General features: G+C 43.3%; 1 protein-coding gene across 1 annotated transcript; it reads left to right on the forward strand.

Moving 5' to 3' along the window:
• The first annotated feature begins 11374 nt into the window (after nucleotides 1-11374).
• VIPR2 (vasoactive intestinal peptide receptor 2) lies at nucleotides 11375-152391 on the forward strand. The gene is made up of 13 exons (XM_040352690.1): nucleotides 11375-11881; nucleotides 53061-53160; nucleotides 83474-83581; nucleotides 88412-88512; nucleotides 113050-113147; nucleotides 119506-119632; nucleotides 122530-122680; nucleotides 124883-124943; nucleotides 130150-130219; nucleotides 132780-132871; nucleotides 143337-143466; nucleotides 144502-144543; nucleotides 151454-152391. Exons 1-13 carry the CDS (start codon nucleotides 11831-11833, stop codon nucleotides 151625-151627), a joined length of 1305 nt encoding a protein of 434 aa, XP_040208624.1. The 5' UTR covers nucleotides 11375-11830; the 3' UTR covers nucleotides 151628-152391.
• The last annotated feature ends 135967 nt before the right edge of the window (nucleotides 152392-288358 follow it).

Consider the following 288358-nt stretch of genomic DNA (forward strand, 5'->3'; position numbering starts at 1 on the left):
GCTAGACTACGAAAAATTCTCACACATGTGGTATCCCCATACTCAGGAGAAGCAGCAGAATGTATTTTGGGGTGTAATTCCACATATACCTATGACATGTGTGAACAATATATCATTTAGTGACAACTTTGTGTAAATAGTTAAATACATTTTTTAATTTTCCCAAAACTTGTGGCAAAATATAAAATATTCCATGGACTCAACATGCCACTCAACAAATAGCTTGCGGTGTCTACTTTATAAAATGGGGTCATTTGGGAGGGGGGGGGGGTTGAAATGTCCTGGCATTTTAGGCCAAAATTTAGAAGCTTATACAACACATGACCCACTCTTCTAACCACTTGAAGACCAAGCCCTTTCTGACACTACATGAAAAAATTGTTATTTCTTTTTGCTAGAAAGTTACCTTGATTCCGCAAACATTATATATATTTTTTGTCTATTGATGGGTCTCCTCATGTTCCCAGTCCATGGCGTGGAGGCAGTGAGGAGATAATGTGCTGTAACCTTTAGCAAACAATCAGTGAGCAGAAATGCTGTGCACAAACCTCTTGCAACCAATCATTGAGCGGTAAGGATATGCAGTAACCTCTAGGAACCAATCAGTGAGCAGTATTGATGTACAGTAATTTCTAGCAACCAATCAAAAACTAGAAGTCATGTGCTGTAACCAATAGAAAATAAACAGTGAGCCATAATATGTGCTGTAACCTCTAGCAGCCAGTCAGTGAGCGGTAACGATACATTGTAACCTCTGGCAACCAATCGCAACCTCTGCCTGACCTGATTCAGTAAACTGATTTTGAGCCTAGCTGCTATTTATTGTATGTCTCAAAGCATGAGGAGAGCGAAATTGCATGGAAGATTGGGCCCAAGAAAATGTTTGCCCAGGGTCCATTCAATATTAAAGATGGCCCTGAATAGAGGGAAGCAATGAATGATGGATTCCATGCAGTGTTTTTGTATCCAGAAAAAGGTGCTAGAACTTTCACATCAGTATGATTCAGATGTCCTTTTTGTTTTGGGAGCTGGTGAACAGTTGCAAATAGAAACTCTTGAACCTTTGCCTTTATAGAACAAAGGCTATGACCACTTGAGAGAAGAGCTGCATCAAAGCAGTGTGAAGGTTCCGCAGTCTTTGCTGGGACGTTGGCATGTTTGACAACATGGGTGTGTCAGAGACCAAAATTCCAGTTTGAAGTTTGGATACAATGTTTTGGACTTAAACAAACAATATGAAATGTCCTGGAACCAGATGGCCGCAAAGGCCAAGAGATGTCCCTCTACTGTGAAAAGTGGGTGTGCCCCCTGATTGAGAGGAGGAAATGTTCTCGGATTGTGAGGATTTGGGGTTGCCACAATGTACTGCCTCCTGAGACTTATTATGGAACTGGTTTCCAGGCTTTGTGTTGGACTGACATCACAGAGCCAGTCCAGGCTTTGAAAAAAGGTCCCGAAAGAAGCCTGGACTGGCACCTGGCTCAGTCTCTCAATGATCTGCTGAGAGACTGAGCTAGCCCTTCCCACCCCCTCCACAGCCCAGTGCTCCAGTGAGTGGTGGAGGAACAAAGCAGAGAGCCGAAGCCTGACACTCCCAGCTCTCTGCCCAGAGCAGAAGGGGAGAACTAAGCAGTGGTGTTTGATCGCTCACTTCTTACTGCAGAGCCGGCAGGGGACAGGTGCAGCATCGGATCGATGCTGCATCCCCCTAGGTGAGTATAATGGGGTTTTTTTTAAAGCACATAATTCTCTTTTAATGCTGTCTATGAAAAGGTCATGCAAGACAACAGGGAGCCCAGGCAAACGTCCAGAGGATAATGAAGCTGGTGAATACTCAAAGGAGATGGCAGGAATGCAATGAGGTCTGCAGGCTCAATGAAAAATGAATTTCGTATGCGCACTGAGAACCATGGGAGACTCACGCAGAAGCAGTTGGGCCAAAGAGTCCATGCAGACACAGTATAGTGTCACAATCAAAGCACTGTAAGTTAACTCCTTAGAGGAAGAACTGGAGTAATGTAAGACATATCAGGCTCCCCACACAAATGGTCCAAAGCCCAAGCTCACTGTAGCTAAGGGTTGGTTCCAACACAGGCACACTGGCGATAGAGGGGCTGAATTTGTGACAGGGATAGGGTTCCGCAAGATGAATACACTCCAACCTTGAACCTACAAAGCATTCTGTAGCTGACATACACATTGCACACAGTTATCTAGGCAAGCTCCTTCAGCAGGGCCCATTACAGGTCGGCTCAACTTTTTCTTCTCTGTGGGGTCCAGTTTGTGTGGCAATGTTTAAGAACAGCTGATCCAGAGAGCTGCAAAATGAGACATGTGTTATCATATTGATAAAACATAAAGTAAAGGTTTTCCTTCTCTCAAAGAAAGGAGGAAATACATTCTTCTAGGACACCAGCAAAAATCTGAGGCATGATGGGAGTGGGAGGGGTGAATCCTGAAGGCAGCATTATAACCCAATCTACCTAAAATACTTCACCCTGTGCCCTTTCAAGTACTATTTTGAAAAAAATTATACTTTTTCAAGGTACTACCTAGGCACAATTACCAATTATAAATTACCCCTCTAAGATAGTAAATGTTCTTTGGAGTTACACTCTGGTACAGCACCAATTTGCAATAACAATGTTTTTTTTTTTTCTTAAGTGAATGTACTTAGCAATAGGATTGTAAGGGTGAGAGGATGGAAAACATTAGAACATCATTTGCTGTTACAGGTTTCACCTGGTTAACCTTTCTCAACAATAAACAGGATAAAATCTGATGTTGCCATGGCAAAAAGGAGTTAGAACTTTCGGCTTTTCTCTGAATTCAGGTAACACTTTCAGTTCCATATTTAGTAATTTTTTTACCATGCCACAGTGTTAATGCACATTTCAAGAAGTGTTGTTTCTTTTAACAGTATCAGGACCTCATAGGAACTATAGGATAGCCACTAAACTCAAATTAGTGGTGTTAGTGAGGCTAGAGAAGGAAGGTCCTCCTCATTAGAACAATTATTTTCTCTTAGCGCATGTGAGGAGGGTATAAATTTCTTTGATGCCACTACAAGGAATGAACACAATTTGTAAAATTCTTTCTGATTTTAATTCAGTGCTCCGATCAACGTTGAAGGCTAAAAAAAATCCATATTTTGCCTTCAGTTCTACTTTAACATATACCAGGAAAGGTGTATTATAAAGGCAAGGATGTATTCTCCCAAGCATCACTAAATTAAAAATGTTATTGTAATATTTAAATATACTGCATATACCTCTGTGTTGTACAGGGTAGACTGGAATTGCACAGAGCTAATTGTATAATAGTAGATTACATATTTTTTAGACTCTTGTATATGTACTGTGTATATACTTAGGTAAATATAGTAGAAGTCAATAGAAGGCTAGCATGGTGTCAGAAAATTCTTAATAATTGCTGTTGGTTGTGGTTACCTTGGCACTTGTGATAATTTTTATTTATTTTTTGAAGAAGAGACCGCTAAAAGTAACCTATGCAGGCCTGATTTATTTTAACGAAAGTCAGTATATTAAGGCCCGATTCACACAGGGCGTACTATACCGTATGCCAATGCAGGGCTTTGCTTATTCGCATGGAGATTCATAGGTGTTCCGTGCATCCCACATGCAGGCAGTCCCATTGGTGTCAATTAGGAGACAGCAATTGCACAGACACAGCCACTGTGTCCCAATATTACATTTGTGTGAGTGCTTGCAGGTGTGTGTCCCCTTAGGCAGACAGGGCGAGTTCAATGACACGCGCCCACACCCATAAATTGCTTGCCCAGTTTGCCATTCCACTAATTTATGGGGTTATTGATCGAAGTGTATGTAAACCAAAACAACAACGTTTTCTTATTCGCATCCTTTTGGTTTGTTAACTATGCTATGCAGCCCTGGTTCACACCTGTCGATTTGTCATGCAATTTGACAGTTCAAAATCCCATGACAAGTTGCGCCCCATTGTCGGCAATTGAGCCGTTCAAATCGTTGCAACTCAAGTTGCAGTGAGTTTAAAAAAGTCTCCTGCACTACTTTTTTTTGCGATTTCATTACAATTTGCATCGACGTCTGTTAAATGAAGTCGCAAGCCGTAGTGAAATTGGAGGTCCAAATCGCACTGATATGTGGCTTTGAAATTGTGCTGAGGTTGTGTGATTTCAAAGTTGCACTGGTGTGAACCAAGATTGAAAACAGAACATAATATAACTGGATACTAACATTTTATAGGTAAAGTTGATCCTGGGAATATTTGATTGCCTCTCGGATCAGGAGAGAATTTTTTTCCCCTGCTGGAGCCAATTGGATCATGCTTTGCTGTTTTTTTTGCCTTCTTCTGGATCAACTTTAGGTATAGGATTTATTCATTTATTTCCTTTTATTGGTTGAAATAGATGGACTTGTGTCTTTTTTCAACCAGACTAATTATGTAACTATTGAAAGCATTTGTTTAATCTATTCGATAAGTGCAAACAATACATAATGATCCTAGCACACTTCCTGTCCTAGGGTGACCCCGCTTCTCCTCTGTAGATACAGTATGGTGAGTGAGCGCTGTAATGCTAGGAAAAGAAGTGTGTTACAGGCTGGATCACCAAGTAGTAATAAATAGGAAAAAAGCTGGAAAAAAAAAGATAACAAATGCACCCCCCACATGCAAGGATCTGTAAACTAGAATATTTGAAAATGTTGTTTCATAGTTTAAAATTTTACACAGAACTACAGGAAACTTGAACATTGTCATTGCAGTGGGGCTGTTGGCAGGTGTAGTTCTTTTTTACCCAGCAGGTGTACCTTGCCTCTCTGGGATGGAGTGGAGACCTAAGGGGAAGATGTCCCCCCTGCAGCCTTTATAGCTGTTACAATTGTCCAATTAGATGCTGCACTTCCAGTGACCTTTGGTGGTCGCTTTGGTTGAGGGCAGTGCAAATAAATAGCAGTTTCCCAATGGGTTTGGCACGCATTTTGAGAATGGATAGTGTAGGGAGAGGAACCCTTCTGGCAGGAACAGAGTACTAGAGCCAGGGAAAGGTTCCAGGACAAGTAAGGTCAGAGTAGGAGGACACCGGTGGGTGCTGTAGGCAGCACTGATCTCCTGTACTGCTGCTGCCACTCACTCCAGGCCACTTGAACTGACATTGTGTCCATCCCCTGCCAGCTCATTGCCACTCCAGTTGATGCTGCCATGGTAAGCACCACTCAGTCAGTACTGTGCCCACTGTGCCACTACACAACTGCACTAGTCACAACCAGCCAGTCAGCTTTACTTCTCTGCCACTCCTGTGTCATTGGGATCTCATAGCATTCAGTTGGCACCCACTCTGGACCTACCGGTTACTGCATGTTACTGAGCCTGTTGTTGAGTAATACTGAGCCTGTTACTAAATGCTACTGAACCCACCACCAGAAAGGGATACTGCATCTGTGTTAGACAAAGCTGCTTATGCCTATTGTACATTGTAAGCAGATAATGAGTGCTCCCTTGCAGGGCTGTCATCAGCAAGAATTGAAGTCACAGTTTGCAGAATCAACAAAATGCAGTATACCTTGATCGTTATTTAAGATTTTTACAATAATAAAGTTTCAGGACCTTCAAATTCAGAGGTAGGAAGGTGGAGGGTGGCTATAAAAGAATACTTTAATGCCAGTTTGAGTTGTATTATTGTCTAATGACCTTCTAAAAGTACACAATGCATACATCTGTGAACGCCAACATATATAATCCTGCATGCTGTTTTTGTATAGAAAAATCTGGAAAACTGTGAATAGAGCAGATCTAAAAAGGTCTGCTTATTTCTACTGAATAACAGCCATTTATTGTTCTGTCTCTGAACACAGACAGCAGATGGGCAGAAGGTGAGAATTCCCTGAGAGGTGAATAGGTTTACTCACACTTTGTTATTTTTAGCATGGCCACATCCATTATTAAAACGCATGGTTCTGGTAAGCAGGTTACAACTTTGACATAGTTTGTGAATTACAGAATTGCAACTCATTCTGATAAAATGCAGCCATACACAAAACACCCACATCTTTCCTGGGAGCTGACTTACATCAAACTCGTTAGTAATAATGTATACGTGGTCTGGACTCATGGCCACACAGTGTCTCAGCCTAATTTAATGTCGTTATTTTTTAATTATGCAAAAATAATTCAATATCAATTTGCTTATTTTGAATGAATAATAGATGTTTCTTCTTTTGTGTATAAAACCCAGACAGGTAAAATGCAGATGTACAGTGCCTTGCAAAAGTATTCACCCCCCTTGGCATTTTTTGTGTTTTGTTAACTGACAACCTGGAATTAACATGGATTGTTTAAGGATTTGCATCATTTAATTTACAGAACATGCCCACAACTTCGAAGATGTTTTTATTTTATTGTGAAGCAAACAACAAATAGGACAAAATAACAGAAAAATTCAATGTGTATTACACATGTATCTGCTCCCTCCTCACCCCCTCCAAATGTGCCAAATGTGACACCGGAGGGGGTGAGGATTCCAAAAAGCAGAAGTAAAAGTTTTGGTGGTCATAATGCCTCTTTTTTTTTCTGATGCAGTTTTTTTAAACCCAGAGGTCTTCTCTTCACCACAACCCTGTGATTGGACAGTGAAAAGGGAAACAGCACCCCCTGCCCCAAAGCACCCACCCCCCCATGTTGAGGGCATGTGGCCTGGTATGGTACAGGAGGGGGGGACACTTGCTCGTCCCCCCTTTTTCCTGACCTGCTGGGCTGCATGCTCAGATAAGGGACTGGTATAAATCTTGGGGGGGACCCTACGCTATTTTTTTTAAATCATTGTGTGGGGGTTCCCCTTAAAATCCATACTCGACCAAAGGGCCACACCGTTTTTTTAGTTTTTTTTGGGTGGGGTTCCCCCTCAAGATCCTCAGAGCACAAGTCGCATGCCACAGGTCAGATCAGTTAAGATGATGATCTGACTTGGATGCGACTTACATTTAACTCAATGGGCTGAAATCAGATCAAAGTAGAGCAGGGAGTATTTTCAAAGTCAGACCGTTAAGACGGCTCTCATAGCAAACCATTGATTTTGACATGGCATGCGATTCGTGCTCTGGAAGTCGGAGCACATGTCAGATCAGTGTGAACCGGCCCTTAGTATGGAGATCACTAAGGACTTTTTAAATGGAACCTCATCATATTTCTTTATGGACATTGGGACTGTTTTCACGTTTCTGTTTGTGCCACATTGCACTTTGCAATAAGCAATCCATGGTGTTTGATATGAATATAATTTTCACCCTTGAAACCAGTGGATTTCAGCACTTTTCACTATATATATATATATATATATATATATATATATATATATATGTATATATATATATATATATATATATATATATATATATATATATATATATATATATATATATATATATATATATATATATATACATATAATGTGTATGAATTACATTATTTAGTTATTTATACCTTTACGCATATCTAGACAGTGCAGCATTTTCTTCCTTTGAATGTCCAACAAGGGCTTGAACATGTCTCCAATACGCATCACATGACCAGGCTATTCACACACTGCTTGGCTTTTCTGTCATTTTTATGCCTTTTATTGCGCTAGGTTGTGCTTCCCTTGTTTTTTAAATTGCACTCAACTATTACATCTCAGAAAGAAAAAAGAAAAAAGCTTGCACGTGCTCAGATATTTAATTTGGAGATATGCCTTATTGGCAAATCGCTTCAAGCTTTTACCAGTATAATTTTGAGTGACAGACACAGGCAGATTCAATCATAGTAGGGAGATTCCGGAGACTCAGTAAATAATCATAATTCACTTTATTAAAGCCAGACCAGCACAGGATTCTAGTTGGTTGCTAAGGGTACTGTTCTCTGCTGCTTGCTTCATGAATTACTTCCTAAAGGGGGCTGTTTTGTGTACTGTCACCCATGAAAGCCAAAATAATCTGCAAAAGTAGTTGGGACTAAAGGACACAGAAAAAAGGGAAGAAATTAATTGAAATATTCCCCTACTCTGCCAATTAACATAATTTATTCTAAGAATACACTTACTAAAATGAAGGCCCACATAGAGATAGGGAAATGCTGCTCACCCCACATAATATACAAAAAAGAAATTGAATTCTCCTAGCGGTTTTAATGCAGCAAAGAATAGGTCAGACAAAATGAAATACTTAAAAAAAAATCATAATTTTATTTTTACAAAAATGAAAACCAGCATATAGCTTAACCGCCCCTGGACCGCCTTCCGCACATTTACTGAAATTACACACCTGTAGGTCATTTCTTGCAGTAGCTCTGGGGGGTGTGCGCCACCACTGGAGGTGCGATGGCGCATTGCTTTGCCAGAGGGGGAGTAACATTTGGTTACTGTACAGTTCAAGAGTTGTCGAAAATGAACTTGTATCACTGTCCATCAGTCAGGTGCCATAGGAGGGGTGCTGCGATACTTATAGTGTATGTTGAGTAGCAAACAATGCTACATTAGCTTTCCCATGCTATACAGACCTGAAGCCTAAGGGTGCCCCCTCCCCTCTTGCCAAAGCGGCGCACACGCTCAATATTCTCCTTACTCCATGCTCTTACTGTGCTGGGGAACCTCCAATATCCCACCTCCTTCACTAAAAGTCCTCAACATACAGTATATGCATGTTATACATGACTGTGAAATTATTCGCTCCCCCTTGATTGGGATCCCACCTGGGGCCACTTTAAAACTACATGTGCCACATACTGTTGACCTTTCTAGATCCTATGCAGCACTCCCTCTCACATGGCATGGCAAAAGATTTACAGCCATGCCAAAATGGCTGGATAAGTCTCATGTGATTTCAGTGCCAGTATATGGCAGTGGCCTCCCCAAGATGACCTGCCGAAGTCTGGTGCAGAGGACAATTCGATCCTCTACTGGGCTTCCTTACTGCACAGAGCATAGCAGCACAACACAGGGAGGCAGGCAACAGTGAGTGACCAGAACCTGTCCTCCCTAACAGTAACATTCTACTAGGGTGACAACACTGCTTCTTCATAATTACAGCAATGTAACTGTACTATCCTAAAGCTTTCAAAACATTGGTTCAGTTTTTTTGTTCATCCAGGGGGCTGAACAAAAAAAACAGAACTGATTTCCCCATCCACACATTTGGGGTGGATGGGGGCATCTTCCACGCTGTGCTATTGTATTCCGGTGGTCCCTGCTGAACATGTGCACACTGAAATATTTTGTTTTGGAATTTCGGTGGCGTCCAAAAAATAAATTGATTTAGTTACTTAGTTACTTAGTCTAATCTGTCCTTGAAGGCTTATGGTGTCTGTCGAATGTTCTAAGAAGATGCCACAATTGTACATTTCCGGTCGAATGCTCCGCCCACAAGCTATAGTAGAATTCGAATGTTGTATGACTAGTAATAATAATATGTATTAATTATTATTACTAGTCAAGCAACATTAGAATTCTATGGGCTATAGATCGCTATTGTCACAGTCATGTCAAATCTCCTATCTATATATCGAACTGTTGACGAAACAAAACGAAAATAAAGCATTTTTTATGTCTGATTTTATGTCTGTCTGATTAGCGCATTCGTTATCGTTGTTGTTAAAACGAACGCGAAAATCCCAGAAATTCGGACGAAAATGCATTCGGGACGAAAACGAATGTGCATGTCTACTGCCGAACCAGCCAAATTTCCATCCATCTATGGCACTTTAAAGTATAACTAAAGGCAAAACTTTTTTTAAGTTTTGGATAGAGTGGAGAGGAATTAGAAAGCTTGTCAGAACCCCTGTTAAGGAGATTCGCCCTTTCTATTAGACCTGTTCTTTGTGATCATTGAAAGTGAAAGTAAAATAAAATCACCAATTGTGGGTTGTCTCCAGAAAAGTAATAGAGGGGACATCTTCCAATTGGAACACTAGTTCTGGTGACCTGGGGGTCCCCCAAGAATTCCCTTAATTTGCCAGGATTTCCTCTCACTTCCAGATTGGCTATAGGACAGGAAGTGAAAGCAAATCTCCCCAATAGGACACAGATGGCAAAAAAAAAAAAAAAAATCTCACTTGCTCTATCCAAAATGATAAAAAAAAGTTTTGCCTACTGGTACTTTAAACATGAAGTATGTTATTGGCAGAATGACTAGATAAAAATAAAGAAATAAAGCCTTTAGGCTCCATGCACACCAGGCTTAAAATACACCAGTGCCCTTGGCAGAAAATAACACTCTATAGAACATTTTTGTACAGGGGATTAGGAGAGCTTAGGAACTTCTATGAGAGTCAAGGAGCTTTCGGCTCAAACACACAAAACAGAATGGTTTTTTTTTCTGTATCTAAACGTTGAGCTTAAAATATTCTTCTAATGCCGCGTACACACGATCAGTAAATCCGATGAGAACGGTCTGATGGACCGTTTTCATCAGACCAAACCGATCGTGTGTGGGCCCCATCGGTTATTTATCCATCTGTTAAAAAATGTGAAACTTGTTTTAAAATTAACCGATGGATACCTAACCGATAGAAAAAAAAACGTTTGTTTGTAGGCATGTCCATCGGTTAAAAATCTACGCATGCTCAGACTAAATTAGGGGACGGGAGCGCTCGTTCTGGTAAAACTAGCGTTCGTTATGGAGATAGCACATTCATCACGCTGTAACAGACAGAATATCGTCTTTTACTAACACAAAATCAGCTAAAGCAGCCCCAAGGGTGGCGCCATTGGATTTGAACTTCCCCTTTATAGTGCCGTCGTACGTGGTTTACGTGACCGCGTTCTGGTACGATGGTGTGTAGGCACGACTGACCATCAGTCAGCTTCATCATTTAACTGATGGAAAAATCCATCAGACCATTCTCATCGGATTGACCGATCATGTGTACAGGGCATAAGTGTTCTAATGTGCATTGACACATAGGATAACGTTGAGCTGCTTCTACAGGCAAAGTGCTAAACTCCTGTAGAAGAAGCGTTTTTTAAGCCAGCGTGCACAGACACTAAAAAAACAAAAAAACAACAAATGCAGTCTTGACGAGGACTGGCAAGCTGCAATACATTACATTTTTAATCCTGCGTTTATATTCAATTTAGGAATTATGAACTGTTTATTGAATAAAGCTCCTTCTATCCACTTCATGCATATTCTAATACATTACATTTTTATAAATACGAAGAAAGGTAAAAATGATTAAAAACATTTAAAGGATGAAATGAACAAAACTTTCCTAGCATTAAAATAAGGAAAAAATAAGCATTTACATGCTTTCAAGCTTGATTTGTAAATGCTTTTTTTATTTAATTCTCAATCATTCAAGTCCTCCCCCTCCCAAGACCGATCCTGCCCACTCAGCCATTAGAATATGTAATGCATTAGAATATGAAATCCTTTGCTGCCTGTAAGGATTTTGTCTTATTGCTGAAGCTCCTGTAATGCTTCAAGTTGAGTTACTAAGTGCAATGAGTGCTCTGAATCAACAGCTCTGGAGTTCAGCAAGGGAAGTTGTGATTTTCATGGACTGACTCTGTTTAGCCGGTCATAATTTGTAGCTGCAAAGGTGCTGGGTATGGGATTTGTTTTGGAAAAAAAAAACACTTTTTATTTTAAATCAATTTTTTCTTTTTATATTTCATTCAACTTTTTTTTACGCTGTGGACAATAAGAACGGTTTTTACTTTGATCTTTGAATCGGTAGGAAGAATCAACAGTGCATGTCAGAGTAATGAAATGTTATTTATAAGGAAGTCGGGACCACATGCTGCTGGATCTAATGTATTGCCATGACCACCCAGGAATCTTTGTAACCTGAATTACTCTATACCATGAAGACCGTATTCTCTGTGCTGCTTTTAACTTTTCCTCTCCTGCTCATCGTGAGTATCTGGATTATGTACATCTCTTGTGAATGTTTCCTAAAATAAATTGTTCACGGATTGCTAATACCTGATGTTTTCACCGACAGTGTAGTCATTTGAAGATTTAATTTGCTAGTGAATGTTATCCTGTTGTCTGCTTTGTAAATTTGTCTAACTACTTTCAACTTGGAGATAATGTAAGTAGGACAAGTCATTGTGGTGCAATGACTGTGTTGCTACTTTAATGTGATAGATGTTGAAACACAAGGGGTTATTTACGAAAGTCAAATCCACTTTGCACTACAAGTGCAAACTACAAGTGCAAAGGGCACTTGAAATTGCACTGAAAGTGCACTTGGAAGTGCAGTCGCTGTAAATCTGAGGGGTAGATCTGAAAATGAGGGGAAACTCTGCTGATTTTATTATCCAATCATGTGCAAGCTAAAATGTTTTTTATTCTCATTGCATGTCCCCCTCGGATCCACAGCGACTGCACTTCCAAGTGCACTTTCAGTGAAATTTAAAGTGCACTTTGCACTTGAAGTTTGCAATTGTAGTGCAAAGTGGATTTTCCTTTAGTAAATAACCCCCATAGAGGTGCAAACTTTGAGGATAAATGTGTATCCCAAACACTTGACATGTGCATTTTATACACATTACCCCAATTATAGTAATGATTATTGCATAATATCATCAATGAAGAATCATAATCATATTCTGTCATACAAATCCACCAAAAAGTTATGCAAATCTATGTATATCGGACAGTGTCAATGAATATTTTATGCAACATTTTGAATATCTGTGTCTGTCAATCTATACATTATCAATATCTATCTATCTATCTATCTATCTATCTATCTATCTATCTATCTATCTATCTATCTATCTATCTATCTATCTATCTATCTATCTATCTATCTATCTCTGGCTCATTCTTTGTTATTTTTTTTTTTAATTAATTGGTATTGTTATTGTTATTATTATTATTATAACTATGTGAATGTTCGTATGCAAGCAAGCAAGCTATACAACATTATTTCTATATACAAAAAGACATTATCAATAAGACCAACCTTTAGTTTATTGAATTAAGTCCGGAGTGTTTACTTTTGATTGTATCTATTCAAGCCTACATGGAGAGGGCGCTGTTGCACTTCCATGAATGAAATCCTCACTACACAACGATGTTATCATGGTACCAGCTTTACTATTAACTCCAAGAAGTAATTTCAGTATATATAGATCTATCTATCTATCCATCTATCCATCCATCCATCCATCTATCTATCTATCTATCTATCTATCTATCTATCTATCTATCTATCTATCTATCTATCTATCTATCTATCTATCTATCTATCTATCTATCTATCTATCTATCTATCTATCTATCCACTTATATATATATATATATATATATATATATATAGCTAGATATATATGATAGATAGATTTTTTTTACTTTTTACATAAATTATCTGTCAATCTTGTGTTACAGTATGATATATATATCAATATAGTAGATTTGACAATATGTTTAATAGCCTTTAAATTGTAATGCATTTACCTATATAACTATATTAAAAAGTAAAAAATAAATACTCGAATAATATAAAAATTTGTTAGATGCTTAGCAAAGTTTGGAAAGTATTGGTGAATAAATCATTGGAAGAAATGATTATTGAAAACACATGCATTTATACAGTATATAGAACAGATTTGAGATCTGGGTTGACCAATATATATGAAAATTATTGAAAACCACTAAACATTAAAACAAAAACAAAAAATGGTAGTACCTTGATCTGGCCTCACAATACAGGATTACTAATCCTTTTTAATAAAACATTTTTAGCGGTCTTGAACGTTTTTTCATATATTTTTGCTCTTCATAGAAATATTGAAGCTGATATTTTAACCCATTATGTGCACCTTTATTAGCCAACCTCTATTATATATATATATATATATATATATATATATATATATATATATATATATATATATATATATATATATACATATATATATATATATATATATATACATATATATATATATATATATATATATATATATATATATATATATATATATATATATATATATATATATATATATATATGTACCCAATATTCCTGGCAAGCTTCCTAGCATTTAGGAATGGAATAGTGTGTCAGTTCACGTTGTGACTTTCTGCCTGTTGGTGGTCACATAACTGGGTCCGAAGTTCAGGCAAATTAAATTAAGATCTTTTGGTCAGTTTTGAAAAACTTAATCCCACACCTTTATCATGAGGGCATGTGTCTTCATCAATGAAATGTAGATTTTCATTCCAAAGCTTGTTATTACATTTAGGGGAAGATCTAATAATTTGATGTACACAGAAACTGGTGCAGCTGTGCATAGTAACCAATCAACTTCTAACTTCAACATGTTCAAATAAGATTTGACAATCTGTGCACAGCTGCACCCGATTTTGCACGCTCCAGTTTTAGTAAATTACCCCCAAAGTGTCAATATCTGCCAAACACGGCAGGCAGAAATACTTTTTCCTTGCCACTAGGCAGGCAATTCTTTTAACAGTCAAAGTTTTTTATTTTGGTAACAGACAATAACACACACATGAAAATGACAGTACAAAGATCACAAGGCTTACTCAGAATGCATAAGTTCATACATAGATGTCATAAACAAAGGACTACATTGGTGGGGAATCAGTTCAGCAGCATCTACAATGGGACAGACAACACAGACAAAAACCCGTCACCCGGGGGGAATCGCCAGCCGGCGTCCCCCGGCCGCCGCCCCCGCCCCGTCACCCCCCCGCCCCCCCCCCCGGAGGGGGGGGGGACGAGGGGGGGAAGGGGAGGGGGAGGCACCGCACGCTGAGGCGGGCGGGGAGGGGGGGCAGGGGACGGGGAACCCCGGCCACCCACAGCCCCTCAGCATTCAGGACACAGCAGGGGGGGAATCAACCAAGTCGCCAGGGGACTCAATCCAATTCGACCAGATCTTGTCAAATTTAGCTGGGCAGTTTCTGCTCTCGTACGTCAGCCTATATAGTGGGAGCACTCTGTTGATCGTGGCCAGCCAGGAGGACACAGTGGGAAGATCAGAGCCCCGCCATCGAAGTAGGATCTCCCTTCTAGCATAAAACAGAGCAAAGGTGATGCTCAGTTTGGTATACCTGTCTCCCTCAATCTCACCCAAGTAGCTTAGGAGGAACAGTTTTGGGTCCATGACTAGTTCTATCCCACAACGATCCGAGAGGACCCCTGCCACTTCTCTCCAGTACTGATCCAGCTTAGGGCAGGACCAGACCATATGGATGAAGGAGCCCGTGTCTCCCAGGCACCTGGTGCACTCCGGGGACCTTGAGGGGTAAATCCTAGCCAACTTCTGCGGGGTGTAGTATGCCCTGTGGAGAAATTTAAGTTGAATGAACCTGTCTCTAGAGGCAATCATAGACGGGAGAAAGGAGGAGACACATTCCTCCCAGATCTCTTCGTCCAGATCCGGGATGTCGGCAGTCCATTTGGTCAGTGTCCCCGTCGTGTTCGTGTCGTATGCCACCGTAAATCTCAAATAGAGGGATGAGAGGGGCTTCCCCATGACCCCCGAGATCAGAAGACGCTCTATCGAATCTGACTCGAGCGTCACCGAGTCCGGAAATTGGGCCGTCAATGCATGCCGCAGCTGAGTGTATCTAAAGCCAAATGAGGAAGGGACTTTATAGGTCCGACACAAGTCCTGAAAGGGCATCACCACACCATCCGGCATCACATGCCGGAGGGTGAGGATCCCCCGTCGGGCCCAGACCACCGGGTCCGGGACCGTGTTCAGGTGGGGAAGGAGTGGGTTGCCCCAAAGCGGGGTATGTGGGGAGGCAGTATTTGGTTTCAGCATTCGAGCCCTGGACGACGCCCACACCCTAACCACCGTCGCCATGGGCCTCGTGACAGAGGGATGAGCCCTGCACCCCCGAAACACCAGGTTGGACAGGGCAGCATAGGATCCCAAAACCGCCGCCTCTAGGTTGACCGCCGGATTTTGTCGCGGCTGGGAAAACCACCACCTGACCGTCACTAGCACCGCCGCCCAGTAGTAGGCCAAGAAGTTTGGGAGGGCCAGTCCACCCCCCGAGAGGGGAAGATAAAGAGTATGTCTAGCAACCCGAGGAGGGCTACCAGCCCAGACGAACGCCATCACTATACTGTCGAGCCGTCGAAAAAAGGACTTTGGGATAGTAACAGGGGTCTGACGAAAAAAATAAAGCAATTTGGGGAGTATTACCATCTTAATGAGGTTCCCTCGACCCACCGGTGAGAGGGGAAGGTTACGCCATGTCGCACACCGTTTGGTCAGTTGGTCCAATATTGGGAGAACATTCTTGTCTAGGTAAGACCCCGACTCGAGTCCCACCCTCACCCCCAGATAGGTGAATTCATCCACCCACCGGAGAGGAGTGTGGGAGTCCGCCCGGGACAGTGACTGGTGGAGCGGGAGCAGGACCGATTTGTCCCAATTGATACACACGCCCGAAAACCGGCCGAACACCTCAAAATGTGACAACGTTTTCTGTAGGGAGGCGGAAGCGTCCGCCAGGTACAACAGGGCGTCGTCAGCATAGAGGGACAGTTTCTCCTCTAGGTTACCCACCCTGATCCCCCGAACCTCCGGGTCGCGCCGAATGTGCGCGGCCAGAGGCTCCAAGGCCAAGGCAAACAACGCCGGTGATAACGGACACCCCTGTCTGGTCCCCCGCTCCAGGGGGAAGGAGGCAGACAGGGACCCGTTGGTACGAATACGTGCCCTAGGGTGAGCATACAACATTTGTATCCAGGACATGAAGCGGGGACCGAACCCGAAGCGGGTCAAAACTGCCCAGAGGTAGCCCCACTCGACCGAGTCGAAGGCCTTCTCGGCGTCGAGCGAGGCCACCACCCCGGGGTCGCCAGGGCCAGCCAGTGCCAGGTGAGTATGCAATCGACGAAGGTTAATATCAGTACCGCGGCCTGGCATGAAGCCCGTCTGGTCAGGGTGGACCAGGGCTGTAATTACAGTGTTAAGCCTGTTGGCCAGGATTTTCGCAAAAATTTTTGCATCGACGTTGAGGAGGGATATCGGGCGATACGAAGAACACAGGGTTGGATCCTTCCCAGGCTTGGGGATGACCACAATTATTGCCTCGCTCATCGAGTCCGGGAGAGCTCCCGACTCCGATGCACCAGCAAAAAGCGACCTTAGTCTGGGGGCCAAATCTTCCTCGTAGAGTTTGTAGAATTCGACCGGGAAACCGTCCGGTCCCGGGGTCTTTCCCCCCTGCATCATTTTCAAAGCTGCCTGAACCTCCTCTATTTTAATCGGGGCGTCTAGTTTGCGCACGGAAGAGGGAGTGAGAACCGGGACGTCCACCTCCTCCAGGTATCTCAACAGGTCGGCCACATCATAAGCCACTCTGGAGCTATACAATTGTTGGTAGTAATCCGTGAAGCATTTATTGATCTCCTGTGGAGTCGAGTGGAGGTCCCCCTCCCCGTCCCTAATCTGGCCTATAGCAGACGCGCCCGAGTGTTCCTTAGACAGCCAGGCCAGAAGCTTCCCCGTCCGTTCTCCCTGCTCGAAAATGCGCTGGGACTGATGAAGAAGCTTCTTCTGCGTCAAGGCCGTTCGCAGAAGGACAGCTTGTTGCGTCAGGGACTGGAGATGGGAGTAGTGGTTAGAGTCACGGGTACTAACATAAAGGGCCTCCTGTCTAGCTGCCTCCCCTTCAACTTTTGTGAGCTCTGCCCTACGCTCCCTCCTCACTCCTGAAATAATGGACTGGTAGTGGCCCCGGGAGGAGGCCTTGAAGGCATCCCAAACCGTGGTCTCCGCAGCCGTACCCGGATTATCCGCCCAATAAGACCGTAGGGAGTCCCTAAACTTGGGATCCACCTCCGGGTCTGAGACCCAAAATCTGGAGAGCCTCCACAGGGTGCTGTTTGGTTCAGTCGTCAAGGTCAGTGAAAGGAGTAAAGGGGCATGGTCCGAGATCCCCCGGGGAAGAATAGTAATGTCCCTCACCTTAGGTAAAACCGACGCTCCCACGTATGCCAAGTCAATACGTGAAAAGGATCTATGGGTGGCCGAGTGACAGGTGAAGGCCCGAGTCAACGGGTATTTCCACCGCCAGACGTCCGTGAGGTTGTATGTTTCCGCCCATTCCGCCAGTCCCTGGCGAGTAGTACCCGACTGGGTGAACCTGTCCATACCAGTGTCCGGGACCAGGTTGAAGTCACCCATCAGGACCACATTGTCACAGGGGAATTGCGCCAATTTGGCCGCAAGAACCCCCAGGACCCCCAAGGAGGCAGGAGGGGGGAGATACAGCCCCACCAGAACCCACGGGAGGTTGTGAATCAGCGCATGCACCAGCACAAACCTGCCCTCCGGGTCTAGGACCAGATCAAGAAGCTTGAAAGGGAGTGACTTGAGGACGAGAACACTGACCCCTCTAGCATAATTGGAGTACGTGGAATGGTAGTGATGACCCACCCATGGTTTCTTAAGGCTGAGGGTCTTGCTACCCACCAAATGCGTCTCCTGCAACACACAAACATGAGGTGCATGTTTCTTAATGAATTGAAATACCAGGGATCTCTTGATGGGCGAGTTTAAGCCCCGTGTGTTCCAGGAGAGGACTTCAAGGGTTGCCATGGTGACCTGGCGGGGAAGTCAAATGAGGATAAGGCATAGGTATGAACCCCGGACCGTTCCCCCAGGCCACATTGCTGCCGGAGGAAGGGCTCCAACCCACCACCAATGCACATGAATTAACGAAAGCTATTAGTACTGTCATAAAACACATCACATTAAAACATAACCGGGGGCCAACAGGGCTCCCCAACCCCCCCCCCCCCCCCCCCCCCCCCCAACCCGGAGGAGGGCTTGTATCCCATAACAAACCCCAGCCCTCAGGCCGGACATGAGGGCAGTGAACAAGCGGCTACCCGCTCCTGTTAATGTAAAACAGTCAAGGAACCTGAGAATCCATCTTAGGATAAGAATGTGTGGATCACCCGGAGCCCCGGGGGCGCAGTTCTTAGGGAGAAAAACAAAAAGGCAAAAAATGGGGGAGAAAAAACAACCTGGAAAAAAAAGAAGAACGGGGAGAGAACACCTAGGGTCACAGCAGGGTGACTAGGCATTGTTGCGGTGAATCAACTCCTGAAGGAGTGAGGGGGGGGCACCCCCACAGTTAAAGTCAGCTGGGGGAGTGGGTAGAGGGGGGACGTGGGGGAGGGGTGGGGGTCCACCCTCGGCAGCATAGTCAGTGGTGGGGGAGACGGAGGGGGGGGCGATCAATGAACGGATCAGGAAAGCAGGGGGGCAGCCCTTCCAATCCCCCCAATCATCAATAGGGCAGGTTGTGTGTCACAGGTTGTGAATGCTGCGGATCTGCACGGTCTCTGACCCCAGAGGATGAGGCGATGAGTCCCACGGCTGCCATATGAGAGATAGTGGCCCCCAATCATTTTCAGGCAAAGGCAATAAACCCCCAACCCCTCATGGGGAGCCCCCCCAGTAGCTTACTCACAGTCAGGCGACAAAAGAATTGAAGGGTAAAAGTCCAGGTCTTCATCTCGGGAGGGATTCAGCCCAGGCCGCGGCGTCTCTCGGGGAAGTGAAAAACTGCACCCTTTCTCCGTCTTGAACCCGAAGCCTGGCGGGGAAAAGCATGCTATACTTAACCCCTCGATCTCTTAGCATGGCGCGGACGTGGTCAAAGGATTTGCGCTGGCGTTGTGTCTCCACGGAGTAGTCCGGGAAGATCAGAAGTCTGGCGTTCTGGAATTTCAGATCTCCCTGCAGACGAGCCGCCCGGAGAACAGTGTCACGGTCCCGATAGTGAAGGAGTTTAAATATAAAAGTGCGCGGCGGCGAACCTACAGGGCCCCTGGTCGCGGGAATGCGGTGGGCCCTCTCAATGGAGAAGTAGGGGGAGAACCGGGCTCCAGGGAGGATGGTTGGAAGGATCTGCTCCATGAATGACGCCGGATCCGTGCCCTCTGCACCCTCGGGGAGCCCCAGGACCCGCAGATTGTTGCGGCGGTTCCTGTTCTCGGCGTCCTCCGCCCTGTGCTCAAGGATCTTCACTCTTGACTTCAGGGCCTGGATGTCGGAGTGGTGGTCTCTTTGAATGTCCTCCAGGTCAGAGACCCGCCTCTCAGCCTCCGACACGCGGTCCCGGAATGCATCTAGATCGCGGCGTATCAGCGCGGTTTCCGCCTGCACATGATCGATCTTCACCGTGAGGGTGGATTGGCATGTGGAGATCGCCGCCATGAGGGCCTCAAATGCCTCCGATCCAGCTTGGATCGCGCCGTCCCGCGGGGAGTCCGCGCGATCCGCCATGCGGTTGGTTGGTGCGGGCGGCTTAGGCCCAGTGTTCGGTGGAGTGCCCGCAACGGTGGTTTTACGGCGAGTCTGACTCCCCTTGTTGTTCCGGCGCATTCCCCAGGAGGCAGGGCAAGAAAGGGTGAGGAAATAGCCCGAGTTCCACACAGGATCAAGGTAGGAAGGAATCTCAGAGCGGGAGCTCGACAGTTACACGTCCGCTCCCGTCGCCATCTTGGACACGCCCCCAGGGCAGGCAATTCTAACGCTGAAGAGTGTACACCTCCATCTGCTCCCTATTTTAACAACTTTGAGTGAGATTGATGGGCCTTTGACAATAAAACCTCAAAGCTGATTGGCTACTTTGCACAGCTGCACCAGATTCTTTATGCACCAGTTATAGTAAATCTTCCCCTTTGTGTGCATATTTGACACATAATTTGTCGTGCGCTTTTGTAGACTATTGGTAACACTGACATCTCTTACTTTTTGCATTTGTTCTGCCTTGAATAAGTAACCAGCATTGGAAAGTCAGTGGTTTTAACTCGTTATATTGGTTAGAATAAAAGATGCCTGAGCTGACAACTATTGACACTTTCCCTGTGCCTGGAAACAGCAAGTAATTATTCAAAATGGCAAAGCCCATAGAGAGTTTATTATTACACACTATCCTCTGACTAGACACAGAAAGGCGTAATGGAAACAATCCTTTTATTAATTGCTAAGTAATTAGTCTAATGCCGTGTACACACGATAGTTTTTTCTGATGAAAATGGTCTGATGGACCGTTTTCATCAGACTAACCGATCGTGTGTGGGCCCCATCGGTTTTTTATCCATCGGTTAAAAAACTAGGAATTTGTTTTAAAATGATCTGATAGTTAACTAACCGATAGAAAAAAAACGATCGTCTGTGGGCACGTCCATCGGTTAAAAATCCACGCATGCTCAGAATCAAGTCGACGCATGCTCGGAAGCATTGAACTTAATTTTTCTCAGCACGTCGTTGTGTTTTACGTCACCGCGTTCTGATACGATCAGTTTTTTAACTGATGGTGTGTAGGCAAGACTGATGAAAGTCAGCTTCATCGGATATCTGATGAAAAAATCCATCAGATCGTTTTCATCGGATGAACCGATCGTGTGTACAGGGCATTAGTGTTATTTTCTTGGTTAGAACCCGGACTGACACGGCAGTGATACCTGCACTCTGGAGCTAGGGGGTGGGCATAAATTCCAAACAATGTTGTCGATGTTTTACAATTTACAGATGCTAAAAGAAACCCTGCTTATTAGATATTTAGATACCACTAAGAAAGCATATTTCCACTTTATACAAACCTTGAATACATTTTTTTTGGGGCATTCCATTAGAGTCCTGTAAAAAAGTTGAGTATCTCCAGTATCCTACTGGTTTTGTTGAAGGTAGATTATTTATAAAGTTCAGCAACTCGCAAAAAACAACATGCTGGACTATATATACTCTTTTACGGAACAGACAAAAAAAGTGATTACTGAAAACTGATTGGTGGTGTTTATCAAGAGGAAAAATACTTGCTTGGTGGTACCTATTCCTCTGGTACAGTACTTCTGTCAGTGATGTTTTTTTTCTGAAAACAAATTATCTTTAAAGACAACTTCAATTTATACAAAACCCTCCCTTGTAGCCTCCTAATGCCTGAACGAAAAGAAAACTGTCAGCTTCGGTTGGAGTCGCTGTACTAACCATCTGAAGTTAACACAGTGATCTCCCCCACTGAGCTGTTCTGACAGGGGGACGGCCCCTCACCAGAACACTTTCTTGGCTGAGAGCGCTGATTGGGAGTCGGTCAGATGCTGGTTTTCCAGCATGCTCATCCGACAGACCGACAAACACACCGGCCAAATGTCGACCCTTTTTCTTTTAAACGGCTGATGTCTCCCAACATTCGGCTTGTGTGTACCGAGTTTAATTCTAACCTAGAACCCGCTCCCCCTTTTTTCCCCCACACACACACATACACCTGGGTGCTTACTTACCTCTTCTGAATAGTGGCAGTGTGCTCCAATGTTATCAAGGTCCTGCCTTTGCCTACAGCCTTTTGTCTAAAATCAACTCTTCCATCTGTGCAGTCCGTTTGCAAATACACAGCTTTCGATCTTCAAAATTTACCATCAAAATCTAAAATATTCACTTTCAAAATGCTGTTGTCAGTGTAATATCTGTTAGTGGGAAGGTACTGTATTACCCGACTTCTTTATGTCCGTAATCTGTCTGTAATCTGGGGATCTTGGAATGCACCTGCTGGTGGTGATGCTAGAACTCATTGCCTCCTCTCACATTCAGAAAGCCTGATGTAAAAAAAGCTACCAGCTCTCAAAGCCACCAACCAAAATCCAACTGGAAGTTTAAAGCGGTTGTAAAGGCATAATAAAAAAAATATTATACATATTGTAATTCCCTGCTCTGTGCAATGGTATTGCACAGAGCTACTCTTACCTCCTCCTATGAGTTCCTCCACTGGCACTGTCCACTCCTTCTATTCTTGAGTGCCCCCATATTAAGCTGTGTGCTATAGGGGCACTTGTGCAGGTGCGCTTCCAAGCCTGGCTGTGTGCGTCCATAGACACACACAGCACAGCTCTGCCATGTCCCTCCTCCCAGAATTTGATTGACAGCAGCAAGAGCTAATGGCTCCCATTGCTGCCTCTGTGTCATGGGAGCTGTGAGAAGTGGGAAGTAGAGCCGTGCTGCTGCAGATGAGCACAGAACTCTTATCAAGAATTGAATTGTCAGGGCTCTTATTCAACTCCGGAAGATTTATCCCCTTCATGACCAGGCCATATTTTGCGATATGGCACTACATTATTTTAACTGACAATTGCGCAGTCGCGCGACCCTGAATCCAGATACAATTAATGTCCTTTTTCGTTCCCTACAAATAGAGCTTTCTTTTGGTGGTATTTGATCACCTCTGGGGTTTTTATTTTTTGCGATAGAAAACAAAACAAGACCGTAAATTTTGAAAAAAACAACAACAGTGGGGTAGATTCAGAGAGCAATTACGCCTGCGTATCCATAGATACACAGCGTAATTGCTAATTAGCGCCGGCGTATATACTTTCTGTATTCAGAAAGCTAGACACTGAGACACTGAGGGCCAAAACTGCTGTTCAGCCTGCGTATCCCTGTGCCTATCTTTGGAAACGATCCTCAGAAGGATTTTTCCAAAGATAGGCAGAAGATCCGACATCTGTAATAGACTTACACTGTCGGAGCTTAGGATGCAGTACCGCATCCGCCGCTGGGGGCATTTCGAGTCCAAATGCTGCTTTGCGTATGCAAATGAGTACTTAGGCAGATCCACAAAGCTTTTTAGCTTTGTGTTTTCTGCGTAAGTTACGTTTTGCATGCGTAAAATTAGGGATGCTTTTACAAGGCCTAAATTGTTTAGACCTTGTAAAAACAAACCTTTTTTTCGCCGCGATTTTTTTTAAATTTCGATTTTTTTTTTCCCGGCGCGTAACTTTTTTTTTACCCGACGCAACTTTATTGTCCCGTCGCGATGCACAAAGCCCGGCATAAAGTACGTTCGCGCAATGCACGTCGGGAAAAATGACTTCACACACATGCGCCGAACGTCCGGCGCGGGAGCGCGCCTCATTTAAATAGGAATCGCCCCCTCGATCAGACGACCGCCTTGCGACGGAGGCACTTAAGTTACACGGCGTGTAATTTCTAGGTAAGTGCTTTGTGGATCGGGCACTTAGGTAGAAATTTTACGCCTGTGTAACTCAACTGCTGAAAGTTAAGTTAGGCAGGTTTTTTGAGGATTTGGCCAACAGAATTTAGCCTAAGATACGACTGGCATAAGTCTCTTATGCCGTCGTATCTTAGGGTGCATTCTGACGCTGGCCGCTAGGTGGCGCTCCCATAGATGTCAGCGTAGAGTATGCAAATTACATACTTACGCCGATTCACGAACGTACGTGTGCCCGGCGGTAGTTTTTTACGTCGTTTGCGTACGTCGTTTTCGTCGTAAGGCTGCTCCTGCTATTAGGAGGCGCAGCCAATGTTAAGTATGGACGTCGTTTCCGCGTCGCGATTTGAAAATTTTACGTCGTTTGCGTAAGTCGTCCGTGAATGGCGCTGGACGCCATTTACGTTCACGTCGATACCAATGACGTCCTTGCGACGTCAATTACCGCAATGCACGTCGGGAAATTTTAGGGACGGCGCATGCGCAGTACGTTCGGCGCGGGAACGCGCCTAATTTAAATGATCCACGCCATCATTCGAATTATGCGCTTACGCCGGCCCCTTTTATGCTACGCCGCCGCAACTTTACAGGCAAGTGCTTTGTGAATCAAGCACTTGCCCGTAAAACTTGCGGAGGCGTAACGTAAATGTCATTCATTACGCCAACGCAGTTTTGCGCGCCCCTACCTGAATCCACCCCAATATTTTTTACTTTTTGCTATAAAACATACCCAAGCTGATTGCTTGGTGCTAATTCCTACCCCGGCGTGCGATTCACATACAGGTATGTAATATTGCGCAGAGCGGCCACCCTGCCACAGTATATATGCGGTGGGCAGTTGTTAAGTGGTTAAAGTGCATCTGAACTCTATATGTGAACATTTGGCACCTGCTATGTTTTAAGAATAATTTAGAAATGTTAATTGCAGTACCCTAAATAAGCACCCTAATAAGCACTGCAGTACCCTAAAACATGTACCTTTTATCTTGACTTCTGCCTGCAGTTCTGCTGTATATCTGCAGTGTGAGAGTAAAGCACTGCTGCCTTATTTTGCTAGTTTTGAGATTTGTCGATGACACTGTGCTGCTCACTGTTCTCCTTGCTAGAGGCTTTGACGTGAGGACGCAAAGCCCTCTATCTCTACTATGCTGGCCACCTACATACAGATAGATAGTGCAAAATAAGGTATGATAAGTCAGTAGTGGGGAAAGGATCAACTGCAGAGAGAACACAAGTAATACAGTGCCTTGAAAAAGTATTCATACCCTTTGAAATTTTCCACATTTTGTCATGTCACAAACAAAAACTTAAATGTATTTTATTGGAATTTTATGTGATAGACCAACACAAAGTGGCACATAATTGTGAAGTGAAAGGAAAATGATAAATGATTTTCCAAATAAATATCTTATGGAAGAGTGGCAAGAAGAAAGCCATTGTTGAAAGAAAGCCATAAGAAGTCCTGTTTGCAGTTTGCGATAAGCCATGTAGGGGGACACAGCAAACATGTGGAAGAAGGTGTTCTGGTCAGATGAGACCAAAATTTTACTTTTTTGGTCTAAAATCAAAACGCTATGTGTGGCAGAAAACTAACACTGTACATGACCCTGAACACTCCATCTCCACTGTGAAACATGGTGGTGGCAGCATCATGTTGTGTTGATGCTTTTCTTCAGCAGGGACAGGGAAGCTGGTCAGAGCTGATGGAAAGATGAATGGAGCCAAATACAGGGAAATCTTAGAAGAAATCCTGTTAGAGTCTGCAAAAGACTTGAAACTGGGTTGGCGGTTCACCGTCCAGCAGGAAAACAACCCTAAACATACAGCCAGAGCTACAATTGAATGGTTTAGATCAAAGCATAATCATGTGTTAGCAGGGCTTTTTTTTCTCAAACAATAGGTGCTGGAACTTAACCACGGCCCCACAAAACCCCTCCCCCTACACACACCTTCCAAATCACATCAAATAGTGGGTGTGTTCAGTCACATTTCATGAAAATAGTAGGAGGGTCTTAAAGTGGCATTAAATACCAGGATTGCATTACATACAGAGTGCAGAGCTGTCACTTTTAAAACATAGAAACCAGACTTCAAAGTGATTGTGGTGAGCAGGTATAGGCATGTGCAAACGACGTTGATTTTTAAATTTCGACGCAGGAACGACGGCCATACTTTAGACAGCAATACACTTGCTGACTAAAGTTAAGGCACCAAAAAAAAAGTGTAACTTTGCGACGGGAAACTTGACTAGCGGCGACGTAGCGAACGCGAAAAACCGTTGTGGATCCGCCGTAACTCCCAATTTGCATACCCGACGCTGGTTTACGACCCAAACTCCCCCCAGCGGCGGCCGCGGTACTGCATCCTAAGATCCGACAGTGTAAAACAATTACACATGTCGGATCTTAGGGATATCTATGCGTAACTGATTCTATGAATCAGCCGCATAGATAGAAACAGGGATACGACGGCGTATCAGCAGATACGCCTGCGTATCCCTTTTGTGAATCTGGCCCAAGGTGCTTTGGGGCGAAAGCTTGCACCTTGTCCCATGATTTTGGTATGGATTATGGGGGGTATGGGGGGTATCAATGAGTCTGGTATGGATTTTGGGACAAGAACAAGTCGCAATCATCTCAAAGTAAGATCAAAATCAGATCCCGTTCATTGAAGTTGCATGGAAGTCAGAACTGAAGTTGCAAGGAAAAGTCGAGCGACTTTCATATTGGATCAGTGTGAACATAGCCTGAAGGTTTTTTTTACATGCAGGTCTCTTGCATCAGGTAAAAAACTTTCAGTCTTTACAACCACTTTAACTTTTCAAGAAAGAAAAGCTCTGAAGGACAGATATAAGAACAGCTATAAAAACAGCTGTATACATTTTTTTTTAAGAGGCTACAGAGTCAATTTAAGCAACCAAGACCTTTTTTCTTAAATGCACCTGAAATCATGCTGCATTTGTCCATCTATACAAGCTCTAACTAGGACTGAATTACTGAGCACTTAGGTAGAATGGAAATATTATGTTTTACTTTACAGATTACAAAGAATGTCTTTCTGGATGGGCTTTTAAAAACTTTTACATTGGGTGCATTTAAGGTTGTGTATGGAGGATGTCATTTGTACTTCCTTTTCTGGTAATAATAACTGCCATTACTGAGCAGCTGTAAAACAGACTACCTCTCTGGCTTTAAATTTAAAGGGGCAGATCCTCAAAGAAATTACGCGGCTTATCTATTGATACGCCGCGTAATTTCAAATTTTGCGCGTCGTATCTTTGTTTTGGTATCCCCAAAACAAGATACGACGGCATCTGTGTTATATCCGACAGGCGTACGTCTTCGTAAGCCGTCGGATCTTAGATGCAATTTTTCGGCGTCTGCTAGGTGGCGTTCACGTCGTAATCCACGTTGAGTATGCAAATTAGCTATTTCCGACGATCCACGAACGTACGAGCGGCCGTTGCATTTTTTTACGTTGTTTCCGTTCGGCTTTTTCCGGCGTATAGTTAAAGCTGCTATCTGGTCTAATTTTGAAAATTTTACGTTGTTTGCGTAAGTCGTCCGTGAATGGGACTGGGCGCTGGTTCACGTTGAAAACAATGACGTCCTTGCGCAATGCACGGCGGGAAATTTTAGGGACGGCGCATGCGCAGTTCGTTCGGCGCGGGGACGCGCTTCATTTAAATGAAACACGCCCCCCTACCCGCCCAATTTGAAATCCGCCGTGAGAGATACACTACACCACCGTAACTTACGGCGCAAATTCATTGAGGATTTAAACCAAAGCCAGGTAAGTTACAGCGGCGTAGCGTATCTCACATTTGCGCCGGGCGCAGCGGAGGTACGTGGATCTACCCCAAAGTGTATAGATTATGGCAATAATTTATTGCTATCCAGTTGTAAAACATTTAGGAATCCAAAGAAGCATTATGAAACATAATGAATTGTGCAGTCTCAGCTCCAGTACCTAGGAGTTTTTGGATGCCTTTTTTATAGTTAATAAAGTGTGGATATGTATAACTTCAACCTAAATTGGGGCTATTATTTTAGACAATCTATCAATTTCACTGATAGTACCCAGAAAAAAAAAAAAAGAAGCAATTTGTACTTTACACAAAACCTAGGATGGATTAGCGCATGACTTCCTATGCATTAGCTATCACTAGTGTATTGAAATAAGAATGCATACTTTCAATGCCACCTATGAGGGTATGGCTCAGAGGGATGAATGCCGCTACCAGGCCATTCATCCTGTAATAAAACTGAATTTTTGCCAGTATTTCTCCCTCAACTTGTTTTGATGCCAGCTGTGGCTAAAATCAAAGGGCCGAATTCAGATACATTGCAGTATCTGTCGGCGCAGCGTAACGTATCTCATATACGGTACGCCGCCGTAACTTAGGGTGCAAGTTCCGTATGCAGAAAGAACTTGCGCCCTTAGTTACGGCGGCGTAACGTATGTGTGTCGGCATAAGCCTGCCTAATTCAAATGGGGATGATGTGGTCGTGTTTTATGTAAATTTACTGTGACCTCACATTTTTGACGTAATTTACGAACGGCGCATGCTGCCGTTTGTGAAAAAATCCCAGTGCGCATGCTCGAAATTACGCCGCAAGTCCTCATTGCTTTAGACGTGAACGGAACTTACGTACAGCCCTATTCGCAAACGACTTACGCAAACGACGTAAAATTTCAAAACTCGACGCGGGGACATCCATACTTAACATTAGCTATGCCTCATATAGCAGGGGTAACTTTACGCCAGAAAAAGCCTAACGTAAACGACGTAAAAAGATGCGCCGGCCGGACGTACGTTTCTGAATCGGCGTATCTACCTAATTAGCATATTCATTGCGTAACTATACGGAAGCGCCACCTAGCGGGCAGCGTAAATATGCAGCCTAAGATATGACGGTGTAAGACACTTACGCCGGTCGGATCTTAGGGAAATCTATGAGTAACTGATTCTCTGAATCAGTCGCATAGTTACGACCACGCACACTCAGAGATACGACGGCGTATCCGGAGATACGCCGTCGTATCTCCTTTCTGAATCTGGCCCAAAATCTCCCTGACTGTGCACTCTGCAAGTGCAGTTGCTTCAGAGCACAGTAAATTAGGTAAATATTCACTTTGTAAAGAGTACCCAATCACGTACAAGGAAAATTTAAAAAAAATGCATTTTTGCTTGCACATGATTGGATGATGGAAGTCAGCAAAGCTTCTGATCATTTACTAAGCTCTGGAGCAGCTGCACTTACAGAGTGCAATTGTCTATTTGCCTTTAGTAAATCAACCCCAATATGTAATTCTCACCTCTTTTATGCCACAGATCTCTGCGGTAATGAAGATGAAGTTTGATTCCACTGGCGCCACCCTTGGGGCTGCTTTTACTAATCTCATGTTACTGCATGTTAAAGCGGTGTTTCACCCTGCAGAACAACTTTTTAGCATAAAATTTGGCATAGTAGCGCAAGCTACAGTATGCCTGTCTTAATTTTTTTATCCCCGTACTCACTGTTATATCGTACATAGAAGATTCCGACTGCCCGCGGGGAATGGGCGTTCCTTTCAAGAGGGAGGGTGATTGATGGCCGGCTCTGGCACGTCACGCTCCCCGAAGACAGCCGGAGTAGGTCTCGGCTCTTCACGGCGCCTGCGCACAGACTATGTGCAGGCGCCGTGAAGAGCCAAGCCTATTTCGGCTATTTCCGGAGAAGCGTGACGCGCCAGAGCCGGCCATTCCCCGTGGGCAGTCGGAATCTTCTATGTACGATATAACAGTGAGTACGGGAATAAAAAAATTAAGACAGGCATACTGTAGCTCGCGCTACTATGCCGAATTTTATGCTAGAAGAAAAAAAAATGTTTTTTTTTTTTTATAGGGTGAACCCCCGCTTTAAGTAAAAGTTTGGTGAGAGACGATTCGCGCTTTTCAGTCTGTTACAGCGTGACAAATGTGCTATCTCCATTACGAACGCTACTTTTACCGAAGGCGCGCTCCCGTCTCATACTTTATTGAGCATGCGCGGGTTTCTAAGCATACACACGAACGTGTTTCTCGTCATATACCAGCCCGACGAGAAACACGACGAGGTAATTGAGACTCCCGACGAGAAAAAAGAGAGCATGTTCTCTTTTTTTTTCGTCGAGATCCACAACAGTTTTCTCAACGAAAAACATACACACGACCGTTTTTCTCTGCAAAAATGTAATGCCAGCATTTTTCTTGATGGATTTTGCAGAGGAAAACGGTCGTGTGTACGAGGCCGAAGAGACCGATACTATCTGCTTCACTAAGTGGTTCAAACCACCAGCTCCTAGGCCAATATTGTGTCCCGGGTGATGTTGGGGTTGGCAGGAGGAACCAAAGCGTGCAGTGTGGGACCAGAAAATCAACCCTTTTAGAAGTGCCAGGTTCTGCAGGATCTTCAGCCACAGTCTCTCTTCACTTCTGCAGAGATCACTGGCATGGCCAGCTGAAGAGGTAAATATTCCTTGACTTGTTTTCAGTCTTTATTTGAGCATTGATGATAGTGATGTATCAATTTAAATGTGCTTTTTTGAGCAGTATTGATTCAGACTTGACAGTGTGACTTTCTGTAAGACCAACAGAGTGTTTTCTAACAGTGTGTCACATACATTTTTAATCTATTGCTTGTGTCTATCAAAAACATTGCAGTGTAATAGGACAAGCAGAAATCTGAGGAACGCTGCGATCACACATGCAAGAACTATAGGAGTAAATTCAAAAAACACAGCAGTGTGTAATAGTCCCCCTCCAAAAAAACAATACATGAAATAATTTAGGAATGTAAAAATGTTACCGCTATATATTTTCACAGATATGCAATTTTTTTTTTAAGTGTATGTCTATGCAAAAAAGAAGAGAAGCATCTTTGGGCAGTATTGTATAGTGTATGGCCATCTTTATACAACTAAAATTACTAGTTGCACTTTCAGTGCCATTAATTGTTAATGGCACACCAAATACAGAAGCAAACACACATTTTGGCAAGTGAAAAAATTAGTGGCAAATGCTGCAAAACGCACAGTAAAAAACACGCAACCCACAAAACGCCAACATTTCCTATAAGCCACATGTAGCTCAGCCAATTAAAATCAACAGGTTGCCCTATGAATATCACAGAAAAAAAAGAGCCACAAACCGTGCGCTCCCACCATAAATCACAGTAGAAAACACACCAATCACCACTCTAAAAAAAGTTCTGAACCTTCATTGGGGCGATTGTTGTGTGCAGGGCCGCCCATTCGGGTGGATGGTCTGCCCTATGCGCGATGAGTGAAAATGTTCCAAAACACAACCCCCACCGTGTAAACTGAGATGTAACTGGGCTTGACAGCTGAGGCCTCGTACACACGACCGAGGAACTCGACGGGCGAAACACATTGTTTTCCTCGTCGAGTTCCTTGTTAGGCTTGTTGAGGAACTCGACAAGTTTTCTTTGCGTACACACTGTCAAGACAAAATCTCCTCGTTCTCAAACGCGGTGACATACAACACATACAACGGCAAAGGAAGTTCGATTCCACTGGCACAACCCTTGGGGCTGCTTTTGCTAATCTCATGTGTTTGCGTGTTAAGTAATAGTTTGTTAAGAGACGATTTGCACTTTTCAGTCTGTTACAGCTTAAAAAATGTGTTATCTCCATTACAAATGCTACTTTTACTCCCGTCTCATACTTTATTCTAAGCAAGCGTGGGTTTCTTAGCATACACACGCTCGAGTTTCTCGTCGGAAACCAGCCCGACCAGGAACTCGACAAGCCAATTTGAGACTCCCATCGAGGAAATAGAGAACTTGCTCTCTTTTTGGCTCGTCGAGTTTCTCGACCGCTTCCTCAACGAAAATGTACACACGACCGGTTTCCTCTGCAAAAAAATATCTCCCAGCAAGTTTCTTGCTGTTTTTTGCCGAGAAACTCGGTCGTGTGTACGAGGCCTCAGTGTTTCTGTCCACTCCCTGTGTACTTGCATAAGACTGGGTTCACACTGGAACACGCAGCGGCTCACAACAGGAGCCTGTGCGTCTATATTCACTGTTTCAGGTCTGATTTCCGCCCAAATTTGGGGCTGAATTTGGTCCTGAAACAGACCAAAAGACGAACAGGGCTCCTGTGCAATTGGCATTGGAGCTGCTGCAGAGATGTATGAGCAGGTTCCATAGAGAGCCAGTCACAATCTCCTGCTATGTGAATTTCTCTGCATCCGATTCACATAGATGTGAACCCAGCCTAAAGATGGCCATGCACTATGATTGTATATTGTGTATTTAGTGAGAAGGGTGATCACTAATTGTTTGCATTTCATTAAAACAAACGTGCAGCTGGGAATGGGAGGGTAGGTAGGAGGGTGGATGATGCTAATGTGGTCTGCTGGTGTACTCCTTCCTGTGTCATGACCTATAGTCTGTCCAGGAAGTAAGACATTACTAATGGATACGTTTGGAAACATGGATGAGGACAAGTGTCTGTAAATTTAAGGAAAAGCTTTGATATTTTTGCAAAATAAGGTGTCCTTTTATGAAGCAGTAAAATCTATTCACTGCTTCGTTCTCCGGCATTCATGGTTGAGATTTTTCTCCTCTGTGTGCCTGTTTATGAAGCGGAGAAGTTCACTTCACCCTTGGAGGAGTGAAGTGATCTACCAACGCTTCAAACAGTGGAGAACTGCCCCTGATACTGGAATCTCGTTAGACTTTACGAGATTACAGTACCAGAAATTCACTGAAACACTGAGATGTCAGTTTATTGAGCAATGATAAATTATCACCACTCAATACACTGACAGACGGCGTGGTTAATGTAATTAAAATAACGAGTCCCCCTACATAATATATATATATATATATATATGTATATACACACACACACACATTATATATATATATATATATATATATACATGTACACATTATATATATATATATATGTATGTTTGTATATATATATGTATACACATAAATATTACAGGGGGACATAGTTACAGTGTTGGGGGGTCTGAACGAGGTAGAAGGAAGTTAAAAATCTTCCTCCTTCCTCCTCAGATCCCCCGGGATTCCCTCTTCACTCCCCGCTTCACCACCTCTGAGATGGTGAATCGGGGAGTGTGAATTCTGACACAGATCGCCAGTGAAGCGCTCAGATTACAGCTTCATAAACTGGCCGTCACTGTGTCAGTCTATGAGACTTCTCTGTGTGTGGAGATAATCGGCGGGAGAACAAATTCAAACACTTCTCCCCCCGATTATGTCTGTTTCATAAACTGTTTATGGGCTGTGATCAGTGGTGATCCTTGGGATCACCGCTGTTCACTGCTTCATAAACGGACACCCAAGTCCAAAAATGCTACATTGATACATAGGGGGGATGGAATTTAGAAAAAAAATACTTAAACAAAGGTGAACTTATCCTTTAAAAAGCGACAAAAAGGTGTTTAACAAAAGCTTCAAGCAAAGATCCCAAAGAAGAAAATAAACTAATTGCAACCACAAGCAATCACAAGCAGTCTAAATCACAGCTCCTGTTTTTCACCCGCCACTCAGACTTCCAACTTATTCAGCTTCCAGCCAGCAAAATGTATCGATGTAGCTCTATCAAATTTTCTTCTGCTGGAATACAGAACACTCAACCTCATCACAACCTCAGAATGGGCTATTTATAAGTTAAGGATACATACTTAAATTGAATATATTTTTTAAACCAGAGTTCATTTTAACCATTTGAAGAGCGGACTGTTTCACCACCTTCCAGCCTAGGAAATTGCACTAAAAACTACTCTACACCGAACCCAAATGTTTTTTTTTATAATTGTTTTAGACAGATCTAGCTTTATTTTGGCAGTATTTAATCATCATTGGGTTTTTTTTTGTTACTTTTTTACTACATAAAAGACCAAAACCTTTGAAAAAAAATGTTTTTCTTAGTTTCTGTTATAAAACGTTGAAAATAAATACCGTATATACTCGAGTATATGCCAATCCGAATATAAGCCGAGGAACCTAATTTTACCACAAAAAAATGGGAAAACGTATTGACTCGAGTATAAGCCTAGGGTATCCATCTGCATGCCTCACTGTGCCTCACGTTGCCTCACTGTGTCCATGTGCATGCCTCACTGTGCATATGCCTCACTGTGCCCATGCCTCACTGTGCCCATGCCTCACTGTGCCCATGCCTCACTGTGTCCATGACTAGACTTACGTTTAACATTGGAGTATATAGAAGGGGTGCCCGGCTTTGAAAAATCCATGCTCCCCGGCCGTAAGTCCCCCGGACAACAAACTTTGCACACTTGTAGAGGAAGACTATATGAGTGCCAAGTTGTGTGCCCTGCGGTCCAGGGGACCTACGGCCGGCCAGTACCGGGTCCCCAAAGTCCGGGAGATCAGGAGCAAAAAGGTGACTCGAGTATAAGCTGAGGGGGGCATTTTCATCACACAAAAAAATGTGCTGAAAAACTCGGCTTATACTCGAGTATATGCGGTAATCTTTCTTCATCAATTTGGGCTAAAACAAATTCTGCTAAATTTCTTTGGTTAAAAAATAATATTATTTAGTCTGTGTGAAAGTTATAAAGTCTACAACCTATGGTATATAGGGATGGGCAAACGGTTCGGCCCGAGCATCAGTTCGGGTCGAACATTTGCCTGTTCAGCCGTTCGCCCAGATGAACACCTGGCAATGCACTGAGCACTGCACAGTGCATTCTGTGCCCTGACTGGGCAAGGCTTTGGCTAATCAGGGCACAGTGTACCCTGGTTGTTAAGGAATGGGACGGGAAGACATTACCCCATATAGTTCAGTCATGGCAAAGTAAAAAAAGAAACAGGAAGGGTCGGGCAGGGAAAGCAATCCGGTGATAAGATGATGCCAATGGGCTAAATGAAAAGAAATGAAAAAAAAAAAACCCCAGTAGATTCCTAATTTCACATAAGCGAGGATGGCGACACTCTGCAGTCGGCTGATCGAGAAAAAATTTACAAGTCCATTTGACAAAAGTCAATCTAACAATCGAATTCTGCTGAACAGGCATCCACACATGGATGGAAATTCATCCAGCTCCTGCTGAACAAGCTGAATTTTGATCCATCTATTGCCATTAAATAAAAATGCCATAAATCTATCCCTTATTTTGTAGACGCTATAACTTTTGCCCAAACCAATCAATATACGCTTATTACGATTTTTTGACCAAAAATATGTAGTAGAATACATATAGGTCTATACTGATGAAGACATTTATTTTTTTACATTTTTTCGTGGATATTTATTATAGCAAAAAGTTAAAAATATAGGGCCAGATTCTTGTAGAATCTGCGGCGGCGTAGCGTAAGCCATTTACACTACGCCGCCGCAAATTACTGGAGCAAGGGCCATATTCTCCAAGCACTTGCTCCGTAATTTGCGTCGGCGTAGTGTAATTGGCCCGCGTAATTCAAAGGGGGCGTCTTGTATTTAAATTAAGCGTGCCCCCGCGCCGATCGAACTGCGCATGCGCCAGCTGGAAAAATAGCCCAGTGTGCATGCTCCAGCTCACGACGGAAAACGCCAATGACGCCGACGTGAGCGTCATTGACGTAAAGTCGTATTCGCGGACGACTTACGAAAACGACGTAAACGACGGAAAAAGCCGACGCTGACCCGACGCCATACTTAACATGGCATACGACTGACCTACGTAAACTTGTCCCTCATTATAGCAGGGGCAAGTTTACGCTTACAGAAACGTCGTAAAATCACTGCGTCGTCCGCGCGTACGTTCGGGAATCTCGCGTAACTAGCTAATTTGCATAGATGACGGGGAAAACGACGATGCGACACCTGGCGGCGGGGGAAAAAAATTGCATTTAAGATCTGAGAGCATAAGAGCCTTACGCTTGTCAGATCTAATGGGTATGTATGCGTAACTGATTCTAAGAATCAGTCGCATAGATACCCTGGGCCAGATTAGGACTTACGATGGCGCAAATGGCGTTGCGCCGTCGTAACGCCTTTGAGAATCTGGCCCATAGTTTTTTTTTGTTTCTAAATTGTCCCTATTTTATTGTTTATAGCACAAAAAATTAAAACACAGAGGTGATCAAATACCACCAAAAGAAAGCTCTATTTGTGTTAAAAAAAAGGATGTCCATTTTGTTCGGGTGCAACATAACACGACTGCAAAATTTTCAGTTAAACCGACTCAGTGCCATATCGCAAAAGATGGCCTGGTCATTAAGGGGGAAAATATTTCGGTCTGCAAGTGGTTAAGGCCAAGACATAGAAATGGTAAGACCCTTTTCACATTAAGGTGCTGTACAGGTGCTATAGCGCTAAAAATAGCGCCTGCAAAGTGCCTGTAAAGCGCCTCTCCTTTAACTCCAATGTGAAAGCCTGAGGGCTGGCAGGACGCTCCAAAAAGTCCTGCAAGCAGCATATTTGAGGCACTGCAGGAGCGGTGTATACACCTCTCCTTAAGCGTCCCTGCGCCCCTGCCCATTGATTGAAATCAATGGGCAGCACCGCCGAAGTGCCGGCAAAGCGCTGCAAAAACAAAGGTAAAGCGCAGATAAAAATGGCGGCACTTTACTGCCGACGCCCGGCACTGCTCAGTGTGAAAGTGCCCTAAAAGTCATAGAGATTGGACAGCTGTTTTCCTTCCAAAACATGAATCACCTTTCCAGCTAAACAGCTAAATATCCACTCTGCTTGATGGTAGCCTGCAATCTGCCCAGGGCAGCAATCCAGCCGGGTAACTCCAAACAGCCTGGTACTTGAAAGAGAATCATAAAGAACCAGAAAGCAGCCTAGAGATTGTATCAAAACGAAACATGTAATATAGTTAACCAGATATAATCAGAGAACTGAATAATCAGCGAAATAAAAGAAGGTGACGGAGGGACAATACCACGGGAACATTTATGCCTAGGCAAGAATGACCACTCCTCTGCTCTGAAGCTTCCTGGAATATTGAGGTATGTACCTTACATATCTAGGATGCTTCAGGTTCAACACAGTGGCTGGAGGAGGGTGGAGGAGGGTTGCCACAGAGCACTGCGCCCCAAGCCCACCCAGTTGTGTGACAATAGCAAATTAATATTTGCTATTGTCTTCCTGATTCTCCTCCCGACCAATCAGGATGCGGGTCCTGAGACCCATCCCCCAATTGGCTGAAAGGGGAAGTAATCCTATTGGCCACCTAGGAGGAGAAGGGAGAAGACGCATGGCAGAAGCCGTTGTGATACTGAGGAGACGCAGGGGAAGCCGCCGCTCAGAGGAAGCTCTGCTCGCGACTTAGATGGGGCAAGTGCAGGGCTAGTGACCGACCAGGGGGTTGTGCGGGTGATCCAACCAACCTGGGGGGGGGTAGCTGTAAGTGCATTGTTTGCCACCCCAACCCCCCAAAAAATGTACCACCAACTACCACTGCTCCTATTCTATATTTTTCTACTAATATATTATGGATGTTGATGTTCGCAAAGTCATAATAGCAGCCACTAACCTCACTCATCAATCTGCCCAGTCTAGAACCCCTGAAATGACACCCTGTACCTGGAAGTTGGGATGTTTTATATGCAGGAATGCCTATTCACATTACCGCTGCTGGTTGGCTGGCTGCAACAAACATTGGAGAAGTTTGAGATGATGTTGATAGGCTTGCCAACTGCAAAACCACTGCACACATGGGGACAAAATATTATCAGATCCTTTTTCACTGCCAAGTCTGTTAAAGTGCAGGTCAGTGAATTCAATGAATTAAGTATTTCCACTCTCTGTGCCAAGTGCTTACACAATGGAGCATGCAAGGCAGGTTACATGGTATGGAAACATGTCACAAGAGGTTTCCTTTTCTACCAGAAGCACATTGAAAAGCTAGCAAATTGTTTGTTTTTTTCCGCTCAGTCAATAACTTTCTTGGTGACTTTCTCATGGAAGATGGTCCCCCATCGTCTCCGAAGAAGTTTTAGCATCATCTGCGGATGTATGATTCCTTATTTTGGTTTTTCATGCTAATTTTTTTTTCCTTTTTTTTTTAAATATATTATCTATTTTTGTAGAAAGTAAATTGAATTTTTCAATCAGAGAAGAAAATAAGGGAATACATATATTGAACCCACCAATCCTCCCCCACCCCTCCTAACCCCCCCCCCCCACCCCACCATCTCGTGACTCCACTTTGCTAATTTGTCCCAGATGCTATTTGAACTTTCTATATCTCCCTCAGATTTTCCATGTATCCCCTAGTTTTTTTAAACTCAAACCAATTTGCCCATTTACCCCTGTGGTCAGCATTATCCTCGTCCGTCCCGTCCTTCCACTCCTCCCTCCTGTAGGTCTCCTCCACTGACTCCATCCACTCCCACACATGTGGGCTTTCTACTTCCCTCCACTTTTTTGGTATCAGGCGTTTGGCTGCGTTGAGTAGATGGGGAGTCAACGATCTTTTATATTCTTTTATACTCTCTTCCCCCCATGAAACAGAACTACCCATGGGTCTTCTATTATCTCTTTCTTGGTTATTACCTTAATCAGTGGCAGAATTTTTTTCCAATAGTTTTTTATTACCGGACAATCCCACCATAGGTGGGCCATTGTCCCCCTTACTGTACACCCTCTCCAGCAATCTGCTGACTGCCCTTCTTTATATTTGGTAGTTTTATCTGGGGGTAGCGTACCACCCCGTTAAGCATTTGAAATTCATCTCAGCAGTCCTTACGTCTATTGCAGAGGTATGGATCATTTTTATTATTCTAGTTACAGACGTGTTTCCTCTAGGTGCATCCAGTTCTCTTTCCCATTTTAGGATGTATTTTGGGATCTCTAACTCCTCCCTTTTAAACAGAAACCTATAGATTTTAGAGATGTTGCCTTTTGAACTATCGGTAATGCATAATTTTTCAATTGATGTGTATTCCTCACGTGGTCGGAGAGGTAGCGGGAGACGCTTGATAAAAAGCGCCAACTGCATATATCGCCATTCATCCAGCCTCATGGATTCTATCTTGACTTTAATCTCGTGGTGTGTCAGCAAATTGGTTTTAATAAATCTCAGATTAAATTAAAGTTCGAATGTTTTGAATTTCAAGACTGCAAGTATAGAAAAATACCTGTTGATCTGCCAGAAATGCACTCACCTCTTTGTTGTGGGGGCTGGCTGGCTTCCCCGTAGCCTTCTGGGACACTTCACAGGTACAGAAGACTGTGGCTCATTCATAAAGCACAGCTCACTTTGCGCATGCGCAGTAGGATACCAGTTGTGAAGCTGCAAGGCTTTACTGCTGGTTTCCCTTAGTCAAGATGGCGATGTGAACATCTGATAGCTGACTGAAGAATTGGTTTGGGTGAGGACACCGCTGGATGCCTGGACAGGTAAGGGCCGTAATATTAAAAGTCAGTAGCTACAGTATTTGTAACTAAATGTTCTGGGGGGAGCCTGTAACTCCTCTTTAAGTGGTTAAAAAAAAATGGGTAAAAGCCAGGTACTGCATGCATTTAGATGCATTTGAGCATTAATGCATTCCATTGGCCATTTGATAATTCATTCTGGCCATTGAAATGCATCAACGGTCAAAGGCTAGACGTGGCTGGTGTTTAGGCATATTTTGACAAGTTTAGGAATGTCTAGTGTATTTTCTGCACTTCAACGCCTCTCCTGATTGCTCCTTTTTGTTTTTGTTTTTGTTTTTCAACCTGTAAACACTCCTCTTTTTTTTTTTTTTTTTTAACATTCCAAAGTTTTTTAAGCTTCGAAAACAGTACAGAGAAGTACAAAAGAGCTTACAATCAAGTATCCAAAGTTGACAAACGTGACCGTTACAGTTTAGAACAAGTGTAATGTTCCACAATACAATTGTTAAACAGTAGATTTATCTATCAGGGTAAAGAACCTGATCTCAAATTCACAGTAATACAACATCTCTTTGTTATCTAGAGGTTAAAGATGTCCATTTCAGGATTAATTTGATATTATAATACTTAAAAGTCATCTAGAGCATATGGTAGATACTCAAACAGATCTATACCACTATACTTAAAGCGGGAGTTCACCCATAAAGCAATTTTTCCCCTTAGATGGATGCTAGATGGATGCTCGTTTTGTCTAGGGGAATCGGCTAGTTGTTTTAAAATATGAGCTGTACTTACCGTTTTCGAGATGCATCTTCTCCGTCGCTTCCGGGTATGGGTCTTCGGGAGCGGGCGTTCCTTCTTGATTGACAGTCTTCCGAGAGGCTTCCGACGGTCGCATCCATCGCGTCACTAGTAGCCGAAAGAAGCCAAACGTCGGTGCGGCTCTATACTGCGCCTGCGCACCGACGTTCGGCTTCTTTTGGAAAATCGTGACGCAATGAATGCGACCGTCGGAAGCCTCTCGGAAGACTGTCAATCAAAATAGGAACGCCCAGTCCCGCAGCCCGTACCCGGAAGCGGCGGAGAAGATGCATCTCGTAAACGGTAAGTAGAGCTCATATTTTAAAACAACTAGCCGATTCCCCTAGACAAAACGAGCATCCATCTAAGGGGAAAAAGTGTTATGTACGGGTGAACCCCCGCTTTAAGTTTACCGAAATAGCAAAAATAAAAGAATAGAGAAACAGAGAAAGATGGAAAGGGGGTCGGTAATGAAAGGATTAAGAGAGGGTATAAGGAGAGGTTTATGTCTCTAGTTTAGACTAGGCCTAAAATATTTTGCATAACTACGTGACACTAGTCTGAGAATGCAGTAATTTAATCAGGATTCAGAAGGGCCTTGTAGGTATCAGAGTAGCGAAATTCAAACCAGGGTATCCATGTCTCATAAAAACTGTCTACACCATCGGAAGCCTGGGCAAGAGTGTCTTGCATTTCACAAATTTCAGAAATCTTTGCCAGCCACTGTGCGATGGTGGGTACCCGTGTAGTTTTCCAGTGAATTGGGATCAGTGTCTTAGCAGCATTTAACATATGCTTAGTTAGTGAATTCTTGTATCGTTTTAATGAGAAGGAGGAGACATGTAGTAAGCAGCACTGGTTTCTGTAATCAGTTTAATCAAGTCCCTGACCTGACGCCAAAACGCAGCCAGGAGGGGACAGTGCCACTGCTTTTTGAAATTGATCACCCTTAGCGCAGACCATTTCAAAATCAGTCAGTTGTCTGGAGAAGTGAGTTTGATTCGTCTTATTGCTTACGTAGCTACGTATTTGAAAGTACGTCCAAAGTGGTAAATCAGGTAGCTCACTCACTCGTCTAAGCGTCTGGTAGTCCACGAGCTTCCCATTCTGAAAGCAGTCACCAGCTTGTAGCGTTTTGTTAGAAGGGGGGCGACGAAGTAGTCGGTTACCGAAGCCTGGCAGAAAGTCTGGGTTATCTGAGAGAGGTGTGAGTGGGCTCACTAGAGAGGAGAGGGTGGGATATTTGGCCAGTCCTCTACAGACAGCCAGGGTATTAGCCAGTAGAGGTTGTTGTTTTAAAGAGTGTAATTTTCATAGTCCAGGGTTCCAAGGTGAGAAAAGAAGGGGGTGAGAGCTCAAACCGTCCTCCAGTGCTACCCAGTCTTTAGTCTTCCCATGGCAGTGCCAGTCTATAACTCTTGTGAAATGCGCCGCTAAGTAATATTTCCTGAAGTCTGGCAGTCCCATCCCTTCCCCTTCCTTAGATCTAGTCAGGAGAGTGAATTTAATCCTAGCCTTTTTATGAGTCCAGAGGAAAGTCAAGAGGGCGATTTGCAGTTTTTTGAAAAATCGATTAGGTAGTATGATCGGCAGGGCCCTTAGAAGATACAGAAGCCTGCCGAGTATCACCATCTTCAGAATGGCTGCCCTCCCAAACTATGAGAAACAACCAGCGTTCCATAGTTTCAGGTCTCCCTCTATTCTTTGAAGTAGGGGTATGAAATTCGCCTCATGAAGTGATGACAAATTTGGGGTTAACCACACACCTAGGTATTTTAATGCTTTCCCTTCCCATCTGAAAGGGCAATTGGCCTGGGTTCTAACAAGGGTGGAAGTGGATAAGTTAACATTCATTGCTTCTGATTTTATTAAATTTATTTTGAGGTTAGAGAGATAACCATAATGGGAGAAGGCTTTCAAGAGATTGGGAATTGTAACATGTGGGTTTGTCACAAGGAATAGGAGGTCGTCCGCATACGCTGCCGTCTTGTACACCCTGTTACTGAAATGTCTTTGTTAACCATTCAAAGAAATGGTTCCAGTGAGAGGATAAACAGCAACGGGGAGAGAGGACAGCCCTGCCGCGTTCCGTTCCTTATCTCTACTTCGTCTGACAACGACCCCTTAATTTTTATCCTGGCTGAAGGACAACGGTATAACGACGTAATCCACGCCATCATGTGTGAGCTGAGGCCTATGTGTGCACAAGTCGCAAACATAAAGTCCCATTCTACCCTATGGAAAGTCTTCTCCGTGTCAGTGGACAGGAGAAGGCTCTCGACACGCCGTGAGTGGGAAGCCTGAGTGAGGAGAAGAGCTTTGATGATATTATCCTTCACCTCTCTCCCTGGCATAAAGCCTACCTGTTCAGGGCCAATTACACTGGGAAGGAGCGGTCTAAGTCTATTAGCCAGAATTTTTGACAACAGCTTCAGGTCAATATTTAATAGAGAAATAGGCCTATAGCTAGAACACGCTGTAGGATCTTTGTCGGGTTTTGGAATGACCGTAATATGTGCTGAAAGGAAGTGCTGTGGGATAGGCTTGTTGTTGGATAAAGAGTTAAAGGCTTCTTGCATGGGGCCAGTCAGTATTTCACTAAAAGTTTTGTAATAAATTGAGGTAAAGCCGTCAGGGCCCGGGCTTTTTCCGGGTTTTAGGGCTTTAATAGCCTGTTGAATCTCTGCAGGGAGATCTGTTCTTCTAATTGGGTTATGTCATCTGCAGTCAGTCGAGGTAGGCCGCTCTGTTTCAGGTAATCTTGTATTGCCTGATTTCTATCTCCGGGAACTCCCGGTGGTTTGTGTTGAGCCGGCAGATTGTACAACCTAGAGTAATATGTGTGGAAATGATTCGCAATGTCCTCAGTTTTAACATCTAATGACCCATCCGCATTTCTTATCCCCAAAATTTGTTTGGAAGTGTTAGGGTCCCGCAGCGCCCTCGCCAACAGTTTACCAGACTTGTCACCAGCTTCGTAATATATCTTTTTCCTAAAAAATAGGAAGCGTTTTGTCTTGATGTCTAGGTTAGTTTGTAATTGTTTCCTGGCATCTAAAAGTTCAGAAGCCAACTGCTCCGATAGGGATTGTTTGTGTTTGGTCTCTAGTGAGGCGATTAGGTTTGACAACCTGTTAGTTTCAGCCTCCTGAAGTCTTTTGCGATGAGCACCCATGCGTATCAGATCACCTCTAATTGCGCACTTATGGGCTCCCCAAACCATTAGAGGGCCCACTTCCGGTGTCTCGTTTAGTTTAAAAAAGTCTTTAAGATTCCCCGTGATTTGGGGTAAAAGCTCTGGGTCCGTTAGGAGCGACGCGTTGAATCTCCAGGAGGCTGAATGAGTTGAGGGAGGGGCCCCAATCATGGTCAAGGAGATAGGTGTATGGTCCGAAATTGACTGGATTCCGATCCTCGTCCCTGTCACCCTGGACAGATCTCTCTGGGAAATGTACAGATGGTCAATGCGGGAGTAGCGGTTTTGAGGGATGGAATGAAAGGTAAAATCTTTATCGGACAGGTGGAGAAATCTCCACGTATCAATTAATTGCAAGGAGTGTAGCAAAACCTTGATTTTTTTAGTATTTTGTAGGAGATGCATGTCTTACCCATCGAGGTGTCCATCAATGGGTTGAGTGGGATGTTGAAATCTCCTCCCAATATCAAGCTGCCAGATGTAAAGCCCTCCACCGCACGTACCATGCCCTGGCAAAAACCCACATGTGCTGAATTGGGGAAGTAAACATTTGCAAGGGTCATAGGGGAACCCGCGTAGATGCCTTTAATGAAGAGATACTGTCCCTCCGGGTCAACTAACCTGTTTGTCAGGTGGAAGGGGGCGTCCCTACTTATCAGAATGGACACGCCCTTTGACCTGTTTAAGTTATTGGTAGCATGTATGGCTTCAGTAAAGTATGGGCTAGTCAATTTCGGTAACCGGTTGGTCTGAAAGTGCGTTTCTTGCAAAAAAGCGAAATGTGGCTTACCTTTCTTTAGTTCCCTAAGCAGTGTGGACTGCTATTCTGGTATGTTCAGCCCCTTTATGTTGTGTGAGATTGACAGTGGGGCCTTGGCCCAGTGATGAGTAAGCCATCTGGAGCACCCACGAGCGCGCCCTGGCACGTTAGGCCTGCAACTGAAACTTCAGACTAGTCAAACAACAGCTTGTTATTATACAATCTCAAAAGATGTAAGCGAGACAAGGGTGGGGGTGGAAAGTAGGGTGGGAAAACGTATAGATAAAAGGTAGGAAAAAGCTGAAAGAGAGGAAAAGAAAAAAAAAGAAAAATTAGGGGAGAGTAAATTAAACACCTCAGGACGCAGTGAACGCTTTGAAGTATCCAAATAGTAGATCTGAGACCACAAATCCTGTACCCAGATCCACTCTGTGAGAGCGCAGCATGGCAGCAAAACAACAACGGAAGCAAGAGTATCACCCACACACCTCCGGGGGTCAGTTGTGAGTCACTGAGACACCACTGGTAGGTGACAACCTAGCAAAAAAGTTAACAAAAATGAAAAATAACAATAAAAATTATTTCTTCACAGCTCGAGTGAGAAGAAAGGAAACCCGGCTTATTTGAAGCTTTGAATATCCAACCGCCATGCACAGCCAACATGGCCACTGTAATCTGAAAGTAGAAAACCTGCAAAGCAACAGTTAACAGGCAATAAGAGACCCATTCTCTGGCATGTAGAGGTATCAGTAAATTCAACATATAAAAGTGCACCCGTAAAGGAAGTGACAAGGTGACTTAAGTAAACAACTGTGCATCCTATTACATATATCTGCCATTAGCAAAAATCATAATTTCGGTCAAAATGGACTGTAAGGGCAGTTCATAATCGCCCAAACATGAGGAGGGATCCAAGTCAGGGTATATACCACTGCCTTACTCCCGCTCCCAGCTTCTTGGCTATATGTAGATGTAAGGAAGAGATCGCGGACAAAACTCCTCAACATTAACAAATAGTAGGTAAAATAGTTCTGCCTGGGATCAAAGGACAGTAATGCGGGCATCAAAAGACCGTCATTGAAGTTTGGATGTTACACTATTGCAATGTCCTCCTACACCTCGTCCAGAGAAAAAAAGGAAAAAGAAAAAATAACAAAAAAAAAAACTGAAATATGAAATGGTTAAAGTGACTACCAGGTATGTCAGACGCCTTAATCATCATCCTGTTCCCTGGAAGCTCCATGTCTGGGGTTGGGGGTACCCCCCTGGGAGCTGTGACCCCGATTATGCTTCGGTTTTTTTGTTCATTCTCTTCTCTGGCATCAGGAGCGGTGATCTATGTGGTCCCCCTCGGCTCTGGGGAGAGCAAATTCCTGGTACCAGTCCGGAAGTGCAACAGGCTCCATGACTAAGGCCTCAAAGAAGTCAGGGAGATCCACCGGTATACGTAGGATGTGTTGTTTGCCAGCGCATGTAACAGTCAGGGCAAAAGGGAAGCGCCATGAGTAGTTCAAATCTTTCTCTCTCAGTTTATCCAGTAGAGGCCGCAGAGCCCTGTGGTTTTTCAGAGTAATTTGTGACAAATCATGAAACAACATGATGGTCTCCCCATTAAACACAATGCTGTCATTTCTCCTGGCTTTGTTCATTATCGCTTCTTGAGGGGGAAGCTTTGCAGGCAGCAGATTATGTCCCCGTGGGGGGGAACAGCATCATGGCCTTTGGGTCTGAGAGCTCTGTGAGCCAGCACAAAGTCAATTGCTGTGTCCTCCTGTCTCTCTAGGAGGCTGTTAAAGACCCTCTGCAATGCTGGAGTTATTTGTGCAGTGTCCACTGTTTCAGGGATCCCCCGTACCCTAATGTTACACCTCCTGCCTCTGTTGTTCAGTTCCTCTAAATGTCTATTTATCTCTATGAGATGAGAGGAATGGGAGATTGCCACAGTCTTCAATCTATTCAGTCTCTTGTCTCTGTGCTTTCCCCCTGCCTCCACCGCCGTCAGCTTCTCTGTGAGGACCAGCAGATTAGACTTGAGGTCCGTGATTGCAGCTGATAAAGTGGACTTTATGTCAGCTGCAAAGCCCGACATGTCTGCATAGGTTAGGGGGTGATTCGGCTGATTATAGCCCCTACCTGAGTCTCCTGCAGTAGATAGCGAATCCTCGCTGGATTCTTCATCTTCCCGCTGCGTCTGCGCCATTTTGTTCCCCGCCATGCTGCCGCCAGATATCGCGCTGTGCTTGAACAGGTCAGAGATGTTTCTGACCGACACAGTCACCATGCTGGGTTTGGAGTGGATCTGTGGGGTCTGGAAGAGCTTTTTGCCCATCGCTGACACACGGAAAGCAGGGTTTCAGGCTGTAAGCCGGGATTCCTCACGGAGCCGAGATAGTGTGCGTCCGTCGCTATCAAGCGCCAAGCCACGCCCCAAACACTCCTCTTTTAATATGCCTGTAAACACCTGTGTGCATTAACACATAGGGGTTGATTTACTAAAGGTAAATAGAATGTTTGGAATTGAAGCAGTTGCTCTGGAGCTTATTAAATGAGCAGAAGCTCTGCTGACTTCCATCATCCAATCATGTGCATGCAAAAATGCTGTTTTTATTTATTTCTATGCATGTGATTGGGTATTCTTTAAACAGTGAAGCTTTACCTTATTTACTAAGCTCTGGAGTAACTGCACTTGAACTTTGCATAGTGCACTGTCTATTCGCCTTTAGTAAATCAACTCCTTAGGCCTCGTACACACGACCGAGTTTCTCGGCAAAAACCAGCAAGAAACTTGCTGGGAGATATTTTTTTGCCGAGGAAACCGGTCGTGTGTACATTTTCGTCGAGGAAACTGTTGAGAAACTCGATGAGCCAAAAAGAGAGCATGTTCTCTATTTCCTTGACGGGAATGGAGAAAATTGGCTAGTCGAGTTTCTCGACGGCTTCACAAGGAACTCGACGAGCAAAACGATGTGTTTCGCCCGTCGAGTTTCTCGGTCGTGTGTACGAGGCCTGAGAGGTGCTTTCACAGGCTGGAAAAAAAATGCCAAATGCTTGCATGAGGCCTAAATCACAGCAACTGGTGCTCCCAGTAATTACTTACTGTCATTTAATTTTCCTAGTGCCTATCCAAGGCTGCATACCTGTTGTGACAAGCTCCGCCTAGTCTACTTCAGGACTAGTGAATGTTATAAAATAAATGGTTAGTGCACCCACAGCATTCTCCGTAATATAGAATACTGAGGGTGGGATTGTTTGTTGCCATTGATAGGCACCAGGAAAAAATAATTACAGTAAGTATGGCACAATTTCTGTTTTCCTGGTGCCTCCTGTACTTGGTGCCTCCTGTACAGGGTAAGTGAGCTGGGGGGGGGGGGGTGTGGGTGCGGTGCAGGCTAAAGCGAGGGGGGGTGTCAGGTCTGCCACTGGTCTTGCGGGGTAGACAAAGCCCTCTGTCTGCGTGTCTTCAGGAAGGTGGACTGTGTGCTTCTCCAATCCTGTCTTTTGTATTTCACCTGTCTGGACTGTCTGTAGTCCTTCTTTATGAAATGCTGAAATCTGGACGCGAACATCCTAGTGTGTCTGGTTCACCTGTCCTGTGGCAACTTCCCCCCTGTGACGCGAGAAATGTTTTTTTCCAGTTTTTCTCCAAATAAAGCCTTGCCATCAAACGCTATCTTACACCAGTCCTGTTTTGACGCTATGTCAGCCGCTCATGGCTTTAACCATAATGCCCATTTGGCTATTACCATGTGTAGCATAGACCTTGCAATGCACCTGATGGTGTCAGTCGCTGCCTCCCCAATAAAGTCTGCTGAGAGTTTTAACTCGTCCAAGGCTTTAACCCTCCTAGCGGTATTCCCGAGTCTGATTCGGGGTGAGATTTTCATACCAAAAGCGGTAACCCAGAGTCAGACTCGGGCTTGCCTCCCTGCAGCAGCAGACAAAGTTACTTACCTTGTCCCTGGATCCAGCGATGCCACCGCGCTGTGTGAGCGAGCGGGACCTCGCTCGATTCACACAGTGTCCTCCTGTGCCGCCGATCTCCGTTCCCTGCGACGTTACGACGTACGGGAGCGGAGAACGGCGCCAAATTCAAAAACGTAAACAAACACATTACATACAGTATACTGTAATCTTATAGATTACAGTACTGTATGTAAAAAATACACACCCCCCTTGTCCCTAGTGGTCTGCCCAGTGTCCTACATGTACTTTTATATAATAAAAACTGTTCTTTCTGCCTGCAAACTGTAGATTGTCCATAGCAACCAAAAGTGTCCCTTTATGTCAAAAATGGTTTTAGAGCAGCTAGAAAACAGCGATAATAAATTATAATCACTTGCAGAATTGTGTGATAGCGATTTGGGGAAATTCGTCATAAAAAAATAAAAGTAATGACAGCGACAATTCTGCAACTGAGTAAATTTCAGTGATTTTGAGTTGATTACATTATTGAATAATTTTTATTATAATTATATTATTACTTGTTATAATTATTTATAATTATTTATTATATTATAATATTTATTATATTATAATTTATGATTTTGTTTTTAAAAAAATTTCATACCCGGGATGCCTACTAGACTCTTGTTTGGTCAGATTTAAGTGAGTTATTTCTAAAAATTACAGACCTACAGTAAAAAACGCCCAATTTCCTTGCAAGTAATGGTACCGCTTTCAGCACCTTTTTTCTGAAATAATCATACCGCCAGGGAGGTTAATAATATCCTCCTTCGGGACATGTTGATGGATTGCAGTTTCTATGGTATCTGTCCTTACCCGAAGGGCATTGGACACTAAAGTTAGGGCTATTGCTGGTTTACAGACATTTCCTGCCATCTGGTAAGCTTTTTTTAAGTCAAGATCCATCCGCCTGTCTAGAGGATCTTTAAATGCCAAACATACCACTGCTGCGTCTACTATTGGTGGGCTGTCTAACATCGCAGACTCCAAATCTGAGAGTGGGTACAGCTTTCCCAAACAATTAAGGGAGAATCTTTTTTCTGTTTTCTTCCACTCCTCCTTAATAACATCTCTGATCTCATCCATGAGAGGAAAGAAGAAAATCTGCCGATTCAGAAACGGGAAGTAGCTTTTTAATTTCTTAGACACAGCATCAGTTTCTTCCCAACCAATAGCCTGCTTCACCGCCTGTATGTAAGGATGAACCAGGGGAAAACTGAATCCTGAGGTATCTGGGTCATCTGAAGAATCTTCAGACATACCACGCTCTTCCATATGTCTAGAAGAGGTACCAGCCCCTGGATGAGAGACTTCACCCGTGGATGGGCCAAAGAGTGATACATTTGCCGCTTCTTCTTGAGGCAGTGGCACTGATTGCTGCAATGGGATTGTCTCTTCTAATTCTGCCAGGAAATCCTTGACTACTTTCTTGAGTAGGTCCGCCACCTGCTGGCCTTTAGACTCTTATTCTGCTGCGTAGTTCCTGAAACAGCTTCGGCAGACTACTATGACAGGCTCCAGGGGAAATAAGTGGCCAGGATATTTATGTAGATAAAAAGAAAAAATGCGCCTCTAAGTGCAGAATAAGAACTTTTTAATATCCCCAGAAGGATTAAAAACACTTACAAGATAAAGGATGAGGAGGAGCATGTAATAAGTGTATCCAGATGATGTTCCAATGACCGTAAGGTCCCAGTATGTATAACTTCCGGTATAGAATCCAGGAAAAACAGCCGGTGGACGATGCAGGCTCTAGGAACACAGTAACGCTGTCTGGGTCAGTGTAGAGTACAAATCCCGGAAATTACATCAGCAGAAAGGGGACAATAACCAGCATAGAACGCAAGCAGGAAGTGACTCATCAGAATGGGACGCGTTTCGGAACTACTCATTGGTTCCTTCTTCAGCCAATAACGACATAATCTTATCCCCAGTGCCATTACCATGAATGAGTTATGCACGGTATAAATACTGTGTGCTGTTTTAAATTTATGCCCTCTTTTTTAATGTTGCCATGGCAATGTTTATTGCATTTGTGTGTTTCATTTTTGTGTCTCAAATTTTGTTTTTTGTTTTTCGTTTCTTTTGTTTCTGAGCCCTGTGTCCATGGTTTGCAGTGACTATTTGGCAGCCATAGGCTGTTATAGCACTGCCCCCCTCTTCCCATTACCACCCACAGTCCCGCCCACAGTGCCGCCCATAGACTATAAGAAGTCTATCTTCTATAGAGTTGTCGTTATTACATGCTCCTCCTCATCCTTTATCTTGTAAGTGTTTTTAATCCTTTTGGGGATATTAAAAAGTTCTTATTCTGCACTTAGAGGCGCCTTTTTTCTTTTTATCTGTTTATTATTAGAGATCGCTTTGTCTCTCTGAGAGCGGCCTGAAGTGTATGAAGATTTCTACCCTTTTCAAAGCAGACTTTATTTGCTAGGTCCTGATATCCGGAGCACCATTGATATATGTTTTTCAGGATATTTATGCAGTGGAGTGGGGAAGGTTGGAGAAGAGTAAAGTTTATTTTCAGGGAGAAGATTTGCAACCATATGTGAAAACAAAAAGGGTTATATGAAACCTTTAGTAGTTAAGTATTGCATTCATTATAGGGGCACACACGTGTCCAAAATGAGGGACAACTGAGAAGGAAAGAGGGATAGAGGGATTTAGTTCCAAAAGAGGGACAGTTGGGAGGTATGCTGTATGCATGATAATCCATACTTCCAATTAAGCCCATGTAGGTGAAGACCATCAAATTTTCTTAATCTAAAAAGTTTTCTCTTTTAATAAAAATATTTCCCTATTACTCCAATGTCCCAGCCATGGATTTAAATTAATCATCTGAAACTGTGACTGAGAAACTGTGTGATGTACCTGAACAAAATTAGATGCAACCACTCTATTAAATTATTTTGAACGGTTGATTTATGTGCAGAAATATTATTCTTTACACTCTGCATTCTCCTTCATATACAGTGTCTTGAATAAGTATTCATACCTCTTGAAATTTTACACATTTTATCATGTTACAACCAAAAACATAAATGTGTTTGATTGGGATTGTATCTGATACACCAACACAAAGTGGCACATAATTGTGAAGTGGAAGGAAAATGATAAATGGTTTTCAAACTTTTTTTTACAAATAAACATGTGAAAAGTGTGGTGTGCATATGTATTCAGCCCCCTTTGTAGAACCACCTTTCGCTGCCATTACAGTCTTTTTGGGGGTGTCTCCACCAGCTTTGCACATGTAGAGAGTGACATTTTTGCCCATTCTTCTTTGCAAAATAGCTTAAGCTCTGTCAGATTAGATGGAGCGTCTGTGAACAGCAATTTTCAGGTCTTGCCACAGATTCTCAATTGGATTTAGGTCTGGATTTTGACTGTGCCATTCTAACACTTGAATTTGCTTTGATCTAAACCATTCCATTGAAGCTCTGGCTTTATGTTTAGGGTTGTTGTCCTGCTGGAAGGTGAAACTCTGCCCCAGTCTCAAGTCTTTTGCAGACTCTAACAGGTTTTCTTCTAAGATTGCCCTGTATTTGTCTCCATCCATCTTCCCATCAACTCTGACCAGCTTCCCTGTCCCTGCTGAAGAAAAGCATCCCCACATACTGCCACCACCATGTTTCACAATATGGATTGTGTGTTCAGTGTGGTGTGCAGTGTTAGTTTTCTGCCACACATAGCGTTTTGTTTTTAACACCAACAAGTTAAATTTTGGTCTCATCTGACCAGAACACCTTCTTCCACATGTTTACTGTGTCCGACGCATGGCTACCCACAAACTGCAAACAGGATTCCTTTGGCTTTCTTTCAACAATGGCTTTCTTCTTGCCACTCTTCCATAAAAGCCAGATTTGTGGAATGCACAACTAGCCGTTGTCCTGTGGACAGATTCTCCCACCCGATCTGTGGATCTCTGCAGCTCCTCCAGAGTTCCCATGGGCTTCTTAACTGCTTCTCTGATTAATGCTCTCTTTGCCCGGCCTGTCAGTTTAGGTGGATGGCCATGTCTTGGTAGGTTTGCAGTTGTGCCATGCTCTTTATATTTTCGAATGATGGATTGAACAGTGCTTTGTGAGATGTTCAAAGCTTGGGATATTTTTTCATAACCTAACCCTGTTTTAAACTTCTCAACAACTTTATCTTTGACCTGTCTGGTGTGTTCCTTGACCTTCATGATGCTCTTTGTTCACTAAGGTTCTCTAATAAACCTCTGAACAGCTGGATTTATACTGAGATTAAATTACACACAGTTGCACTCTATTTACTAATTAGTTGACTTCTGAAGGGAACTGGTTCCACTAGATGTTAGTCAGGGGTATCCGAGTAAAGAGGGCTGAATACAAATACACGCCACACTTTTCACATATTTATTTGTAAAAATAAATGAAAACCATTTATAATTTTTCTGCCACTTCGCAATTATGTGCTACTTTGTGTTGGTCTATCACATAAAATCCAAATAAAATACATTTACGTTTTTGGTTGTAACATTAAAACAATTTGGAAAATTTAAGGGTTATAAAGATTTTTTTACGGCACGGTACATTAACCTGCATGGACAATGGATGCAGTGAAAGTTCTCCGTCAGTTCCACCTCATTTGTTGTCTTCTCATTGGTCAGTGCAGACACTTCCTGTGGTGTGATAGGTGGAGGAGCATAACGTTTTTTGCTTGAGGTTTCTCTGAATTGCCAAAGGTGGTTTAATTCTAGCACAAGGCAGTAGATAAGGTGGGGAAATTACCTCCTTTAAACCACCTGTTGTACCCTCAGGCTGGCATTACTCTTTCACCAATGAATGCTGCAATGGAATAATTTAATTTCAATCTCATGTGTTCAGTATGTTCGCTTCTAACTTGTATATGCAATGGTCCATTTAAAGCACAATACACATGTTTTATTCAGATATGAAAAGTCACTAGTGATTTGCTAATATTTCATTATGCCTTTCAATGTCAAAGTACCAACTAGAAACTTATTCTTATTCTTAAGGTTAATGGATTTTCAGAATGTAAATTACAAATAGAGCTAAAAGATGAAGAAAGAAAATGCACGGAAAAGCTGATCAGGCAGAGAACTGCTGGGTTTAGCGGTAAGAGCTCCGGAGAGCAATCTTCCTTTTTTATCTAAAATCACAGCATGTGGGAGGTAGCCTTCTGTTTTAATGAAAAAAATATATATAAAAGTGTGTTACCACAGAAATTAAGACAATCAAAAATGTATTTGGAAAGTCTTTATTGTATATTAGATATGTGAAAATAGTCCCTTTTTATAGTCAGAGATACTTAAAGCCTAGATGCCCAAGTCAAATTTAGCAACATCAGTATGGATCAGTTCACTTGACTATCTCACAATTACAGTCTAAAGGCCCATACACACGATCAGAAAATCAGACAAAAAATACTGCTTTCGAAACAATGGCTAGTACACAGCTTTCGAAAGCCGATCATGACAGTTCATCCGATATTATTCGAAAGGATAAACATGAAAATTTTCCTCGTACGATACCAGATCGTACAATTTTTGTTTAATTGGTACAGTCTTCATCCGAAAATACAATACAATACATGACTGTAACGGACATATGCATGCTGCCGAGACAGTTATAAGCTTCATGCAGGAAGGACTACAAGGAACTGCATGGCTTGTCACAATTGGATGTACCACATTGTATTCTGAGCTCAAAGGGTTAATTGGACAAGTCTCTTTCATTGCTGAATGCTAATGTTCCCTTCGCATAGCTAATGAGAACTCTCTTGTGGAGGTAACAGCCTCCTGTGAGGTGTATGCTGATGGGGATTATGTGTGAGTGATAATTGTTTTAAAGGTTAATTGAATTCTATTGTCTGATCAAGTTGAGGAGCCGAAACGTCTAGCAGCTGATTGGCTCAAGGGAAGGTCATTCTTTCAAAGTGTGTGTATTGAAGGCCCCCTGGGTGGGGGGGAGTGTCATTTGTTTCTGTACATTTTGTAACCAGATATAAGGAAGAAAAAATGTGACATTAAAAGTCAGTCCTGCTTGACTCTGCAAACGTAGCCCGTCTCGTTTCTTGGAAGGGCGTTCGGTGGGATATACCGGCGGTACTTGCATATCGCAGCTTGCCAGGGAAAAGGACGTCTCCAACGGCTGAGACCCTCACACCAGTGGGTAGCCGTTACATTGGTTGGCAGCGGTGGGATGGTCCTTTTATCCAAAGAGCAAGTGCTGAATGGAGTCGCAGTACGCCAGGCTGAAAAGATCCACACTGAAAGATTTATTAGAGAGTCGTGGTAGGAGCGCCAGCAACAGACCACGGAGGGAGCTGATAGCTGACCTGCTGGAGCTGGACGAAATGGATGGATCCATGGAAGGAACGGAGCCCCTTGCACCGGTCAGCAAAGAAGATGTAATTACTGGGATTGTACAGCGGAGGTTATCTTTGTATCCAGAAACGTCCGTGGAACTAATCAACCAGCTGTTTCGGGAAGCAAGGGAAGAGATACAAACGAAGAGGGGACAAGAACTGGAACTGGTAAGAGCGAGACAGCCCATTACACCTGCAGTTCCTACCCCCCCCACCTGCTGCTACAGGAAAGAAAATACCGTTCACTGCATTTAAAGCTTTTGTAGAAAGTGAGGAGGAAATCGATGGATATTTGGCGGACTTTGAGAGGCAGTGCTCACTACACCAGGTACCACCAGACCAATGGGTCACTATTTTGTCAGGGAAATTGTCGGGCAAAGCCAATGAAGCCTTTCGGGCTCTCACGCCAGAGGATATTTTACAATATCAGCAAGTTAAAAAGGCGCTGCTAACCCGATATGCCGTAACGCCAGAAGCCTACCGCCGGCGTTTCCGGGAGTCCAAGAAGATGGCTGTGGACTCCCACATGGAATGAGCCAACCAGTTACAAAGGGTGGCATCCCTTTGGGTCCAAGGGTGCAAGGCCAACACCGGGGAGGAAGTATTGCAGCTGTTCCTAATGGAACATTTCTTCCAAGACCTGGCCGCAGACATACAAGACTGGGTACGAGATCGCCGTCCCGCTAACTTAAACGAGGCGGCTCGGCTAGCAGATGAGTACGCGGAAACAAGGAAAGTAAGCCAGGGTACTACACGGCTGGCTCATAAGGTAGAACCGCGTACTCCAACCGTCACCCCACGCCCAGAGTTTCGGGCTCCAGTCCCACCATGTCCTCAGGGGCCTAGCAACTACCCCCGGGATTCGCCTAGGGTGACGTTCCATCACTGCAGCGACACGGGACATATTGCTCGTTATTGCCCTTTGAGAGCTACAAATAACAATTGGAGACGCACAGCACCCAACACAGAGGTCACTCCATAACGTCCCTCTGCGGCCCACTGCCTGGAGACCGAGGGGGGCCCTGAGGAATGTCTGGGAATTTGGTATGAGGCAGACCCAATACAAGCGGCCTCTCCGCATAACCGTCAGCATCACCGTCAGGAGGTACGAGTGAATGGACAAGTAGCACAAGGCCTAAGAGATTCCGGGACTACTATCACTCTGATTCAAAAACATCTGGTAAAGCCAGAGAACGTGTCCACTCGCACAGTTGCCGTCCGGGTCGCAGGGGGTGCTGTATTTCGCGCACCCACCGCCCGGGTGCACTTAGACTGGGGAGCCGGGTCAGGAAAGACCACCGTTGGTATCATGGACAACCTACCTGCCGAGGTGGTGCTGGGCAACGACATTGGCCCGGTGACTTTGGCTTATTTACCTACACCTGCTGCTGCTTGTCCCGTGACCACCCGCGTTGCTGGAATCAACCCGCTTGCTGCTGAGAACCGGGTAAGACTACTTTCCCCGACATGTACTGTAGATCCGGCACAATATCACAGTCTAAAATGGGAATGTGACAAGTTGGCCAGTGAGAAATCAGAGATGCAACGACACTATGTCATGTATTATGAGATGTCCCGTGGCTTGAACATTGAAATGCACAAACAGGCGGAAATTGTCAAAAGATTAAATGGGATTTGCATCCAGGTGGTGCCGTATCTGTCCCAAGAGCATCAGCAACAGGTTTTGGGAGCCATTGAGAGAGCAAAGCAAGTGACTGTTCCAGAATTGAATTCTATTCTTCACCGTCACCATCAGCTACCAACCTGGTAAGCCAATGGGAAGGCCGATGGACTGTCCAGGCAAACGGAACTTTTACCCTAACAGCAGACCGGACATCCCCAAGTTGATCCGAAAAGGATCAATCCGGGTCTGCCGGAGTGTTCCACAAAAGGGGAGTAGTGTAACGGACATATGCATGCTGCCGAGACAGTTATAAGCTTCATGCAGGAAGGACTACAAGGAACTGCATGGCTTGTCACAATTGGATGTACCACATTGTATTCTGAGCTCAAAGGGTTAATTGGACAAGTCTCTTTCATTGCTGAATGCTAATGTTCCCTTCGCATAGCTAATGAGAACTCTCTTGTGGAGGTAACAGCCTCCTGTGAGGTGTATGCTGATGGGGATTATGTGTGAGTGATAATTGTTTTAAAGGTTAATTGAATTCTATTGTCTGATCAAGTTGAGGAGCCGAAACGTCTAGCAGCTGATTGGCTCAAGGGAAGGTCATTCTTTCAAAGTGTGTGTATTGAAGGCCCCCTGGGTGGGGGGGGGAGTGTCATTTGTTTCTGTACATTTTGTAACCAGATATAAGGAAGAAAAAATGTGACATTAAAAGTCAGTCCTGCTTGACTCTGCAAACGTAGCCCGTCTTGTTTCTTGGAAGGGCGTTCGATGGGATATACCGGCGGTACTTGCATATCGCAGCTTGCCAGGGAAAAGGACGTCTCCAACGGCTGAGACCCTCACACCAGTGGGTAGCCGTTACAATGACATCACTTCTGAATTTTTATATTGCCGTACGAGACTTTGCGTAACTTTAGTATCCTCTTCATTTTCGATATGGAGACTAGCATGCCACAAAAAAACTTATCAGATAATCTCATCATGTGTACAAGGCTTTAAACAGGGGCACGCTGCCATTATCAGGCTGCAGTGACATCTACATTGCCATTTTCTGCCTGAAGGCTTACTTAGCGAATTAAGTCACTAGCCTGCATGCGATCACTGTGTCATAGTTGACAGTGATCACATGATCAAGATTCCTGATCATTGGTAGGTACTGGAGCTGTCACTGACAGTCCGGTCTAACAGCTAGCTGTGGTGCACAGTGTTGGCTGCTAACAGTCAAAGGGAGGACATAGATTAAGCTACTCTTAGCATTGGGAATCCTGCAGGGCAACATTAATCTACAGTGCAGGCAAGAAGGGGTTAACATTGATAACCAAAAAGAAAAATTAGATGTGAAAAAAAAATAGAATTACTTTACTTTATACAGTACTAACTGTAATTTGACCACTAAACTGCTAAATATAGGAGAACATATAGGCATATGTCTTTGCCAATTACAAATCAGTCTTTTGCTTTTCTTATAGTTCCTATCTTCACCACGCACCATCATTTATGTATACCAAAAATAAATAAAGTTATGTGATGCTCTTATTCCTACATAGATGAGAGATAATACAAAAATAACCCACCTGCCCAATGAATCACAATTACACAGTCCTTATTTTTGTAGATGGAAACATCTTAAAGCTGGCTATACACTAGTTGAATTTAATACAAAAATTTTCATTTTAAGAACATTCATTTCATTTTTCTAATCACTGGCGGGGTTTGATCGGCATTCAAATTTGACCGCAGTGACAAGAAAATTTGAAGTAGGATGGAAATGTTTCTCAAAGGAAATTCTCTAACAGTGTATGTGCTTTTTCGTTCAGTAGAGTGTATTTGTTCCAAAAATGAATAATAAAAGCAAATTAAATATTAAAGTACTTTAAAATGACGTTTATCAAGCCGTCAAATGTACTAATGTAATAAGTCTTTTTGTATGACGTTTTGTATAAAGTTTGTACTAAAGTTCATTTAAAAATCTACTAGAGTATGGCCAGTGATTTTTTAGCATTAACCAGTTATACCTAACCCGAAAAATGTAATTTGTTTACATTGTAGATTCATGTCTCGCAATGTATTGGTGCTTATCTGGTCTTTGGAAGTTAAAGTGATTGTAAACGATCACTTTGTAAAACAACCTATTCTGTTTAAAATTGAAACACATTTGTGTATAGATATAATTACATTATAAATATATTTTTCCCTTTTTTATAAGTGATCACATTCCCTCTTTTCCCTTTGTTCTCAGCTGCATAAGAGCTGGGGGAGGAGAAGCAGCAGCACACGTTTCTTCCCAGTGAATCACTGTGTAGTAGGGGTGTGTCAGGACAAGTCTGATTATTGGAGGAGAGTATACTGAGATCACAGTACAGATAGAGGACTGACTACGGTGTGCTCTCCTGCTTAGTGTGGTCTGTTTTTAATAGGAAAGCAAAGGGAATAGCAGGAACACCAGGGATTTTACATAAAGGAAGCAATACAAAGGATACTTTCTAAAAAGGACATGGTACAGCAGCCACATATCAAGAATATGAAGTGTTGTGGTAACAAATGCTTTAAATATTTTCTAACAAGCAGCACAGGGGTATTTTTATTACAATTTATTACAATTTAATAACTTGTAATTGGATATAAAGTGTTTTGTGTTTTTCTTGAAAACAATGCTCTGCATGATGAATTTATCTAATCTATAATATATAAGGCAACTAATTTAAAATGTTGGGTTCTGTATAAAATTCATCCGTTTTATAAATAATACTTTAAAAAGTTACTTTTACTTTTATTAAAGTGATTGTAAAGGTCAGTTTTTTTTAAGTAACAAACATGTCATACTTACCTGCTCTGTGCAAAGGTTTTGCACAGAGCGGCACCGATCCTCCTTTTCTGGGGTTCCCCGGGTGGTGCTCCTGGCTTCTTCTCTTCATCGGGTGCCCCCTCGGAGAGCCACTTTCCATGTGGGCACTTGTGCGGATGCGCTCCCGAGTAGAGCTGCTGTGTCTTTTGACACAGAGAGCAGAATTCAGGCCCTCCCATGTCACTGGATTTGATTGACAGCACTCCCGCTGCTATCAATCTATCCAATGAGGACCCGAAACAGTGGCTGGAGCTGCTGGGCTCGTCCTCAATGCTGGAATGATTGGGTTCAGGTAAGAAAAAGGGGGCCTCCAGGGGGCTTCTGCAGCACAGAAGGCTTTTCACCTTAATGCATAGAATGCATTACGGTAAAAAGTCTTGAGACTTTACAACTCATTTAGGCTCCTTTCACACTGGGGCGGGAGGCGCGGTGACCTACATTTTTCACTTGTATGCTGTGTTTTCTTTTATTGTATTTATGGAAAATAATGTATTTTAGAAAGGGTAATCCACTGAATGATCAGAGAGTAATAAACTTGCCGTTGACTAAACAGGTGCAAAGTCATAATTAATATTTCAAAACAGGATCAGAGTTGTAAAGAACATTCACACACTGCAGAATATTACAAAGCAGATTATGAAAGCTGCACAAACATGGACTCTGCACAACAGCGTCTCTGTGACTAACGGTAATATGTGGCTGCATAATATAGTCTAAGACACTATAAGAACAGAGAGTCTAGCTAAAAAATCATTACTTCAGTAAAACAGTTCAGAGCATAGCTACCTGTGCTCATCCTCATTGGACAACATCCCTCTGAGTAAAGTCCAGGGTAGCTCTTAAGCACAGGGAAGCAGCTGGAGGGATCCAGGGACACAGGGGACCACCCTCTGCAGCTAGAATACTTTGAATGAAATTGGGCTGATACGTCCCACATTAGCTGGGTCTTCCACAAACCCTATGTGCTATTGGGCTCCTGCCTGCAGCTCACCTGGCTAAAGATGACTTGCCCAGCTACCTCTGCCCCATCAGGCATGGCCTCTCTGAGCTTCTGAGGGAGGGAAGTGAAAAAACGTATCTTTCCTTGCCATGTCAAGGGACCCAAGAAACTGTGGGGAAAAGAGTTAGAGGGTCGAATAAATGGGCATTCTGCTACACTGTACTTTGCATCATTTTTTTTATTGTTTTTTGGTATTACTGATGTACTGTCACTTTATATTTTTCTTTTACCATTTTTTTCCACTGTCTGCTTCTTGCTGTGAAAAAAGTAATGCAATAAGGCTAATGAAGGGCCGGTATATTTGAAAGGAGCTTCAGTAACCCTCAGGAACAATTGGCCCCACCATAGAGTTGATTTATTAAGGGAAAATACACCATTCACTTTTCAAGGGAAGTTGCACTTTGCAAGGGAGTTTTCCCAGAGCTTGGCGACTGTGGAGAAATTTTGCAAAGAATACCCAATCAATTTAGGGAAACTGTTAAATGCTTTATTTTGTTTGCACATGATTTTCAACCTCACCTAATATGTAACTATCCTGAACGACCACAACATACAGAGATATTGTAATACTGACTTATAATCACACACATAGGTTGGACTTGATGTTTTTTTTCAACCTTAACTACTATGTAACTATGATTTAATGATGGACGTCAGCAGAGCATCGTCTTTTCACTAAGCTCTGGATAAAATTCTCTTACTAAGTGCAACTTCCCTTGCAAAGTGAACAGCTTATTTGCCTTTGGTAAATAAACCCCTATGTCCCTAGTTGAGCAGGTATAACCTTCCAGTCAGGTGCAAGGTAGAGGGAGATCACACACCTAGTTATATGAACAGCTTGTGTTTCCTGTGGGGAACAGAAACAAGGCGAAGAGAAACAACGTGCAGTAACCAATTAAATACCAGCTTAGATAAAGCCAACTATCAAGCCTTGATTTCTTAATATCTGACAGGGGTTATTCAACATGATTATTTCTTGTACAAGATTATTAAATAAGCCCTTTAAAATAACCTGTCTAATAAATTTCAGTGTTCTCTTAGAATTTGCTTATTATATACCGGTAATTATTTATTCTTGTAAAATCATTTTCCTTTTTCTAAGACAGAAAAAAGTCTTTGCTAAGGTTTTTATTTTCTTGTACTTATGAAAATTAAGCTGAAGAATAAAATTAACAAAATAAAATAATTGTTTTAGAATGTATTACTGCCAGAGATGGATGGTTTGCTCAGGGAAGGGACTCTGTTCTGTGGGATTTATCACTCTGTCATTTTTTAAACTACATTATTTGAGCATGTTAAATTTCATGTCTCATGGTTACAAAATGGATTAGCCATCCTGTCCTATTCTTATTCTGAGCTGTATGTGCTGTCTACATGAGTGACATGCATGCTTTTTTGCATCTTCCTCATAGTGTGGGTTCCCATGGTGTCCTGTGCGTTGCACTGCAATAAAATGCAACCTTCCCTATTTTCACATGCATTGATGTGCTTTTCAGTTGAATGGGCTGTTTAACACACTGCAAAACTATATGTTGATCGGCCCTTCAACCTAAAACTGATGTAGATTACATGTTCACCTAGATTGGTGGAAGGAGTTACCATCCTAGATAAATTGTATAAAGGGGAAATTGTATCTAACTTACTCTTCTTTAGTACTGACAGCTCCACAATACCTGAGGTTGCTGTATTGCCGCAACTGCCACCTTCTCAGCCACTTCTTCGGCATCTAATGTCTTCAATATTTAGCTAATGAATGATGATGTAACTATGCAACGGAGTTACATTATTCTAGATCCATTCTCAGAATTTAGGTTGACCTAGAGCAGTGATGGCAAACCTTGGCACCCCAGATGTTTTGGAACTACATTTTCCATGATGCTTATGCACGCTGCAGCGTAATTGAGAATCATGTGAAATGTAGCTCCAAAAAATTTGGGGTTCCATGGTTCACTGACCTAGAGTATAGAACGGCCTGTGTATGTACTGAATTGGGCAATAAAAATTGCAAAAGTAAGAATTTTTATTGCAGGGTAGACTTACAAAGTCTCTTCTACCAAACACCTCCCTCTACTGAACACATGAAATGCCCATTTTATACTCTGTAGTACTGCGGTGCCTTTCACTTTTACTAGAACTCTAATGCACCTTACCAATGGATGTTCATTGCAACGCACAACAACTTACAGTGTTATAAAAAATAGAATATGTTCCTTATTGTTGCATTAAAGAACAACTACAGCTTTTCCTCTGCAAAACAACAGATGATTTGTGCATGTAAATGAATCACAACCAGTGTCGTTTGGTGGTATATTTTTTTTGGGGGGGTGTACCGGTCACCAACGTTTACGATATTCCCATTCCATCGCCCCACGACAACTTATCCGACAAGCCAGCAGACATTAGACACGATCCAACTAATTTCCCAGAATAACGAGACATATGCTCTGTTACTGGTTTCAAATTGTATGAATGAATTTTAATGGTATCCTAGCTCTCTTATATACAGTACAGGCATGTTTACAGTAATCAAAGGAACAAATAAACTCTCCACCCACACAGCACACAATGGGGGGGCTTCAATACACCTTCTCTTAGACAATGACATGCAGTTGAGCTAATTTTTCCCCCAGACATTCCGTCTCCGACAATAAGTGATTCACCTGCATAATACACATTCCTTTACTAAACATAATTGACATGCTAATTCCCTACCCCTAAAAGGAGACATCTGACCTTTAGACTGCTAACTCACAACACATATCTATCATCAATAGCATCTTCACACAATGAAAGGTCTTAGGAGCAGACGTACTTCATTAGCATCTCAACAGCCTAGGTTAAGCATTGAAGTAGACACTCTTATTGACCGGTTGGGGGTCAGCATGAAATCAAACTGTAATATGTCCAGATCTCCTGCAATACATGAATTAACAGTAATGTCCCATCTCATGTAATTTATAATTAATATTTCTCAGTCACCCTATGCCCAAAAGGGGCACAGGGTGACCCTAGACCCAAGAGTCATTAGTGACGCTGGCACAGGAGTACCCCCCATCCTTCCAAAGTCTCTGGTTGTCACGGGTCATTCCGTTACAGGGGGTTCAGCAAACGCATGGATTAGGGGGACGGTGCACCTGCACCCTGCATTACGGGCCACCACTGACCACAACTCCACTGTCAGTTTGTGTGTAACTAACCTCCTTTAGCTGTATACAGCAGATTTCTGTTTCCTTCCTTTTCCAGTCCCCGTACTACATGTCCCATCATCCTTTGAGCCGCTGTAGCTTCAGGATGGGCTATGAGAGTCACTTGTACCAGTTCAGGGAGTTGATGTGGGTGGGCCCTAGGGTTACTGAGGGTGTTTCTGGGCCTTCATGTGGGTGGTCAAAGGTGTAATTGTGTCATACCTCCTCTTGTGTCATTCCTGTCTTGCAGCATGCCGAAAGAATATTGGCTTACTGCAAGACTACAGAGAAAAGGCTATGGGAGGTTATTATGAAGGTGTTTTTCTTCATGTATAAATGAATTAGATCACAGAAAGCAGGGCTCTGAGAGGGTGGGATCCAAGGGGTGGGACTCTCCCTGTTCACACTGGTTGGCATATTTAACTGGGCAGGATCGAATTCTAAATGTCATCCATTTAATCCTGTCCAGCAGCAGCACGGCTAGCTTTCATAACAGGCTGTGTATAAAGGGTTTCCTTCTTAAATAATGCTGCTATCTGTGAGACAGAACTTGGGAGGCTTGGACTCTCCTTGTAGGTGTAACATAGCAGGATTGAATGCTAATTAGGATGTATTCCATACCACCCACCATCAGAGCTGTGAAAGAAGTCTAAAAGACTACAGAGGGAAGTGGTATAGACGCTGGTCACTGCAAGAAGTGGCTGTGGAAGGGACAGAGTCTATCAGCAGGATATACAGAGTGTCACATGGTACAAAGCCACAACTAAACCCAGAATATCAGGGGATATGCAGACAATGGAGCAACATAATATAGAGGTGGGCTCTATGCTGGGATTGATCATTCTATTCAGTTCTAGTAAAAAATAAAGTTGAAATTCAGCTTTAAACAGCTTATTCAAACAAACAGGCTTCCTGTATGCAATACACATTAATGTGCAAAATAGGGCACAGCAATAGCATGAACCCAACCTTACTTCTAAAAAAAAATCACTTTAGTTCCACTTTAAAGAAGAACCTGTGATCCCTACAATCGCCTTACCTTACCCTGCAATTACAAATTGCTTACTGAGCTCACTTCAGGGTTTTGAAGTAACTAAAATGTGAATATCAGCACACGATAGGTAGGGATTCCCAAATAATTGCGGCAGCTGAAATCCTCTGCCACCCCAGCAGAAAAATATAAATCTTTAAAATCAAAACTAAAATGTCAATGACCCTTTAAATGTCCTTTTAAAAAAATCTTCAAAGCCTTTGGATCCAATAAAGTAAATCTGCTATAAGAACCGTCTCTTCATTCTTGAGCCTTTGATTTAACTTCTCATAATGAAAAAAAATCTCAAAGAAAGAAAAAGTGGGAATTATGTAGTGTAGTATGTTCTACTCCACATGAGCACAATATATGATTTTAAGTTTTGCACATGTGGAGTAGGACATACTACACTTTATAGTTTACTATTTTTCTTGCTTTGAGATTCTTTTTCTTTATGGGGAGATAAATCAAAAGGCTCAAGAATGAAGAGATGGCTCTTAAAGCAGATGAACTTTATTGGATCCAAAGACTTTGAAGATTTTTCTGAAAGGACATTTGAAGGGATATTGACTTTTGAACTGCACATGGAGAATGTAGTACCCCACATCACAACTCACTGCAGTGAATAGGGATAAATGAATTGTGACATTTCAATAAAGTTGAAAAAGGAAAACGCTCAATGTGTCATTCACCACCCCTTCACAGAGAACACCATTGCACGCTAAAATGTAAATGTCATATTTCTTCCATAAATTCACAAATAGTATATTCTGTTGATGCCACTGCCTGCTTCTCAATTGCTAAAGAAGCCAAAGCTCACCATACACATTACAATCTGACTTTACATTATTTGTAAATCAACTTCAGATTTACCCAAAAGCAGGGCTGGACTGGGACAGAAATTTGGCCCTGGACTTCATCCAGACTGGCCCACTTTGACAGGTCTCTCCCATGGCAGCCGGGCAACTCCCGCACCCCCCAGCCACCTCTCCCCCTTCACTAGCCACTAGCCGTTCTACTTTTATTAGAGTAGAACGGCTGGTACTGGTCCTCTTATAGGCAGTACCAGTGGGGAAGCTAGGGAAGCTAGACATTATTTAACCCAGGGCAAAGAATCAGTTCTGTGCCCCCCTTATGGTACAAGATTAGGCAGAAGTGAGAAACTCCCAGACCACAGCTGTTAAGTCAGCTGTCTGTCCCCTCCCCCATGCTCCTCTGGTCCTCCCCCTGCTCCTCTGGTCCTCCCCCTGCTCCTCTGGGCCTCCCCTTGCTTCTATGTTCCCCCCAGGTGAATGCTGTGGGGAGGGAGAGTAGGTGAGCGCTGTGGGAAGGGAGAGACAGAGGAGCAGAGGGGGGCGGCAGTCCGCTGTCACTGAAGCCGGCCCACTGAGCCATCGGCCCACCGGGAAACTCCCTGTAGTCCCAATGACCAGTCCATCCCTGCCCAAAAGTAATATGAGGACACACGTGGCTTGACCATTGTATAACAGATGTAAATTACCATCACTGCCTGACCAAATCCCATACTACAACTTCTTACCATTACTCATTAAACGAGACCACACCAAACTGGTGTAAAATATTGGCTATAGCCAATTTAACTAATTTAACTTATTTTCTAAATAGGTTCCTTTAAGCTAGTGCATTGTTGGTTCAGTTAGTTGGTTCAGTTACCTTTTACTTTAATTTCCTGTATAAATGTTTTTTTTTCTTTGTTTTCTTTGTCTGAATTTCTGACAAAGAAAAAAAACATTTAGAAGGGAAATTGAAGGAGAGGGTAAGTGAACCAACAATGCACTAGCTTAACCTCTTGACCACTGGGCACTTAAACCCCCTTCCTAACCAGACCAATTTTCAGCTTTCGGTGCTCTCACAATATGAATGACAATAACTGAGGCCCCGTACACACGTCCGAGGAACTCGACGTGCCAAACACATCGAGTTCCTCGTCGAGTTCAGTGTGGAAGCCGCAGAGGAGCTCTGCGGGCCGACTTTACTCATTGAACAACGAGGAAATAGAGAACATGTTCTCTTTTTGGCCCGACGAGTTCCTCGTCGGCTTCCTCGCTGAAAAGTGTACACACCACCGGGTTTCTCGGCAGAATCCAGCTCTGATCGAGTTTCTGGCTGAATTCTGCCGAGAAACTCGGTCGTGTGTACGGGGCCTCAGTCATACAACATTGTGCCCATCTGAAAATGTTGTCCTTTTTTTCTCACAAATAGAGCTTTCTTTTGGTGGTATTTGATCACCTCTGGGTTTTTCATTTTTTGTGCTATAAAAGAAAAAACACTGAAAATTCTGTAAAAATAAAAAATAAATTCTCGTTTCTGTCATATTAGCAGGTATTGCGGAGTATTGGGGGTATTGCAGAGTATTGGGGGTATTGCAGAGTATTGGGGGTATTGCAGAGTATGGGGGGTATTGCAGAGTATGGGTGGTATTACAGAGTATGGGTAGTATTGCAGAGTATGGGTGGTATTGTAGAGTATGGGGGGTATTGCAGAGTATGGGGGGTATTGCAGAGTATGGGGGGTATTGCAGAGTATTGGTGTTATTTATTGCAGAGTATTGGGCAGGGAGGGATGGCTGGATCTGTGACTGCATTTGTCACAGATCCAGCCCACAGCAGCTGCTGCTGCTTCCGCTCTCCCCCCTCTCCTCTCACACTGTACCGATCGGTACAGAGAGGAGAGGGAGGAACCGGCGTCATGACATGACGCCGGTTTGTTTACAAGTGATCGCTTCGTCATTTGACTGAGCGTTTACGTGGTAAACGGCCGCTATCAGCGGCAATTTACCGCGATCTGTGATGCGCCGGGTCTTCCAGACCCGGCGCTCACAGATGATTCCGGTAGCGCGCCCCAGGGGGCGCGCGAGTGAAGGATTCTGGGAGGACGTCTTTTGTCTATGGCGCGGTGGGGAAGTGGTTAAAGGAACCTATATAGAAAAAAGAAAATTAACCTTTACAGCCCAAAAGAAAAAAAGAACAATTTGGGGGAGATTTAATTAATTTTACAAAAAAATACAGTTAAGTCCTCGTTTACACTGGTGCAGTTTCAAATATGATTTGAGTGTCTGTTCAAATCAATGTGACTCCGTGCGGCACAGTACAAAACAGATTACAGATAGCGCACACATGCAAAAATGACACCTGAACATATTCGAAAATACGGGGGTTTGGTCACACTATATGGTCATATAGTGCTAAGCCCACTTACTGTGACAAAGTACCCCGTGCGGCACAGGTCTGGAACAGGTTCCTGTACCACTTTGGTTGCGATTTACAGTGTGATTTGGCCTTAAAACCACATCCAAAACGCAACCAAGTTGCAACAGTCACACTAAAACGTCACACAGATATTGAATCAAAATCGCATCGCAGTAGTGTGAAATTAACCTAATTCAGGATATAAGAAAGCACAGCAAAAGGTGTTAAGGTTTCGACTTCAATTGAAGGGTCATAAAATCTGTATGGCCAAACAGGTCATGGAGGAGTGTTTCACTCGTCTGATTTGTGTGAAATTTCAGCACGTACTATAGAGGTATGCAATTAACCTTTTTTTAAGCAGATAAATGTATAGATATGAAAAAGAATATAAAGCATCCATGGGTGTCCGCTGAATTTTTTTTAGAGGGGGGCGCTTCGGCAGCAGTGATACACAGTCGCATTTAATCCTCTCTTAAAACGCTAACGGGGTTGAAGCGTCCAGCTAGCGGCCGAATAGTGCAGCTAAAGCAATGGTAAAGCGCCACTTTTTAATTGTGCTCTACCCATAACGCGGCCAGCTGGCAGTGTGAAATAGCTCTTGAGATAATTCAGCTTCATCCATGCCCATATGAATATAGCCTAGAGAATGTACAGACCCCCCTTCAGCACAGACCCCTCCATTCAGCACAGATGGAACACCCCTTCAGCACAGACCCCCCCATTCTGCACAGACCCCTCCATTCAGCACAGATGGACCCCCCTTCAGCACAGACCCCCCTATTCCACACAGACCCCCCCATTCAGCACAGACCCCCCTCAGCACAGATGGACCCCTTTACCCACAGACCCCCCCTTCAACACAAATGGACCCCACGTTCAGCACAAACCCCCCCTTCAGCACAGATGGACCCCCCTCCCCCATCCCATTCAGTACCTCAGATCAGCCATCAGCGCGGCACAGGCACAGCAAGTTCCCTCCCCCTGTGTACACATAAACACCGGAGGGGGAGGCGGCTTCACTCTGTTCGCTGTGCCTGTGTGACATCCGGGCCGAGACTACTCAGACAGCCCACAGCTGCTAGACTCTTCAACACCTTCTTGATTTTCCAGGGGGGTCAATTGCCCCCCCCCCTGCCCTATGGAGTGGACATCCATGAAAGCATCATCTGCAGGGAGGAAACGAGAAAGCAAAACATTAATTTGCAATATTTCATATTTAAAAATATTCTTTAATAATTGTATTTTTAGCCCTAACCAGAGTAAATAAAAAGGCCCACATTCTTATCTTTTACAATGCAGGTGTGTGTATATTGCTAATGCTAACATCTGCCAGTGCTCACTCATCCCAGCAGACTGCTATTTTCAAAGGGCTGAGCTGTATACTTCCAGGCAAATGTGATCTGCACATAGGATTTATAGGGAGGTAGAAAGTGTAGAGCTCAAGACTTTGGGGGTAATTTACTAAAGGCAAAAAGACTGTGGACCTTGGGGGTAATTTACTAAAGACAACTCCACTTTGCACTACAAGTGCAAACTTCAAGTGCAAAGAGCACTTGAAATTGCACTTGGAAGTGCAGTTGTTGTAGATCTGAGGGGGACATGCAAGGAAAATAAAAAACAGCATTTTAGCTTGCACGTGATTGGATGATAAAATCAGCAGAGCTTCCCCTTATTTCAGATCTACCCCTCAGATCTACAGCGACTGCACTTCCAAGTGCACTTTCAATGCAATTTCAAGTGCACTTTGCACTTGTAGTTTGCATTTGTAGTGCAAAGTGGAAAGTGGATTTGCCTTTCGTAAATAACCCCCTTTGCAAAGTGCAGTTGTCCTCTGCAAGTTCAGTTGCTCCAGAGCTTAGTAAATGAGGTAAGGCTTCATGTTGCAAATAGGACCCAATTACGTGCAAGGAAAATAAAAAAAAACAGCATTTTTGCTTGCACGTGATTGGATGATGGAAATGGCAGAACTGAAAGAGTGTCAGTGTTGCCAACCCCTGAAGTGAAATTTACTGGCATTTACTGACAAAAAACACAATTTTTTACTGACAAAAATCATGAAATTTACCAACATTTGTTACTGACACTTCAAAAAAAGTACATACAATTTAAGTTTTAAGTGCAAAACAGTGCAAATATTAATAGTTAACCTATACATATATTATTTTTAACGAATCCTCTGGTCTCCATACCGAATTTACTTAAGGACTTCAAATTATTCAAAGCACTCTCTAACTTTAAAATCAATTTCGGAAAGTCAACTGCACTGAATGTGTCCCTTCCTCAAGAGGTAGTGGCCCTCTGCAAACACAATTTCCCCTTTAAATGGGACCCGAATGACCTAACATACTTAGGCATCAAATTGCCCACTAAACTCTCTGATCTGTACGCCAGGAATTTTTTACCTGCCTTACAAACCATTAAGTCGGATCTGGAGATATGGACTAAAGGCACGGTATCCTGGTTCGGAAGGGCGGCGATTCTGAAAATGAACGTCCTTCCCAGGCTTCTCTATCTTTTTCAAGCCATACCCATTAAACTCCCTGCCTCTTTTTTAGCCTCCCTCAAAACCACATGTAGACGATTTCTTTGGGCTGGACGTCCAGCCAGGTTAAATTGGGACAGAATGACCATGCCCAAGCTGAAAGGTGGACTGGGAGTGCCAGACCTATCAAGATATCACAAAGCATGCTTGCTTACGAGAATAGTAGATTGGCATGCCCACAGAACGGAAAAAGACTGGGTTGAACTAGAAGAAGCCTTTGTTGGTTTCCGGATTTCACACCTCCCTTGGATAGATAAGGCACTCACTCCTAGGTCATGTACATCCCACCCCTTGATTGGCCCAACCCTTACTTACCTTAGAAAGACACATGAAGGCTCGCTCACGGCTTCTCACCTAGGTCCTATGACCCCATTTAACCATAACCCCGGCTTTCCGAAGAGTATTGACACTAGGGATCCAAGAAGATCTGGGATGGCACCTTCGGTACGAGCGCATCAGCTTTTTGAGGGGGGTAAACTTCTATCTCACTCGGCTATGATTCAGAAATTCCCGGACTTCCACATACCACGCTATAAATTTTTTCACATTAGAAAGTTCCTCCTAGACTCACAGGCTTCAGACTCGTGGTGCAGGGATCTGTCACACTTTGAAAGGCTTTGTGAATCCTCTGCTCCACAACGACATCTTATTTCTGAAATTTACTCCTGGCTCACTCCACAAAACACTGCTATGACCACCATCCACGCGAAATGGGAAACTGACCTCCAGATATCATTATCAAATGACGACTGGAGCTCAATTTGGACCCATACACACAAGGGTTCTATTAATGTATCAGCCCAAGAGAACAGGTACAAAATTTACTCAAGGTGGTATAGGACCCCAAGCAAATTGCACAAATTTTACCCAACGGTATCTCCGGCTTGTTGGAGATGTGGAGGAGAGGAAGGCACTCTACTACATATATGGTGGAGCTGCCCGAAACTACAGCCCTATTGGAAGGAGATACACTCACATATTACTCGAATTACATCTTACACGCCAGATTTTACCCCAGGACAGTATCTTCTCCATCACACCTCTCTGCCCCAATCGATGTATCGAAAATCACTCTTAATACACTTGATTAATGCTGCTACTCAATGCATCCCAATAAGGTGGAAAGACCCCCTTCCGCCTACATTGACAGAATGGCAGGATAGGGTGAACAAAATCGAACTGATGGAAAAACTGATTCACCAGGCTAGAGACAATACTGAAAAATTCAGACTCATCTGGGGAGGCTGGACTCAATATAAGAACTCCATTACACCCAATACGGAATAGATCTTGACTCACTGACTTGACTAACATATCCTCTAAAACCTCCTTTATGAATGTAACTTTTTAGGTAAACGGGTCGCTGTTACATTCTATATCTTGTTCTACTCTCTTTCTCATCTATCCTGATCCTTTATTACCTCTGTCTGCAACGACCGACTATATGAACTTGCGAAATGTGTGTTACATTTACAAATTCTTTGAAAGGGATACGTGACCCTTGGGAAAGCTACTTTTGATTGTAAGGTGTGTACGGGACCCCTATCGCTCAGGGAACTGGAAGCGGGGGGAGACACTCAACGTGATTACCGACCAGATGTTTATCTTTATTCTTTTTAATGTTCCTCACTCGTTCTTTACTCCCCATCCCCGAGCCACAGCCGAGATCCCGTTAGGGGTGACCGGGGTTGGGGATCGTCCCTTCTGGTCTCTTTTTTGAAATTTCACACCCCTGTTCCTAGGTTTTACCACATTGCGACAGCATGATTGGGGTTGCCCCCCCTTTCCTCAAAATTAGACTCCCCAATCTAGCTTTAATAGGACGGATATGGTGTATAGTGTACCCTCGAGGGTACATCTCCCCTATATTCACTAGCGCCTACAGTCTAGGGGACACACATTAAGGGGAAAATAAAATGAACTGTTTTAATATGACTTTCAAATACTTGTACTGTATCTACAATATTCTTTGCAAATGTCACTTTTTGTTGCATCACCTACTTAATGTGCGTACTGTATATCCTATTGTATTGTTATTTACTCTCAATAAAATCTATTCTGGAAAAAAAAAAACCTATACATATACGTGTTTAAAGGGGTTGTAAAGGTAAAAAAAAAAAATCTCTAAATAGCTTCATTTACCTTAGTGCAGTCCTCCTTCACTTACCTCATGCTTCAATTTTGCTTTTAAATGTCCTTATTTCTTCTGAGAAATCCTCACTTCCTGTTCTTCTGTCTGTAACTCCACACAGTAATGCAAGGCTTTCTCCCTGGTGTGGAGAATGCCTCTTGAGGGGGGAGGGGAGGAGCAGGAGTGTCAGGACGCCCACTAACACACAGCTCCTTTCTCTATCTGCAAAGTAGAGAGTGTCCTGACTTGCCTGCTCGCCCCCTCCCCCCTCAAGAGTCTTTCTCCACACCAGTGAGAAAGCCTCCCATTACTGTGTAATTCCACCGCTTGATCATTCTTATAGGCGGCGAGAGGGGACATCCCCCCCTCCCGCCGCCATCCGATGCTTCTCCGGGCTCTCCCGTGCCATCGGGGCCCGGAGAGATGATCGCCGTGCGCCGGATGGGAAGCATAGAGATGACTGGTGATCAGATGGTCACCAGTCATCTCTATGACCGTCGGAGGCCCGGGTGCGATGTGATGACGTCACGCCCGGGTACCCGTAAGTAAACAAACCGCAATTGCGGCTAGTAAGAATGAGATCTGTGAATTTTTTTTCACAATCTCATGCTTTCCAGCCTGGAGAAGAGATGTGAGGTCTTATTGACCCCGCATCTCTCCTTAAAGAGGACCTGTCACACACTATTCCTATTACAAGGGATGTTTACATTCCTTGTAATAGGATTAAAAGCGATCGAAAAAAAAAATGTAAATAAAAGTGTAAAAAATAAATAAATACGTTAAAAAAAAATATATTAAAACGCCCCTGTCCCCGGTAGCTCGCGTTCAGAAGCGAACGCACACGTAAGTCCCGCCCACGTATGTAAACGTTGTTCAAACCACACATGTGAGGTGTCGCCGCGTGCGTTAGAGCGTGTGCAACATTTCTAGCACTAGACCTACTCTGTAACTCTAAACAGGTAACCTGTAAAAATTTTAAAGTATCGCCTATGGAGATTTTTAAGTAACGAAGTTTGGCGCCATTCCATGAGTGTGCGCAATTTTAAAGCATGACATTTTAGGTATCTATTTACTCGGCCTAACATCATCTTTCATATTTAAAAAAATTGGGCTAACTTTACTGTTTTGTTATTTTTTAATTCATGAAACCATTTTTTTTTTTAAAAAAAGGGCGTTTGAAAAATGATTGCGCAAATACCGTGCAAGATAAAAAGTTGCAATGACCGCCATTTTATTCCCTAGGGTGTCTGCTAAAAAAAACATATATAATGTTTGGGGGTTCTGAGTAATTTTCTAGCAAACGAATGATGATTTGTACATGTAGGAGAGAAGTGCCAGAATAGGCCTGTTATTGAGGTGTGTATTAAAGCCCTGTATTGAAGTGGTTAAAGATAAAGTCTAGCCTTGCTTTAACCGCTTGCCGACCGGCTCACGCACTGCCGCAAGCTTCGTGACAGTGCCCGCGGGACCCGCAGACTAGATGTCCGCCGGTGTCCCGCGATGGTGTCGCAGAGCGTCAGAACGGGGAAATGCCAGTGTAAACAAGGCATCTCCCAGTTCTGCCTAGTGACAGGACACTGATCTACTGCTCCCTGTCTTCGGGAGCAGTGATCAGTGTCATGTCACATGTAGCCCAGCCCCCCCACAGTTAGAATCACTCCCTAGGACACACTTAACCCCTTCCTCGCCCCCCACTGGTTAGCCCCTTCCCTGCCAGTGTAATTTACAGTAATTATTGCATTTTTATAGCACCGATCGCTGTGTAAATGACAATGGTCCCAAAATTGCGTCAAAAGTGTCCAATGTGCCCGCCATAATGTCGCAGTCACGATAAAAATTGCTGATCGCCGCCATTACTAGTAAAAAAATAGATATTAATTAAAATGACATGTAAAACGATTCCCTATTTTGTAGACGCTATACCTTTTGTACAAACCAATAAACGCTTATTGCGATTTTTTTTTACCAAAAATATGTAGAAGAATACGTATTGGCCTAAACTGAGGAAAAAAATTAGATTTTTTATTTATTTTTTGGGGATATTTATTATAGCAAAAAGTAAAAAATATTGTTTTTTTTCAAAATTTACACTCTATTTTTGTTTATAGCGCAAAAAATAAAAACCACAGAGGTGATCAAATACCATTAAAAGAAAGCTCTATTCGTGGGAAAAAAAGGACGTCAATTTTGTTTGGGAGCCACGTCGCACAACCGCGCAATTGTCAGTTAAAGCGACGCAGTGCTGAATCTCAAAAAGTGCCCTGGTCTTTTGGCGGCCAAATCCTCTGGGGCTGAAGTGGTTAAAATCCTCTTGCAGGTCCATAGTATTTTCTTTACCATGCTCTATTATAGAATTCCACATTTAATCCTTTAAGAAAATTACAATCGAATAAACTCAGCAGGAAGAATTTGATCATCAGGACAGTCGTTTAAAAATAGTATCATGATTGCGTTCTTTTATACTGTCAGAGGCATTTGTAATGGAAACCTAATGATAATGCTGCTCACTGATAGATTTATTAATCCTGGTTTATAACTGTTTCTGATAAGTTAGTGTAGATGGGAGCGTTTATACAATTTTTAACCTAAAAGAATCAACACAATTAAAGCTGAACACCAGGCAAACAGGTAAACATATCTAAACACAAATAAAATTACTGTGAATTTAGGATATAATAGGTGCATCGGTATCATCTGTTACTTATCCACTCACTTGTCACGACACATCAGTGCTGGGACAAGGCCATTTGGTGCCCAGGGCGAAGATGGCAAACTGCGCCCCCCCCCCCCCCCCCCCCGTTTTTTATCTGCCATTTTTTATTAACAAAGTGCTGGTCACCTCAGTCAGCCTCCTCCACTAGCACACTGGTGGCAATTGATGGGGCAAACTGGCAGCACACTGGTGGCAATTGATGGGCACACTGGCAGCACACAGTCTGTAACCATCAATTGTTGCCAGTTTGCCCCATCAATTGCCGCCAGTGTGCTGCCAGTATGCCCATAAAACGCAGCCACTGTGCCATCAGTGATGGCACAGCTGAGTGGCTGTGTTAGATGGCACAGTGGCTGCGTTTGATGGGCACAGTGGCTGCGTGTGATGGGCACAGTGGCTGCGTGTGATGGGCACAGTGGCTGCGTTGATTGCAATTGATGGGCACACTGGCGGCAAATAATGGGCACACTGGCGGCAATTGATGGGTACACTGGCGGCAATTGATGGGGCAAACTGGCAACAATTGATGGTGTATTGGCACAGTGGCTGCGTGTGATGGGCACAGTGGCTGCGTGTGATGGGCACAGTGGCTGCGTGTGATGGGCACAGTGGCTGCGTGTGATTGGCACAGTGGCGACAATTGATGGCACAGTGGCTGCGTGTGTAACCAGTCTGTAACCATCAATTGTTGCCAGTTTGCCCCATCAATTGCCGCCAGTGTGCCGATCAAACGCAGCCACTGTGCCATCAAACACAACCACTCAGCGGCTGTGTTAGATGGCACAGTGGCTGCGTTTGATCGGCACACTGGCTGTGTGTGATGGGCACAGTGGCTGCGTGTGATGGGCACAGTGGCTGCATTGATTGCAATTGATGGGCACACTGGCGGCAAATAATGGGCACACTGGCGGCAATTGATGGGTACACTGGCGGCAATTGATGGGGCAAACTGGCAACAATTGATGGTGTATTGGCACAGTGGCTGCGTGTGATGGGCACAGTGGCTGCGTGTGATGGGCACAGTGGCTGCGTGTGATGGGCACAGTGGCTGCGTGTGATTGGCACAGTGGCGACAATTGATGGCACAGTGGCTGCGTGTGTTGGCACAGTGGCTGCGTGTGATGGGCACAGTGGCTGCGTGTGTTGGCACAGTGGCTGCGTGTGATTGGCACAGTGGCGACAATTGATGGTACAGTGGCTGCGTGTGTTGGCACAGTGGCGACAATTGATGGTACAGTGGCTGCGTGTGTTGGCACAGTGGCGACAATTGATGGTACAGTGGCTGCGTGTGTTGGCACAGTGGCGACAATTGATGGTACAGTGGCTGCGTGTGTTGGCACAGTGGCTGCGTGTGATGGGCACAGTGGCGACAATTAATGGCACAGTGGCTGCGTGTGTTGGCACAGTGGCTGCGTGTGTTGGCACAGTGGCTGCGTGTGATGGTCACAGTGGCTGCGTGTGATGGCACAGTGGCTGCGTGTGATTGGCACAGTGGCGACAATTGATGGCACAGTGGCTGCGTGTGTTGGCACAGTGGCTGCGTGTGATGGGCACAGTGGCTGCGTGTGTTGGCACAGTGGCTGCGTGTGATTGGCACAGTGGCGACAATTGATGGTACAGTGGCTGCGTGTGTTGGCACAGTGGCTGCGTGTGATTGGCACAGTGGCGACAATTGATGGTACAGTGGCTGCGTGTGTTGGCACAGTGGCTGCGTTTGGTGGCATAGTGAGGCTGCAATTGATGATTTTTTTTTTTTGCTAGTCAGAGAAGGCATGATTCAAAATAACACAAAGTGCTGATCACCTCAGTCAGCTTAAAAATACAGTCATTTAATTACTTGCTTTAACAGGTTCTGTTCTGTTCTGCTTACTTTTTAGTAGTCAATAAGTCTTCTTTGCAGTACTTTAGCATAGCACACTGCTGCTAGGTTCCTAGGCACGCTCTGGCTCCTCGTGACTAGTCCTTGCCAGTTGCCAGCTCAGCAGACACAGCTCCCTGCGCAGTGCTGCTCCGAGTCCTCCCTCTCTCTCAGCCCGCCTCCGGCCGTGACGTCACGCGGCTCACGACGCTGGAATGGACCAACTGACTCCATAGGGGGAGTTAGTAAACAAAGAGGAAAGGGAGCCAGGAGGTGAGGAGCGCACTCGGCAGCCGCTGCCCGCGCTTACTACTAGTACTAGACACACAAGTGTACTGGTCTGGCGGGCGGCGGTCGCGGCTGCCTGTTTGTCAGAACTGCGCCCCCCTCCTATATGGAATGGTAGCGCCCAGGGCACTCGCCCCGCCCGCCCCTGCCTTGTACCGGCCCTGCGACACATATAAATGGGGCTCTTTTGCAATACCAAGCGTATGAAAAAGGGGGGGGGGGACATACCAGAAAGGAGGTACAATCCAAAGTAGGGATATAGCAACTAATATAATCAAAAAGAAGCAGCAAATTAACCACTTAAGCCCCGGACCATTTGTCTGGTTAACCTCCCTGGCGATATGATTCTGTCTGGAATTATGTACCAAAAGCGGTACAATTATTTTGCATGGAAATTCTGCGTTTTATACTGTAGGCCTGCAATTCTTAGGAATAACTCACTTAAATCTGTCCAAACAAGAGTCTAATAGGCATCCCGGGTATGATAAAGTTTGAAACACAAAATCATAAAATTATAATATAATAAATAACAATAAATAATTATAACAAATGATAATGTAATTATAATAAAAATTATTCAATAATGTAATCAAATCAAAATCACAGAAATTTGCTCAGTTGCAGAATTGTCGCTGTCATTACTTTTATTTTTTTATGACGGATTTCCCCACAAATCGCTATCGCTCAATTCTGCAAGTGATTATAATTTATTATCGCTGTTTTCTAGCTCTAAAATCACTTTTGACTTTTGACACTTTTGGTTGCTATGGACAATCTACAGTTTGCAGGCACCAAAATATGTTTTTATTATATAAAACTACATGCAGGGCACTGGGCAGACCACTAGGGACAAGGGGGGTGTGTATTTTTTACATACAGTATTGTAATCTATAAGATTACAGTATACTGTATGTAATGTGTTTGTTTACTTTTTTGAATTTGCCGCCGGTCTCCGCCCTCGTGCGTCGTAACGTCGCAGGGAACGGAGATCGGCGGCACGCGGGCACTGTGTGAATCGAATGGAGGGCGCCGCTCGCTCACACAGCGGGGATGCATCGCTGTATCCAGGGACAAGGTAAGTACAGTAACCCTGCCTGGAAAAGGTAAGCCAGCGCGCTGCAGGCTCTGCACATCTTATCGGGTTACCGATAATTGCATTGAAAAACAACCCCGAGTCACGCTCAGGAATACCGCTAAGGGGGTTAAAGACCAGGCCACTTTTATAGCAAAAAGTTAAAAATATTGAATTGTTTTAAAAATTTTAAAAAATAAAAACTGCAGAGGTGATCAAATACCACCAAAAGAAAGCTCTATTGAAAAAAGGCACGTCAATTTTGTTTGGGAGCAACATCATATGACTGCGCCATTGTCAGTTAAAACTACGCAGTGGCGAACTGTTTTCCTCAGTTTAGGCTGATACGTATTCCTCTACATATTTTTGATTAAATAAATTGCAATAAGCGTTTATTGATCGGTTTGCGCAAAAGTTATAGCGTCTACAAAATAGGGGATAGTTTTATGGCATTTTTATTAATATATTTGTTTTACTAGTAATGGCAGTGATTAGCGATTTTTATCATGACTGTGATATTATGGTGGACACATCGGACACTTTTGACACATTTTTGGGACCATTGTCATTTTTACAGCGACCAGTGCTATAAAAATGCACTGATTACTGTAAAAAAGAACAATGGCAGTGAAGGGGTTAACCACTAAGTGGCGTTGTAGGGGTTAAGTGTACCCTAGGAAGTGGTTCTTACTGTAGGGGGGATGGGCTGTGTGTGACAAGACAGTGATCACCGCTTCTGATTACAGGAAGCTGTGATCACTGTCGTTGTCACTAGGCAGAGCAGGGAGATGCTAGTTTACATTAGCATCTCCCCATTCTTCCTCACCGTGAGACGATGGCGGGTATCCCCACGGCGATCGAGTCCTCGGGACTTGCGGTCGGGCTCACGGAGCTTGCGGGGTGCACGCGTCCACAATGCAGCTTCCCTAAAGGGGACGTACAGGTATGTCCTTTTGCCCAGGAGTGCCATGCTGTTGACGTATAAGTGCGTGCGCCGGTCGGCAAGCAGTTAAAAAAAATACTGATAAACTTCCACCATCTAAAAAGACAAGGTTGTCTTAAGCAAAAAATTGTGCCTAGACACCACTCAAACCACCATGCAAGCCTATGCATCAATCGTGGACAGTTGTAAGAATAAAGGACTGTGGGGAGATTCCATCAATGGTCTGTTATTACCCCTCAAACTGACGTGGATTCAAATAGACAGTTCATCCGACTGTAGGTCAAACAAATACCATAGATCTGAAAATAAATGTTAGTGAACGAGCTCTGAATGGAACACATATGAAGTGAATGGACGTCTCTCAACAAAAGGTCATAATGTATCCAGGAAGATGCAAAGTAAGGCAGAGCGTCAGCAGCAGACCGTGAGCAAAAAGCAATAACATGCAAGCATATGGTATAGAGAAACAGATAAGCATGCAGATAAAACACATATCTGGGTGCTGTTTTTGCTGCTTACAGATTTTCAGTTTCAATCGATCCAATCCCAAGCATTACACAACCCCGCTACATAACACAGGGAAAGGACCAGATTTTATCTCTCTGCCTCACTCCAAGTGTTTCTTTAGTCTAAATCAGGGCTCGATAAAATCCGGGCGCCAGGTCGCAATTGCGAAAATAAATTGTGACCTGGCGCCCGCCCCCGCCTGTAATTGAGGCCGTGGCTTTGCGGCCTCAATTACCGGCCACGGCGGGGGAAGTAGGGGCACACGGAGGCACAGGATCCTGTGTCTCCGTCCGCCCCCACCGCCGCGCGATCGCGGCGGGCCCGCGACGGATGGTAATTTAGGCCACAGCTTTGCAGCCTTGTGAAGGCCCAAGCTTCCTTCTGTGACCTGCGCCATCTGGTGGTGGCCGTTAGCATTACAAGTAAAACTTCAATTCTAATGTGTGTTTTTTTACTGTTTTCACTGCCTTCTCCTTCCCTCTAATTAGAACCCCCAAACATTATGTATATTTTTTTATTCTAACACCCTAGAGAAGAAAATGATGATCGTTGCAATACTTTCTGTCACACCGTATTTGCGCAGCGGTCTTACAAGCGCGATTTTTTTGGGGAAAAAATACACTTTTTTTTATAAAAAATTAAGACAACAGTAAAGTTATCCCAATTTTTTTTTACATTGTGAAAGATAATGTTACGCCGAGTAAATTGATACCCAACATGTCACGCTTCAAAATTGCGTCCGCTCGTGGAATGCCGATAAACTTTTACGCTTTAAAATCTCCATAGGCGACATTTAAAAAATTAAATTAAAAGTTGCATGTTTTGAGTTACAGAGGAGGTCTAGAGCTAGAATTATTGCTCTCGCTCTAACGATCGCAGCGACACCTCACATGTGTGGTTTGAAAACCGTTTACATATGAGGGCGCTACTCACGTATGTGTTCGCTTCTGCGTGCGAGCTTGGCGGGACGGGGCGCGTTTTCTGGCTCCTAACTTTTTTAGCTGGCTCTTAGATTCCAAGCAAATTTGTCAAACCCTGGTTTAAATATAAAATCACATATTAATTTCCACATTGTATTTCAATTGTTTCAAGCCTACTAATAATCTGAATGACCCTGAAGTTTGCAAACTTACTTTGTGATGCTCCCTACACATTTGTGTTCTGTGACATGTATTCATTATGCCCTGTGAGTAGCCACAAGCAAAATTGTTTTTTTGATGGAACCTCCACTTTAACATGAGCACACACACGCAAATATGCAGGGCCGGATTTCAGACAAGGCCACGAGGCCAGGCCTAGGGGCGGCAGTGGGTGCAGGGGCGGCGCTGCCTGTGCGGGGACGTCACACCGCTTACAGCCGAACGCTGATCGGTCCTCGCTATGCTCTTTACGTCGCTTAGCAACTTTCCTGAAGGTTCCCAAGCGTTCCCGCACCCGAGCCACGAGGCTTCCAGTCCGAGAGAGCGCTGTCCAATCAGGATCAATGGGTTGGTCAATTACGTCAATAGGAAAGGAGAAGCTTTGTGAGCGTTCCAGACGGAGCTGTTAGTCAGACAACAGCTCTGCCAATCAGTGCCGTGAGGGGGCGGGCTAAGCAGAAGCTTCACGACTGTTCCAGATGGAGATGTCAGTCAAACAGCTCGGCCAATCAGTACTGTGAAGGGGGCGGGCTGGGGGGAAGCTTCAAGACTGTTTCAGATGGAGATGTCAGTCAGGCAATTAAAATTACATTTTTATTTTTTTTACCTAATTTCTATTAGAGAGCGATCTTCTCCGCCGCTTCCGGGTATGGTCTTCGGGACTGGGCGTTCCTTCTTGATTGACAGTCTTCCGACAGGCTTCCGACGGTCGCATCTATCGCGTCACGAGTAGCCGAAAGAAGCCGAACGTCGGTGCGGCTCTATACGGCGCCTGCGCACCGACGTTCGGCTACTTTTGGAAAATCATGACGCGATAGATGCGACCGCCGGAAGCCTGTCGGAAGACTGTCAATCAAGAAGGAACGCCCAGTCCCGCAGCCCATACCTGGAAGCGGCGGAGAAGATGTATCTCTAAAACGGTAAGTACGGCTTTTTTTATTTAAAAAAAACTACCCGATTCCCCTTGACAAAATGAGCATGAATCTAATCTTAAAAATTGTCATTTCCGGGTGAACCTCCACTTTAACTCCATGCCCCACTGCTAGGGGGTATGTGTGAACTCCCTTCCAGCATCAGGATTCTGGTATGCAATCTTTTGTTATACTTGTTACAGTACACACAAGGCGATTTCCAACAGGCCAAATGGCTTTATTAACCAGGCAGTAAAAATCCATAAATGTATGATATAAAAAAACAATGGTGCACCTTACAACAAAAGGTATGAAATGTATTTTCTGGTTTAGTTGTGTTACACACACCAGTAGGAGTCAGTGAATGTTTTCCCCTCCTTTCCCCCTGCTCTCTCTTTAGGAAACTAATAATGCTATACGATTCTCCTGGATTTTGGAGACTCGGTACCGGCCGGCCATAGGTTCTCTGGACACCAAACTTGGCACACATGTAGCCACAGTTCTTCTCTACAAGTGTGAAAAGTTTGCTGCCTGGGTGACCTATGGCCGGGAACCACCGATTTTTCAAAGTCGGGCACCCCTTCTATATACTCCCATGTTAAACGTAAGTCTAGTCATGGACACAGTGAGGCATGGACACAGTGAGGCATGGGCACAGTGAGGCATGGGCACAGTGAGGCATGGACACAGTGAGGCATGGACACAGTGAGGCATGGACACAGTGAGGCATGCACATGGGCACAGTGAGGCAAAGTGAGGCACAGTGAGGCATGCAGATGGACACCCCAGGCTTATACTCGAGTCAATACGTTTTACCAGTTTTTGGTGGTAAAATAAAATTCGGGTCGGCTTATACTCGAGTATATACGGTACTTAGTAAAAAGAAACTATCAAAAATATAAACTTAAAATATTATTTTTTATCAAAATTGACCCCAATATACAGTACAGACCAAAAGTTTGGACACACCTTCTCATTCAAAAAGTTTTCTTTATTTTCATGACTATGAAAATTGTAGATTCACACTGAAGGCATCAAAACTATGAAGTAACACATGTGAAATTTATACATAACAAAAAAGTGTGAAACAACTGAAAATATATTTCATATTCTAGGTTCTTCAAAGTAGCCACCTTTTGCAGCAGACACATCTCTAGAACTGTTAAGAGGAGACTGTGTGAATCAGGCCTTCATGGTAGAATATCTGCTAGGAAACCACTGCTAAAGAAAGGCAACAAGCAGAAGAGGCTTGTTTGGGCTAAAGAACACAATGAATGGACATTAGACCAGTGGAAATCTGTGCTTTGGTCTGATGAGTCCAAACTTGAGATCTTTGGTTCCAACCCCCGTGTCTTTGTGCGACGCAGAAAAGGTGAACGGATGGACTCTACATGCCTGGTTCCCACCGTGAAGCATGGAGGAGGAGGTGTGATGGTGTGGGGGTGCTTTGCTGGTGACACTGTTGGGGATTTATTCAAAATTGAAGGCATACTGAACCAGCATGGCTACCACAGCATCTTGCAGCGGCATGCTATTCCATCCGGTTTGCGTTTAGTTGGACCATCATTTATTTTTCAACAGGACAATGACCCCAAACACACCTCCAGGCTGTGTAAGGGCTATTTGACCAAGAAGGAGAGTGATGGGGTGCTGCGCCAGGTGACTACCTCTTGAAGCTCATCAAGAGAATGCCAAGAGTGTGCCAAGCAGTAATCAAAGCAAAAGGTGGCTGCTTTGAAGAACCTAGAATATGAAATATATTTTCAGTTGTTTCACACTTTCATAGTTTTGATGCCTTCAGTGTGAATCTACAATTTTCATAGTCATGAAAATAAAGAAAACTCTTTGAATGAGAAGGTGTGTCCAAACTTTTGGTCTGTACTGTAGTTTATCTTAAAATGACAGCAGGAAAAATACCCAAAAGTCTAACCATTGTAGAATTAATACTCCAGTCAGCTGTTTAACACTCTATTGTTCACTCTACTGTAAAAATTCAATGTTCAGCAGAATTATATTTGAGAACAAATTAATAATATTCCTTATCTTTATATTTGTTGACAGGATGTTTGGGAGTATGGGATAATGTAACATGCTGGGACCAAGCTAAATTTGGAGAAACCGTCACGCAGTCTTGCCCTTTAGTGCTACGACATTTCTTCAGCAAAAATGGTAAGTGACGCACACTGTGACATTATAGAAAGAGTCACAAATCCTTACTCATATTGACTTTAAACCTAGCTCAGAACTGCACAGCTCCATACATAATACATAAGCATTATTTTATCATCTATTGGTCTAAAATGACAGATACTGAGAAAGGCAGTGTTAGGATAAAAATAGACTAATGAATACTTCTGAAAACAGAAAATGAATAGATCTGACACATTGGTTCACCATTTTGACTAACTGATCAGCCTAATTATATTGTTGTTCTTTGAATACATTTCGGGATAGGTTGCATTATAAACGGATGAATTTATTTTTCAAATGGATTTTGCTGTTAACAACAGATTTCGTTTTGTCATACTTTTCATTGTCGGAGAGGGAGTGAATAACAACTGCCACTGATTTTAAAAGCCAGTCCCAGATAATGACAGTGACAGCAACAACAACACTTTATATATCTGTAGAGTCGGGATATTAATATCTGTGAGGTTTCATTGGTGTATGCCTTCTCATGCCGACACCACGGTTTTCTCTTATCTCTGAAAAACAGAGGGGAAGTCTTCTTTATAGAGTAACCGACAGCAATAAAATCTGATATATTGTACGTATTAACCCTTCCTTAACCTAATCAAAAGTAAAAAAAAAAAAGACCAGTGCTGCACTTTGTTATCTCATGGGTGGGATCTTTTTTTCTGATTACACTGGACTCCGCTTGCCCAGAACCCCTCTCTGAACTTCTGCATTGGTTTTATTCTGTGTTTTGGCTTTGAGGCACAATCTTTGCATCTCCTGATGCTGATCTTCAAGCTGACATTGGCTATCTTTCCAAACCATACCACATACAGTGTAAACCCAGATGGGGGGTTTGCTAAAACTGGAGCAGACATAATCTGGAGGAGCTGTGCGTTGCATCTTTTAAAGCTTAAAGTGATTGTAAAGGTAAAAAAAAATAATAACAAACATGGTATACTTACCTGCTCTGTGCAATGGTTTGGCACAGATAAGCCCCAATCCTCCTCTTCTCAGGTCCCCTGCCGGCACTCCTGGCTCCTCCACCCTACTTAGTGCCAGCATAGCAAGCTGCTTGCTATGGGGGCACTCATGAACGCTCACTCCCGAGCCGCTCTCTGTGTTTCCATTGAAACACACAGTGCTGCTCAGCCCTACCCCCTGCTCCCCCCTCACTAGCTGTGATTGACAAAAACATTGGCTTCCACTGCTGTGTCTGAGCCAGTGAGAAGAGAGGGGGAGACAGCAGCGACGCTGCTCTCATGCACAGTGCTAGATTGACATCAGGCTCAGTTAAGTAAAATCCATAGAACACATTAAACTTTAGAACCACTTTAACTGAACAGGCTGAAGCTAGAAGTTTGTTGGGTACTTTGAACAGCTGCTTCAAATTCTGTCTGCCTCAGTTTTAAGAAATTCTCCCCTGAGCGAAAACATCTAGGTTTTTATTTGGCTTTTAATGCACTACGTTAGCACATTGGGGCACCCAAGTGCCAGGTCACCTGTAAGGCCCCGTACACACGACCAAACATGTCTGCTGAAACTGGTCCGCGGACCAGTTTCAGCAGACATGTTCGGTCGTGTGTACGGCCGACCGGACAGGTTTCCAGCGGACATTTGTCCAGCCGACCGTTTTCCAGCGGACAAAAATTTCTTAGCATGCTAAGAAACATGTCCGCTGGATGCCTGTCCGTCGGACATGTTCGGTCGTCTGTACAGACTCATCGTACATGTCCGCTCGTCCGCCATCCCTCGCATGCGTCGAAGTGATTAGACGCATGCGTGGAAGCATTGACCTTCCAGGGCCGCACACGTCGCGGCGTAATCGTCGCGGCGATGGCGCGGCCACGTCACCGCGTATCGTGTACGCGCGGATTTCTGTCTGATGGTGTGTACAACCATCAGACAGAAATCTCCGGCGGACCTTTTTCAGTGGACAGTCCGTCCGTGTGTACGAGGCCTAAAACAAAAATAACAGATAGGTGGTTGCTAAACGGGAACTTTGGTGGTTATTGACTTGCAGTTAAGCTGGCCATCCATGGTTCGAATCTTGGCTAGTTCGGCAGAGACCAGCTGAGATTCAAAACATCTATAGGCAGGCTAAATATACCAAAGTCGATCCATCAATTGACTTGGGTGCGACCAGCATGTTGGATTTTCGGGATGCAATTATTGCCAGTGGCTGTAGCCTCCAGCAATAATCATTGTGTTCTCCCGGCAGGGACAGCTCACACTTCTGGGAGAACACAATCGCTCCACCAGAGGGATACCCCCATCAACACTGACAAGAGGAATCAATCGATTTTCTTTCCTTGCATGACAATCGAATCATCTATGGCTTGGCTAAAGCCTCGTACACACGCTCGGTTTACTCGGCAAGAACCAGCAAGAAAACTGCTGTAAGAGCTTTCTTGCAAGTATACCGAGCGTGTGTACAAGGATTTTAGGTTTCTCGACAAGAAAACTTCCCAGAATCTAGACGAGAAAAATAGAGAACATGTTCTCTATTTTTCTCGTCGTGAGATTCTCTGCAGTTTTCCTGCCGAGAAACCCGAGAGTGTGTATATTTACCTGTTGCCGTGGAAACCTGTGCATGCTCGAAATGACTTTGACGCATGCGCGCTAGCTTCCTAGGCATAGGTAGGGTGCAGCAAGATGGCGGCGACGGCATCGAATGTGACGAGCACATGCTCGTCGTACGCAATGACGTCACCTCGTTCTTGCCTTTCAAGAGAACCGCGGTTCTTTTGAAAGGAGAGTCTGTACACTCGGGCGGCAAGAGATTCTTGCTAAGAAAACGTTGTTTTCGTTAGTACAGTGTCTCCCAACGGAGCTGTCATTTTTTTTGTGCAACCCGCTGGGTTGCACAAGACTGTGGTGTGTATCCGGCTTAAAGCAGAACTCCAGAGTTTTTACCACACCTGTTGAATTTCAGTGCTCTGTGTGTAAGGCAACTGCCACTGGGCAGTAAATCTCCCATACATATAATATAATAATATAATATAATACACTGGGAAACCAAACGTTTCTCAATAAAGGTCTAAATCTACTTTAACCACTTCCCGACCGCCGCATGTAGATATACGTCGGCAGAATGGCACGGACAGGCACATCAATGTACCTGTATGTGCCTGCCTAGACGTGGGTCGGGGTCGGGACCCCCCCCCCCCCGCTACATGCGGCGGTCGGATTCCCTCGGGGAGCGATCCGGGATGACGGCACGGCTATTCGTTTATAGCCGCTCCGTCGCGATCGCTCCCCGGAGCTGAAGAACGGGGAGAGCCGTATGTAAACACGGCTTCCCCCGTGCTTCACTATGGCGCTGCATCGATCGAGTCATCCCTTTTATAGGGAGACTCGATCGATGACGTCAGTCCTACAGCCACACCCCCCTACAGTTGTCAGTTGTAAACACACACTAGGTTAACACTAAATCCTACAGCACCCCCTGTGGTTAACTCCCAAACTGCAACTGTCATTTTCACAATAAACAATGCAATTTAAATGCATTTTTTGCTGTGAAAATGACAATGGTCCCAAAAATGTGTCAAAATTGTCCGAAGTGTCCGCCATAATGTCGCAGTCACGAAAAAAAATCGCTGATCGCCGCCATTAGTAGTAAAAAAAAAAAAATTAATAAAAATGCAATAAAACTATCCCCTATTTTGTAAACGCTATAAATTTTGCGCAAACCAATCGATAAACGCTTATTGCGATTTTTTTTACCAAAAATAGGTAGAAGAATACGTATCGGCCTAAACTGAGGGGAAAAAAATGTTATATATGTTTTTGGGGGATATTTATTATAGCAAAAAGTAAAAAATATTAATTTTTTTTCAAAATTGTCGCTCTATTTTTGTTTATAGCGCAAAAAATAAAAACCGCAGAGGTGATCAAATATCACCAAAAGAAAGCTCTATTTGTGGGAAAAAAAGGACGCCAATTTTGTTTGGGAGCCACATCGCACGACCGCGCAATTGTCTGTTAAAGCGAGGCAGTGCCGAATTGTAAAAACCCCTTGGGTCATGTAGCAGCATATTGGTCCGGTCCTTAAGTGGTTAAAGTATGGAAAACTGCTCAGATAACAGGTTGAGGGCCGCCATCAGGGGGGTATAGGCATTACACCTGTAAGGGGCGGAATGGTCCCCAGGGGCCCAGCTGGCCCCCCTCCCGTTTTTAAAAAAAATGTATTTAATTTTTTTTTGCATTACACCTGTAAGGGGCCCGATGGTCCCCAGGGCCCCTTACAGGCCCGGCTGGCCCCCCTCACATTTTTTTTTAATTAAACAAAAATGTATTTATTTATTTTTTGCATTACACCTGTGAGGGGCCTAATGGTCCCCATGGCCCCTTACAGGCCCGGCCTGCTCCCCTCAGGTTTTTTTGTTTTGCATTACACCTGTAAGGGGCCCAATGGTCCACTTATTATCTCGCGTCAGGAGAGAAGAGATTGCACAGGATTATTTTTCACCAGCCCCCCCCCCAGTTCTCTGCTCCAGGGGAGCCCTGCCTAAAGCTGTGTAAGGGGCCCCAAAATTTGTGATGGCTGCCCTGTTGATACGGATGAAGCAGGAAGGCGTTGGGTAGCCTTGCTCAGTTTTCATATGATCTGCATCTATCCACTCTATCCTAAACTAGACAAAACTCCAGTTTAAAATGACCTATCCTAAGATTTGTCCCAGAGAAGCCGTGCTTATATTGCTAGGAATTTAATGGTGGAGCATTAAAACTTGATTTGTTTGTGGAATGTGAATAGCCTATGCCAACACTGTGGTCCTCTCTGTGTAAGACATAATTAAAATGTACATTTTTATTTTCCTGCAGGAAATATAAGCAGAACCTGCACAACGATAGGTTGGACTGATCCATTTCCAGATATTGTTGATGCATGTGGGCACAATGAAAATATAACACGAGATCCTGAGGTAATGTCAGGTTCAGTTATTTATTTTGAATGTTCAAAAAGTGTTTGTTGAAAATGCGGTGATGGAGCTAGACTGCAGGTATGCTTAACCGAGGCTTCATGTCTGAATGGACACAGGGAGCTGTGACTCGGCTCGGTGCTCCCGTAGCAAGCTGCTTGCTGTGTGGGCACTCAACAGGAGGGAGGGGCCAGGAGAGCCAAAGAGGGATCTGAAAAGGAGGATCGGGGCTGTTCTATGCAAATCTACTACACAGAGCAGGTAAGTATAACATGTTTGTTATTTTTATGGGAAAAAAAAAAATTTGACTTTACGATCACTTTAACTACTACTCCACGTCATACGGTGGAACGATGAGCCTATTGTTCTGAGCGGACGTCATATAGGGGGTGCCCGCCACGTCACTGGGAACCCAATGCGTGTGCCCGGCGGCTGCAATGTCTGCCGGGCACCCGCATTTGCCCAGTAACTGAGCAGGGAGAGGAGACCGATGGTGTGTCCCTTGTACATAGGGACACCAATCGGTCACCTCCCCAGTCAGTCCCCTCCCCCCACAGCAAGAATCACTGCCTAGGGAACACATTAATCCCTTGATCGCCCCCTGGTGTTAACACCCTTCCCTGCCAGTTACATTTATACAGTAATCAGTGCATATTTATAGCACTGTATAAATGTGAATGGTCCCAAAATAGTGTCAAAAGTGTCCGATGTGTCCGTCACAATATCGCAGTCACAATAAAAATCGCAGATCGCCGGCATTACTAGTAAAAACAAAAAATGCTATAAATCTATCCCCTATTTTGTAGACGCTATAACTTTAGCACAAATCAATCAATAAACGCTTATTGCAATTTCTTTACTAAAAATACGTAGAAGAATACATATCGGCCAAAACTGAGGAAACATTTGTTTTAATAGATTTTTAGGGAATATTTATTATAGCAAAAAATATTGGGCCAGATTCACAAAAGAGATACGACGGCGTATCTCCTGATACGCCGTCGTATCTCTGAGATACGATTGTCGTATCTATGCGCCTGATTAATAGAATCAGGTTACGCATAGATAGCCCTAAGATTCGACAGGTGTAACTGTGTTACACCGTCGGATCTTAGGCTGCAATTCTAGGCCGGCCGCTAGGTGGCGATTCCATTGCGGTCGGCGTAGAATATGCAAATGACTAGTTACGCCGATTCACGAACGTCCGCTTTGCCGGTCGATCTAAATTTATGTTGTTTCCATAGAGATGCGTCGCGTAAAACTAAGCATACCCTCTAGGTGGTCTAACCAATGTTAAGTATGGCCGTCGTTCCCGCGTTGAATTTTTAAATTTCACGTCGTTTGCGTAAGTCGTCCGTTAATGGCGCTGGACGCCATTTACGTTAACGTCGAAACCAATGACGTCCTTGCGACGTCATTTAGCGCAATGCACGTCGGGAAATTTTAGGGATGGAGCATGCGCAGTACGTTCGGCACGGGAAAGCGCCTAATTTAAATGGTCCCGCCCCATTTGAATTAGGCGGGCTTGCGCCGGGCGGATTTACGCTACGCCGCCGCAAGTTTACAGGTAAGTGCTTTGTGAATCAAGCACTTACACTGTAAACTTGCGGTGGTGTAACGTAAATGGGATATGTTACGCCGCCGCAGCGTAACACAATTGTATGTGAATCTGGCCCATTGCTTTTATTTCAAAATTGTCGCTCTCCTTTTGTTTATAGCACAAAAAATAAAAACCGCAGAGGTAATCAAATACCATCAAAAGAATGCTCTATTTGTGGGGAAAAAAGGACTTCAATTTGGTTTGGGAACCACGTCGCACGACCGCGCAATTGTCATTCAAAATGCGACAGCGCTGAAAACTAAAAATTGGTCTGGGCAGGAAGGGGGTGAAAATGCCCTGTATGGAAGTGGTTAAAGAAGAAAAAAAAATGAAATTGAGTTTTAGTCAGGGGCACGTGATTGGCAAGGGTCTTATCGGAGATTAGTAGATTCAGACAGAGAGAAAATTATGCTGTAGTCAAATTTTAATATGTCTTTACCTTATCTCTGCGTTGCTTTTGACCTCACAGTTAAATGTAACATTTTAATTACATTTTTTTTGAATTTTTATATAAATAAATAAGGTTTAGTGCATAATAAATATTATATTGAATTACCTAATCAAAACAAATGATGAAGTGTCCCTATAAACCGTTCAATCACATGAAATGATGAAGACAATTTAGAAAATGCAATGTCATAATCTGGGGAGATTTGCATTATAAATGCTCTGTGAGAGGATGTGAATTGCTTAAAGGATTTGAAGAGTAAAGTAAGCATCGATCTAGAAGTTTCTTAGCTTGGTCATTTATAAGGAAATAGTGCAAGATAATTTCATTTAAGCTTTTATATTTTTAGATGTTTAATTTAACTGGTTATGAACCCAAGTCTTGCAGCCGGAAAATTAGATCAAAGTGTTTCTCATTTCAACAAGTAGGAAGAAGAGATGATATAATTTGCCCGGTTTAAGATTTGACCCAGATTTGGATTTTTTGGTAAAGACAGTTATCCAGAAATGTTTCATTTGTGCTTCAAGTTTTAAAAATTTCCCGCCACGTTCATTATGGAGAGACAGAGGGCTTCCCAATGCTGTATTACTGCCTTGCCAGCCTTCCTTTAGTCTCCCCAGATCAGACTGGGAAGATCACCCCATCAGATTCAATGAAATCATTGCAGGAACATTTGCGTGACAGTATATGAATGCACACAGCGAACATATCGCAATGCTGCTCAGTCTTCACCACATTGCTTGCTCATTATTGCTCATTATTTTTTGTTATTTATCCCCATCAGACCCCAGTACATCAGCATTGCTTCTCAAAGCCTACAATACTTTTTAATTTGTATTATTTTGTTGTCAACATGCAAAGTCCATACGCAATTATCTTTATAATTGTCACACGAATCACATTGGTACTGCTACATTGTGATACAAAAGCAAATCTAAAACAGTACATTTTTTATGTATAAACAAGCAAAACGCTGACATTTTCATAAGTTAAAATCCCAAAGTGGAACTTTATTCATAAAATTAAAGGGTTGTAAAGGTTTTTTTTTCTAAATACAGTAATACTAGTAGGTTCCTTTAAGCTAGTACATTGTTGGTTTGCGTACCTTTTCCATCGATTTCCCTTCTAAGGCCCAGATCCACAAAGAACTTACGCCGGCGTATCTATTGATACGCCGCTTAAGTTCTAAGATGCCCCGTCGTATCTTTGTTTTGTATCCACAAAACAAGATACGACTGAATGTGGGCTTGATCCGACTGACGTACGTCTTAGTACGCCGTTGGATCTTAGGTGCATATTTTCGCTGGCCGCTAGGTGGCGCTTCCGTTGATTTCCGCGTAGAGTATGCAAATTAGAGTATGCAAGATAGCTTTTAACCCCCGCTAATGGCTGAATAAAGGGTTAAAAGTGCCCACAAAGTGCCGCTACCAAGGCGCTTTGCAGGCGCTTCTCATTGATTTCAATGGGAAGGGGCACTTTAGGAGCGGTGTATCCACTGCTCCAAAGAAGCTGCTTGCAGGACTTTTTTTGACGCCCTGCCAGCGCAGCGCCTCAGTGTGACAGCACTCAGGCTTTTACATTGGGATTGCAGATGAGGCTTCTTTCAGGCACTTTACAGTCGCTTTTTTTAACGCTAAAGCGCCTGAAAAATGCCCCAGTGTGAAAGGGGTCTCAGTGTGGAAGCGCTCAGGCTATCACATTGGGATTGCAGATGAGGCTTTTTTCAGGCGCTTTACAGGTGTTATTTTTAGCGCTAAATCGCCTTAAAAATGCCCCAGTGTGGAAGGGGTCCAAGTCACTCTCAAAAACGTACATGCATACATTAAAGAATTTGCAACATTATTGGGTTACGAGGTCAACAATTCAAAATCAGAAGCATTACCTATCAATCTACAGCCTCAAACACTTTCAACGCTACAATTAGCATTTTCTAGGCATTTTCTAAAATCATCTGCATATCCAATATCTAGGAATTAAGCCAATGCACTTGTCCCACAGTTAATAAGAGGCCAATAATTCCAATCTGCTTGGAGAAATCATGGAAATTTTACAAAACTGGACCCCCCATCACATTTCATGGTTTGGAAAAATTGCATCTATTAAGATTACAATTCTGCTAAAATGACTATACTACTTTCAGACACTGCTGGTGAAAATTCTCGCGAAAAAACTCCAACAGGATCTCCTTTCGTTCACATGAGGATACTGTAAGCGCCACAGGATGGCACAGACTGTCCTTACAGCTCTTAAAGAGGAACTGCAGTCTGCTCACATAATTTGTAATAAAAACATCTTTGCCATTCTGAAGCTTCCCTCCAACCACTTTGCATATTTTTTTATATATACTGTGATTCTGTACTTGCCAAATATGCTGCAGAAATTTCCCTCCACTGAGTCTGGCATGCAACTATTTTAACTTTGGGCAGCTGAAGCTGCTGCCTGTTCACTTCCTGGATTTACACAGACACACAAAGGCACACCTCCAGCTCTGCAGCTCTCATTGGCCCTTGTATGACTCACCCCCTCCCCTCACTTCCTGGCAAACTGTCACTAGAGTGAGAGAAATTAACAAGTAAAAGGCGCAATGCTCAGGTACCCCAATATGACTATATACAATCCATAATAGAAGATTTAATAGATGGAAAGATTTAAAAAAATTACTAAAAGTTCTGCTTTAAATTCCTGGACATGAAAAAATACTGTGACATGGTACATCTCAAATCAATATTACTCTGGTCTACCCTATGCTCTAGGTATCTCACTTATACATTGCAACTCTTTGCTTTGGGGTCTGGCTCACTAAAGGCATTTGGAAAACTTGTCAGGCAAAATTTGCTTCAATATTGGCTTCCTCCCCATGACATCTTTCCTCTCCCTGATAGTCTCACATGTTGTATGGTATTACCATGGAAACTCAAAACTCAGTTTATTTCCCAGATATTGGATATGCAGATGGTTCCAGAAAAAAAAAACGAAAAGCCAATTATAGTTTTAAAAGCGTTTGAGGCTGTAGGTTGATAGGTAATGCTAGTTCTGATTTTGAATTGTTGACCTTGTAACCCAATATTGCTGCAAATTCTATAAAGCATGCAAGACTAGTAAGTTTGTGAGGTTGACTAAAGCATGTGTAAACTTCAGAAGTATGTTGTCGACAAAGAGAGACAGTTTGAAGGAGCATTATGTATAGTGACTCCTCTTATGTCTGGAGTGTTGCAAATTATGGCATCAAAGGATTTAATACAGAGAATAAAAAGTAGAGGGGAAAGAAGGCATCCCTGATGTGTGATGTTTTTTTATTAGAAATGGATTTGGTAAGGGGACGTTTCACTTAGGGCAATGGTGTTGACAAGGTGTAGCTCAAATCAATATTACTCTTGTCCACCTTATGCTCTTCTAATAAATGATCAGAGATTGAAAAAACTGTGGATCTCACCTATGCATTGCAACTCTTTGCTTTGGGGTCTGGCTCACTAAAGGCATTTGGAAAACTTGTCAGGAAACATTTTCTTTAACTTCGACCTCCTCCCCATGACATCTTTCCTCTACACACTGGCCATCCCTGATAGTCTCACATGTCATATGGTATTACCATCCATGGAAACTCAAAACTCTTTTTTTTACATATTGACATTCTCATAGATGTTAAGGTGAAATCTTGTCTGCCCTTTACAACCCTACAGGAGCAGTACAAATTGTCTTCATTGGCTCTATTCAGCTACCTCCAAATAAAGCACTTTGCACAATCTATCACACCCAGACTAATTATCCCCCCTTCTCTTTGAAAATCAATACATTACGGGTGCAATGCGCAGGGGACTAATTTCATTTATATATCAACTATTCATGAACCCGCAGTAACTATATGACTAAAAGGGAAACAAATTCTAAATAAATAATATCCAGCAGAAGAATGGAGTGCAATCTGTGTAGCGGACCATAAAACCTCAATTTGCACTGTCTACAAGGAATTTTAAGATCTTTTTCCATAGGTAATACACCCCTGCTATATGCTTAATCCTACAATCAGCAATTAGTCTTGGAGATGTCAAAGATAAAATTGCATTTAGGAAGTCAAACTGATGGTAGTGTTTACACCAAAATGGAATAATACTCTTGCAATATTCGAGCGGGTGTGGGAGGGGGTCCTGGGTCCGCATAGACACGAGTGCACGTAGGTCTGCTGGTCTGCAAGTGCCCGTATGTCCGTTGGTCTGCGAGTGCACGCTGGTCTGTGAGTGCACGTAGGTCCGTTGGTCTGCGAGTGCAAGTAGGTCCGTTGGTCTTTGAGTGCACGTAGGTCCGCTGGTCTGTAAATGCACGCTGGTCTGTGAGTGCACGTAGGTCCGCTGGTCTGCAAGTGCACGCTGGTCTGCAAGTGCAGAAAGGTCCGTTGGTCTGCAAGTGCACATCGGTCCATTGGTCTGTGAGTGCATGTAGGTCTGCGAGTGCACGTATTAGTTATGAAGGAAGGTTTGCGAGCACTGCACTGAGCATTAATCAGAGAAGCAGCCAAAAGGTCAATGGTAACTCTGGAGGAGCTGCAGAGATCCTCGGGTGGGAGAATCTGTCCACAGGACGACTTTTAGTTGTGCATTCCACAAATCTGGCCTTTATGGAAGAGTGGCCAGAAGAAAGACGCTGTTGAAAGAAATCCATAAGAAGTCCCGTTTTCAGTTTGCGAGAAGCCATGTGGGGACAAACATGTGGAAGAGGGTACTCCGGTTAGACTTGCAAAAGACTTGAGACTGGGGCGGACAACGACCCTAAACATACAGCCAGAGATGCTATGGAATGGTTTAGATAAAAGCATATTCATGTGTTAGAATGGCCAAGTCAAAGTCCAGACCTAAATCCAATTAAGAATCTGACAGAGCTTAAGCTATTTTGCAAAGATGAATGGGGAAAAATTTCACTCTCTTGATGTGCAAAGCTGGTAGAGACATACCCAAAAAGACTTGCAGCTGTAATTGCAGATAAAAGGTGGTTCTACAAAGTATTGACTCAGGGGGGATGAATACAAATGCACGCCACACTTTTCACATACTTTTTGAAATCCATTTGTCATTTTCGTTCCACTTCACAATTATGTGCCACTATCATAAAAAAATCCCAAAAAATAAATTTACGTTTTTGGTTGTAACATGACATAATGTGGAAAATTTTAAGGGGTATGAATACTTTTTCAAGGCACTGTAAATGCTGTATTTCTGAAATCAGTGTATCGAAAGTTGGCAGAATTCGGGAAACCAGTCACTTCACAATCTATCCCCTGAGACACCAGCTTAACTAAAGCTTCACTCCAGCTTGAGTATAACTTCTGGCATTCCAGGCAGGACATCTCCAAACCTTGACCAGGCCTAACCTTCAAACACAAGGCCCTCCCTAGGCAGCAGACCTAGGAGGTTAGCAGCACTGTCAACACTCCTCCACTGGCCTAAGCCTGGGGTAAAGACATCTCCTCACAGTTAACCCAAATATTTTATATCCTTTTCCAGCTTGCACCAGCGGTAGTAAAACTCCTAGCGGTGAACCCCTAGTGAGAAGGGCAGAAATATGTATAGTCCAGCTATTGTCATTCCCCTTTCTAAAACCAGAGACATGCGCTGATAACTGTCAGGAGTAAGCAAAAAAGGTGGAGTTAGGCTCCGTGAGATGTTCAAAGCTTGGGATAAGTCTTAGCTTTTTACAGCCAGACTGTACTAAATTTGATGAAACACTCCTGCCTAGGGCAGAGTAATTACACAAGTAAAACCATATAAAAATATATTAATGTCCCTTTTGTGACATCTGCTAATATCAGGGTGTCTTATGATGTTATGACTTGTGTGAATCTTTAGTTATGACAGAAGATACAGTCAGAAAAATTCACGATCTAGCTCTATGTGCCCAATGTTTCGCAGTAAAGAGAACAACTGATTTTTATGTGGCGACCTAAAGTGACAAATACGCCTCTCTCTCTAGGCTCTCCGCCAGGAATTTTTAAAATGTTGACCGGCGTGTCTCCTGCTCTCAAACAAAATAGAGGTGACCTTCTCTTTCCAATACAAAGATCTCATTTTTTACTCATGCCTCTGGAAACGAGCTGTTCTCACCATAAGTTATAATAGTTTTATGCTTCCTTTGTAAGCATTTTCCTTCGTTCCTCCTAAAAAGATAAAAAGCATTTGTTATAAGTACACCTGTCACATTACACAGCCTTAAATAATAATTTACCTCCAAGCTGTTTTCTTTTCTTTAGATTTCATTTAAAGTGGAAGTGTAGGCACACAACTAAGTACACATGTCATGTACATAGTGAATGATGAGAGGGCTTCTTTTGTCCTGTCCAACATCCCTGGTAGTGGTAATAGGGAATGTAAAGGCACAGAGTGATATGAGTGTTGCAGGCAGTAGAGGATCTGTACAGTTGTCAGGTGCGTAGACCAGTAGAAAGGAAACATATGTAAGAACACTGTGCTACCTGAATGGGCAACAGGAATGTAGCCAAGACACAAGCCAAGGTGGGTAGCAATTAGGTCATAGGGCACCAAATTTGAAAACAGGAACAGTTGGAGATGCAAACTAAAGTTGGAAAGTCTATGGGAATGCAGAACCCACAAGCAGAAGATCAGAAGGAGGTGTACTGCATATCAAATGGTTAAAAGTCAAATTATGAATGATCACAGAAGCACCTCAAACTGATGTCAAACTGATGGCATTGACACAAGGGAGGGCACTGATATAAGGGGGACTCTAGTATAAGAGGCGACACTGATGTAAGGGGGGGCTCTCATGCAAGGAAGGCACTATTGTAAGGGGGCACACTGATGTAGGGAAGGGCTCTGATATGAGGGGGAGCTCTAAAGTAAGGTGGGACACTGATGTAAGGAGGCATTGATGTAAGAGGGGAAATTGATGTAAGAGGGGAAATTGATGTTAGGGGGCACACTGATGTAAAGGCGGGGGGCACTGACGTAAAATATGATTCTGATGATTTGAGGGCCTTTGTTGTTAAGGGGGATTTTAAAGTAATGGGGACACTGATGTAAGGGGGGCACTGATGTTAGATGGGATTATAAAGTAATTAGGGACTTTAAAGCAAGGGGCACACTGATGTAAGGGGGGAATTGATGTATATGCATAATAATATTGTAAAAAAAAACAATTGTAAAAAATAATAAAAAAATAATAAAAATGAAAAACTACTGACACCGTCCAGTGCCCTACTAAAATGTCCTCTTCAAAGTGTGGGGGGGGGGGGAGCTAAGTCTTTGCCCCGGGTAAAAGAATGTCTAGCTTTGCCACTGTCTGGAATAGTTCCTCTCCCGCTGTGCTCTACAAGATAACATAACACTCACTGATCTGTGACAATAAGCTCTCAGTTTCTGTTTGTGATAGGTAGCCAGCAGGGTGGGCACTCAACCGCTGAGACAGCCAATCACATCGAACGTGATCGGGAAGATGCCTCTGCCTTGTGTTGTCTACATTCAATTTATGGGCCCCTGAGAGTTGTCAGCAAGAGTTTAAGCTGATCAAACTAACATACAAATGTATTAAAAAAAAATCTGTAAAGTTTACAGTTACAAAATGATTGTTGAAAGAGTACTTTTGTGGGATTACTGAGATACAAGACAGCTGGAAAATATTTATAGTAGGAAAAGCACCTTCATTTAAAGCAGACTTTGCAGTCATATGCAAGGTCTGATCAGGGCCATTCTTCCACCCATCTTCATCCTCATCATAAAAATTACTAAATAAGGACAAAAATTGACCTGTATGGAAAACAGTTAAGCTGGCCATAGAGGGTTCAGACAGTGGGTTGAGGGAAAAAAGTACCACATTTTCCTATCCACACAAACAAGGTGGATGGAGTACATGTACAGCTTGCAAGAACCAATTCTTCTGACAGTGGACTTTACTGGCACACGTGGAATCCAATTCTGTGTGAGACAGAATCCAATCCATCAAGGTCCATAAAGACACTGATGAGGCAGTTTGGGGAACTTGACTGGCATGCACAGAGTCTTGTCCCCAACCCAATAAAACATCTTTGGAATGAGTGGAGACTGCAAGGCAGGCCTTCTCGTCCAACATCGGTGCCTGACCTCACAAATGCCCTTCTGGAAGAATGGTCAAACATTCCGATAGACACACTCCTAAACCTTGTGGACAGCCAGAAGAGTTGAAGCTGTTATACAGTATCTTACAAAAGTGAGTACACCCCTCACATTTTTGAAAATATTTTACTATATCTTTTCATGTGACATCACTGAAGAAATGACACTTTGCTACAATGTAAAGTAGTGAGTGTACAGATTGTATAACAGTGTAAATCTGCTGTCCCCTCAAAATAACTCGACACACAGCCATTAAAGTCTAAACCGCTGGCAACAAAAGTAAATATAAAACTAGTAGAATCAATAAACGTGAACAGGTGTTCAAACTGATAAAAACAGCGCTAATATGTGGATAATCATCCAAATAAATAAATACATAAATAAAGTGGTGAAAACCTGAAAGATACTGATGGTGTGAAGGGTGATCTATAGCTGGTATAAGTGCACCTGGCACCAGATATTGCACCAATATTGTGGATGGGTCCCAATCAATCAATGGGATGTGTGCTTACCACAAAAAAAGCAAACCTTCAGATCAAACTGGTAAGTGACTGTGAATGATAAAAGCCAATACAAACGAGTTCACCGCTTCTCACTGGCGTCCTCCCGTCCACAGGGGCCGCGCTGGTGCTGCGGATGCGATGGTAAGTTGTGTCCTGGATACGATTGGATAGCCGTGGAATATAAATATATAAAGTAAATATACCCCTAAGTAAAAATGTCCAAATTGGGTCCAAGGTGTCAATAGTTTTGTGTGATCACCATTATTTTCCAGCTCTGCCTTAACCCTCTTGGGCATGGAGTTCACCAGAGCTTCACAGGCTGCAGTGGCGAGGCCTGTTCTGAGTGGAGTCTGTCATGTTAAACCGCTGAATGGTCTTGGCCACCGTGCTGCAGCTCATTTTCAGGATCTTGGCAATCTTCTTACATCCTAGGCCATCTTTATGTAGAGCAACAATTATTTTTTTCAGATTCTCAGAGAGTTCTTTGCCATGAGGTGCCATGTTGAACTTTTTCAGTGACCAGTATGAGAGAGTGAGAGCGATTTTGTGATATACTGTATCTGCAAAGGGTGGGCCACCTCAATTTTGAACCCTACAGACTAAGACTGGGATGCCATTAAAGTTAATGTGAGTGTAAAGGCAGGCACCCCAATACTTTTGGTAATATGATGTACTTCAGCTATGCCACGTAGTATATAATGATGTCATGGTAGAAATCCATGTGGTATAGTCTCGCTGGCCCATGGGAGAACAACCAGCCCTGAGATAGATTATCTTGCCCTTTGGAACCAATAGTTGTTTGCCTATCATGTGATGCATTAGGTTTAGTACTTTTAAATACTGACTCAAAACAATTGTAAGGGGTTAGCTCGGTAGCGGGTGTGTGACCCCTTGGATGGGTTCACTACACACTGAATTTATACAGACAGGCTGTCGAAGACGGTTGAAAACAAAGATTTTGGTTTATTCTTCCATCTTGCTGGAAACACGTGCAAGCATCCAAACAGCATAAACAAAATCAAATATAAAATAAACCCTGGCCACTTGGGGCATCTATTTTCACCACACAGGAACCTATCTATGAAGTCTGGCACAGCCTAGTCATACAGCAGAAAAACAATAGTCTTTTGATTTTTATCACACAGAAAAATCAATTTCCTCCTCACCTCCTCAGAAGACTTTCTGGCACTGCTCTCCTTACTCACAAAGACTCAGGATGCAGCAAATCAGTGGTAATCCTCTGGATTACTTATAGAGGCCTTAATTGCCTCATTCTGAACAGTTGAAGTTTTTCAATGGCCTTAGACCATTTCTGGCTACTTTTCAGCCAACGCCTTATAGCAATTTATGTATTGTCTAAACAAGGCAGAAATGTATGTCCCGTCTGTGACAACACCCACAGATTTACCTGACTTCCTGTCACACAATATTAAGATCAGGAATTTCAACTTTGTTGCTGAATCTTTGTACTAGGTCAGTGACTCCCAGGCAACAAGCAGTTTATAGCAACTTTGTTGAAAACAAATTTACCAGTAAGAAACAAATTGTAACCAAGATTGTAAACTTTCGACTCTTCAGCTGCCAAAAGCCATCCCTTTTGTAGAGGAAACACCAAGGCCCCTTTCACACGTGCGGACCGTATGTCCGCTTTTTCATCCATCCGTTTGCGGATGAAAAAGGGACATACATTGGTCCCTATGTAATTGCGGGTGTCAGCGGATGGACATCAGCTGACACCCGTAATCGTCCACCTCCGCAAACATCCGATTTTGCAGATGGAAGAAAGTCCTATTTTTTCTTCCGTCTGCAGAGCGGATCGGATAAACACGGACATACGGTCCGTGTTCATCCGATCCCCCCATAGGGGAGAGCGGAGAAAAGACAGGGCGGTCCCTGCACAGTGTGCAGAGACCGCCCTGTCATCCGCTGGCTCAGCGGGGATATACGGAACGATCCCCGCTGAGCTTACGGACATACGGAGGCGGATTATTACTGATCCGCCCCGTGTGAAAGGGGCCCAAGGGTGGTTTGTTATGAAGCTGACACATCTATAATCTGCTGTGCTCAGTGGTTCACCCCGTTGACCCCTTCAACATTACTGCATCCTGTATTAATGTAGTGTTGGTGGAAGCAACCAAAGCACACAGCAGGGAACACAGGAGATCAACATTACCAGAAATGTCAGTTTCACAAGAGACTTTAGCAGATTTTTCTTCTTGAAGTGGCATTTGGTGGCATGGATGAGGTGCGAATTTACAATCTTCTTTACAAGTTAGCTTTCATTTGAAAATGTATTTTAGCTACAGAGTCACTGTAAGAAGAAGTGGCAGTCAACATGGTACCCCCAGTACAGGTTTTATTTTTTTTTTTTTTTTTATTAAATATGTTTATTAAGTTTTCATATTTATATAGGTACAAACATCTTCATGAAGGCATTACACATATTGCGATGTCATAAGAAACTTATTAAATAATAAACAACATAAATGCATGGAATAAATCATAACATGCAAAGTTAATCACCTCTATAAATAAAAGTAATGGAGGGGTGAGGAAGGGGAGAGAAAAAAGGGGGGGGGAACTAAAGTCCACAAAGGGAGGGAATGTAATATAAAAGTTCAGGCTTTGATAGATGTAGCAGAGCTTGCCTGGGTTTAGTAGACTAGGTGGATAAAGATTAATAGTCTCCTTACCACTGTGAAAAGACCAATAAATAAGAGGATGTGACACAAATTCAGGGTGTCATCAGCATATGATATTCTGTAGTACTCGTAAAATGCTTCCAGCATGACCACATTTCCTGATAGTCCTTGGAGGATTCATTTGATAGGTGTATTAGTTCTTCCATGTTGGCAATATGATTGATCCTGCGGAACCAATCTGAAATAGTCGGCGGGGAGGATTGTTTCCATTTTATGGGTATACATAGTCTCGCCGCGTTAACAAGGTGTATGACTATGGTGTTTTTGTAGGTTGAATGGGAGAGAGTAGAATGGTGTAACAAATATTGTCCCGGAGTGAAGTCTGGAGAGAAGGAAGTTATGTGTGTTATCAGCCTGTGGACTTCCGACCAAAATTTAGACAAAGCGGTGCAATTCCACCAAACGTGTAACAAAGTACCTTGTTCAATTCCACACCTCCAACACATGGGTGAAGTATCAGGGTTGTATTTATGGATGGTTGAAGGAGTTTTATACCACCTTGAGTAAATCTTGTATCCATTTTCTTGAGTTAATACATTTAGCGTGCCCTTATGTATTCTCTTGAAAATGGTAGCCCACTCTTCATTGGTTACAGATATACTTAATTCCCTTTCCCAAAATATACTGGCACTGTCCTTTTGGATATCAAAATTCGAGTTGAGAAGAGTGTACATCAAGGAAATCAAGTGTTTCTGGGGGGAACCCCTGAGGCATACAGATTCAAACAACGTCTTAGTTCTACACCACCCTCCCATAGGATTGATTTTCTGGAGAAATCTAATGACCTTGTTAAAGCTACAATTAGACAAATTGCATTCAGGATTGTTGGATCCGAATATATCATATGTAAGTGGATTTTGGTGCGAAAAGAAGTCTGATGCCCTAAGCGTTACCGCTGTAGAGTTGCCTAGCTGAGTACTATTATAGTCTGGAAGAGATAGCTCAAGATTATGGGTAATTGGAGTGATCGGTCCGTATACAGATGATAAATCTAACGTCTTGCATAAGTGTCTGAAGATCTTTAGTGACGAACCCGTCACCGGATGTGCCTTAGTACTGTTCGGGATTTTTCTGACAATAGTCCATGGCAGGTGTTTGATAGGTACATTCGCAGGTACAGACTTCTCCTCTAATTCTATCCAGTCTTTAGAAAGAGCGTGTACATGCCAATCAACTATCCTGGATAGGTGGCAAGCCCAATAGTACTTGCGTAGGTCTGGGACTCCTATTCCACCCATAAGCTTTGGTGTCACTAATTTGTCCCATTTAATTCTCGGTTGTTTACCACCCCAGATAAATTTCATGCTAATTTTCCTAAAAGATTCAAAAAATGGACCCGGGATGGTTATGGGAAGGGTCTGGAAGAGGTATAAGAACCTAGGGAGAATGTTCATTTTAATTACGTTTGCTCTACCGAACCATGAGAACATGTTCTTATCCCACCTTAACATGTCGGATCGAATTGTATTTAATAAAGGTACAAAGTTTTTGGCATACAAGTCCTTAATATTGGGAGTCAGTTTGATTCCTAGATAAGAAAGATTTTCGTCCTCCCATGTAAAGGGGAAGTTCAGCTTACATAGTTCCACCGTGGCAGTGGGTAGTGAGATATTGAGAGCTCTGGACTTGGCAAAATTAATTTTCAGATTGGAAATATCATTAAACATAGAAAAATCATTAAGTAGATTAGGGATCGTGATTAAGGGGTTGGTCAGAAACAGTAGCACATCGTCGGCAAATGCTGCCAATTTGTATTGTTTGTTTCCTATGTTGATACCCACTATATCTTGGTTTGCACGTATTCTGCAAAGGAGGGGTTCCATTATTAGAATGAAAATTATTGGTGACAATGGGCATCCCTGGCGTGTTCCATTCGCCACGGAGAAAGCTTCCGACAGGCAACCGTTGACTTTGATTTTAGCTGTTGGGGATGAGTAAAGAAGGTTTATGAATTGCAACATGCGCTCTTGGAGGCCTAAAGATTCCAATGCAGCATGCATGTAATCCCAAGCAATTCTGTCGAAAGCTTTCTCCGCGTCGAGGGAAAGTAGGAATCCGGGAGATTTCGTTTCACTAAGCCAATTCTGAATGCACAGGGCCTTGATGGTGTTGTCCCTGGCTTCTCTTCCTGGTGTAAAGCCCACTTGGTCTAATGATATCAGGTTGTTTAGAAGGGGTAAGAGACGGTTCGCTAGAATTTTGGCATACAACTTGATATCCACATTCAGGAGAGAGATAGGCCTATAGTTGGTTACTAGGGGCCATATTCTTAAACAAGTTACGTAGGCGTATCAACAGATACGCCTACGTAAGTCCCTTTCCTATGTTTAAGTGTATTCTCAAAATGAGATACACTTAAACATGCCTAAGATACACCAGCCTGCGCCGTTGTATCTTAGGCTGCAATATTTACGCTGACCGCTAGGTGGCGGTCAGCGTAGAATATGCAAATGACTACTCACGCCGATTCTCGAACGTACGCTTGCCCGCCGTAGTGTTTTAACGTCGTTTCCGTAAGCGATACGCGGCGTAAAGATAAAGATGCCCCCTAGGTGGCGTACTCAATGTTAAGTATGGCCGTCGATCCCGCGTCGAAATTTCAAAATTGAACGTCGTTTACGTAAGTCGTCCGTGAATGGCGCTGGACGCCATTTACGTTACAGTCAAAACAAATGACGTCCGTGAGACGTCATTTAGCGCGATGCAAGTCGGGTAATTTACCCGACGGAGCATGCGCATTACGATCGGCGCGGGAGCGCGCCTAATTTAAATGATCCACGCCCCCTGCCTGGATCATTTGAATTAGGATGGCTTACACGGGTGGACTTTACGCGATGCCGCCGCAAGTTCACAGGTAAGTGGTTTGGGAATCCGGCACTTGCCACTTAAACTTGCGGCGGCGTAACGTAAAGTACATACGTTCCGCCGCCTGAAATGTATCAGAATATGGCCCTAGGTTCTTATCTTTGTTAGGTTTGGGTATCATCACTATGTGAGCCTCGAGAAGGTCTCTAGACGACGTCCATTGAGCAGGGGGAGAGTTAAAAGTAGATATAAAGTGGGGGAGTAGAGAGTCCTTGAAAATTTTATAGTAATTGACTGTGAAACCGTCTGGACCTGGGCTCTTACCCATATTAAGTTGGTTAAGAGCTGTAAGGGCCTCTGAGATTACTAATGGTTTATCTAAGTCCCTTGCTGCCTCTGGATTAATTGATTTAGGGCAATATGAGTCGAGGAAGTCAGTAAGCATTTTTTTCCTCAATTGCGGGTTTATAATCGAGCCTGCAGATCCTAAGTTGTATAAATTAGAATAATATAACTGAAATTGTTTAGCAATGTCAGATGAGCGTGTAAATTTGTTGCCTTTCGAGTCGACAATAGAGTGGATATTGTCAAATTTTTTGCTTGAAGCATTTAAGGTATTGGCCAGTAATCTACCTGTTTTATTGCCGTATTCGTAGAAGAACTTCTGCGAATAAATTTTGTTGCGTTTAATTTTCCTATCTAATATTTCAAGCAATTCTTTTCTAGTGTTGAATAATTCGGTGAATACAACTGAATCGAGAGATTGTTTATGGGTTTTTTCCAAAGCCTCTATCCTATTTGTGAGATTCTTTATGAGTTCCCTTCTATCCTTATTGCGTTTTGCCATTATGGAGATCAGTTCTCCTCTGACCACACACTTATGAGCAAGCCATATTGTCGGAGGGTTCACATCATTTGTTGAATTCTCTTTAAAATAATTAGAATGTAAAGATTTTATCTTCAGGACCGTGTTCGCGTCGCTGAGTAGCGAATTGTCTAATCTCCAAGATTTTCCCAGAGAGGGCTTGTCCCCAATTGTTATACTCATAGAAATGGGATTGTGATCCGAAAGGATCATAGGATCAATGGAAGCATCATCTAGTAGTTCTAGATCCCCTTGGGAAATAAAAAAATAATCCAACCTGGAGTAAGTATTATGTGGGGGTGAGTAATATGTGAAATCTCTTGAAGACGGATTTAATGTTCTCCAGGAGTCGTGTAAGGAAAAGCGATGCAATAATCCCTTAACTATATTTAGTGTTCGATATGGGGTTTTGGAAGATCCAGATGATGTATCAATAACTGGATTTAGGGCCAGGTTGAAATCACCTCCCATTATCACCGTACCACTAGCGAATGCCTCAAGGGACTCCACCATCGCTTTATAAAAAGAGGCGTGGAGTCTATTGGGGGCATAGATGTTTATTAGCGTGAAAGTCTTATCAAAAAGTGAGCCTTTCACAAATAAGTATCTACCTTCTTTGTCAAACTTCGTATCCAATACATGGAAGGGGCAGTGTTTTGAAATTAGTATAGAGACTCCTCTATTCTTGGAATCCGGGTTAGTGGCGTGAAAAATATGTGCAAATTTCTTATCTGTAAAAGTAGGAATATTATCTGTTCTAAAGTGCGTTTCCTGCAGGAATATTATATCAGAGTTAGATCTTTTCAGCATTAGTAAGAGTTTTGATCTTTTCTCTGGTATATTGAGGCCTTTTGTATTGATGGAATAAAATTTGATTTTCCTTTTTGATACAATAATATTGCCAGTGGAAGAAGACATGACAAGCACTATGAAGAGGATTAGCTACAAAAGCCTGAGGGGGGAGAAACAGTCAAGGGGTGACTAGGAAGGATAAACTAGAAGAATTTCTTGTTTATTATATTCAATTAAAAGAATATGTATCGAGTAAATCAAGTAGAGGGGAAATTGAAACAATCGAAATATAACAAAGTATCAATGATCCTCTTTCAAGAGGAATGAAGGAAAAAAAATATTGGATGTAGCAAAGTCTTTCTGACCTATTCCTAAAAGGAAAAATAGACAGAAATATTTGCTACTTGGGGGTTGAAAGGGCGAAGCCCAAAAACAACAACCAGAACCATTCGACTGCCCGCCGCCACAGACCTGTTAAAAATATCTAAATTAAAGTAGGACCAGTATTAGGCAAAAACATTAAAGCAGTCCTAGAAAGCAATCTGAAGGAAAAAGCAGGTTAAATATTTCTGTAGCCTTCTGGATAACAAGACCTGCAATCCATACAATAACATCAACATCACATAACTAATTGGGGTCAAAACATACTTTGAATCAAAAACAGTCAACAGACCCATCAATTGAAGAGAAGCAAACCACGTTTTTTACATAACATTGTAAATTTTTGCGTCTCATTCTTTTCTTTTTTATTTTTTTTCATTTTTTAATTATTATTTCTTTATTTTATTTTTATTTTTTGTTAAAACTTATATCGCCAGGACCACTCTAAAACCTGGACTAAGGTTGTCTATTTCTCTTCTTCACTTGATGGATATATATGACATGTGAGAATAGAGATTAAAGAGAAAATATTGTATTAATTAATGGGAGAAACAAAAACATATAATGTCACAACATATCACTATTCCTTTCTTGGTCTCCTGGAGCGTGGTGACGATGTTGATCGAGGATCTACATTCAGATCTAGAGAGGGATCCTTTCTGTTTTCATTCGAGTGGGAACGACGTCTCCGAAATCTAGATTGGGTTGTCTCCATGAAATCCTCCTTATTAGTCTCTCTGACCGGGATTTTGCAGTGAAATTCGGCATACCAATTAGGGAGTTCAATAAATTGTATGTCCATTGCCTTACAAAATGCCTGGAGGTCTTCTGGGACTCTCAGAATAGCAGTGTGCCCCTGGTTGGTAGCCTGCAGACCGAATGGGAATCTCCATTTGTAAATAATTCCCTTGATGCGCAGTTTATCCAATAAGGGTCTCAGATCCCTTCTATTTTGGAGGGTGATTTGAGACAAGTCTTGAAAGAAGGATATGGAGTGCCCTTCATAAGTGAATTTTGCTCTCAATTTGGCATTCCTGAGAATGTTTTCTTTAAGAATAAAATCATCGACATGACAGATCACGTCCCTAGGAGGGTCATTCGGTCTACCTTTTGGTCTTAGCGCTCTATGTAGACGCTCCATTTTAATGACCGTGAGCGGGGGACGTCCCAGTAAGTCATTAAAAATCCCAGTAACGACTGGGGTAATGTGGTCCACATCCACCGATTCGGGGAGTCCCCTAATTCTCACATTATGGCGTCTACTTCTATTTTCCAAATCTTCAATTTGGCGATTCAATTCTCTGAGTTGGTACGTGTTAGCATCAGTCTTGTTATTTACATGACGCAGTGCAGTGCTTTGTTGCGCAGTTACTAATTCTACTTCTTGTACACGCGCTGTAACTGCGCGTATTTCCATACTCAACCCTGCAATAGCAGCCGACAGGGTTGTTTTAATATCTGCTGCTACCGAATAAAGGTCATGAAGACTGGGGGTCAATGTTAAATCATGCGGGAATGTATTTTCCCCTCCGTTGAGCGGGTTTACCGGAATGTCATTGGTACCTGTAGCAGTCCCGCTAGCTCCCGTATGGAGGCTTTTTGATTCGGCCATTATATTCAAAGGCGTGTGGGATCAAAGTCTGAGAATTTGCTCAAAAATCCTCGGAAAGGACCCGGAGTTGCACCGAACGAATCTCCAAGTAATTGGGGAGATTTCCTGTGTATTCGGGGTGATCGGTCTTCTTACCAGCACCTACAGGATAAGCATGAAGTCCGCGGCGGCAGGAGCTCCCCGTTCAAGCTGCCATCTCTAGGCTCAGCCAAGCCACGCCCCAGTACAGGTTTTCTTAAATCTTAAAAATTCAGTATAAGGAGAAAAAAAACCTTCCTTTGCACTGCAAGGATTTAATGCTGGAAAAAGCAATTTTACTCCCCTACGTGCCAGCTTGTTGCCATGGGCTCTGCATTGTACTTGATGATGTCAGAGGATCTGCAACCACTTTAGCATAGGGACTGTGAAGACCGGTCTAGCAGTGCAAGGGGAGCCTCTGGAAGTGGAGGATTGGGTGCCTTTCCAGTGTCATATACCCAAACAAGCCAATTTTCAGCTTTCAGTGCTGGCACACTTTGAACAACAATTGTGCACTCATGCAACACTTTACACATACATTTTTTTTATAATTTTTTTAGATGGATAGAGCTTTCTTTTGGTGTTGTTTAGTCAGCACTGTTTTTTTTTATTTTTTGCTAAACAAATAAAAAAAGACTGAAAATTTGGAAAAATAAAAGTTTTTCTTTCTGTTATAAAATGTTGTAAATCATTTTTCTCCTTCACTGATGTGCGCTGATGAGGCTGCATGGATGGGCAGTGGCACTGATAGGCTGCACTAATGGGCAGTGGCACTGATAGGCTGCACTGATGGCCATTCCTATCTTGCAGAACTGATGGACACTGTTGAGGAGCCACTGATATGTGGCAATGATGGCCACTAAAAGGTGGCACTGATAGTCGGCACTGATATGTGGCACTGATAGGCAGCACTAATGGGCACTGATAGGCTGCACTAATGGGCACTGATGATGCTGCACTGACAGGCATCACTGATGGACATTGATAGGCAGCACCGATGGGCCCTGACAGGCATCACTGATGGACACTGAAGGACAGCACTGATGGGGCTGCACTGATCATCAGGGCAGTGATGATCAGTGCCCTGATTATTAGTGTAGATGTCTCCTGTATTGGATTGCTACTTATCTGTTCTCCTCTCCGGATGCGCTGTCAGCATGAAGAGGAGACTTCCGATAACTGATGAATCTTGTATACACTGTGATCCGCTGTGATTGGACACAGTTGATCACGTGGTAAAGGGCCGCTGTGATTGGCCCTCTACCCCGATCTGTGATAAGCTGTGTCCAAAGCACACAGCGATCCCTGAGCGCTCCTGATGCACAACCTGGGGGAGCTTGGGAAGTCAGGGTTCTGAAGGGACGTCAATAGACACCCTCCGGGAAATGTGCAACAGCACAGTAGCCATATTTTGGCTATAGTGGGGTCGGCAAGAGCCAAGGAGGCTGCCATATTAGCCTCTGTTTGATCTGCAGTTGCCATGGTGCTGCACACCTGATCAGTTATAGCACCAGCGACTTGATGGTTTGACAGTTTGGTTGAGCGCACAACCAATGTGAGAGTTATCATTCATGGCATGCCTTGAATGTAACTGTTCTGGGAAATCGTAAAATCGTTGGGTTTATTTTCACTATAATATCCTGCAATATAACATAACATCGAATAAAGGCTGCAGTTACTGAAAGGAAAATATTTAATTTCCTGTGCTGTTAAGAGTACCTTTACATATGTATTTTTGAGTATTTTGCTGAAACAACGCAGGTTTTTGTTGTAGGCCCTTGAGGTGCCCGCTTGTAGTTTCACAAGAGGGAGTGTTGTCTTCTATCATGCATTAACCTGATACAAGTTCAATTCCTTTGTTTATGTCACATAATGATAGATTTCACCATTAACCTAAAATATTCACAGCATGGGCTACAAATATACACATTTTACTTTTCCTCCTCAGTCTGCCGCAGCTGTCATTGAGCAATGGATCTACGAGTGACATATGAGAAGAAAATTATATTTTGTCACAGACAAACGAGGGAGGTTTAATACAGTGTTTATTCATATGAGGAGAAAGTACAGGATTTGATGAAGCCTAATTACACTTTATAAACATCACACAAGACGAGGCGCCAAGCTTGTTTAATTAGGGCACTAAGCAGAAAATACAGAAGCTTGATATAAAAGTGTATGGTAGTCTTGCTGCAATCACTCTGACATAAGAAATGGATTGCCTGGACATCCAGTGCCCTAAATGCATTGCTGCCATCCTAAGAATGTTCTGAAATAAATACGGAGATTCCATTCTAATAATAACACAGCTGATTACTGTTTGTAGTCTGAAAACTGAACTCCAGCAAGACAGAAAGCTGTTTCCTGGTTTATATATTAAGGAACTGCGTGTCACGTCAGTGAGTGATATACATTTTCCTGAGAATCACAGAATACAGCTAATAGGGAGGAAGTACACTTTTACAAATCCTTCTGGTAACATTCTTAAATGTTTAAGTTGAAATATCCTGTAGCTCCGTATAACTTACTTTTTCAGCTGCAGGTTATAAATTGATGAAAATATATATATTTTGATAGTGTATTCACACACGTCTGAAAATACATAGGTATCGTGTACACCAGGGGTATCGAGTTTCTCGGCAAAAACCAGCAAGAAACTTGCTGGGAGATATTTTTTGCCGAGGAAACCGGTCGTGTGTACATTTTCGTTGAGGAAACTGTCGAGAAACTCGACAAGCCAAAAAGAGAGCATGTTCTCTATTTCCTTGACGGGAAGGGAGAAACTTGGCTTGTCGAGTTTCTCGATGGCTTCACAAGGAACTCAACGAGCAAAACGATGTGTTTCCCCCATCGAGTTTCTCGGTCGTGTGTACGAGGCCTTATTGAGAGAAGTCTCAATTTCCTCGTCGTGTTCCTCGTCGGGCTGGTTTTTGACGAGAATTACGTTCGTGTGTATGCTAAGAAACCCGCGCATGCTCAGAATAAAGTATGAGACGGCAGCGCACCTTCGGTAAAAGTAGCGTTTGTAATGGAGATAGCACAATCGTCACGCTGTAACAGACTGAAAAGTGCAAATCGTCTCTTACCAAACTTTTACTTAACACGCAGTAACATGAGATTAGCAAAAGCAGCCCCCAGGGTTGTGCCAGTGGAATCGAACTTCCCCTGCCATTGTATGTGTTGTACGTCACCGCGTTTGAGAACGAGGAGATTTGGTCTTGACCGTGTGTATGCAAAGCAAGCTTGTCAAGTTTCTCGACAAGCCTAACAAGGAACTCGTCGAGGAAAACGATGTTTCATTTACGACGAGTTCCTCGGTCGTGTGTACGAGGCCTTACAGTAGTGTCCTCGACCCCCGTTCACAACACCCCTGCACACAGTAGTATTGTCCTTTGCCCCCTTAACATCACTCTCCACAGTAGTGTCCTTCTTTTCCCTCTTCAACCCCCCCTCACCACCACAGTAGTGTCCCCCTTTGGCCCCCTCATATCACTCCCCACAGTAGGGTAAACAGGCATTTTGTTGTTTGTACAAATTGTATTTATTAAACAGTATTGCGCTATGGATTGTCCCTTTGTTTTCCTTATGAGATAATTTGGAGGAAAGGAGGACACAACACAGGGATCTTAGCTAATTAACCAAGGGTTCCTATCATAATTTCCCTATAGCACAATAGACCTTCTTTTTAATTAAAGAGGTCATATTTATATGGTGAGCAGTTTCCATATCAGAGCACATTTCAAATTCATAGTGAAGGATTTCTTTTTATTTCTGCTATCAAGATTTGAGGCACCTTTGTTTGCTATTTGCTAATATGGACTTTTATTATGGCTTTTGTTAAAATTGTTTAAATAAGTTTGTGGTCACATTTGTCATACGATTGGTTGCACGTTATACTATTTATACATACTGCTGAGTATTGTTTTTGGTAGGCACTGGATACCTCATGCAGTACCTTTTTTGCACATGTCACTTTATTCCATGTAATTTTGTTATTTACTAACAGGTACACAATTTAGGTTTACAGCGCCCCCTATCACTTATTTTTTAAATATGGATTGCAAGCAATTTAACTTCTCAGGTGCTTGCTGATGGTAAATTAAAGGTTGAGGTAAGCCTAGAAAGAGCAAGCCTTAACCCTTTAACGCCATCTCCAAATCGTCCTTCAAGCTGGCTTTATTGCTCGGGAGTCGTGTGGCTTCTGTGACTACTGTGATTGAATCTCACAGCGGTCAAATGATTGGGAGCTTGTGCCACTGGCTCCTTATCATTAACCTTACTCAAGGGCTGTCAGCGATAGCTTGGACATTGTGGTGGGAGTATGCAGTGAGTGCACTCTCAGCACACACCCACCTGCCACAATGCATGCTTATGAGCAGCAGCTGGGTTTTAAAGCCCAACTTTCTTGCCACCTCATATATTTGTAACATGGTCGGCAAAAAGGTAAACAATTGATTTTTGTTGCAATTTCAGCTCATGCACTAATGTATGATCACACAGGGGTTGGGGATTCTTGCCACACAGCCCCCTACTGGTTTTAATGCTGGATCTCCATTGGATCCAGCAAACACCCAGAGACAGATAGCCTATGACTATAGCAGCAATTACAGCCAGTCGGCAGAACTGTAAAATGGTACTTCTGAATTATTGTTAAATAAGTGTAAATTCATGTAGTTGCATGTAAATACCATACTCATTTATTTACATTTTATTTTCAGCTGTCTTTTTATATCATAGTGAAAGCTATCTATACGTTTGGTCACAGTGCTTCACTTATAGCACTCACAATAGGAAGTGCAATTCTTTGTTTATTTAGGTAAGTAGACTTGCATGTTTTATCTTTGCTTTCTTCTCTTATTCACTCCAATGTATTTCTTCACAAGAGTAAAACTCCTCTAAATTCTTAAGATGTTCACAGAATTTTCAGGGAAATGATAATGCTCAGTTACTTTGATCCCTACTCATTGTTCCTCTGTTCCGCATGTTCTTAGCTTGCATCAGGATTCTCCTAGGTATAATACTTGGTACCACTCCAAGAAGATCTCGCCAAGGTACCTCTGTATGGAGTTCTTGTTCTTGTTCTTGAGAGTAAAGACCTGTTCACTTAAAAGTTGGACCATGAAAAGGCATGCCTTACCCTATTCCAGGATCAGAAGATGTGTTTAGAGCTGAATTACTTCGAAAGTACAGCCAATTGCACAATACATAAATACATAAATACATACTATACAGTGTATATATATATTTATATACATATCATTTTTATTTTATTTAATTTTAATTTTTATTTTATTTAATTTTTTATAGGCAGGTGGTAGAGCAGGTTCTCTTTACGGCTGGGTTCACACTACTACACTACTTTCATCCTACTTTGCTCTGTGTTCAATGTTTCCCTATGAGAGCGTCTTGTAGCGTCCTACACAAGTCGGTCCGACTTTGAAAATGCTCCCTGTACTACTTTTGGTCCTACATTGATCCTACTTCAGGCCCATAGAATATCATTGAAGTCGGACCAAAGTAGTATCCTGTTCATGAAAGTAGGATGGATGTAGGACCAATGTAGGATAAATGTAGGACCAATGTAGCAGAGTAAAGTAGGATGAAAGTAGTGTAGTAGTGTGAACCCAGCCTACGGCTGGGAGAAGTTTGGGAGTTTAGACAGGACCAGGGAAGATGGTGGGCAGACTGAGGATGAAAGGAGAAGAGGCAAGATCTACCAGCTGTGCTCCTGCACTTCCCTATTTGGGGGGAGAGCAGGGTGCCCTGGGGTTTCCAACCATAGCACCAAGAGAGAAGGAGAGCTCCAGTGGGTCTGTTCAGGTCCAGAGGAAGACTTCAAAAGTTGGTCTACCCTTCAGTTCCTTCTCTCATAGGCTCTTTTGCAGAAGATGCGAGCAGAGCCTAGTATTAATTGTTCCTTACATTTTGCCATAGAACTGTGTTGGGGTCTGCAACCCAGGAAGAGCCATGTAGTGATTGAGGCGTTCCAGTAAATGAAAATGAACCACATCCAGCCTCATGGTGCCTTTATTCTGTTGTCATGTTGCTCTGAAGAGAGTGATAGGGTGCTACTGGTGTCCCCTGGCTATCAGGCCTTGAAAAAGTAAGCCAGTGACTGTAACCCCTGGGAGTAAAGGGGTGAAGCCAGGAGGGTGGAAAGAGGGTTGGTCTCTTCCCGCCACCCACACATCGGGGAGAGTTGTAGGCAGAGGTATTTTATTGCCCAGAAGATCACTTTACTTTGGGGGTCAGTTCGCTATGGCCACATGCAAGGCAACCAGCCACCAGCCAACACATATATATATGAGCTTCTAACCCCAGCTTGTTCAATTAAGCTTTGGTAATAAAACCTGGAAGCTCATTGGTTTCTATGCAGAAGTGAGCCTGTATTTGCACTTACCAGATTTAGTAAATAAACCCCAATGTGTACTTAAAAGTGGGGTATGCCTGTATGCAATTTAGCCATGTTTTACCCTTTTGCCTGGAGTTCCACTTTAAGATGTTTGCTTTTAATTGCTGCTCATAGTAAGCACCAAAGTCAGAGGAGACCTGATGACCAGGCAAAGGTACGTGATGCACTTCTGTGTGTAAAATTTCTATATAACAAACTAATTTAACATTTCTTCAATTTTACTTGCAGCTTTGGTCTTTTAGTTCCCCATAGATGTACTGGTATTTTAGGAGGTGGAACTATAGGTGGGACTATAGGAGGTCACTACTTTTATTTTTTGATCAGGAACACACTTCCCTGCCAGTAGTTTCCATCAAACAGTTCTTGAATCCTTTACCGAACACAAATAAAATTGATATGAGAACATTTTAATTATATGTGTCAGTGAGGATTAATGTTGGATAGACTCTGTGGGCCAGATTCACATAGAATTGCGGCGGCGTAACGTATCGCATTTATGTTACACCGCCGCAAGTTTTACGGGCAAGTGCTTGATTCACAAAGCACTTGCCTGTAAACTTGCGGCGGCGTAGCGTAAATCCGTCCGGCGCAAGCCCGCCTAATTCAAATGGGGTGTGTATCATTTAAATTAGGCACGTTCCTGCACCGAACGTACTGCGCATTCTCCGTTTTGAAATTTCCCGCCATACTTTGCGCGAAATTACGCTGCACCGACGTAATCTTTTGAACGGCGACGTGCGTTACGTCCTTTCCTATTCAAGGACGACTTACGCAAAAAAAAAAAGAAATTTAAAATTTGACGTGGGAACGATGGCCATACTTTAGCATGGCTAGTCTAAATAAAAGGCACGAAATAGCAGCCGTAACTTTACGCCGGGAAAAGCCGACTAGCGACGACGTAAAAGAATGCGACGACCGCGCGTACCTTAGTGGATCGCCGTAAACAGCTAATTAGCATACCTGATGCGGAAAACGACGCAAACTCCACCCGCCGTACGCCTGTCGGATCGAAGCCAGAAGCCGTCGTATCTTGGTTTGAGAATTCAAACTAAAGATACGACGCGGCAAATTTGAAAGTACGCCGGAGTATCAGCAGATACTCTGGCGTACTTTTTCTTTGAATCTGGCCCTGTTTCTTTTTCTTTTTGTGTTTAATCTGATGCCAATGTTTGTTTTTCAAATTTAATATGAAAAAGCTGTGATTTCTGTTGTGGGACAATAAGAGGGCATCACCCTAGGCAAGTTAACAATTAAATATTGTACACCAACTGAGCATGAGCAAAATGAGCGGATACGTTCTTTTGCTTTTGACCTGAAAAGCCATGTAACGCATGTCCTTTTGGGCAACAAAACTAGGACAGTATTATAAAGGTGTATGTATAACCAAAAGCTTTTTGTTCGGGTGGATAGAGTAGAGAAGGGCTAGGATCCATGTCAATCTTTTATTGCTCAACACATCTATAGGAGATGATAATGTAGATCCCCTGTTGTTTAAAATTGATTTTATGAGTGACTTGTTCAATCAATAAAAATAAAGAGCTTCGAAGAGGCTGCTCACATATAAGGCAGTGCCTCCATTGGGAGTTCTGAGAGAAGTCCAAGAGTATAAGAGAAGCAGTGGGAGTGCCACACCATACGTCATGGAGTCCAAATAAAATTTTCAGTTTTAATATTTAGAGAGAAATAGGAGATTACAAACACATGTCACTTAGTTTTACATCAACAAGGCACTAAGATGCAGAACAGGAGATGACAGTAAATAGGAATATTACACAGCAATGGATAACCCAGCAAATAAAATTGAGTTACGAAAAGTAGGAGCTGAGCCCCGGCAAGTCATCTTGCTATGTAGCATAAAGTCAGTGACAAGGCTAAAGGGGCCTGTCAGTCTAGTGGTATCATCATCTATTCAAATCCTTCTTTAGGGTGAACTGCATGTCACTGCTCCATCAGTAGGAACTATTATTTCCCGGAGGGAGCCGTATATATGTTGAGGGAGCTCCAAGATCAACAGTAAAGGAAAAATAGACTAAAGGGAAGAGAGAAGAAAGAGATGTAAGAGGAAGCTAAGAACCTACCCCTGCTATCTATCCCCCAGAGTTAAGCCTACACAGGTGATTGCATATAATGTAACCAAGGATTTCAGACTCTCTCCAACCTTGTCTGTGTATCCTGTAAAATACTGGCCAATTGTTCATAAGATGCGATCCAGGAAATGTTATTTTTAATCACAGTGATGTTCACTACAGAGGATTCTCATGCCTTCAGTATGGATATTTTAGCAGCCATGAGTATGGAAGAAATTAGTATTTGAGGGTGTATGGGGATGTCAGCAATTGACTCATTTAGCAGGTTAGTGTGGTGGTGTCTAGGAACATAGTCCCAGATTCACAGCAGAGATATACTCCGTCGTATCTCTCAGAGTATCTATGCGACTGATTCATAGAATCAGTTACGCATAGATAGCCCTTAGATCCGACAGGTGTAATTGTTTTACACTGTCGGATCTTAGGATGCAATACCGCGGCCGCCGCTGGGGGCAGTTCGCTTCGTAAACCAGCGTCGGGTATGCAAATTAGTAGTTACGGCGATCCACAACGGTTTTTTGCATACGCTACGTCGCTGCTAGTCTAGTTTCCCGTCGCAAAGTTAGTCGTCGTTTTTGCTGCCCTAACTTTACACAGCACACGTATGTGCTGTATAAAGTATGACCGTCGTTCCCGTGTCGAAATTTGAAAATTTTTTGTCCTTGCGTAAGACGTCCGGGAATACGAAAGTACGCTACGCACATCGCCGTTCGAAAAAATTACGTCACTTCGCGCAAAGCACAGCGGGAATTTCAAAACGGAGCATGCGCAGTAGGTCCGGCGTGGGAGCGCGCCTAATTTAAATGGCACACGCCCCTTTGAATTACGAGGGCTTACGCCGGAGGCCGCCAGCGTAAGTTTTCATGCAAGTGCTTGGTGAATCAGGCACTTGCAATGAAAACTTGTGGCGGTGTAACGTATCTACGATACGTTACGCCGCCGTGATTCTACGTGAATCTGGGCCATTGATACCAGGGACAGAGTGTATCATTATGAACATTCTTGTCCGGTAAAACTTGATTTTGGGCACATTCACCAAAGGTGGAACATTTTTCCCTGGTGGCATCAGTATAAATGATGGCAAATATAGTGGGCACAGGTACCAGGAGGTGAGGACTTTGTAATTGTTCTCAGCAAAGGCTGTGTTCAGTATAGTCCTGGGTATGCATATGGTCCATTCACTTCAATCCTCCTGGCAGGTATCTGAACCCAAATTGAGTCCTAAGAAAATTCTAGATAATTTACATTAGAGGGTACAAGACAAAAATATACTAGCACCAATAATGAAGTGGTTTGCTAGAATAATTTTAGAGTAGATTTCATCAGTCCTCAGTATAAAACTCACTCAGCAGCCCACCACCACCTATTATTTACAGGAGCCTGATCACAATCCAACGATGTGCATAAGAGCTTCTGCTCTCCTGGGTCTCTGCCTCTTCATTGGCTGAGAGGCAAAAAGAGAAGCAAGTGGCTCCCGCTGCTGTCAATCACAGTCAGTGAAGTGGGGTGGGGTGGTTCCAAGCCCTATGCTGTGTGTCTTATGGACACACAGAGTAGGGCTTGAGAGTGAGCATGCACAAGTGCCCCCATAGCAAGTGGCTTACTATGGGGGCACTCTGAGAAGAGGGGGAGACAGGGGTGCCGGATGGGGCCCTGAAAAGTATTGGATTGGGGCTGCTCTGTGCAAAACTATTGCACAGAGCAGGTAAATATGAGATGTTTGTTTTGTATTAAAAAAAAAAAATCCTTTAGTACAACTATAAACATTTTCTCTTTTTTGGATAGAGTAAGAGAGGGTTATAGATCCTATCAGAATTTTTTTTCCACCATCTTTGTCCCATTGCGGAGATTTCCCTTTACTTCTTGTCCCATAGCCAAAGAGGAAGTGAGAAGAAATTCCTGCAAATTAAGGGAGTTCCTTGGAGACACTCAGGCCACTAGAACTAGTGTCACCATTGGAAGATTTCCCCTCTATTACTGTACTTTTGTAGGGACAACTTATCATTTTTGATTTCTTTTACTTTCACTTCCAGTGATAATGGTAAACAGGACAAATAGAGGGGGTGATCCTCCCCAGTGGGGACCCAGACAGCAATAAAAAAAACTTACAGGTGTTCTAATCCCTCTCCACTCCATCCAAAACTGAAAAAAAAGGTTTGCCTTAAGTTATACTTAAATGTCCCGTTAAGTGTTTTACAAGTTCATGATCAATTTGATTTATTTGTGGTTATTTTATTCCTTTTTCTAACATCCACAGCTGCGCCTGATTTTGCAAATCGATAGTTTTAGTAAATCCACCCCAATGTGTTTCAAAGTGTCTGCCTTATCAGGAATAATTGTGTACAACATTTGTCCTTGAAGCAAGATAAAGTAATTTCTATAAAATTGAAGTTGACTTGCCTACCTAATAATACCAAAAAATTGGACCATAAAAAATGATATCTTTTTGCAGCAGAAGCAAGAAATATTTCTTCCCAGTCTCAACAATCTTCCTAACAATTATTATTAGGCACCATTTTCTGATTCTCATAAATAATATGACCATACCTCCGATGATCTCATTATAAAGAGGTCTCAACTATTCAGGACAAAAGATAATACATCAGCAAGGATAATGTATTTGAATGCATCCATTGCAATCTTTTGATTATTTTCTTTTTTTTTTATTATTTCAGAAAGCTGCATTGTACAAGGAACTACATTCATCTGAATCTGTTTCTCTCATTTATTTTGAAAGCTATTTCTGTATTAGTGAAGGATGATTTTCTATACTCCAGTTCATATTCCTGTCCTGACTCTCTGGTAATTACATTTTCTGCATTACATGTGATGGAGTCAATGGTTAATTTAAAATGCCTGTAAACAAGGATGTTTTTGGCCAGGATATAGCATTTAAAAGGCGAATTTTCCAATAAAGGGTCAATAATAGTAGGAAAGCACATAGTTCAAATACAGTATTATGCATTCAGATATTTTTTAGACAGAGCAGGAATTCACACGTTGACCACATCTGCCCTAGCCTCAATTGTGAGATATCCTGAGAATACAGATTGTATATAATTCGAAAAATGAAAGCAGTTTAAAGTCTGCTGTCCAAGTTGCATTACAAAAGTCAATGTTTACCATCTTCATTGGCCACATTCAACCTCAGAATGTAATGGCCAAGGATAGTAATTAATAAAGCCACTGCTAAAGACTAAAGTAAATCTTTATTAGATAGATAGATAGATAGATAGATAGATAGATAGATAGATAGATAGATAGATAGATAGATAGATAGATAGATAGATAGACAAAACATGGGAACCTGGGCATCACACCCATATTGTTAAAATTATGGGGATGACCCTCCAAATTATTGAGTTCAAGTTTTGCCAGTAAAGGGTACAGCTAATGCTACAGCATACTAAGACATTTTAGACAATGGTGGCTTTCAACCTTGTGCCAACAATGTGAGGAAGCCCTTTTTAATTCTGTCATGACTGCACTTATATGAGTCCATAAAGATATGCTTTGACAACTAAGGTATGTAGAACTGTAAGTGTCCTACACAAATTGCTGACCTCAATGCATTTTAACACAGTTGGAATGACTTGGATTGTTGATTGCAATCCAGGTCTTCTCAACCAACAATAGTAGCTGACCTCACAGATGCTTTTCTTTTGGCTAAACAGGCAGGTCTTCCTACAGACACACTCCAGAATCCTGTGCAAGAGTGAAGGCAGTTATAGCTGCCGAAGAGGGTGGGGGCAACTCCATAAATAATAGTGGCCATGGTTTTGAAATGTAATGTCCAAAAGCTCATATAGGTTTGATGTCAGATATTAAAAAACCTTGGGCTATATACTATGGATAGATGGACTTTAAGCCCTTCCCGCCGAGCGTACGCATATATGCGTCCTCGGCTTTCGGGGGTTATACCAGGATAATGCCTGCAGCTGCAGGCATCATCCTGGTACTGTCCTTTAGAGTGGGCAATTGGCTTTCCAGGGATAACAACCAATGTGGCTAAATTCCGCTCGGTTGTTATCCCAGAGGAGCAGGAGGGGACATCCCCCCTTCCGCCTCCCGCCGATCTAAACGGGCTTCTCGTCCCACAGGGAGATCCAATCCACGATGTGCCACTTCTGGTGCCTAGACACAGACTGGAACGAAGCCGTAAACGGCTTTGTTCCAGTCCCCTGAATGCAAACACGGAAGCGACGTCACAACGTCACTTCCGGTTTACTCGGCTGCCAATGGCGTTGCATTCAAAAAAATATACAGTATTCAGAATCACCATTTTCGGTGATCTGAATACTTTGAAGTGTAAAGGAGGGATTTTAAACCCCCGATCCCTCCATAAAGAGTACCTGTCACCACCTTTTACTGTCACAAGGGATATTTACATTACTTGTGACAGCAATAAAAGTGATTACATTTTTTTTTCTTAAAGGGTTACTAAAGGAAATGTATTTTTTCTTTAAAATAACAAACATGTTATACTTACCTCCACTGTGCAGTTCGTTTTGACAGAGTGGCCCTGATTCACGTCTTCTGGGGTCCCTCGGCGGCTGTCTCTGGTCCTCCCTGCAATTACTCACCACAGTCATGCGAGAGAGCTCGCATAGTGGTCAGTAATTGCGGGCGCGCTCCCGCGATACAGCGAGCGGCCATAGCCGCTCACTGTATCACTCGGCCCCACCCCTCGGCGCGCTGCGTCACTGGATGTGATTGACAGCAGCGCCAGCCAATGGCTGTGCTGCTCTCAATCCATCCGCTCTAGCCAATCAGCGGCCAGGCTGAGCGGTGAAGAGGATCTCAGGACCACGCGCGGTACTTTCGAGGGGTCAGGTAAGTATAAGGGGGGCTCGGGGGGGCCGGCAGCATCAGATGTTTTTTCACCTTAATGTATAGATTCCATTAAGGTGAAAAACATTTTCCTTTACAACTCCTTTAAACACAATTTAATAATGTAAAAATAAATAAAATAAATAAGAAAAAATATATATTTTTAAAGCGCACCCGTCCCCACGAGCTCGCGCAGCATACGTAAGTGGAGCCCGCATATGTAAACGGTGTTCAAATTACACATGTGAGGTATTGCTGCAATCATCAGAACGAGAGCAATAAAAACTAGACCTCCTCTGTAACTCTAACTTGGAGATTTTTAGATACTGTAGTTTGTCGCCATTCCACGAGTGCATGCATTTATAAAGCATGACATATTTGGTATCTATTTACTCAGCGTAAAATCATCTTTCACATCATATAAAAAAATTGGGCTAACTTGTTTGTTTCGTTTTTTATTTTTTTAATTCATGAAAGTGTCTTTTTCCCAAAAAGTTGCGTTTAAAACATCGCTGCACAAATACAGTGTGACATAAAATATTGCAACAATCACCATTTTATTCTCTAGGTTCTCTGCTAAATATATAAATAAATATATATATATATATATATATATATATATATATATATATATATATATATATATATATATATATATATATATATATATATATATATATATAATGTTTGGGGGTTCTAAGTAATTTTCGAGCAAAAAAATGATTTTAACTTGTAAACACCAAATGTCAGAAAAAGGCTTAGGCATGAAAGGGTTAAAACAATTGTAAAATAAATACATTGAATACGTTCTGCATATTGTACAGATCACATTTAAAAGCATCTATGAATGTTGACTTTTTCTGTTACAGGTTGGCTGCAAGATTATTTTAGTGTTTGTTCATTATTGTGTGACAGCAAATTTCTACTGGTTACTGGTGGAAGGACTTTACCTACATACACTCCTTGTGGTGATCTTCTCTCCAAACAGACATTTTACTATATACCTGTTTATTGGATGGGGTAAGATTGCTATATATTATAAAGAATGGATATAACTGAATGTATTGCCAGATACACTGTCTCAACATTGTAGTGATGATGGAAAAGTAAAACTGGATTTGTTTGTAACAATAACCAGTTTTGATGTTTGTTAATTGAAACCATTTGAGGGAATTTGCTTACAAGAAAACTCTAATGATATTGGGTATTCTTTTAACTTTTAAGAAATTCACATTTTTAAACTGGTGCTTTCTATAACTTTTCTATAATGTACAGTATATGTATATGGGTTTATGTTTTGTTTTGTTATTTACAAATAAACATTTAATAAAGGTGAACTAGTGACTTTGTTGGGTTAATAAAGACAAGGCACTGAAGAAGTGCTCTGTTTGAAATTTCAATGATCCCATCTGATCAGAGCAGAGGGGGATAGTGAGGAATAAGTCATTGCTTGTTGCTTATGTTAATTATACTAGCCCAATAAAGGTATAGACATAACAGCTTAATTGAGCCGGGATGCCTATCTTACATATACAAGTCATTTCACTAAAGGTCCTGTGCAGTTCTGTGAGTAATCTTGTTACAGGAGCTGGGGGATGAGGATTCTTAAAAAAAATGCTCATAGCTAAATATTCTAGACAATGTTTTTTTACAGTTCAGAAAATACATATTTGAGTTTGACAGCTTTAGGATCAAAAACATGAAATGTAAAGGTCATTTTTTATTAAAAAATGATAGAATGTCTTGTGTAGCAAGTTATATTTTACAGACCTGCAGTTACACTTAAAGCGGAGGTTCACCCTAAAACATGTATATACCATTCCATCCAGCATACTGCCGACATGTACAGTATGCTGTTTTTTTTCGCAGTACATACCGCCGTATAGCTATTTTCCTATTCAGAGACTAAGTGATTGACGTGATGACAAAAGCTTCCCCCGGCGCATAAGCGCATCACCAGTTTCCGAAAGAAGCCGAACGTGGGTGCGCAGGCGCTGTATAGGGCGGACTCGCAGTTCGGCTTCTTTCGGAAACTGGTGACGCACTTATGCGCCAGGGGGAAGCTTTTGTCATCACTTCAATCACTTAGTCTCGGAAAAGGAACGCCCAGTCCCGCGGGATTCAATACCCGGAAAATAGCTATACGGCGGTATGTACTGCGAAAAAAAAAAAACAGCATACTGTACATGTCGGCAGTATGCTGGATGGAATGGTATATACATGTTTTAGGGTGAACCTCCGATATAAGGACCAGAAGGCTTTGTCCCCTTAATGACCAGGCCACTTTTTGAGATACGGCACTCTGTCACTTTAACTGACAATTGCACAGTCATGCAAAGCTGTACCCAAACAAAATGTATTTGATCACCTCTGCGGTATTAATTTTTTGCGCTATAAACAAAAAATAATTGACAATTTAAATTTAAAAAAAAAACAATATTGTTTACTTTTTGCTATAATAAATATGCCCAAAAAAATAAAAAATAAAAAAATGTCTTCATCAGTTTAGGCCGATATGTATTCTTCTACATATTTTTGGTAACAAAAATCACAATAAGCGTATATTGATTGGTTTGCGCAAAAGTTATATCATCTACAAAACAGGGGATAGATTTATGTAATTTTTATTATTTTTTTTTACTAGTAATGGCGGTGATCACCGATTTCTTGTGGGTCTGCGACATTGTGGCAGACAGATCGGACACTTTTGACACATTTTTGGGACCATTGACATTTATACAGCAATTGGTGCTAAAATCAGCCACTGATTATAAATGTCACTGGCAGGGTGCAATCACGGGGTTAAGTGTTCCCTCGAGAGGTGTTGCTAACTGTGGGGGCAGTGTAGTTACTGGAGGAGGTGAGAGATCGCTGTTCCTAATCTTTAGGAACAGCAGATCTGTCTATCTCCCCCTGACAGAACGGGGATCTGTCTGTTTACATTGACAAATCCTGGTTCCGTCTCTGTCAGGAGCGATCGCAGGTGGCCAGCCGACATCATGGCTGCCGGCAATGCGTATCGGCCGATGTACAATGACAGCGATTCGCCAAGGAAAGTCAACCTGCCACAGTATAACTGTGGGTGGTGCTTAAGTGGTTAATAGATCTATAGCAGACAGTAAATCAAAAAGATGCATATTTTGTCCTGAATTAAAATATGTTATAGTGACACAGCATTTTAGTCTTGTATACCCTGACTATGTTTACTTTTTTCTTCCTTAGGTATCCCCACCATATGTATTATTGTGTGGATTGTGACAAGAATTTATTTAGAGGACACTGGGTAAGCATGCCTTAGTTGATTTTTTTGGAAGCTAAAGTCAAAATATAAACAGGTTACCATACACACATTTATAAGAGTATTTCATTTATTTTAACATTAGGTTTCATTTAATTATATTTACTCTGAAGTTTGCCTCTGCTACAGTGTTAAAATATGTCTAAACAGCTTATGGGTCCTTAGATGTAGTGGTGGGGGCTACGTTAGTTTTTTCACACTTTCTTTCCTTTATTTTAACCTGGTAATCCTGGCAATACCTCACTTCCTGTTCTAATGTGACAACCGTACTGAGCAGGATTGTCACCTGTGAACAGGGAGTGTGTTGGGGCTACATAACACTGTGTTAGGACTACATAAAACCTCCCTCTCTTCTCCTTAACCAGGATGGCATTTTGATATAAATATTAGATATACGATGGCACAGTCTGGAATCAGGCTTGGAGGCCAGTAGCTATAGAAAGTGGATCAGGTATTCACACAGGTCACCCTGGCTGATGACATGGGTTCACCTGAGGTGCGGGATCTAAGCACTAACCGGAATTCACCAAAACTCCTGATGGTGGAGATGGGCTTTGCTGCGTGTTAGTACCAGGTCGCGGTCCTCAGGATAGCCCCACCAGGAGGTGAGCAAGCTGGGGTCTGATAGCAGATATAGCAGGTAGGGATCAAGCAGAAGCGTAGTAGAGAAACAAACCAAAAGTTGGTAACAAATAGTTGCAGGTTGGGATTCAGCAGAAGCATAGTCAAGGAACAAGCCAAATGTCTGTAACAAATGGTAGCAAGATACGGACATCAGCAGGAGAGAGAGGAGTGGAATATTGTCCAGTGAAGGCACAATATTCTGGCGACCCGGAAGTGCAGGGACATGGCTTAAATCAGGAAGTTCATGGGAGGAGCAAAGAGTTCAAAGTTCAGGGCAAACAAGATTTAAGACAAGATCTTTCAATAAATTGTCTAAGTGACTATCCAAGAAGCTGTCCAGCATTCCATTTGGCTCAGCAAGCAGAGTCACTGTCAGACACAGCAGAGGTCCCAGGTCCTAACATATTAGATATATTAAAGCATTTTCAATGCCAAATTCAACACACTAAAACTGAGCAAATACATGGAATATTAATAGGCACATATTTTAAGTCAAATTCTAATAACAGTTTAGATCAGGGGTGTCAAACACAATTTTATCATGGGTCGTATCAGCATTATGGTAGCCCCCAAAGGGCCAGTTGTATTTGTATGACATTATATAAATGCATCTGCTCTTTATCAAAATAATTGCCTCTGCTTTCGTCTTACTGGTCTTAGTAATAACATAAGACTTAAAGGGGTTGTAAAGGTAAAAAATGTTTAATTAAATAGCTTCCTTTACCTTAGTGCAGTCCTCCTTCACTTACCTCATCCTTCGATTTTGCTTTTAAATGTCCTTATTTCTTCTGAGAAATCCTCACTTCCTGTTCTTCTGTCTGTAACTCTACACAGTAATGCGAGGCTTTCTCCCTGGTGTGGAGAAAGCCTCTTGAGGGGGGAGTGGGAAAGCAGGAGTGTCAGGATGCACACTAAAACACAGCTCCTTTCTCTTTCTGCAAAGTAGAGCGTGTCCTGACCCTCTTGCTCGCCCCTCCCCCCCCCCCTCCCCTCAGGAGGCTTTCTCCACACCAGGGAGAAAGACGCGCATTACTGTGTGGAGTTACAGACAGAAGAACAGGAAGTGAGGATTTCTCTGAAGAAATAAGGACATTTAAAAGCAAAATCGAAGGATGAGGTAAGTGAAGGAGGACTGCACTAAGGTAAAGGAAGCTATTCAGGGATATTTTTTTTTTACCTTTACAACCCCTTTAAGCTGCAAAAAGTAAGTACAGACTGGCACACAGCCCACTCACACTCCTCTAGCAGATGAAGCAAGTCTGAAAAACAAGGTAGCACACCACTGTTCAGACAGTACATGTCTCCAATAAAGTTTCTTACTGCACATCAGAAGTTAACTGTCCCCCACTCTCCTTAACATCACAGTGCTTACCTTGTGCAGCTGCTGAGAAGAAGTTGGGTGCAGAGCTGGGAAGCAGAAAGAGCAAGGTCTGGAGGAGGACCAGAGGAGGGCTGGAGTCAGCTGGTGGGCTGAATACTGAGATCAGGCGATGCAAAGATGAAGGGTTGCTGCGGCTGCACAGAGGGGTACAGGATCTGTAGGGGAGTTGTCCTCATCTCTGCTTCCAACTGCTGAGACAAGCTGCAGGAGAGGTGTGAGGGCCATATGAAATAGCCTGGTGGGCCATATTCAGCCCGTGGGCCTTGTGTTTGGCACATATGGTTTAGATCTTGTATAAGGTTTGAATATTGTAAAAGTGCTACAGTATATAGTTAATTAAAATTGAGCTCCCCCTGCTAGTCTACCAACTCAACTCCAGTTATGGACTGGTGAATTAGGTTACAATGCCAAAAACCTGGAGCTGAAAGTGACTCAAAAAAGTAAAAAATCAACTCCTTTGTGTCCCGAACGGCAACACACCTTTGTCATTTCGGCAGTGGAGTCATGTTGGTTCACTTTCTTATGGGCAACTCTTCTTTACACAATCATCTTTACAGTTATTAACTTTGCAGTGGTTATTTTTGTTTTGTTGTATAATAAGATGCAGCAAGACTTGACTTTACTGATCCTAATACTTTACATGTGTAAGTCCAATTGTATTTTTGGCTTCACCCTCCAGGCTTCCAGTCCCAGCGCAGTCCTCCTCTCACTTCATATCACCCCCAGTTTTACTCCCCTCCTCCTCACCCCTGCTTGGCCGAGTCCTCCTATGGCAAGTGCACTACACAAGACACTGTCCCGATTGTCTATTCAAAAATGGCACCGGGCGGCGCCATTACGTTACTGTGCATGCGCAGTTGCATGGTCGGCTTGCAGCCATCTTTTTACGGACTTTCACGGACGGTTGGCAACACTGGCGTCAATTTGCCTTCTCAGTGGAGCGGGCGGAACAGGATGGCGGGCGGGCGGCAATTCACATTCTGCGAGCTGTGATGGCCGCACGGCGCCCCTGTTGCCCATGGCGCCCTGTGCGGCCGCACAGCTCGCACACCCCAAAGGCCGGCCCTGGTTATACCCTTCAGTCCAAAAACCTCTTAAGAATGAATAGCCTGTGAACCTATGGAGGCCAAGATATATAAACTGTCAATGCTCATGGAGTAAAATGTGCATATCCCCAATGTCAGTCTGCTGCACAGTTGGAACCAATAGTGATAAGGTTTACTGACCACTAGGGATGAGCTTCGTATTCGAGTCGAACTCATGTTCATCGAAATACGAAACAAAACGGGTCGTTCACGCCAAATTTGAGTTACGTTTCACAGACCATAATTCACTGCGGCATCGCTGGCTGATGATTGGCCAAGCATGCACTATGACCCGCATGCTTGGCCAATCACAGCGCGCAAAAAACGGAGAGCCATAATTGGCCAAAGCCAGGGTGGCTTTGGCCAATTATGGCTCAGGGGGTTTAGTACACGCCCCACACTATAAAAGGCCGCCTGCAGGGCGGCCTTGTGTAGTATGCTGTGGCAGTTAACAGAGAACAGAGAGAGACAGAGAGAGTGTCATTTTTTGCAAGTAGATAGAGCAGGCAGGCAGGCAGGCTAGTCAGTTAATGTTACAGTGTGTAGAGGATATATATGCATCCCAGGTGTTGTACATATATTTATACACTGTATAGTTTAGCTAGATCCGTTCTTCCTAATTTACTGGCAGGCAGGTGATTGTGCTATTTAAAGACGTTATCACAGGCATACTATAGACACCCAGCTATATTTTTTTTGATGCAGGAGCAGTGATTTTAATAAAGCTTAAATAAAAAAAATAAAAAATTTAAATTCCTTTAAATATTGTACCTGCTGGGTGTCTATAGTATGCCTGTGAAAACGTCTTTGAGAACCCGGGCCTTGCCCGAGGAACATGTATCAATGGAAAAAAGTCCTGTAAAAAACGACCGTTTTTAAAACTTTTTTTTCCATTGATACATGTTCCCTGGGGCAAGACCCGGTTTCTCAAAGACGTTTTCACAGGCATACTATAGACACCCAGCAGGTACAATATTTAAAGGAATTTTCCTTTTTTTTTTCATTTAAGCATCATTAAAATCACTGCTCCTGAAAAAACAACTGTTTTTAAAACTTTTTTTCCAAGACAAGGCAAGACCTGGGTTTTCAAAGACGTTTTACAACAATAACTTGCATATTAGGCTTTAAAATGAGCACTTTTGAATTCGAACGTTCGAGTCCCATAGACGTCAATAGGGTTCTAAATGTTCGCGCGAACAATCCGTCCGTTCGAAGGTTCTGGTGCGAACCGAACGGGGGGGTGTTCGGCTCATCCCTACTGACCACATATACACAAATTGTGCTGACAATGTGCTGATGATGTTTGGTCAACACAATAAGGGAAAAACTATTCCAGTGGTCTAGAGGAGACATGTGAAACAGGAGGTGTACACACAACGTAGAGCCACTAAAGACACTCAGTGGCATGTTCACTCCTGTATGGCCTCCCTCGCATTGTAGCATATGGCTTAAAAAAGCTAACTAATAGTCCCGATCCTCTAGGGACTATTTGTAATCCAAAGGTTTTATATAAAATATTGCGTAGTTCCCAAGTTCTTGGGGTGTAAGTTATACTTATCAGATCCAGAACTGTGGACAACTCCTTGATGGTGCAGCAATCTCTATTCCATTGCAGAGTGCATTCAAAAGCACTGACAAGTGGGTGCCGTCACAAAGTCAATAGGGTCATGAGGATAAGACTGTGGCAAGGCCTGACCAAGTCTAGTGTTTGCTATCTTTGATATGTGCAGTTGGCTATTTCTATTTTTATGCTTTAGGGCTGGTTGAACCGAGACAGGTTTTTTACATACACTTTAACTTTCGCCCTTAACCTTAAACTGTAATAATGAATCAATATCCCTAATCTTAACCTTGGCCCTAATACCCAGACTTAAATTGTCAGTACAGAAAGCACTCAAAAATTCACAGTCCCACTCTATGCACTGCCTTCACCAAAAGCAACCTTTCTGGCCTGGTAGTTTATATCTTCAGCTGGAACTTTGGAGGCATAGCCATTCAGAAAGAGATACTCAGGAAGATACATGTAATCTTTTACAATATATAATCTCGTTAGTTATTTGTTTTTGTTTTTTATATTTTTTTCTGCATCAATATGTTGTAGATGCTGGGATACCAATGAGCACAGCATCCCATGGTGGGTTATAAGGATACCAATCATCATTTCTATCATTGTGAGTAAACTCATTTTTACTGATACATACTATTTATTGGTCATTTGGTAATTTTTATTTAGTTATGTATTTACCTTCTAACACTGACTGATCCTCTATCCCTTATAAGGTCCACTTTTGTTATTGTCTGTTGTACTTAGCTGTCTTGGCTGAGTAGTATCATGTCTGTTGCAAATGCAACCTTCTCTTAACTCATTTTAAATATTGAGGTTGTCTGCAAAGGTTCTTATTGACCCAAATCATTGTGTATCTAGCAGTAGTTAGTCCCATTCAACTGAACTTCTTTTGTAAAACTGAAGTCGTTTCACAGCTTATCCAAGTAGCTTTTTCAGAAAAGCTAAAAAAAAAACACTTGAATGATTGCTGAAATGTCTTCAGCTTTACAGGACAAGTCCAGCTACATGAAACTAACTACTAGTGTACGCTCCATCAGACTTTTTACAACGGAAAAACGGCTGGAAAAAGATAGAGAGCAGGTTCTCTATTTTCCCATCAGGAAAAAATACGATCTGCTCCTGTGTACAGGGCATAAAAGTACATCCACTGATTAGATTGAACACAGACACTCCTATTCATACAGTATGCAGAACATACAGCTTTTTCTTAAAAACAGAAGAAAATGTGTATAAATCCTTGCACTTTACATAGATTGCCCAGAGGGGGTTGTTTTTTCTCAACAAAAGTAGATTTACTTTTTTAGTAGTGAAAAGTCAGGTCACCATGACATTTAGAAAGTGGTTGAGGAAATTAAAAATATGATTGGTTGCTAAGATGTATTCTGACTATAACATTGCTATAAATTGCCCATTTACAGTGCCATGAAAAAGTATTCACACCCCTTGAAATTTTCCGCATTTTGTCATGTTACAACCAAAAACTTAAATGTATTTTATTGGGATTTTATAATTGGGAAGTTTACGGAAAATGATAAATGGTTTTCTTTCCAAATTTTTCAATTTTTTTACAAATAAATATGTGAAAAGTGTGGTGTGCATTCGTATTTAGCCCCCCTGAGTCAATACTTTGTAGAACCACCTAATTATCTGCAATTACAGCTGCAAGTCTTTTTGGGGATGACTCTACCAGCTTTGCACATCTAGAGAGTGACATTTTTGCCCATTCTTCTTTTCAAAATAGCTCAAGCTCTGTCATATTGGATGGAGAGTGTCTGTGAACAGCAATTTTAAAGTCTTGCCACAGATTCTCAATTGGATTTAGCTCTGGACTTTGACTGGGCCCTTGTAACACATGAATATTCTTTGATCTAAACCATTCCATTGTAGCTCTGGCTGTATATTTAGGGTTGTTGTACTGCTGGAAGGTGAACCTCCACCCCAGTCTCAAGTCTTTTGCAGACTCTAACAGGTTTTCTTCTAAGATTGCCCTGTATATGGCTCCACCAATCTTCTCATCAACTCTGACCAGCATCCCTTTACATGCTGAAGAAAAGCATCCCCACAACATGATGCTGCCACCGCTATGTTTCACAGTGGGAATGGTGTGTTCAGGGTGATGTGCAGTGTTAGTTTTCCGCCACACATAGCGTTTTGCTTTTAGGCCAAAAAGTTTGATTTTGGTCTCATTTGACCAGCACACCTTCTTCCACATGTTTGCTGTGCCCCCACATTGCAAACTGTAAATGGGACTTCTTATGGGTTTCCTTCAACAATGGCTTTTTTCTTGCCACTCTTCTATAATGGCCAGATTTGCGGAGTGCGTGACTAATAGTTGTCATGTGGACAGATTCTCCCACCTGAGCTGTGGATCTCTGCAGTTCCTCCAGAGTTACCATGGGCCTCTTGGCTGCTTCTCTAATTAATGCTCTTCTTGCCCGACCTGTCAGTTTAGGTGGACGGCCATGTCTTGGTAGGTTTGCAGTTGTGCCATACTCTTTCCATTTTCGGATAATGGACTGAACAGTGGTCTATGAGATGTTCAAAGCTTGGACTCTATTTACTAATTAGGTGAATTCTGAATGCAATTGGTTCCCCGAGATTGTAGCTAGGAGTATCAGAGTAAAGGGGGCTGTATACAAATGCAGGCCACACTTTTCAGATATTTATTTGTAAAAAAAAATTGAAAACCATTTATAATTTTCTTCCATTTCACAATTATGTGCCACTTTGTGTTGGTCTATCACAGGGATATGCAATTAGCGGACCTCCAGCTGTTGCAAAACTACAAGTCCCATCATGCCTCTGCCTCTGGGTGTCTTGCTTATGGGTGTCAGAGTCGTGCTATGCCTCATGGGTAGTTCTGCAACAGCTGGAGGTCCGCTAATTGCATATCCCTGGTCTATCACATAAAATCCCAATAAAATACATTGACGTTTTTGGTTGCAACATGACAAAATGAGGAACATTTCAAGGAGTATGTATAATATTTCAAGGCACTGTATAACCAAAATGCTTACAACTCCAAACAACTCTATATAATGTTGTCTAGCTAGTGTGCTGAATGCTTTTCAGTGTCCATTGAAAATGTTTACTTTTTTGCTACTTATGAAAAGTAGATGGGTTTGTTTAAAAATACTGATATGTACTGTGCATTTTTTCACCAGGTAAACTTCTGTCTATTTATTAATATCATTCGAATCTTACTGCAGAAGCTAAGATCTCCTGACGTAGGGGGCAATGACCAATCCCAGTTTAAGTAGGTATTCAAACATATGTGTTCCGAAATAAAATTTCACCATTGCTTTGAACTGCATTATAGTTTAATCATCCACTTCTGTTGGACCCCTTTCACACTGAGCAGTGCTTTTTGGCCGCCCAAAGAAGGGATTAAAAACTCCTGTGTTGCGGTATTTCTGAATTGTTTTTTTTTAGGCGCTTCGGAAATGCTCCCCATTCATTCCAATGGGCAGGGAATTTGGGGGAGCTAAATACAGCGCTCCTAACCCACCCCAAAGATTCCGCTTGCAGGACTTTTTGGAACATCCGCAATTTCCATCGCTAAAGCACCTGAAAACCACCCCAGTGTGAAAGGGGTCTTAAATGTAATGTATTGAGTATGATGCATAGCTAGTTTTTTCTCAGATAGGAAGTGGAACAATTGGAGCTACATTTGAAATAATACTGAACAAAAAAATACATTTTCTGAAATGCCATTATATAGCATCAAAGATAGTAGATAAGATATACAAATTTATCAAGTGGACAATAGCAGTTTAAAGAAATAATGATCCCACGCTGCCCCTTTAAAACTAGAAGTTAACACAGCAAACAGACAGTAGCTAGAAATTAATGGAATATATAGCGTAGCGCTAAATAGCAAAAGTCTGGAGACAGGTGAGTGTCCCAATAACAGTGTAATTAATGTGGTATGCAAATCCCTTGATTAAATAGTGTTTTAATGCAAATGTAAATATGATATCATCATATAGATGAAAATAAACACAAAAACATAAAGTCCATGTGAATTGATAATAAAAAAATATAAAGTCCTAATGTCGCATCGATGAGGCATAAGCCAAGTGTTTAAAACATCATGGTGACATCCAATCAGTGAATGAACATAAACAAATGTTGAAAGTGAAGGGAACCACCACGGATAAGATGAAGGCTTACCGAATGGTTTGAACTCAAGAGAACATATGTTCTATGAGTCAAACAACCTTCATCCCTTATGAAATAACTTCACATGGAGATCGTTATCCTAAGGATAGTTTGAGGATTCAGTCTAGCTATCAAGGACTTCCAGGTCTTCATCCAGTTTGTTGCCTGTCAGCACAAGTTTGTTTGACTCATAGAACATGTTCTCTTGAGTTCAAACCATTCGGTAAGCCTTCATCTTATCTGTGGTGGTTCCCCTCACTTTCAACATTTGTTTATGTTCATTCACCGTTTGGATGTTACCATATTGTTCCAGGCCTTCACCCAGTTTGTTGCCTGTCAGCTCAAGTTTGTTTGACTCATAGAACATATGTTCTCTTGAGTTCAAACCATTCGGTAAGCCTTCATCTTATCCGTGGTGGTTACCTTCACTTTCAACATTTGTTTATGTTCATTCACCGTTTGGATGTCACCATGATGTTTTGAAAAATTGGCTTATGTTTCTTCACGTCAATTCACATGGACTTTATGTTTTTGTATTTATTTTCATCTATTTTCATTTATATGATGATATCATATTTACATTTGCATTAGGACAATAGCAGTTTAGCAGATGAATTGTAAACTTTGAGTGGGAAAGAAAATACATAAAAGGAATTGTGTCTTAAAATATTGGGACTAGCACTATCGACCTCTTTAAAATGGATGTTGTTTGTTTGTCATGAAGACCTTCAGGCATTAACATTATCTGATCTGAAAATAGTGTGCTGCATACTTCTTCCAGTTCAGTGACTCAGGAATAAAGCCAAAGAAGTTCAGGCAACTTGCATTTTCATAAGGAGGCCAGCAATAGCAGCCCCCCCATATTTCTCTGATAATAGAAAAACTATTTATGGGAAGTACAACGTTTCTACCCAAATCAGTGGATAAAGATACAAATAATAATGTGTTACGGTACAGTCTTACTTTTCAAAAATAATTATATGAATGTGGGAAGAAGTTTTTTTTAACACACCATAAGCTAAAATAAAAACAAATTTGTATAATTAATCCTTCATAAAAAAATTATTCAAAAGAAATGTTATCACAATATCTTTATTATGCTAGAAATATATTTATCTGGAACTATATTTACCAACCAAAATAAAACAAAATTAAAAATAAACCTAATTACACCCGGGGTCACCCAGGATTTAAGAAAAAAAAAAAAGATATAAGTTGCGAAAAGGACAGCCAAATGCCTGGTACACGTGATCAGAAAATCGTATGAAAAAATAGGATTTTTCTTATACAGCTTACCTATAAAATCCATTTCTTGGGAATACATCATGGGACACAGAGCCTTAATTAATTAATGGGTTATGTAGTCACCACAGGTGATTGGACACTGGTTAACCCTATTGAAATTGAGTTCCTCCCTTATATAACCAAAGCAAAGCAATAAGTGTCCCACGTTTAACTCCGAAGAGGGGCGGGAGCTCTGTGTCCCATGATGTATTCCCAAGAAATGGATTTTACAGGTAAGCTGTATAAAAAAATCCTATTTTCTTGATCATACATCACGGGACACCGAGCCTTAATTACTTAATGGGATGTGCCATAGCAATGCTAAAATTGAGGGGAGGGAGACACAGATCAGAAAACATGACTGCCATCGGGACAGAGGATCTATACTGCTGCCTGCAGTACACTACGCCCAAAGGCGGCACCCTCTCACATCTACCTGGTAGAATTAAGTAAATGTAAGAACTGAAGACCAAGTAGCAGCCTTACAGATCTGAGCCATGGAGGCCTGGTGATGCACTGCCCATGAAGCACCAACTGCTCTAGTCAAGTGCGCCTTCACCTGAAAAGGAGGAATCTGCTTTTCTAAACCATAGGCCTGAATAATGACTTGTCAAATCCAACTTGCAATAGTAGATTTCAACGCTGCCTGGCCCTTTCTTGGGCCCTGTGGCAGAATAAACGGACAATCAGTCTTCCGTATGTGAGCCTGCTTGCAGATAAACTTTCACCGCTCTTACAATATCTAGAGAGTGCAGACTCTCTTCCCCCGCAGACTATGGGCCAGATTCACAAAGAGATACACATCTCCAGATACACCGTCGTATCTCTAACTTAGGCCCGTCATATCTATGCGACTGATTCATAGAATCAGTTACGCATAGATATGCCTAAGATCCGACAGGTGTAACTGTGTTACACCGTCGGATCTTAACTGCAATTTAAAAATGGCCACGGGGGCGTTCTCGCTGATTTACGTTGAGAAATATGTAAATCAGCGAGATACGCCAATTCACGAACGTACGCGGGCCCGACGCAGTGTTGTTACGATGTTTACGTATCGGTTTTCCCGGCGTATACTTACCCCTGCTTCTATGAGGCGCAGCCAATGTTAAGTATAGCCGTCGTTCCTGCGTCGATTTTTTTTTACGTCGTTTGCGTACGCCGATTCTCTAACCCGCTCGTCGCAAGTTACGATCACGCCGAAACCACTGACGTCCTAGCGACGTCAGTGGGAACAATGCATGCCGGGAAAAATCGCGGACGGCGCATGCGCATTTAAATTGACGCGGGGACGCGCCTGATTTAAATAGTACACTACCCCTAGCCGCGGAATTTGAATTCCGCCGGGGGATTTACGATCTGCCGCCGCAAGTTTGGAGGTAAGTGTTTTGTGAATTACCCACTTGCCTCTCAAACATGCGGCAGCGGATCTTTAATCACATAGATCACGCGGATCTAAAGATCCGCTGATCTATGTGAATCTAGCCCGATGTCTTGATTCAGATGAAATCCTGAAACCACCTTAGGTAAAAAAAGTCAGGTGAGGACGCAGCACCACCCTGTCATCATGAATAATCATACACGGTTCTTTACACGAAAGAGCCGCCAATTCCGATACCCTCCTGGCTGAGGATATGGCTATGAGAAAAAAACTGTTTATTTGTTAAAAGACTCAGAGAGGCATGGTGTAATGGTTCAAAGGGTAATTTCTGTAAAACAGACAATACCAAATTTCAATCCTATGGGCACACATGGGACTTAACTGGCGGATTCAGGCTTAGAGCTCCCTGAACAAAGGCCCAGACTAGGGAATGAGAGGCAAGCAGTTTTTGAAAGAATACCGACAAGGCCGAGATTTGGCCCTTGATAGTGCTCAAGGCCAACTTGATATTTAAGCCCAACTGAAGAAAGGCAAGAATCCTATTAATGGCATACTTCCTAGTATGCAACCTTATGGGTTCATTGAGAGCCCACGTTTTCTCAGAATGTGGGTCTCAACAGCCAAATCGTCAAATTTAGACTTTGTAAGGATGGAATATTGTCCCCTGCGATAGTAGGTCCGTGCATAGTGGGAGAACCCAAGGTCTTCCCACTGCCATCCTTACGATTTCTGCGTATAAGGGTCCCCTTGGCCAAGCCGCGGCACCAAAATCACTGGCTTTCCTTCCCTCTTGACTCTCTGAAAGAATCGTGGGAGAAGTGTCATGGCATCTGACCCTTGAGCACAGGGATCTCTTGTTCTTGACACAAAGTTGGACAGCTTGCGTTTAACCTGAAAGCCAACAGGTCCACATCTGGGATACCTAATTTCTGACATATGATCTGATATATGTCAGGGAGTAGAGATCATATTCCTGGACTCAGCCGCCGGCGGCTTAAAAAATCTGCCTGCCAATTTCCTACCCCTGGAATGAAGACTGCAGATAGGCGAGGAATCTGCCTAGGCCAGGATGTAATTCACCTCTCTTTGAGCATCCAGACTTCTGGTGCCTCCTTGGTGATTGATATAGGCCATGGCTGTAGCATTGTCGGACTGAATCCGAACAGGCCAACCCTGCAGTCTGTAAGACCAGACTTTGAGGGCCAGATGAATTGCCCGAATTTCCAGAATGTTGATGGGTAGGAGCTTTTCGGCTCCAGATCACTTCCCTGGGCAAATGCCTCTTCCAGAACTGCCCCCCCCCCCAGCCTAGAAGGGTGGCGTCTGTGATTACCAATTTCCAGGTAACGGGAGTAAAGGAATTTCCTTTTGACAGATTTTGGGGGAGCAACCACCAATTGAGGTTCTGGCGAACCTTTGGAGATAAGATCATAGGAAGGTCCAGGGCCTGAACATCTTTGTTCCAAGCGGACAGAATTCTGCCCTGTAACGGCCTTGACTGAAACTAACATCTTTCCCAATGATCTCATGCATAGACGGATGGAAGGCCTTTTCTTTGCCTTTATCACTCGGACCAAGTCTCCTATGGCTTTTTGCCTTTGGCTTGGAAGTAACACCTTGCTTTGGGAGGTGTCTATAATCATGCCCACATACTAGGTACTCTAAATATTCCACTGTGCTATGCACACTGTGGCCCAAGCGTGCAGCGGACTGATCTGTGATCAATAGATTGCTCAGATAGGCTGTTACTGCTATGCCCCATGCCCTTAGCCTCGCCAGGGTTGGGGCCAGTATTTTTGTAAACACTCGAGGTGCCGTAGCCAGCCCGAAAGGAAGGGTCACAAACTGGAAGTGGAGCTGATCCACCACAAACCTTAGAAATCTTTGGTGAGTAGGGGAATATTGGCACATGTAGATATGCATCTCTGCTGTCTATTGATGCCAGGAATTTCTCCTCCCTGAAGGGAGGAAACAACTGAACGGACAGACTCCATGTGAAAGGAGCGAATGTTCAGAAACCGATTCAGGGTTTTCAGATCTAGAATAGGTCAGACATCCCCGTTTGTTTCTGGAATCCTCTGGGGCTAACTCCGTGATTACCCCTTGGGACAACAGGCGTTCCAAGGCCAACAAAAAAGGCCTTCTTTTTTCTGGATTTTTTCAATTCTTGATCTCAGAAAACGGGGTGGCAGAAGCTCTCTGAATTCCAGCTTGTAGCCTGAGGACACTGTGGAGATGACCTACTTGTCCCGAACTTCGTCCCACCAAGACTTTGCAAATTGCAGCAGCCTTCCACTCAGTGGGGGCGTCCCTTCATAGGGAAGTCTTGGGGTTCTGCTTAGATTTTGAACCCCAAGTTCTTTTCTGCCCTTGGGCTTGGCTCTGGGCCTTTCCCCTAGTGTTAGACTGGGGAGGCCGTCGCCAGTGCCTGGAGAATGAGGTTCCAGGGGCTGGGCAAAGAGAACGCTTAAATGAAGGACGTTTACTTTTTTACCGGCAACAGAGTAGACTTGCCTCCGGTAATCTTTTGGATGTATTTATTCAAGTCATCCCCAAACAGGCGTCCTCCCTCAAAGGGGAACGCCGCCAAGTATCTTTTGCAAGAAATCTCGGCCTTCCAATGTTAAAAGGGACCTGCGAATGTGTACCTGCAGGAGATTCATGTGGGATGCTTGCTAAACAGAGTCCATAATCGCATCAATCGCAAAACACAAGGCCTTAGAAAGGTCCTCATAAACCTCAATCTCCTCTGTAGGGAGGAGGTTAATCATCTACTTCATTTATTCCTTGAGGAACTGACATACCAATTGCTGCAACTGCAGGTTGTACTACAGCACCAGCCATAGAGGAGGAGGCTTTCAATAGGGATTCCAGCTTTTTATGAGTTGGATCCTTCAAGCCCTGAGCATGGTCTATAGGACAGGTCAGGCTTTTGTTTGCACAAGAAATAGCTGCATTAAAGCAGGTACCCCCCATTTCTTAGTGAAACCTTCCTCCATAGGATAAAGGAGGGAAAAACTGCTTAGGAGGAGAAACAGTTTATCTGGGTGAACCCAGTCATCATACATCAGTTTATCCAGCAAGGGATGAACTGGAAAGGAGCATGCAGCCTGTGGTGATTTCCGAGATCCCAAAGAGAACACAGAGGACATAGAAGCTTTAATAGGAGGCAATTTATAAGTGGCATGCACCATCTCTGCATAATATTGCACCTGCATCTTTAGCGACTGAGAGGTAGCAGGAATCCTCTCATCCTCTAAGTCCTCAGACTGCAACTGGTCCTCATCTCCAGAGAGGGATTTTCACCTTCAAAATGCTCATCTGATGAGAGAGCCAGAGCAGATAAAGGGGATCTACCCTGTTTTCTGCTATCTTTCAAGGAGGTTGCGATTGTAGTAGAAATCCTTCCTTCTAAGCCACCCAAAGCAACTTTTAAGCGTCCAGGGACGTATACAGGAGCTGCCATAGGAGAAGCTGCAAAACCAGACAGGGACACATGATCATCCTGTGAGGCTGCTATCCTGGCTGACAGAGGGGGATGGTAAACTGCAGGCAAGCTCAGATTCCTTAGCCATAAGTGGGGATCTTCTGATGCCTCTTTACCAGCCCTTGTACCTCTTCTCGGGGACATAGTCCTTACTGTAAAGCACTATCCACAAAAAACTGTTGTGTTATAGTCTTACAATACACATATATTAGCTCACTGAACAACCTGATGCCGAGTAGGAGTCTTAGGTTTGCTCTGTGTCCATGCCGCTTACAGAAGGCTTCTGGCGTGCTGGGCTTTAAATCAGCCTTTTGGCTCCTGCGCACAGGAACGAGAAACCATGGGCCTCCCCCTCTCCATCTGCCCATTAGACACCATAAAGCGCACGTGCCACTGTCATGATGGCACCCAGGGTGAAGAGGAGAAGGGGGAGAGATTACTGGGGGCATCATAGGGGGACCCCTGTATGCGTTTTGTGGCAGAGCCTGCAGCGGAAGAGGAGGCGAGTGGTGTTTTTATTTGACCGACTTCACTGAGCTTGTTCCTGGATGGCTATGTAAGAATAGACCAGGTATGCACTTACTTACTCGGGTGGTGAAAACCAGGAAAGACATCCTACTCACAGAAGATAAATATAAAATAAATGATCCTCTTCTTACCTTATCCACGCCGCAGGAAAAGCTACTAATAAGTAGTTCCAGCTTTCACCCATCACGCTGGGCAAGTTGTGCCAACCTTCAGGCTTATCAAGGGTTCCATTAGAGAAACCTCAAACCTGGACCTGTAGAAGACTCTGCCAGAAAATTTTCGTGCCACAGTTGCATTAGTACACCAAAGTCTAGATCCCAGAGCCCAGACCTCCGCAGAGAGACATTACAGGCAAACCTTGTTTCTTCCTTACATGAATCCCGGGTTACACCCTTGAGGCTTTTAAAAATTGGGGCCCGAAGTATGGATACGGTTATAGTTCCTAGGCATCCGCAGACAGACCATCAAAAGAGCACTTTCTTCTTAGCACATGTTGAACGTGACCAACCTCCTTAAACACTGGTGAAAAAACTGACCCACTCTCCATTTGGGAGGAGTTATATAGGCAAGGAACTCAATTCTAATTGGGTTAACCAGTGTCCAATCACCTGTGGTGACTACATAACCCATTAAGTAATTAACGCTCTGTGTCCTGTGATGTATGATCAAGAAATACAGATTTCGGAGCTATCGTACGATAATCTGATCGTTAGTACGTTCGAGAACCACTCATGACAGTTAATAGCTGCTGACATTTAATAGACACACTCGCCTGTCCCAGAATCCAGCAATGTGCTCACCCGAGCCATCGCTTGTCTTCCTCTTCTCTCGTTGGTGCTGGCATTTCAACTGTGATAGCTTGCGGCTTCAGAGCCAGGTGCACACTGCGCATGCGCAAGTCACGGTGCGTGTCCTAAATGGTCCGGCAGTCATCTGGGGCCTGTGATGTGTCCCAGATTACTGCAGTGAGGGAGGGGGAGAGAAGAACTTCTGATCAGATCACCTAGGCAATTTGAGTGAAAGTGGGAGCCGATAACTGTCAAAACGAGGTACTCCCTCCCACCGAAAAAAATGTGTACTTAAAGTGGAACTTCCCTTTTGGGTGTCACAGGCATTAAAAAAACTACAGGAGGACAGGAATCAAATTGTTTAACAGGAAAATATCCACTTTGTTGTTTTCCTGACTTCTATGTTTTTATGTTTCTAGATCATTTCAATACATATTTCCATTAAAGGGAAAATTTGATTTTTGGTAAATGTTATGTTTATTTTTAAAATTGGCATATTTATCATCACCTATAAGCTTATGTCCTGTATAACATAACATCATATGTTTTGGTATATTTTTCCTTATATCTATAACCTTTTATAATGCAAATAAATATTTAACTCAGAATGATTTCATGACCTTTTGCTTGCAGAGCATAATGCACTTCTTAATTTAGAAGCCTAGCACCATATTCTTACTTGTTCCATATAGGTCCATACCTGCTGCCTTCTGGCCACAATTTTTCCTTTACCTGATGAAAAAGAAATAATACTATAATCTATAACAATTACTTCCCAGCTTCCCAGGTGGACGCTAATGTGAATATTAGCTGATCTCAAAAAGCTGATCTCAATACAAGCAGCTAAAAACACATAACAAAAATATAAGGCAGCAGGTTTACCTGCCAAAGGCTTTGTGTTTGTTTCCATCCCATCCTGAGATCCTGCTGAACAGATCACCCAGGTGGATGACACTACATACAGTTAGGCCTGGGTTCACATATGTGCGGCCACGGGTTTGTGCCTTGAGTCCGGTGCATGTCTGTTCACCAGTTCAGGTGCGATTCAGGTCTGAATTTTTGCCTGAATTCGCACCTGAATCTGACCCAAACACGCACAGGACCCTTTTTCAATCCAGACCACACACGCCCTGGACATGTGTGAACCAGCTCCATTGAGAGCTGGTCACACTCCCATGTCATATGAAATGGATGCGAGGAAACCCTCATCCAATTTGCTTATGTGTGAACCTGGCCTTTAGCAATATAGCAGTGTTATCTTTACTCCTACCTTGCTGACAATGCAGCAGCGGAGTGATAATTCCTTTGCTCACTCTATTTTCTCCTTCTTTCAGCATGTTTTTTTGTCAATACATTTTCATGCAGCTCACGTGCTTTGCTTCCTCTCCCGGCCTGAATGCTGCTAAACAGCTTTATTCAAACACCCATAAATGTTGTTTATGCCCACCATATGTCAAGATCAGTGGAAGGCATGTGCTGTCCTTCCCTATCCCCACCACTGACAGTTCTAAAATGTGGGGAAGGATGGGTGGCCACATACAATTTAATTTTTTTTTCAATTCTTCCACATGTGTATAACTGTTGGAAGCGTCAAAACCATGTGTGTGTTTTTGTCATGAAATGGATTGAAGTCTCCTAAAATGTTACCTCTGTAGATGTAGATCATTATTTTATGGTCAGTGCTGAATTCATAATTCATCGGTGCAAAGTCCAAATTTCTTGCTAATGTCAGAACTCTGACTTGTGTACAGCACCAGTGATTGAGATGTAGAGAAGTAAGGCTTTTGTCATACAAGGCAAGTGGGCAGCATAGTGGCTAAGTGGTTAGCACTTCTGCCTAGCAGCATAAAGTCATTGGTTCAAATGCCAAACATTACCTGCACAAAGTTTGCATGTTGCTCCTGTTTACTCCAAAGACATGCCGGTAGGAATTGCCCCTAGTATGTGAGTTAGGGACCATAAATTATCATCTACCTGAGGGCAGGGACTGATGTGAACGTATGATTTATGTGTAAATGAACAGTGTTAAGTAAGTATTTGTAAAATAAATTTGACCTAACAGAGGTAATATTTTATTTTTGCCTTATTTCAGGAGGCTCACAAAATCCACCCTTCTGCTTATACCATTGTTTGGAGTCCACTACATGGTATTCACTGTTTTCCAGATGCCCAGTTTCAGTGAATGTCAGATATATTTCGAGCTTTGTGTTGGGTCATTTCAGGTAAAAGATACATCTGTACATGCAATGATCTTGTGATCACGACCGTTTTTCATGGTGAGAAAACCTCAATTTTTAAATTGGTCATTAAAAATGATCGTGTGTAGGCTCCAGAGTATTTTTCCTCAACATAAAAAATGGGCATTAAAAAATTTTCTCTTCGTTTTTTACATCGTGAAAAACGATCGTCTGTAGGCTTTAACGACGGGAAAAAAACACGCATGCTCAGAAGCAAGTTATGAGACGGGAGCACTCGTTCTGGTAAAACTAGCGTTTGTAATGGAAATAGCACATTCGTCACGCTGTAACAGACTGAAAAGCATGAAGACTGAAAAGCACGAATCGTCTCTCACCAAACTTTTACTAACACTAAATTAGCAAAAGCAGCCCAAAGGGTGGCGCCACTCGAATGGAACTTCCCCTTTATAGTGCCGTCGTACGTGTTGTACGTCACCGCGCTTTGCTCCAGCATTTTTTTTATACGATCGTGTGTATGCAAGGCAGGCTTGACAAGAATCACGTCGAGAAAAACGTTGTTTTTTCTAGGACATGAAAAACGGTTGTGTGTATGCGGCATCAGGGCCAATTCACATCAGTGCATTGATCTGTGTTTTAGCACAGCTGTAAAACTCAGATCATCGGAAGGACATCTGAAAAACAATCATTTCCAATGTGTCCTATTCACACCATAACGCTGCACATGCATGTCAACGGATGTCAAAATGTATGTCAATGAATATCAAAATGTATGTCAACGGACATGAGCGCATGTTAAAACGCAACAAAAATGGATGGAAATCTACATGCATTTTCCATCTATTTTAGTGAAATTCAATGTGAATTGGCCTGTAATAGTAAGGTAAATGGCCATGTGTGAAGCGCATAACCCATCCTGACCAATCAGTAAACTTTTTAAACTGATCTGACTTCAATTAGCTGAAATCTAATTGGTTGCTGTGGGTTATTTAATTTTGTTCATCATTGCTCTTTGCATTTTTTTTACCAAACAAGCTATAATCATGTGTTATTTTGTTACAGGGACTGGTTGTGGCCATTCTGTACTGCTTTTTAAACACAGAAGTAAGTAATTTGCATACTTTTGGTATTCTCTCTCTCTCTCTCGCTCTCTCCCTCTCTCCAACTCTCTCTTTCTCTCTCTTATATATATATATATATATATATATATATATATATATACACACACACACACAGTATCAGACAAAAGTGAGTACACCCCTCACATTTTTGTAAATATTTTATTATATCTTTCCATGTGACAACACTGAAGAAATGACACTTTGCTACAATGTAAAGTAGTGAGTGTACAGCTTGTATAACAGTGTGAATTTGTTGTCCCCTCAAAATAATTTAACACTCAGCCATTAATGTCTAAACTGCTGGCAATAAAAGTGAGTACGCAACTAAGTGAAAATGTCCAAATTGGGCTCAAAGTGTCAATATTTTGTTTGGCCACCATTTTTTTCCAGCACTGCCTTAACCCTCTTGGGCATGGAGTTTACCAGAGCTTCACAGGTTGCCACTGGAGTCCTCTTACACTCCTTCATGACGACATCACGGAGCTGGTGAATGTTAGAGACCTTGTGCTCCTCCACCTTCCATTTGAGGATGCCCCACAGATGCTCAATGGGGTTTAGGTCTGGAGACATGCTTGGCCAGTCCATCACCTTTACCCTCAGTTTCATTAGCAAGGCAGTGGTTGTCTTGGAGGTGTGTTTGGGGTTATTATGTTGGAATACTGCCCTGCGGCCCTGTCTCTGAAAGGAGGGCATTATGCTCTGCTTCAGTATGTCACAGTACATGTTGGCATTCATAGTTCCCTCAATGAACTGTAGTTTCCCAGTGCCGGCAGCACTCATGCAGCCCCAGACCATGACACTCCCACCACCATGCTTGACTGTAAGACACACTTGTCTTTGTACTCCTCACCTGGTTGTCACCTCACACGCTTGATACCATCTGAACCAAATAAGTTTATCTTGGTCTCATCAGACCGCAGGACATGGTTCCAGTAACCCATGTCCTTATGCCGCGTACACGCAACCGTTTTTCATGACGAGAGAGTGCAATTTTTTAAATTGGACATTAAAAATGATCGTGTGTAGGCTCCAGAGCATTTTTCTCGACGAGAAAAATGGGCATTAAAAATTTAGAACCTGCTCTTTTTTTTTGCGTTGTTTTTCACGTCGTCCTTTTTTTTTCATCGTGAAAATTGTTTGTGTGTAGGCTTTAACGACTGGGAAAAAAACATGCATGCTCAGAAGCAAGTTATGAGAAGGTAAATTTGCATAATCAGCCAAAAGGATGGTGCCATTCGAATGGAACTTCCCCTTTATAGTGCCGTCATACATGTTGTACATCACCGCACTTTGCTCAAGCATATTTTTTCACAATCGTGTGTATGCAAGGCAGGCTTGACAAGAATCACGTCGAGAAAAACTTAGTTTTTTTCCATGACATGAAAAAACAGTCGTGTGTACGCGGCATTAGTCTTCTTGTCTTTAGCAAACTGTTTGCGGGCTTGCTTGTGCATCATCTTTATAAGAGGCTACCTTCTGAGACGACAGCCATGCAGACCACTTTGATGCAGAGTGTGGTGTATGGTCTGAGCACTGACAGGCTGACCCCCCCCCCCACCCCTTCACCCTCAGCAGCAATGCTGGCAGCACTTATACATCTATTTCCCAAAGACAACCTCTGGATATGACGCTGAGCACGTGCACACAACTTCTTTGGCCAACCATGTCGAGGCCAGTTCTGAGTTGAAACTGTCCTGTTAAACAGCTGTATGGTCTTCGCCAACATGCTGCAGCTCAGTTTCAGGGTATTGGCAATCTTCTTATAGCCTAGACCATCTTTATGTAGAGCAACAATTCTTTTTTTCAGATCCCCAGAGAGTTCTTTGCCATGAGGTGCCATGTTGAACTTCCAGTGACCAGTTCGAGAGAGTGAGAGCGATAACACCAAATTTAACACACCTGCTCCCCATTCACACCCGAGGCCTTTGAAACACGAATGAGTCGCATGATACCGGGGAGGGAAAATGGCTAATTGGGCCCAATTTGGACATTTTCACTTAGGTGTATACTCACATTTGTTGTCAGTGGTTTAGACATTAATGGCTGTGTGTTAAGTTATCTTGAGGGGACAGAAAATGTACACTGTTATACAAGCTGTTCACTCACTGTACATAGAGATGAAACAAATCCTCCTACAGAAATTATCCCTGTTAGTCTACCGCCCTCTCTTTTCTACAGCCTTCTAAAGCACATGTTTTACACAGCGTTTCTGAGTTCTGACATCACACACTGCACAGCATAGAACAGAGAGCAAAGTGTAATTGGAGACCTGAGTGGAGGGAATGGACACACCTCCCTCTACACAGACAAATTAGGAAACATGCATTGCTGAGGCTATCAATTACCTGCTCATACCTCCCAACTTTTTGAGATGGGAATGAGGGACACCTATCTGCAAAAGTATGCAGGCATAGGACACACACCCTGCCACGCCTCCTTAAAGGAGAACTTCACAAAAAAACAAGATTAGTTAAACCCACAAGTGCTTTTTTACCACTACTATTCCTTTATATTGGCTTTTGGAATTTACAAATGCAGCCATTTAATAATCAGATGAAAGGTTTAGTACTGGAAAACACCTTTTGATAGATAAAAAGTGCATTTTATATACAGACCAAAATGAGGGACAAATGAGGAGGAAGGAGGGACAGATGGACATTACTCCAAATCAGGGACAGTCCCTCAAAATCAGGGACAGTTGGGAGCTATGCCTGCTGTGTGCTGGGAAATGGGGGGGAAAGTCCCTCGGGATCCTGTGGTGTCTGCATAACCTGCCAGAAGTGACTTATAGTAGATAGCAGAGGAAAGAGAAAGCAGATAGGAACCATACTAGGTACTTTGGATTGAGGCTAGCACGCACTGCAAAAGGATATGATGGTTTCATGTTTTATTTCAGAGGTTTACAACTGTTGGAAAAGAACAACAGCATGTAATGTAAAGTTGTTAATAAACTGACAATACTGTATGCATTATACCTATCTATGCAGCAGGTGGCGCTGTAGTATTATAGTGTATAGTTAATGTTTTCTATGATATAACAGGATGGATTGTCTATCTTAGTGCATGTACTTGTATATTCCTGCTTCCTGTTCATGTTTCTCCATGCTGTAAGACATGTAATACATTTCTCCATGAAAGTACAGCTGTATTACTGCATCCAAGAAGCTTCCAGTGCTTATTGCAATACTCTGCACAATAACAACCACTTTAAATTATTTTAGTTCAGTGTTTACTACTTTCACATTGCTGTATTTCTGCTCAAATGATTGGCTAAAAGTTTTCCTTGTATAACTACAATAGCACTGATGAAATAATTATAGCATGCAGACTCTCCCTCCTAGCAATTAGAAGGTGGCTGGTCAATTATAACACAATAGCAGATAACTGCTGAAATTTGTCTCAGCAAAAGTCCAGCTTTACTTTAGGACATGGGTGCTCAACCTGTGGCCCTCCAGCTGTTGCAAAACTACAATTCCCATCATGCCTCTGACTTTGGGAGTCATGCTTGTAACTGTCAGCGGCTTGGAATGCCTCATGGAACTTGTAGTTCCGCAACAGCTGGAGGGCCACAGGTTGAGCACCCATGCTTTAGGACATCATTGGCCCAAAGGCACTAATAGGATTGGTGTTTCAATGTTTATAAACTACAGGAACTTTTGTGTGGAGGAGAAAATACTGTGTACTATATGTAGAGTGTATGGGCTGTTGTTTCAAGGTAGTGTTTAAAGCGGAACTCTCAGAGGAAACAACATTCTATAGAAAGGTACACACACCTCTCCAACCTTTCCTCTGTTCCAGTGCCCCAACCTCTTTAAGACTTGCGGTATGTCTATATCCATTACCACATGCCATGGTTCCTTGCCGAATGGAAAAGTCTTACAGAGGCTGTAGGGCTGAAACAGAAGGAAGGCAGAAGACATGGGCCAACAAAGAGGTCAGCATAGCTTTTCTTTTACAGTTGCAGGTGATTTTTTTTCTGGCTTGGTTGCTTTAGTGTTATACAAATTAAAGTTTTATGGTATTATTATTTATATTGTCTTTGATTTTTTAATGTGAAATAGATGTCTTCTTTAAAATGAACTAGTACCTAAATATGAACATAAAGTGGGTTGGATAAATAAAGAGTTATACTGTATATAGGTTGAAATGCCTACATTTCCCAGAGAAAATACTGCTATGGGCTGTCTCCAATGTTGGACACATCTGTGAGGACCTCTCACTTGATCTCTGCTAAAAGGTGTCTGTTATGGACCCCCCTCAATTTTAGCAGAGATTGCATGGCCAAGAGCTAAGGCACAGGACTGCCGATAAGGGGTCTTACAGATCCTCCTGTAGGAGGCCTGGACAGCAGGGGGATTGGTGCAGCGAGGTGAGGGAACAATTGTAGAATGGTGTCCTGTGCGGCTCTCTGCAGCAGCTGAAAGCTGGTTTCTCCCTTCACCCCCATGCCAGCTTTCAGCTGTTGGAGGGAGAGACACAGGACATCATTCTGTAATTGTTCCCCTCCCCACCGCACTGATTCCACCTCCTGTGTTGCCCACATCAGATTCTCCCCTGTGTGCCTGCCAAGCCCCCCCCCCCCTTGTCCCCCCACAGTGCCACCGGCTCCCCTCTGCTAATTGGCTGTTGTAGGTACACAGGCGGATGGTGAGTGGGGGAAGGGGGCCGGTAATTATGTTATTTACCGGACCCTTCCTTTTCTGCATTGGACACAGTAAGCAATAGGTACCAATTGCTCATGTGTCCATTCATGCTATGTGAGCATAGTAAACTGTTTTTACTATACTTCAGTTTATGAATAGAAGCCTCTGTCTCGGTCTCCTATCCATTCATCTTCAGTGCAGCCCGGGCTACACAAAGAAAGGAATTGAAGAAATCTGTGTCCTCAATTCCTTTCTCTGTCTCAAAGGTGAGATGTCAGGGTTCCGTTTAGATAAAAATCTGTAAAAAATAATAAAAAAAAAAACTGTAAAAAAAAAAATTTGAACCATTGGAAAAATGTATTTATTAATTAAGAGCTCATTCGCAGGTTCTGTGGCCCATACAGTGTAAATGAGCAACTTGTTTGTGCGGCCGGAGCCATCTGTTACTCTATGAGGACACAGCGGCTGCATGAACACAGCCACAGGTCCTAATTTGATAAGGGTGCAGGTGTGGGTGAGTTACCACGAATGCACACTATCTGTGTTTGAGGCCGTACACCTGCACCCACACACCTGTCAAATTATGACCTGCTGCTGTGTCCGTACAGCTGCTGAGTAGGGATGAGCCGAACATACCCGTGTTCGGTTCGCACCAGAACGTTCGAACAGACCGCGAGTTCGCGCAAACATTTAGAACCCCATTGAAGTCTATGGGACTCGAACGTTCGAATTCAAAAACGCTCATTTTAAAGACCAATATTCAATTTAATGTTGGAAAATTTGTCCTTAGGCACAACACAACACTGCAAAATTGCACTTGCAGTAAATGCGCTTACGTGCGATTAAAGAGAAAAATTGCACTTGCAGTAAATGCGCTTACATGCGATTAAAGAGCAAAATTGCACTTGCAGTAAATGCGCTTACGTGCTATTAAAGAGCAAACTTGCACTTACACAAAATGCGCTTAGTTGCAAAAAAACAGGACACGTGCAGTAACACCCAGTACGTTTAGGTGTAAACTACACAGCACACAGGCAGGCAATACAACACGTTAGAGCACTGCAGCTATGCACAATCTCCTGCCTGACAAATACTAAGAGCAGATCTAGCTAAGCTATACAGTGTATAAATATATGTACAACTCCTAGGGATGTATATATATTCTCTACACACTGTATTTCAAGCTAAACTGACTATCCTGCTCTATCTATCTATCTAAAAAGATAATCTCTCTGTCTCTCTAACTGCTCTGTAGAACACACTACACGAGGCCGCCTGGAAGTCGGCCTTTTATAGTGTGGGGTGTGTGCTAAAGCCATGAGCCATAATTGGCCAAAGCAACCCAGGCTTTGGCCAATTATGGCTCTTCGTTTTCTGCGCGCTGTGATTGGCCAAGCATGCGGGACATACAGCATGCTTGGCCAATCATCAGCGCTCAACGCCGCAGTGAATTATGGGCCGTTTTGCGTCACTCGAATTTGGCGCGAACGACTCGTTTTGTTCGAATTTCGACGAACGATCAAACGACCGATGTTCGAGTCGAACATACGTTCGTATCGAACGCGAAGCTCATCCCTACTGCTGAGGCGCCCTATAGCGTAACATAGGCAGCCTGCACACAGCAATAGCAGAATTTAAAAAGAGAAAATGCTGATTCACACTATACAGGCCACAGCACCTATGCAAACGAACCCTAAGACATCATTTACACACACACCTTTATTAATTAACTCAATACAGTTTTATATTTTAGATTTTGCAAGTTGTTATGTTTGCATCCGCTAATAATGATTTTCATGTATGTTTTGTGAAAATATTGTTTTAATATTTTTGAGGGGGGGGGGGGGGTTGTTGTACCTTTCAGGTAGGCTGTATGGGGTCTCATAATTTCTAACAGCAGCCCTGCTAAGGCATGTCAGACATGTGGTCAGCACTGGATTAAACCTAGGGCAGCATTTTAGCAAGTCTTTTAGTCCTTCTATTATTTTTTGTTCACTCCAGCTGTACTGTTAACATAAGTTTATGATAACATTAGAGTATAGATCTTTTTTTTTAAATAAGGGGTCTCTGGTCCTCTTACCACTTTATACTAATTACATTTTTATTTCTTTTTTAAAACTTTTTTACGTGTTACCTCTAAAAAACAAAATGTGTTTGTACAACAACCAATGCAGAAGTGGTGGGAAATTAATAAAACAATTCTGATTATTATTGATGGACTAAAATATCAAGTGTTTGTTCACCTTTTAGGTCCAAGGAGAGCTAAAGAGAAAATGGGGGAGTTTTTATCTGAACCAGTACCTAAGCCGAGACTATCGTCTGCACAGCCTATCAATTTCACGGAATGGCTCAGAGTGTGTTCCACAATTTCACCGAAACTCAAGAGCACCATCCATCATGCAAACTGAAACTTCCATCATATAATTAGTATATCTACGAAATGAAATATTCCAGCGTAAGGACTGCTGAAAATTCTGCGCAGCTAAATTTGGTAACAGTGAAAAAGAACTATACCTTTAAGTGTTTTATTTCAAATCTGATGACCAACAAATTTTTCTATGAACTTTGGGACTTAATGTTGCACTTATCACTCTATCAGCTATTTCGATCATGCAATTCTTATCATGTAATTTATTATGTTTGTGTATTACTTTTATGTTTTGTGGAACATATTATGTTGAGTATTAAACTGTATAGTTTATTTGTATGGACTCAATGTAGGCTGGCAGATAATTATGCATTATGTATATTTGGGTGCCATTTATCTAGTGTTAGAAATTATCTCTGGCTTAATAATTCCTTCAACTATTATGGTCTTTTTTACTTTGTCAAATACACAGGTGTTTTAACTGGTTTTGCATGTCTAAAGGGGTTTGTAGATATTTCATTCCAAACTGCTGCTGTCATAATTTTCCAAAACTAAGGACATGTTGATGTACAGTACGTGGAGCTAAAGAGATTAACAAATCACAGTATCAGAAATGTGCCATAGCAAATCATGCGAACAATCATCAGATTTTCCTCGTTGTTTCACAGCAAACCGTAACCGACGAAGGCAAATTTGTACGAAAATTCAAGGCATGTTTTTGTTGTTTATTGTTTCTGATCATGCGCAGTCTTTCATTTAAGATTTTTCTCATACAAAAATCGTACGAAAACGGTATACATTGAATGAAAATCATTCATTCTGTTCATTCTGTTTGTCCCTTCGAAAAATTTTATTCAGAAGATCGGAATCTGCTGTAGAAAGTTGTGTACACATTAAAAATCGTACAAAAGTTCCTCGGACGAAAATGTTCGCCCAATTTTCTTACAGTGTGTACGAGTCTTTACCACTTCAGCCCCGGAAGATTTGACTGCAATTAACGGGCCATTTTTTTTTTATTCGGCACTGCAGCGCTTTAACTGACAATTGCTTGGCTGTGCGACGTTGCACACAAACAAAATTGACGTCCTTTTTTTCCCACAAATAGAGCTTTCTTTTGGTGGTATTTGATCATCTCTGCTGGTTTTCTTTTTTGCGCTATAAACTAAAAAAAGGGGGACAATTTTTGAAAAAAAAGCAATATTTTTTACTTTTTGCTATAATAAATATCCCCCAAAAATATATATATAAAAAAATGTTTTCCTCAGTTTAGGCCGATATGTACTCTTCTACATATTTTTGATGAAAAACGGAAAATTGTATCATACTTACCAGTAATTTTCCTTTCCTGGTGCCTATCCATGGCAGCATACTTGTGATAGAGCTCCGCCTCGACTCCTCCTTCAGGGCTAGTGAATAGAATAAATTAAAGGGCATAGCCCCTCCCCCAACATTCTCTGTAATATAGAATACCGAGGGTGGGAGCGTATGCTGCCATGGATAGGCACCAGGAAAGGAAAATTACTGGTAAGTATGATACAATTTTCCGTTTTCCTGGTGCCTCCATGGCAGCATACTTGTGATAAATAACTAGCTGATATGGGTGGGATAATGCTTAACAATAAACGTTTAATTAGAAGAAGACATAGCAGCCTGAACTGCCCTTCTTCCAAACTCAACAGTCGTGAGAGCTCCTGGAGCAATATGGTAGTGTCTGAGGAACGTATGGTGAGAAGACCAGGTGGCGGCCCTGCACACCGTCTTCAACAAAACATTAGCCCTTGCTGCCCAGGAAGCCGAGACTGCCCTTGTAGAATGAGCATTTACTCAGGATGAAGAAGATTCTTTACCCTGTAGGCCTTCTGGATTAACTTTACAACCCAAGATGCCAGAGTTCTGATGGAAGCTTCTTTGCCCCTGTATTTACTGAACAGTACAATGAAAAGTCTCTCAGAGTTTTTGAAGGGGTCGTGGCTGTTAGGTAGGCCCTGAGCACTCTGGATACATCCAGCTCACGACAAGACTCTGAACCTGTGTCTGTAAACACTGCTAGTGGTGGCTTGGAGTAGCGACCTTAGGTGTGAACCCTCGAAGGGGCGAAGTTCCACCCTGTTCGGGAAGAAAGAGATGTGGCCGTCACCCATCCCTAAGGTGTGAAGTTCCGAGATCCTTCTGCCAGATGTAATGGCTAGCAGGAAAGCCGTCTTTAGTGTCAGGTTCCACCTTGCTACTTGTTCCACTGGAGCAAAGGGATGGTCAGATAGAATTTCAAGGACCAGGGACAATCCCACTTAGGAAATGATCGTCTGACAGGTGTCGCCGAATCTTCAATACTCCTCTGAGGAAAGTGACTACCAAGAGATCCTCCACCCATCTCTTACTTGTTTCGGCAGAGACTGCTTCTACCTGCACTTTGAGGGAGCTCAGACCAAGCCCCAGATCAAGTCCTGTCTGAATGAAACCTAAAATATTGGACGTAGAGGGAAGGATTGGATCAAATCCATTTCCGGTAGCAGATGACAAGAACTTGTCCCAGATTTTTGATTATATGGCCGATTTTTCTGGCTTTTAGGAGGTTTGTTATGACTCCTGGGGAACACCCTAGGGACTCGAACCCTCGCCTCTCAACCTCCAGATTCGAAGATTCAACCTCTGGAAGGTTTGGATGAACTAGACTGCCCTGCGACAGAAGTTGAGGGAAAGGAGGGATCCTGATTGGAGAGCTCACACTGAGGCGCGTGGCTAGAGGGAACCAGGGTCTTTTCAGCCAATGCGGAAGTACTGCCACCACCTGGACTGACTCCCTGAGGAGCCTCAGGAGGAATTTGAATATTAATGGCCTGGGAGGAAAGGCATATGCTCTGGTGAACCTTCAGGGGCATGACAGGGCATCCACTGCCTCGGCTTGTGGATGCTGCATTCGAGAGAAGAATCTGTCCAGCTTGGTATTCTTTGGGGAGACGAACAGGTCTACCTGAGGGGGATCCCACATGCTGGCAATCTGATGGAAGACGAGGGGGGTGGAAAGCCCATTCGTTGTTGTCCAGGAAGTTTCTGGGCAACGTGTCTGCTTCCGTGTTCAACCTGCCCGGCAGATACATTGCTCTGGGGTCCAGGAGGTTCTTCTCTGCCCAGAGTGTGATCAGCATCACCACCTTGAGGAACGACCTGCTGCGAGTGCCTCCTTGCTTCTGCAGATAAGCGACAGCTGCCATGTTGTCTAGATGTAGAAGTATTCTCTGGCCTCTGATTTGGGACGCCAAAGTTAGTGCTAAGAAGGCTGTCCTCATCTCCAAGATGTTGGATACCACTCCCTGGGTAGAACATGACCATCTACCCTGTATTCTGGTTTCCCCGGAATGGGCTCCCCAGCCCTGTCCGCTTGCATCGGACATAATTGTGATCCAAGGATGGGGGACCAGGTGACTAGGTTTGGAGAGGTTTTCTGGAACTGTCCACCAGTGAAGATTCCTGTGCATTACTCCCGTCAGCAGTATCGTCTGGGATAGTCGTCGTTTCTTCCACTGCGCCAAGAACTGGAACTACCTTAAGTGCCAATGGGCCCAAGGAGCCATGGGTATACAAGGAGACACTGTGCAAATGAGGCTCAGACATTGTGAAGCTGTCAGATACGGGCTCCGGATGACCTTGATCATTCTCTGGGTGACAATCCTTGCCTTTGGCGGTGGTAATGACACTGTCCCCTCCTGAGTGTTGAACATTGCACCCAGGTAGATTATCTGCTGTGTGGGTGCTAGTTGACTCCTTTCGGAATTTATTAGCCACCCTAGCTCCTTTAGGGACTGTAGAAGAATTTCGCGGTGACATACCAACTGATCCGGATTGCTTGCTAGGAGGAGGATGTCGTCCGAGTAGTGGAATATCCTCAAGCCCCTTTCCCGCAGGGGAACCAAAGCGGATATTAGTATCTTGGTGAACACCCTGGGAGAGGTGCACAGACCGAAAGGCAGGGCTTGAAACTGTAGGTGGGTCCATCCCACTGCAAATCTCAGACATTTTTGAAATGCAGATAGAATTAGAACGTGTAGGTACGCATCCTGCAGAAATCATCCAATCTTATGGCTGGACTGCCTGAATAATCCTCTGCAGGGACTCCATTTTGAAGCTTTTGGGGCAGATATACCAGCTGAGCCTCTGAAGGCCTGTCACAGGCCTCCACCCACCTGTCCTCTTGGGACCAGAAATAGGGTGGAGTAGACGCCTGCGAAGCGCTCTGCCAAGGGAACCAGAACAGCCGCCCCCTGAGGCTGAAGTGACGTTAGGAAGTTTTACAGAGCTTGAGCCCTTGGCGGAGAGGATGGAATCTCTGTTCCTTTGAAAGAATCCCGAGGTGGGGGATGAGAGAAATTCCAAAGGTGCCCCCATTGAATTGTAGAAAGAACCCAGGGGTCCTGACAGCATGTGTTCCAGACTGGGACAAAGAACTTTAGCCTGGCTCCCATCGGGAGTGCCTGGGCTACTCTGGCGTCAAAAAGACTGCTTCTGCTCCTGTGGAGCCGGAAAGGTCCTTCATCTTTCTGTTCAAAAAGAATGTCTGAGTACCTTTCCAAGGTCTTTTGTTGTCTCTGGGCTGTCTTGACTGCCTAAAATCTATTGGATTTGTCTGGCGGAATCTAGAGGACTTGCCTCTGAATCTTCGCATCCTTCTGTCCTGGGGAAGCACACCGGACTTCCCTCCTGACAGCCTGGAGATAGCTTTAACCGTTTTGTCTCTGAATAGTGCTTTTCCACTGAATGGGATTTTGCACCAATTTTGTTTGGAGAATAAGTCAGCCAGCCAATCTTCCAGCCAGAAGACCCTCTTCACCATTACTGAATGCAACATGGATCTTGCAGAGCATCTGATCGTGTCAATGGCCGCCACCCTGACAAAGTCTGCTGACAATCTAAGTTCTTCCAAGGCTTTAATTATATTCTCCTTGGGGACATCCTGACGCAAAGCCGTCTCAATATTATATGTCCAAGATCTTATGGCATTTGATACCGATGTGAGGGCGATAGCTGGCTTACATGCTGCTCCTGCGGCTAAATAGCTCCTCTTCAGCTCCAGGTTGGTTCGCATGCCTAGAGGGTCTTTAAAGGAAGCGGAATCCTCCATTGGTAAAGCGCGCTCTTTTTTTTCTTTTTTACGAGTCGCACCACCGATGCGTCTACCACTGGCATGGATTCTGTTAATGGGTATAGTTTATTGAACCAGTCCCATGAAAGTTTTCTATCAGTCTTTGCCCATTCATTCTGAATGACCTGGCTAATGTCGCCTCAACAAGAAGAGAACCTGCCTCCCTTTGAGGATGGGAAGTAACTCGTAGACTCTTGGGGAGGCTCTTCTGCGTCTTTTCAGGTGACTGCAGTTTTGACTGCCTGGAAGAACAGCTTTACCAAGGAGAGACTGAAGCCAGAAGGTTGACTCCTCTGAAGAGTCTACAGGTGGTAAATCTCTAGCTGGTCAGCCTGACAGTGGCAGAGGTGTACTGACTGCTGCAGGACCAGGGAGATTAGGTTCTGTATCCTGAACCTGGGACAACTGCTGAAGTGGTTGAGCGGGGACCCAAGTCGCAAGCTCGGAGAAGGAGTCCTTCATTGTTCACTTGAGCAGGTCTACAGCGTGCTGATTTTCTAGCTCGCAGCCGGACTCATAGTCCATAAAACAGTCCTTACAGACCACTCTGTCTGGTAGTGGTGTGGCCCCACCTGTCCAGCATTTCTTCTTTGTATAGGTCCTAGGAGAGGGGGAAGGATCTTGTCCTCTGGATCTTGATCTCTCTGATCTATGACGTGAAGAATGAGACCTGCGGTCTGATCTGTCGTCATAACGGTGTCTTGAAGATTTTCTGGACCTCTTGGAGTGGGCGGGGCCACGGTGTAAGGAACTCACATTAGACAGTGAGCGCACTTCTTTTTTTTTTTTTTTTTTCAATACTCACATATAGTTGGTCACATATCTAATAGGGGTGCGAGGATCTTTGTTTGCAAGATAAATGACTAATTGCGGAGTTAGGCAAAAGGATCAGCTACGGAAATTTAGTAAGAAAGGGGAAAAAAAGGAACTATGGAGTTTTTTTTTTTTTTTTTTTTAAATAACATACATTTATTTTAATTATTTTATCTAGCACCATTTTTTTTTTTTTAAGAATAAACACAAAAACCACAGAGCAGCATCAGTGAAACCTAGCAGGGCACAGCTGAGGAGACTCTGACAGCTAACCCTGAATCTGAACTTAACTAGGCTCAGGTGGATGGGCTAATAATCCCATAAACCACCATTGCAAAGTGACTCTGGAAGAAAAAGGGCAAATCTGGCCCCTCTTCCAGAATCCAAGATGGCCGCAGTGATGTCGAGTGATATACAATACAAAACAAAAACTGTAGCCCACCGCTGATTTCGGGGGAAACAATCAACAACTGCAAGCCTGTCAGGATAAAAGGCACCTGCCCCATCAAACTGACCGGACTTAAAGGGAGCATCACAAAAAATAAAACAACAAGCACACCCTTTTTTTTTTTTTTAAAGGAGACCTAACAGGCAAGTTAAAGGAAGGAAGGGATGGGAGAGGGGAGAGACAAAAAACAATATATGCCTAAAAATAAAATGGAAACCACCAGCCTGGAAAGATGTGAGCTGATCCTTTTGCGACTCCACTGCATTCATCATGGATGCGATAGCAGACTTCGTTCCTAAGCGGAAACTCTGCGAAATGACCCCAACAGATCCACAGAGGGGTCTCCCAGACTTATTAGCGCTAAAAGCGGCCCAAGAACAGGGACTGCGCCCGGGAAAGGCTAAACCCGGCGGACGCTGCCGATTGCAGAGGTATGGACATACATCTACTCTTCACCAGCACAAGAAGGTATGAGGGAAAAAAGGAGAATGTTGGGGGAGGGGCTATGCCCTTTAATTTATTCTATTCACTAGCCCTGAAGGAGGAGTCGAGGCGGAGCTCTATCACAAGTATGCTGCCATGGAGGCACCAGGAAAAAAATATTGCAATAAGCGTATATTAATTGGTTTGCACAAAAGTTATAGCATCTACAAAATAGGGTATAGATTTATAGCATTTATATTTTTATTTTTTTTAGTAATGGCGGCAATATGCATTTTTTTTCCATGAATGCGACATTATGGTGGACACATCGGACACTTTTGACACTATTGTGGGACCATTGTCATTTATACAGCGATCAGTGCTATAAAAATGCACTGATTACTGTGTAAATGACACTGGCAGGGAAGGGGTTAAACACTAGGGACAATGAAGGGGTTCAGTGTGTCCTGGGAGTGATTCTAACTGTGGGAGGGCTGGGCTTCTAGTGACATGACAGAAATCACTGCTCCCAATCACAGGGAGCAGTAGATCTCTGTCCTGTCACTAGGCAGAACAGGGAAATGCATCTAGGCATCTAGGAAGCTCCGTGACACAATCGCGGGACATCGAGCCTAGGGGCACGCCCACAATGCCGCAATTTAAAGGGGACCTACCTGTACGCCCATTTGCCCAGCCGTGCCATTGTACCGACATATATGGTTGTGCGCTGGTCGGCATGTGGTTAAGAGAGCAGAGCTTTTGATAAAAGGATCTGGACCCTATGATTACTGCATATTACTGCATGTGACATACAATGACAGTGTACACAATTAAGGCACTTCTGAGGCTGGATATAGGTGTTGTCAACAAGAGAGATGGGTATTGAGTCAACTACTAGTCTACTCTACATGGTTGCCAACGCACAATTCTAATTGCTTTCATGTTAAAGTAGATTTATACCCAGTCACTAAAACATTATATAAGACTCAACATGATGATGTCAATTCAAATAATGTTTTCAAAGTTTCTCCGTAACCAAAAATCTGTGGTTTGTGTAAAAATATTACCTGGTGATCCTAGTGATAACACTTCCTGTTATAGAGTGACAGTTGACTTGTGCTCCTGTGATATTGCCCTGTCACATGTGCCCCTGGGGGAGACTACAAGCGGCTGACACATATTGTACAGATATGATCTACAGTAGTCACCATCAGGAAGGCCATCCAAGGTAAAAGATGACATCTGATTTGTGCAAAAGTGTATATAGATACAGAGTGACTGAGAGCAGCTGGAAGAGAATAGCAATGCTGAGATACAAACAAATAAATAAAAAAGTGATAACAATATTTAATTTGAAAGTATATAGCAGTTGTTTGACACACAATGTTTCAGCAAACTAAATGTCATTCTGTCGGGGTTTAGATCCACTTTCATTAGATTATTGTTTGTTAGTGCCTTACCTAGATTCAACTATGGACTTTTTGCAATTCATATTTATGAGTGTGAGCAACTAAGTGCTTGGTTTTGTCACAGTCTTTTTTCTAACTCTGTGACATTTGGTTACAGAGAAAGGATCATTTCCTTCTCTTCCTAGGAAAGGGAAAGATCTGTATCTGGCAGCACTGAGACTTTCAACCATATTACAACATCCCTATGTGTGATAAGCTCTTACAAACGTGATCATCATCTCCTAACAAGCAAACCCTGACACAACCTTACTGCAAGTGACTGCAAAGGATGCTGATACCTTTCTCATGGCTTGCCAGCTTGCTATCAATGGGCCAACCTTAACTCCTTTGCAGCCAAGGGTAAACAAATCTTAATGCCTAACCACAATTTTGCAACTTTGACATATCATCACAAATACTTTGTGCATTCAGGTGGATTATACTGTGTTTTTTTTTTTTTTTTTCAGAACAAATTGGGCTTTCATTGGTGGTAAATGGTAATGGATATCTCCTGACCCAAAACAGAAAACCAAAATTGTTTTTAAATCAGCTGTATAAAGAACAACCCAAATAAAATGTTCCTGCTCCTGATGATTCCAGCAATACCACATATGTGTATGTTAGTTGTTGTTTGTACCCGTACTATAGCTCAGAAACAATATTCATTCTGCAATTTGCTTTTGTTATCCTACCTAAAACACACTGACAATAACACTAACTGATACTAATTTAAAAAAATGCTGTTAATATATTTTTTTTTACTGACCCTGATCTTTACCTTTGACCCTGATCTTGTCCCAAACACTAACCCTGGCACTGGCCTAGCTCAAACCTTGATCGAGGTATTTTTTTATCTTTATTATTCTTATTCTTTTTATACATTTTTTACACAAATCTTTTTTTTTCTCCGCAAGGAGATAGAGGAATACGATGCATCTCACTCATTCACATAGAAAAAACACGGGGGCAGGCTTTACAGTGACTCATCACTGTGATAGCCAATCAGAGGCTATCACAGTGATCAGGTGACCCGGAATCGGGAGTTCCTGGTCCTGATTTTTAGTCCGAGGCCCAGGGCTCTCTGTGAGAACGTGCAGGGCACTCCCAGCACAAAGGGACATATAAAAATATGCGGCCCCACGGAAAAGAGCCCAATTCAGTGAGGCCGCATATTTGTGTTAGGTTGGCGTGAAGGGGTCAAATGATTGCCTTAAAAATATTATGTATGTAGATTAAGTGTTTTAGGATGACTCAGATCTTTGTTGCAAGACTGCCTATTAGATGTTAGCTGGAGAGCCATTTTGCTATGGGTCTTTTCCAGAGAAAGTTCTGACCCTAGCTTGGCAAGTGTAGCCAGTGAAATACCTTGGCATCAGCTTCATACAGCTCTGATTAATAATATTGCTGTTCATTTCTAAGTTAAGAATTGTCTCAGATCTTCCATGCAGTTGGCTAAAATAAATCAGATCCTTCTCTTTTTCCTATTGCTGGAATCTGATTGGGAGTTATAGACCAGAGAGACTGTATGAGTAAAATATTTTGCACAGATACATAAAAGGACTTCAAGGGGTTACTTTAGTAAAATAACCAATCAAAAGCAAAACTGAACTAATCTATTGTGCACCATCTTAAAGAGGGGGGTTCACCCAAAAAAAAAATTTTTAACATTAGTTTCAGGCGAGTTGCTAGAAGCACAATCGGGTGTTTTGTTTTTACATACCGTTTTATAGATATATGTTCTCCGCGGCTTCCGGGTATAATCTGCAGGACTGGGCGTTCCTAATTGATTGACAGGCTTCCAACCATCGCATACAGCACGTCACGAGTTGCCGAAAGAAGCCGGACTGCGAGTCGGCTCTATAAGGCGCCTGCGCACCGACGTTCGGCTTCTTTCGGCAACTCGTGAAGCGTTGTATGCGACGGTCGGAAGCCTGTCAATCAATTAGGAACGCCCAGTCCCGCAGATTATACCCGTAAGCCGCGGAAAACATATATCTATAAAACGGTATGTACGGCAACGATTTAAAAAAAAAAACAGATTGTGCTTCTAACAACTCGCCTGAATCTAATGTTAAATTTTTTTTTTTTTTGGTGAACCCCCGCTTTAACCAAGTAGACTTAAAAAAGATAGCAGACATATGATTAGTTGCTACAAGTAATGACTTTCCAGCTGTCACACTAGGAGAAGGTTGAAACTAGGGGGCACCTGCCCATTGCCCTTGTATTTGACAAGCTGGTGATAACAATGGTGTGGATGTCATGTAAAGGCTCATGTATAACAATGATGTTCAGAGGCTCCTGATGCACAGAAGTAATGCATTATTGCAAGTTTAGTGTGATAATGTTAATGTGCTCTGCCCAAGGTATAATCACATAGACTTGACCATGCCCAGAAAGATACTAATATCCTTTGACTCTAGTTTTAGTAAATCAGAATTCATATGTAGAGAACAATCATGAGGAAAAGCCTGCAGCAACAAAAATAAGCAAATGTAAATTCTATTCAATCTGTGATATTACACTCATACGCCATAGTATCATATAATTATTAAATTCTACCATGTATGAAAAATAGCTCATGTTTTTATCTGACAGCAACTCTGTCATTTGTATTACGTGCTTAATTAAATATAAAGTACGTAGAAGTTGTATGATGTGTTTCATTACATGAATACAGGTAAATTACTAAATAGTAAAATTGTAGCCATCTATGGACATTCAAATATTTATATATCCTTCAAAAAACTGCTGCCACTGTGAAGTAATTATTGATCAAAGTTTACGGCAAAACTACTGCTATGGACATTAAAATATGTATTTATAAATCCTTCAAAACAGTAAGTAATCTTTAAAAAAAAGACTCACATACCTCTGTAATTGCAGTCACAGCTGAGTAATGCTTGATCAAAGTTTACAGCAAAACTACATTCACTTTGATTTTTTCAAGTAGCTTGTTTTTTTTTTCACCTTCCAGCTGTAAACTAGCCTTTTTTCAGTCTTCCAATCTCCAATGCAAATGCAGAGCAGGTATACAGGAATTGGAGGAGAACAGTGTTAAGGCCAGATTTGGAAAGCTTCTACTATGAAATTTGAGGACATACAGTGTGCATCAGCCAGGATGGCAGAAATTATACCCTGGTGCACCCATTAGCATCCACACACCACCGTTGTGGACACACAAAACAATACACTAGCTCCTATACTTCTCAGGGAGTGTAAGGGGTTCACCGATTTGTGGAGGGGCTGGGGGTATTCATAGCCAAGTTTAATGCCTTTCCTGGGGCATTGGTTGCATGTTCAGGTCAGGTTTGGACAGCATCATCCAGGGTAGATACCCAGCCTGCCCTAGAGCAGAGTTCCGGCAATTGGACATGTTTGCTTTATTTAGCTATGAATTAAAATCCATACAAAACTTCAGTTATTCAGAGATTCAGATATATCCAAATTTCCAAATAACAATAGTAACAAATTTCAATGAATACAAAATAAATGATAACAAAACAATGAAATTTGTTCAACTCATTTGGATGTTTGAAGCTTCCGAAGTAACAAATGATCTACATTGGTTTGTGAATAGCTTGTTGTTCAGGAGTGGGAGGCCACCATGTCCTTAACAACGACTTATCTACTGTCAGCAGGCTTCCCCGCTGACAGTAGCAGGTAAACAAAAAAGACTGGAATCGGTGGTTGTTAAGGAGCGGGCAGCCGCTACATCCTTACCAGCAAAATGTAAACAAAAGAAGAGCCGGCATTAGAAAATAAAACAGCGGGAATACCGTTAATAGAAGATGAGGCATAGTTGTTAAGGATGTTACTGCTGCCTGCTCCTTAACAACTAGTTATTCTGAGCTGTTTTGTTTACATTCTGCTGTCAGCGGCGAAGCCTGTTGACAGCAGATAAGTCATAGTTGTTAAAGATGCGGTGGCAGCCTGCTGCTTAACAAGAAGCTATTCAGACCTTTTTTTTTTTTTATTCAAACGACATAAAAATATATTTAGGAATAGATTTGGAACAATGAATCCAAATATATGAAACAAATTCCAAAAACAAATAATTTTAACATGACAAATATGATGAAACCTAATGATTTACTTAGAAAATGAACTTGAAACAAAACCAATTTTGTTTCTTGTGCACATCTCTACAAGCAATGCAAGATATCCATCTCAGCCTAGGGCCTCTAGGTGTCAGTGGCTGTGACAATGGAAGTCAGTGGAAGTAGAAAAGATGAGTGTATCAGTCGAAAAGCACTCCAATATACCAGAAACAATTTCTGATTTTTCAATGGGATATTTGTTATGAAATAAGTATGTTGACATCTTTGCTTTATTACCACTTGAATGTTTTAATATTTACAGGTGGGTAGAAGCAAAAGAGTGCAGAAAAGGGCAGGATGAGGATAGGTAGCATTTTCAGCTTATCCCATTGACTTTTGAGAATTTGCTACAAGCTTTATCATTCTTGGCAGTGTAATAAGTGAAAAACAACCAAAGTCTTGCTCAGTACTATTATGCGATTTTGACACCAATTGGGAGGTGCATAAGGAACAGTGGGTTTAGAAAAGAATCACCCCTCTTTAAAATAATCCCATTTTTTTGCAGCCTGAAATGAAGACAGACACGTTTTTTTGTTTTATCCAGCTGTAACTACTAGTGCAACGTATAACACCCAAGTGATAAAGGAACTGGAGCACTTGTCAGAATAGAAGAAAAATGGATAGGGCAAAATTCCATCAAATTCTTGAGAAAAATCTGCTGCCCTCTGCCAGAAAGTTGTCAATGGGAAAAAGGTTTTCCTTCCAACATGACAATGACCCAAAGCACAAAGCAAAAATTACCACACAGTGATTGAAGGAAAAAAGTTTAAATGTCCTTGCATGGCTTAGTCAGAGCCCAGACTTAAACCACATTGAAAAGCTGTGAAGACTGCAGTTCTGCTTGATGGGGCACTCCTTTATGTTCTGGGCAAACCACAGAGCCAAACTTAGATGGAGTGGTCTGCAGCTTGGTTTCCCAGAGATGTCTTGAGGCTGTGTTGGATGGGAATGCAAGATTTGGTTTGGGGGACGTGCATCCTATGTTTTTGGGTAAGATAGTTCAGGAGGGTCCTTCAAAGATGTTGCACATTTAGCAGATGGCAGTGACTTTGGTTGTACTTCAATGTGGGGGTCTTATCACAGCAAACAATGACTGTATTATTTAATGGTATTACAATTATTCTTATGCCCAGTGGCTTTTTTTATGGTCAGAAATCTGCTCTAGATTTACTTGGCTGGGGGCAAGGTACCCCAGAGCAATTGATAAGACTTGTGTCAAGGTCAATAGAGCTTTGTCCAAATTAATTCTCTAGTGTGGCTGTTTTGTGATTTGCCAAAATAAACTAGAGCATCGGAAGATGTATAGGAATTGCAGCATACACCTCAATGAAGTTGGAATTGGTATGTTTAACTTGTAGTTACAGAAGTTGCTTGAGGTGGCAGTCATGCTGGTGTTACGGTAACAACACTAGTCTGGTTTGCTGACCCTTGACTGACTGAGAAGGCCCTGAAAGGTTGGTGGGGTGGAACATCTTGGAGGTTCTTTTTTTTTTATTTTTTTTAAAGTGTATTTTTGTGCGTGTACTCGAGAGAGGAGCCGGACTGCAGGAGTTGGGAGTAGGCAGGCCTCCCCCAGAGGCAATCTGCCACCTTTCTCCATGCCCCGGGTGGCAAGCGTGTGTGAGGGGGTCCTCCCACACAGCCCGCCCTACCTGCTCCGCTTTGAAGCCCAACGGGGCAGAGGGACTCCCTATAAGGGAGTGAGAGGATTAGCCCGCTCAACCAGCCCCGTTAGTCCTTCGCCTCTCTTTTTAGAGACCGCGTGGTCAAAGTGCGTGCATGTTAACCCAATTTCAAGTGCGTGTAAGTGTGGTGGTTTTTGTGGGAGGGGGGTGGGCGTACTAAGCGCAGGCTTACCTCGCATAGCACACCCACCGGGAGCCGGGCTGAGACCACCAAACTCAATTCACATGTAGCCGAGACCGGGATCCGAACCCCTAGCTGCAGAGGTGAATGGCTTGTCAGCGCAGTGCCAATCGCGTTGAGCCACCGCAGCTCCCTATCTTGGAGGTTCTTAACCACTTCAGCCCCGGACCATTTTGTTGGTCAATGACCGGGCCACTTTTTGCAATTCGGCACTGCGTTGCTTTAACTGACAATTGCGTGTTCATGCAACGTGGCTCCCAAACAAAATTGGTGTCCTTTTTTTCTCACAAATAGAGCTTTCTTTTGGTGGAATTTGATCACCTCTGCGGTTTTTATTTTTTGCGCTATAAACAAAAATAGAGCGACAATTTTGAAAACATTTTTTTTTTTTTTTTTTTTTTGCTGTAATAAATATCACCTAAATATATATATAAAAAAATGTTTTCCTCAGTTTAGGCCAATATGTATTCTTCTACATATTTTTTGTAAAAAAATCACAATAAGCGTTTATTGATTGGTTTGCGCAAGTTATAGCATCTACAAAATAGGGGATAGTTTTATGGCATTTTTATTAAAGAATTTTTTTTACTAGTAATGGCAGTTTACACACAAAGCTCCCGGTTCTCGCTCTGTAACGAGCGATCGCGGGTGCCCAGGGGTGATCGCGCCCGCCGGGCACGCACGTTGGCACCAGGGGCAAGCAGGGGGCGCGTGCGCCTCCGGCAGCACGCGCCACTAGTAACTGAAATGCGAAATCACGTTATATTACGTGATTTTGTGCAGCCGAGCCGACCTGCAGCTGTAAATCTACGGAGGGCGGTCGGCAAGCGGTTAATGAAGGTTGAATTTTGTGTAATTTGTCAGTTTATCAATTCCAACAACAGCAAGGGAATCAGCAGATTTTTGTTGTCTTCATTTATTAAGTCATTTATGCCCTTTACCATTTTTAAAAGCTGAAGTCCTAGGTAAGCTTCCAGACCAGAGAAGGAGGTTGAAGCAGTTTTGACCTTAGGCATTTACGTTTTGCGGTTTTAGATTTAAGTATTTTTGTAATTTTCAGATCAGCCAAAGGTACTTTGTTAATTTTACTGTTTTTGTATTAACAACTGTGATATGGTATGGTATCTTTATAAAGCTCTGTAAATAAACCAGCCTATACAATTGACCATGTAGTTGCCATCATCCCTTAAAACTTTGTAATGTGGAAACCTCTAGGGTTGGGATTATGTGGGCAACGAAAAGAATATATATTCAAAAAATTATAAAAATATATTTTAATACATATGCGTAGAAAAATTACAAAAATTACATGAAATACAAAATTGGTGAAAAAGAACAAAACATTTACATTGAAAACATATAAATAGACAGATTGACACTATGGCACTGGGTGCTTGGTGTGCTCTTGTACCTTTAAAGGAGGGGTGGCTTCCCTTCAGTTCACCTGCCCCTGTCTATCCATTAAAATGCATGTGCCTCCACTGTGGGGACGCTCATTGTTTAGTGTTAGGACCACAGATTACAGGGTGCCTTGGCGCGGCTCTGTGGCTCACGCATGCGTTTGCAAATGCGTGCGGACCGAACCCCTGTTTTTAACGCATACTGTAGACAGGTTAATTTGTTTTCTGCAAGCTGGTCGGTAAGTAGGCTTGGTTTTTCCCTGGGCATTCCCCAGGTTTTTTGTTGTTAGATTGACACTATGCCATGTTACAACATGAAATTCACCCCAAAGAGGTGAATTTGTGAAAGATGGACTGATATAAAGCTCTTGCCGAAATATATATAAAAATGATATCATTCCAATATAACAACTGTTAGTTTGTTGTAAAGGGTACAACATGGAGATGGGATATTGTGTTAGCATGGAGGGAGAGATGGCCGCTCCCCTAGTCATGTCCTCGGTTGTTCACACTCTTCCTGATGCGTTCTTTCAAGTAAAGAAAAGAAAATCCAACAAAGACAGGTACTGCTGGTATTGTAATTGCTGATGATGATACACAGACCTGGGACCTCAGAGAAAGGGATCTCCCAATCAAGAGTCCATCAGACACATAACAATTAAAGGTTAACACAACGTTTGCTTAAAGAAAAGTTGTATAACTTGTACAGTTGCCACACAAATCTTCTTGTAATTGTAATAGTGCAAAAGTGTTAATGGAAATTAAAATTCTAGTTCAGTCTGCAGCCAGCTGTGATTTTCTAAAACGTAGAAAAAATTAAGCATGACTTCCAGATATTTGAGCATTGTATCGTTTCCTGCTCATATAATTGGCTCATTGCTGCTTCTAGCATTTTTAAAACAGTTGGAGTGTTCCTGTGACTAAATCATAAACATTTTCCTACACTGGAGGTAGAAAAGAACTGCAGGAGGTTGGAAGTCAGTGGAAGTTTGCTGAAAATGTATATATGAAACTGGACAGGGAAAGACAATTTTTTTTCTCATGCAAAGTGGAACTACAATGTACGTTAAATCTAAATCTAGATGGATTTTTTTTTTAGTTGTAGATAGACTAGAAAATAATTAAAACCACCGCTAGGTCTTTTACTGGTGTTTGTGTCCTGTTGCGTGATTTTCCTTCCCCTCCTTTCTCAAAGACACTATAGGAAATAAGTGGAAGTCTCTTCAAATACAACAATAAAAACTTAAAAAGTCTTCTAAATTGGCCCCACTTTATTGCCCAATGGGGAGATGTGCACTCAAATTTCAAGGCTTTAATCGACTAAACAATACTCACAACTAGGGATGAGCCGAACATACCCGGGTTCGGTTCGCATCAGAACGTTCGAACAGACCGCGGGTTCGCGCGAACATTTAGAACCCCATTGAAGTCTATGGGACTCGAACGTTCGAATTCAAAAACGATCATTTTAAAGACCAATATTCAATTTAATGTTGGTAAACGTCTTTCAGAACCCGGGTCTTGCCCCAGGGAACATGTATCAATCGAAAAAAATATTTTAAAAACGGACGTTTTTGCGGAGCAGCGATTTTAATGATGTTTAAAGTGAAAAAAAAAAAATGAAAAATTCCTTCAAATATCACACCTGCTGTGTGTCTCTAGTAGTGGCACATGTTTAGAAATGTCCCTGCACAACATTAAATTATTATAAGAACAAAGTAATTTAATACTGGTTGCGCACGTGCTGTGTGGGAACAATATCTCGATTATTTTAGGGGTGGTGGGGGGGTGGCATTATCTTTTTGGGAAAGCAAAATTGTAGAAAAAAGGGCACCCCTCAAACATACTGTAATTGTAGCGCAACAAAGAGCCACGTGCAAAGTATTGCATCAAAAATTGTTATTAGACGCCCCTGTTACACAGGGGCACAAAAATTAGGCCTTAGGCCACGTGCAAAGTATTGCATCAAAAATTGTTATTAGACGCCCCTGTTACACAGGGGCACAAAAATTAGGCCTTAGGCCACGTGCAAAGTATTGCATCAAAAATTGTTATTAGACGCCCCTGTTACACAGGGGCACAAAAATTAGGCCTTAGGCCACGTGCAAAGTATTGCATCAAAAATTGTTATTAGACGCCCCTGTTACACAGGGGCACAAAAATTAGGCCTTAGGCCACGTGCAAAGTATTGCATCAAAAATTGTTATTAGACGCCCCTGTTACACAGGGGCACAAAAATTAGGCCTTAGGCCACGTGCAAAGTATTGCATCAAAAATTGTTATTAGACGCCCCTGTTACACAGGGGCACAAAAATTAGGCCTTAGGCCACGTGCAAAGTATTGCATCAAAAATTGTTATTAGACGCCCCTGTTACACAGGGGCACAAAAATTATGCCTTAGGCCACGTGCAAAGTATTGCATCAAAAATTGTTATTAGACGCCCCTGTTACACAGGGGCACAAAAAATAGGCCTTAGGCCACGTGCAAAGTATTGCATCAAAAATTGTTATTAGACGCCCCTGTTACACAGGGGCACAAAAATTAGGCCTTAGGCCACGTGCAAAGTATTGCATCAAAAATTGTTATTAGACGCCCCTGTTACACAGGGGCACAAAAATTAGGCCTTAGGCCACGTGCAAAGTATTGCATCAAAAATTGTTATTAGACGCCCCTGTTACACAGGGGCACAAAAATTATGCCTTAGGCCACGTGCAAAGTATTGCATCAAAAATTGTTATTAGACGCCCCTGTTACACAGGGGCACAAAAAATAGGCCTTAGGCCACGTGCAAAGTATTGCATCAAAAATTGTTATTAGACGCCCCTGTTACACAGGGGCACAAAAATTAGGCCTTAGGCCACGTGCAAAGTATTGCATCAAAAATTGTTATTAGACGCCCCTGTTACACAGGGGCACAAAAATTAGGCCTTAGGCCACGTGCAAAGTATTGCATCAAAAATTGTTATTAGACGCCCCTGTTACACAGGGGCACAAAAATTAGGCCTTAGGCCACGTGCAAAGTATTGCATCAAAAATTGTTATTAGACGCCCCTGTTACACAGGGGCACAAAAATTAGGCCTTAGGCCACGTGCAAAGTATTGCATCAAAAATTGTTATTAGACGCCCCTGTTACACAGGGGCACAAAAATTAGGCCTTAGGCCACGTGCAAAGTATTGCATCAAAAATTGTTATTAGACGCCCCTGTTACACAGGGGCACAAAAATTAGGCCTTAGGCCACGTGCAAAGTATTGCATCAAAAATTGTTATTAGACGCCCCTGTTACACAGGGGGACAAAAATTAGGCCTTAGGCCACGTGCAAAGTATTGCATCAAAAATTGTTATTAGACGCCCCTGTTACACAGGGGCACAAAAATTAGGCCTTAGGCCACGTGCAAAGTATTGCATCAAAAATTGTTATTAGACGCCCGTGTTACACAGGGGCACAAAAATTAGGCCTTAGGCCACGTGCAAAGTATTGCATCAAAAATTGTTATTAGACGCCCCTGTTACACAGGGGCACAAAAATTAGGCCTTAGGCCACGTGCAAAGTATTGCATCAAAAATTGTTATTAGACGCCCCTGTTACACAGGGGCACAAAAATTAGGCCTTAGGCCACGTGCAAAGTATTGCATCAAAAATTGTTATTAGACGCCCCTGTTACACAGGGGCACAAAAATTAGGCCTTAGGCCACGTGCAAAGTATTGCATCAAAAATTGTTATTAGACGCCCCTGTTACACAGGGGCACAAAAATTAGGCCTTAGGCCACGTGCAAAGTATTGCATCAAAAATTGTTATTAGACGCCCCTGTTACACAGGGGCACAAAAATTAGGCCTTAGGCCACGTGCAAAGTATTGCATCAAAAATTGTTATTAGACGCCCCTGTTACACAGGGGCACAAAAATTAGGCCTTAGGCCACGTGCAAAGTATTGCATCAAAAATTGTTATTAGACGCCCCTGTTACACAGGGGCACAAAAATTAGGCCTTAGGCCACGTGCAAAGTATTGCATCAAAAATTGTTATTAGACGCCCCTGTTACACAGGGGCACAAAAATTAGGCCTTAGGCCACGTGCAAAGTATTGCATCAAAAATTGTTATTAGACGCCCCTGTTACACAGGGGCACAAAAATTAGGCCTTAGGCCACGTGCAAAGTATTGCATCAAAAATTGTTATTAGACGCCCCTGTTACACAGGGGCACAAAAATTAGGCCTTAGGCCACGTGCAAAGTATTGCATCAAAAATTGTTATTAGACGCCCCTGTTACACAGGGGCACAAAAATTAGGCCTTAGGCCACGTGCAAAGTATTGCATCAAAAATTGTTATTAGACGCCCCTGTTACACAGGGGCACAAAAATTAGGCCTTAGGCCACGTGCAAAGTATTGCATCAAAAATTGTTATTAGACGCCCCTGTTACACAGGGGCACAAAAATTAGGCCTTAGGCCACGTGCAAAGTATTGCATCAAAAATTGTTATTAGACGCCCCTGTTACACAGGGGCACAAAAATTAGGCCTTAGGCCACGTGCAAAGTATTGCATCAAAAATTGTTATTAGGCGCCCCTGTTAAATAGGGGCAGAAAAATTAGGCCTTAGGCACTGGTGGCGGAGCACAGAAAAACAAAATTTCTTACTAGCTAACAGCATGAAAAGTGAGGAGGAGAAGGATATTCCATCAGCAGCACAACAGGACAGTCACTCAGCATCAGCAGTCTCAAAGGGATCTGATATTTCAACACAAAATTCTTATTCAGTAACATCAGCATCAGGTGCTTGGTAGCCGGTGTTGATCCAAGCCTGATTCATTTTGATGAAGGTCAGTCGATCAACAGAGTCGGTGGAGAGGCGTACCCTGTGATCGGTCACAAAGCCTCCAGCAGCACTGAATGTACGTTCTGAAAGAACACTGGATGCAGGGCAAGCCAGTAGCTCAATTGCGTACTGTGCAAGCTCTGGCCAGTGATCCATCCTCAAGACCCAGTAAGCCAGAGGATTTTCCGTGGGGAAGGTGTCCAAGTCGGATCTTGCCGCTAGGTATTCCCGGACCATGTAAACCAGACGCTGGCGATGGTTGCTGGAACCGGTCAGACCTTGGGGCTGCGGATTAAAAAATTGTCTGAACGCATCGGTCAGACGGCCACCTTCTCCACCGCTCCTTCTCTGACTCACCGAAGCCTCAGCAAGACGTTGTCCAGGGCCAGGTTTTGGTAATCCCCCCGGTTCTGGGAACGCATTGCACAGACCCTTCTGCAAGGCCTCCCGCAGTAGTTTCATCTTCTGCTCCCTCTGCGATGGCAACATAAGATCCGTTACCTTACTCTTGTAACGTGGATCAAGGAGAGTTGCCAGCCAGTAATGATCCCTCTCCTTGATAGCACGTACACGAGGATCCTTACGCAGGCTTTGCAGAATCAGGGAGGCCATGCAGCGTAGGTTTGCAGAGGCATTCGGGGCACAGTCCTCTGGGTCACTGAGGACGACAGGATCCTCAGCCACCTCATCCCAGCCACGTAAAAGTCCACGTGTTCCTTGGGACTGTAAATGATCCCTTGAAGACTGCTGCTGTTGATGCTGAGTGCTAGGCTCCACCTCCATGCTGCTGATACAATCCTCCTCCTCCTCCTCTTCCTCATCCTCCTCCTCCTCTTCCTGTGTTCCAGGTGGGCAAGCAGGAACAGTGTCTGGATAAAGGGGGCCTTGAGAGGTAAGGAAGTCCTCCTCTTCCTCCCTCTGTTCTGCCTCAAGGGCCCTGTCCATTATTCCACGTAGGGTGTGCTCCAACATGTGAATAAGCGGGACAGTCTCACTGATGCATGCACTGTCACTGCTCACCATCCTCGTGGCCTCCTCAAATGGTGACAGGACAGTGCATGCATCCCTGATCAAGGCCCACTGGCGTGGTGAAAAAAACCCAAGCTCCCCTGAGCCAGTTCTGCTGCCATATTGGCACAGGTACTCATTGATGGCCCTCTGCTGCGTGTGCAGTCGCTGCAGCATGGCCAACGTAGAGTTCCATCTGGTGGGCATGTCACAGATTAGGCGGTTCTTGGGCAGGTTGTATTCCCTCTGGAGGTCTGTCAGCCGAGCAGTGGCATTATATGACCTCCGGAAATGCACACAGACTTTCCTGGCCTGCCTCAGGACATCCTGTAAGCCAGGGTACCTGCCCAAGAACCGCTGCACCACCAAATTGAGAACATGCGCAAAACAGGGCACATGGGTGAGTTTTCCACGTCGCAGGGCAGAGAGGAGGTTGGTGCCATTATCGCTGACCACCATTCCAGGCTTCAGCTGGCGTGGCGTCAACCACCTCTGAGCCTGCCCCTGCAGAGCTGAAAGAACCTCTTCCCCAGTGTGGCTCCTGTCTCCCAAGCACACCAGCTCTAGGACCGCATGGCATCTCTTGGCCTGCATTCCTGCGTAGCCCGTCGTACGCCTACGGAGCACGGCTGGTTCTGAGCCAACATCACCACAGGAAGAGGCCACAGAGGAAGAAGAAGAGGAGGGGGTGGAGGAGAGAGGTGTGTCACAAGCAGTTGTAGTGTTTTGGAGGCGTGGTGGTGGAACAACCTCCAAAACTACTGTGCCTTGACCTGCGCCCTTCCCAGCTGCCAGCAGAGTCACCCAATGGGCCGTAAAAGACAGGTAACGTCCCTGTCCATGCCTGCTGGACCATGAGTCAGCGGTAAGATGCACCTTACCACTGACCGCCCTGTCCAGCGAGGTATGGACATTGCCTTCCACATGCCGGTAGAGAGCCGGAATCGCCTTCCGTGAAAAAAAGTGGCGTTTGGGTACTTGCCACTGAGGTACTGCACATTCCACAAACTCACGGAAGGGGGCAGAATCTACCAACTGAAAAGGTAGCAGTTGAAGTGCTAGCAATTTTGCTAAGCTAGCATTCAACCGCTGGGCATGTGGATGGCTGGGAGCGTACTTCTTTCGGCGCTGCAGCAGCTGGGGCAGGGAAATTTGTCTGGTAATATCAGTAGATTGGCCGGATGTACTACCACTACTACGTTGTGACACACCTATTTCTACACCTTCGGTGCAGGCTGCAGAGAGGACTAGGGGTCTAGTGGGGTTTGAGGTCACAGAAGGGCAAGGGGAGGACCGCTTTGGTCTTTGGTGTGGGTCTTTCTGGTATGCCTGCCAACGAGCTGCATGGCAGGTCGACATATGTCTGGACAAGCATGTGGTGCCCAAGCGGGTGATGTTTTGGCCACGCGAGATACGCTTGAGACATATGTTGCAAACAGCAAAGGTAGCATCTGATGGACAGGTTTCAAAAAAGGCCCACACCAAAGAACTTTTGCTGTACCGTTGAGACACAGCAGCGCCACGTAATGCAGTTGGTGTACTGCCCTTAAGCTGACCCCTGGAGGGCTTCCTGCCTCTTTGAAGATGTGCCTGTGCCTCGTCCTCTTCCTCCTCCTCCTCTCTCCTACCAGGCACCCAGGTAGAGTCAATGACCTCATCATCCCCTCCCTCCTCATCATCACTGGCGACAACCTGGCAGTATGCTCCAGCTGGGGGAACATCACTCCCAGATTGTTGTCCCTCTCGGCCACCCCCTCTCCCTGGGCTCACATCAATGCCTTCCTCTATCAGTGTTCCGTCATCGGAGTCTTCAAAACGCTGTGCATCTTCAGCTAGCATGTACCCAACACTGTGTTGAAACAGTTCGGGGGACTCCTCAGGAGGACACGGTGGGACTAGGGAAGGATTGTGTGATCCCATTGTGCAGAGGGTAGAGGACGCCTTGGCAGCTGCTTTGCCAGACAAACTATAATCAGTCTGTGTGAGAGAGGATGAGGAGGATGAGGACGGCTTGGTCATCCACTCCACACCAACTGCCTTTAGTTGCTATTAAACAGCACGCACGCAGTAATAGCGACTGCGGTCAAATGCGATTTAACACCACGCACGCAGTGACACCAACTGCCTTTAGTTGCTATTAAACAGCACGCACGCAGTAATAGCGACTGCGGTCAAATGCGATTTAACAGCACGCACGCAGTGACACCAACTGCCTTTAGTTGCTATTAAACAGCACGCACGCAGTAATAGCGACTGCGGTCAAATGCGATTTAACAGCACGCACGCAGTGACACCAACTGCCTTTAGTTGCTATTAAACAGCACGCACGCAGTAATAGCGACTGCGGTCAAATGCGATTTAACAGCACGCACGCAGTGACACCAACTGCCTTTAGTTGCTATTAAACAGCACGCACGCAGTAATAGCGACTGCGGTCAAATGCGATTTAACAGCACGCACGCAGTGACACCAACTGCCTTTAGTTGCTATTAAACAGCACGCACGCAGTAATAGCGACTGCGGTCAAATGCGATTTAACACCACGCACGCAGTGACACCAACTGCCTTTAGTTGCTATTAAACAGCACGCACGCAGTAATAGCGACTGCGGTCAAATGCGATTTAACAGCACGCACGCAGTGACACCAACTGCCTTTAGTTGCTATTAAACAGCACGCACGCAGTAATAGCGACTGCGGTCAAATGCGATTTAACAGCACGCACGCAGTGACACCAACTGCCTTTAGTTGCTATTAAACAGCACGCACGCAGTAATAGCGACTGCGGTCAAATGCGATTTAACAGCACGCACGCAGTGACACCAACTGCCTTTAGTTGCTATTAAACAGCACGCACGCAGTAATAGCGACTGCGGTCAAATGCGATTTAACAGCACGCACGCAGTGACACCAACTGCCTTTAGTTGCTATTAAACAGCACGCACGCAGTAATAGCGACTGCGGTCAAATGCGATTTAACAGCACGCACGCAGTGACACCAACTGCCTTTAGTTGCTATTAAACAGCACGCACGCAGTAATAGCGACTGCGGTCAAATGCGATTTAACACCACGCACGCAGTGACACCAACTGCCTTTAGTTGCTATTAAACAGCACGCACGCAGTAATAGCGACTGCGGTCAAATGCGATTTAACAGCACGCACGCAGTGACACCAACTGCCTTTAGTTGCTATTAAACAGCACGCACGCAGTAATAGCGACTGCGGTCAAATGCGATTTAACAGCACGCACGCAGTGACACCAACTGCCTTTAGTTGCTATTAAACAGCACGCACGCAGTAATAGCGACTGCGGTCAAATGCGATTTAACACCACGCACGCAGTGACACCAACTGCCTTTAGTTGCTATTAAACAGCACGCACGCAGTAATAGCGACTGCGGTCAAATGCGATTTAACAGCACGCACGCAGTGACACCAACTGCCTTTAGTTGCTATTAAACAGCACGCACGCAGTAATAGCGACTGCGGTCAAATGCGATTTAACAGCACGCACGCAGTGACACCAACTGCCTTTAGTTGCTATTAAACAGCACGCACGCAGTAATAGCGACTGCGGTCAAATGCGATTTAACACCACGCACGCAGTGACACCAACTGCCTTTAGTTGCTATTAAACAGCACGCACGCAGTAATAGCGACTGCGGTCAAATGCGATTTAACAGCACGCACGCAGTGACACCAACTGCCTTTAGTTGCTATTAAACAGCACGCACGCAGTAATAGCGACTGCGGTCAAATGCGATTTAACAGCACGCACGCAGTGACACCAACTGCCTTTAGTTGCTATTAAACAGCACGCACGCAGTAATAGCGACTGCGGTCAAATGCGATTTAACACCACGCACGCAGTGACACCAACTGCCTTTAGTTGCTATTAAACAGCACGCACGCAGTAATAGCGACTGCGGTCAAATGCGATTTAACAGCACGCACGCAGTGACACCAACTGCCTTTAGTTGCTATTAAACAGCACGCACGCAGTAATAGCGACTGCGGTCAAATGCGATTTAACAGCACGCACGCAGTGACACCAACTGCCTTTAGTTGCTATTAAACAGCACGCACGCAGTAATAGCGACTGCGGTCAAATGCGATTTAACACCACGCACGCAGTGACACCAACTGCCTTTAGTTGCTATTAAACAGCACGCACGCAGTAATAGCGACTGCGGTCAAATGCGATTTAACAGCACGCACGCAGTGACACCAACTGCCTTTAGTTGCTATTAAACAGCACGCACGCAGTAATAGCGACTGCGGTCAAATGCGATTTAACAGCACGCACGCAGTGACACCAACTGCCTTTAGTTGCTATTAAACAGCACGCACGCAGTAATAGCGACTGCGGTCAAATGCGATTTAACACCACGCACGCAGTGACACCAACTGCCTTTAGTTGCTATTAAACAGCACGCACGCAGTAATAGCGACTGCGGTCAAATGCGATTTAACAGCACGCACGCAGTGACACCAACTGCCTTTAGTTGCTATTAAACAGCACGCACGCAGTAATAGCGACTGCGGTCAAATGCGATTTAACAGCACGCACGCAGTGACACCAACTGCCTTTAGTTGCTATTAAACAGCACGCACGCAGTAATAGCGACTGCGGTCAAATGCGATTTAACACCACGCACGCAGTGACACCAACTGCCTTTAGTTGCTATTAAACAGCACGCACGCAGTAATAGCGACTGCGGTCAAATGCGATTTAACAGCACGCACGCAGTGACACCAACTGCCTTTAGTTGCTATTAAACAGCACGCACGCAGTAATAGCGACTGCGGTCAAATGCGATTTAACAGCACGCATGCAGTGACACCAACTGCCTTTAGTTGCTATTAAACAGCACGCACGCAGTAATAGCGACTGCGGTCAAATGCGATTTAACACCACGCACGCAGTGACACCAACTGCCTTTAGTTGCTATTAAACAGCACGCACGCAGTAATAGCGACTGCGTTTCTGTGCAATTCAATAGCCCAGTTGCATTAACAGCGACTGCGCTTCTGTGCAAATAAATTGCACACGTGCAGTAACAGGTAATGCGTCTGTGTGTGCAATTAACTAGCACACGTTAAATAACACAGAATAATTATATTTAAAGTAAATCCCTAATGCAGGCAATACAACACGTTAGAGCGCTGCATGTAGAACAATCTCCTGCCTGATAGATAAACTAGCTGAGCTGTACAGTTTATAAATATATTGACAACGCCTAAGGATGTGAATATATTCTCTACAAACTGTACTTTTAACTATACTGACTACACTTCCTACTCTATCTATCTATCTATCTATCTATCTATCTATCTATCTGGTTAAGACTATGGGGGTTATTTACGAAAGGCAAATCCACTTTGCACTGCAAGTGCACTTGAAAGTGCAGTGACTGTAGATCTGAGGGGGACATGCAAGGAAAAAAAAAAAAAAAAACATTTTAGCTTGCACATGATTGGATGATAAAATCAGCAGGGCTTCCCCTAATTTCAGATCTTCCCCTTAGATCTACAGCGACTGCACTTCCAAGTGCACTTGTAGTGCAAAGTGGATTTGTCTTTAGTAAATAACCCCCACTGTGTCTCTATCTCTCTATCTCTCTCTGTCTGACTGACTGATCTTCTCTAGAACCGCCAACACACTACACTAGGCAGCCGTGCAGGCTGCCTTTTATAGTGGGGGGCGTGTACTAATCCCCCTGAGCCATAATTGGCCAAAGCCACCCTGGCTTTGGCCAATTATGGCTCTTCGTTTTTTGAGCGCTGTGATTGGCCAAGCATGCGGGACATACAGCATGCTTGGCCAATCATCAGCGCTCAACGCCCCAGTGAATTATGGGACGTTTTGCGTCACTCGAATTTGGCGCGAACGACCCGTTTTGTTCGAGTTTCATCGAACGACCGATGTTCGAGTCGAACATACGTTCGAATCGAACGCGGAGCTCATCCCTACTCACAACCGGACATGATTGGCTGGGGGTGATATGCCTGCTACCACCCATAGAGCGGGTGGCCAGGAGAGCATAGCTTTACAGAGAAACTGTGGATGGAGCTGGGGATAGCAGAGACATTTTTCTTTGCTTGATGTCCAGTAGACACAACAGGACATGAAAGGAAATCTCTCCAAAGTGAGGGATATTCCATCTTAGTGCTCTTTTAAAGCAGCCTTTAACGCGCCTTAACACCCCTATATTAATAATGAGTGTTTTGGACATGTTTCACAGGCTTTCAAGTTCCGCCAGGCGATACTCTCCAAACACCCTGTGAGATGTGTTTTTTTTTATTTTTTCAAGGCTAAATTGGAAAGGATCACTGTTGACATCTTGCATATGCCCCTTAAACATGCTGTAAACACCAAACACCATAGGCAAATTCACAGTGTGTTTACGGAGCTCTTCTGGTATATTTCTACAGAAGTGAATGGTAGAAGTTACAAAGGGGCTGATCGGTTTCTGAGCAGAGCTGCACCAGATTGTGCACACTCCAGTTTTAAATAACCCCCAAAGTGTCAATAGGGGAGATTTACTAAAGCTGATGTACACAGAATTTGGCACAACTGTGCATAGTAACCAATCAGCTTCCAACTTCAGCTTGTTCAATTAAGCTTTGCCAATAAAAGCTAGAAGCTGATTGTTTACTATGCAGAGTTGCACCAACTTTAGTAAATCAACCCCAATGTCTGCCAAACACCGCAGGCAGAAATATTTTTTGTTTTTGTTAAAAACATGACCCAACCGCCTTTTTTAAACACTTATGTGGAAGAGCCCTCAGGGCGCGCTTACACTAGCCATGATCTCTGAAGAGCGATCAGTGGTTGGAGTCTTTATGTGACAGCATGTCAGGAGGTGTTGTATCACCCCCTCCTTTAACCCCTTGAATGGGGTTACACTTGCGTTGTTGCATTAGCATGCAACAGCGGGGTATAGTTCCTGCTGCAGATCCCGGTCGCTGCCCCAGGAGCTAAAGAAAGTAGCAGTTTGGGGCACTACTGTGGCAAAAGCGCAGCTCAACCAAATGGTTTTACTGCCCTTCCCCCTCCAACCACTAGAACTACAAGTAGACATTGTAGTGAAGCTAAAAGAACTGTTGAACTTTGTGTACTGTTGCAATAGGAGACAGCAAGACTGCCCTTGCAGAAGTGGCATCTTGCTGAGGCCTTTCCCTTTACGACTGTCCTCCTATTGAAGTCTTGGAGTCTGCCAATTGAAATTGCAACTACTCAAGGGTGTCCTGGTCCTAACACTCTTTCCCTTCAAATTATAAAAAGGACTGTTAAAAGAAATAAAACCTCTTTTGTGTCCAAGAAGTGTCTGGTGCCCAATGACTGTCACCATTTTTGCACCCACTATGCCTCACAACCCACTACATATTGAAGGATGTCTGCTGACTTTGGCCTTGAAGGTCCTCATTAGGCTGGAAGAGGTTAAAGTCTTTGCTACACAAGAGCAGTGCAATGGATCTAAAACACATTTCAGTACTTGTCAGTTTCCGCTGTACAGTGTGAATCAACCCTCAAAGAGCAGTTACACTTTAAATTGAAAGTTGAAAGTTTCCCTGTGTTTATAATACATGCAAAAGAATGCTCATGATGTGGGAAACATGCTTTGTTACAAAGCAGATTTATGCTTTCATGCAAATGCTATTAGAGACTAATTAATTTATATCTTCATCGTTGTTTATTTATTATGAGGACAAACAGAAAAGCTTTCAATCAGTCAGCAGGTTACAAGTACAATATGTGCGAATACAGTGTTTGACTGCAAGGATACATATCATGAAAGGCTTTTCTTTCTCACGATAGAAAGGCATTACAGTTACCGTACAATTAGAGTACGAATTATCGTTTCATCTGTTGTTAACAAAAGGTTTATTCTTATTACTGTGCTCAAAGATAAATTGGCCTTGTTGGTTCAAGAAAACATGTCCTCAGACTGTCATTTCTGATCTCCTGAAAATGCCATTAGCCTGGATTTTCTCTGGCTTCAATGCTTTCTAAGTCACTGACCTGGAACAAGCATGTCACAAAGGAGGTCAGCTGATCTGCATGTACTTGTATCAGACTGGAGCTTAACCACTTAAGACCCGGACCAATATGCAGGTAAAGGACCAGGCCCCTTTTTCGATTCGGCACTGCGTCACTTTAACTGTCGTGCAACGTCGCTCCCAAACAAAATTGGCGTCCTTTTTCCCCACAAATAGAGCTTTCTTTTGGTGTTATTTGATCACCTCTGCGGTTTTTATTTTTTGCACTATAAACAAAAATAGAGCGACAATTTTGAAAAAAATGCAATATTTTTAACTTTTTGCCATAATAAATATCCCCCCAAAAATATATATATATATATATATAAAAAAAAAAATTCCTCAGTTTAGGCCGATACATATTCTGCCTCTGAATGCCCACAGAAGGGAGAGAGTGAGGCCTCGTACACACGACAGAGTTTCTCGGCAGAATTCGGCGAGAAACTCGGTCAGAGCCGAATTCTGCCGAGAAACTCTGTCGTCTGTACACTTTTGGCCCGATGGAGCCGCCGAGGAACTCGTCGAGAAAATAGAGAACATGTTCTCTATTTTCTCGTTGTTCTATGGGAGAAGGCGGCCCGCCGAGCTCCTCGGCGGCTTCATCCCTGAACTCGACGAGGAACTCGACGTGTTTGGCACGTCGAGTTCCTCGGCCGTGTGTACGAGGCCTCAAAAGCAGGCATTCAGAGGCTGTGAGAGAAAAATAAAGGCCGCGTCTCATGTATGTAGCACTACCCCCGAAGGAGCTGCTGGTTAAATTTTGGGTTTGCAAGTTATCTCTATAGCTTCATTGTCAGGGTGGGAAATTCCATAATAAATTCAATGTCCAGACAGATATTAAACTTTTAACAGTTGGGTTTTATTTTTAATGCAGGGTAACTTGAAGTAGAGAAAGTAGAAGGGAGGAGAAGAGCAGGGGAAGGTTCAGGCACATGGTACAGAATCAATCAGTCTCCACTCTCAGCTATTGAGTGGATATTGCTCACCCGGATAGTCACCTCTCACTTGGCCTAGCAGCCGGGATGATGCACAAACTTATGTCCAGACTGTCTCTGCCACAGACCTTTTGGGAATGAACTTGGTCTCTGCCACAGACCTTTTGGAATGACACACGCACCTTGTGCCAGGAGGGCCACGAGGTGAAGGACCCCGATAAATGGCATCTGCCCCTTAAGTACCCCTCCCCAGCATGCACAGCGGGGTCACCACTCCCACTGCACCACTGGCGAGAAGGGACACCCAACATACCATGGTACACCTGCGTTCCAACATAAGGCCAGGATGGCAACAACACCTGCAGGCAACAAGGGAAACTACCAAGTAGTACCACAGCCAGAACAGAGGCAAATTTGTGTTAATCAAACAGGTCTGGGCCCAAGTATTGGCCCAGACTTCCCTTAAATTTGAAATAGCGCCCCCTAGATTTGGGGTGGGCGCTACATACACCCCCCTCTAGAAAAAGACACTGTCTGAAGGAAAAACAAACGGAACCTTCAGGCCTGAAGGTTTGGTACCTGAACCAAGGAAAACTGGGAGGGGAAAGGGGAAGAGAAAGAGGAACAAAATGTAATGAAAGTAATGGCATAAATCTTCAGATACAACATTTGTATATCAAACATCAAATATATTACAGTACCACCCATCGCTTAACTTTCTAATCCCACCCCATTCTCCGATAGTTTTGATAGCAAATCTGGCACCTAAAAGTAAACACACAAAGATATGCATAACAACCACATAATTTTTTTAAAGTATCAAAACATATGTACACACAGAAGCATAACTGCATCTCCGAGAGGATGGAGATTTCCTTATTTTAAGTTTAAATCAGTTAGAATCTATGATTATCATTAGAGTCCTTCTCTAGTTCAGCAAACCACTGCCACCTAGTGTCAGAGGCATCACATAATGTCCTTTGAGCAGGGGTTGGAGCAAGCACACAAAAAAACATTGTTGAACACGCCGTTCTCAGCAACCCTACTCTGTCTGACTAACCCCCAGAGTTCAGTAGCCAAAAAAAAAACTTTCCTTCAGAGATCGAAAAAAAAATATTCTCTGTCTTGTTTACCCATTTTTTCCTCTAGGGAAAATCTTTGGTAGTGGAAAACAAAGTCATGAATCAAGGGCACTCTCCACTATTAGAAAAATCGGAGGACAAAAACAAACAAAGTCAGATTAACTGATTTAGAAGTTACAGGTAGAATCGAGGATCTGACAGGGTCAAAGAGTTTCCTTCCTTGTCCAATGTGGTGATAAAATATATCACATCATCTTTACCCAGCCTGCGGGGAACAACCTGGTCAGCGTGGATATGCCGACCGTAACTCCAGTCAAGTCTACACCCCTGGAATCGATCAGCCATTACGAAAGAGTGTTCCAGGTTCCTAAATGTCTTGGGCACTTTCAAATAATCCCAGATAGCTTCCCCGTACCACTGCTCACGACGGGCTTCAATTTCCACCATGAGTTCCTTAGGGACATAGGGGAACTCCAAGCCGTACACGGTAGCCACCTTCCTCATCAGTACTCGCTGTAAACGGGCGAGTTTGGGCAGAGACCTTCCCATCTCAGGCATTACACAGGAGTCCGTTGACTTCCGAACCAAAGGCTGAGCAATTGAGGGTGGGACTCCTTCATTAAGTACAGTCTCCCTAGTTGTATCTGGGACTTCCACCCGAGGTGTGGTGTCCCCAGTGTTCATGGGAAATAATCTCTGGGAGAGAGCAAGAGTCTGTGTCTTGCCAATAGCTCAGTCCTCAGCCCCTGTATGCTTAGATCTGCTCCCTCTGAACCCCAGCACCCAGGACCCTAAATCTCTGGCTCAGATTGCGAGTTTTGTCAGATGGTGTAACAGGCGCCGTCGCGCTGCCTGTTACCTGTTATAGCAGAAGCTTTCAGCCCCGTAATGCGTTCCGTGCTGGAACGCATACGGCGCTCGTACAATGACGTCATCGCCCGGCGCCATGCTGCGTTTGAATCAGTGCTAATAGCACTGCATCTGGTACCTGCCTATAAAGGCATTCATTTAACTTACAACCCTCGTTCTATTATTTTCGGCCGTAGCCGGCTTGGCTAACGAATCTTCAGCCTGCACCTATGCCATCCTGGATGCCTGCCATAAGGAACTACAGGTACCATCAATCCCAGGTGGAAACCATCCTCTCCTGCATCTGCGCTGCAGACCCTAAAGAGATCTTCCTACTTGGATCCCTACACTACGGAATCCCTACTTGCTACACTGAAGCCCTGCAAACGGATAAGTAGCCATAGTGTCACGTAGTGCTAAAGAAAGCATGCTTTCCACCTAAAACAATTGCTGTTATTTATTATGGCTTGTGGCTATCAACATACTAATTGGTATAGACTGTTGTGCCTATGATAGTTTGCTAAGAAATATTTTAAAGGGACATCTACACTCAAATTACCTGAGCTATATTTGCGTCTTATATTCAACTATTAGTTGTCGTAACAATTCCTATTTACTATGTGTACTCTCAAAGTACCTGTGCTATAATTGCCTTCCAGATGCAACTATTAGTTGTCTCAACAATGCCTATTTACTACGTGCTTGACATAAGTGCTACCTGTTTATGGGCTTAGTGCCCAAAGTTGCAGAACATGTTAGCCTAAACTTTTCTATGCTAAAGGTTGACGTATTTCATACCTTCTTCCTTAGTGGCCTAGAGCACGACGCTATGTAATACCCATAATCGCTTGCATACAGTTGTGCATTGGAATCTTTACGTGCATACTATAACTTTAAATGCTAAGCTTTGGTCGCATGTTGTAATGCGTCCAAGCTCAGTAGCTCAACACCTTTCTTTATGTGAGAGAGAGAGATGATGTAGAGAACCCCCATACTCCTGTTTGTGTGGAGTGACGCCTGGGGCCTAATACTAAATTCTTACATAAGGAATAGCATTGAAATCCTTGCTACTGCAGTTGTGGTTCAGTCCGTTCACCAGAGCCATTACAGATGGGCGCACATTTAGGAACACAGATGTGCTCACTCTGGTCCTCTCACAGCAAAGAGGAAGCTTCTTGGACTTCAGCCCCAGAAATACAGCCTTCCCTTCCCTTCTCCTTCACACTATCTCCTTGTGTGAACTGTAGTTCAATGGTCCATAATATCCCACAGCATGTCTCTTATTCAGAATTTCAACTCCCAATGTCCGACATGGCCAGTATCAGTGAAGTACAAGCTATAGTGCAAGTAATGCTCTGAGGAGCACACAAATGTGCGGGCGCAGCCCTGCCGGTGCCCGTCTTGCGGTGCACAGGCGCGTGCATATGTGCACGCATTGACTAATTCTGGCGCAGAGTGGCCTATAAAAGTGCAGCAGCTGCACTAGTGAATTGCTGTCTGATCTTTAGCTATTATCCATGACCCTGCATCTGTTCCTGTGTTTGACTTCTGTTATTGTTCTGACTTTCCCTGACCTTGCTTGAACGCTACCTACCCTGACCTAGGCCTCTGGATTTGCACTGCCTCCTGCTCTTCTGCCTGATTCTACTTTGCTGACTTCTGCTTGTATACTGACAGTCAATGCCTTTATCTGACCGTCTTTTGCTGACCTGACCTGTCTGAGCTTGCATCCAGTTATCCACCTATCCAGCTCTGCATGCTACCTGATCCCTGCTGGCCCTTCACCTGCTGAGTGCTGCCAGTCATTCTGCACCTGCTACCTGCCCAATCCTGCTGTCTCTGCTGCCATCTGCTGTTCCAGCGATCTAACCTGTCTCTGGCAATGCATCTGCTACCCACTGCCACGGCTGACGGAAGATTTTGCAGGCACTCATACCTCACCAAGCTCTCGCAGTCACTGTGGCAACATCGGTGATCCCAGAGCTGGGGCTGTACGAGAGACCTCCCTTTACATGTCAGGCTCTGCCTCAAGGTGCGTGACAAGAAGTCTCTGGAGCTCCTTTGGCTTGTCTGCTCCCTTGCTGGCGGGAGGCAGGCAGTGGTACTAGATCCAGCATGTCAGTGCAGTGAGAGCATAGAGAGTAGCTGCAATACTGTGTTCTATTTCACCCTTAATCTAGCCAAGCATCTGACTCCATGATAAAAAATAAAAATAAAAAAAAGTCACAATATGAATAAGGAAGACTCAGGAACACTATCCTAATTTGGGTAGGTGGGTTGTCTTTGTTGTTCCTGCTAGTATCAACATCCTTTTTTTTTTTCATCTCACTATTATACTATAAAAGGGCTCTCTCATCTTCTCTGACCTCCATTTGTTTTTTTCCTACTTTCTATTTGTTCTTTTGAGAGTTTAACAGAGGAAAATCCCATTAATATGGCTTTAAAAAATCTAATATTTCAGTATATTCAAATGTTTTAATGTCCCATATTGATGGGCTACACAAACACTCTCTTGCAGAATAAAGGCCCATGCAATTGCAAAAAAGCAATGCAGCATTCAGTACATGAATTAACAAGGGGAAGGAAAAGACTTGACTGGAACTAATTGGTGCCCATAGCAAACAATGTTTATGTTCAGGTAGCTGAATATATCCATCATTATATAAACATTTATTTTCTCCTAGCTACAAATGGAGCTCAATTGTTTTAGACGGGTGACATAAGCACAGCGCACAACCAAAACGCCCACAGCTGGCTTTTGATGGTCAGGCTGCTCTTATAGAGGACTGAACAAGTGAGTGTAAAGCAACAAATGATAAGCTGTTACTATTTATATCAGTTCTTTATACAGTGGAACCTCGGATTACGAGCATAACCCTTTCCAGACGAATGCTCGTAATCCAAAGTACTCACATATCAAAGCGGGTTTCCCCATAGAAGTCAATGGAGACGAAAAAAAAAAAATTGTTCCGCATTGACTTCAATGGGATGCAATATCGCATGTGGCCAGAGGTGGGGGGCACCGGAGAGCCTCGGAAACGATCGGAAAGGCCCGAGGATAGCTCGGCTGAACTTTTCGGAGTATTTCCGAACGGCTCTGAACAGCTCCGATCGTCTCTGCTCGGCTCCGTGCCCCCCCCCCACAATAATACAACCTTTGTTTTGCATTGCAGTTTTGAGCCCTATGCATAAAGTTGCCAAGTCTTCTGACCTGAACTTTTCATAGAACAGGCTGATGAAGGGAAAGACACATGAATGTTTCCCCACTTCATCTTGGTCAGGTCCACTCAGCAGAAGGAAGGGGCCAGGAGCGCCGACCAAGGACCCAAAAGGAGGAGGATCTGGGCTGCTCTGTGCAAAACCACTGCACCGAGAAGGTAAGTATAATATGTTTGTTATTTTTACACCAAAAAAAAAAAAACGAGACAATAATATCACATTAACCTTATTGGACTACTTATGTTTACCGTAATCACTAAACATTGTTTTTTTTTGTGGATTTTTTTATAAATGTAATTTACAGGTTTGTGTTTATTCCATGTCACTCTCAAGGTTGCATTAAAAGGATTCCCTTTCTGCTGTACTGTAATTGTTTTGCCTTTTTTTTTTTCTCTTTCTTTTTTTTTTTTTTTTTACAATAGCTTGTCTATTAGCCTGGAAAATGGTCAAAATTTAAAATCAGGATTCCTCCCCATAGACTTCGATGGGATTTGCTGCTAAATTCAAAAATTCCATACAGGATTTAGTGAACCCAATGACTTAACCGAGGCATATCCACTCCTTTAGATTCATTATATTTTATAGAATAATAAATAAAGAAAAAAAAAAACTCTCTCTAGTAGGTGTACAGTAACCACACTAATGTCACAAGCATAGTTCATGCTTTCCCAGTACATTATTCTCTGTCTTTCTAATCCTAAGGGTATGGATATAGACGTAGTTTATATTTCTGTGATTATACAAAGGTTGACAAGGTTTGCAATGAACATCGTAAATTGTCTAAAGATGTTGTTGACTTTATAGTGATGGTTGCAAGGTCATACCAGGGAATATGTCCTGTACAACTGCACCCAATACATATCAGCAACTGTATTCCATCCCAAAAATATATACAACCTTCACTCGTAACCAGGATGAGCTCTAAATAGTTGCTTGGATTCGTTGCTTAACAGGGAACTATATTCTTTTGACAATTTTTCGTTAAGATTTGTTTTGAAAGTTTACAAGTTTATACACAACTTTATAAATAGATGTTTTATATTTTTTTAAATAATTTGTACACAAAATTTATTGCACAAATAAGCCATTTACAATGTTGCCAAGAATGCTGGCATTTTAATAGGAAACCCCAGTAAAGGATGACTGCTTTTTTGGCAACCTGTCTGAACTGATGCTACCTTCTTTTCTATGTATGTAATTGATATTTCGCTCTTTCTCAGTCATAAATATTTACCTTTCTTCCTCCCATTTTTAAAATCCTTTGCATGCTGTGTTTGTTGCTCTTTGTTTCTTCTACAGCCTGTGGGTCACATGCGGCCCACTACAAGATTTTACCTGGCCCACACCTGATGTACACAGTCTCCGCCTCTCCCCTTCAGCAGCCGATGTTCACAGTCTCTGCTTCTCCCCTTCAGCAGCCGATGTCCACAGTCTCTGCTTCTCCCCTTCAGCAGCCGATGTCCACAGTCTCCGCTTCTCCCCTTCAGCAGCCAATGTTCACAGTCTCCGCTTTTCCCCTTCAGCAGCCTATGTCCACAGTCTCCGCTTCTCCCCTTCAGCAGCCAGTGTCCACTGTTTCCGCTTCTCCCTCTTCCTTGCCAGTACAGTCTCTATTACAGGAATGCAGGTCCCCAACTGTATTTTTTATTGGCTCCTAGGGCCGCCAACCTCTGATTAACCAATAACGTGTCTGTCCAAGCATTCACAGAACTGAACTTCCTTTGTTTGTGATTGCTCATCCTCCTGGCTCCCACCCTGCTCCTCCACCACTTTGTATGCCTAATTACAGTGGTAAGAGGGGTCTGATGTAAGGTGGGACTCTGATAGGGACCATGATGTAAGGGGAACTCTGATGGGACCAGTGATGTGACGGGGGACTCTGATGATGACACTGATGTAAGAGAGGGACTTTGATATAAGAAAGAACCCTGATGTAGGAGGGGGCTCTGATGTGCACTTAGGCCCCATACACACGATAGAATTTATCCGCGAATACGGTCCAGCGGACCGTTTCCGCGGATAAATCCTCTCGAGGATTTCGGCGGATTTTCATGCGATGGAGTGTACACACCATCGCATTGAAATCCGCGCCGAAATCCTCTGGCGATGACGTGTCGCGCCGTCGCCGCGATTATGACGCGGTGACGTGCGCGACGCTGTCATATAAGGAATTCCACGCATGCGTCGAATCATTACGACGCATGCGGGGGATCCCTTCGGACGGATGGATCCGGTGAGTCTATACAGACCAGCGGATCCATCCGTTGGTATGGACTCCAGCAGATGGATTTTTTCTGCATGTCAGCGAATATTCGATCTGCTGGGATCCATCCCAGGGGAGAAATATCCGCGGAAACAGATCGGCTGGCGTGTACACACCATAGGATCTATCCGCTGAAACCCATTTGCTCGGATTTATCCGCGGATGGATTCTATGGTGTGTACGGGGCCTTAGATGTAATGGAAACTCTAATGAAAGTGGGCAGTCTGATGGGGACCCTGAGGTAATGAGGACTGAGGGAGGTGGGGTATGAGAAAGGTACAGACGGAATTGACTGAATTTGTTTGACCTTTATTATTGGCTCAAGTTTATATGTTTTTTTTTTTTTTTGCTTTCCGTTCTTTTGCTCCAAATCATATCATGAGGATTAAAAAAATAAATAAAATACAAACAAAAACATATTCATGAATCAAAATTGTATTAATTCATTTAAAAAGTTTTTTTTCAGCCCACAAATATTTGTAAAATATACAATGTGGCTCTCGTACTTAAAAGTTTGCAGACCCCTGTAATAGAGTATAGAAGGGGTTTTGCAGCTGTCCACATTTGCCTAATTCCCTGTGTGCGTCATGAACATTAGGTTAAAATCTTTATCCACTCTATCTAAAAAAAAAGAGAAAATTGTTTTGGCTAGATGCACTTTAATAGCTTTTTCTTTTTAAGCCAGTGTTTGTTAAACTATGGGTCATGACTTAAACTGGGTTGCAAACATGTTTGTGATGGGTCACCACATGCCTGTGTATTAAATGTAGTCTGGTGGGTCTATGCACAAAATCAGTGGCTAGTGATATAACAAACATCATCCATGTTTCAAGTTGTATACTACTGTAATCTAAGACAGCCTATAATCATGGGCGTCCGCTGAATTTTTTTCAGGGGGGGGGCGCTTCCACAGCGGCGATACACATTTAACCCCTTCTTCAAACGCTAGCAGGGGTTAAAAGCGCCCCGCTAGCGGCCGAATAGCGCAGCTAAAACAATGGTATAGCGGCACTTTTTAGGGGTGCTTTACCGATAACGCGGCCAGTCGGCAGTGTGAAATAGCTTTTGAGATAATTCAGCTTCACTCCATGCCCATATACATATAGCCTAGAGAATGTACAGACCCCCCTTCAGCACATACCCCCCCCCCCCCTTCAGCACAGATGGACCCCCCCTTCAGCACAGTCCCTTCAGCACAGACCCCCCATTCTGCACAGACCCCTCCATTCAGCACAGATGGATCCTCCTTCAGCACAGCCCCCCCCATTCCGCACAGACCCCTCTATTCAGCATGGACCCCCATTCAGCACAAACCCCCCCTTCAGCACAGACGGACCTCCCCTCCCCCCATCCCATTCAGTACCCCAGATAAGCCATCAGCACGGCCGGGTCACAGGCTCACAGCAGGTTCCCTCCCCCTGTGTATACATAAACACTGGAGGGGGAGGCGGCTTTACTCTGCTCGCTGTGTCTGTGTGACATCCGGCCCGGGGACCGCTCAGACAGCCAGCAGCTGCGAGACTCTTCAACACCTTCTCGATTTTCCAGGGGGGTCAATTGCCCCCCCTTACCCTATGGAGCGGACGCCCATACCTATAATAAACAAGGGTAGTGTATCACAAAGTGCACTCATATATATGGGATAAAATGTAATAAATATTCCCATCAATGGCACCACTGCCCCTCCTAAAAACTGTGAGACTATTTGATATGATGGACAGCACAGACACATATGGGGCAGGCACTATGTGCTGCATTTACAAGGTGGAGGGATGCGGGAGGTGGAGGGATGTTCCCCATTTGTTTATGGGAAAGAATCCATGATACAGAGTAGATACACTATTCCTAGCCTCAAGGTTACCCCATAGGCACTCCTCACATCTCCTATCACCTATGATTAGACAACCACCCTAATCTATTTCGCCAACAGAGCTATGTAGCACCAGAGTAAAGCCTAGCACACATGGGGCTAATATCAGGTAGTATCAGCTGTTCAAAAGAAACCAGCAAACATATGTGTACGGCAGCCGGTCCATCAGAATCCAGCCAAACGTCCGCCTTCTGTCGAAGGGGCATGAGAACACAATAGCTCAGCAGAGAGATCGCTGTACTACCTTTGGATTGTTAGTACAGGATCTCCTCCCAAGCTCTGGGTTGAATGAAAAAAGCCGCTGGGTTGAATGAATAAAAACTTTGTTTGGGTTTCGATGCCTTCTTCATTTCTAGCCAAAAGTTACAGCAAAAACTGCACCAGACAAATGGCCTAAGACCAGGAGGGGTAGGATCTCTCTACTGTCTGAATAGCCAGTCTTCAGCTAAGCATTTAATAAAGACAAGCTTTCTGGTTTGTAGCTGCATCGACAAGTTTCAGCTAAGTGTGTAGGGATTATATTATATATTATTATAGAGGATTATATGTATATTAATGTATAGGATTATATGTATACAACTTACATAAATTCAGGTTTAAAAAAAAACAGTTCTGTCTCTATAATTCCAACTTTGACTGCAATGAAATATTAGGTAAGGTTAATGCACAGGGAGTTGTATTATTTAAACGTTTCATGCTGGTTTTACATCATTCCTCCATTAAAGCTTTAAACATTTCATTAGTATTTTTAGGGGGATCAGACTTTAATCTACAAAGCTTGTAATGGCCTGCTTTCCATTAGCTGAATATAGAAGTTCAAGTGTTGCTCTTCCACTTAATTTGTCTAAGGTCTAAACGTTAGTGGAGCACAAGAGTTATACACTGACCACTTTATCATGGATAAGGTTTTTATTTGTAACAATTCTTTTACTGCTTAAAGAGGCACTGGGGGTTCTTTACTAAAATGGAGATTGTAAAAGATTGTAAAATTTGGTGCAATTCTGGAAGTAAATCAGCTTCCAGGTTTTATTGCCAAAGTGTAATTGAACAAGGTGAAGTTAGAAGCTGATTGGCTATCATGCACAACTGCACCAGATCCAGGTTTAGTAAATCTACCCCACTGCCACCTTAGGATTGCTTAGCAGGTAAATCTGTCATAATGTGCTAATATGCCATGCATAGTACAACACTCGGGCATAAAGCGCCTGGGGGCCATTTTTTAAATGTTTTTATGCAGAGGTATAATTCCACTTGTACATATACAGGTAGATTTGCGTTCAAATGTTTGTAGAATAATCGTTCATCAGAACATTCCCTTTTGTCATCTAGTTTGTCAAAAATCCCTTAAAAGTTTGTCTAGCTATTTGAATGAAATTCCATGACGTATTTAACAGGTTTCATTACAATATGTATGATTTTGGCCAAATGAAAATCACAATAACAGCTTCATTCAAAAAAAGTTTCCATCCTGCTTGTTTACATTTTCACATATTTACAGTCAAAAACAATCATCTATTTTACAACTTAAGCCCCGTTCACACAATCGGACCTTTGTCCGACCAAAATCACATTGGAATTCCATCGGAGTAAAAGAGAACATGTTCTCTATCTAAACTTTGATGGAATTCATCGGAATTTCCGATGGGGCATACACACAGTCGGAATTTCCGATGGAAAAAGTCCGTCTGACTTTTTCCATCAGAAATTCGGATCGTGTGTACAGGGCTTAACCATTAGAAAATTGAGCAAACATAAACAAAAAAAATAAAATAAAAGAACATGTTTGAACAAAATTCTACTGGTGTATGACCAGCTTTACTAAATACCTTAGGTATATACCTCCCAAGGCTCGCTCTGTCTGGTTTGACCTCCCTAATGGTTGTATCTGAACTGTTCACCTTTTTGAAGTTCCTATGAAGGGCTGTAAGGTCCTGTCACGTACCTGATGGGAGACTGAGATGACAAGGTCGGCCTCTCTTGTATCTCCCGCCCTGGCACCGCTGGAGATGAAACAGAGGACACAGAGGGACAGGAGGAACACGAGTGCCTGCAGATGAAGACTCCGACAGCAGTAGCAGGAGGTGCGAGCCGGGATGAGTAGGAGGCACTCTGCGGGAGAAGTGACACTGGATATCAGATGAGGTGTAGTTTCTGGAAGACTTGTAGCAGGAAGTCGCAGGAAGTCGCAGGAAGCCGCAGGAGCAAGTCGCAGACACTGGGGGGTTGCCAGGGCTCAGCACAGGAAGCAGATGCGGGGTCATACAGAAAGCCGGGTCAAGTGGAAGGCGGGCAGCGAGGTACCAAGCAGCAGGCGGTAGGAGCGTCAGGTGAGTAGCCAGGATCAGAAACCGGTAGTCAGGGAATAACAGAGTTCTGGAACAGGGTCAGGGCAAGCCGGGTTCAGCAACAGGAGATCAGCAGGGTAACAGCAAGGTTCAGGGTATCAGGGTACAAGCTAAAGACCAGTCAGCACCGCCTGATGGTCAGAGCTCTCTTTAAATAGGCTTCAGGAAGGATCTTCCTGTCACATGATGAGCCTATGGCTCCCATTTCTTCTACTGGCAAGATTGCCAGTACTTCTTCTATGGCCATTTCTTCTACTGGCAAGATTGCCAGTACTTCTTCTATGGCCATTTCTTCTACTGGCAAGATTGCCAGTACTTCTACTACGGATATTTCCCTGACACTCCGTCCTTTCCTTACAGGTCCTTTGTAGTGTGGAGTGAAGTTTTCAAGAGAAATTAATGGCTTTCCTTGTTTTTACTGATGCACCACTTTTGGAAACACCTGGCCTGTTCACCTTATGTAGGAGATTGATGGTTCCAAGTATCTTCTAGACAAGTTCGGGCCTTATCTGGTGAGCCTATGGTCACTAGGATAAGAAATAATGTCCCGCCATTGGTATTAGTTGGATGTATAGTACACCATTGTTCGTGTCACTGGGTGGTGCAGCATCCAAGCTGCCAGCTGAGCACCAATAGAATGAGCCTCACTCTGTGATTATATATTAATTCTGCTCAGATGTCAAGCTCTATTGAACACATTTCTTGTCCCCCAAACCTTAGTCAAATATTTCAGAAAATATTGCAAAATAGAACAGACAAGTGATTGTCTGTCTAACATTTTGCAGTTGGCATTTTTACCAGCATCTCTCTGGACAAAAAACAAACTTATAATCAGTATGTGGTATTCACCAGCCTCTGCTAGACCGTGATATGTTTGTGTTCTTAGATGGAGAATTAGGCGTTTATCATGTCTAGTTCAGAATCCTAAAATTGCATTCCTGTATCTGAACACAGAGGACTATTCCCTCTTCAAAAAGCAAGAGGCAATCAGATCTAAAAACCGAGGAGAAAAGTACAGATGTGAGGAGGCATACAATTTATGTGTTCTCTGGCAGATGCTTATCTGACAATACTTTAAAACCAGTGCTGAAAAACAGTTTTGAATTACAAGTTACCTTATATAAAATAACTAATACAGTACTATATGTGTAAAAAAACTATATTTGGTTTGATATTTAAATTTACTCCAATAAATTTAAGGGAAATCTGTTATTTATTATGTATTTTTATGTACACAATTTGAGTTATTGTTAAAGTAGATTTAAGCTCTAACTAAAATACATTTTGTTTGCTATATATAGCACTGTGTAGAATAACTGAATTACTTAAAGTATGAATTACAGAATTGCTGAAGTTTAGCTAAAAAAAAAATCCCAACAGCTACAGCTTCATCACTTACTGTTATGAAGGATGTCTCATGATGCGGAGCGGGTCAGGTGCACCTCCATTCACTTGTGTAAGTCACATTCGGCTTGCTACGGAGTGGATAGTTTCTGCCAGGACACGTTTGCACCCCTGTCGGTTGCCTTTGCAGCTTCCAGGGGAAGCAGTTGGGGGGGGGGGGGGGTTTAAACGAAGATTAACTGTATATTTTTACCCCCCAGCTGCAAGTGTAAATGAGCCCTTATACCTTGAAACCAGGAAGCTGCACAGGTAGAGGCATGGAGAGGCTGCAAAAGTTCTGTCCTAGATGGCCATCCAATTATCTCTAAGATACTGCGGGTTGATTTCGCATGGACTGCCATTGCTGACCTTCTGAAAATGCTAGTTGTCTGGCTCTCTCAGGATACAGTTTTCAAGTTACAGATCCAGAATTGTTTTGAAAAATGACTTGGGTACCACTGTGGGCATGTGAGATGTCACACAGAAACATTTGGGGAGAAGGATTATCGTTATCAGATTGACAGATCCAGAATTGTTACGCAGATAATGAAGTCAGAGTCAGAATTTCTGATCAGCACTATTCGTCCAAGGCCAGTGAATCAGAAACCATTGAAGCTGTAGAACCAGATAGTCAGCCAGATAATATTTTCCACAGGAGTCATCCGTGAAAGCCTGTATATTGTTTGAGCACAGGTTTTTTCTAAGGCTTCGTGTACACTAGTCCATAACGTACTGTGACCACGGTAAAACGCTGTCAAAATGTTCCTATCCTAAACGCGATTCTTCCACATTCAGGAGAGGAAGGTTGGGGAAGGTTGAACCTCCCCTAACCGTAGCAGCCCCTATATGATGCTAAAAGCCTATGTTTATGGACACACAGGCTTTTATGGAGTTTTAGTTTAGGAGCTTTGGAAAAAAAAACACCAAAAGCTCCTAAACTCAGGCTTAGGAGCAGCTAGTGTACATAAAGCCTAAGGGCTCATGCACGGTGCAGCTAAAAAAAAAAGCTGCTTTTACAAGCATTTGAGCTTTTATTTCAGCTTGAAGAAGCTTGTGCTTTTTTGTGCTCTTTTGCATGTTTTTATTGAGCTTCTTTGAGCTTTTTTTAGCTCTTTTGAGCATAAGCGATTTTTTTTCACAAACTCTCCCCTCGGCTAATTTTTCCTAGTTTTATGTACATTTTTAAGCTTGTTTGAGCTTTTTCATGCTTTTTCACGGAATTTAGGTGTCTTTTCTGCTTGAGCTTCTCTCAAAAATGTGAGTTTGGTGGGGAGGTCCTTCTGCCTGTCACAGCATATGCCTGTAAACTCCTGAAAAAGCCATAGTGTGCATGGGCATTGGGGGAGATTTACTAAAACGGGATCAATTAAGCTTTTGCAATAAAACCTGGAAGCCAATTGGCTTCTATGCAGAAGTGAGCCTGAGTTTACATTCTCCAGCTTTAGTAAATAAACTCCATTGGCTAACACAGAGGGGAGTTTCCAGGCAGAATAAAATAGAGCTTAAAAAAGGTCAAAAGCCTGTAGGAGCCGCTGTGGTTTGCAGTCCGGTGTCTTGTGCGATTGGAACGATTTAGGTGCAAATTTTTCCCTGAATGCGCACCTGAACCGGACTGGAAAAATGCACAGGACCCTTTTCAAATTCGCAACCCAGCCGTCCCAGACATGTGTGAACCGGCTCCATTGAAAGCCAGTCACACTTACATTGGATGCGGTGTGTAAAACGCATCCAATTCACGTATATGTGAACCCAGACTGAGTCATCAAAGATAACTTTTTCCCATCTTTATTGGTTACTAATAAAATGTAGCCCAGGTTGTGATTAAATTCTGAAGTGCCAATTCTGAATAAGCAGACAGTAATTGAAATAATTATCCGCATAGACTAAGCCCTGCCATTAGATTTTAATGAAGTATAAAAAATAAACAATTTGAATTATAAGTAAAAATTGATGACATTTTCACTAAACTGCCAAAGGCAATCAAGGAAATTTGTAGCGCTTCCAGTTTAAGATCATAATATTTTATTCCGTTTTTGTGTGGAAATTCCTCCCCCACCCCACCTGTGTAATTAACCTGCCGATGACACTGCTTGCTGCACTTTGGCTGACTCAGGAATCTGCCGTTTTGTTTTATTTAAGGTTTAGGCGTAATTTTGACTGTGTTTGCCTAATTTGCCTTGTTAATTATGGATAAACAAATACAGTGCCATTATCATTCAATCACAGCGAGTGTGTAGCTGTGAAATCATTTTAGTAATTAAATTCTGGCGGGTGTAACATGTCAGGTCTTCTGCTTTCAAAGCAAACTTGTGGTGAGGCGTGAACATCAGAATGCACTTTCTATTGGCGCCGACGTTAATGGAATGCGTTGGGGGGAGCGCAGGGACTTGGCAGTAGCTGGAGATTATACAGTCCTATGATTTCTGAAATTCAAGCATAGAAATGAAAAGGATTGCTTTTGTTAGTCATCTTTTCAAGGGGCTTAATTGAGCGTTTCGTTTTCCCATGACTGTGTAAAAGGTAAGACGTGTATATGCAACACACAGTGAAAATTGGTAATAGTGTTTTTGAAAAGTATACACTAAGACTAATTTACAATGTAAATAAAAGCTAAAAAATACAGATACACTGTTTTCGCTGTGTAATCCTCCTCAGGCACTTTATAACTCATACATTCTACTACACTGTATTATGTAAAGCAGGGGGTCTCCACACTTTCTAAATAAAGGGCCGGTTTACAGTCCTCAATCTTTAGGGGGCCAAATTGTGGCCTATGAGAATAGAGAGAGTGAGAGTAAACAATGCCTCAGGCTTGGTGGTCAGCGGGAATAAAAAAAATTAAATAGAGCCTGTGGTCAGTAGTATATGGAACAATGCCCCTTTGGTATCTGTGGAAAAAATATCTCACTCCTGCACATATCACACATTCGCCATACACTCCACTCCATACCCTTATCCTGCACATACCACCCACTGCCATACACTGCGGATCCCACTCCTGCACGTATTACTCACCGTCATACACTCCATACCTCTATCTTGCACACACCACCCACCGCTATACACTGCATACCCCACTCTTGCACATATCACCCACCGCCATAAACTCTGTACTGCTATTCTGTACATACCACCCACCGCCATACATTGCATACCTTACTCATGCACATACCACCCACCGCCATACATTCCATACCCCTCTCCTGCGCATACCACCCACTGCCGCACGCTCCGTACCTCACTCCTGCACATATCACCCATCACCATACACTCCATACCCCTATTCTGCACATACCACCCACCACTTCGTACCCCTCTCCTGCACATACCACCCACCGCCATACACTCTGTACCCCACTCCTGCACATATCACTCATCGATATACACTCCATACCCCTATCCTGCACATATTACCCACCGCCATACACTCCGAACTTCTCTCCCACACGTATCACCTACTGCCATACACACCTTACCCCAGTCCTACACATACCACTCACCGCCATACACTCCATACTCTTATCCTGCACAAACCACCCACCGCCATACACTCCATACCCTTATCCTGCACATATCACCCACCGCCATACACTCCATACCCCTCTCCTGCACATACAACCCACCGTCGTACGCTCTGTACCTCACTCCTGCACATATCACCCATCGCCATACACTCCATACCCCTATTCTGCACATTCCACTCACCACCAAACACTTTGTAACCCTCTCCTGCGCATACCACCCACCGCCATACATTGCATACCTTACTCATGCACATACCACCCACCGCCATACACTCCATACCCCTCTCCTGCACATACCACCCACTATCGTATGCTCCGTACCTCACTCCTGCACATATCACCCATCGCCATACATTCCATACCCCTATTCTGCACATACCACCCACCACCAAACACTTCGTAACCCTCTCCTGCACATACCACCCACCGCCATACACTCCGTACACCACTCCTGCACATATCACCCATCGCCATACACTCCATATAACTATCCTGCACATATTACCCACCACCATACACTTCGAACTCCTCTCCTGCACGTATCACCCACTGCCATACACTCCTTACCCAACTCCTGCACATACCAGCTACCGCCATACACTCCATACCCTTATCCTGCACAAACCACCCACGCCATACTCTCTATTTTGGTGATTAGGTGAACAGTTCCTCATTCATTTATCTTCATGCACCTTGCTAAGAGCCTGTGTGGGTATTCCAAATGAAGAAACCTGGACAAAAAAAATAAAAAATAAAAATAAATAAAAAGGAAATCTGAGAAGTAAGCATTCCATAGCTAGCAATGAACTGCTACTTAATTGCACTCAATATTTGTTAAGCACTCTATTTAACCACACCCCCTTTAAAACTAAAACATTTATTAAAATTTGAGTTTTATCTTGTGCACTGGAGTTTAGTGCACCTTCTTTGGGAGTATTCCTTTGAACACTATGAAGCTTTGGTTTCAGTTATTTATGGACTTTGTACAATGATGAACTTTTCACTGATGACTTTTATTTTTTCTGCATTTATTGTAGTGATTTACATTGTTGCACTGCACTGTTTGGCTTTATAAAACCTACGGTGAAAGCCTGGTGGTGCAGAGACGAGCTGTTTTATTCCAAACATAGTAAGTTTATCATAACATATGGGATAGTTACACACTATTAGATTTTCTGCAGATTTTTGTCTTCAGATTTACCAAAACCATTTAGTGCAAGGGCTTGCCTGACTGCATACAAATGAAAACTCTAAGAGCCGGTTCACACTGGGGCGACTTGCGATCCGACTTCATGTCGCCTCAAGTCGTCCCAAGTCGCGCTGTAGAGAAAAACAATGGAAGTGAATGGGAGCTGTGTTAATACACACGACTCAAGGCGATCCGACTTCAGAAAAGGTTCCTGTACTACTTCAATCCGACTTGTAGGCGATTTGTACCCATTGATTTCAATGGAAGTCGCCTCAGAAGTCTGATCACTGTCTTATCTGAAGCTACTTTCCAGGAAGATAACATACATTTCTCAGGCAAATCTCTCCTGCCCCCCTCCCTCTCCCAGAGCTGATTGTTGTTTTATTGGCCACTGGAAAGTCTCCTGTCCTGGAGACGACTTCAAGTTGTGTTGTAAATCGCCCCAGATCGCCTTGTGGTTCATGCTCAAGTCGTGTCGGAGTCGCCTCTGAAAGTCGTGCTGGAAGTCGTGTCGCCCTAGTGTGAACCGGCTCTTAAGGTTTGACCTCATATTATATGGTTTTGGTAAATCTAAAGACAAAAATCTGTAGAACATCGAATAGTGTGTATGGGTCCTAACAGTATGTGTTAAAAACAGGGGTTTAGTTTGCACACATTTGAAAATACATGCGTAAGCTACAGGCCCCGTCCAGGCACCCTGTTACCCGTTGTCCCTAACTCTGACTTTTAAGAGTCTCCACAATAGAAGCACATGCATTCTGATGGATAAATAGAGGACAGGTGAGCCGGAGGGAGCCCACTGCTCCTTAAATTGGTTGTATACCCTTTTTTTTAATTTTTACCCACAGTTAAACCTATAATAAAGGAGATATTCACGTTGCATGCACCCGCTGACGTCAGCGGTGCATGTGCTACCAGACCTTGCTGGGAAGAAGATTCCCATGCATGCGCCGGAGCCGCAAACCCAGAAGAAACATGTCAGCTCCCTCGGGATAAGATGCAGAGGCCTCGTTCTAATGTGAATATTTTATAATGAGCTACTAGTTCATTATGCCTTTTCCTTACAGGTTTTTTTTTTATTCTGTGCGGGTATACAACCGCTTTAAAAGCCATTTGTGGGTACGGTAATGCATAGACACACTCATTGGAATTGCACTGGTATTTTTAAGGAAGCATTTAACACATGTAGCACCCTCTACTGTAGATAGGTGCTAGAATAGGATTTTTTGCAAGGGAAACTGTCAGTGCAGGTAAATTTAGGCAGGCCTATGCTCCAGGCTAGGCCTGCTTGTTTTGATGTGGGGCAAGGAGTGGTTAGTGTAGCAATGGGTGTGACCACCTGTGTTCTAATTCTGGGGTGCCTCCCCTGCTTCCGGGGAGAATGATCTGGAAGAGGAGAAGGGCACATAGCTGGAGTGACAGGGAGCTCATGTGAGGAGCCCTGACCAATCCCCACTTGGAATTGGCAGGGGGCAGGCCTCCCATATAAGCTCAGGTCTCTGCCCACTGGAAAGGAGTTATGGGCCGGGAAACGTGGAGAATGGAGCATTAAACACCACAGTGGATTACTGGATGAGGCATGCCAGGGGAGCTGGGTGCGAGGCCAGAGGAGAGACTGTGGGGAAAGTGTCAAATCGATGTGGCCCGAGGGTGCAGGATATTCAGGCTGGACTAGCTGGGAACAGTAGTCCTTCAAGCAACACATGTTACTAAATTACTAGGCTGCCGGGGAGAGGTACTGCAGACCTCTGGCCTAGTAACAGCTTTTTATATAGCCAGCCATTGAGACTGTTCAGAGCAGCCTCTTTTGCTCATAGAGGAGGATGTGACAGGAAAGATAATGATCTATAGTAAAGTTTGTGCAGGAGGAGAGAGGTCCTGGGAGCAATAGTTTGCAGGAGATACGCAGAGGAGGAGAAATAGTCTTCATGGTGATGCAGGGGAAGTGACTGTGCATCAGTACTTCAAGGCTCAACCGAATTTCAAGTTCTTTAATATGATGGCAAAGCAACATGTTTTATGGGCATCCCATATACCCTTTTCCCCAACCAAGTTATATCCCCCAATAAACAAAAACAAAACAACGCAAATGACTGTTCATTGTCTCAGAGGTGATAGATGGAGGCCTGGAAGAAGAGTGATATGGTGGATGTTAGTTACTAGTAGCAACCAAGCACTACACACAATAGGCTACTGCTCAGACACAATAAATATTTCTAAATGTTTCCTTCACTCTGCTCCACTTTCAGGAGAAGATTTGCAGCCATAAAAAGATGAAGTATATTTTGCTCAGCCTGAACTCAAAATTACTCTTTGAAGTTTGCATATTTGATATGCAACCTGTGTTACAGCCTACAATCCTCTTAACCTGCATTTATTCAGGGTTAACAGTTGTCTTTAAGTAGATAAGTGATTAGTTTGGTAAAATGCATACTTCTGTACATAGAGTAATGCCCACTCTAGCAGGAAATTAGTCAACAGATCTCATTATTTTCCCTAATTAAAATGCAAAAATTGAACAGGCATTAAAGATTTAAAAGCAGAAGCATATCTTGTTTAACTTTAATAAATATGCCTGGTTTATATATTGCCAGAGGCAGTTCATTATGTGTCTATGTGTAATTATTCTCTAACTTGCTCATCACTGGACATCTATCTATTCCTGATGGGCCATCCTGACTTTTTTAATAATCACAGTGTGTATAAAACTAGAGAACTAGAGAGTTCACTTTAAAGGAAAATAACTCAAATGGAAGCTGACGTTCTTTGAGTCTTAAACATGTCGGTTTCACGACAGTGATGTCACAGTGAAGGTGAATAGATTCAGCATTACTGCCCCACACTTATCATGTGTTTCAAGATTTAGAAAATGGCAACCTTTATTTATTTATTTATATATTTATAAATCCAATAGAAGATAATTCAGCATATGTGGATGTAAGCATCCACATATCCACAGAGAGCAGCACTCCTGCAGTACTAACTCCACTTGAAGCTTCTCTTCCCAGCCTTGTGGAAATCCTAACTGTATGCCAGGGAACCCATCCTTTCTTTTTTTGGTCAAACTCCATTACCCTAACCATACAGGCATCCAGTTGTCTGTCCGAGCTTCTGTGCCCTTCTAAAGTTGTTTTATGTTATGAATCACCACAGTCTTTGCAACAAGTACCTTCAAAAAGTATTCATACTCCTTGAAATGTTCATGTTACAACCAAAAACAATGTATTATATTGGGGATTTATGTGATAGACCAACACAAAGTGGCATATAATTGTGAAGTGGAAGCAAAATGATAAATGGCTTTCAATTCTTTTTACAAATAAATATGAAAAGTGTGGTGTGCATTTGTATTCAGCCCCCTTTACTCTGATCAGAGGCGGCTTTAGGCTTTGTGAGGCCTTAGGCAAAACTTAGACATGACGCCCTCTCATGCTCGTAAAGGAAAAATAATTAAAGCGATAGAAAATTAATACTACATTGCAATGTACAGTGTACAATAATCTGATGGCAAACCACCCATGGCCAGTCCTCAATGATTCCAGCATGTTATTGGATCATATCACACCAGCGAGCTCACCAAGACCATCCCTGCCTTTTCCAGGCAGTGCTCTGCTCTCCCCTGGTGTGTCTTGTCTGCAGATCGCCATTTGTGAGCGGCACATAGGGATAACATTGGCAGTGCAAGGTGGCAGCGCTGGGCTCTCCCCTCAAGTGACATAGCATGGGTTGTCAGCGCCTTGGGCAAGGCAAGTAATTTGTGCCCCCTAACCTGTGGACTTTTAACTCCGGTCTGGTCACATGATCCCCTGTGTCAGTCAGCGGTTGCTGCAGGGGAGAGGAGAGAGCGCTTGACAATGGATGGTAAAACCTGGAGCGTGACATCACCCACAGGTTCCCATGTCCTATCTGTTAGCGGTTTTAAGGTCACATACCTCAGAACCCCTAAACCTTGGGTGTTCCATTATGCAAATCTTGACCAGCCACTGTTGTAGAATGCTTGGGCTCACCCTCTCCACCCTACTGGTAAAGGAGGTCATCCATCAAAGCTATAAGGGAGAGGGAGGGGGAGAAAGGACGGGGGAGAGAGCAGGGGGAAGGACAAAGACAGAAGGGATTGAGAGAGAGAGGGAGGGGTAGAAAAGATAGAGGCAGGGGGAGAGTATAGAGAGATGGGGGAGGAGAGAGTGGACAGATGGAGGGGAAGAGGATAGAGAGAGGGAGGGGGGTAAAAGACAGTGGGGAAGGACAGAGAAAGGGAGAAAGAGATGGAAGAGAGAGGAGAATAGAGGGGAAGAGGAGAGTGTGGACAGAGGAAGCAGTAGAGGATAGAAAGAGGGAGGGGAGAGGAGAGAGAGAGAGAGAGGGATGGAGGAGACAGAGGGAGGGGGAGAGAATAGAAAGAGGGAGGAGGGAGAAGATTTAGAGTGTGAGGGGAGAGAGGCATAGACAGAGAGGAGGGAGGGGAGAGAGAGGGAGGGGGGTCAGAAGAGGATAGAGAGGGAGGGGGAAGAGGATAGATAGAGAGAGGGAGGGAGGGAGGAGAGAGTGGAAAGAGGAAGGGGGCATGGACAGAGAGGGAGGAGAGAGTGGACAGAGGAAGGGGGATAGGAGAGAGTGGACAGAAGAAGGGGACATGGACAGAGGGAGGGAGGAGAGAGTGGACAGAGGAAGGGGGAGAGGGGAAAGAGAGGGTTAGGAGAGAATGGGCAGAGGAAGGGGGGCATGGACAGAGGGAGGGAGGAGAGAGTGGACAGAGGGAGAGGGAGAGAAGAGTGTGCAGAGGGAGGGAAAGAGGATAGAGAGAGGGACAGAGGGAGGGGGGAGAGGATAGAGAGAAGGAGGGGGTAGTATAGAAAGAGGGGGGTAGAGAGAGGGGGAGGGGTAGAAGAAAGAGTGCACAAAAGAAGGGAGAAGGGATAGAGGGAGGGGGAGAGGATAGAGGGAGGAGAGAGGATAGAGGGAGGGGAGAGGGGGCAGAAAGTACAGAGGGTGGAAAGAGGACATGGGGGGTGATAGAGAGGAGGGGGTGGGAAGGCAGGAGAGAAGAGAAGAGAAACGGAGGGGTGGTGGAAATAATGGGGGGGATAGGAGGGTTATAGGGCAGAGGAAGGGGGGATAGATGGGAGGAAAGGAGGGGAGGTAGAGGAGAAGAGGTGGAGGGGCTGATGTGATAATTAGGATATGTGGGCAGAGTTGTACTACTGTAGGATTGCAGACAGTGGCGGCCCAACCAGCTTTCACCTCCAGCCTCACACTAAGTGCTGGAGATTGTAGCCCCGTAGTCCCGCCCAGCCTTTGCCTTTATGATCTTTAACGCACAGCCCTCTACTCACCGACACTGTGCACGGTGCATATTCCCAGGGCTCCCGAGTCCCGCTACCTCCGCCCGCAGGTCATGTTCTCTTTATCAGCACAGCAGCACTTGATGTCGGGCAGAGTAGAAGACCCCGCCTGACATGAGACTTTGACAGAGATCCTTCAGTAGGCAAATTAGGCAGTCGCAGGGCCCCTGTGAGCGCAAGGCCTTAGGCTACCACCTAATTTGCCTAATTAAAGAGCCGCCTCTGACTCTGATACCCCTAACTAAAATCTAGTGCAATTAATTTCCTTCAGAATTCACCTAATTAGTAAATAGAGTCCACCTGTGCGTAATTTAAACTCAGTATAAAAACAGCTGTTCTGTGAAGCCCTCAGAGGTATTTTAGAGAACCTTAGTGAAAAAACAGCATCATGAAGGCCAAGGACCACACCAGACAGGTCAGGGATAAAGTTGTGGAGAAGTTTAAAGCTTATAGAAAAATATCCCAAGCTTTGAACATCTTACAGAACAATGTTCAGTCCATCATTTCAAAATGGAAAGAGTATGGCACAACTGCAAACCTACCAAAACATGGCCTTCCACCTAAACTGACAGTCTGGGCAAGGAGAGCATTAATCAGAGAAGCAGCCCATGGTAACTCTGGAGGAGCTGCAGAGATCCACAGCTCAGATGGGAGAATTTGTTCACACGACAACTATTAGTCAGAGACTCCACAAATCTGGCCTTAATGGAAAAGTGACAAGAAGAAAGACATTGTTGAAAGAAAGCCATTAGAAGTCCTGTTTGCAGTTTGCGAGAAGCCATATGGGGGACACATCAAACGTGGAAGAAGGTGCTCTGGTCAGATGAGACCAAATTTTACTTTTTGACCTAAAAACAAAGTGATATGTGTGGTGGAAAACTAACACTGCACATCACCCTGAACACACCATCCACACTGTGAAACATGGTGGTGGCAGCTTCTTGTTGTGTGGATGCTTTTCTTCAGCAGGGACAGGGAAGCTGGTCAGAGTTGATGAGAAGATGGATGGAGCCAAATACAGGGTAATCTTAGAAGAAAACCTGTTAAAGTCTGCAAAAGATTTGAGACTGGGGTGGAGCTTCACCTTGCAGCAGGACAACGACCCTAAACGTACAGCCAGAGCTACAATGGAATGGTTTAGATCAAAGCATATTCATGTGTTAGAACAACGCAGTCAAAGTCCAGACCTAAATCGAAGTGAGAATCTGTGGCAAGACTTGAACATTGCTGTTCACAGATGCTCTCTATCCAATCTGACAGAGCTTGAGCTATTTTGTAAAGAAGAATGGGCAAAAATGTCACTCTCTAGATGTGCAAAGCTGGTAGAGACATACCCAAAAGACTTGCAGCAAAAGGTGGTCCTAATGCACGCCCCACTTTCACATATTTATTTGTAAAAAAAAAAAATGTTTCATTTTTTTCAACTTCATAATTATGTGCCACTTTGTGTTTGTCTATCACATAGATCCCAATAAAATAAATTTACTATTTTGGTTGTAACATGACAAAATATAGAACATTTTGAGGGGTATGAATACTTTTTCAAGGCACTGTATATCCAAATCCAAACAACTCCCTGGGTAATGTGGGTTTTATTGTCAGAGTAAATATCTATAATTTTTGTTTTACAAATACACATTAGTAACAAGGATTACCAACGTGAGAAATAATGTATTTTCTGGCCTATAAGACGACCTTTTACACCGGAATTACACAGCCAAAAACCGGGGGTTGTCTTATACGCCGGGTGAAGCAGCTGCCCAATAGATATCAGCCCGCCGTGTGCTTTGTTTGCTTCGTTTTTGAACGGTATTACCGCACAAGGGGGTTGCACAAGAGTGTCATCTTATACGGTGAGTAGAGCACAAAACCACAGTTTTAAACTGCATATTAGGGGGTCGGCTTATGTGCCCAGCCGCCTTATACGCTGGCAAATATGGTAGCTTTTCTAATAAGAGTACAGTTGTCTCTCTTATCACTTCCCTCTCTTTCTTTGTTGCTCTCTTAATTCACCCGTGAACAAACCCCCATGGAGGGAGGGGGAGAGAGAAACAATCTCTGCCAAACAATTACCTTTTACAGCAGGAAATAAGGAAAAACTACAAATGCGTGAAAAAGAATGCAAATCCTTGCTTGATATAAGGCCAGCCATACACAGTTCGATTCTTAGCAGGAATCGGCCAAGATTTGAACCGTTAATGGGCAGGTTGAATGTACCAAATTGATCGATCGCAACTTGGGTGCAACCAGCCTGCCGGATTCTCTCATGACTATTGCTACCGGCTGCTATAGCTGCTAGCAGTAATCAATGTCTTCTCCTGCCCAGGAAGACTTCCCCCGCCCATTCCTGCCAGGACACTTTACCCAACCCGTGGTAGCAGAAAATAAATTAGCACCATGTATGACCGGCCAAAGATACAAATATTGCACATAGAATATTACATACAAACATATTAAGATACAAAACATTCTTAAACTTATTGCAGAATGCTATCAAATAATTGTCTGTTTCTGGTAACCCTACTTCCTAGTGATGAGGTGTCAGTTCAGTCTGAACAAAGGTTCAGACTGTCAGGTCACCTGTGGCCAGGTGACAAATGCACCCTGATGGAGACAGGGGTGCACCGCAAGGTAGTGAACCCAATAGCAGACTGCTGCGGATGAACAGGAAACGTGAACCCAAGATTCCCCAGGGCGCGGAGTCTAAGGTCCAGCAGGTGTTCACCAGAGCCTCTAGTGGTGAGGATGGCCTTCGCTGCAACTGAACCCAGGTCGTGGCCCCTGGGGTCCCCCAGGTCACGCTCCGTAGGGAGAGTGGGGAAGCAGTCACTGAGGACACAAGGGATGGTGATGGGTAAGCCGAGGTCGGGGCAACAGGCAGACAAGGGTAACCAAGAGACAGGCCAAAATGTCAGGGTCACAGGCAAACAGGAGTAGTCAGAGACGAGCCAAAATCGGTACACAGAAAGGTAAACGTAGCACACGACAGACAGGAACAAGCTAACAAACAAAGTTGAACAGCAAAGCAGACCTGCAGTGCAACAGTTAATATAGACTTCCTGGGATGGTCTGGGGTGGGGCCATACAGGAAGGAGAGATGATAAAAAGGTAGCCAGAAGAGAGTCAGGCCTCTAATGGACACATGAGGAGAAGGTAGGCTGCCAAACATTATTGCATGTCCATGACACAGACCAAATTTTGCTTGGTCGGAGGATTGGCAAACTAAAATTGTGTCCGGTCAGCATTGCTACCACTGCTAAATGTGACAGCTTTCCATCAGGCTGGTTGCTAGGAAGCTGACAGCCGGCCATCCTAGCAATTATGACTCAACCCCACAGCTCAGTTAGGCTGACAGTGGAATCTAAAAAAGGGGCACAGGTTGTCAAAGAAAAATGGTGCAGGGTCCCCCCTAAACTCCATGCCAGACCCTGATACAAGTATGCAGCCTGGAAGGTCAGGAGACACCATCACCCCCAAATTATACCAGACCACATGCCCTTAACATGGGGGGGGGAGTATCTTAATGAGGACAAAGGTCTCTTCACCACAACCCTGGACTGGTGGTTGTTGGGGTCTGTGGATGGGAGACTTATCAGAATCTGGAAGCCCCTTTAAAAATAAGGGGGGCCCAGATACTACTCCCTTATTTAAATGGGTAAGGAGTACATAGTGTAAAAAGCAGGAAAGGTTTTACCCCTTCCCTAGTCTAACCAAAACACAAAAAAAAAGGTTTGGGCTTTACATACAATACGACCATAACCTGGTTCTTGCTTAACACCAATCAACATTTTGACAACGTTTTTTAATAAAACTGTTTCCATCACTGGGTCTCTGGGCTTCTTTTTGCAACGTAGGCAGATCATGGTTGTTGGAAGGGACCAGTAGGGCTCTGTACGTACTTATCTAAAAACTTCACAGCACCCTGCCTCAGTACTCTTCTTAAGAGCCCTCTGACCGATGCAAGAAATGGTCTGGCTTCAAGGAGTTGGGATTTAAAGCTTTTATGAGATATTAGTGATTGCATATACTTTCATCTTTTCACAGCTGGTGTGCTGCCACAATGGCTAGTTTAAATAAACCTAAAATTGGCTCTAAGCACTGACTTGACATGACCTATTCTGAAAACTATTCCAAAAAAAGTGTTATGCCGCGTACACAAGATCGGACATTCCGACAACAAAACGGCATTAGTTATTTCCTTTGTTCACTGGAGTGCTGACTTACCATTCTATTTTTGTATCTTTCCGACAACAAAACGGCATTAGTTATTTCCTTTGTTCACTGGAGTGCTGACTTACCATTCTATTTTTGTATGTTTCTTTTGCCCCCTTCCTTAAGGGATTTGTATCCGGGAAGACGCATTAGATAACCTTTGTATATACATATATATATTTTCCCCCTAAATCTTTAAGGTTGCTCCTTACCTTTCAGATTTATGTCCATTATATTTCTTTTTGCTGTTCTCAGTATTTAGAATAATTAAAACTACGTGATCATACTATTTTTGAGACCTATTCCAAACTTCCTTCCCAAGCACCCCAGATGATTCTCGCTCTCTATAATCTTTGAGCCATGAAGGGAGATCATCCCCATATATGTAGGGGAATCGCCACATATCCAAGATACATATGCCACCTGGCCCCCGCTATTCTTTATACTACCATATATCATGCTCTTTTAGAATAATACTTTACACTATCTTTACATATGCAGTACACATGTATATAGGGCTAATATATGATGGCAATGCTGTTTGGATTATATATGTGTGCTGTGATATGGTCACCTCTGTTTGTATGGATTTATGTAATATAATGTGGAATTGCATTTTTGATGATTTGCTGTGGCTCTCATGCTCTTCAAATTTTATTTATATTTGATTAAGTTGTTTGGACTATTGCCTTACAACATTTTCCTTGTTTTTTTGTCTTGTTCCTTTTTGTTGCTGTGCGGCCTGAGCGGCGCCTTGGACAGCTCTCCATGGATGATCTTTTCACCCCAGGTACATCTCGGTCTCCGTTCCCTTTAGTCCTCCCGCCCACCGCCCAGCAGGGTGAGATTTCAGCGCAAGTCCTTGCGCTATAGCATTTCCCCACATGATGGCGACAGTGCGCACTGCTGCCTCTTGCGTGGGGAGTGCACTCTCCCCCTGCTGGTGGCATGTGTGCACCGCCTCCATACCCGCTGGCAAGCACCGCGTGTGCGCGGCTGGTCCGCTCGCACGCGGTGACGTCACAGCATCACATGGGATGCAGGAGGCGGCGGCTGACGCCGACGCCGCTGGCGTGCACACACGCCGAGGAGGCCACCACCGCTACGGACCGGGTCCCCCACCAGGTATGTCTCTGGCATTCCCACATTCCTGGGAGGGCAGGTGGCTTTGTTTGTATGTAGTAGTTTAGGTAGGGGGGTGGGTCGGAACCTTCATTTTTTTTTTTTGTGTTTTTTTTTTTTCTGTTCCCACCCCCTCCAATTAGGCCAGGTGTCCTATATATACTCCTGCCCTTTTCTGCTATCTTGGAAGGATCATTTTGGTACCTCCTAAGTATAGCACACCATCTGCTCTGGTGCTACAGGTAAGTCAGGGCTGCCTATTATGCTACCCTTTCTTTGGCAAACCTTTATTTGGCTCTCTTATTGATAACCTCAATTTTTCTACCATAGAGGGAACCTCTCTGTCTGTAACTGCTGTCATTTACAAACCCACAGCATTTTGATCAGACAATGCTATCCCCGCTCAGGAAGTTCTCTTTTAACTTATTAAACATATGCTCTACATTTTAAAGGTACTGCTCTCCATATCCTTTTTAATTTTTTTTTTTTTTTAACAGTTTTTCGCTATCCTATCCTGTCATCCCCTGTTAACTGCCGCATAGGCACTTCTATTTTTGCACCTTTCACTCCTCACTACTTTTCCCCCTTTCTTTTTCACAATACATTTTAGGCATTTCCACCTTTTTTTTTTCCCTTTTTCTCTTCCCCTCGTTTTCCGTTGATCATTTCATCCCTCTGTTTCTGTTTTTGTCTCTTTTTCTTTTTCTATCTATTATATCTCCTTTTTTCCTTTTTTTTTCTTTCCCTCTTCCTTTCCCCTTTTTCCCCTTTCTCATCACTCCCTCCCTTCCTCCTCCCTTCCTTAGCTGTTCACCATCACTTCATATCTTTCCCTCACCTTTTTTCCCCCCCTTTCCCCCTCTTGTTTCCTTACCTCACACTCCACCCTAATTGCTGTTCAGCCGTTCACTATCACTTCCATTTTTCCTTCACTTCCTCTCTTTTTTTCTTTTCCTCCCCCCTCCTTCCTTTTTTGCTATTTCATATTCCACCCCACCTGTTTTGTACCATCCTCTTTCTTTCTTTCTTAATTTCCAATCACACTTTCACTTGTTCACAACTTTCACTCCCCACTTTTTCACTCACACCCCTTTTTTCTACCTAATATACACCGCCACTTCCCTCTTCCCCCCCCCCTCACTCTCACATTCTTCCTCCCCTTTTTCTTTCTCCCCCCTTTTTTTTTTCTTTTTGTCCTTTTTTTCTTTTTCTTTTTCCTTCCTTCTCCTCCCTTTTCTTCATCTTGTTCTTTTTTCGTTATTTCCCTTCACATTTGATTTCACTGCACCTCCTTCAGGTATCACTTTTTTCACTTTTTTCACTATTTCCCCCCTCCTATTTCTTTTTCCTTCCTTTTGTTTCTTCCACATCTTCCTTTGCACTTGATCCTCACTGTATTTCTTTCACTGTTTCACTTTTCACCCGCTCTTGTCACTATTCTTATCCTTTCTTCCCCTCGCTCCCCCATCCAATTTTCTTCTTATTTCTTTGACCTTGTCACTTTATTTCACTCGCCCCTGTCCTTTTTCTTATCCCCTTTTTTTCCTTTCTCCTTTCAACCTTCCCTTTTTTTTTTTTCCCCCCCCCCCCCCCCCATGTCCTTGCTCTCTCTTTCCTCTTCCCCTTCTTTTTTTTTTTTCTCTTTTTTTTTTTCCCTCTTTAGGGAGAATTTTGTTTCTTTATTTTTGAGACATATTATTTTAAATTTGCAATCTAGCACTCCTGAGCATTTATTTCTTATTCTTTTTAAGCCTCATAAGGTTTACTCTGTCAACTTCTACCTTCCACTCCAGAGCCTTAACAACTATATCCCTTAATATACGCCTGTATATGTATGTACAAATATACAATTCAGAGTACCAATGTTGCTATTCTGCTTACAGGCCTCTTTATTAAACTTCTTCCCTTCTGCCAACAATTCCACACCCCTCCTGGGTTTTTGCATGGTCTTTCCATCTTTGACCCTGCCCTGTTTGGGGGTGACCCCCTGTGGTGTCGAGCGAGGGGTCTTATTCGGCGTGGAGATCCGATTTATTGCCTGGGTTGTGGATCATCTTTGAGTGGGCGATGCGGTGCTGCTCTACAGGCTCACAATATTAACACTGAGACACCTTACCAAGGTAAAAAGACAAAAAAAAATCATTTATTTCATTATTATTGTTTTGTATATAAATATAGAACATACTGTCTCTTTTTCATATATTGTTTTCCTATTTCATAGGTTTTTTGTAAAAGTAGACGCAAATTCTAAAAGTGTACCTCCTATTATTGATTAGACATCTCATAGTCATTCAAATATGTGTTCCCTTTTAGTTACACAATTCTCTGAAGAAGACCTTGTAGGTCGAAACGTTCGTTAGATTGTTTATGCTACAATACATATTTTTGGCTGTATAAACACTATTTGTGTACTGTATTGTATATCTATGTAAAAGCTGACTGTGTACTTGTCATAGCTCATATTCTATCCACTTTTGCTATTTCATTCTTGCCCGATTTTTTTATCATGTGAATAAATATAATTTTTTACTACATGGTATTATATTCTTCTACACTAGCTGCCTAATAACCCCACCTGGGAAAATCCGTTCATCATTCATATCGGGGTGAGCAGCCATTTTTCACTCCACGTTAGTGTCCATGTCCCTTCTATTCTATTTTTGTATGACCCATTCTGTTATCTTATATGGAATGCTATTAGCTCTTTACTTTTCAAACTGGATATTTGATGTGCTATGGTATCTTGATATGATATACTCCTCTGGAAAAATGTCAGTTGTTTGAACCAGCTGGATGGTCACAGCTTACATTGACAGCTTCATGGTCCCTGAATTTATAACCATTGGTTTTTGGATCTTCAGACTGGATAAAGGGTTTGAATAGCCCCAGTTAGTAATGCAAGTGCTCTTCTGTCCAACTTCAAGCATCCTTTCCAGGACAGTATTTACCCCATTGGATGGCATTTTCTTTGAAAGGTACACCAACATTTCTCCAAATAAAGTGACACTTATACTAGATCAGTGAAGCTTAGAGTAGCCCAAGATGTTATTCGACCATAAACCATTAACCAAGATCATCAGCAGATGGTGAGGAAAATAAACCATTGTCTACAGCTATCACTGGCACCACCATCTACAGCTGTTTTGTTACTTGGAAACCACAATAGTGTCATCCTACCTTAATCCCCTATTCACATACAGGAATGGGCTTGGGCGTGTTTGGGATCTTAGTCCTAACCCACCTGCCCAATCCTGCCAGGAAGCTGACACTGCACACCGCTAATCACAGGCAGTGAGACAGATCTGGTCAGCAGCTGCACAGATCGGGAAATGTCTCACTGCCTGTGATTAGCAGTGTCAGCTTCCTGGCAGGATCAGGCAGGTGGGTTGGAACGAGGATCCAGAACACGCCCAAGCCAATCTCTATTCACAAAGCACGCCTTTCCCTATATTCCTATCATCTTTATAATTCATCCTTTTCTGTTTTCATGTACGAAAAAGGTGCAAAGAATTGTAAAATCAAAAAAGTAGCTTTAGCTAGGATAAAAATCTGAGAAAAAAATGCATAATGCCATAAGTAAAAAAAAAAGTTAATATATCTGACAGCTTTATAGTACTCCCGGAAGACAGCTATCGCTATAGTTTCGAGAGAGAGACGCTGAACCTTCGGTTCTATCCTTTTTGAACAGGAGAGTCACTGCAGCTCCTATGCCCATCCTCTCTCCTCCTCCTGCCCATTCACAGAAGTTCATTCACAGTTTTTGGCAGGTCCCTGTCCCCACTTCTGGGAGACCTTGCCCCCCTCCTCCTTCCACCGGCACTAAGCCATTCAGAAAGCACAGCGCGCTTAGCACATGCACAGTAGGCAGGGCCGCCATCAGGAATTATGGGGCCCCTTACACAGCTTCAGGCATGGGCCCCCTGGAGAAGAGAACCGGGGGGGGGGTGCTGCCGCCTGAAATTGAGAAGCGGGGAGGCTGCCACGAATTGAGAAGCGGGGGGGCCCTTTACAAAAAAATAAGAAATAAAAAATATATATAAAAAAGGGGGGTAGCCATCCGTGGCCCTGGGAACCTCTGGCTGGGCCCTTTAATAAAAAGAAAAGAAGAAAAATATATATATATAAAAAATATATATTTAAATTAATTTATTTTTAAAAAGGGGGGTTGCCATCTGGGGCCCTGGGGACCTCTGAGCCCTTTAAAAAAATACACACATTATATATATATATATATATATACACACACATTTTTTTTTTAGAAAAATAAATTACAAAAAAAGGGGGGTTGCCATCCGGGACCTCTGGGCCCTTTAATACAAAAAGAAACCTCTAGGCCCTTTAATAAAAAATAAAAAAATATAAAAAAAATAAAAATAAACATTTATAAAAAAAAAGGGGGGGTTGCCATCCAGGGCCCTGGGGACCTCTGGGCCCTTTAATAAAAAATACATAAATAAAAAAGGGGTTTGCCACATGGGGCCCTGGGGACCTCTGAGCCCTTTAATAAAAAAAAATATATATATATATATATATATATATATATATATATATATATATATATAAATAAAGAAATATATAAAAAAAAATATTTTTTTATAAGGAATGGCAACAGCAGCACCCGAGAGCCGACTGAAACATCGGCTGGGGTGCCGACATCGTGGAACCCCTGGACCGGTAAGTGTCCTAATAATAAAAGTCAGCAGCTACATTATTTGTAGCTGCTGACTTTAAATTTTTGGAGGGGGGGCTGGAGTTTCACTTTAACTAATAGCGTGCCTTCACTTTTTACAAAGTGGTTGAATTCCTTTAATTGTTGGGGGAGGGGCGGGCACTGCTTTGTTGATGGAACATATTTTATTGAAGAATTCTGCAAATTGACAGGGTTAAATAATTCAGTTAAAGCTTATTTTTTAAGACGAGTGGGCCCCAATATTTACACCAAGGTCCCATAGCTTTTAGTCACGGCTCTGACTGTTTCTCCCTGTGAATTTCTGAGCACCTGGTCAGCACATGTTATAATTATTATCTTTCATTTACTATTTGTTTGTTTTTGTGTTATGACAGTATATCTGTGGTCTTGTTATGCTTGGACTAAATATTCTAAAACATTTATTCAATGAAAGAAAATAAGTTCAATGACCCGGAAATTTAATTAAACATTTGTCTCCAAAATAAACACTACCCTTAACTCTCACAAAGATGATTTATATACATTTCACCTATAGATATGTAAGGTATTAAAAGATGTAATGTGTGTGTTGTTAAACTGTAACTTTAGTCATAAAATTAAGTTCTGCTAGATCTTTTCAGGCTGGCCCCTTGTGCAGGTATAGCTATGTAAAGCTTCAAAAATAAGTGCCTAAACTGTTAAACCACTTGCCGCCCGCCATATAGCAATATATCGTTGGCAAAGTGGTACTGTTATCCTGAACAAACGCCATATGACGTGATCAGGATAACAAGCCGCGGCACGCCACAACTCCAGTCTAGGTACAGAGTCTCTGACAGAGACTCTTTACCACGTGATCAGCTGTGTCCAATCACAGCTGATCATGATGTAAACAGGAAAAGCCTTGTATCGGCTTTTCCTCACAAGCGTCTGACAGGGGGGTCTGCTCTCCTGACAGGGGGGGTCTGTACGGCTTGATTATCAGCGCAGCCCCCCCCAAGGATGCCCACCCAGGACCACGAGGGATGCCACCACTGATGACCACCAGATATGCCACCCATGGCCACCATGGATGTCAACCTGTGCCCACAATTGGTGCCAATCAGTGCCTACAAATGGTGCCCATCACGAATGCCTGCCAGTGCCTGCGAGGGAAGAGGCGCCTCTGGGTGCAATACTTTAAAACAATTTTTAATATATAAAACAGATAGATTAAAAACCACTCACATTTTGGTGGTGACAAGCAGGCATATCAAAAGGTTTCCCAAGAGGGGGGGCGGGGGGTTTGGATGTCATCTGGTGCGGACAAGGCTGCCGCACTCCTTTTTCAAGTTAGAAAAAGGAGTGTGGCAGCCTTGTCATTCGCTGCCTGTCCACTCGGAAACGCGTCGCTTGCCCGGTGACGTCATCATCTATCGCCCGCCGATCCATCCACGCCTCGAGGGTCTGAGGAGATACATCCACCGCAGCCACCCCTCATCACCAGCGGTAAGAAGACCTCGATCTCGATCTCCTCTCACTCCACAGTACCGCAGCAGGGACCAGATGGGTGTCAGGGACTTGGTAGGAGGCCGAGATGCTGGGAGGGCTCCCCTTTGCGGCCGAGTGCAGCACACCACTGAAGGTGACACAGCAGGTGTGGTGCCCACAGAAGCACGGGTGCCTGGATGCTGAAGACAAACGTGCTTGAGAGGTCCGGGAGACAGAGACCAGTGGAGCAGCTGGAAGCTGAGCCAGGAGCCAGGAGCCAAGGATCATTCACCGGAAGATCGTCCGTAACCAGAAAGACCAGGGGTGAGCAGAGTCTTAGTACAGGAAGCAGGATAAACAGAGTCCAGTAAACAAGCCGGGGTCAGATGCAGGGAGCAGACAGAAGGAGGTCAGATGCAAGCCGAGGGTCAAGCCAGTGGATCAGGAAGAGCGGGTCAGAACTAGCCGGGTCGGTACACAGGAGATCAGATCAACAGGAAATTCAGGACACAGGAACACAGGGGGAGCTGAAGATAAACCAGCAAATGCAGACACTAACAGACTTCCTTATATAGGCCCATGTGACCTTCTGGTAGAGATACTGGGTCCTAAAGTCCCTCTCCTACCAGAGATACTGGGTCCTAAGGTCCTTCTCCTGCCAGAGATGCTGGGTCCTAAAGCCCTTCTCCTGCTGTTGGTTCCCTGACAGTGCTTTTGCCTATGCAGGTTTGCCAACCCTGCACCATTACGCACAGGGATGCGCCTATTTCCCTGACAGTGCCCCCTCCCAACGGGCAGCCTCCGGATGCCCATTTGCGCCCATTTTGCAGGATGACTGTTGCGAAATCTTTGTATAAGCCTAGGGGCATGCACATGACTCGCAGGTTCCCAAGAGCTCTCTTCTGCAGGGTATCCTTTCCACTTAATTAAAAACTGAATTGTCCTACCTCTCCGACGACAGTCAAGGATGGACTCCACTTCGAATTCAGTCTCGTCTCCAACCAGGACCGGAGGTGGGGGTATTTCTTCTCTCCCTGGAAAAGGACTGGAAATTACATGTTTAAGAAGTGCAACATGAAATACAGGGTGGATTTTATACGATTCAGGCAAGGCAAGTTCGAAGGCAACTGGATTTATTTCCCGTTTTATTTCAAAAGGGCCAATAAACTTTGGTCCCAATTTTCGGGAAGGACAAGGCAGTTTGAGGTTTGCAGATGAGAGCCACACTTTGTCCCCCACCTTAAAGGCAGGGTTTCCTCTCTTCTTCTTGTCATACTGTCTCTTATATCCTTCTTGGGCTTTCCGCATTGTGTCCTGGAGAATCTTATAATTGGTTTGGATGGAATTTATTCTGTCCTGGACTGCTGGGACTGAAGATTCAGGAATGACATTGGGTAAAAATGAAGGGTGGTAGCCATAGTTCGCCCAAAAGGGTGATTGGTTGGTAGCCGTGTGCACCGAGTTGTTATATGCGAATTCCGCACAGGGCAATAATGAGATCCAATCGTCCTGAGAAAAGGAACAAAAACAACGCAGGTATTGCTCTAAGGTCTGGTTAGTCCTTTCTGTTTGGCCGTTACTCTGGGGATGGTACGCTGTGGAAAAACATGTCTCAATTGATAGTGATTTGCAGAGGTTCCTCCAGAACCTAGAGGTGAATTGTACACCTCTATCTGACACAATGTCATCTGGTACTCCGTGCAGTCTGACTACTTCTTTAATGAAAATTTCTGCTGTGTCCATGGCAGAAGGTGTGCCCATCATTGGTAAGAAATGTGCCATCTTGGATAGCCGGTCTACTACTACTAGAATGGTTGTAAATTCTTCTGAAGGGGGTAAATCCACGATAAAGTCTAAGGAAATGTTTTTCCAAGGTTGCTCTGGAACTGGCAGTGGTCTTAACAGGCCCCAGGATTTCATGTTGGACCCCTTATTCCTTTGGCATATTGTGCAGGAGTTGACATAGTCCTTACAATCGGCTCTCAGAGTGGGCCACCATAAAGACCGTTGGACCAGTTCGGTCGTTTTTCTGACCCCAAAGTGGCCAGCCAACTGATGATCATGGAAAGTTTTTAGGACCTGAAGCCTGGCTTGCTGTGGGACAAAAATCCTGTCTTGATGCCAAAGGAGTCCCTCCTGGCTTCTGAGGGAAGAGATTTCTGTTTCCGTGCATTGAGTGGATGCTTGTTCAATTGAAGCCCTTAAATCAGGCTGGATCAAGAGGAAGTTTTGAGGGGACAAGATTGGACTAGGTGTGATCTCTTCAGGGGTATCAGGAAACATCCTGGACAAGGCATCGGCTTTTCCATTTTTAGACCCTGGGCGGAAGGTGATATGGAAATTGAATCGAGAAAAGAATAAAGCCCATCGAGCCTGGCGGGGTCTCAGTCGCTTGGCAGTGCGGAGATACTCCAAGTTCTTATGATCTGTAAAGATCAAAATAGGGTGGACGGCGCCCTCCAGGAGATATCTCCATTCCTCCAGGGCGGTCTTTATTGCCAAGAGCTCTCGATCCCCTACATCGTAGTTCTTTTCAGGCTGGGTCATCTTGCGTGAAGAGAAAGCCACGGGATGAAGTAGGGCTTTGGGCCCTTGACGTTGGGAAAGAACTGCTCCTGTGGCTACTTCGGAGGCATCAACTTCCAGGACATAGGGCAGGGCAGGATCGGGATGCTGTAAGACAGGTGCAGAGGTAAAGAGGACTTTTAGTTGATCAAAGGCTGTTTGTGCTGCTTCGGACCACTGGAATCTGGTAAGCTGACGTGTTATCTGGGTAATTGGTGCTACAATGGTAGAGAAGTCTCTTATAAATCTTCGGTAAAAATTTGCGAAGCCAATGAACCTCTGAACACCCTTTTTATCAGAAGGGGCTGGCCACTCAAGGATGGCTTTCACCTTCTGAGGATCCATGGCTATCCCATTGGTGGTGATAATCAGTCCGAGAAACTGGATTGTTGTCTTCTCGAAGTCGCATTTTTCGGCTTTTACATACAATCCGTGTACCCTGAGGATGCCCAATACCTTTTTTACATGTGTTCTCTGAAGCTCCAGAGTAGCTGAGAATATGAGGATATCGTCGAGGTAGACGATAATGAAGTGGTCTAGGTACTGCCGGAAGATATCGTTTATAAAATGTTGGAATGTGGCTGGGGCGTTGCATAATCCAAATGGCATCACTAAGTATTCAAAATGTCCGAACCTTGTTCTGAACGCTGTTTTCCACTCATCCCCCTCACGGATGCGGACAAGATTGTAAGCTCCACGTAGGTCTAGTTTAGTGAAGACATGAGCCGTACGGAACCTCTGGAAGAGTTCCGGGATGAGGGGGAGTGGGTAGCGATATTTAAGAGTAATTCTATTCAATTCCCTGTAATCCACACATGGCCTCAAAGTTTTATCCTTCTTCTCAACAAAGAAAATGCCGGCACCGGCAGGAGAGGAGGAAGGGCGGATAAATCCCTTTTCAAGGTTTTCATCAATATACTGTCTCAAAGTTTCAAGTTCAGTCTGAGAGGGGAAAAATACGGCCAAAAGGAATCTCAGCCCCCGGTAACAACTCGATGGGGCAATCGTAGGGACGATGCGGGGGTAGGGTATCTGCTTTCTTCTTGTCGAATACATCCTGGAACTCCTGATAGGCTGCTGGTATATTGGGATCCACACTCTGTGTGGGTAGAACAGACATGCAACTGGAAGAGTTCTTGGTTTCAGGAATAAGACAATGCTGCCGGCAGTAGGGAGAGGTGAAGAAAACTTCCCTTTTGGACCAGTCAATCTGAGGGTTGTGCGCCTGTAGCCATGGAGTTCCCAAGATGACAGGGAATATAGGAGAGCTCAGGACATCAAAACGCAGAAATTCCTGGTGACCAGAATTGATGGAAGTAAAGATAGGTGCCGTTTCCTGGGTGACATGGCCGGAACTGGGCATTGAGCCGTCAGCCAGGTGGACAGTCAGTCTTTGGCTCTTGTGGTGGAGAGGAATAGCGAGTCTCTTAGCCAGTGTCAGATCCAAAAAGCAACTACATGCCCCGGAATCCAGTATTGCTTGGAGATGAACTTCTTTTCCTGCTATCAGTAACGTGACAGGAAGAGTGATGTGAGTTGAAGAGGACCTGAGCACCTGACAGTTGACCAGGGTGCGGAAGACCGATTTCCTGGGTCTTATGGGACAAAAGGTTATATAATGACAGGTTCCCCCGCAGTAAAAGCAAAGGTTCGCCTGTCGGCGACGAAGTCTCTCCCCTGCGGTTAATGCTGGATGGGCCAGGCCAAGCTGCATAGAACTAGATGTGGGCGGAGCTTCAAGCAGTTGGGGGGTTTTGATGCGTTCCGACCGGCGCTCACGTAAGCGTCTGTCTAGTTGAATAGTCAGTAGGATTAGAGCCTCTAGGGTTGAAGGGTTCTCGACTCTAGACAGTTCATCCTTAAGGGATTCAGACAGTCCCAGTCGATACTGATAACGTAACGCTGCCTCGTTCCATCCTGAGTCTGAGGACCAGATACGGAATTGCACTGTGTAATCTTCCACAGGGCGCTGACCCTGCCGTAGGGCATGTAGAGCAGCTTCAGCAGTGGCCGCCCGCAGGGGATCGTCATATAACTGGGCCATTGATTTAAGGAACTGGTCCACAGAATTGATGAGGGGACTCTTCTGCTCCAGTAAGCCATGAGCCCATACTTGGGGTTCATCAGTCAGTAAGGAAATAATGAATCCCACTTTCACTGTTTCAGAGGAAAAAGTCCGTGGTTGCAGAGCCAGGTACAGGTAACATGCGTTTTTAAAGGATCTGAATTTCTTCCGATCACCGGAGAAGCGTTCAGGTGTTGGCACTCGTGGTTCCGGAGGGGGCATCACCACGGCAGGAGTGGTTGCCGAGGAACTAATAAAAGGTGACCCTTGACCTGCGGGAGAAGGTGTCGCAGGTAGGTGCTGCGATCGGCCCTCTAATTGGCGGTACTCTTTCTGGAGTTCTTGGATGACCTGGGTGAGGGCCGTGATCTGTAGGCTGGCGGCTTCCAGCGGGGAGACACCTCCGTCGGCCTCTGACATGGCTGGTTTATACTGTCAGGGACTTGGTAGGAGGCCGAGATGCTGGGAGGGCTCCCCTTGCGGCCGAGTGCAGCACACCACTGAAGGTGACACAGCAGGTGTGGTGCCCACAGAAGCACGGGTGCCTGGATGCTGAAGACAAACGTGCTTGAGAGGTCCGGGAGACAGAGACCAGTGGAGCAGCTGGAAGCTGAGCCAGGAGCCAGGAGCCAAGGATCATTCACCGGAAGATCGTCCGTAACCAGAAAGACCAGGGGTGAGCAGAGTCTTAGTACAGGAAGCAGGATAAACAGAGTCCAGTAAACAAGCCGGGGTCAGATGCAGGGAGCAGACAGAAGGAGGTCAGATGCAAGCCGAGGGTCAAGCCAGTGGATCAGGAAGAGCGGGTCAGAACTAGCCGGGTCGGTACACAGGAGATCAGATCAACAGGAAATTCAGGACACAGGAACACAGGGGGAGCTGAAGATAACCAGCAAATGCAGACACTAACAGACTTCCTTATATAGGCCCATGTGACCTGCTGGTAGAGATACTGGGTCCTAAAGTCCCTCTCCTACCAGAGATACTGGGTCCTAAGGTCCTTCTCCTGCCAGAGATGCTGGGTCCTAAAGCCCTTCTCCTGCTGTTGGTTCCCTGACAGTGCTTTTGCCTATGCAGGTTTGCCAACCCTGCACCATTACGCACAGGGATGCGCCTATTTCCCTGACAATGGGACTACGACGCACCAGATGACATCCAACCCCCCCGCCCCCCCCCCCTCTTGGGAAACCTTTTGATATGCCTGCTTGTCACCACCAAAATGTGAGTGGTTTTTAATCTATCCGTTTTAAATATTAAAAATTGTTTTAAAGTATTGCACCCAGAGGCGCCTCTTCCCTCGCTTGTTCTTCCAGATTTTGGAACATGGTTTCTGTTCCCCACTGACGGCAGTCCTGAGAGCATTCTCCCATCAATACTCATAACACACCAGATCTCCACAACCAATAACATTGTAGCAACTGCTTGAACATTTTTGTCTTCTGATATCTGCTCCATGCACACATGTTTTGCATATCAGTGCCCATCATCAGTGCAACCGCATCAGTGCCCATCAGTACCGCCTTATCAGTGCTTGTCAGTGCAGCCTCATCAGTGCCCATCAGTGAAGGATAAAACTTACTTATTTACAACATTTTATAACAGAAACAAAGAAAAACTATTTTTTTTTTCAAAATGTTTGGTCTTTTTTTATTTGTTTAGCAAAAAATAAAAACCCCAGGAGGGATCAAATACCACCAAAAGAATGCTCTATTTGTGGAAAAAAAATTATAAACATTTTGTTTGGGTACAGGGTAGCAATTGTCATTTAAACAGTGACAGCACCGAAAGCTGAAAATTGGCTTGGGCAGGAAGAGGGGAAAGTGCCTGGTATTGAGGTGGTTAAAATTCAGTAAATCCAGTAAATCCACTACTATGCTTCCAGAAGCCTCTATAACACAGGGGGGGAGTAACAGAACAACAGCCTGTGAAACACTAAGCAGCCCTGAGCAATCAATGCCTGCTCAACTGTTTAAGCCCTGGTTCACACTGGGCTGCGGGAATGAAGCCGTGCGAGTTCAGCTGAACTCGCACGATTTCAGCTGAACTCGCACGATTTCACTCCTGCCGGCAGTCCCGATTTCGGCCGCGATTTAAGAGACATCTGTGCAGGTTTCTGCACAGATGTCTATGTAAATCGCGGCCCGAAATCGCAAAAAGTAGTACAAGAACTACTTTTTGAAATCGGTGCAGCGCCGCAGATGCGGCGTCGCACCGATTAGGACTGTGCCATTGCCGACAATTGGCGGCATTTGAGATGCGATTTCACATGTGAAATCGCATCTCAAATCGAATGAAATCGCACCCAGTGTGAACCTGGGCTGAAGGGGGAGCTAAACTACGTTTTTGTAAGCAGCCTACTTTGAACTTAGGAGGGAGGGTGATACACAAGTACGAATTTGACAAAACAAGCATTATGGGTGAAAGGAGCCTTTGATCTGTTGCTCTGCATTTGTGTAATTAATGCTTTGTCTCTTGTATAACATTGAGCAACTTAATTCGAATATTCTTGCATTGTGTTTAGAGACTTGGCTTAAACAAAGACACTATAGGAGAATTTTTTAATTAAATAATTTTTTTATGTTGTAATAACTTGGAAAACAAAACAAAAATTTAACAGCATGCATACTTTGAGATTTTCCCTTTGTATCTTCCTTTAAGTTCTAGTCAGACCAGGTGCCATAGGTTTGCATTGGGTGGCTATTCCAGCGGCAGCGCGAATTGCCTTGTCTTCTACCTGTCCCGTTCACAACACTGAATTGTGGTGTTGCATGCAGAAAAAAATCACTCCACTACCTCGCACTACACTGGGGCCAATAGACTGCCCACCTTGGATATATGCCGCTACTTTGACGTTAAATACCATTGTTCTGGCAGCAGATAGCTGCCATACGACCGATATTTTTTTCAACTGTGGGCGGTCCACTAAAAACGGAGTTCCACCCGAGTTTTAGTTTATTAATAGTCAGCAGCTACAAAAAGCATAGCTGCTGACTTTTAATAAACAGACACTTTCCTGCCCCACGGTCCAGCGATGCGGCTGCCCAGAGGCTCACTCCTCTCCTCTTCGCCATCATTGTAACTGTGGCACCCAGCAATGACAGCTTAAGGCTAGAAGGCCGGGCACGCACTGAGCTATGCGCTCCTATTGGCCAGCCGATCTTCTGTGTCCCAGAAGATCACTGGCAGAAGATCACTAGGACGAGAGGAGGAGTTGCCTAGGCGACCAAAGAAAAGAGGAAGTGGGACAGGAAGTCCCACTAAAAAGAGCGTACAGACTCCCCCCCAAAAAAATGACATGCCAAATGTGGCATGTCAGGGGGCGAGGAGTGCTAATGTGAGATCTGGGGTCTTTTTGACCCCCAGATCTCACACTAAAGAGGTCCTGTCATGCTTTTTTTCTATTACAAGGGATGTTTACATTCCTTGTAATAGGAAAAAAAGTAAGCCAACCTTTTTTTTTAAAGGGACAGTGTAAAAAAAGAATATATTTTTTTAAATAAGAAAATAAATTTAAAGCGCCCTGTCCCTCCGTGCTCGCGCACAGAAGCAAATGCATAAGTAAGTCATGCCTGCATATGTAAATGGCATTAAAACCACACATATGAGGAATTGCCACGATCGTTAGAGCCAGAGCAATAATTCTAGCAAAAGGTCTTCTCTGTACCTCAAAACTGGTAACCTGTAGACATTTTTAACCACTTACCCCCCGGACCATATTGCTGCCCAAAGACCAGAGTACTTTTTGCGATTCGGGACTGCGTCGCTTTAACAGACAATTGCGCGGTCGTGCGACGTGGCTCCCAAACAAAATTGGCGTCCTTTTTTTCCCACAAATAGAGCTTTCTTTTGGTGGTATTTGATCACCTCTGCGGTTTTTAGTTTTTGCGCTATAAACAAAAATAGAGCGACAATTTTGAAAAAAAAAGGAAAATTTATATGAAATACTTACCGTAATTTTCCTTTCCTGATGGACTCCATGGCAGCCTACGTGTGGGTTAATCCCGCCTCTCATACCTCATAGGACCCTACTCCCATAAAGCTTTGCTTCTCCCAATAGACTGTGTTCCGTAATATAGCCTACTCCAGCAAAGGGGAGGGAACTCCGGCTGCCATGGAGTCCATCAGGAAAGGAAAATTACGGTAAGTATTTCATATAAATTTTCCTTTTTCCTGACAGACTCCATGGCAGCCTACGTGTGGGAAATGACTAGCCAAACACACCCGGGTGGGCAATTGCTGGTTAACAAAAAGGTTTAATTGACATTGTCAACAGATAAAACATGCAAACCAAAATTAACCGACGATAAAGAAGCCGGTTCTACGCAATAGTGCGTCACAAAAGTATTTAAAGACGACCAGGAAGCTGCTTTGCAGATGACTTCCGGAGAAACATGTCGGGCAGCCGCCCATGATGTCGAGATGCTCCGAGTGGAGTGAGCAGTTACCGCTTCAGGAGGAGCCAACCCTTTTGCCTTATAAGCCCTGTGAATTGCTTGGACGATCCATGTTGAAATGGTTCTGGAAGAAGCCCGCATCCCTTTGTTCTTCCCATGAAAAGACACGAACAAATGATCCGTTTTGCGGAAGGGTGCTGCAGCTTCCAAATATTGTTTCAGGACTTTCCCAACATCCAGAGGATGAACAATAGAGTCCTCAGAGGAACGAAAAGTGGGGAGGACAATTTCTTGGTTTTCGTGAAAAACTGATGTTACCTTGGGCTTGGACCCCAGCATCGGGACCAACACAACACGGTCTGGAAAGAAAGTGAGGAATGGTTCTTTGAATCCTAGGGAACCAATTTCAGAGACTCTTTTGGCAGATGTTATGGCAACAAGAAAGACAAACTTGAGGGAAAGATCTTTAATAGATAGATGAACCAGATTTTGTTCTTCTGAGAAAAAGTCCAAAACCAATGGGAGGTCCCATTTGGAGAACCTTGGTCTTCTTAGAGGTCTCAGCCTCATAGCTCCTTTGAAGAACTGTCTGACAAGGACGTGTTTAGCCCATGATATTCCTGTGAAGGCAGATATCGCTGACACTTGAACTCTCAGGGAACTGACTGACAATGGTAGATCTAGCCCTGTCTGGAGAAAACCCAAAACATCTTGAACTCTGGGATCCTTAGGTGAACCGTTCATGGAGGAGGTGTAAACCGAAAATTTAGACCATATTCTTTGATAGATCCTGTTGGTACTTGGTCTCCTAGCACTTAGTAAGGTAGATAATGCTTGACTTGGACAACCTAGTTCTTCCAACCTTTCCCTCTCAAGAACCAGACCATTAGATGTAGATGGTCCGGGCAAGGGTGAGGGGTCGCTCCCTGCAACAGGAGATCTGGTCTGATCGGGAGTGGAACTGGATCCCGGAAGCTCAGCTGGCATAACAATGGAAACCAGGGCCTGTTGGGCCAGTAAGGAATTATTGCCACTACCTCGACTTCCTCCCACCTGAGTCTCGATAGGAACCGGAGAACGACCGGGACTGGAGGGAAGGCATAGGCTCTGTGGAACGTCCACTGGTCTGTTAGGGCATCCACCCCGAACGCCTGGGGACAGCGACTTCTCGTAAAGAATTTCTCCAGTTTGAAGTTGCATGGGGATGCAAACAGGTCTACTTCCGGCACAAACCCTAGTGATAGGATCCAGCTGAATACTTCGCTGTGGAGAGACCACTCGTTGTTGTTGAGTGTCGTCCTCGATAGGAAATCTGCTTGTAGATTCTGATCCCCGGGGAGAAAAACTGCTGTCAGATCTGTCAGATATGTCTGAGCCCAGGACATGATCGGCTCTATCTCCTTCAGTAGAGAAAGACTGCGAGTGCCTCCCTGTCTCTTTATGTATGACACCGCTGTCGTATTGTCCATCCTTAGGAGGACTGACGACCCCTTGGTTAGATGAGAAAAGGCTTGAAGGGCACAGAAGGCTGCACGGAGTTCCAGGACATTGGAAACCACCTTCCGAGGTGACCAGTCCCACTTCCCTTGAGCTACTTCCTTTAGGCAAAGAGCACCCCAGCCTTTGCTGCTGGCGTCGGATGTAATTGTGACCCAAGAGACAGGGGCTATTGAAAGACAGTTGAGGAGATTCTCTCGTAGAAGCCACCAGAAAAGACTTTCCCGCATTGACCAGGTTATCCGAACCAAATGATCTCGGGAGCTTGGATCCCATTGTTGAAGAAAACCCTTCTGGAAGGGACGCATTCTCCACTGTGCCCACCTTACCATGGGAATTGTGGACACCATGGTGCCTATTATCTTGAGGCAAAGTGAGGCTTTGAGAAAAGGAGAGTCCAGTGCTAGACGAATCCTGTCCCGAACTATTGGGATTTTTTCCAAGGGTAAGGAAATGGTGCTCTGGACCGTGTCGAATTGGGCACTGAGGAAAACAAGAGACTGTGTGGGATCTAGATGACTTTTCTCTTTGTTCAGAAGCCAACCAAACTCGGTTAGAGTAAGGATGACTTGGGCCCGATGTGTCAGTAGTTGTTCTTTGCTCTGTGAAAGTAACAGCAGGTCGTCCAAATAATGGTGAAGACGAATGCCTTTTGTCCTGATCAAGGCCACGACGGCCAGTAAGAGCTTTGAAAACACTCGAGGCGATGTTGTAAGCCCGAACGGGAGACAAGTAAATTGGAGATGAGTACTGCCCACTGCAAAGCGAAGGTACTTCTGAAACTCTATCGCTACTGGGACATGAAAGTAGGCGTCTTTCAAGTCGATAGATATCAACCAATCGCCCGGTAGAATCGTCTGGCGTATTGTGAGTAAGGACTCCATCTTGAACTTCTCTTTTTTGATGAAGGTGTTCAGGTGTGTCAGGTCTATCACTGGCCTCCAGGAGCCAGTCTTCTTTAGGACCATAAACAGAGGTGAGTACATTCCTTGAAATTTTTCTGCCGTTGGAACGTGTATGGCGGCGCCCTGGGCCAAAAGAGTGTTTGTGTTAGAAGAATCTGTTTTTTCTCTTCTGAGCAGGGTAGATTTGTGGGAATAAATTGGAGTATAGGTGGACTGACAAATGTCCAGGAGTGTCCCGTGGATACTGTCTTGATTGTCCAAAAGTCTTTGATTGAGGCTGCCCAGACATGGCGGAATTGCAGAAGTCGAGCTCCAACATGATCCGTCTGAGCCGACCCTATATCAAAAGGACTTAGAGGTGTCACGGTTACCAGAAGATGCCCCTTTTGCGGACTTCTGACCAGAAGGCTGGTTTCTTCTCCAGTTCTTCCTGAACTCTCTACCAGGTTTGTACCGACGAGCCTCCCTTGAGCGATCCTGGTCTTGTCTGGGAAAAAACTTTCTTTGATTGAAGGGACGGCGATCCTGGGGAAGGAACCCCGACTTACCCCCTGTGGCACGGGTGATAGCACTATCAAGTTTGTTCCCAAACAGGGAGGACCCCTGAAAGGGAATCCGACACCATGCCTGCTTGGAGGCTGGATCGGCTACCCAAGGACGAAGCCATAGGGCACGTTTAGCTGTGACAGAAGAGAGCATGACCCGTGCCACTAAACGGATAATATCCAGGGAGGCCTCACCCAGAAAGGCAGTCGCCATTCTGAGTTCATGGAGTGGTAGATCTCTGAACACATGATCGGATAGATTTGACAGGGTAGAATCCACTTCATCCGTCCAAGCTTCCATTGCTTTAGATAGGGCTGCGAGGGCCAGAGCTGGTTTGCAGGCCATACCTGCTGTGACGTATATGCGTTTGAGATCTGTATCAATCTTCCTATCCAAACCGTCTTTAAATGAAACAGTGTCTTCCAGGGGAAGAGTAACATGTTTCACTAACCTCATTAATGCGGCGTCAATCAAAGGAGCAGATTCCAAATGTTTAACATCTTCAGATTTGAATGGATACATTTTTGCGACTTTAGAGAGCAATGAATTTTTCCTTTCCGTGGCTCCGTTTGGAAGGCGCTTCAACCGGATCTTCCCACTTTAATGCGGCTTTAACGGCTTTAACTAGATTTGGAACAAGAGAGAAATCAAATCCTGCAGAATTGACAATACTTTCTACTTCACTAGTAGAAGACAGACTTGGTGAACGATTACGCTGAGAAGGACCCGGTAATTCAGAATCATCCTGAATATGAATTGGAGCTGGGACAATTGGAGAAGGAAAGCTACAATTGGGAACAGGTTTGTTCAGAGATTCCTGAACCACTTTTCTGACCAGAGCCTCCACCTGTTGATCATGATTTTCTCTTTCACCAGCAGCACAAGCATAACAGGGATCACAGAAGGATTTGCCTTCTGGAACTTGAGCTCTGCACCCCCAGCAGAATCTCCTATCAGAATGGCTGGAATGACGGTGGGAATGACGGTCAGATGTGGTTTTAGTTTTATCACTGTGATGTTTAGAAGGTGATCTTGGATGTCTAGAACTTGATCTGGAGTGACGATGTTGCGATCTAGAAACAACAGTTTCTTCATGTACTGAGGGCTGTAGATCAGACCTAGAAGGGCTGATGGTAGGGAAATAATTAAAAATTGCACCTAAAACCCAACAGACAGGTAGAGGAAATAAAAATTCCATCCTACCTGCGGCGTGCGGGTTGGCCACTGGGGGGCGGTGACACATCCATAATAGGCAGGGATACACACTGTAATTAATGCATATAGAGAAAACATGACCATAAGGGTGAGGCATTCAAAGAAGGCAACAGTATGGATATAAAACAGAGTGCCAATAGGCACCTACCTTAAACGACAAGCGATGTGCCTGGAAGCAGAAACAGCATGCGTCAGGAGATCCCAACAACATGCTGAGACTGACAGCTTTTTAAAAGCTGCCGCTTCCTGATGATGTCACCGCGCCCCGCCGTGTACTCTGTGCGCCTGCGCAGTGTCCGGCGTGACTGAAAGTACCTCGCGCGCATGCGCGAACAGCGGTACTAGCCGTAACTGCGCATGCGCGAACCGGAGGGGGCTCGCACACGCGCAGTAGACTCAGGGGAGAGAGGCTGGAACGCAGGTGCGCTCCAGCCGCCATAACCAGGAAGGGCACTAGCGCAGACAAACAACAAACATAAACAGGCTGCCAATAACAAATGCAGATAATACGATACCAACAACGATCCGTCCAGTCTGGGAACCATGAGGCTCAGAGATGCACCATCTGGGAAACCGTCTGTGGGGGAAGGCCTCCTGCTAATAGCTGGGACGTTTGGCCACAATACTGCTTGCCTGCCAATGGCTGGTTCAAAAAGCTTTATAAGGCATTGGAGTTTTGAATACTGCCTCTATCCACCCGGCTAATAGCTGGGACTTGTTGGACTCCAGAAACTGAGATCTCCCATGAGTGCAACGACCAGGACTGGAACTTCGAGAAATCTTCATATTTAAAAAGGTAAGACTACCTAGGTCCTAGGAGGAGGACAAAAAAGGAACACAGTCTATTGGGAGAAGCAAAGCTTTATGGGAGTAGGGTCCTATGAGGTATGAGAGGCGGGATTAACCCACACGTAGGCTGCCATGGAGTCTGTCAGGAAATGAATATTTTTTACATTTTGCTATAATAAATATCCCCCAAAAATATATAAAAAAAACATTTTTTTTCCTCAGTTTAGGCCGATACGTTTTCTTCTACATATTTTTCGTAAAAAAAAATCGCAATAAGCGTTTATTGATTGGTTTGCGCAAAAGTTATAGCGTTTACAAAATAGGGGGTATTTTTATGTCATATTTATTATATTTTTTTTACTAGTAATGGCAGCGATCAGCGATTTTTTTTTTCGGTATTGCGACATTATGGCGGACACTTCGGACACTTTTGACACATTTTTGGGACCATTGGCATTTTTATAGCGATCAGTGCTATAAAAATGCATTGGATTACTATAAAAATGCCACTGGCAGTGAAGGGGTTAACACTAGGGGGCGGGGAAGGGGTTAAGTATGCCTGGGTGTGTTCTTACTGTGGGGGGGGGGGTGGCCTCACTAGGGGAAACACTGATGCTCGGTTCATACATTGTATGAACCGAAGATCAGCATTTCCCCTGCTGACAGGACCGGGAGCTGTGTGTTTAGACACACAGCTCCCGGTCCCCGCTCTGTACCGAGCGATCGCGTGTGCCCGGCGGCGAACGCGCGCGCCGGGCACACGCACGGGAGTCGGGGGCGCGCGCGCCTCCGGCGGCGCGCGCGCCCCCTAGTGGCGTGTGGGAGAGAGGACGTCATATTACGTGCTCTCGCCCAGCAGAGCCACCTTGTGGACGTATAACTGCGGTGCGCGGTCGGCAAGTGGTTAAAAGATGCCTATGGAGATTTTTAAGGGTCAAAGTTTGTCGCCATTCCACGAGCGGGCGCAATTTTGAAGTGTGACATGTTGGGTATCAATTTACTTGGCGTGACATTATCTTTTACAATATAGAGAAATTGGGCTCATTTTACTGATTTCTTGTTTTTTAATTAAAAAAAGTGTATTTTTCCCAGCCATTTTATTCTCTAGGGTGTTTGAAAAAAATATATATAATGTTTTGGGGTTCTAAGTAATTTTCTAGCAAAAAAATGGATTTTAATTTGTAAACACCAAGGGGCAGTTCCTCGTAGAATTGCATGGGCGCAGCGTATGGGAGATACGCTACGCCGCTGTAACTTACTTTTTGAAGCTTCGAATCCACAAAGAATTTGCGCCGTAAGTTACCGCGGCGTAGTCTATCTCTCGCGGCGTAATGGCGCGCAATTCAAATGCGGCGAGTAGGGGGCGTGTTTCATTTAAAAGAAGCGCGTCCCCGCGCCGAACGAACTGCGCATGCGCCGTCTCTAAATTTCCCGCCGTGCATTGCGCTAAATGACGTCGCAAGGACGTCATTGTTTTGACGTGGACGTAAATTACAACCAGCCCGATTCTTGACATATTATAAGAATGTCTAATCTGTAATTTGATGCTTTTTGGAGATTTTTCCATCTTTCCTTGGCTTTGCTGTGCACATTAATACAAATGTTCACCTGGGGTGCCCAAACTTTCGATCCCCACTGTACATGCCCAAGGTATTTTCCACAGAAGCACACAGTCTGGGACATCCTCAGACACATATGAACTGTCCCAGGCCGCGTACACACGGTCGTTCCAAACCGATGAGAATGGTCGGACGGGCCATTTCCATCGGTTCACTGCTGAAGTGGCCTGATGGTCTGATGTGCGTACACACCATCGTTCCAAAAACCGATCGGGTCAGAACGCGGTGACGTCAAACACACGACGTGCTGAATAAAACGAAGTTCAATGCTTCCAAGCATGCGACGACTTGATTCTGAGCATGCGCGGGTTTTGAACCGATGCTTTCTGTACTAACCATCGGTTTGGACCGATCGGGCAGCGGTCCATCGGTTCGATTTTAAAGCATGTTTTAAAATTTTGGACCGAAGGACAACAGACCGATGGGCTATACACACGGTCGGTTTGGACCGATGAACTGAACCTCGGTCCATTCTCATCGGTTTTGTCCGACCGTGTGTACGCGGCCTAAGTGGCCTAATGCACTGCTGTATGTTTAAGTGATATGATGTAGAGAACCCCCAAACTCCTGTTCTCTGATTGGAGTGACGCCTGGGGTCCAATACTGATAATCACTTGCATACAGTTGTGCATTGGAATCTCCTAGTGAATCGTATCTTTTAATGCTAGGGTTTGGTCACATGTTGGCAAAAAAGGGAGAAAGAAAGGCGCACCAGCCTCGTGTACTACCGTTTGGCAAATTTTAATGAAAAATAAGAATGATAAAAACTACTCACAAACAAAGGATGATAAAAGGCTTGTCAAACGAAAATTGAAATACCCCTCAAACCACACTCCAGAATGTAGGGGGGGGGGGGGGTGGCGAGGTGCGTTGCTGCTTGGCTGACGCGTTTGGAGGTGTCAGAGACCTCTTCCTCAGAGCCCAGCCAAGCAGCCACGCACCTCGCCACCCCCCCCCCCCCTACATTCTGGAGTGTGGTTTGAGGGGTATTTCAATTTTCGTTTGACAAGCCTTTTATCATCCTTTGTTTGTGAGTAGTTTTTATCATTCTTATTTTTCATTAAAATTTGCCAAACGGTAGTACACGAGGCTGGTGCGCCTTTCTTTCTCCCTTTTTTGTCTTCTATCAGGATTCCCCCATCCATGAAGGGCAGCAAGGCCTCTGATACTACGGTTCTTTCTTGATATCCAAAGAGAACTATATGTAGACATTTGATCTATCATCAAGGATCCCACTTGTGCGCAGGAGTTTGTGTGTTTTTTATTCTGCGTCTTTTTATTCTTCTTGGTCACATGTTGCAATGCGTCCACCCCTAGTAGCTCAACGCACTCCATTATGTGAGAGAGAGATGATGTAGAGAACCCCCAAACTCCTGTTTGTGTGGAGTGACGTCTGGGGCTCAGTACTGAAATCTCACATAACATAGGCACATGCATTGAAATCCATGCTATCCGCAGTTGTGGTTCACTCCCGTTCATCAGTGCCATTACACACAGTTAGAAACACCTCCCAGGGAATACATTTAACCCCTTGATCACCCCCTAGTGTCAACCCCTTCCCTGCCAGTGACATTTACACAGTAATCAGTGCATTTTTCTAGCATTTTCAAAAAATGTCAAAAGTATGTCGATCTGTCCCCCGCAATGTCGTGGTCCCATTAAATATTGCAGATCGCCGCCATTACTAGTAAAAAAATAATAATAATAATAAAAATGCCATAAATCTATCCTTTATTTTGTAGACTCTATAACTTTTGAACAATCCAATCAATATACGCTTATTGCGGGTTTTTTTTACCAAAAATATGTAGAAGAATACATATTGGCCAAAACTTTTTACATTCTTTTTGGGATATGTATTATAACAATAATTTTATTTTCAAAATTGTCACTATTTGTGGGGGAATAAAAGGATATCAATTTTGTTTGGGTACAAACAGTGCACAACTGCGCAATTGTCAGTTAAAGCGACGCAGTGCCGTATTGCAAAAAAATGGCCTTGTCATTAAGGGGGCAGATCCTTCCGGTCCTTACGTGGTTAAACAATCTATAATTTCCTTGTTGTAAGGTTTGCTTTATAATACTCTCCAATTCCTTCTCTTCCACTCACAATACATGAAAAATAAAACTCCTGGATAAGTCACCATACAATTCAATTGCAGAAAGAACACATATCTGAAGTCTTCCCAAAATGGGAAGTCACTCTTTAAAGCCACGTACACACGATCAGTCCATCCGATGAGAGCGGTCTGATGGACCGTTTTCATCGGTTAACCGATGAAGCTGACTGATGGTCAGTCACGCCTATACACCATCGGTTAAAAAAACGGTTGTGTCAGAACGCGGTGACGTAAAACACAACGACGTGCTGAAAAAAACGAAGTTCAATGCTTCCAAGCATGCGTCAACTTGATTCTGAGCATGTGTGGATTTTTAACCGATGGTTGTGCCTACTAACGATCAGTTTTGACCTATCGGTTAGGAATCCATCGGTTAAATTTAAAGCAAGTTGGCTTTTTTTTAACCGACGGTTAAATAACCTATGGGACCCACACACGATCGGTTTTGACCGATGAAAATGGTCCATCAGACCGTTGTCCTCTGTTTAACCTATCGTGTGTACGAGGCCTAAGTCCTACTCCCCCCTTCTCTACCTAATTTGGCATGTCATTTTTTTGAGAGGGGAGCAGGTATCTCATTTTGACAGGTACCCGCTCCCACTCCCACCTAGGCGATCTAAGCGGAAGTTCTCCTCTCCCACTCCTTCTCCACAGTCTTCTGGGACACGTCACAGATTCCAGAAGACTGCAGGGCCATTCACAAAGATGCTAGTGAAGAACTAGCCCCAGTGAGTACAGTGCTGGATGTATGGACAGGTAAGTGTCCCATTATTAAAAGTCAACAGCTACAGGATTTTTAGCTGCTGACGTATTATTTTGTTACAAAGTGGAGAACCACTTTAAATGAGACAGACCTACTTACTGAGAAGGTTGCAATCATTGGCACCTAATGTGGAAAACCTGATTCTAACATAATGGATTTGAAATGGTGGTAAATGTAGAGATGTACTTACTTTTTCCACATAACACATTTCTTTATTTACTTACTGAATACACTATGTAAATTTTCTGTGTCATCTTACCAGTATATCACCTTTATCTCTAGGCACTGTTTGAGTAAAGATCCAGTGTTTGCCTGTTAAATATGTTGAAAAATGATTTTTCCCATGACTGTGTAGCCCAGCCAGCTGACAGGGAGAGGAGCAGCTGCAATTTTTCTGTGTTTGCTACTGCCCTTGCTTGTGCTCACAGGAGACTTTTACAAAGACACAGATGCGGGACGAGACCATCATTGTGGAACAGTGCAGCCAGTGGTGAGCCCATCTCCTACCCAATAGGGACATACAAGGATATGGACCGCTAGGATTGTGGGAATATTTCCCACAATATTTCCCACCCAGCTAGTTGATTTCAGATTGAGTCTTACATAGTGTCAGAGAACAATCCGCTGAAGAATCACGCACTGGCAAACGGAAATTCGCTAATGTGCATGCGCACATGGGCAACAGCCGTCCGCCTGACTGAAAAAAAGATACTGGGGTTCATGGCAGCGAGCTGTTGCCATAACCCCCTGGCATTTAACGTCAAAGTAATGATGTACATTTACAGTTATGCCCCATACACACAAGCGGAATATCCGCCAGAAAAAGTCTAATGTGAGCTTTTCATCGAAAATTCTGACCGTGTGTATGCTCCATCAGACTTTTGCTGTCGGAATTTCTGTCAGCAAAAGTTTGAAAGCAGGTTCTCAATTTTTCTGACGGAAAAAAAACATGCATGCTCGGAAACAATTCGAAGCACGCTTCTTTTTCTCACCTCGTCGTAGTGTTGTACATCACCGTGTTCTTAACGCTCCAAAGTTCAGAGAATATTTGTGTGAACGTGTGTATGCAAGCCAAGCTTGAGCGGAATTCCGTTGGAAAAAGCATCCAACTTTTTTCTGATGGAAATTCCGCTCCTGTATACAGGGCATAAGGCATTTACTAGGCAGTGCGCTCCTTCCTGTGTTTCTAGGGATGAGCACCTAACGTACTGTATGCCCTGCCATCAAGGCAAGATGGGAAAAATCAAACTGTCATTGTCTCTTAAGCCCTGTACACACGATCGGATATCTGATGGAATCTAATCCGATGGATTTTTTCATCAGATATCCAATGAAGCTGACTTTCAGTCTTGCCTACACACCATCAGTCAAAAACCCGACCGTGTCCAACGCAGTGACGTAAAACACTACGACATGCTGAGAAAAATGAAGTTCAATGCTTCCGAGGACGCATCGACTTGATTCTGAGCATGCATGGATTTTTCTCCGATGGAGTTCCACACAGACGATCGTTTTTTTATCCATAGGAAAATTTTAAAACATGTTCTATTTTTTTTCACCGATGGAAAACAAACGGTCCGTTTTCATCAGACAAACCGATCGTGTGTACAGGGCTTTACAGGCATGAGAGATGCAGCACACAGCCTACAGGTTTGACATTTACAAGAAGCCCCTTTTTTCAAAGATGAACAGTGGCCCAGATTCAGGTAGGGGCGCGCACTGATACGGCGGCGCAGCGTATCGTTTTTACGCTACGCCTCCGTAAATTACTGGAGCTACGCTGCATTCACGAAGCATTTGCTCCGTAATTTGCGGCGGCGTTTCGTAAAAGGGGCCAGCATAAGCGCGCGTAATTTAAATGATCCCGTAGGGGGCATGGATCATTTAAATTAGGCGCGTTGCGGCGTCGAACGTACTGCGCATGCTCCGTCGGGAAAATTTCCCGACGTGCATTGCGGTAAATAACGTCGCAAGGACGTCATTGGCTTCGACGTGAACGTAAATGGCGTCCAGCGCCATTCACGAACAAGTTACGCAAACGACGCAAAATTTGAAAATCGCGACGCGGGAACGATGTCCATACTTACCGTTGGCTGCGCCTTCTAATAGCAGGAGCAGCCTTACGGCGAAAACGGCGTACGCAAACTACGTAAAAAACGAGCGCCGGCCGCGCGTACGTTTGTGAATCGGCGTAAGTATGCAATTTGCATACTCTACGCTGACAACTACGGGTGCGCCACCTAGCGGCCAGCGTCAGAATGCACCCTAAGATACGACGGCATAAGAGACTTATGCCAGTCGTATCTTAGGCTACAGTCGGCGTATCGAGCTTTCTGAATACAGAAAGTAGATACGCTGGCGCTACTTAGCAATTACGCTGCGTATCTATGGATACGCAGGCGTAATTGCTTTCTGAATCTACCCCAGTGTTTTTTATTTTATTTTTTATACTGGGGATGCCTGAATGCATAGTAACGTTTATTGGAAAAGTGAACTAACCCTTTAAGATGATAGGTTCAAAGTTTACGGAAAATCCCATTCTTTAAAACAGAAGACTTCACAAAGTATTCCAAGAACGCTTTCTTCTGTGCCTTACAAAACTGCATGTTCTGACTGCTAGATCCAAGCTTAAGCATGTTTACTGTTCTGATGGTGCAAATTAAACAAATGACACCAGAAAAAAATTCTTGAGCACAGTTCAGTTTTTAGGATTATACAAATTAAAGCCAGACAAGCCACTTACAAGATTTTACTGTTAACGCATATACAGTTGTAGCACTTAACCTGATGAAGCCACTGTTTCCTGATTCCCCTGTTCCTGTGTGCCGAGTCTGCAAATAGAACCACTCAATCTGAAATCAACTAGCTGGGTGGGAAATATTTATTGCCAATGTATGTACAGTATCTTAATTGCAAAATAGATATACAGTAAGACAAGAGCAATAATACATCAAACAGTTTAGCAAAGAATATTTTGCAATTAGTGAACAATAGAAAGAAATAATTTAGAAAAATCTATTTGTGTATAGATCAACTCCTCCAAGACCCTATGCTGGGGAAATCTTATGCCACGTACACACGACACGGTTTTCCCATCGGATGAAAAAAAAAAAAGTTTTTCCCGACGGAATTCCGGCCAAGCTTGTCTTGCGTACACACATTCAGAGCAAATACCGCCCGTCCAAAGCGCGGTGACGTACAACACGTACAACGGCACTATAAAGGGGAAGTTAAATTCCAATGGCGCCACCCTTTGGGCTGCTTTTGCTGATCCTCGTGTTAGTAAACGTTTGGTGAGAGACGATTCGCGCTTTTCAGCCTTGTGCATTTCAGACCGTTACAGTGTGACGAATGTGCAATCTCCATTACGAACGCTAGTTTTCCCATCTCATACTTGATTCCGAGCATGCACATTTTTTCTCCCGTCAGAAAAGCATACAGACGAACGGATTTCCCGCTAGGATTTTTTCCTGGTGCGACATTGTACCCAAATACAATTGATGTCCCTTTTTCCCCACAAATAGAGCTTTCTTTTGGTGATATTTGATCACCTCTGCGGTTTTTATTTTTGTTGTTCTATAAACAACAAACAAACGACAATTTAAATAAATATATATATATATATTTTTTACTTTTTGCTATAATAAATATTCCCAAAATTTATAAAAAAAAAATGTTTCTTTAGTTTAGGCCAATATGTATTCTTCTACATATTTTTGGTACAAAAAAAAACACAATTAGCGTACATTGATTAGTTTGCGCAAAATACATAGTGGCCGCCGGCAATTTACAGGTCCCTTTATACTCCTGGATACATATAGAGCCCTGACAGGTCCTTTTATACGCCTATATGCATGTATAGAGCCATGACAGGTCCTTTATACTTCTTTATACATGTATAGAGCCATGACAGGTCCTCTTTATATTCCTTTACATGTAAAGAGTCATGACAGGTCCTCTATATACATGTATAGAGCCATGACAGGTCCTCTTTATACATGTATAGAGCCATGACAGGTTCTCTTTACACATCTATAGAGCCATGACAGGCCCTCGTTATACTCCTTTATACATGTATAGAGCCATGACAGGTCCTCTTTATACATGTATAGAACCATGACAGGTCCTCTTTATACATGTATAGAGCCATGACAGGTTCTCTTTACACATCTATAGAGCCATGACAGGCCCTCGTTATACTCCTTTATACATGTATAGAGCCATGACAGGTCCTCTTTATACATGTATAGAGCCATGACAGGTTCTCTTTACACATCTATAGAGCCATGACAGGCCCTCGTTATACTCCTTTATACATGTATAGAGCCATGACAGGTCCTCTTTATACATGTATAGAGCCATGATAGGTTCTCTTTACACATCTATAGAGCCATGACAGGCCCTCGTTATACTCCTTTATACATGTATAGAGCCATGACAGGTCCTCTTTATACTCCTATATACATGTATAGAGCCATGACGGGTCCCCTTTAGTTATCATGATATAAAATAATGATTGTGAGGGCCTTTTGGTTGGCGTAATTTTTTTTTTTGGGGGGGGGCAGCATTTAATTCTTGGTCCCAGGCAGCACAATGTCTTGAGCTGGCACTGCATTTAAACCAGGGGTCCTCAAACTTTTTAAACAGGGGGCCAGTTCACGGTCCCTCAGACTGATGGGGGGCCGGACTATAGTTTAAAAAAAAAAATATGAACCTATGCACACATCTTATTTGAAGTACAAAAAAAACAAGAAAAAACAATACAATATTTACTTATTAGTATTTCACAGACTCCCCTCATCACAGAACCCCTCCCCATCACAGAACCCCTCCCCATCACAGATCCCCCCATCACAGAACCCCCTCCCTATCACAGACCCCCCTCATCACGGAACCCCCCCCCCCCCCCATCACCGATTCCTCTCCATTACAGATCCCCTCCATCAAAGATTCCCCCCGTATTAGGTCCCCCCATCACAAAGCCCCCCAACACAAACTTCTCTCCATTACAAAGCCCCTAATAACAGACTCCCCATCACACAGACCCCCAACACAAAGGGAGGGGAGAGGATAGGACAGAGAAGGAGCAGTCAGGTGGAGGGTAGGACAGAGTGGGAGCAGCCAGATGAAGGGGAGGACAGGGTGGGAGCAGCCAGGTGGAGGGTAGAATAGAGTTGGAGCAGCCAGGTGGAAGGAAGGACAGGATGGATGCAGCCAGGTGGAAGGAAGGACAGGGTAAATGCAGTCAGGTGGAGGGTAGAACAGAGTTGGAGCAGCCAGGTGGAGGGTAGAACAGAGTTGGAGCAGCCAGGTGGAGGGTAGAACAGAGTGGGAGCAGCCAGGTGGAGGGTAGAACAGAGTTGGAGCAGCCAGGTGGAGGGTAGAACAGAGTTGGAGCAGCCAGGTGGAGGGTAGAACAGAGTGGGAGCAGCCAGGTGGAGTGGAGGACAGAGTGGGAGCAGCCAGGTGGAGGGTAGAACAGAGTTGGAGCAGCCAGGTGGAGGGTAGAACAGAGTTGGAGCAGCCAGGTGGAGGGTAGAACAGAGTTGGAGCAGCCAGGTGGAGGGTAGAACAGAGTTGGAGCAGCCAGGTGGAGGGTAGAACAGAGTTGGAGCAGCCAGGTGGAGGGTAGAACAGAGTGGGAGCAGCCAGATAGATGGGAGGTAAGTTCTTACCTTGGAGGGTAATAAAAGAATCACTGGCTCCCTCCACTCGATAGCCTCATGGCATTTCTTCTCCTCTCTTCCTATTCCCCCTCTCACTCGGCATGTTGGGGGCTGAACTCCTCTCAGGGAATCATCATGGAGCCTGCTAGTATCCAGAACTACAATTCCCATAATTCTCTAGTTTCCCAGCTATTGGCTCTGAATGTAGCCAATAGGAGCAGGCATTGCCATGTGAATGCTCTGCTCACGGAGAGGGAGGGGTGTAATTCCCCCGCAGCTGCGGCTCTGCCTGTGTCCCTTCTCAGAGCCTGTCAGTTTCGTCGCCACTGCCCTGTCACTAGTTTCAGTCCACGGGCCGGGTAAATCACACTGGCGGGCCGGATACGGCCCGCGGGCCGTAGTTTGAGGACCCCTGATTTAAACGATGCTTATTTGGTACTAAGGGGCCCAAAGTGTGCCAAGAAAATATCCCCTACACCTTTACAGCACCACCTGCCTGAACCATTAATACAAGGCAGGATGAAGCCATGCTTTCATGTTGTTCATGCCAAATTCTGAATCTACCATCTGAATGTCACAGCTGAAATTGAGACTTCAGACCAGGCAACGTTTTTCCAATCTTCTGTTGTCTGATTTTGGTGAGCCTGTGCGAATTATAGCCTCAGTTTCCTGTTCTTAGCTGCCAAGAGAGGCACCCAGTGTGGTCTTCTGCTGTTGTTGCTAATTTGTTTCGAGGTTTGATGTGTTGTGCGTTCACAGATGGCATTCTGCATACCTTGGTTGTAACGAGTGGTTTTTGAGTTATTGTTGCCTTTCTGTCATCTCAAACCAGTCTGCTCATTCCCCTCTGACCTCTGACATCAACAAGGCATTTTCATCCACAGAACTGCCGCTCACTGGATAGTTTCACTTTTTTGGAAAATTCTTTGTAAACCCTAGAGATGTTTTTGCATGAAATTTCCAGTAGATCAACAGTTTTTGAAATACTCAGACCACCCTGGCTGTCACAACAACCATGCCACGTTCTAAGTCACTTAAATCCCCTTTCTTCCACATTCTGATGCTTGGTTTGAACTTCAGCATCTAGATGGCTAAATGCATTGAGTTGCTGCCATGTAATTGGCTGATTAGAAATTTGTGTTACCAAGCAATTGAACAGGTGTACCTAATAAAGTGGCTGATGAGTGTATATTACACAGCAGTCTTACGATTAAGTATATAGAATATGATCCTAAAATACAGCAAACACGAAAACCCATGACAGTTTCTTTAAAGGGTCACTAAAGGAATTTTTTTTTTTTAGCTAAATAGCTTCCTTTACCTTACTGCAGTCCTGGTTTCATGTCCTCATTGTTCGTTTTTGCTCTGATGTTGCTGTAATTCCTCTCTGTTCTGGACACTTCCTGGTTGTCTGTTTCCTGATCACCACAGTACTGGGAGATTTCTCACTGTGGTCACTAATCAAGGAGGTGTGATTACTGTGTGTCAGCACCAATCCAGTTTCGTTTTACAATCCATCGCTGCCCTCTATTGGCTCTCTGGCTCTGTACATCAGAGAACCAGGAAACAACAGCAAAAACGAAACTAAACTGCAGGCACATTATATGATTGGTTTTTATCTATTTTTAATTATTTTTAAAAGGAATCAGTTAACTATTATGTCTCTATACCCTGTAAACAGTCATTTCAGAATTTTTTTTTTGCCTTTAGTGACCCTTTAAGCACATGTGTAATGAGACGGTATCAATATTTTCCTACTTCTGTTTAATAACAATAATAATAATAGTGCTTGGCGCCTCAGACCATTGTGTTGCAAGTAATATATTTATATAGTTTGATTGGGAGGCATAGACCCCTCTCTGTTCCTCACATGCCTGCCAGCTGAACCTTGGTGAGTCTTCTGCCAGCAGCTCAGTTGTTTACATTCTGTAACCTGGCTGTATTTTCCGCTGCCAGCTGGAAGGGAGATTTGTTTAAAAGCCAGCATTAAACACTGCGTTACAAAGACAGTCAGCTCAGAATAGGCAGCAGAACAAGCATGGATAACTTAGTTAGTGTTGGCTAATTTATTACAACATGATTACGATAACCTAACATGCTTTAAAAGGCCTTTTTTTAAATGCCAATGAAGCATGAATAAATGTTATCTTAAAGCCCAACTCCAAGATATTAGCAATCCCCCCTCCCACCCACCCACTCTAACTAACTACTGGTATGCAAAAAAAAAAATCCTTTCCAAATTCCCATATTACGTAATTGAAGCCACAACCATGTCCATATAAATCAGGCAGTGATGTGGACACCTGAAAAAGGACTCCAGTAGGTAAATAGAAGAATAGAGAAGGCCCATCATGTGATGGACCTTCTCTCTTCTTCTGTTTACTTCCTGAAGTCCTTTTTTCGGGTGTCCACATCACAGTATGATTGATATGGACACCTTCTATTGGTGGAGGTGACACTTCCTGTAGCTGAGTCCTCTCCAATAGGCTCCAAAGGCAGTAGAACTCACAGAGGCGGTAAGGGAACTAATGACCAGAAGGGAAAAATGTTTAGTCCTCAGGGCAGGAAATTAGTATCACATGGATGTAAATGGTATCTCCAGCATCAGACAACAGGTAACCATCTTCACAACGTGATGCAACCAGTGGAATAACTCGCAATGATCAATAAACAGAATTCCAGGTAAGAAATCCAGGAACTGTGAGCCACTTTGCTCACCCACCGATCACAAAGGAAAGACCACCATGATAAACAAAAAGAGGCCCATAGTGAAGTACGTTCAAATAAATGACAAGATTTATTAAAGGTTATTCTTACAAACATAGGGTTGTCCCGATACCGATACTAGTATCGATATCGGGACCGATACCAAGCATTTGCCCGAGTACTTGTACTGTCGGCGGTGATCAGTGCGTGGGGAAGTTACAAGCACCGATCACCGCTGATTTTAAAGCAGCTGGAAACCACTGTGTATCCCGTGTATGCCGCCCTGTATGTCGGCGTGTATCCTGCCGTGTATCCCGTGTATGCCGCTGTGTATGCCATGTATGCAGCCGCGTATGCTGCTGTGCATGCAGCCGTGTATCCTGTGCATCCTGCCGTGCATCCCGCCGTGTATCCTGTGCATCCCGCCGTGTATCCTGTGCATCTCACCGTGTTTCTCTCCCCTTCCGTGCTCCTCCTCCACCCCCTGGAATTGTCAGGATGGAGAGCGGGGTAGGAGCCGGTAAATCCGGCTCCTTACTGCTCCTAATGGACAGTCAGTGATCACTGACTCTGTCCATTCACATAACTGAAACATCGTAACCTGTGTTTACAATGTTTCAGTTTATGAATGAAGAGAAGACGCTGTCTTCACTCCATTCATTTTCAGCGCAGCTGATGCTGCTGAGAAAGGGACAGGGGAACATGTGTCCCTAGTCCCTTTCCCTGTCTCAAAGGGAAGATGTCAGGGCTGAAAAAATAAATAAAAAAATAAAAAATAAAAAAAATTAAAGAAAAAACACACTGACACGGTCCACCCCCCCCCCCTCCCCCTTAAAAAAAAGAAAGCATTATAAATTAAAAAAATGTAAAAAATTGTTAAAGATAAAAAAAAAAACATACTGACACATGTGCCGCTGTGAGATTAAAAAAAAGTATCGGTATTCAGTATCGGCGAGTACTTGAAAAAAAGTAGCGGTACTTGTACTCGGTCTTAAAAAAGTGGTATCGGGACAACCCTATTAAAAACGATTGTCAATATAAAACTTGCAGAAAGTGCCATGGCTCATAGTGTGCTTGTGTCTCTAGGGACCTGCCTAACGCATTTTATCCAATAGGACATCATCAGAGGCTTGGGCTATTGACACAAGCATGCCTTTTTATATATAAAAAAACTGAGCTTTGTTAACCGGAAATAAATGGCCAGAAATTACCTATGTTAATCAGTGTGCTCCAATTGCCGGAAGTCAACCTACACAACAGAGCCTATTACTTCCAGGAGTCGGAAACAAGAACCAGAAAGTCTCACAAATGTGCTACACCAACCGGAAACAATTTGCAACAAACAGAGGGGTTGGCGCATTATCCCACTGCCAGATAATAATGTCCAAAGTTTGGGATAGAACACCCATCAGATGTCAGTCATGAATGCGGGAAATATCAATTTACCAAAACACCTATTCCAACGAAAAGTATCCAGCAGATGAAAGTGCCTCCACCTTGTGGACAAAAGTCATACTGCATTAAACCATACAATGCTAAATGGATAAATAATAAAATAACAAATTAAAAAATAAAAAATAAAACATATGAAATAAAAAGGAAAACAGAGTCCCTGGAGACACAAGTACGCCATGAGCCGCGGCACTTTCTGCAAGTTTTATATTGACGCTCGTTTTCAATTATGTTTGTAAGTACAGCCTTTAATTAATCTTGTCATTGATTTGAACATACTTCACTGTTGGAGTCCTGTTTATTGATCATTGCGAGTTATTCCACCAATTGCATCACATTGTGGAGCTGGTTACCTGTTCTAATGCTGGAAATGCCATTTAGATCCATGAAATATGTCTATTTAATTTTTCTTCCTTTCAACATATACTATGGATGTTATTTTTATTTGGGTTTAGCGCTGCATATGGACTTTCATGTTATTTTATTTTGTTATCAACAAATGTATGCTAGCTGCTCTAGACTTTTAGGTAGATTCAGTAAGAGTTAGGCCGGCTTATCAGTAGATAAGCCGACCTAACTCAGAATCTACGCCGACTTATGTTTAAGCGTATGCTCAAACAGAGATACGCTTAAACATATCTAAGATAAGACGGCTTGCGCCGTCCTATCTTAGGTTGCAATTTTTTGGATGGCCGCTAGGTGGCGCTTCCATTGCGGTCCGCGTAGAATATGTAAATGAGTTGATACGCCGATTCACGAACGTACGCCCGGCCGCCGCAGTAGATTTACGCCGTTTCTGTAAGGCATTAGCAGGCCTAAAGTTATTCCATCTATTAGGTGGAATAACAATGTTAAAGTATGGCCGCCGTTCCCGCCGCGAGATTCAAATTTTTGACGTCGTTTGCGTAAGTCGTCCGCGAATCGAGATTTACGTCGTTTACGTCCACGCCGAAATCAATAGGCCTGTGCGGCGTACTTAGCCGCAATGCACACTGGGAAATGTAGGCGCCCGGCGCATGCGCAGTAAGAAAAAAACGTCAAAAACGTGAGGTCAAGCCTCATTACCATAAAACACGTCCCCCTCCAATACATTTGAATTAGGCGCCCTTACGCCCCGCCGCATTTACGCTACGCCGCCCTAAGTAAGGAGGCAAGTACTTTGAGAATACAGTACTTGCCTCTCTTACTTAAGGCGGCATAGTGTAAACACGCTAGGCTACGCCGCCTTAGATTTGCGCGCCCCTACCTGAATCTACCTACTTGACCTTAATTTATCAGAGCGCGGACACTTCCATGCATACATTTTGTTTGTACTGTTGGTGCTGGAAACTGATTAAGCCCTTGACATCTTATTAAAACAGATATATTTGATTTCAGAGTTTGTAGAAGAAATAGCTGACTGTGTCAATATGCATAGTGAATCTGAATGGGAGTGACTTTTTATTATTAATAAGCTTATGCACTTGCAGGGTTCTAATGGGGAGAGTGGTAGGGTTTTCATCCCTTTATAAGTGATTAACCCCTTGGGAGTATCTCAGAAACATTTAAAAAAATTTTGCAGAGGATGCCTTAACCACTTCAGCCCCTAACTATTTAGCTGACCAAAGACCAGAGAACTTTTTGTGATTCGGCACTGCGTCACTTTAACTGACAATTGCGCAGTCTTGCAACATGGCTCCCAAACAAAATTGATGTCCTTTTTTTCCCACAAATAGAGCTTTCTTTTAGTGGTATTTGATCACCTCTGCGGTTGAATTTTTTGCACTATAAACAAAAATAGAGTGACAATTTTGGAAAAAAATCAATATTTTTTACTTTTTGCTATAATAAATATCCCCAACAAATCTATAAAAAAACATTTTTCCACAGTTTAGGCCGATACATATTCTTCTACATATATTTGGTAAAAAAAAATCGCAATAAGTGTATATTGATTGGCAAAAGTTTTATAGCCGGATTCAGGTAGAGCGGCGTATCTTAGATCGGCGTAGCGCATCTCATTTGTGCTACGCCGACGTAACATAGAGAGGCAAGTACAGTATTCTCAAAGCACTTGCTTCGTAAGTTACGTCGGCGTAGCGTAAATGGGCCGGCGTAAGCCCGCCTAATTCAAATTAGGAAGGTAGTGGGCGTGTTGTATTAAAATTAGCCGTGACCCCATGTAAATGAAATCCCAAACGAACGGCGCATGCGCGCGCATGCTCAGAATCACGTCGAATTTACGCCCTAAGATACGACGGCTCAATGGCAACGACGTGAACGTAACCTACGCCCAGGCCCATTCACGTACGCCTTACGCAAACGACGTAAAATCCGACGGCAGTTCCAACGTCCATACCCTACACGACTTAGACCAGCTATTTGGTGGTTTATCTTTACGCCGGACTACGCTTTACGTAAACGGCAAAGCTTACTGCGACGGGCGCAAGTAAGTTCGTGAATGGGCGTATCTAGGTAATTTACATATTCGACGCGTAAATCAATGGAAGCGCCCCTAGCGGCCAGCGTAAATATGCACCCAAGATACGACGGCGTAGGAGACTTACGTCGGTCGTAGGAAGCCAAAATTCAGGCGTATCTTGTACTGTGAATACAGCACATAGATACGACGGCGCATCCGTGGACTTACGCGCCGTATCATTAGATACGCCAGCGTAAGTCTTTCTGAATCTGGGCCATAGCGTATACAAAATAGGGTATAGTTTTATGGCATTTTTATTCTTTTTTTTTACTAGTAATGGCGACGATCTGCGATCTTTATCATGACTGCGACTTTATGGCGGACGCATCGGACACTTTTGGCAAATCTTTGGGACCATTATAATTTTTACAGCAATCAGTGCTATAAAAATGCACTGATTACTGTGAAAATGACACTGGCAGTGAAGGGGTTACCCACTAGGTGGCACTGAAGGGGTTAAGTGTGTCCTAGAGAGTGATTCTAACTGTAAGGGGGCATGGCTACGAGTGACAGGTCACTGATCGTTGCTCCCGATGTTTACACTTGCCTCTCCCCATTCTGTAGCTCTGTGACCCGATCGCAGGACACCGGCAGACATCGAGTCTGCAGGTCCCACGGGCATGGTCACGGAGCTCGTGGCAGGGGATTTCAAAGTGACGGAAACATACATTAATTTGCCCAGCTGTGCCATTCTGCCAACGTAAATCTACAGGAGCTGGTCCTTAACCGGTTAAGGCCTCATGTACACTGCTGCCGGTAAACGGACATTTAGGAGCAGTTGGTAATTTTTTTCAGCTGCTCCTGATCTCTCCTCTCTTATCCTATCAGTACATGTACAGAGGGTTGTTTATATTCGTTTCTAGGCAGTTGAGTTTTGAGGCTTTCCCTGGAAAGCAAAAAAATGCGTTCAGAGGCATCTCAAGCGCCAAACGTGGCTAAACGCAAATAAACGCGATAACTCGCATTTAGCAGTGTTTCGTTTACAGACGTTTTTCATTTTAACAAATAAAAGTCACAAACGTGGCTAAACGCTGCCAAACGCAGCATGTAAACGTGGCTAAACTGCCATTTTAAGATGCCGGTTTCTAGCTGTCAAGTTCAGGAGAGGTTGAACAACGTCCTGTGTACATGAAGCCTAATGCTGGCCATACACGGGTCGAATTTCGAAAGAATTTTCTTTCTAAAATCGTATCTAAGAATTTTCGTTTGAATTTTGCACCATTAGTGTGCTGCAGCCACATCCAATTTCTGTGCGGCCATTAAATTTGAGTAACCGGACATGTTGGAAATTTTTCGAAAAACTATCAATTTTCTAATCAATGATGGGAGAATTGTGCGAGAAATGTAATAGAAAAATGAATGCACATGTCCAAGAAAAGAAAACTCCCGGAAAGAAAAGAAGATTCCAGGTCACGAAAAAAAAATTCTGTAGCAACATGAGGTGAAATTGAAGGCTTGGTTGGGTGAATTTCGAAAATCAATGGTGGCTTCATCGGATCAAAAAAAAAGACAAAATTTCTGATTTTGAAAAGAAAATTTGTTCGACCATGTATGGCCTGCTTTAGTCTGACTTGTAGCTGAGTGCAAAGTTCTAAGAAAATCATTGAGCCAATCATTAAATAAGGAAATTGCATTTATGGAGCTGTTCCATACACAAACTGTACAGAAGGCCTCCCGGTTGCTATATTGCATTGGATTTAACAGAAAATTCCGGTTTTACAGTGCTGTAAATTTAAAAGAAGAGGTCATTTTTAATAACATTCAATGACAATATTAACAATGTGTTAATTGTATGTGCTACATGCTATTATTTTTTATTTACAATGTTCTCCTTATGAAAGTGGAGTTATCCTTTAACTACTAGCCGACCGCGCACCGTCATTATACGGCGGCAGGTCGGCTCTCCTGGGCGAGAGCCCGTAGCTATACGGCGCCCCCCGCTCGCCCCCGACTCCCGTGCGTGTGCCCGGCGGGCCCGATCGCCGCCGGGCACACGCGATCGCTCGTTACAGAGCGGGGACCGGGAGCTGTGTGTGTAAACACACAGCTCTCGGTCCTGTCAGCGGGGGAAATGCTGATCTTCTGTTCATACAATGTATGAACCGAGGATCAGTGTTTCCCCTACTGAGGCCACCCCCCCCCCCCACAGTAAGATAACACACAGGGACATACTTAACCCCTTCCCCGCCCCCTAGTGTTAACCCCTTCACTGCCAGTGGCATTTTTATAGTAATCCAATGCATTTTTATAGCACTGATCGCTTTAAAAATGCCAGTGGTCCCAAAAATGTGTCAAAAGTGTCCGAAGTGTCCGCCATAATGTCGCAGTACCGAAAAAAAAAATCGCTGATTGCCGCCATTACTAGTAAAAAAATATATTAATAAAAATGCCATAAACATACCCCCTATTCTGTAAACGCTATAACTTTTGCACAAACCAATCAATAAACGCTTTTTTTTTTACGAAAAATATGTAGAAGAATACGTATCGGCCTAAACTGAGGAAAAAAATGTTTTTTTATATATTTTTGGGGGATATTTATTACAGCAAAAAGTAAAAAATATTAATTTTTTTCAAATTTGTCGCTCTATTTTTGTTTATAGTGCAAAAAGTAAAAACCGCAGAGGTGATCAAATACCACCAAAAGAAAGCTCTATTTGTGGGGAAAAAAAGGACGCCAATTTTGTTTGGGAGCCACGTCGCACGACCGCGCAATTGTCAGTTAAAGCGGCGCAGTCCCGAATCGCAAAAAGTGCTCTGGTCTTTGGCCAGCAATATGGTCCGGGGGTTAAGTGGTTAAAGTTACCATGATGATCCTTTCTTCAGCCTTTCTGGCCAAATGCTTTCTTTTACTTCAGATATCAGAAAGTGTTAGGCTGGTGTTAGGAATGTGCACCAGTTGCTTTAGATGTGTGCATAGTAAATACACAGGTGCCAATGTTTGTACATTCTGTTTTTATTAAAACAAACCTCCAGGCAAATACATTTTTAGTTTTGGTAAGTATAGAAGGTATTGACTAGCTCCGGTGGATTTTTGTAGGCTGTACCCACTTTGGGGAGAATTCTCCTTAATTATTCTTGCATACTGTAATGGTGTTTGAATTCTTGATCTTCCAAGCAGAAAATTCCTGTGTAAAAAATTCTAGCATGGTCCATATAGTGTATATATTTATATGCACATACAAATTCTAGCTTCCAGAATGCCAAATATTCCAAAAATATCATCAAAATTTTACTGATCTTAACACATCACACCTGTATTTACGGGCAATATAGACTTTAATCAGATAAGTAAAAAAAAAAAAACCTGAACATCTAATAATGTGTCATTTCTGTCAACAACTCTGTGCAAGAGCTCTTATGCCCTGTACACACGATCGGTTCGTCTTATGAAAACGGACCGATGGACCGTTTTCATCGGACGAACCGATCGTGTGTGGGCCCCATCAGTTTTTTTCCCATCGGTGAAAAAAAATAGAACCTGTTTTAAATTTTTCGTATGGTTAAAAAAGCGCATTGGACACAATCGGATTTTTAACCGATGGTGTGTAGGCAAGACTGATGAAAGTCAGCTTCATCGGATATCTGATGAAAAAATCCATCCATTCGTTTTCATCAGACAAACCGATCATGTGTACAGGGCATAACTCTTGCCCAGACAGGAAATTATAGAAAATCTCTCCAGTGTGGGTGCCATTACTAGTAAAGATTGGGATTTGTTTATTTCTTCAGCTGCCCATAGCTTTGGATTTTTCTCATGCAGTTTTCAGGGAAGGTAACCTCTGCTTATGCAATTTTTATGATATGCTTAGTCTAAAAAACCCAGCTTTACTTTAATTGGATACATTTATTTAAATATGCATAATTCTACATAGCAAATATAATTTTGAGTCAGGAAACAAACATAGTATGACAAAAGAAACATGGCCATCTGGTGCTTCATATATCACATTTTATGAAAAACAATACTGTGCCATGTAATGCATTACATACTGTATCAAAGTATTTATAAATTACATCTTGCAATTTATCTTTGATTGAATTTTTTTTCAAATTATGGGTTTTCCAAGCTACTTTTAAAACGATTCAAATATCAAATTCTGGTAAGGAGTATAAATTGCAAGTACCTCAACCTGCAGCAGTTCTCAGTGACTGTGTCTGTGTCAGTGACTGTGTCTGGATGGTGGGCTGCAAAGTGGACAAAGCTTCAGCATGTCCTGGTATTATAAAATACTTTTCACCACCTCCTACCTTTAATATATTCCTGTTGAGGCATCCCATCACGGTGATGGACCAATAAAAAAGTATAAGGGCAAGAGGCAGTAGGCAAGCTCTGCCACTAGAGGGAAGTGTCAGAACTTTACTCAGTCAGAATAGCCCGGCTTCTGGAAAAAGGGGGGGGGCCTGAAAACTGCTGCAGGTATGTGCATTAATCTCTAGAAAAAAAAAAATTACGGCGCAAAGGTACGTGAATCTGCCCCAGTAAGTCTCTTGTTTTTAAACAGAACAAGCTGTCCTCAAGATTTAGCAGTTAGAGAGTTGAGACACCACTTTTTGAAGCAGAACTTTATTCTCTCAATCAAGATTGACTATTTTTAGTCCTTTTGCTGCTAACATTCGTAAAAGGATAGAAAAGTATATTATATTTACTTGTTTTCATATTTTTTTTACATTTATTCCTTCCTTTCTTGGTTTTTAGGCCTAGGCAAACCTCCCAACATTTTGAGATGGGAATGAGGGACACCTACTAGCAAACATATGTCGGCGTAGGACACGCCCCCTGACACACCCTCTTAAATTAGAATTAACCCAAAAAAGGTTAATTAAATCCACAAGGGCTTTTGTTTTTTACCACTACTATTCCTTTATATTGGCTTTTAAAATTTACAAATACAGCAATTTAGAGATTGGATGAAAGGTTTAGCACTGGGAAACACTTTTTGAAAGATAAAAAGTTAATTTTATATACAACTATATAGATCAGACCAAAATAAGGGACAAATGAGGGGGAAAGAGCGACAGAGGGATATTGCTCCAAATCAGGCACAGTCCCTCGAAAAGCATGGACAGTTGGGAGCTATGTATGTCATACATCTAGGAGTCTTCAGGAGGGCTAACACCCCTTTCTAAGAAAAATAAAGTATGGAGACTTGGATGGATGGGCGAGTTTGCTTTAAATAATAAAAATGAATTAAATGGTGTTTTTTGCTTGTGGCGCTTAGATGCAGTGCCGTTACAATTTAGTCATTACTGGGATGGTGGGTCAGAAGGATACACAATGAGGAAGATAAGCTTATTTTTTGACAGAACTGGGGATAAAAGCATCTTTGAAGTACAGAAGCTTTACCAAAAGCTCAAGCAGAAAAGGGGGAACATTTGGTCAGGTCAGCGGGTGCTAGCAACACAAATTAGGTGCCCTATGAATACAAAAACCTTAGGACATTCTAAGATCAAAAATAATAAAAAAAACACAATGTAAATCATAACCTATTTCTTTGGAAACTAATAATCCATGTAACAAAATAACTTTTTAGATGTGTTGTCTACATTTTGAAAGAGCTTGAAATCTGATGAATTCCCATTATGTAGAAAGTTGTGACATAATGTTGCTAGCACAATATCAGAAGTATAATAACAACCTATTATGTATTGATTTATTTGCTCTTATGAAAAAGAATTGTGAATCTCTTGTGGTCAAAACTCAAAATGTGTTATACAATGAATACAACCGTTAAATCATTTCCAATTGAAGAAGGCTTTGAAGTGCCTAAACACGGGATGGTAGCTACATTAATTTACCAGGTCTCTATTCAATCGTTCAATTTGAGATTATCAGAGAAATTGTTTCTTTTTTGAACAAATCTCTTTATAATTTAACTGATAAACTATTACACAAAATCGAGTGAGCCTGTGCTATTACCATGTATCATCCTACATAAACATGTACTGAAGATAGAATGTTTTGTACTTTATTGGAAAAATAAATTAGAGGTAATTTATAGCAGCTAAAAGTGTTAATACCTCTAGTGCATGTGGGTATATTGTAAACTATGTATGAGAACCTCTGCTGAACAAAGTATTTATGACACTTATAGCACTTACAATGGATAAAAAATTGACAGATATTAGACAAGTGTAGTCTGCAAGAGCAATCATGTTATAAACATATTTTTTTTTGCTTTTTAACATCTTAGACCAGCATGCAAGAAGGTAGTGATAAACGCTTCCCCAGCCAGGAAGTTGGAAGTTAATTGTGTTTTCCGGGGTTTTTCATGGTGGCTTTCCTGGTTCTTACCACTCCCCCTTTACCCCACTGATCCTATGTGCTATAAAAGGGATGGAGGTCCGGACTCAAGGGGCATAGGGGGTTCTTGTTGCTGTTCTGTTGGTTCAGTTCCAGCTGGTTTGGTTTGGTCGCACCCTTTTCCTGCTATTTTACAGAGTTTGGATTTCCAGTAATGTGCTGATGTCGGCGTTCCCACTGCCTAAGAGGCTTGCAGAAACTTGTAGTCCCTCCTGGAGACACCAACTATAGACTCTGCTGGGGCAGTCATGAGCCTGAGTTAGGGACTAGGGATGTTAGGGAAATGTTTGCACTTAAATGCGGAATCTGTCATCATGCTAATTTATTCAAGTAAAGCTTTAGAGTATGCACGCATAGAGTCCGCACTAGCTGCATGGCAGGACCCCATACCATTACTGGGAGTGAGGTAGCAGTGATATGCTGGATAGGTGTTGAGGACAAGGGCTCTGCATGTCCCTCCTAAATGTACAAGTGACCATAGAGATGTACAGTAACATCGAGATCAGTCAGTTGTTCCAGTAAAGGTACCCTCTTGTGTAAGGCAGTGATCCTAACCAAAGAGTCTATCATAGCCCAGAAGAACCCAGCCCTGGGTAGGCTTCTCATATGACCCTTGCTTGGCACCCAATGAGCAGTTGAACATGGAGGATGTGAAGACCACCCTATCACCCTACCCTCACAAATTACATTTTAAATAAGAACAGAGGATACAGGCTATCTATTAATAATTTAAAGACTGAACACCTTCTCGTAAAATGCCCTGAGCAAAGGTTCGCCCTATAGGGCACTGTTAGGGTATGGTCACAATACAAAACAAAAAATGGCACAGGGGACTTGCAATTCAAAATGCATAAGAATCATGAACCATTGGCCCAAAACTTTGCAGCTAATAGAACTGTTTGGCACAGTGTTTACAAACACATATGATGTCAGTTAAAGCAACCTGATAAGTAAAAAACTAACTCTTTGTTAACCATTAGTTTACCATTATCATCCCTAATTACCTCCTTCTTCCCATTCTCCCCATAACTAATCTTTCCCGCTAATTTTTGGGTTTGTTTCTACTTTTGTAACATTTAAAATCTATACTGAGTTCTAATTTTAGAGTCTTTTTGATTAAGAAAAATCCTAGAATAAAATGTATACTTTTTGCTATTCTTAACTGATCAAAAAAGAAAAAAATATGTTAAAAAAATATGTATTACTTCATTATCATAGTAATTACAAAGGTGGTGTACAGGTGTGGAAGCTGAAGTAGTAATGTGACCTCATTGGCTCTGTCTTATAATTATCACAATATGACTATACAGAATGTGTTTTTTATTAATTTCTAAAGATTTTTGTATCATGTAAAGTTCTGTGTGACCTTTGGAGCTTTTAAATCCTCTCCTTGGCCAAGCTGCATAAAATATATTTCCGAAGCGTTCCATGATTAATATCCTCCACAGTGATAAATGGGATAGTAGAATAATAGCTTATTACTTCATTGTCACCCTCATTTGTAGGGTGGTTTTTCTTTATTTTTTGTTACCTCTATGAGCTAGTGCAAGATTTTGGTAAAAAAACGCTCTTCATATTCATTCTATCACTGGGCAGAAATGGGAGGGGTGGAATCCTATGATTTGTGATTCTCTTATATCCTCTATCCACATCCTTTGAATTTCCTGTCTGACCTCATGGCAATAAATTCCAAAAATAATAACAAAGTCCTTGATGTTCTACTTTGGCTTCAACCTGTTGCTCACGAGTTCTAATCCATGCTTTTAACGTAACTGACATCTCATCTCTGAGAAATCAGTTGTGTTTTAACATGCCAGAGATAGCATACTTTGCTTTTATTATGCAGTACATGGAGGCACATCAAAAAACAAACTAGAAAATGTATCTATCCAGGGTTGCCAACTATCCAGACATGTATGGACAGTCCATAAAAATGCAGAAAAGTGTATGTAAACCGTAAGAATAAACTTCTCGTTTGTTCTATCATTTGGTTCATGAACTATACTTCTGAAAGCATTTGTTATAGCTGTTCTACTGGGTATACTGGGTAAATATGGAAAACTCCAGTGTGCTTATAACTTGTGAGCTGACAATAGTGCCTCCAATACACTAACATGTCAAGCAGTGTTGTCAGCCCACCCCAGTCTTCTTCTGTGAATTATGGAGAAGAAAAAATAGGGAGGTGTTCTGTAGTCCTCTTAACACATGTCCTGGTCTTGGGTAACAAAGCTGCTCCTCCATAGATACAGTACAGTAAGTGAGCATTGTCATTTTGAGGTTTATGCAGAGCCGGTGCATAGGGTGCACTGCTGCCTAGGGTGCCCAGCCACTGGTGTTCTTGCTCTCTTCTTTCTGCAGTAAGCAACCAAGTCTCATTAAAAAGGTGGGGTATACAAGGGGGTGGGGCCAAGGGGGGTGGCAAAATTTGATTTTGTCTAGGGTGTCAAAAACCCTTGCACCAGCCCTGGGTTTATGCCTCATAGAATATAAGTTGGGGTATTTGCTTTTCAAAATGGGGTCATTTTGTGGGCGTTTCCATTGTCTTGGTGCTCCAGGCCTTCAAAAGTGTGATAGGTAGTCAAGAAATTACAGTCAGGTCCATAAATATTGTTGCTGAGCTCACTGGTGCGTTCTCTCTTTTTAAGGATGTTCCAAACAGTTGATTTGGCCACACCTAATGTTTTTGCTATCTCTCTGATGGGTTTGTTTTGTTTTTCAGCCTAATGATGGCTTGCTTCACTGATAATGACAGCTCTTTGGATCTCATATTGAGAGTTGACAGCAACAGATTCCAAATGCAAATAGCACACTTGAAATAAACTCTGGACCTTTTATCTGCTCCTTGTAAATGGGATAATGACACAAACCTGGCCATGGAACAGCTGAGCAGCCAATTGTCCCATTACTTTTGGTCCCCTAAAAAGTGGGAGGCACATATACAAACTGTTGTAATTCTTACACCGTTCACCTGATTTGGATGTAAATACCCTCAAATTAAAGTTGAAAGTCTGCAGTTAAAGCACATCTTGTTCGTTTCATTTCAAATCCATTGTGGTGGTGTATAGAGCCAAACAGATTACAATTGTGTTGATGTCCCAATGTTTATGGACCTGACTGTAGATGTATAATTTATGTCCCTAGAACACCTAACGGTGTTCCCTGCATGTTGAGCCTCTCTATGTGGCTAGGCTGTGTAAAAGTCTCACACATGTGGTATAGCCATACTCAGGAGGAGTAGCAAAATGTATTTTGGGGTGTAATTTTTCGTATGTACATGCAATGTGTTAGAAATATCCTATAAATGCACAACATTGTGTAAAAAAAATGCATTTTTATTTTCTTTCTACATTTTCCAAAAACGCGTTTTTGGGCGTTTTCCATTGTGTTCCAGGGCTTTCAAAAGTGTAATAGGTAGTCAAGAAATTAGATGTGTAATTTATGTCCCTAGAATACCTGACGATGCTCTCTGCATGCTGGACCTCTGTATGTGGCTAGGCTGTAAAAAAAGCCTCACACATGTGGTATCACCATGCTCAGAAGGAATATCAGAATGTGTTTTGGGGTGTAGTAGCAAGTATGCCATATGAAAAAAACTGTTAATATGACAATTTTGTGAAAAAATTATTATTTTGAAAAGAATTGTGGGGAAAAAATACAATTTTAAAAAACTCACTTACTAAATACTTTGGAATGTCTACTTTCTAAAAAGGGGTAATTTGGGGAATATTTGTACTCTGCTGACTCGTTAGTGTCTCAAGAAATTAGATAGTCAGTACATCAGGTGTGATCACTTTTCAACGATTGGCGCCATAGCTTGTAGACGCTATAACTTTCACAAAGAACAAATAATATACACTGATTTGTATTATTTTTACCAAAGAAATGTAGCAGTATACATTTTGGTAAAAAATATAGTGCAAAAAATAAAGAACCCAGAGGTGATTAAATACCTCCAAAAGAAAGCTCTATTTGTGTGGGAAAAAAAGCTAAAATGTCATATGGGTACTGTGTTGTAAAACTGAGTAATTATCATTCAAAGTGTGAAAGCGCTGAAAGCTGAAAATTGGCCTGGTTAGGAAGAGGGTATAAGTGCCCAGTGGGCAAACAGTGTTTTACTTTTCTGAATGCAGTAATAAATAACCTTCTTTCATGCTGCACACAAACTAAGAAAAAACTAAGAAATTGAGCCTTAAATACAAGGCTGTAAAGGGCAAAACCACAAAGGTCAATTGGGGGGAAGGGGCAGATGATCGCAATAGAGGTGGGTCCTTCCTGCCACTGCCAATCAACTGGACCCCCTAAGCAAAGATCAGAGTCCAATATGGATTCTTGGCATTTTAATGATTCCATTGGTGTTGCTTATGTCAAAGAAATTAGCCCCAGTGACTCCAGTGATAACCCCAAAATGTAGTAGTTTTTGGTGAAATGTGGTAAGGAATATACACATATTAGATATGTGTATATAGATGCAATCTGCAGAGGACACGGGCAGTACACACACCACGTAGCTTTAGGTGCAAACTGCAGAGGACACGGGCAGTACACACCAAGTAGCTTTAGGTGCAAACTACAGAGGACAAAGGCAGTACACACACCACGTAGCTTTATGGTGCACAATGCAGAGGACACAGGCAATACACCACGTGAGAATACTGCAGCTAGCACAATCACCTGCCTGCCAGTAAATTTGGAAGAGCTGATCTAGCTAAACTATACAGTGTATAAATATATATACAACACCTGGGATGCATATATATCTTCTACACACTGTAACTTTAACTAACTAGCCTGCCTGCCTGCCTGCTCTATCTACCTACTAAAAATGACTCTCTCTCTCTCTCTCTCTCTCTCTCTGTCTTCTCTCTTTTAACCACCGCAACACACTACACAAGGCCGACCTGCAAGAGGCCTTTTATAGTGTGGGGTGTGTACTAAACCCCCTGAGCAATAGTTGGCCAAAGCCACCCTGGCTTTGGCCAATTATGGCTCTCCGTTTTTTGCAAGCTGTGATTGGCCAAGCATGCGGGTCATAGTGCATGTTTGGCCAATCATCAGCCAGCAATGCACTGCGATGCCGCAGTGAATTATGGGCTGTGAAACGTATCTCGAATTTTTCGCGAACGGCCCAAAACGTTCGTAATTCAACGAACGATCGAACATACGATGTTCGAGTCAAACATGAGTTCGACTCGAATACGAAGCTCATCCCTAACGAGGAGTATCTGTATACTTTTTCCTTTGCACTGGGACCTCAGAAGTCTATATCTGCATATGAGCAGAAATTAAGTCAAAATACAAAAATTTAACATTAATACTTAGAGATGTGAATTGGCTATGTGTCAGCATTTGCACATAAAAGGCCGGCCCAATATATCAGCACTCCAGAAATTTTTTGTTAAGCCTTCTACCAATTTATCACATTCAAATGACAGCCCTCTATTTGTCTTCCTGCAGAAAAGAAGGTTTTCGGGTTCATAGTGTGACTAAAATATCTTTTCAAACATCTTGGCCAGAATCGGTTTATGAGCATAAAGTAAGTTATTCCATCTTATTGTCTGGCAAGTGACTTAGTCCATGTATCATAGGAAATCAGTAAACACTAGGATTTTTACCATTCTCATGGAATATGGCTCTTTGAAAATTGTTCCTGCATCATTTAGATCTCAAAGCAATGTCAGACAATTTAATATATATAGGCATGCTCAGCATCCTTTAAACTACAACTGTTTCAAGAATCCTAAAGAGCATTCCAGAGAAACATGATTTGATTTACAAAATGTCATGTATAGGCCTCTATTATATTGTCGTGATTAGAGCACTGTATCTTTATAACGGACTAGTGCCATGTCAAGACTTTTGTTGTATGGCTCGTTATTCTTGCCAATTTTATTTGGTCTTTATCACTGTATTTAATGTGCTTTTTATATATCTAAAAAATGGCATGCCTAATATTTTTATTATATAATGTAGTGCAGCATTTTTCAACCATGATGCCCAGTCACACTGATGTGCCTTCAGATTTCTTTAGGGGTGCCTAGGAAAAATCCTTAAATATTGCCCCAAAATGTTATACAAGCCAGCAGGTAATATAAGCCTGCCTTTGAGTTACACAAAGCCATGGGTTTTTATTGTGCACTATTACAGTCTTCTAGTCACTGGCATCCTAACAATTAATTACGTCACCAGTTGATAAGGAGGACATCGGGCGCTTGCACAGCAACCTTGTTTGCCCTCTCCATCAGCACTGGGTTTACATTAGCTGAATGAGGGTGAGAAGCTGAAGGAGAAGAGAAACACTGGAATACTAGTCAGTACCAGTGTGCAAAGATGTTGTCAGGACCTGGACTAAAACCTGGGACCTCAGCTGTGTCCAGCAATGAACCTTCTCACTGAGCTTGCCTTGTACCTTGATTTCAGCTGAACCTTGAACTCTTTGCTCCTCCCACAAACTTCATGGCAGCATATGTTTGGTTACTCCGCCCCTAACCAACCCACAGGACCAATTATAACTCTTTAAAACTCTTTAAAAGAGTAACCAACCATATGTATGCTGCCATGGTCAGGCACCAGGAAAGGAAAATTACGGAAAGGTAAGTATTCAATTTTCCATTGTCTCTGCACTTCCTCCTTGCCAGAATATTGTGCTATCTCCAGTCTTTATCTCGCTCATGTCTTCCCTGCTGCCGTCCATATTTTCTACTGCTCGATATCGACCCTTGGCTTGTTCCTCGACTACGCTTCTGCCTGATCCCAACCTGCAAATACTCATTACCGACCTTTTGGCTTGTTTACTGACCACGCTTCTGTTTGATCCTTACCTGCTCATCCGCTACTGAAACCCCAGCTTGCTCACCTCCTGGTGGGGAGATCCTGAGGACCATGACCTGGTGCAAACATGCAGCAAAATCCATCTCCACCATCAGGAGCACTGGTGAACACCGGTTAGCACTTAGACTCCGCACCTCAGGTGAGCTTGTGTCATCTGCCAGGCCTGTGTAACTATCTTGCTGGTCAGTGGTAGTCCTGCAACTGCTGTAGCAATTGGTCTTGGAGCCTGACCCCTGATCATGACAGATGTATTTGAGTATAAATCGCCTCTAACATTGGGTGTCCTATGTGTATGGATGTTGCGTTATGTAAAATTTTTATTTTTGTTTTTTTACATTTTAGAATGGGGTGCCTTGAAATTGTTCATAATTTTAAAGGGTGCCTTGAATGCAAAATGTTTGAATAACAATGCTGTAGTGTATGGTACTATGTTCTTATCTAATGACTATAGCCTTCCTTATATTCTTGTCAGATCCCTATGTCCTTCCTACTATGTCTGGGTAGCAAAACTCCCAACTGTCGCTCATTTCACATATTTCAAACCAAATCCCTCTGTCCCTCTTTATTCAGATTGTCATAAATGGCACTACCTGTAAATAATAAATGGTGGTGGTTTTAGGTGCAGCATTATATAACATTAATTTAGTGTTTTTGATCAGGTGCAATAGCATTACTAGCTCTAGGCACCCAGGACACATGCATGTCATCTCTTGCAGGGTGCCCTGGGTTCCCAACACCACAATCATCTGACATCTCACCCCAAACCAACATCCCCCCCCCCAGCTGCATGTCTCAAGTGATAAATGTCAGAGCTGAGGGAAGCTGCCCCAGCCTCCTCTCCAACTCCTAAATTTCACATGACACAAGATGAGGGAGAGCCTGGGAGGAAAGACTTTCCTTAGCTATCTGCCACACTATATCTAAGGTCTGTAAGTTTCAGGGAGGAAGAGGAGATTGTACAGGGCGGACACAATGGCCTGTGGGTGGGGGTATGGCAAAGAATTGTACTGGTGGTGAGAGAATTTGTGTTGTATGGGGGACATGGTGGGGGTGGATTTGTGCTGAAAGGAGCGATTTGTTGGGGATGAGGATAAAAGGATCTGTGCTTGCTATGGAGGCAGATTGCTCCCGAGTCAGGCTGTATGTCCATGGATAATCTCTACTCACAGGATTTGATTGACAACAGCAGGAGCCAATAGTTCCCACTGCTGCCTCTCTTAGCTTTAGAACCACTTTAAATCACAGGTGACTACTAAATCCTGTCTTATTATTGGGAAACGTGCATTTCTATTGAAACTCAGATTGTAATGCTCATTGATGCATGTTGATGTTTGTGCATAATGACAGATGCAGGTCTGCAAGACAATCACACCCTTTACATTTATCCCTGCTTTTGTTTTTCTTTATTAAATCCACCTCTAGAGCTTTGATAATGTGGTGGATTCTGAGGGAACATTTAAAAGAGACATATGGTAATGTTTTATTTTATCATCATAGTTACCTAGGTGGATGCTGCATCTGTCTCCCGCCGTCTCTAAGACTGAGAACTGAGCGATTAAACACTACTGATTGCTTGGTTCTTAGAGCTCTGTGAGCAGAGAGCTGCAGACTGTCAGTCACCAGCTCTCTGCTCTGTTCCCCCCCCCCCCGTGCTCACTGGAGCACTGGGTTATGAAAGGGGCAGGAGCGGCTGGGCTCAGCTGAGAGGCTGAGCCTGGTGACGACGGTCCAGGCATGTGGGCAGATCCCGCCATATGGTTGTGATCTTTCCCAAGCCTGGACAGGCTCTGAGAGGTCAGCCGACAGTGGGCTTCAGTCCGTTGTCTGCTCAAAACAGGTCACAGGAATGGAGAATTAACTGCACTCCTGTGATCAAAAGGATAAGTACAGCCAAACAAGCTTTGGCTGTACTTCTCTTTTAAGTGAATAACACTAAATTAATGATATAAAATGCTGCACCTAAAACCACCACCATTTGTTATTTACAGGTAGTGCCATTTATGACAATTTTATGGGATTCAGCACCAATGTTGTAATTATCTGGATGAGATACAGTTGTTTGACATACATCTGTGCAGTGTCTTTTTTAGTGCTGGAGTGATATTTGTGAATAATCACATTTTCCCTGGTTGATCCTTAATTGGCAGACATGTTTAACATAGTTTTTTATTTTGCAAAAGTGTCATTTAGTATCCTGCAAAGGGCTAGCCAACACTGCCTAAACAAGGTTCCAATGTGGATGCTGGTAATGCAGAATCTTGATTTAGAAAATTAAACTTTGAGTTTCTCTTTTCAGCACTACAAACAGTGTGCACCTTCTTGTCAGAAGCAGAAGTGTTGGGTGGGACCAAGAGGGGTGGATTTGGCCAATTGTGCTTAATAGTGAGAGAGGCTTAAAGAATAGGTCCAGAGACAATAGTGACTTTAGACAATAAATAATGGGGCAATCATGGCACTGTGAGAGTAACAAATGGGCAATTGTGGCAATATGCAGCAATGATGATAACAGTGACAGGAGTGACAATAAGAATGACATGCTCTATACTCCAATCCTGCTTCCTTCTCTCCTTTGTGTCAGCAGTAGGACTGGCAGCATGGGGATGCATGCAACACCTGTGCATCCTAGTGCTAGTAAAACACAGCCCTGTTGTGGGGCACTCTACTAACACCCATTAGGCAGCTTGGCTAGCAATTTTAATTCAGATGCATAGGCTATCCACATTTCTCTACTGTACATACATACAGTATATATGCATTTCATATGTGTACTAGCTGTTTGCATGGAGTTCAGCTTTAAATTATTAAAAAGTGACTATACTGAAAGAATGGAAAACAGTGTTGATTATGATGTCAAATTTCGATTGCGTTTTAGTCATAGGGGCAGATCCACGTACAACGGCGCATCATTACGTAGCGTATCTAACTTCCTTTTTTTTTTCAAATCCACAAAGAATTTGCGCCGTAAGTTACGGCGGCGTAGTGTATCTTTGGCGACGTAATGGCGCAGCATTCAAATCTCTGTGATGGGGGCGTGTTTTATGTAAATACGTTGTGACCCAACGTAAACAACGTTTTTTTTTAACTGCGCATGTGCCGTCCGTGGGGGTATCCCAGTGCGCATGCTCGAAATTAACCCGGAACAAGCCAATTCTTCCGACGGTGATGTCATTCTACGCAAATCCCTATTCGCAAACGACTTACGCAAACAACGTAAAAATTTCGAATTTCTAAGCGGGAACGACGGCCTTACTTAACATCGAGTACGCCACCATATAGCAGCTTTAACTTTACGCCAGAAAAAGGCGAACGCAAACGGCGTAAAAAAATGCGCCGGCCGGACGTACATTCGTGGATCGCCGTAACTAGCTAATTTGCATACTCGACGCGGAATTTGACGGAAACGCCACCTAGCGGCCGCTGAAAAATTGCATCTTAGATCCAACGGCGTACTAAGACGTACACCTGTCGGATCGACCCGAGATGCCGTTGTATCTTGTTTTGAAGATACAAAACAAAGATACGACGCAGGAAATTTAAAATTACGCCTGCGTATCAATAGATACGCCGGCGTAATTCTTTTGTGGATCTGCCCCATAGTCTTTTGACTAAAATGCCATTTTAGTTTTAATCATATTTTAGTCATCTGAATTGTTTCTGTTTTAGTCGTATTTTAGGTTTACTAAAATCTTGAGTACTGGAGTAAAAATCGAATAACATTTTAATATTTATGGTATTAAGGTTTGACATGCACGACTACAGACACAGATTTAGCCGTTGTGAAGTATACCGTCTTTATAAATAAAACCACGTTTCATAAACAAACAAAAATATTGCTTTTTGACAAACAGAAGTGCAACTTTAAAAAATAATAAGTAAAATACTGTAAACTCTGTTGGCTTTAATGCCACCGCACCTATTTAATATAAATAAAAATAAATAAAAGCCTTTTTCCTAATTTGTTTTCTTTCAGCAGCTTAGTACTGCCCCCTACTTATTCTTATGTCGTAGTGCAGTGTTAACTTTGACGTAAAAATTTGGATTTTCATTTTAGCCGTTTTTAATCGTATTTTAGTCATCTGAATTGTTTTAGTCATATTTTATTCAACTAAAATAGTGTTAATTTCATCAACCAAAATATTTTCATCAATGAAATTAACACTGATAGAAAATGTTGCCAGCAGATGGTGATGCAAGACAAACCTAAATCAGTAAAACTGGGTAGCTGTAAATTAGTTAAGATCCCAATTTATAACAGAAGTACAGCAATTCTTATTCAAACTGGAAAACTTTATTTTTTATTACAGTAGTGGTAAACTATGTGATTTTTCTTTTAGAATAAAAACTTTAACAACACATTTTATTACTGAATACACCGCAGCTTTAAAAAAAAACACAGTGAACAGCTTACTAAAATAAACAAGATGAAAGAGTGAGTATGAAATCGCATCATCTGTAACAGTCCACAGAAATTCTAAATTAATTTGTTTCTATATTAACTTTCAGTATGCACACATGCCTTCTAGATGTAATTTTAAATACACTTCATATCTAGAAAAAAAAATTATAACAGTCATAAATAACAATTTTTATAGAAATAAAAGCTTTCTTTATTGCTTGTCGTTAAACTTGCATTAACAAGAAGAGTAGCTTATTTACTTAATTCTGATTTATAGGTGCAGGAATAGAATTTGCTTTTATCATTTGGATCATGTGCAAAAGTACTGTATATTTTCAAGCTAAAAATAAGTTCCCCAAACACATTTAAGGAAAAATATGTATGGTAATCCTTGTTTGATAGAACTTTATATGATATACTATTGCTTTGTCTAAATAATGTATGGAAAATGTTGTATAAAAAACTTACTGATTGTTGTTGCAAACATAACATGAGAAAGTAAAGCCATATAAATATAATATTCTAAGGCGAAATATTAAATTTTAGACAGGACAACAAAAAAAAAAAGGTAAACATGACCGCTCATGCATATGTAGAATATAATGCTCAGTTTGTCTACGGGAGATCAAATGCAGAGGAATACTTATCTTCTTTGATGGTCCCAAGGCAGCCAGTGCTCTGGCCCTCTTCTCTGAGGCAATTCCATGGTGGGGTCTTCATATGTCTTAATATGTGATGACACACATGAGAGGGGCACCTACAAGAAAAAGTGACTTCAGGGAGTGGGGGGATGTTCACTGTTAGAACCAGAAAGAAGAAAGTTAGCGGGACTATCAAAGTTGGGTAAATTATACTTTCTATTAGACCCTCCTAGAGCAAACCAGCATTATATCATGCATATGGGGGAGGTTATGGTTGGGCCAATGTACAGTTCTATTTCAAAGGAAACCTGTAGGAAAAAGAGAATATACCTGCCCTGCTATGTTGAAGGCACTGTCCTGTGTCTTGAGTTACCATCCTTGCTCCTAATCATTGGTCCATTCTTTGCTGCAGCCCTGGTGAAACCTTGGCTAGTCTAGGTATGGGTTGCTCCAGCACACCCCAACAATGCAGTGCTTGGTGTCTAAGTGGCCTGTCACCAGATGAAAGCACTGTCACGTGGGATGGAAGGAAGACCTAACAGAGGCTACTATAGAGCATAGGGAATTTGCATAGGATATTTGTTGGTCCAGGGAAGGTAAACAAAGAAGACACTGCAAATTTCCTTCAACACTGCCACTGCATGAGGGATAGTTGTTGATTGTTTTAATACCTCTGCACTCCCACCAATGAATGTGTTTCGTACTTGTTTATAGGTGTGTTGTTTGACTTTAATAATTGACTTTCACTTGATTTCAGACTCCTGTGATCCCCTATGCAGCAGCACTCGAACTGAGAGAGGGAGGGGCAAAACCAAGGGCCAATCAGGTCTCTTACACTCCTATGTACTTAGAAGGAGCAAGCTGACAGTGGGAGAAAGAAAAGCGATGACCAGTCTTTTGCTGCTGCTAGCCCATTCAATCAGTAAGAAAAAGTCAGGTCACCAGACTCTTCTAAACACAAAGCATATGAATAAGGGTGTAAATCAAAATGCTAAGTACTCATACCAGGGTGGTTCTGTCAGTAAAGCCTAAGGGCATACGAATGGACGGGGGTGAATAGCCAGTCCTTCGCACCTGTTGTACAGCATACCCAATGCTTCCACATCTCCAAACATGAGATGAACCACCCATGCGGCTCCAGGCGAATGCCAGTGTCTGTCAGCACAGTCCCCGGCAGCATGACACTTGTAGTGGTACCCACAGGAAACATCCTGGGCCCTATAGTAGACTGCATCGACAGAACTGAAGACATGGTGGTGTTCCGATTCTCTCTGAGTGTTGGACACACATGCGGCGTCTCACGCGGCAAGTAGGCGGGAACTCCTCCCACTTGTTCCTTCAGTCACCTAGCTCACAGGCTTTCTTACTTTCTTGGCTTCGCCCACAGCCTGCATGGCTACGAAGTGATCCGCAAAATTCTCCCCTTTTTTTTCCTTCGGAAGACAAAAAAAAAAAGAATAGCACAATCCGTTTCCTTCTGTTACATAGGTCCCAGATGAACAGCTTACTTGAGTTGCGAGAGGCAAATCCCGGACGAGCCCCCACGTGTAGCACTACCCCGTAGGAGCTACTGGTTTAGATTAGGGCCTGCTGTTACCTTACTGTTCACCATGCTTGTCCTAGGGGTCCCTCTTGAGGAGTTACAAATGTCCACACCAACACTTGGTTTCTTTTTCTTCAAGGGTTTTATTAAACAAGTTCCGTTAGAGGGATGGAGAGTTAGGGAAGACTCAGGTACCTTGCATTGCGGATCACAGGTATGATCTTGGATCCAGAGGATAAACTGTTTCCACACTGGATTCAGAGACCACTGGATATGCCTCTCTCACTGACCTAGCAGCCGGTGCGACGCTCGTTCAAAAGTCTCTGCCACAGACTTGCTAAATGCCGTTGAGTCGTTACACGGTCCTCTGCCACAGGATCATGTAACCACACATGCACCTTGCAAAGTTCCAAAGAAATTACACAGCTCACGGTGACAGGATCTTTCAGCCAAACCGGCTGCACTGTGAGGTAGATTAGCCAGGATGTGTCCTCTAATTGAATCCTCAATTGTTCGGCTTCTTCCTGCAGAGAAGACAGCACAGGACCATCCCTGGACCAGTAGGCCCCAGAAACTCCTGGGCCTACTCACAGTAACGGAGCCTCGGGCCAGCAGGCCCCGAGACCAAAAGCTGCTAATACATCCCTGAGGCCAGGAGGGCCATCGCCACTGAGCTGCTTTTGGGCAAGAGGCACCCAATACACCCAGCCTATCGCATTTCCAACCTTGACTCCTGGTGACCGCGACACCCATAGTCAGGTGGAAGATGTGCAATGCAGCTGAACTGGAACAGAAACCCATAAATTGGTATGAAATTCTGAGCTGAACTACGGCTCAGATAACTAAATTTATAAAATAGCGCCTACTCAACAGGAGCAGGGCGCTATACATATATAGTCTGGTTTCCTTGTGTAGCTATGCATATATGGTCATCTCTGCTGTTGAATCCTGACACGTGAGAAGTGAATTTCTGTAATATGGGAGGGAGATTTGGGAGGGAAATCCATAGTATGACGTCATCAGCGTACATACAAAGTTTAAAATCATGGAATCCATTGGAAAAGCCCAAGATATTTTGATGCACGTTTAATGGCCTTGGCCATGGGCTCCATCGCCAGAGTAAAAGGTAGGGGTGAAAAGAGACATCCATGACGGGTACCTCAATATATATTCTGAAGAAGTTCGCAAGCAGTAAGGTAAGAATTTTTTATTCTGCAATGAAAAGCCTTCCTTTTTTTAATGGTTAAATTCTGCTTTAAGCTGGCCATCTAGGTGACAATTTGGTGAATCTTTCTAATCTTTCTGTTCCATATTTTTTGTCGAAATCACAAAGCAATCAAAGAAATTAAATGGTGATTTTGCTCACCCACAAAGAGATGGGATTGAAATTGTCCTGGTTGAAACCAGCAGAAACATTTACCACTTTCAATTGCCGTAGCTTTTTTCTGTTTTTGATTTAATCCTTCAATGAACTATACTGAAGCTGTCAATTTATTGCCCAGTTTTGGATTCACAACCAACCAAATTCTTGTGGTTAGTTGAGCTTGTGGGTTGTAGATTAGACCGTCTGCTGGTATAGTTATTTTATATCAGCGTTTATTTGATGTACACTTTATTTTCCAATAATAGACCTAGTGCTGGAGGATGGTAACAGTGAAGATTGCTTCCATTTAAGTACAAATTATATAGTAATGCTAAGGTTGTCAGTCTTCCTGATGTAAAGTCTGAGAGAAAATAACCACTTTATGGCAGACAGTAATCACTTTTATGTACAGTAACTACCTGGCCCAGTAGTAATTCATTGGCAGACTGTTATAAGGATAGCAATGACTTTATTACAGGGTTTTGTCAGTAACTGCTATATACGCAACTTTATATACAAAAGTGTATAACAGGGTGCACTAACTTCATGGGGTTTGTACAGTCTTCCTGTTTTTTGTGTGGGTTTCCTAAAGGCACAAAAGATTTTCTAATAATCTAAAAATGTACTTGCTTACTTTTATACAAATTGACCCCAATGGTACTGAAGTAAATATGCAATAATATACAATCTAATATAAACTACCGTATTTATCTGCGTATATCGCGCACCCCAAGCTTAAGGGAAGTTTTAAGGAAAAAAACGTACATGAAAAAAAATCTTACATTTTGAATGCTCGTTGGTGCGGCCTTGTCGTTGTCCGTCTGCTGTCTTGCCCGGCGTCCATCGGTGGCCTTGTCCAGCGTCCGTCTGCGGACTTGCGCAGAGTCCATCCAGCCTTGTGGGTGTCCATCTGCGGCTTGTCCGACTCCTCTCGGCGGCCTTGTCCGGCGTCTATCGGCTGCGTTGTCCGGCGTCCGTCTGCGGACTTGCTTGGAGGTGTCCGTCTGCTGTCTTGCCCGGTGTGTATTTTTTAGTTTGGCGCCTCAGCCGAGCTGTACAGAGCCGGATTTCCTGTCTGTTTGGCTCCTCTCGGCTTCTCTCAGCTTCTCTCGCTGTCCTGCGGGCGGAGCCAAGCGTGGCCGAGCCTAGCCGAGTGCGCAGTAGAGACAGCAGGATCGGCGTATATATTACGCACCCACGATTTTCCCCTGATTTTAAGGGGAAAAAAGTGCGCGTTATACGCCGATAAATACGGTATATATAACTATTGCATATATGTATTACCATGTCTATCCCTATAATTAGCTAGTCTATAAAAGTCTGATAAGCACAATGATATAACAAACACGTCTGCTTAGTAAACAATGTTACATTTATATCCCAAGAAAAAAGGAATATCACACACTAAACAGCAGATATCTACAGAGCATATAACACCAATAAAACATCAAACATACTTATCACATCCTCTAGAATAGACTCGTTGCCTGGTCTCAAGATGTTAAAAGAGCGAGCTCTGGGCCACATGGCTTAGGCCCAAGCCAGCATCCAGAGCAAGGTCTCAAGATGGAAAAAGCCAGCAGTGAAAAGAGACCGAACTCTTTGTGAATGAATGAATGACTTGTATAGCGCTACACATACTAACTGAATCGCCTCTAGGCGCTGTTTGCAACCAGTGTCTTCCTGGCTGGTGCGGTCATTTACCCTGTAGGATCTTGACACGCTTGGGACACACATATATACATATATATACACTGGGCCAATTTGGCCAGGATCCAATTAACCTAACAGCATGTCTTTGGAGTGTGGGAGGAAGCCGGAGTACCCAGAGGAAACCCACGCGGACAATGCAAGCTCCAAGCAGATGGTGTTGTGGTCGGGATTCGAACCAGCGACCCTTTTGCTGCTAGGTGAAGGTGCTAACCACTACACCACTGAGCTTTTTACTAGAATATTCACACCCACTTATAACCACCCTACTTGCATCCTGTCCAATGAGATATTGCCAAAGGTTGTCCTTGTAATATATTATATTGGCCTCTAGGTGGCAGTATTGCCCATATCTTATTCTCTTTGAAGCTTGCTTGCAGAGTGGTAATCACTGAATTCTCATCTTATTGTCCTAGCCAGACAGGAGTCAGGCACTCAGATGCAGACTCTGCTTGTGGCCATTTGTCTGTATCAATCAGGCAATGAAATACCTTTATCCTTTAAAACCATGGAACTGCAAGTATTAGCCTGACTGATCTTGGGAATAGGAAACAGATATGTAGAAAAAACTCCAGAAACATTATATTAACTCATGTTGCCTTCCAATGGGTACTCTGATCGAACACTGCAGAAAAATTAGATTGCTTTCTAGGCAATCGCTCATTTTGATTCTATTTCAGTTCTTTCTCAATGTTCCTTCTTCATTGAAGCTGATATATTGTCGAGTTTCAACATCACAATTAAAATTCTTCACCAGCTTTTTGGTTTATGTTTACACATGAATGGACACAACCAATACTGTAATAACATATTTTTCATAATTATGGTTCTGATCTAGCAATATTTATCTAGCAATATACCATACCATGATAGTTTTGTGATTTCCCAAGCAATAGTTGGTTACACACATTACACGTTAATCACACTACATTGCATGTACTGTACATTTCTACTGATAACATTTAAATAAATATATACAAAAATAATTCCCAGCATATGACAGTGAAGATATATTTATCCCAGGTTCAAACAGCCAAACAATTTTTCTTCTGATTTGTAGGTAGCTTGCTGGGCCGCTTAGAGGTTAATGAGCCAAGCTGAAGAAGGTTGGATTGTTCTAGGCTCTTTAAGAGCTCCTTCACTCCAGCAGTTGGGGGGCAGTAAAACCCTGTAGCTGAGCCATGCCTTTACCGTACCCCAACCACTACCCCTTTCAGATGCAGAGGCAACTGTGTTTGTCTGCCCCATATTAGCACTATATGTCCTGTTAAGTATGATGTAAACAATAATTTGGCATTTTGTACAGTTAGGTAGGGACTGGCCAGAGTAGGTTAACTTTGATGCAGTTGGCCATTTTGAACATATATTAAAATATATACAAAACAGAAATTACTGATTTAAAAAAAAAGTCTACGACTAATGTATAAGAGTGCACAGCAGGGTGCAGAGGGTTACTTCAAAATTTTCTATGTGAATATGTGGTAGGCAGGATGCCGCGGATGGGTTCTGGAAGGCAGAAATGTGACCCCATTATTTGGGTTGCAGTCCATTTAAGGGGAGAGAAAGAAGCACAGTTGGAGTACTCAGGGCTTCTCAACCATGCATAGTGAGGGGTTCCGGGCTGATCCAGTAGAGAGGGAAAGCTGTTTTGCAGCTTTCCCAGGATTATTAAAGGGTCACTAAAGGAAAAAATTTTTTTCCTGAAATGACTGTTTACAGGGTATAGAGACATAAAAGTTAACTGATTCCTTTTAAAAATTATTACAAATAGATAAAAATCAATCATATAATGTGCCTGCAGTTTAGTTTCACTTTTAAACTGGTTTCATGTTCCTGTGAACTAGAGAGACACACAAAACAAAAACAAACAAATCCAGGGGAGTGTTTTGTTTTTAAAATGAATCTGATTGGTTCTGTTAAGTTTTAGACACACAGTAATGACAGCTTAGTCCATCGTGAAAAGCTCCTAGTATGATGGTTATAAGGAAACAGGCAACCAGGAAGTGTGGAGATCAGAGCAGTTTTACAGCAACATCAAAGCAAAAACGAGCAATGAGGACATGAAACCAGTACTGCAGTAAGGTAAAGGAAGCTATTTAGCTAAAAAAAAAAAATCCTTTAGTGATCCTTTAAGTCCTCAAATGGAACAGAGAATTCCAAGGCTCCATGGAATTTTGGGTGGGAAAGAGCTTCCAACCCTGACTACGAGTACGGTGGCCTTGAAATGACTCACCCACCTACAGCAGAGAATTACAGGAAGCAGCCAGAAGGTGTCCATGAGATGTTATGTGGAGCAGGACACACTTGTGAGAGCTGTTTGCTGGGTAAACATGACCTTAGATGGATAGAATTTTGAACAAAAATCCTTAGGAAAATGTATATGAAAATCCTCAAAACATTTGAATGTTGTTCTAAATATTTAAATTGCTTTTAACATATGATTTTGGAATGAATGGACTTCAACAAACGAAAAACCACATTCACTGTTAGAAATTTGCTCATTCAAATTTTATCATCACTGTGGTTGAAAATGAACATCGAATTCACCCACTAATTCTTAGAAAAATACCATTTCTAAATATTCTTTTCATAGGAATTTTCATGTGAAATTCTACCCAACTATTGCCAGCATTACTGAGACACTGCAAAGCTGCTGTTGACCCTGTTCTTTTTGGACCCTTGGAGCAGGCGGAGACCCTATGAAAACGAGTGAAACCCTTTGAAAGGACACGTTTTGCTGGTGGTGAGCTAATAGTTTGTTTTAAGAAATTGATGGACAGTTTTGTTTATTTTTCATGCTGGTATAAGCTGTTTTTCATTTGCCTTTTGAAAATAAAGACTGTAATGCCGCATACAGACGGTCGTTTTTTGTGATGAAAAAAAAATGACGTTTGAAGTGATGAAAAAAAACAAAATTTTTGAAACTTCATTTTCAAAAACGATGTAGCATACAAACCATCATTTTGAAAAATGATGAACAAAGTGACGGCACTCTAAAGGGGAAGTTCTATTCGCCTTGAGGCTGCTTTTAGCTGGTTACTTGTTAGTAAAAGATGATTCGTGCTTTTTTTTCTGTTACAGCGTGATGAATGTGCTTACTCCATTATGAATGGTAGTTTTACCTCCCGTCTCAAAACTTGCTTCTGGGCATGTGCGGGTTTAAAAACGTCGTTTTGCCCACACACTATCATTTTCATTGACACAAAAAATGACATTTTGAAAAACGACACAAAAAATTCGAGCATGTTCAAAAAATTTTTTGGTCGTTTTTCTGAAGACATAAAATGACATTTTCCCCACACACTATCATTTTAAATGACGTTTTCAAAAACGTCATTTTTTTTCATCACAAAAAACGACCGTCTGTATGCGGCAGTAGAGCCCATTCACACAGGGGCAACACGACTTCCAGCACGACTTTGGGAGGCAACTTGGACACGACTTGAGTATGAATCATCAGGCAACTTACAAGGCAACTTCAAGTTGCCTCCAGGACAGTACAAGGCAACTTCAAGTCGCCTCCAGGACAAGAGGCTTTCCAGTGGCCAATCAAACAACAATCAGCTCTGTGGGAGGGAGGGGGAGGGGTTTGCCTGAGAAATGTATGTTATCTTCCTGTATTGTTGCTTCAATTAAGATAGTTAAATGTGAAGATAGAGGGCGCTAGATACTAAACACAATTGACAATTAGTACAAAGTGTCAAACCCAATAATCAGCTGCCTGATTAAAGAATGAATGATAATTATAACAACATATGTGAAAAATATGTAGAAATAAAATTAACTAAAAATATAAATATTGCAGACAGCGCTGCACATTTAGTGATAAATGTGATTCAATGTGATCAGATATAGAGAGTCTTTATAGTCCCAATAATATAAAGAAAGAAAATTTTCCAAAATTCTTCAATTAAAGTGATCTTCTTAGAAGGAAAAAAAAAAGTGCCACCACCACACTTATAATCTTCAATTCCACCCAAGGTGCTTTGTATATATAATGCTCTTACCAGAGCTTGTTGACCACTTTAGTGAAAAAGATGGTCATACAAGCTTATGCAGGATTGTGCCTGCGCACATGAGGATATGGAGAAACCCATAATAGATCCAGGAGCTCCAAATGGGATATATATGTAAAAAAGGGGAAACCAGGGAGATGCCAATAGCGTGATAACGTTTAATTTAAAAATTCATTAAAAACATGGAAAACAGCCAAATGGCCTCTTACTTCAAAGGGTGCCCACCCGACACTGAGGCTGTAGACTTGCTACCGCCAATATGCGGTTCAAATTACGGCTCGAGGGGAGGAAGCTGCCGCCGTCACACCACCATAGGAACCTCGCTGTCGACACCACAGAGCGGGGGGACGTCACGTGACCAGGACCGCCTCCGACGTACGTTTCGTTGTGAGAACGTCTTCAGGGGGGCGTGCCTGGTCACTGATGCATCATGGTATTTGTAGTAGGTAAGGGCCGCTAATTGGTCGAATGGGAAATCAAGTGCGGAAATCTAGTGCGGATCAGACTTCTGAGGCGACTTCCATTGAAATCAATGGGTACAATTTGCCTACAAGTCGCCTAGAAGTCGGATTGAAGTAGTACAGGAACCTTTTCTGAAGTCGGAGCGACTTCAGTAGTGTACATTAAGACGTCTCCCATTCACTTCCATTCATTTTCTCTTGTGGCAACTTGAGGCGACTTGAAGTCAGATCCCAGGTTGCCCCAGTGTGAACCGGCTCTAAAGCTTTTACTAATACAGCTGACTGGTGATCTGGACCTCCAACATATCACAGTGGTCACACCCGTTTAACACCTCAAGTTAAACATGTGAAAAATTGGCTTCCACATATATTTGTTTCACTTCCAAACACTTTTCCTGCTTCAGAGATTTTGAAGCCATTTTGGATATCCTTCTGCATTAATCCTTCCAAATTGATAATCATTTTTTGGGGGGGGGGTATGCTACTAAGATGTTAATCATTAAATGATGACATGATACATGATCTGATATCAGCCTAATAATAATTAATTGTATGCCTCATCAAACAGTCTATACACTTTTTGTTACCTTGTTAAACTTGTTAAAAATGTTAGCCTACAACTGTCCAATAAGTATTCCTTAATACCTGCTTGCTTTCTAACAGTTTTACCTATGGCATTATTAATGTAGCGCTACCTCTGCAGGGGCTACTGGTAACTGGTTCCATTATTCCTACACACCCAGACAACAAGCATTTACACTTTTATCCAGACAAAAGCAACAGTCTCTGAGCTTGGTTTTGTTGTTTTATTAGGGGTAATAACTTGGATGGGGTGAAGGGGTTATCGGATGCCCAGCTTTTTCAAAACAATGAATAGAGACAACTTCCTCCCTATGTATAAAATCCTGGACTGTTCTCATTACCGAACACCACCAGTGATCAAAAAGCAAAAGTCCCTTGAGGATCAAGAGTTCTTAGTTCCCTTTAGAAAAAAAATCACAGTAGGTTGTAAACTGTATACAGGGGTAACTCCTCTTTTGTAGAAATTCTCCCTGCTCTACTGCCTGCAGGAACTACCAGCCCTTCTGGTATTCCTTGAAATGGTCGATGCTATAGGTGTACAGATGAACAGTTTAAATATAAGTGCTGGAAATTGTTTCCCCAGGGTAAAGCTGTCTGTACACAGTGTCCCAATAGGAAAAAGGACCAAGGGAGATAGGAGATATTTCCAATACCAATAGATAAGCCTTATTCTAGGCTTACCTATAGATAAAACTCACAATCAGGGGTATACAACCACTTTAAAGTAAACAAGGGAAGAGGTGCCTTTAAGTGTAGGAGTAAAGGTAATGTTATTAAAAACATCCAAATGGCAGGGATGTGAGGGCGGTGAACCATCAGAAACTGGAAGTAAATATGGCCGTGCGATGGAGGATCCCATAACGAGGCTTGATGTGCAGAGAGCAGAGCGGTGTAGGGCAATGACATCACCAAGATCACCAAGATGCGATACGTTTCAGGGCATGCGTGCTGCATGTGTTATGGCAGCCACACTGCTTTTTCAAGCAGTCCAATCACAAGCGGGGGCTTCTGATGTTTCACCGCCCTCACCCTTCAGGATATCTTTTACACAGATATGCCTGTTATACTCCATTAAAATGTGAGTTGCCATTTGGATGTTCTCAATAAAATTGTCTTTACTCCAACACTTAAGCCCTGTACACACGATCGGTTTGTTTGATGAAAACGGACCGATGGACCGTTTTCATCGGACAAACTGATTCCATCGGTCAAAAATCCATGCATGCTCAGAATCAAGTCCACGCATGCTCAGAAGCATTGAACTTCATTTTTTCAGCACGTCGTAGTGTTTTCTGTCATCGTGTTTGGACACACTCGGATTTTTGACCGATGGTGTGTAGGCAAGACTGATGAAAGTCAGCTTCATCGGATATCCGATGAAAAAAATCCATCGGGTTAGATTCCATCAGATATCCGATCGTGTGTTCAGGGCTTTAGAGGCGTTTACTTTCAGCTGTGCTGAAATTCTGCTTTTTTTTTCTATGTTGGTGGCAACCCTAAGGCTTCCCGTTTTCCCCTGTCGAGTTCCTTGTTCGGCTGTCAGAAAACTCGTCGAGCCAAATGTTCCCATTGCCCAACGAGGAAATAGAGAACATGCTTTCTTTTTGGCTCGACGAGTTTCCAGACGGGTTTCTCGGCGAAAAGTGTACACACGACCGGTTTTCTCGGCAGAATACGTCTCCCATCGAGTTTCTTGCTGAATTCTGCCGAGAAAACCCGGTCGTGTGTACGGGGCCTTAGTGTATTGACTCCTTCATATCTTCATTATATATGGACTTTTAATGGACCTCGTACTTTGCAATACCTTTTATATATACCCCATTTGGTTATTAGAGAAACAATAATGTTTGCGCCTGTTTCCTTGTGTTGAGAATGCAACTTTTAGCATTTGCATTTAGCAATATCTATATCTCTCTATTGACAGATTTATCTGCAAAGGTTTTTTTATTTTTGTACATGAAGCCCTGAGATAAACACAAGCCTTATGCCGCGTACACACGGTCGGAATTTCTGATGAAAAAAGTCCAACCAAATTTTTTAATGGGATATTCCAACCGTGTGTATACCCCATTTGACTTTTTCCGTCGCAAATTCCGACGGACTTAGAAAGAGAAAAAAATAAAAAAATTCTATCGGAAATTTTATTCGTCTGTATGGAATTCCAACGGAGAAAAGACCACGCATGCTGTTGTTGTACGTCACCACGTTTTTGACGGTCAGAATTTGGTGTGTCCGTGTGTATGCAAGATGGCTGGAGCGGAATTCCGTCTGAAAAACCCATCAGAGTTTATTCCGATGGAAAAATCGGTCGTGTGTACGCGGCATAACAGACATCAGAGACAGTTTGGTGACCAGAACTTTCTTTACAGCAGCTAAGCAATACAGCTTGGTCACCTCCCTTCCTGCAATCTATGGGCCAGATTCAGAACGGAGATACGACGCCGTATCTCCGGATACGTCATCGTATCTCTGAGTGCGGGCCGTCGTATCTATGCGACTGATTCAGAGAATCAGTTACACATAGATTTCCCTAAGATCCGACTGGCGTTAGGCTGGCTTCACACTGAAGCGTCAGCCGTGGTGACGGTATAGCCGCGCTATTTGTAGCGCGGCTATACCATCGTGTTTACCGCGATATTCGGGCACTAGTGGTGAGGTTTTAACCCCCGCTAGCGGCCGAAAAAGGGTTAATACCGCCCGCGTTGCGGCGGTATTACCGCGGTATTACAGCGGTATTACCGCGCTTTCCCATTGATTTCAATGGGAAGGCGCGGTATAGGAGCGGTGAACACACCGCTCCTATACCACGGTAAAGATGCGGCTAGCAGGACTTTTGGAGCGTTCCTGCTAGCGCATCGCTTCAATGTGAAAGCCTTCGGGCTTTCACATTGAAGAGTACAGGGCATGATTTTTCATGCGGTATAGCAGCGCTATTTTTAGCGCTGTACCGCATGAAAAACGTCCCAATGTGAAAGGGGCCTAAGTGTCTTACACCGTCGTATCTTAGGCTGCATATTTACGCTGGCCGCTAGGTGGTGCTTCCGTATAGTTACGCAATGAATATGCTAATTAGGTATTTACGCCGATTCAGAAACGTACGTCCGGCCGGCGCATTTTTTACGCCGTTTATGTTAGGCTTTTTTTGCCGTAAAGTTACCCCTGCTATATGAGGCGTAGCTAATGTTAAGTATGGACGTCGTTCCCGCGTCGAGTTTTGAAAATTTTACGTAATTTGCGTAAGTCGTTCACGAATAGGGCTGTACGTAAATTACGTTCATGTCTAAAGCAATGATGACTTGCAGCGTAATTTTGAGCATGCGCACTGTGATTTTTTCGTTCGTAAAAAACGTCAAATACGCGGGGTCACAGTTAATATACATAAAACACGCCCACATCATCCCCATTTGAATTAGGCGGGCTTACGCTGGACCAAATACGTTACGCCGCCGTAACTAAGGGCGCAAGTTCTTTCTGAATACGGAACTTGCACCCAAATTTACGGCGGCGTAATGTATCTGAGATACGTTACGCCGGCACATAGATAGACCATTCTATCTGAATCTAGCCCTATGACTGGATAGCATCACAATAAGTAATCGTTCTAGCGCAGTGCAGCAAAACCGATGCTCTGCTGTACAGGTGATTACAAGGGGGCTGATACCAACTTTAAACACAAGTACTCACCCTAGCTGCTTTTAAATGTATCTATTTTTTTTTATGTAATTAACTTTTATCTTAAATAATTAGCTGTATTTATATCTGCCTCGATTTCAGCTTTAGGCGCTAAAGAGATTGAAAAGGCAGAGTGGACTTTAGAACTCATTATGTAAATCAAATATTCCAATTATTGTAACATTAACAGCTGTCAAGAAAGTACACAAGGCAAAAAATGAAATTAGAATTTCCAAAGCAGGCTAATAAAATTATATGGAGGATATTTAATGTTTTTGGTGTCATATATCTTTAAACAGACAAAATTGTATTTACTTCCTAATTGTGCAAAGTGCCAATCAATGTCTGTACTAAGGTCCCTTATCATTTGCATAATAAGAAAGTAATTGCAATACTGAAATTTAACAGTACATTTTTGCTTCATTAACTTCTCCTATTGTGTCACTTTGTGTCAGTAAACTGCATTTTGTTTTACCACGCTGCTTATAAAGGTAGATGGAAATTGGGTAATGGGCATGAAATTATACATGCCAGTCTCACCTCATTGTTGAGCTGTCAAAGCAATAACAAAGCAAATTACAGTATATGTTCTTGATGCAACTTGTAGACTGCAGTGGTCTACTTTATGCAGGATGTTTGAGCCCTGGTTCACACTGGGTTGCGGGAATGAAGTCGTGCAAATTCAGCTGAACTCGCACAATTTCCCTCCCGCTAAGTCCCGATTTCAGCTGCGATTTCAGAGACATCTGTGCAGGTTTCTGCACAGATGTCAATGTAAATTGCGGCCCGAATTCCTAAAAAGTAGTACAGAAACTACTTTTTTTGTGACATGTCAAATCGCATGTCAAATCGTACCAATGTGAACCAGGGTAAAGACAATAAAAGTGTGCAATCGGCCACTATGTAAGGGCCTGGAAACTTGCTATGATACAAATACATAGGCTACCATTGATGACCTCCCTTTGACAATGTTAGATATCAATGGCGAACAGCTACCAATGCACCACAATCTTTAGGCTCCTATTTAACTACTACCCAAAAACAGACACATTCAGTGCATAGATAGATACATAAATAAATAAATACAGTATATATAGATGAAGAGACATGTTTGGCATGTTCTCAAATCTCCAATATGCAACTAGGATTAGATCAGTGTTTCTTTTTACCAAAAAGGTTTGAGATCTCGGGGGGAACCCCTAAAATAGCATTTAGAGCTACAGCTCACGGAATATTGGTGTGATTAGCGAGCTGTGATATAAAAACAATTATTTTAAGAAATAGCATTAAATAAATTAAATAAATATTAGAACTTACCTATTTTATGTGAAACCTGTGCTTTTTTTCTTCTGAACAGATGCTCAATTCTGGGTTTAACTTGAGCAGTGTACTGGGGCAGCAAGACAGAGCAGGGGGGACAGCGGGGCACACAGCAGAACATGGGGCACATAATAGGGCACACAGAAGGACATGGGGCAAATAATAGGGCATACAGCAGTTCATAGGGCACACAGCAGGGCTTATGGCACATCATAAGGCACACAGCAGAAAATGGGGCACTCAGCAGGGCATAGAGCACACAGCAGAGCATGGGGCACATTATGGGGCTCACAGCAGGGCATGGGGCACGCACACCATGGGGTAAACGGCATAATATGGGGCACACAGTAGGGTACAGGGAACACAGGGTACACAACATGGTACAGGGCACAGCAGGGTACATATCAGCAATACCTCCAGAGTCCAGGTCTACATAACAACAGAAAGGAATTCCAGCATCCAGCTGATCCACAGATAGTAAAAATGGGTTGCAAAGTTCCAGCAGGCAAATGCTAGTTGCATGGCTTGACACACTACACCTACACAGGTTTAACTGGATAGACTAATGTCTACTTAAAGCTACTTAAATTAGAGTTCTGTACCACTAGACTGGTGTTGACAATATGAACCAGCAAGATTAGTGATAGACAGTGAACAGCAATATTAAATTGTGTTGAAAATAGAAATATTGTAACTGTTTAGGGTGCACCTAAAAAGGTATGACTGAGTGCTACCCATTTGTGGTTCCTTTGAACTAAGCAAATGGTGGTGCGATTAAACTGCAGTGCATCAGTGTGAAAGCCTTAGGCCCCTTTACATGATCTGTTCAACCCAATCGGACCCTTTATTCGCGGTAGATGTAGACATACTTGTGTCCATTTCCACCCGCCTACCTCCGAAACGCAAAAAACTGAAGGGGATCCATTGCCTTCCATCTGGGCGGATCGGATCAGAGGACCCATTCAGTAGAGTGGGCTGTGTTCGTGTCTGCTCTGCATATGCAGAGTGGACACGGACCAGACTTCTGCCCGCTCTGCTCACTGTGGCCCACGACCGGTTACTAAGTCACTTAAGTGGCCCTTGCTCTTCAAAACGTTGAGCACCCCGGGTCTAAAGCCTTGAACTATATCCTGAAAGGCCACTTCTTCTGCCCAGACTCACTCTCAGCTATTATCTCCATGATACCCGAACCCCAATAAGATGACTCCTCTTGGACCAATTACCGCCCAATCTCGCTATTGAACCTGGACATTAAAACAATGGCTAAAATTATCTTATCTCACCTAAATTCGATTATAGGTTCCCTCATTCAAAAAGACCAGGTCGGGTTCATCCCTGTGAGACAAACTGGCGACAATGTCAATAGAGCAGTTTTGATAGCTCAGCACAATCTCACCAGCACAATCTCACCAGGTTCCAACATGCTATGTATCACTAGATATTAAAAAACACATTTGATTCGCTTTCCTGGCCCTATCTACAATTTATACTGCGAAAATGGGTATTTGGGCCACACTTCCTCTCTTGGGTCTCCTCCCTCTATACTCTCCCCTCCGTGTGCGTTAAATATGCCGGTTATAAATCAGCCCTTTTGTTTGCCCTTTCCCAGGCAGTACACTCCAATCCAGACATTAAAGGACTCGAATTAGGTGGTCACCATCACAAACTTGTTTGCTGATGACATTCTCCTTTTCCTCACCTCCCCATTGACGCCTTCCCCTAATCTTCTTTCCACATTAGATCGATTTGCCTCTATTTCTGGTTTTGTCGTTAATCCACAGAAATCACAAGTCCTTAACGTCTCCTTGCCACAACCTCTATTGTCACAACTTCAACAAGCCCTTCCATTTTCATGGTCCCCCCAATATATATCATATCTAGGCATTAAACTGACAGCAGACCACACAGCCTTCTATTCTGCCAACTAACCCACCCCCCCCCCCTCATGCTACCAGCCTTATGTCCTGGTCTACACTGCCTTTAGCATGGCTACATATGGAGGTATTAACGCTACCAAAATTACCATTCTCCTAAAGATCCTCTACTAATTCCGGGTTCTACCCATCCCCATCCCCTCACACTTCCTCAGAATCTTGCAACATAGGGCTCTCGCCCATGACTGAGGCAAAACCAGACCTCAAGTACCCAAATCAGTCCTATATCTCCCTCACTTGGCCAAATACTACCAGGTTGTCCAGCTTACCCAATTACAAAAATACCAGGCTACTCAGGAAATACCCCTTTGAGTTGCCCTCAAATCCATGTACTGACTCTCAGTGGCCAACCTGCTGTGGCTCCGCCAAGGTGATTGCAACACATTACAGAACCCTACTAATAAATATCTGGTGAGTGTGTCATCCAAAGGGAGAGGAATCACTGGCACTGGTGTGGTGGAAGATCAGAAAAGTTTGCACTGGATCAACCTTCTTTTCGGATGAATTTCATTATGCTTATGAACTTTTTATTGAATGTAGTTTTTCACTTGTCGCAGGGTGATAATGTTACACTGATAATTTGAATTATCACATTGTCATTATCTTTATAGCGATACTTTAACCACTTGCTTACTGGGAACATATACCCCCTTCCTGCCCAGGCAAAATTTTAGCTTTCGGCACTGCGTCGCTTTAACTGACAATTGCCCGGTTGTGCGACGTGGCTCCCAAACAAAATTGACGTTCTTTTTTTTCCCACCCATAGGGCTTTCTTCTGGTGGTATTTGATCATCTCTGCGGTCTTTATTTTTTGCTCTATAAACAAAAAAAAGAGTGACAATTTTGAAAAAAACGTATCTCGAGATACGCCGCGTAAGTGTAAATATGGGCCGTCGTATCTATGCGCCATGCCCATAAACTGAGATACGCCTGAAAATAGGCGTCATCCGACTGACGTAACTTTCCTACGCCGGCGTATCGTAGGCGCATATTTACGCTGGGCGCATTTGCCGCTCCCAATGATTTTCTATGCACATGTGCAAATGAGGGAGATGCACATTTGTACTGCTATAAATATGCATTGATTACTGTATAAATGTGACTGGCAGGGAAGGGGTTAACAGTAGGGGGCGAGGAAGGAGTTAAATGTGTTCCCTAGGAGTGATTCTAACTGTGGGGGGGAGGGGACTGACTGGGGGAGGTGACCGATCTGTGACCCTATGTACAAGGGACACAGCATCGGTCTCCTCTTCCTGACAGGACATGGATCTGTGTGTTTACACTCACAGATCCACGTCCTTGTCTGTGTAACGGAAGATCGTGTGTCCCTGTCGTACATCACGGCCGTCAGGCACAGGCATTGGCACGTCAGTGACGCGGTGGGCATGCAGTGCACCGCCAGTGGCCGGAGGAGCCGAGGACATCAGTAGACGTCCTCCCGGCATTGTAGAGCCACCTTGTGGCCGTCATTTTACAATGGCCGGGGCTCCAAGTGGTTAAAGTGTATGAAGTTGTCTTTATTTTATTATATTTTTAGGTTTTTCTTTGCACTTGGTTGGAGGTCCATACACATAAGTGCAATTTAGCGCTACTTATTTTTTCACTATTGAGTTTAGATAGAGGTAAAAAATGCAATCACGTTTCTACATCATTAAAGTGGCAGCAGATTAGTCAGTTGTTTTTCCTTAAGGTGGTGGTACTTCAAGTGTGGGCGTACGAGACTTGCTGACCATCAGCCATAAATAAACGTATATTGATTGGTTTGTGCAAAAGTTATAGGGGTAGATTCAGGTACATTTGCCCATTTATTACGGCGGCGCAGCGCACCATTTTGCCGCTGCGCCTCCGTAAATTTCCTGCGCTACACTTGATTCACGGAGCAGTAGCTCCGTAAATTGCGTGGGCGCTGCTGAAAAATGCCCGGCGTAAGAGCGCGCAATTTAAATGATCCCGTAGGGTGCGTGGATCATTTAAATTAGGCGCGAACGTAGTGCGCATGCTCCGTCGGGAAACTTTCCCGACGTGCATTGCGGCAAATGACGTCGCAAGGACGTCATTTGCTTCAAAGTGAACGTGAATGGTGTCCAGCGCCATTCACGATTCACTTACGCAAACGACGTTAAATTTTTAATTCGCGACGCGGGAACGACGGGTATACGTAGCATTGGCTGCCTTACGCAAAAACCGACGTACGCAAATGACGTAAACTGCGTACGCAGGGCTCGCGTAGGGTTGTGAATCGGCGTTCGTATGCAATTTGCATACTATACGCTGACCACAACGGGAACGCCCCCTAGTGGCCATCGTAAGAATGCAGCCTACGATATGACTGGCATAAGAGCCTTATGCTAGTCATATCTTAGGCTGCAGTCGGCGTAACGAGGTTCCTGAATCAGGAGCATTCGAAACGCCGGCGCAAGTTACAATGATCAGGGCTACAAAAAAATGCACTGATCAATGTATAAATAACACTGGCAGGGAAGGGGTTAACACTAGGGGGGGAATCAAGGGGTTAACTACGTTCCCTGCTGGGTGTGTTCTAACTGTGTGGGGGATGGGCTCATTGGGACAACACAGAGATCGCTGTTCATGATCACTAGGAACAGGAGATTTGACTTGTTTACATAAGCAGATCCCGTTCTGCCTCTCTGTGGAGTGATTGTGGGTTGCCAGCAGACATCGAGTCCGCCAGACCCGCACACATGCTCCCATGGCGTGCATCGGGCACGCACCTACAGTATCTATTACGCAAAACACTGTACAGATACGTCATTTTGCACAATAGATCCGACCTGCCACAGTATGTGTACACAATACACCAGTAATGGACTATCACCTTGTTGAGCTATGCCTGGGTAGCCTAGTTGAGTCAGTTAGGGAATGTTGCATTGAATTGGTCACGCTGGACTTTGCCGCAAAATATTCAAGTAAAAATGCATCAACTATTCTGAGTCTGGTCTGAAATCATTTAGTGGGGTGTATAAAGGTTCCTGGTGTATGAAAGAACTAGGGTGAGTAAAGAACATAGAAGTATGAAGCAAAGACACTACGAAAGGTCTACTCTGCAAGACAAGTAAAAGGAATGCAGTTGCTATGGGTAACAAAGTAACATTGCAGCCGGCTATAAAACATTGTACCTGGTCTAAGTCACAGGTCCTTCGGTGGTGAGAAGGTCAGTATTCTTGCTTCCTCCCTAGTGGTTGGTTTTCCAAAGCAACCACGCCCAAATCCACATTACCTTGTGTGTCTGGATACATGGTACAGGAGAGAAGGAGTCAATAAGTCCATGCTAGGTGCAGAGGACCCCATTCTGCCACTAGAAGTGAGGTGGCAGAGGTAAGCTAGACTGGTAGGCAGGGCACACGTTTTGCAGTGTCCCTCCTAAATGCAACATACATCAAATTAAAGTGTGTAGTGACACGGGACAGCACTTTTTCAGAAGGAACTCTGTGCGATTAATTGCTGAACATTGTGTGAATCATCATCATCTCTAAGCCGGGAAACTGCCATAACGTTTGATTCTCGGATGACCATAGTCTCTGCTTGATCCCGGGCATTGAAGAGTGTGCTCCACCCAAAAAATACCCCCCCCCCCTGTGCAGCCTGAATGGCCCCGCCCACAGGCTGCTTGTTTGTCGTATAGAGAGACTCCCTCTGTAGCTGAGGCATTGAGATATTGTTTCCCTTGATAGTGATCGTAATTCAGCTTTTTTCGGGTCAGTGATGGAGACATCTTTCTGTACCTGGCTACAGAGGGAACAATTCCATAGGAACAAACAAGAAGCCTCTTTAGTGATCCTGCCACAGGCAATTTGTCTCCTGCCCATCTAACATCATCCTAAATGTCTACTATTTATAGTTTATGGGGTAGATCCACAAAGAAATGAATCAATAGATACGCCGGCGAAATTTCAAAATTCCCTCATCGTATCTTTGTTTTGAATCCTCAAAACAAGATACGACGGCATCTCGGCTAGATCCGACAGGCGTACGTCTTCGTACGCCGTCGGATCTAAGATGCAATTTTTCAGCGGCCGCTAGGTGGCGTTCCCGTCGTAATTCGTGTCGAGTATGCAAATGAGCGATTTACGGCGATCTACGAAAGTACGTCGACCCGTCAATTTTTTTCCGTCGTTTGCGTTCCGCTTTTTCCGGCGTATAGTTAAAGCTGCTATACTGAGGCGTACTCAATGTTAAGTATGGCCGTCCTTCCCGCGTACAATTTTAAATTTTTTAAGTCGTTTGCGTAAGTCGTTCGCGAATAGGAATTTGTGTAGAATGACGTCACCGTCGTAAGCATTGGCGGGTTCCGGTTTAATTTCGAGCATGCGCACTGGGATACCCCCAGGGACGGCGCATGCGCAGTTCCAAAAAAACGTAGTTTACATCGGGTCACAACGTATTAACATAAAACACGCCCCCATTAGATCCATTTGAATACCGCGCCCTTTATGCCGGCGCAAATTCGTTGAGGATTCAAACAAAAGCAAAGTAAGTTACAGCGGCGTAGCGTATCTTACATACACTGCGCCCGGCGCAGATGTATGTGGATCTGCCCCACTATCTACTTTAAGAAACATTCTTGACAGTAGTTGTACCATTGAACTTTGTGATATATATATAATACAAAGGACAGTCAGCGTGAGAAAAAAAAAAGAACCTGAGCAAACCATTCGAAAAGCCACTTTAGTTTCCGGCCTTAAGGCCTGGTTCACACTGGTGCGTTTTAAAATGCGATTTGGCATGTCAAATCGCATGTCAAAACGGTGGTATTTGCCGCAAATTGCCGGCAATGGAACCGTCCTAATCGGTGCGACGCAACATCTGCGGCGCTGCACCGATTTCAAAAAGTAGTTCCTGTACTACTTTTTGCAATTTCAGCCTGCGATTTACATTGACATCTGTGCAGAAACCTGCACAGATGTCTCTATAACCGCGGCCGAAATCGGGACTACCAGCGGGAGTGAAATCGTGTGAGTTCAGCTGAACCCGCACGGCTTCACTCCCGCAGCCCAGTGTGAACCGGGGCTAACACAGACTAAAGCTTGTTTACACATTGGCTGTTAATTTTATTAATTTCATATTGCTAAAAATCTAATGTGAAACAAATATATAAAAAAAATAACAAATAAAAGCTGGAATTAAGGATAACTGGCATTATATTCCATCAGTACAATGAAGAATACATTGGAAATTGCCTGGTCTATTGCTTCTACAATTCCCCGGTGAGTTTTTGTGCCTGTATAATTATAGTCTGGAAGGGATGATGTGACAGAAGCCTTTGTGGTCAGGTAGCAATGTTCTTTTCTTATCCTGTACCTTTAATGCCATATGACCCCAGCAGATTATTAATTGAATGCCATTTACAATGGAGTCATGTCGACTCAATGTCTTATGCAATTCATAGTCCTAATTCATCCGTACATTTGCTGTGTGGGTTTTCAAAAGAACCCTGATGGTATAAATAAATGAATGATAATGTTCTTTACATGATATGTACTGCCTATGTATTCAGATGAATCACGATATTTTGAAAAAAAAAACATTTTGATTGATTTTTTTCAACTGAGCTGACTGTGGTTACTGTATTTATATCAATTCTTAGAAGGCGGTAGAGCTGGAGCAGAATCTCCACTAAAATGTCACACTGTTCACAGCTGTCACAAATTTAGAGGGATTCTTACTTGTAATGTAAATTTCCAATCTGTTTAGATGTTGGAATGGCTGCCCATTGAAAGGAAAACTATTGTCCTTTTAATAGATTTTCAGTAGACATGTGAAAGAGATTGGCTTATTGTAAAAATCATATTTTATTTGCATTAATGTTTAGAAAGCCATGTTGTTATGTATAGTTTGTAAGTATAATATGTGCATGGGGGCATCCATATTTGTAAATTACATACACAGGGACAGAAAGGAAATGGATATCTTTCCAATCATGAAAGGAACAGTAATGACACGTACACACGATCGGAAATTCCGAGAATGCGTCAAATTGATTTGTGAACGTCGGAATTACATACAAGAACGGAATTTCAGACAAGAACTTTTCCCATCTGAAAATTTGAGAACCAGTTCTCAAATTTTTGCTGTCGGAAATTCAGACAGAAATAGTCCGATGGGGCCTGTACACGATCAGCTTGCATCAAACTTTTCTTGTCGGAATTTCCGATCGTGTATACGCGGCATAACAGAACACTAATTTTGCTGGTAACAGGTTATAAACTGATTTTTATTGCTATGACTTCTTGTCCTGGTGACCACTATTCCCCTT

The sequence above is a fragment of the Rana temporaria genome, chromosome 5, assembly GCF_905171775.1.
Source record: "Rana temporaria chromosome 5, aRanTem1.1, whole genome shotgun sequence".
NCBI classification, from domain to species: Eukaryota; Metazoa; Chordata; class Amphibia; order Anura; family Ranidae; genus Rana; species Rana temporaria.

Excerpts from the sequence above, each read along its gene's own strand:
- VIPR2 (XM_040352690.1), top strand. The coding sequence starts at position 11,831 with ATGAAGACCGTATTCTCTGTGCTGCTTTTAACTTTTCCTCTCCTGCTC. Across the intron at positions 11,882-53,060 it reads CTTTTCCTCTCCTGCTCATC|GTTAATGGATTTTCAGAATG; the intron begins GTGAGTATCTGG and ends CTTATTCTTAAG. Across the intron at positions 53,161-83,473 it reads GAGAACTGCTGGGTTTAGCG|GATGTTTGGGAGTATGGGAT; the intron begins GTAAGAGCTCCG and ends ATTTGTTGACAG.